Raw genomic sequence first — 288,358 nt, 5'->3', positions numbered from 1 at the left:
TGCTGAACTCATCAAGATAAGGGCTTTACCACTTTCTCATTTCCTTCAGATACACACATTGGCAGAACATCAGCCAAATGGCATTCACTACTCAAAGGAATTCACAGAAACTTTGGGACCTATTGTGGGTTTCTTCCAACTTCCTGAACTCATCGAGATAAGCACTTTACCACTTTCTCATTTCATTGAGATACACACATTGGCAGAATATCATCCAAATGGCATTCACTGCACGAAGGTATTCTCAGAAACTATGGAACCTGTTGTGGATTTCCTCCAACACGCTGAACTCATCGAGATAAACACTTTACCACATTCTCATTTCATTGTGAAACACACATTGGCAGAATATCAGCCAAATGGTATTCTCAGCTCGAAGGTATTCAAAGAAACTTTGCAACCTATTGTGGATTTCTTCCAACATGCTGAACTCATCGAGATAAGGACGTTACCCATTTCTCATTTCATTGAGATACACACGTTGGCAGAATATCAGGCAAATGGCATTCACTGCTCTATGATATTCAGAGGAAATTTGGAACCTATTGTGGATTTCCTCCATTTTGCTCAGCTCATCGAGATAAGCACTTTACCACTTCCTCATTTCATTGAGTTACAAACATTGGTAGAATATCAGAAAAACGGCATACACTGCTCGATGGTATTCAGAGAAACTTCGGAAACGATTTTGGATTTCTTCCAACTTGCTCAGCTCATCGAGGTAAGCACTTTACCACTTTCTCATTTCATTGACATACACACATTAGCATAATATCAGCCAAATGACATTCACTGCTCGATGGTATTCAGAGAAACTTTGGAACATACTGAGGATTTCTTCCAACTTCATGAACTCATCCAGATAAGCACTTTCCCACTTTCTCATTTCATTGAGATACGCACATTGGCAGAATATCAGCCAAATGGCATTCACTACTCGAAGGAGTTCAGAGAAACTTTGGGACCTATTGTGGTTTCCTTCCAACTTGCTGAACTAATCGAGATAAGCACTTTACCACTTTCTCATTTCATTGAGATACACACATTGGCAGAATATCATCCAAATGGCATTCACTGCTCGATAGTATTCAGAGAAACTTTGCAACATATTGTGGATTTCTTCCAACTTGCTGAACTCATCGAGATAAGCACGTTACCACTTTCTCATTTCATTGAGATACACATATTGGCAGAATATCATCCAAATGGCATTCACTGCTCGAAGGTATTCTGAGATACTTTGGAAACGATTGTGGATTTGTTCCAACTTGCTGAACTCATCGAGATAAGCACGTTACCACGTTCTCATTCCATGGAGTTACTCACGTTGGCAGAATATCAGGCAAATGGCATTCACTTCTCGAAGATATTGAGAGAAACTTTGGAAACTTTTGTGGATTTCTTCCATTTTGCTGATCTCATCGAGATACGCTCTTTGCCACTTCCACATTTCTTTGAGACACACACATTGGCATAATATCAGCCAAGTGGTATTCAGTGCCACAAGGTATTCAGCGAAACTTTGGAACCTATTGTGGATTTCCTCCAACTTGTTCAACTCATCGAGATGAGCACTTTTCCACTTTCTCATTTCATTGAGCTGCACACATTGGCAGTATATCAGCCAAATGGCATTCACTGCTCTAAGGTATTCAGGGAAAGTTTGGATCCGATTGTGGATTTCTTACAACTTGCACAACTCATCGAGATAAGCACGTTACCACTTTCTCATTTCGTTGAGATACACACATTGGCAGAATATCAGCCAAATGGCATTCACTACTCGAAGGAATTCCCAAAAGTTTGGGACCTATTGTGGATTTCTTCCAACTTGCTGAACTCATCGAGATAAGCACTTTACCACTTTCACATTTCCTTGAGATACACACATTGGCAGAATATCAGCCAAATGGCATTCACTACTCGAAGGAATTCAGAGTAACTTTGCAACATATTGTGGATTTCGTCCAACTTGCTGAACTCTTCGAGATAAGCACGTTACCACTTTCTCATTTCATTGTAATACACACATTGGCAGCATATCAGCGAAATTGCATTCATTGTTCGAGCGTATTCAGAGAATCATTGGAACCTTTTGTACATTTCCTACAACTTGCTGAACTCATCGAGATAAGCTCCTTACCACTTTCTGATTTCCTTGAGTTACACACATTGGCAGAAAATCAGCCAAATGGCATTCACTACTCGAAGGAACTAAGAGAAACGTTGCGACTTATTGTGGTTATCTTCCAACTTGCTGAACTGATCGAGATAAGCACTTTACACCTTTCTCATTTTATTGAGATACACACATTGGCAGAAAATCAGCCAAATGGCATTCACTGCTCGAAGGTATTCGGAGAAACTTCGGAACCGATTGTGGATTTCTACCAACTTGCACAACTCATTGAGATAAGCACTTTACTACGTTCTCATTTCATTGAGATACACACATTGGCAGAATATCAGCCAAATGGCATTCACTGCTCGATAGTATTCAGAGAAACTTTGCAACATGTTGTGGATTTCTTCCAACTTGCTGAACTCATCGAGATAAGCACGTTCGCCCTTCCTCATTTCTTTGAGATACACATATTGGCAGAATATCATCGAAATGGCATTCACTGCTCGAAGGTATTCGGAGAAACTTTGGAACCGATTGTGGATTTCTTCCAACTTGCTGAAATCATCGAGATAAGCACTTTACTACTTTCTCATTTCATTGAGATACACACATTGGCCGAATATCAGCCAAATGGCATTCACTGCTCGATAGTATTCAGAGAAACTTTGCAACATATTGTGGATTTCTTCCAACTTGCTGAATTCATCTTGATGAGCACGTTACCACTTTCTCATTGCATGGAGTTACTCACGTTGGCAAAATATCAGGAAAATGGCATTCACTTCTCGAAGATATTGAGAGAAACTTTGGAACCATTTGTGGAATTCCACCATTTTGCTGATCTCATCGAGATACGCTCTTTGCCACTTCCTCATTTCTTTGAGACACACACATTGGCAGAATATCAGCCAAGTGGCATTCAGTGCCACAAGATATTCAGCGAAACTTTGGAACCTTTGGTGGATTTCCTCCAACTTGTTCACCTCATCGAGATGAGCACTTTTCCACTTTCTCATTTCATTGAGCTGCACACATTGGCAGTATATCAGCCAAATGGCATTCACTGCTCTAAGGTATTCAGGGAAAGTTTGGAACCGATTGTGGATTTTATCCAACTTGCACAAATCATCGAGATAAGCACGTTACCACTTTCTCATTTCATTGAGATACACACATTGGCAGAGTATCAGCCAAAAGGCATTCACTGCTCGATGGTTTTCAGAGAAACTTTGCAACATATTGTGGATTTCGTCCAACTTGCTGAACTCTTCGAGATTAGCACGTTACCACTTTCTCATTTCATTGAGATACACACATTGGCAGAATATCAGCCAAATTGCATTCATTGTTCGAGCGTATTCAGAGAATCATTGGAACCTTTTCTACATTTCCTACAACTTGCTGAACTCATCGAGATAAGCACCTTACCACTTTCTGATTTCCTTGAGTTACACACATTGGCAGAATATCAGCCAAATGGTATTCACTACTCGAAGGAATTCACAGAAAGTTTGGGACCTATTGTGGATTTCTTCCAACTTGCTGAACTCAGCGAGATAAGCACTTGACCACTTTCTCATTTCATTGAGATACACACATTGGCAGAAAATCAGTCAAATGGCATTCACTGCTCGAAGGTATTTTCAGAAAATTGGGAACCGATTGTGGATTTCTACCAACTTGCACAACTCATCGAGATAAGCACTTTACCACTTCCTCATTTCATTGAGATACACACATTGGCAGAAATTCAGCCAAATGGCATTCACTGCTCGAAGGCATTCGGAGAAGCTTTGGAACCAACTGTGGATTTCTACCAACTTGCACAACTTATCGAGATGAGCACTTTACTACTTTCCATTTCATTGAGATACACACATTGGCAGAATATCAGCCAAATGGCATTCACTGCTTGACAGTATTCAGAGAAACTTTGCAACATATTGTGGATTTCTTCCAACTTGCTGAACTCATCGAGATGAGCACGTTACCACTTTCTCATTTCATTGAGATACACATATTGGCAGAATATCATCCAAATGGCATTCACTGCTCGAAGGTATTCAGAGATACTTTGGAAACTATTGTGGATTTCTTCCAACTTGCTGAATTCATCTTGATGAGCACGTTACCACTTTCTCATTGCATGGAGTTACTCACGTTGGCAGAATATCAGGCAAATGGCATTCACTGCTCGATTGTATTCAGGGAAACTTTGCAACATATTTTGGATTTCTTCCAACTTACTGAACTCATCGAGATAAGCACTTCACCACTTTCTCATTTCATTGAGATACACACATTGGCAGAATATCAGCCAAATTGCAATCACTGTTCGAGCGTACTCAGAGAAACATTGGAACCGTTTGTAGATTTCCTACAACTTGCTGAACTCATCAAGATAAGGGCTTTACCACTTTCTCATTTCCTTCAGATACACACATTGGCAGAACATCAGCCAAATGGCATTCACTACTCAAAGGAATTCACAGAAACTTTGGGACCTATTGTGGGTTTCTTCCAACTTCCTGAACTCATCGAGATAAGCACTTTACCACTTTCTCATTTCATTGAGATACACACATTGGCAGAATATCATCCAAATGGCATTCACTGCACGAAGGTATTCTCAGAAACTATGGAACCTGTTGTGGATTTCCTCCAACACGCTGAACTCATCGAGATAAACACTTTACCACATTCTCATTTCATTGTGAAACACACATTGGCAGAATATCAGCCAAATGGTATTCTCAGCTCGAAGGTATTCAAAGAAACTTTGCAACCTATTGTGGATTTCTTCCAACATGCTGAACTCATCGAGATAAGGACGTTACCCATTTCTCATTTCATTGAGATACACACGTTGGCAGAATATCAGGCAAATGGCATTCACTGCTCTATGATATTCAGAGGAAATTTGGAACCTATTGTGGATTTCCTCCATTTTGCTCAGCTCATCGAGATAAGCACTTTACCACTTCCTCATTTCATTGAGTTACAAACATTGGTAGAATATCAGAAAAACGGCATACACTGCTCGATGGTATTCAGAGAAACTTCGGAAACGATTTTGGATTTCTTCCAACTTGCTCAGCTCATCGAGGTAAGCACTTTACCACTTTCTCATTTCATTGACATACACACATTAGCATAATATCAGCCAAATGACATTCACTGCTCGATGGTATTCAGAGAAACTTTGGAACATACTGAGGATTTCTTCCAACTTCATGAACTCATCCAGATAAGCACTTTCCCACTTTCTCATTTCATTGAGATACGCACATTGGCAGAATATCAGCCAAATGGCATTCACTACTCGAAGGAGTTCAGAGAAACTTTGGGACCTATTGTGGTTTCCTTCCAACTTGCTGAACTAATCGAGATAAGCACTTTACCACTTTCTCATTTCATTGAGATACACACATTGGCAGAATATCATCCAAATGGCATTCACTGCTCGATAGTATTCAGAGAAACTTTGCAACATATTGTGGATTTCTTCCAACTTGCTGAACTCATCGAGATAAGCACGTTACCACTTTCTCATTTCATTGAGATACACATATTGGCAGAATATCATCCAAATGGCATTCACTGCTCGAAGGTATTCTGAGATACTTTGGAAACGATTGTGGATTTGTTCCAACTTGCTGAACTCATCGAGATAAGCACGTTACCACGTTCTCATTCCATGGAGTTACTCACGTTGGCAGAATATCAGGCAAATGGCATTCACTTCTCGAAGATATTGAGAGAAACTTTGGAAACTTTTGTGGATTTCTTCCATTTTGCTGATCTCATCGAGATATGCTCTTTGCCACTTCCACATTTCTTTGAGACACACACATTGGCATAATATCAGCCAAGTGGTATTCAGTGCCACAAGGTATTCAGCGAAACTTTGGAACCTATTGTGGATTTCCTCCAACTTGTTCAACTCATCGAGATGAGCACTTTTCCACTTTCTCATTTCATTGAGCTGCACACATTGGCAGTATATCAGCCAAATGGCATTCACTGCTCTAAGGTATTCAGGGAAAGTTTGGATCCGATTGTGGATTTCTTACAACTTGCACAACTCATCGAGATAAGCACGTTACCACTTTCTCATTTCGTTGAGATACACACATTGGCAGAATATCAGCCAAATGGCATTCACTACTCGAAGGAATTCCCAAAAGTTTGGGACCTATTGTGGATTTCTTCCAACTTGCTGAACTCATCGAGATAAGCACTTTACCACTTTCACATTTCCTTGAGATACACACATTGGCAGAATATCAGCCAAATGGCATTCACTACTCGAAGGAATTCAGAGTAACTTTGCAACATATTGTGGATTTCGTCCAACTTGCTGAACTCTTCGAGATAAGCACGTTACCACTTTCTCATTTCATTGTAATACACACATTGGCAGCATATCAGCGAAATTGCATTCATTGTTCGAGCGTATTCAGAGAATCATTGGAACCTTTTGTACATTTCCTACAACTTGCTGAACTCATCGAGATAAGCTCCTTACCACTTTCTGATTTCCTTGAGTTACACACATTGGCAGAAAATCAGCCAAATGGCATTCACTACTCGAAGGAACTAAGAGAAACGTTGCGACTTATTGTGGTTATCTTCCAACTTGCTGAACTGATCGAGATAAGCACTTTACACCTTTCTCATTTTATTGAGATACACACATTGGCAGAAAATCAGCCAAATGGCATTCACTGCTCGAAGGTATTCGGAGAAACTTCGGAACCGATTGTGGATTTCTACCAACTTGCACAACTCATTGAGATAAGCACTTTACTACGTTCTCATTTCATTGAGATACACACATTGGCAGAATATCAGCCAAATGGCATTCACTGCTCGATAGTATTCAGAGAAACTTTGCAACATGTTGTGGATTTCTTCCAACTTGCTGAACTCATCGAGATAAGCACGTTCGCCCTTCCTCATTTCTTTGAGATACACATATTGGCAGAATATCATCGAAATGGCATTCACTGCTCGAAGGTATTCGGAGAAACTTTGGAACCGATTGTGGATTTCTTCCAACTTGCTGAAATCATCGAGATAAGCACTTTACTACTTTCTCATTTCATTGAGATACACACATTGGCCGAATATCAGCCAAATGGCATTCACTGCTCGATAGTATTCAGAGAAACTTTGCAACATATTGTGGATTTCTTCCAACTTGCTGAATTCATCTTGATGAGCACGTTACCACTTTCTCATTGCATGGAGTTACTCACGTTGGCAAAATATCAGGAAAATGGCATTCACTTCTCGAAGATATTGAGAGAAACTTTGGAACCATTTGTGGAATTCCACCATTTTGCTGATCTCATCGAGATACGCTCTTTGCCACTTCCTCATTTCTTTGAGACACACACATTGGCAGAATATCAGCCAAGTGGCATTCAGTGCCACAAGATATTCAGCGAAACTTTGGAACCTTTGGTGGATTTCCTCCAACTTGTTCACCTCATCGAGATGAGCACTTTTCCACTTTCTCATTTCATTGAGCTGCACACATTGGCAGTATATCAGCCAAATGGCATTCACTGCTCTAAGGTATTCAGGGAAAGTTTGGAACCGATTGTGGATTTTATCCAACTTGCACAAATCATCGAGATAAGCACGTTACCACTTTCTCATTTCATTGAGATACACACATTGGCAGAGTATCAGCCAAAAGGCATTCACTGCTCGATGGTTTTCAGAGAAACTTTGCAACATATTGTGGATTTCGTCCAACTTGCTGAACTCTTCGAGATTAGCACGTTACCACTTTCTCATTTCATTGAGATACACACATTGGCAGAATATCAGCCAAATTGCATTCATTGTTCGAGCGTATTCAGAGAATCATTGGAACCTTTTCTACATTTCCTACAACTTGCTGAACTCATCGAGATAAGCACCTTACCACTTTCTGATTTCCTTGAGTTACACACATTGGCAGAATATCAGCCAAATGGTATTCACTACTCGAAGGAATTCACAGAAAGTTTGGGACCTATTGTGGATTTCTTCCAACTTGCTGAACTCAGCGAGATAAGCACTTGACCACTTTCTCATTTCATTGAGATACACACATTGGCAGAAAATCAGTCAAATGGCATTCACTGCTCGAAGGTATTTTCAGAAAATTGGGAACCGATTGTGGATTTCTACCAACTTGCACAACTCATCGAGATAAGCACTTTACCACTTCCTCATTTCATTGAGATACACACATTGGCAGAAATTCAGCCAAATGGCATTCACTGCTCGAAGGCATTCGGAGAAGCTTTGGAACCAACTGTGGATTTCTACCAACTTGCACAACTTATCGAGATGAGCACTTTACTACTTTCCATTTCATTGAGATACACACATTGGCAGAATATCAGCCAAATGGCATTCACTGCATGACAGTATTCAGAGAAACTTTGCAACATATTGTGGATTTCTTCCAACTTGCTGAACTCATCGAGATGAGCACGTTACCACTTTCTCATTTCATTGTAATACACACATTGGCAGCATATCAGCGAAATTGCATTCATTGTTCGAGCGTATTCAGAGAATCATTGGAACCTTTTGTACATTTCCTACAACTTGCTGAACTCATCGAGATAAGCTCCTTACCACTTCCTGATTTCCTTGAGTTACACACATTGGCAGAAAATCAGCCAAATGGCATTCACTACTCGAAGGAACTAAGAGAAACGTTGCGACTTATTGTGGTTATCTTCCAACTTGCTGAACTGATCGAGATAAGCACTTTACACCTTTCTCATTTTATTGAGATACACACATTGGCAGAAAATCAGCCAAATGGCATTCACTGCTCGAAGGTATTCGGAGAAACTTCGGAACCGATTGAACTTGCACAACTCATTGAGATAAGCACTTTACTACGTTCTCATTTCATTGAGATACACACATTGGCAGAATATCAGCCAAATGGCATTCACTGCTCGATAGTATTCAGAGAAACTTTGCAACATGTTGTGGATTTCTTCCAACTTGCTGAACTCATCGAGATAAGCACGTTCGCCCTTCCTCATTTCTTTGAGATACACATATTGGCAGAATATCATCGAAATGGCATTCACTGCTCGAAGGTATTCGGAGAAACTTTGGAACCGATTGTGGATTTCTTCCAACTTGCTGAAATCATCGAGATAAGCACTTTACTACTTTCTCATTTCATTGAGATACACACATTGGCCGAATATCAGCCAAATGGCATTCACTGCTCGATAGTATTCAGAGAAACTTTGCAACATATTGTGGATTTCTTCCAACTTGCTGAATTCATCTTGATGAGCACGTTACCACTTTCTCATTGCATGGAGTTACTCACGTTGGCAAAATATCAGGAAAATGGCATTCACTTCTCGAAGATATTGAGAGAAACTTTGGAACCATTTGTGGAATTCCACCATTTTGCTGATCTCATCGAGATACGCTCTTTGCCACTTCCTCATTTCTTTGAGACACACACATTGGCAGAATATCAGCCAAGTGGCATTCAGTGCCACAAGATATTCAGCGAAACTTTGGAACCTTTGGTGGATTTCCTCCAACTTGTTCACCTCATCGAGATGAGCACTTTTCCACTTTCTCATTTCATTGAGCTGCACACATTGGCAGTATATCAGCCAAATGGCATTCACTGCTCTAAGGTATTCAGGGAAAGTTTGGAACCGATTGTGGATTTTATCCAACTTGCACAAATCATCGAGATAAGCACGTTACCACTTTCTCATTTCATTGAGATACACACATTGGCAGAGTATCAGCCAAAAGGCATTCACTGCTCGATGGTTTTCAGAGAAACTTTGCAACATATTGTGGATTTCGTCCAACTTGCTGAACTCTTCGAGATTAGCACGTTACCACTTTCTCATTTCATTGAGATACACACATTGGCAGAATATCAGCCAAATTGCATTCATTGTTCGAGCGTATTCAGAGAATCATTGGAACCTTTTCTACATTTCCTACAACTTGCTGAACTCATCGAGATAAGCACTTTACCACTTTCTGATTTCCTTGAGTTACACACATTGGCAGAATATCAGCCAAATGGTATTCACTACTCGAAGGAATTCACAGAAAGTTTGGGACCTATTGTGGATTTCTTCCAACTTGCTGAACTCAGCGAGATAAGCACTTTACCACTTTCTCATTTCATTGAGATACACACATTGGCAGAAAATCAGTCAAATGGCATTCACTGCTCGAAGGTATTTTCAGAAAATTGGGAACCGATTGTGGATTTCTACCAACTTGCACAACTCATCGAGATAAGCACTTTACCACTTCCTCATTTCATTGAGATACACACATTGGCAGAAATTCAGCCAAATGGCATTCACTGCTCGAAGGCATTCGGAGAAGCTTTGGAACCAACTGTGGATTTCTACCAACTTGCACAACTTATCGAGATGAGCACTTTACTACTTTCCATTTCATTGAGATACACACATTGGCAGAATATCAGCCAAATGGCATTCACTGCTTGACAGTATTCAGAGAAACTTTGCAACATATTGTGGATTTCTTCCAACTTGCTGAACTCATCGAGATGAGCACGTTACCACTTTCTCATTTCATTGAGATACACATATTGGCAGAATATCATCCAAATGGCATTCACTGCTCGAAGGTATTCAGAGATACTTTGGAAACTATTGTGGATTTCTTCCAACTTGCTGAATTCATCTTGATGAGCACGTTACCACTTTCTCATTGCATGGAGTTACTCACGTTGGCAGAATATCAGGCAAATGGCATTCACTGCTCGATTGTATTCAGGGAAACTTTGCAACATATTTTGGATTTCTTCCAACTTACTGAACTCATCGAGATAAGCACTTCACCACTTTCTCATTTCATTGAGATACACACATTGGCAGAATATCAGCCAAATTGCAATCACTGTTCGAGCGTACTCAGAGAAACATTGGAACCGTTTGTAGATTTCCTACAACTTGCTGAACTCATCAAGATAAGGGCTTTACCACTTTCTCATTTCCTTCAGATACACACAATGGCAGAACATCAGCCAAATGGCATTCACTACTCAAAGGAATTCACAGAAACTTTGGGACCTATTGTGGGTTTCTTCCAACTTCCTGAACTCATCGAGATAAGCACTTTACCACTTTCTCATTTCATTGAGATACACACATTGGCAGAATATCATCCAAATGGCATTCACAGCACGAAGGTATTCTCAGAAACTATGGAACCTGTTGTGGATTTCCTCCAACACGCTGAACTCATCGAGATAAACACTTTACCACATTCTCATTTCATTGTGAAACACACATTGGCAGAATATCAGCCAAATGGTATTCTCAGCTCGAAGGTATTCAGAGAAACTTTGCAACCTATTGTGGATTTCTTCCAACATGCTGAACTCATCGAGATAAGGACGTTACCCATTTCTCATTTCATTGAGATACACACGTTGGCAGAATATCAGGCAAATGGCATTCACTGCTCTATGATATTCAGAGGAAATTTGGAACCTATTGTGGATTTCCTCCATTTTGCTCAGCTCATCGAGATAAGCACTTTACCACTTCCTCATTTCATTGAGATACAAACATTGGTAGAATATCAGACAAACGGCATACACTGCTCGATGGTATTCAGAGAAACTTCGGAAACGATTTTGGATTTCTTCCAACTTGCTCAGCTCATCGAGGTAAGCACTTTACCACTTTCTCATTTCATTGACATACACACATTAGCATAATATCAGCCAAATGACATTCACTGCTCGATGGTATTCAGAGAAACTTTGGAACATACTGAGGATTTCTTCCAACTTGATGAACTCATCCAGATAAGCACTTTCCCACTTTCTCATTTCATTGAGATACGCACATTGGCAGAATATCAGCCAAATGGCATTCACTACTCGAAGGAGTTCAGAGAAACTTTGGGACCTATTGTGGTTTCCTTCCAACTTGCTGAACTAATCGAGATAAGCACTTTACCACTTTCTCATTTCATTGAGATACACACATTGGCAGAATATCATCCAAATGGCATTCACTGCTCGATAGTATTCAGAGAAACTTTGCAACATATTGTGGATTTCTTCCAACTTGCTGAACTCATCGAGATAAGCACGTTACCACTTTCTCATTTCATTGAGATACACATATTGGCAGAATATCATCCAAATGGCATTCACTGCTCGAAGGTATTCTGAGATACTTTGGAAACGATTGTGGATTTGTTCCAACTTGCTGAACTCATCGAGATAAGCACGTTACCACGTTCTCATTCCATGGAGTTACTCACGTTGGCAGAATATCAGGCAAATGGCATTCACTTCTCGAAGATATTGAGAGAAACTTTGGAAACTTTTGTGGATTTCTTCCATTTTGCTGATCTCATCGAGATACGCTCTTTGCCACTTCCACATTTCTTTGAGACACACACATTGGCATAATATCAGCCAAGTGGTATTCAGTGCCACAAGGTATTCAGCGAAACTTTGGAACCTATTGTGGATTTCCTCCAACTTGTTCAACTCATCGAGATGAGCACTTTTCCACTTTCTCATTTCATTGAGCTGCACACATTGGCAGTATATCAGCCAAATGGCATTCACTGCTCTAAGGTATTCAGGGAAAGTTTGGATCCGATTGTGGATTTCTTACAACTTGCACAACTCATCGAGATAAGCACGTTACCACTTTCTCATTTCGTTGAGATACACACATTGGCAGAATATCAGCCAAATGGCATTCACTACTCGAAGGAATTCCCAAAAGTTTGGGACCTATTGTGGATTTCTTCCAACTTGCTGAACTCATCGAGATAAGCACTTTACCACTTTCACATTTCATTGAGATACACACATTGGCAGAATATCAGCCAAATGGCATTCACTACTCGAAGGAATTCAGAGTAACTTTGCAACATATTGTGGATTTCGTCCAACTTGCTGAACTCTTCGAGATAAGCACGTTACCACTTTCTCATTTCATTGTAATACACACATTGGCAGCATATCAGCGAAATTGCATTCATTGTTCGAGCGTATTCAGAGAATCATTGGAACCTTTTGTACATTTCCTACAACTTGCTGAACTCATCGAGATAAGCTCCTTACCACTTTCTGATTTCCTTGAGTTACACACATTGGCAGAAAATCAGCCAAATGGCATTCACTACTCGAAGGAACTAAGAGAAACGTTGCGACTTATTGTGGTTATCTTCCAACTTGCTGAACTGATCGAGATAAGCACTTTACACCTTTCTCATTTTATTGAGATACACACATTGGCAGAAAATCAGCCAAATGGCATTCACTGCTCGAAGGTATTCGGAGAAACTTCGTAACCGTATGAACTTGCACAACTCATTGAGATAAGCACTTTACTACGTTCTCATTTCATTGAGATACACACATTGGCAGAATATCAGCCAAATGGCATTCACTGCTCGATAGTATTCAGAGAAACTTTGCAACATGTTGTGGATTTCTTCCAACTTGCTGAACTCATCGAGATAAGCACGTTCGCCCTTCCTCATTTCTTTGAGATACACATATTGGCAGAATATCATCGAAATGGCATTCACTGCTCGAAGGTATTCGGAGAAACTTTGGAACCGATTGTGGATTTCTTCCAACTTGCTGAAATCATCGAGATAAGCACTTTACTACTTTCTCATTTCATTGAGATACACACATTGGCCGAATATCAGCCAAATGGCATTCACTGCTCGATAGTATTCAGAGAAACTTTGCAACATATTGTGGATTTCTTCCAACTTGCTGAATTCATCTTGATGAGCACGTTACCACTTTCTCATTGCATGGAGTTACTCACGTTGGCAAAATATCAGGAAAATGGCATTCACTTCTCGAAGATATTGAGAGAAACTTTGGAACCATTTGTGGAATTCCACCATTTTGCTGATCTCATCGAGATACGCTCTTTGCCACTTCCTCATTTCTTTGAGACACACACATTGGCAGAATATCAGCCAAGTGGCATTCAGTGCCACAAGATATTCAGCGAAACTTTGGAACCTTTGGTGGATTTCCTCCAACTTGTTCACCTCATCGAGATGAGCACTTTTCCACTTTCTCATTTCATTGAGCTGCACACATTGGCAGTATATCAGCCAAATGGCATTCACTGCTCTAAGGTATTCAGGGAAAGTTTGGAACCGATTGTGGATTTTATCCAACTTGCACAAATCATCGAGATAAGCACGTTACCACTTTCTCATTTCATTGAGATACACACATTGGCAGAGTATCAGCCAAAAGGCATTCACTGCTCGATGGTTTTCAGAGAAACTTTGCAACATATTGTGGATTTCGTCCAACTTGCTGAACTCTTCGAGATTAGCACGTTACCACTTTCTCATTTCATTGAGATACACACATTGGCAGAATATCAGCCAAATTGCATTCATTGTTCGAGCGTATTCAGAGAATCATTGGAACCTTTTCTACATTTCCTACAACTTGCTGAACTCATCGAGATAAGCACCTTACCACTTTCTGATTTCCTTGAGTTACACACATTGGCAGAATATCAGCCAAATGGTATTCACTACTCGAAGGAATTCACAGAAAGTTTGGGACCTATTGTGGATTTCTTCCAACTTGCTGAACTCAGCGAGATAAGCACTTTACCACTTTCTCATTTCATTGAGATACACACATTGGCAGAAAATCAGTCAAATGGCATTCACTGCTCGAAGGTATTTTCAGAAAATTGGGAACCGATTGTGGATTTCTACCAACTTGCACAACTCATCGAGATAAGCACTTTACTACTTCCTCATTTCATTGAGATACACACATTGGCAGAAATTCAGCCAAATGGCATTCACTGCTCGAAGGCATTCGGAGAAGCTTTGGAACCAACTGTGGATTTCTACCAACTTGCACAACTTATCGAGATGAGCACTTTACTACTTTCCATTTCATTGAGATACACACATTGGCAGAATATCAGCCAAATGGCATTCACTGCTTGACAGTATTCAGAGAAACTTTGCAACATATTGTGGATTTCTTCCAACTTGCTGAACTCATCGAGATGAGCACGTTACCACTTTCTCATTTCATTGAGATACACATATTGGCAGAATATCATCCAAATGGCATTCACTGCTCGAAGGTATTCAGAGATACTTTGGAAACTATTGTGGATTTCTTCCAACTTGCTGAATTCATCTTGATGAGCACGTTACCACTTTCTCATTGCATGGAGTTACTCACGTTGGCAGAATATCAGGCAAATGGCATTCACTGCTCGATTGTATTCAGGGAAACTTTGCAACATATTTTGGATTTCTTCCAACTTACTGAACTCATCGAGATAAGCACTTCACCACTTTCTCATTTCATTGAGATACACACATTGGCAAAATATCAGCCAAATTGCAATCACTGTTCGAGCGTACTCAGAGAAACATTGGAACAGTTTGTAGATTTCCTACAACTTGCTGAACTCATCAAGATAAGGGCTTTACCACTTTCTCATTTCCTTCAGATACACACAATGGCAGAACATCAGCCAAATGGCATTCACTACTCAAAGGAATTCACAGAAACTTTGGGACCTATTGTGGGTTTCTTCCAACTTCCTGAACTCATCGAGATAAGCACTTTACCACTTTCTCATTTCATTGAGATACACACATTGGCAGAATATCATCCAAATGGCATTCACTGCACGAAGGTATTCTCAGAAACTATGGAACCTGTTGTGGATTTCCTCCAACACGCTGAACTCATCGAGATAAACACTTTACCACATTCTCATTTCATTGTGAAACACACATTGGCAGAATATCAGCCAAATGGTATTCTCAGCTCGAAGGTATTCAGAGAAACTTTGCAACCTATTGTGGATTTCTTCCAACATGCTGAACTCATCGAGATAAGGACGTTACCCATTTCTCATTTCATTGAGATACACACGTTGGCAGAATATCAGGCAAATGGCATTCACTGCTCTATGATATTCAGAGGAAATTTGGAACCTATTGTGGATTTCCTCCATTTTGCTCAGCTCATCGAGATAAGCACTTTACCACTTCCTCATTTCATTGAGATACAAACATTGGTAGAATATCAGACAAACGGCATACACTGCTCGATGGTATTCAGAGAAACTTCGGAAACGATTTTGGATTTCTTCCAACTTGCTCAGCTCATCGAGGTAAGCACTTTACCACTTTCTCATTTCATTGACATACACACATTAGCATAATATCAGCCAAATGACATTCACTGCTCGATGGTATTCAGAGAAACTTTGGAACATACTGAGGATTTCTTCCAACTTGATGAACTCATCCAGATAAGCACTTTCCCACTTTCTCATTTCATTGAGATACGCACATTGGCAGAATATCAGCCAAATGGCATTCACTACTCGAAGGAGTTCAGAGAAACTTTGGGACCTATTGTGGTTTCCTTCCAACTTGCTGAACTAATCGAGATAAGCACTTTACCACTTTCTCATTTCATTGAGATACACACATTGGCAGAATATCATCCAAATGGCATTCACTGCTCGATAGTATTCAGAGAAACTTTGCAACATATTGTGGATTTCTTCCAACTTGCTGAACTCATCGAGATAAGCACGTTACCACTTTCTCATTTCATTGAGATACACATATTGGCAGAATATCATCCAAATGGCATTCACTGCTCGAAGGTATTCTGAGATACTTTGGAAACGATTGTGGATTTGTTCCAACTTGCTGAACTCATCGAGATAAGCACGTTACCACGTTCTCATTCCATGGAGTTACTCACGTTGGCAGAATATCAGGCAAATGGCATTCACTTCTCGAAGATATTGAGAGAAACTTTGGAAACTTTTGTGGATTTCTTCCATTTTGCTGATCTCATCGAGATACGCTCTTTGCCACTTCCACATTTCTTTGAGACACACACATTGGCATAATATCAGCCAAGTGGTATTCAGTGCCACAAGGTATTCAGCGAAACTTTGGAACCTATTGTGGATTTCCTCCAACTTGTTCAACTCATCGAGATGAGCACTTTTCCACTTTCTCATTTCATTGAGCTGCACACATTGGCAGTATATCAGCCAAATGGCATTCACTGCTCTAAGGTATTCAGGGAAAGTTTGGATCCGATTGTGGATTTCTTACAACTTGCACAACTCATCGAGATAAGCACGTTACCACTTTCTCATTTCGTTGAGATACACACATTGGCAGAATATCAGCCAAATGGCATTCACTACTCGAAGGAATTCCCAAAAGTTTGGGACCTATTGTCGATTTCTTCCAACTTGCTGAACTCATCGAGATAAGCACTTTACCACTTTCACATTTCATTGAGATACACACATTGGCAGAATATCAGCCAAATGGCATTCACTACTCGAAGGAATTCAGAGTAACTTTGCAACATATTGTGGATTTCGTCCAACTTGCTGAACTCTTCGAGATAAGCACGTTACCACTTTCTCATTTCATTGTAATACACACATTGGCAGCATATCAGCGAAATTGCATTCATTGTTCGAGCGTATTCAGAGAATCATTGGAACCTTTTGTACATTTCCTACAACTTGCTGAACTCATCGAGATAAGCTCCTTACCACTTTCTGATTTCCTTGAGTTACACACATTGGCAGAAAATCAGCCAAATGGCATTCACTACTCGAAGGAACTAAGAGAAACGTTGCGACTTATTGTGGTTATCTTCCAACTTGCTGAACTGATCGAGATAAGCACTTTACACCTTTCTCATTTTATTGAGATACACACATTGGCAGAAAATCAGCCAAATGGCATTCACTGCTCGAAGGTATTCGGAGAAACTTCGGAACCGATTGTGGATTTCTACCAACTTGCACAACTCATTGAGATAAGCACTTTACTACGTTCTCATTTCATTGAGATACACACATTGGCAGAATATCAGCCAAATGGCATTCACTGCTCGATAGTATTCAGAGAAACTTTGCAACATGTTGTGGATTTCTTCCAACTTGCTGAACTCATCGAGATAAGCACGTTCGCCCTTCCTCATTTCTTTGAGATACACATATTGGCAGAATATCATCGAAATGGCATTCACTGCTCGAAGGTATTCGGAGAAACTTTGGAACCGATTGTGGATTTCTTCCAACTTGCTGAAATCATCGAGATAAGCACTTTACTACTTTCTCATTTCATTGAGATACACACATTGGCCGAATATCAGCCAAATGGCATTCACTGCTCGATAGTATTCAGAGAAACTTTGCAACATATTGTGGATTTCTTCCAACTTGCTGAATTCATCTTGATGAGCACGTTACCACTTTCTCATTGCATGGAGTTACTCACGTTGGCAAAATATCAGGAAAATGGCATTCACTTCTCGAAGATATTGAGAGAAACTTTGGAACCATTTGTGGAATTCCACCATTTTGCTGATCTCATCGAGATACGCTCTTTGCCACTTCCTCATTTCTTTGAGACACACACATTGGCAGAATATCAGCCAAGTGGCATTCAGTGCCACAAGATATTCAGCGAAACTTTGGAACCTTTGGTGGATTTCCTCCAACTTGTTCACCTCATCGAGATGAGCACTTTTCCACTTTCTCATTTCATTGAGCTGCACACATTGGCAGTATATCAGCCAAATGGCATTCACTGCTCTAAGGTATTCAGGGAAAGTTTGGAACCGATTGTGGATTTTATCCAACTTGCACAAATCATCGAGATAAGCACGTTACCACTTTCTCATTTCATTGAGATACACACATTGGCAGAGTATCAGCCAAAAGGCATTCACTGCTCGATGGTTTTCAGAGAAACTTTGCAACATATTGTGGATTTCGTCCAACTTGCTGAACTCTTCGAGATTAGCACGTTACCACTTTCTCATTTCATTGAGATACACACATTGGCAGAATATCAGCCAAATTGCATTCATTGTTCGAGCGTATTCAGAGAATCATTGGAACCTTTTCTACATTTCCTACAACTTGCTGAACTCATCGAGATAAGCACCTTACCACTTTCTGATTTCCTTGAGTTACACACATTGGCAGAATATCAGCCAAATGGTATTCACTACTCGAAGGAATTCACAGAAAGTTTGGGACCTATTGTGGATTTCTTCCAACTTGCTGAACTCAGCGAGATAAGCACTTTACCACTTTCTCATTTCATTGAGATACACACATTGGCAGAAAATCAGTCAAATGGCATTCACTGCTCGAAGGTATTTTCAGAAAATTGGGAACCGATTGTGGATTTCTACCAACTTGCACAACTCATCGAGATAAGCACTTTACTACTTCCTCATTTCATTGAGATACACACATTGGCAGAAATTCAGCCAAATGGCATTCACTGCTCGAAGGCATTCGGAGAAGCTTTGGAACCAACTGTGGATTTCTACCAACTTGCACAACTTATCGAGATGAGCACTTTACTACTTTCCATTTCATTGAGATACACACATTGGCAGAATATCAGCCAAATGGCATTCACTGCTTGACAGTATTCAGAGAAACTTTGCAACATATTGTGGATTTCTTCCAACTTGCTGAACTCATCGAGATGAGCACGTTACCACTTTCTCATTTCATTGAGATACACATATTGGCAGAATATCATCCAAATGGCATTCACTGCTCGAAGGTATTCAGAGATACTTTGGAAACTATTGTGGATTTCTTCCAACTTGCTGAATTCATCTTGATGAGCACGTTACCACTTTCTCATTGCATGGAGTTACTCACGTTGGCAGAATATCAGGCAAATGGCATTCACTGCTCGATTGTATTCAGGGAAACTTTGCAACATATTTTGGATTTCTTCCAACTTACTGAACTCATCGAGATAAGCACTTCACCACTTTCTCATTTCATTGAGATACACACATTGGCAAAATATCAGCCAAATTGCAATCACTGTTCGAGCGTACTCAGAGAAACATTGGAACAGTTTGTAGATTTCCTACAACTTGCTGAACTCATCAAGATAAGGGCTTTACCACTTTCTCATTTCCTTCAGATACACACAATGGCAGAACATCAGCCAAATGGCATTCACTACTCAAAGGAATTCACAGAAACTTTGGGACCTATTGTGGGTTTCTTCCAACTTCCTGAACTCATCGAGATAAGCACTTTACCACTTTCTCATTTCATTGAGATACACACATTGGCAGAATATCATCCAAATGGCATTCACTGCACGAAGGTATTCTCAGAAACTATGGAACCTGTTGTGGATTTCCTCCAACACGCTGAACTCATCGAGATAAACACTTTACCACATTCTCATTTCATTGTGAAACACACATTGGCAGAATATCAGCCAAATGGTATTCTCAGCTCGAAGGTATTCAGAGAAACTTTGCAACCTATTGTGGATTTCTTCCAACATGCTGAACTCATCGAGATAAGGACGTTACCCATTTCTCATTTCATTGAGATACACACGTTGGCAGAATATCAGGCAAATGGCATTCACTGCTCTATGATATTCAGAGGAAATTTGGAACCTATTGTGGATTTCCTCCATTTTGCTCAGCTCATCGAGATAAGCACTTTACCACTTCCTCATTTCATTGAGATACAAACATTGGTAGAATATCAGACAAACGGCATACACTGCTCGATGGTATTCAGAGAAACTTCGGAAACGATTTTGGATTTCTTCCAACTTGCTCAGCTCATCGAGGTAAGCACTTTACCACTTTCTCATTTCATTGACATACACACATTAGCATAATATCAGCCAAATGACATTCACTGCTCGATGGTATTCAGAGAAACTTTGGAACATACTGAGGATTTCTTCCAACTTGATGAACTCATCCAGATAAGCACTTTCCCACTTTCTCATTTCATTGAGATACGCACATTGGCAGAATATCAGCCAAATGGCATTCACTACTCGAAGGAGTTCAGAGAAACTTTGGGACCTATTGTGGTTTCCTTCCAACTTGCTGAACTAATCGAGATAAGCACTTTACCACTTTCTCATTTCATTGAGATACACACATTGGCAGAATATCATCCAAATGGCATTCACTGCTCGATAGTATTCAGAGAAACTTTGCAACATATTGTGGATTTCTTCCAACTTGCTGAACTCATCGAGATAAGCACGTTACCACTTTCTCATTTCATTGAGATACACATATTGGCAGAATATCATCCAAATGGCATTCACTGCTCGAAGGTATTCTGAGATACTTTGGAAACGATTGTGGATTTGTTCCAACTTGCTGAACTCATCGAGATAAGCACGTTACCACGTTCTCATTCCATGGAGTTACTCACGTTGGCAGAATATCAGGCAAATGGCATTCACTTCTCGAAGATATTGAGAGAAACTTTGGAAACTTTTGTGGATTTCTTCCATTTTGCTGATCTCATCGAGATACGCTCTTTGCCACTTCCACATTTCTTTGAGACACACACATTGGCATAATATCAGCCAAGTGGTATTCAGTGCCACAAGGTATTCAGCGAAACTTTGGAACCTATTGTGGATTTCCTCCAACTTGTTCAACTCATCGAGATGAGCACTTTTCCACTTTCTCATTTCATTGAGCTGCACACATTGGCAGTATATCAGCCAAATGGCATTCACTGCTCTAAGGTATTCAGGGAAAGTTTGGATCCGATTGTGGATTTCTTACAACTTGCACAACTCATCGAGATAAGCACGTTACCACTTTCTCATTTCGTTGAGATACACACATTGGCAGAATATCAGCCAAATGGCATTCACTACTCGAAGGAATTCCCAAAAGTTTGGGACCTATTGTCGATTTCTTCCAACTTGCTGAACTCATCGAGATAAGCACTTTACCACTTTCACATTTCATTGAGATACACACATTGGCAGAATATCAGCCAAATGGCATTCACTACTCGAAGGAATTCAGAGTAACTTTGCAACATATTGTGGATTTCGTCCAACTTGCTGAACTCTTCGAGATAAGCACGTTACCACTTTCTCATTTCATTGTAATACACACATTGGCAGCATATCAGCGAAATTGCATTCATTGTTCGAGCGTATTCAGAGAATCATTGGAACCTTTTGTACATTTCCTACAACTTGCTGAACTCATCGAGATAAGCTCCTTACCACTTTCTGATTTCCTTGAGTTACACACATTGGCAGAAAATCAGCCAAATGGCATTCACTACTCGAAGGAACTAAGAGAAACGTTGCGACTTATTGTGGTTATCTTCCAACTTGCTGAACTGATCGAGATAAGCACTTTACACCTTTCTCATTTTATTGAGATACACACATTGGCAGAAAATCAGCCAAATGGCATTCACTGCTCGAAGGTATTCGGAGAAACTTCGGAACCGATTGTGGATTTCTACCAACTTGCACAACTCATTGAGATAAGCACTTTACTACGTTCTCATTTCATTGAGATACACACATTGGCAGAATATCAGCCAAATGGCATTCACTGCTCGATAGTATTCAGAGAAACTTTGCAACATGTTGTGGATTTCTTCCAACTTGCTGAACTCATCGAGATAAGCACGTTCGCCCTTCCTCATTTCTTTGAGATACACATATTGGCAGAATATCATCGAAATGGCATTCACTGCTCGAAGGTATTCGGAGAAACTTTGGAACCGATTGTGGATTTCTTCCAACTTGCTGAAATCATCGAGATAAGCACTTTACTACTTTCTCATTTCATTGAGATACACACATTGGCCGAATATCAGCCAAATGGCATTCACTGCTCGATAGTATTCAGAGAAACTTTGCAACATATTGTGGATTTCTTCCAACTTGCTGAATTCATCTTGATGAGCACGTTACCACTTTCTCATTGCATGGAGTTACTCACGTTGGCAAAATATCAGGAAAATGGCATTCACTTCTCGAAGATATTGAGAGAAACTTTGGAACCATTTGTGGAATTCCACCATTTTGCTGATCTCATCGAGATACGCTCTTTGCCACTTCCTCATTTCTTTGAGACACACACATTGGCAGAATATCAGCCAAGTGGCATTCAGTGCCACAAGATATTCAGCGAAACTTTGGAACCTTTGGTGGATTTCCTCCAACTTGTTCACCTCATCGAGATGAGCACTTTTCCACTTTCTCATTTCATTGAGCTGCACACATTGGCAGTATATCAGCCAAATGGCATTCACTGCTCTAAGGTATTCAGGGAAAGTTTGGAACCGATTGTGGATTTTATCCAACTTGCACAAATCATCGAGATAAGCACGTTACCACTTTCTCATTTCATTGAGATACACACATTGGCAGAGTATCAGCCAAAAGGCATTCACTGCTCGATGGTTTTCAGAGAAACTTTGCAACATATTGTGGATTTCGTCCAACTTGCTGAACTCTTCGAGATTAGCACGTTACCACTTTCTCATTTCATTGAGATACACACATTGGCAGAATATCAGCCAAATTGCATTCATTGTTCGAGCGTATTCAGAGAATCATTGGAACCTTTTCTACATTTCCTACAACTTGCTGAACTCATCGAGATAAGCACCTTACCACTTTCTGATTTCCTTGAGTTACACACATTGGCAGAATATCAGCCAAATGGTATTCACTACTCGAAGGAATTCACAGAAAGTTTGGGACCTATTGTGGATTTCTTCCAACTTGCTGAACTCAGCGAGATAAGCACTTTACCACTTTCTCATTTCATTGAGATACACACATTGGCAGAAAATCAGTCAAATGGCATTCACTGCTCGAAGGTATTTTCAGAAAATTGGGAACCGATTGTGGATTTCTACCAACTTGCACAACTCATCGAGATAAGCACTTTACCACTTCCTCATTTCATTGAGATACACACATTGGCAGAAATTCAGCCAAATGGCATTCACTGCTCGAAGGCATTCGGAGAAGCTTTGGAACCAACTGTGGATTTCTACCAACTTGCACAACTTATCGAGATGAGCACTTTACTACTTTCCATTTCATTGAGATACACACATTGGCAGAATATCAGCCAAATGGCATTCACTGCTTGACAGTATTCAGAGAAACTTTGCAACATATTGTGGATTTCTTCCAACTTGCTGAACTCATCGAGATGAGCACGTTACCACTTTCTCATTTCATTGAGATACACATATTGGCAGAATATCATCCAAATGGCATTCACTGCTCGAAGGTATTCAGAGATACTTTGGAAACTATTGTGGATTTCTTCCAACTTGCTGAACTCAGCGAGATCAGCACGTTACAACTCTCTCATTTCATTGAGAAACACACATTGGCAGAATATCAGCCAAATGGCATTCACTGTCCGGAGGTACTCAGACAAACTTTGGAACCTATTGTGGATTTCGTCCAACTTGCTGAATTCATCTTGATGAGCACGTTACCACTTTCTCATTGCATGGAGTTACTCACGTTGGCAGAATATCAGGCAAATGGCATTCACTGCTCGATTGTATTCAGGGAAACTTTGCAACATATTTTGGATTTCTTCCAACTTACTGAACTCATCGAGATAAGCACTTCACCACTTTCTCATTTCATTGAGATACACACATTGGCAGAATATCAGCCAAATTGCAATCACTGTTCGAGCGTACTCAGAGAAACATTGGAACCGTTTGTAGATTTCCTACAACTTGCTGAACTCATCAAGATAAGGGCTTTACCACTTTCTCATTTCCTTCAGATACACACATTGGCAGAACATCAGCCAAATGGCATTCACTACTCAAAGGAATTCACAGAAACTTTGGGACCTATTGTGGGTTTCTTCCAACTTCCTGAACTCATCGAGATAAGCACTTTACCACTTTCTCATTTCATTGAGATACACACATTGGCAGAATATCATCCAAATGGCATTCACTGCACGAAGGTATTCTCAGAAACTATGGAACCTGTTGTGGATTTCCTCCAACACGCTGAACTCATCGAGATAAACACTTTACCACATTCTCATTTCATTGTGAAACACACATTGGCAGAATATCAGCCAAATGGTATTCTCAGCTCGAAGGTATTCAAAGAAACTTTGCAACCTATTGTGGATTTCTTCCAACATGCTGAACTCATCGAGATAAGGACGTTACCCATTTCTCATTTCATTGAGATACACACGTTGGCAGAATATCAGGCAAATGGCATTCACTGCTCTATGATATTCAGAGGAAATTTGGAACCTATTGTGGATTTCCTCCATTTTGCTCAGCTCATCGAGATAAGCACTTTACCACTTCCTCATTTCATTGAGTTACAAACATTGGTAGAATATCAGAAAAACGGCATACACTGCTCGATGGTATTCAGAGAAACTTCGGAAACGATTTTGGATTTCTTCCAACTTGCTCAGCTCATCGAGGTAAGCACTTTACCACTTTCTCATTTCATTGACATACACACATTAGCATAATATCAGCCAAATGACATTCACTGCTCGATGGTATTCAGAGAAACTTTGGAACATACTGAGGATTTCTTCCAACTTCATGAACTCATCCAGATAAGCACTTTCCCACTTTCTCATTTCATTGAGATACGCACATTGGCAGAATATCAGCCAAATGGCATTCACTACTCGAAGGAGTTCAGAGAAACTTTGGGACCTATTGTGGTTTCCTTCCAACTTGCTGAACTAATCGAGATAAGCACTTTACCACTTTCTCATTTCATTGAGATACACACATTGGCAGAATATCATCCAAATGGCATTCACTGCTCGATAGTATTCAGAGAAACTTTGCAACATATTGTGGATTTCTTCCAACTTGCTGAACTCATCGAGATAAGCACGTTACCACTTTCTCATTTCATTGAGATACACATATTGGCAGAATATCATCCAAATGGCATTCACTGCTCGAAGGTATTCTGAGATACTTTGGAAACGATTGTGGATTTGTTCCAACTTGCTGAACTCATCGAGATAAGCACGTTACCACGTTCTCATTCCATGGAGTTACTCACGTTGGCAGAATATCAGGCAAATGGCATTCACTTCTCGAAGATATTGAGAGAAACTTTGGAAACTTTTGTGGATTTCTTCCATTTTGCTGATCTCATCGAGATACGCTCTTTGCCACTTCCACATTTCTTTGAGACACACACATTGGCATAATATCAGCCAAGTGGTATTCAGTGCCACAAGGTATTCAGCGAAACTTTGGAACCTATTGTGGATTTCCTCCAACTTGTTCAACTCATCGAGATGAGCACTTTTCCACTTTCTCATTTCATTGAGCTGCACACATTGGCAGTATATCAGCCAAATGGCATTCACTGCTCTAAGGTATTCAGGGAAAGTTTGGATCCGATTGTGGATTTCTTACAACTTGCACAACTCATCGAGATAAGCACGTTACCACTTTCTCATTTCGTTGAGATACACACATTGGCAGAATATCAGCCAAATGGCATTCACTACTCGAAGGAATTCCCAAAAGTTTGGGACCTATTGTGGATTTCTTCCAACTTGCTGAACTCATCGAGATAAGCACTTTAACACTTTCACATTTCCTTGAGATACACACATTGGCAGAATATCAGCCAAATGGCATTCACTACTCGAAGGAATTCAGAGTAACTTTGCAACATATTGTGGATTTCGTCCAACTTGCTGAACTCTTCGAGATAAGCACGTTACCACTTTCTCATTTCATTGTAATACACACATTGGCAGCATATCAGCGAAATTGCATTCATTGTTCGAGCGTATTCAGAGAATCATTGGAACCTTTTGTACATTTCCTACAACTTGCTGAACTCATCGAGATAAGCTCCTTACCACTTTCTGATTTCCTTGAGTTACACACATTGGCAGAAAATCAGCCAAATGGCATTCACTACTCGAAGGAACTAAGAGAAACGTTGCGACTTATTGTGGTTATCTTCCAACTTGCTGAACTGATCGAGATAAGCACTTTACACCTTTCTCATTTTATTGAGATACACACATTGGCAGAAAATCAGCCAAATGGCATTCACTGCTCGAAGGTATTCGGAGAAACTTCGGAACCGATTGTGGATTTCTACCAACTTGCACAACTCATTGAGATAAGCACTTTACTACGTTCTCATTTCATTGAGATACACACATTGGCAGAATATCAGCCAAATGGCATTCACTGCTCGATAGTATTCAGAGAAACTTTGCAACATGTTGTGGATTTCTTCCAACTTGCTGAACTCATCGAGATAAGCACGTTCGCCCTTCCTCATTTCTTTGAGATACACATATTGGCAGAATATCATCGAAATGGCATTCACTGCTCGAAGGTATTCGGAGAAACTTTGGAACCGATTGTGGATTTCTTCCAACTTGCTGAAATCATCGAGATAAGCACTTTACTACTTTCTCATTTCATTGAGATACACACATTGGCCGAATATCAGCCAAATGGCATTCACTGCTCGATAGTATTCAGAGAAACTTTGCAACATATTGTGGATTTCTTCCAACTTGCTGAATTCATCTTGATGAGCACGTTACCACTTTCTCATTGCATGGAGTTACTCACGTTGGCAAAATATCAGGAAAATGGCATTCATTTCTCGAAGATATTGAGAGAAACTTTGGAACCATTTGTGGAATTCCACCATTTTGCTGATCTCATCGAGATACGCTCTTTGCCACTTCCTCATTTCTTTGAGACACACACATTGGCAGAATATCAGCCAAGTGGCATTCAGTGCCACAAGATATTCAGCGAAACTTTGGAACCTTTGGTGGATTTCCTCCAACTTGTTCACCTCATCGAGATGAGCACTTTTCCACTTTCTCATTTCATTGAGCTGCACACATTGGCAGTATATCAGCCAAATGGCATTCACTGCTCTAAGGTATTCAGGGAAAGTTTGGAACCGATTGTGGATTTTATCCAACTTGCACAAATCATCGAGATAAGCACGTTACCACTTTCTCATTTCATTGAGATACACACATTGGCAGAGTATCAGCCAAAAGGCATTCACTGCTCGATGGTTTTCAGAGAAACTTTGCAACATATTGTGGATTTCGTCCAACTTGCTGAACTCTTCGAGATTAGCACGTTACCACTTTCTCATTTCATTGAGATACACACATTGGCAGAATATCAGCCAAATTGCATTCATTGTTCGAGCGTATTCAGAGAATCATTGGAACCTTTTCTACATTTCCTACAACTTGCTGAACTCATCGAGATAAGCACCTTACCACTTTCTGATTTCCTTGAGTTACACACATTGGCAGAATATCAGCCAAATGGTATTCACTACTCGAAGGAATTCACAGAAAGTTTGGGACCTATTGTGGATTTCTTCCAACTTGCTGAACTCAGCGAGATAAGCACTTTACCACTTTCTCATTTCATTGAGATACACACATTGGCAGAAAATCAGTCAAATGGCATTCACTGCTCGAAGGTATTTTCAGAAAATTGGGAACCGATTGTGGATTTCTACCAACTTGCACAACTCATCGAGATAAGCACTTTACCACTTCCTCATTTCATTGAGATACACACATTGGCAGAAATTCAGCCAAATGGCATTCACTGCTCGAAGGCATTCGGAGAAGCTTTGGAACCAACTGTGGATTTCTACCAACTTGCACAACTTATCGAGATGAGCACTTTACTACTTTCCATTTCATTGAGATACACACATTGGCAGAATATCAGCCAAATGGCATTCACTGCTTGACAGTATTCAGAGAAACTTTGCAACATATTGTGGATTTCTTCCAACTTGCTGAACTCATCGAGATGAGCACGTTACCACTTTCTCATTTCATTGAGATACACATATTGGCAGAATATCATCCAAATGGCATTCACTGCTCGAAGGTATTCAGAGATACTTTGGAAACTATTGTGGATTTCTTCCAACTTGCTGAACTCAGCGAGATCAGCACGTTACAACTCTCTCATTTCATTGAGAAACACACATTGGCAGAATATCAGCCAAATGGCATTCACTGTCCGGAGGTACTCAGACAAACTTTGGAACCTATTGTGGATTTCGTCCAACTTGCTGAATTCATCTTGATGAGCACGTTACCACTTTCTCATTGCATGGAGTTACTCACGTTGGCAGAATATCAGGCAAATGGCATTCACTGCTCGATTGTATTCAGGGAAACTTTGCAACATATTTTGGATTTCTTCCAACTTACTGAACTCATCGAGATAAGCACTTCACCACTTTCTCATTTCATTGAGATACACACATTGGCAGAATATCAGCCAAATTGCAATCACTGTTCGAGCGTACTCAGAGAAACATTGGAACCGTTTGTAGATTTCCTACAACTTGCTGAACTCATCAAGATAAGGGCTTTACCACTTTCTCATTTCCTTCAGATACACACATTGGCAGAACATCAGCCAAATGGCATTCACTACTCAAAGGAATTCACAGAAACTTTGGGACCTATTGTGGGTTTCTTCCAACTTCCTGAACTCATCGAGATAAGCACTTTACCACTTTCTCATTTCATTGAGATACACACATTGGCAGAATATCATCCAAATGGCATTCACTGCACGAAGGTATTCTCAGAAACTATGGAACCTGTTGTGGATTTCCTCCAACACGCTGAACTCATCGAGATAAACACTTTACCACATTCTCATTTCATTGTGAAACACACATTGGCAGAATATCAGCCAAATGGTATTCTCAGCTCGAAGGTATTCAAAGAAACTTTGCAACCTATTGTGGATTTCTTCCAACATGCTGAACTCATCGAGATAAGGACGTTACCCATTTCTCATTTCATTGAGATACACACGTTGGCAGAATATCAGGCAAATGGCATTCACTGCTCTATGATATTCAGAGGAAATTTGGAACCTATTGTGGATTTCCTCCATTTTGCTCAGCTCATCGAGATAAGCACTTTACCACTTCCTCATTTCATTGAGTTACAAACATTGGTAGAATATCAGAAAAACGGCATACACTGCTCGATGGTATTCAGAGAAACTTCGGAAACGATTTTGGATTTCTTCCAACTTGCTCAGCTCATCGAGGTAAGCACTTTACCACTTTCTCATTTCATTGACATACACACATTAGCATAATATCAGCCAAATGACATTCACTGCTCGATGGTATTCAGAGAAACTTTGGAACATACTGAGGATTTCTTCCAACTTGATGAACTCATCCAGATAAGCACTTTCCCACTTTCTCATTTCATTGAGATACGCACATTGGCAGAATATCAGCCAAATGGCATTCACTACTCGAAGGAGTTCAGAGAAACTTTGGGACCTATTGTGGTTTCCTTCCAACTTGCTGAACTAATCGAGATAAGCACTTTACCACTTTCTCATTTCATTGAGATACACACATTGGCAGAATATCATCCAAATGGCATTCACTGCTCGATAGTATTCAGAGAAACTTTGCAACATATTGTGGATTTCTTCCAACTTGCTGAACTCATCGAGATAAGCACGTTACCACTTTCTCATTTCATTGAGATACACATATTGGCAGAATATCATCCAAATGGCATTCACTGCTCGAAGGTATTCTGAGATACTTTGGAAACGATTGTGGATTTGTTCCAACTTGCTGAACTCATCGAGATAAGCACGTTACCACGTTCTCATTCCATGGAGTTACTCACGTTGGCAGAATATCAGGCAAATGGCATTCACTTCTCGAAGATATTGAGAGAAACTTTGGAAACTTTTGTGGATTTCTTCCATTTTGCTGATCTCATCGAGATACGCTCTTTGCCACTTCCACATTTCTTTGAGACACACACATTGGCATAATATCAGCCAAGTGGTATTCAGTGCCACAAGGTATTCAGCGAAACTTTGGAACCTATTGTGGATTTCCTCCAACTTGTTCAACTCATCGAGATGAGCACTTTTCCACTTTCTCATTTCATTGAGCTGCACACATTGGCAGTATATCAGCCAAATGGCATTCACTGCTCTAAGGTATTCAGGGAAAGTTTGGATCCGATTGTGGATTTCTTACAACTTGCACAACTCATCGAGATAAGCACGTTACCACTTTCTCATTTCGTTGAGATACACACATTGGCAGAATATCAGCCAAATGGCATTCACTACTCGAAGGAATTCCCAAAAGTTTGGGACCTATTGTGGATTTCTTCCAACTTGCTGAACTCATCGAGATAAGCACTTTACCACTTTCACATTTCCTTGAGATACACACATTGGCAGAATATCAGCCAAATGGCATTCACTACTCGAAGGAATTCAGAGTAACTTTGCAACATATTGTGGATTTCGTCCAACTTGCTGAACTCTTCGAGATAAGCACGTTACCACTTTCTCATTTCATTGTAATACACACATTGGCAGCATATCAGCGAAATTGCATTCATTGTTCGAGCGTATTCAGAGAATCATTGGAACCTTTTGTACATTTCCTACAACTTGCTGAACTCATCGAGATAAGCTCCTTACCACTTTCTGATTTCCTTGAGTTACACACATTGGCAGAAAATCAGCCAAATGGCATTCACTACTCGAAGGAACTAAGAGAAACGTTGCGACTTATTGTGGTTATCTTCCAACTTGCTGAACTGATCGAGATAAGCACTTTACACCTTTCTCATTTTATTGAGATACACACATTGGCAGAAAATCAGCCAAATGGCATTCACTGCTCGAAGGTATTCGGAGAAACTTCGGAACCGATTGTGGATTTCTACCAACTTGCACAACTCATTGAGATAAGCACTTTACTACGTTCTCATTTCATTGAGATACACACATTGGCAGAATATCAGCCAAATGGCATTCACTGCTCGATAGTATTCAGAGAAACTTTGCAACATGTTGTGGATTTCTTCCAACTTGCTGAACTCATCGAGATAAGCACGTTCGCCCTTCCTCATTTCTTTGAGATACACATATTGGCAGAATATCATCGAAATGGCATTCACTGCTCGAAGGTATTCGGAGAAACTTTGGAACCGATTGTGGATTTCTTCCAACTTGCTGAAATCATCGAGATAAGCACTTTACTACTTTCTCATTTCATTGAGATACACACATTGGCCGAATATCAGCCAAATGGCATTCACTGCTCGATAGTATTCAGAGAAACTTTGCAACATATTGTGGATTTCTTCCAACTTGCTGAATTCATCTTGATGAGCACGTTACCACTTTCTCATTGCATGGAGTTACTCACGTTGGCAAAATATCAGGAAAATGGCATTCACTTCTCGAAGATATTGAGAGAAACTTTGGAACCATTTGTGGAATTCCACCATTTTGCTGATCTCATCGAGATACGCTCTTTGCCACTTCCTCATTTCTTTGAGACACACACATTGGCAGAATATCAGCCAAGTGGCATTCAGTGCCACAAGATATTCAGCGAAACTTTGGAACCTTTGGTGGATTTCCTCCAACTTGTTCACCTCATCGAGATGAGCACTTTTCCACTTTCTCATTTCATTGAGCTGCACACATTGGCAGTATATCAGCCAAATGGCATTCACTGCTCTAAGGTATTCAGGGAAAGTTTGGAACCGATTGTGGATTTTATCCAACTTGCACAAATCATCGAGATAAGCACGTTACCACTTTCTCATTTCATTGAGATACACACATTGGCAGAGTATCAGCCAAAAGGCATTCACTGCTCGATGGTTTTCAGAGAAACTTTGCAACATATTGTGGATTTCGTCCAACTTGCTGAACTCTTCGAGATTAGCACGTTACCACTTTCTCATTTCATTGAGATACACACATTGGCAGAATATCAGCCAAATTGCATTCATTGTTCGAGCGTATTCAGAGAATCATTGGAACCTTTTCTACATTTCCTACAACTTGCTGAACTCATCGAGATAAGCACCTTACCACTTTCTGATTTCCTTGAGTTACACACATTGGCAGAATATCAGCCAAATGGTATTCACTACTCGAAGGAATTCACAGAAAGTTTGGGACCTATTGTGGATTTCTTCCAACTTGCTGAACTCAGCGAGATAAGCACTTTACCACTTTCTCATTTCATTGAGATACACACATTGGCAGAAAATCAGTCAAATGGCATTCACTGCTCGAAGGTATTTTCAGAAAATTGGGAACCGATTGTGGATTTCTACCAACTTGCACAACTCATCGAGATAAGCACTTTACCACTTCCTCATTTCATTGAGATACACACATTGGCAGAAATTCAGCCAAATGGCATTCACTGCTCGAAGGCATTCGGAGAAGCTTTGGAACCAACTGTGGATTTCTACCAACTTGCACAACTTATCGAGATGAGCACTTTACTACTTTCCATTTCATTGAGATACACACATTGGCAGAATATCAGCCAAATGGCATTCACTGCTTGACAGTATTCAGAGAAACTTTGCAACATATTGTGGATTTCTTCCAACTTGCTGAACTCATCGAGATGAGCACGTTACCACTTTCTCATTTCATTGAGATACACATATTGGCAGAATATCATCCAAATGGCATTCACTGCTCGAAGGTATTCAGAGATACTTTGGAAACTATTGTGGATTTCTTCCAACTTGCTGAACTCAGCGAGATCAGCACGTTACAACTCTCTCATTTCATTGAGAAACACACATTGGCAGAATATCAGCCAAATGGCATTCACTGTCCGGAGGTACTCAGACAAACTTTGGAACCTATTGTGGATTTCGTCCAACTTGCTGAATTCATCTTGATGAGCACGTTACCACTTTCTCATTGCATGGAGTTACTCACGTTGGCAGAATATCAGGCAAATGGCATTCACTGCTCGATTGTATTCAGGGAAACTTTGCAACATATTTTGGATTTCTTCCAACTTACTGAACTCATCGAGATAAGCACTTCACCACTTTCTCATTTCATTGAGATACACACATTGGCAGAATATCAGCCAAATTGCAATCACTGTTCGAGCGTACTCAGAGAAACATTGGAACCGTTTGTAGATTTCCTACAACTTGCTGAACTCATCAAGATAAGGGCTTTACCACTTTCTCATTTCCTTCAGATACACACATTGGCAGAACATCAGCCAAATGGCATTCACTACTCAAAGGAATTCACAGAAACTTTGGGACCTATTGTGGGTTTCTTCCAACTTCCTGAACTCATCGAGATAAGCACTTTACCACTTTCTCATTTCATTGAGATACACACATTGGCAGAATATCATCCAAATGGCATTCACTGCACGAAGGTATTCTCAGAAACTATGGAACCTGTTGTGGATTTCCTCCAACACGCTGAACTCATCGAGATAAACACTTTACCACATTCTCATTTCATTGTGAAACACACATTGGCAGAATATCAGCCAAATGGTATTCTCAGCTCGAAGGTATTCAAAGAAACTTTGCAACCTATTGTGGATTTCTTCCAACATGCTGAACTCATCGAGATAAGGACGTTACCCATTTCTCATTTCATTGAGATACACACGTTGGCAGAATATCAGGCAAATGGCATTCACTGCTCTATGATATTCAGAGGAAATTTGGAACCTATTGTGGATTTCCTCCATTTTGCTCAGCTCATCGAGATAAGCACTTTACCACTTCCTCATTTCATTGAGTTACAAACATTGGTAGAATATCAGAAAAACGGCATACACTGCTCGATGGTATTCAGAGAAACTTCGGAAACGATTTTGGATTTCTTCCAACTTGCTCAGCTCATCGAGGTAAGCACTTTACCACTTTCTCATTTCATTGACATACACACATTAGCATAATATCAGCCAAATGACATTCACTGCTCGATGGTATTCAGAGAAACTTTGGAACATACTGAGGATTTCTTCCAACTTCATGAACTCATCCAGATAAGCACTTTCCCACTTTCTCATTTCATTGAGATACGCACATTGGCAGAATATCAGCCAAATGGCATTCACTACTCGAAGGAGTTCAGAGAAACTTTGGGACCTATTGTGGTTTCCTTCCAACTTGCTGAACTAATCGAGATAAGCACTTTACCACTTTCTCATTTCATTGAGATACACACATTGGCAGAATATCATCCAAATGGCATTCACTGCTCGATAGTATTCAGAGAAACTTTGCAACATATTGTGGATTTCTTCCAACTTGCTGAACTCATCGAGATAAGCACGTTACCACTTTCTCATTTCATTGAGATACACATATTGGCAGAATATCATCCAAATGGCATTCACTGCTCGAAGGTATTCTGAGATACTTTGGAAACGATTGTGGATTTGTTCCAACTTGCTGAACTCATCGAGATAAGCACGTTACCACGTTCTCATTCCATGGAGTTACTCACGTTGGCAGAATATCAGGCAAATGGCATTCACTTCTCGAAGATATTGAGAGAAACTTTGGAAACTTTTGTGGATTTCTTCCATTTTGCTGATCTCATCGAGATACGCTCTTTGCCACTTCCACATTTCTTTGAGACACACACATTGGCATAATATCAGCCAAGTGGTATTCAGTGCCACAAGGTATTCAGCGAAACTTTGGAACCTATTGTGGATTTCCTCCAACTTGTTCAACTCATCGAGATGAGCACTTTTCCACTTTCTCATTTCATTGAGCTGCACACATTGGCAGTATATCAGCCAAATGGCATTCACTGCTCTAAGGTATTCAGGGAAAGTTTGGATCCGATTGTGGATTTCTTACAACTTGCACAACTCATCGAGATAAGCACGTTACCACTTTCTCATTTCGTTGAGATACACACATTGGCAGAATATCAGCCAAATGGCATTCACTACTCGAAGGAATTCCCAAAAGTTTGGGACCTATTGTGGATTTCTTCCAACTTGCTGAACTCATCGAGATAAGCACTTTACCACTTTCACATTTCCTTGAGATACACACATTGGCAGAATATCAGCCAAATGGCATTCACTACTCGAAGGAATTCAGAGTAACTTTGCAACATATTGTGGATTTCGTCCAACTTGCTGAACTCTTCGAGATAAGCACGTTACCACTTTCTCATTTCATTGTAATACACACATTGGCAGCATATCAGCGAAATTGCATTCATTGTTCGAGCGTATTCAGAGAATCATTGGAACCTTTTGTACATTTCCTACAACTTGCTGAACTCATCGAGATAAGCTCCTTACCACTTTCTGATTTCCTTGAGTTACACACATTGGCAGAAAATCAGCCAAATGGCATTCACTACTCGAAGGAACTAAGAGAAACGTTGCGACTTATTGTGGTTATCTTCCAACTTGCTGAACTGATCGAGATAAGCACTTTACACCTTTCTCATTTTATTGAGATACACACATTGGCAGAAAATCAGCCAAATGGCATTCACTGCTCGAAGGTATTCGGAGAAACTTCGGAACCGATTGTGGATTTCTACCAACTTGCACAACTCATTGAGATAAGCACTTTACTACGTTCTCATTTCATTGAGATACACACATTGGCAGAATATCAGCCAAATGGCATTCACTGCTCGATAGTATTCAGAGAAACTTTGCAACATGTTGTGGATTTCTTCCAACTTGCTGAACTCATCGAGATAAGCACGTTCGCCCTTCCTCATTTCTTTGAGATACACATATTGGCAGAATATCATCGAAATGGCATTCACTGCTCGAAGGTATTCGGAGAAACTTTGGAACCGATTGTGGATTTCTTCCAACTTGCTGAAATCATCGAGATAAGCACTTTACTACTTTCTCATTTCATTGAGATACACACATTGGCCGAATATCAGCCAAATGGCATTCACTGCTCGATAGTATTCAGAGAAACTTTGCAACATATTGTGGATTTCTTCCAACTTGCTGAATTCATCTTGATGAGCACGTTACCACTTTCTCATTGCATGGAGTTACTCACGTTGGCAAAATATCAGGAAAATGGCATTCACTTCTCGAAGATATTGAGAGAAACTTTGGAACCATTTGTGGAATTCCACCATTTTGCTGATCTCATCGAGATACGCTCTTTGCCACTTCCTCATTTCTTTGAGACACACACATTGGCAGAATATCAGCCAAGTGGCATTCAGTGCCACAAGATATTCAGCGAAACTTTGGAACCTTTGGTGGATTTCCTCCAACTTGTTCACCTCATCGAGATGAGCACTTTTCCACTTTCTCATTTCATTGAGCTGCACACATTGGCAGTATATCAGCCAAATGGCATTCACTGCTCTAAGGTATTCAGGGAAAGTTTGGAACCGATTGTGGATTTTATCCAACTTGCACAAATCATCGAGATAAGCACGTTACCACTTTCTCATTTCATTGAGATACACACATTGGCAGAGTATCAGCCAAAAGGCATTCACTGCTCGATGGTTTTCAGAGAAACTTTGCAACATATTGTGGATTTCGTCCAACTTGCTGAACTCTTCGAGATTAGCACGTTACCACTTTCTCATTTCATTGAGATACACACATTGGCAGAATATCAGCCAAATTGCATTCATTGTTCGAGCGTATTCAGAGAATCATTGGAACCTTTTCTACATTTCCTACAACTTGCTGAACTCATCGAGATAAGCACCTTACCACTTTCTGATTTCCTTGAGTTACACACATTGGCAGAATATCAGCCAAATGGTATTCACTACTCGAAGGAATTCACAGAAAGTTTGGGACCTATTGTGGATTTCTTCCAACTTGCTGAACTCAGCGAGATAAGCACTTTACCACTTTCTCATTTCATTGAGATACACACATTGGCAGAAAATCAGTCAAATGGCATTCACTGCTCGAAGGTATTTTCAGAAAATTGGGAACCGATTGTGGATTTCTACCAACTTGCACAACTCATCGAGATAAGCACTTTACCACTTCCTCATTTCATTGAGATACACACATTGGCAGAAATTCAGCCAAATGGCATTCACTGCTCGAAGGCATTCGGAGAAGCTTTGGAACCAACTGTGGATTTCTACCAACTTGCACAACTTATCGAGATGAGCACTTTACTACTTTCCATTTCATTGAGATACACACATTGGCAGAATATCAGCCAAATGGCATTCACTGCTTGACAGTATTCAGAGAAACTTTGCAACATATTGTGGATTTCTTCCAACTTGCTGAACTCATCGAGATGAGCACGTTACCACTTTCTCATTTCATTGAGATACACATATTGGCAGAATATCATCCAAATGGCATTCACTGCTCGAAGGTATTCAGAGATACTTTGGAAACTATTGTGGATTTCTTCCAACTTGCTGAACTCAGCGAGATCAGCACGTTACAACTCTCTCATTTCATTGAGAAACACACATTGGCAGAATATCAGCCAAATGGCATTCACTGTCCGGAGGTACTCAGACAAACTTTGGAACCTATTGTGGATTTCGTCCAACTTGCTGAATTCATCTTGATGAGCACGTTACCACTTTCTCATTGCATGGAGTTACTCACGTTGGCAGAATATCAGGCAAATGGCATTCACTGCTCGATTGTATTCAGGGAAACTTTGCAACATATTTTGGATTTCTTCCAACTTACTGAACTCATCGAGATAAGCACTTCACCACTTTCTCATTTCATTGAGATACACACATTGGCAGAATATCAGCCAAATTGCAATCACTGTTCGAGCGTACTCAGAGAAACATTGGAACCGTTTGTAGATTTCCTACAACTTGCTGAACTCATCAAGATAAGGGCTTTACCACTTTCTCATTTCCTTCAGATACACACATTGGCAGAACATCAGCCAAATGGCATTCACTACTCAAAGGAATTCACAGAAACTTTGGGACCTATTGTGGGTTTCTTCCAACTTCCTGAACTCATCGAGATAAGCACTTTACCACTTTCTCATTTCATTGAGATACACACATTGGCAGAATATCATCCAAATGGCATTCACTGCACGAAGGTATTCTCAGAAACTATGGAACCTGTTGTGGATTTCCTCCAACACGCTGAACTCATCGAGATAAACACTTTACCACATTCTCATTTCATTGTGAAACACACATTGGCAGAATATCAGCCAAATGGTATTCTCAGCTCGAAGGTATTCAAAGAAACTTTGCAACCTATTGTGGATTTCTTCCAACATGCTGAACTCATCGAGATAAGGACGTTACCCATTTCTCATTTCATTGAGATACACACGTTGGCAGAATATCAGGCAAATGGCATTCACTGCTCTATGATATTCAGAGGAAATTTGGAACCTATTGTGGATTTCCTCCATTTTGCTCAGCTCATCGAGATAAGCACTTTACCACTTCCTCATTTCATTGAGTTACAAACATTGGTAGAATATCAGAAAAACGGCATACACTGCTCGATGGTATTCAGAGAAACTTCGGAAACGATTTTGGATTTCTTCCAACTTGCTCAGCTCATCGAGGTAAGCACTTTACCACTTTCTCATTTCATTGACATACACACATTAGCATAATATCAGCCAAATGACATTCACTGCTCGATGGTATTCAGAGAAACTTTGGAACATACTGAGGATTTCTTCCAACTTGATGAACTCATCCAGATAAGCACTTTCCCACTTTCTCATTTCATTGAGATACGCACATTGGCAGAATATCAGCCAAATGGCATTCACTACTCGAAGGAGTTCAGAGAAACTTTGGGACCTATTGTGGTTTCCTTCCAACTTGCTGAACTAATCGAGATAAGCACTTTACCACTTTCTCATTTCATTGAGATACACACATTGGCAGAATATCATCCAAATGGCATTCACTGCTCGATAGTATTCAGAGAAACTTTGCAACATATTGTGGATTTCTTCCAACTTGCTGAACTCATCGAGATAAGCACGTTACCACTTTCTCATTTCATTGAGATACACATATTGGCAGAATATCATCCAAATGGCATTCACTGCTCGAAGGTATTCTGAGATACTTTGGAAACGATTGTGGATTTGTTCCAACTTGCTGAACTCATCGAGATAAGCACGTTACCACGTTCTCATTCCATGGAGTTACTCACGTTGGCAGAATATCAGGCAAATGGCATTCACTTCTCGAAGATATTGAGAGAAACTTTGGAAACTTTTGTGGATTTCTTCCATTTTGCTGATCTCATCGAGATACGCTCTTTGCCACTTCCACATTTCTTTGAGACACACACATTGGCATAATATCAGCCAAGTGGTATTCAGTGCCACAAGGTATTCAGCGAAACTTTGGAACCTATTGTGGATTTCCTCCAACTTGTTCAACTCATCGAGATGAGCACTTTTCCACTTTCTCATTTCATTGAGCTGCACACATTGGCAGTATATCAGCCAAATGGCATTCACTGCTCTAAGGTATTCAGGGAAAGTTTGGATCCGATTGTGGATTTCTTACAACTTGCACAACTCATCGAGATAAGCACGTTACCACTTTCTCATTTCGTTGAGATACACACATTGGCAGAATATCAGCCAAATGGCATTCACTACTCGAAGGAATTCCCAAAAGTTTGGGACCTATTGTGGATTTCTTCCAACTTGCTGAACTCATCGAGATAAGCACTTTACCACTTTCACATTTCCTTGAGATACACACATTGGCAGAATATCAGCCAAATGGCATTCACTACTCGAAGGAATTCAGAGTAACTTTGCAACATATTGTGGATTTCGTCCAACTTGCTGAACTCTTCGAGATAAGCACGTTACCACTTTCTCATTTCATTGTAATACACACATTGGCAGCATATCAGCGAAATTGCATTCATTGTTCGAGCGTATTCAGAGAATCATTGGAACCTTTTGTACATTTCCTACAACTTGCTGAACTCATCGAGATAAGCTCCTTACCACTTTCTGATTTCCTTGAGTTACACACATTGGCAGAAAATCAGCCAAATGGCATTCACTACTCGAAGGAACTAAGAGAAACGTTGCGACTTATTGTGGTTATCTTCCAACTTGCTGAACTGATCGAGATAAGCACTTTACACCTTTCTCATTTTATTGAGATACACACATTGGCAGAAAATCAGCCAAATGGCATTCACTGCTCGAAGGTATTCGGAGAAACTTCGGAACCGATTGTGGATTTCTACCAACTTGCACAACTCATTGAGATAAGCACTTTACTACGTTCTCATTTCATTGAGATACACACATTGGCAGAATATCAGCCAAATGGCATTCACTGCTCGATAGTATTCAGAGAAACTTTGCAACATGTTGTGGATTTCTTCCAACTTGCTGAACTCATCGAGATAAGCACGTTCGCCCTTCCTCATTTCTTTGAGATACACATATTGGCAGAATATCATCGAAATGGCATTCACTGCTCGAAGGTATTCGGAGAAACTTTGGAACCGATTGTGGATTTCTTCCAACTTGCTGAAATCATCGAGATAAGCACTTTACTACTTTCTCATTTCATTGAGATACACACATTGGCCGAATATCAGCCAAATGGCATTCACTGCTCGATAGTATTCAGAGAAACTTTGCAACATATTGTGGATTTCTTCCAACTTGCTGAATTCATCTTGATGAGCACGTTACCACTTTCTCATTGCATGGAGTTACTCACGTTGGCAAAATATCAGGAAAATGGCATTCACTTCTCGAAGATATTGAGAGAAACTTTGGAACCATTTGTGGAATTCCACCATTTTGCTGATCTCATCGAGATACGCTCTTTGCCACTTCCTCATTTCTTTGAGACACACACATTGGCAGAATATCAGCCAAGTGGCATTCAGTGCCACAAGATATTCAGCGAAACTTTGGAACCTTTGGTGGATTTCCTCCAACTTGTTCACCTCATCGAGATGAGCACTTTTCCACTTTCTCATTTCATTGAGCTGCACACATTGGCAGTATATCAGCCAAATGGCATTCACTGCTCTAAGGTATTCAGGGAAAGTTTGGAACCGATTGTGGATTTTATCCAACTTGCACAAATCATCGAGATAAGCACGTTACCACTTTCTCATTTCATTGAGATACACACATTGGCAGAGTATCAGCCAAAAGGCATTCACTGCTCGATGGTTTTCAGAGAAACTTTGCAACATATTGTGGATTTCGTCCAACTTGCTGAACTCTTCGAGATTAGCACGTTACCACTTTCTCATTTCATTGAGATACACACATTGGCAGAATATCAGCCAAATTGCATTCATTGTTCGAGCGTATTCAGAGAATCATTGGAACCTTTTCTACATTTCCTACAACTTGCTGAACTCATCGAGATAAGCACCTTACCACTTTCTGATTTCCTTGAGTTACACACATTGGCAGAATATCAGCCAAATGGTATTCACTACTCGAAGGAATTCACAGAAAGTTTGGGACCTATTGTGGATTTCTTCCAACTTGCTGAACTCAGCGAGATAAGCACTTTACCACTTTCTCATTTCATTGAGATACACACATTGGCAGAAAATCAGTCAAATGGCATTCACTGCTCGAAGGTATTTTCAGAAAATTGGGAACCGATTGTGGATTTCTACCAACTTGCACAACTCATCGAGATAAGCACTTTACCACTTCCTCATTTCATTGAGATACACACATTGGCAGAAATTCAGCCAAATGGCATTCACTGCTCGAAGGCATTCGGAGAAGCTTTGGAACCAACTGTGGATTTCTACCAACTTGCACAACTTATCGAGATGAGCACTTTACTACTTTCCATTTCATTGAGATACACACATTGGCAGAATATCAGCCAAATGGCATTCACTGCTTGACAGTATTCAGAGAAACTTTGCAACATATTGTGGATTTCTTCCAACTTGCTGAACTCATCGAGATGAGCACGTTACCACTTTCTCATTTCATTGAGATACACATATTGGCAGAATATCATCCAAATGGCATTCACTGCTCGAAGGTATTCAGAGATACTTTGGAAACTATTGTGGATTTCTTCCAACTTGCTGAATTCATCTTGATGAGCACGTTACCACTTTCTCATTGCATGGAGTTACTCACGTTGGCAGAATATCAGGCAAATGGCATTCACTGCTCGATTGTATTCAGGGAAACTTTGCAACATATTTTGGATTTCTTCCAACTTACTGAACTCATCGAGATAAGCACTTCACCACTTTCTCATTTCATTGAGATACACACATTGGCAGAATATCAGCCAAATTGCAATCACTGTTCGAGCGTACTCAGAGAAACATTGGAACCGTTTGTAGATTTCCTACAACTTGCTGAACTCATCAAGATAAGGGCTTTACCACTTTCTCATTTCCTTCAGATACACACATTGGCAGAACATCAGCCAAATGGCATTCACTACTCAAAGGAATTCACAGAAACTTTGGGACCTATTGTGGGTTTCTTCCAACTTCCTGAACTCATCGAGATAAGCACTTTACCACTTTCTCATTTCATTGAGATACACACATTGGCAGAATATCATCCAAATGGCATTCACTGCACGAAGGTATTCTCAGAAACTATGGAACCTGTTGTGGATTTCCTCCAACACGCTGAACTCATCGAGATAAACACTTTACCACATTCTCATTTCATTGTGAAACACACATTGGCAGAATATCAGCCAAATGGTATTCTCAGCTCGAAGGTATTCAGAGAAACTTTGCAACCTATTGTGGATTTCTTCCAACATGCTGAACTCATCGAGATAAGGACGTTACCCATTTCTCATTTCATTGAGATACACACGTTGGCAGAATATCAGGCAAATGGCATTCACTGCTCTATGATATTCAGAGGAAATTTGGAACCTATTGTGGATTTCCTCCATTTTGCTCAGCTCATCGAGATAAGCACTTTACCACTTCCTCATTTCATTGAGATACAAACATTGGTAGAATATCAGACAAACGGCATACACTGCTCGATGGTATTCAGAGAAACTTCGGAAACGATTTTGGATTTCTTCCAACTTGCTCAGCTCATCGAGGTAAGCACTTTACCACTTTCTCATTTCATTGACATACACACATTAGCATAATATCAGCCAAATGACATTCACTGCTCGATGGTATTCAGAGAAACTTTGGAACATACTGAGGATTTCTTCCAACTTGATGAACTCATCCAGATAAGCACTTTCCCACTTTCTCATTTCATTGAGATACGCACATTGGCAGAATATCAGCCAAATGGCATTCACTACTCGAAGGAGTTCAGAGAAACTTTGGGACCTATTGTGGTTTCCTTCCAACTTGCTGAACTAATCGAGATAAGCACTTTACCACTTTCTCATTTCATTGAGATACACACATTGGCAGAATATCATCCAAATGGCATTCACTGCTCGATAGTATTCAGAGAAACTTTGCAACATATTGTGGATTTCTTCCAACTTGCTGAACTCATCGAGATAAGCACGTTACCACTTTCTCATTTCATTGAGATACACATATTGGCAGAATATCATCCAAATGGCATTCACTGCTCGAAGGTATTCTGAGATACTTTGGAAACGATTGTGGATTTGTTCCAACTTGCTGAACTCATCGAGATAAGCACGTTACCACGTTCTCATTCCATGGAGTTACTCACGTTGGCAGAATATCAGGCAAATGGCATTCACTTCTCGAAGATATTGAGAGAAACTTTGGAAACTTTTGTGGATTTCTTCCATTTTGCTGATCTCATCGAGATACGCTCTTTGCCACTTCCACATTTCTTTGAGACACACACATTGGCATAATATCAGCCAAGTGGTATTCAGTGCCACAAGGTATTCAGCGAAACTTTGGAACCTATTGTGGATTTCCTCCAACTTGTTCAACTCATCGAGATGAGCACTTTTCCACTTTCTCATTTCATTGAGCTGCACACATTGGCAGTATATCAGCCAAATGGCATTCACTGCTCTAAGGTATTCAGGGAAAGTTTGGATCCGATTGTGGATTTCTTACAACTTGCACAACTCATCGAGATAAGCACGTTACCACTTTCTCATTTCGTTGAGATACACACATTGGCAGAATATCAGCCAAATGGCATTCACTACTCGAAGGAATTCCCAAAAGTTTGGGACCTATTGTGGATTTCTTCCAACTTGCTGAACTCATCGAGATAAGCACTTTACCACTTTCACATTTCATTGAGATACACACATTGGCAGAATATCAGCCAAATGGCATTCACTACTCGAAGGAATTCAGAGTAACTTTGCAACATATTGTGGATTTCGTCCAACTTGCTGAACTCTTCGAGATAAGCACGTTACCACTTTCTCATTTCATTGTAATACACACATTGGCAGCATATCAGCGAAATTGCATTCATTGTTCGAGCGTATTCAGAGAATCATTGGAACCTTTTGTACATTTCCTACAACTTGCTGAACTCATCGAGATAAGCTCCTTACCACTTTCTGATTTCCTTGAGTTACACACATTGGCAGAAAATCAGCCAAATGGCATTCACTACTCGAAGGAACTAAGAGAAACGTTGCGACTTATTGTGGTTATCTTCCAACTTGCTGAACTGATCGAGATAAGCACTTTACACCTTTCTCATTTTATTGAGATACACACATTGGCAGAAAATCAGCCAAATGGCATTCACTGCTCGAAGGTATTCGGAGAAACTTCGGAACCGATTGTGGATTTCTACCAACTTGCACAACTCATTGAGATAAGCACTTTACTACGTTCTCATTTCATTGAGATACACACATTGGCAGAATATCAGCCAAATGGCATTCACTGCTCGATAGTATTCAGAGAAACTTTGCAACATGTTGTGGATTTCTTCCAACTTGCTGAACTCATCGAGATAAGCACGTTCGCCCTTCCTCATTTCTTTGAGATACACATATTGGCAGAATATCATCGAAATGGCATTCACTGCTCGAAGGTATTCGGAGAAACTTTGGAACCGATTGTGGATTTCTTCCAACTTGCTGAAATCATCGAGATAAGCACTTTACTACTTTCTCATTTCATTGAGATACACACATTGGCCGAATATCAGCCAAATGGCATTCACTGCTCGATAGTATTCAGAGAAACTTTGCAACATATTGTGGATTTCTTCCAACTTGCTGAATTCATCTTGATGAGCACGTTACCACTTTCTCATTGCATGGAGTTACTCACGTTGGCAAAATATCAGGAAAATGGCATTCACTTCTCGAAGATATTGAGAGAAACTTTGGAACCATTTGTGGAATTCCACCATTTTGCTGATCTCATCGAGATACGCTCTTTGCCACTTCCTCATTTCTTTGAGACACACACATTGGCAGAATATCAGCCAAGTGGCATTCAGTGCCACAAGATATTCAGCGAAACTTTGGAACCTTTGGTGGATTTCCTCCAACTTGTTCACCTCATCGAGATGAGCACTTTTCCACTTTCTCATTTCATTGAGCTGCACACATTGGCAGTATATCAGCCAAATGGCATTCACTGCTCTAAGGTATTCAGGGAAAGTTTGGAACCGATTGTGGATTTTATCCAACTTGCACAAATCATCGAGATAAGCACGTTACCACTTTCTCATTTCATTGAGATACACACATTGGCAGAGTATCAGCCAAAAGGCATTCACTGCTCGATGGTTTTCAGAGAAACTTTGCAACATATTGTGGATTTCGTCCAACTTGCTGAACTCTTCGAGATTAGCACGTTACCACTTTCTCATTTCATTGAGATACACACATTGGCAGAATATCAGCCAAATTGCATTCATTGTTCGAGCGTATTCAGAGAATCATTGGAACCTTTTCTACATTTCCTACAACTTGCTGAACTCATCGAGATAAGCACCTTACCACTTTCTGATTTCCTTGAGTTACACACATTGGCAGAATATCAGCCAAATGGTATTCACTACTCGAAGGAATTCACAGAAAGTTTGGGACCTATTGTGGATTTCTTCCAACTTGCTGAACTCAGCGAGATAAGCACTTTACCACTTTCTCATTTCATTGAGATACACACATTGGCAGAAAATCAGTCAAATGGCATTCACTGCTCGAAGGTATTTTCAGAAAATTGGGAACCGATTGTGGATTTCTACCAACTTGCACAACTCATCGAGATAAGCACTTTACCACTTCCTCATTTCATTGAGATACACACATTGGCAGAAATTCAGCCAAATGGCATTCACTGCTCGAAGGCATTCGGAGAAGCTTTGGAACCAACTGTGGATTTCTACCAACTTGCACAACTTATCGAGATGAGCACTTTACTACTTTCCATTTCATTGAGATACACACATTGCCAGAATATCAGCCAAATGGCATTCACTGCTTGACAGTATTCAGAGAAACTTTGCAACATATTGTGGATTTCTTCCAACTTGCTGAACTCATCGAGATGAGCACGTTACCACTTTCTCATTTCATTGAGATACACATATTGGCAGAATATCATCCAAATGGCATTCACTGCTCGAAGGTATTCAGAGATACTTTGGAAACTATTGTGGATTTCTTCCAACTTGCTGAACTCAGCGAGATCAGCACGTTACAACTCTCTCATTTCATTGAGAAACACACATTGGCAGAATATCAGCCAAATGGCATTCACTGTCCGGAGGTACTCAGACAAACTTTGGAACCTATTGTGGATTTCGTCCAACTTGCTGAATTCATCTTGATGAGCACGTTACCACTTTCTCATTGCATGGAGTTACTCACGTTGGCAGAATATCAGGCAAATGGCATTCACTGCTCGATTGTATTCAGGGAAACTTTGCAACATATTTTGGATTTCTTCCAACTTACTGAACTCATCGAGATAAGCACTTCACCACTTTCTCATTTCATTGAGATACACACATTGGCAGAATATCAGCCAAATTGCAATCACTGTTCGAGCGTACTCAGAGAAACATTGGAACCGTTTGTAGATTTCCTACAACTTGCTGAACTCATCAAGATAAGGGCTTTACCACTTTCTCATTTCCTTCAGATACACACATTGGCAGAACATCAGCCAAATGGCATTCACTACTCAAAGGAATTCACAGAAACTTTGGGACCTATTGTGGGTTTCTTCCAACTTCCTGAACTCATCGAGATAAGCACTTTACCACTTTCTCATTTCATTGAGATACACACATTGGCAGAATATCATCCAAATGGCATTCACTGCACGAAGGTATTCTCAGAAACTATGGAACCTGTTGTGGATTTCCTCCAACACGCTGAACTCATCGAGATAAACACTTTACCACATTCTCATTTCATTGTGAAACACACATTGGCAGAATATCAGCCAAATGGTATTCTCAGCTCGAAGGTATTCAAAGAAACTTTGCAACCTATTGTGGATTTCTTCCAACATGCTGAACTCATCGAGATAAGGACGTTACCCATTTCTCATTTCATTGAGATACACACGTTGGCAGAATATCAGGCAAATGGCATTCACTGCTCTATGATATTCAGAGGAAATTTGGAACCTATTGTGGATTTCCTCCATTTTGCTCAGCTCATCGAGATAAGCACTTTACCACTTCCTCATTTCATTGAGTTACAAACATTGGTAGAATATCAGAAAAACGGCATACACTGCTCGATGGTATTCAGAGAAACTTCGGAAACGATTTTGGATTTCTTCCAACTTGCTCAGCTCATCGAGGTAAGCACTTTACCACTTTCTCATTTCATTGACATACACACATTAGCATAATATCAGCCAAATGACATTCACTGCTCGATGGTATTCAGAGAAACTTTGGAACATACTGAGGATTTCTTCCAACTTGATGAACTCATCCAGATAAGCACTTTCCCACTTTCTCATTTCATTGAGATACGCACATTGGCAGAATATCAGCCAAATGGCATTCACTACTCGAAGGAGTTCAGAGAAACTTTGGGACCTATTGTGGTTTCCTTCCAACTTGCTGAACTAATCGAGATAAGCACTTTACCACTTTCTCATTTCATTGAGATACACACATTGGCAGAATATCATCCAAATGGCATTCACTGCTCGATAGTATTCAGAGAAACTTTGCAACATATTGTGGATTTCTTCCAACTTGCTGAACTCATCGAGATAAGCACGTTACCACTTTCTCATTTCATTGAGATACACATATTGGCAGAATATCATCCAAATGGCATTCACTGCTCGAAGGTATTCTGAGATACTTTGGAAACGATTGTGGATTTGTTCCAACTTGCTGAACTCATCGAGATAAGCACGTTACCACGTTCTCATTCCATGGAGTTACTCACGTTGGCAGAATATCAGGCAAATGGCATTCACTTCTCGAAGATATTGAGAGAAACTTTGGAAACTTTTGTGGATTTCTTCCATTTTGCTGATCTCATCGAGATACGCTCTTTGCCACTTCCACATTTCTTTGAGACACACACATTGGCATAATATCAGCCAAGTGGTATTCAGTGCCACAAGGTATTCAGCGAAACTTTGGAACCTATTGTGGATTTCCTCCAACTTGTTCAACTCATCGAGATGAGCACTTTTCCACTTTCTCATTTCATTGAGCTGCACACATTGGCAGTATATCAGCCAAATGGCATTCACTGCTCTAAGGTATTCAGGGAAAGTTTGGATCCGATTGTGGATTTCTTACAACTTGCACAACTCATCGAGATAAGCACGTTACCACTTTCTCATTTCGTTGAGATACACACATTGGCAGAATATCAGCCAAATGGCATTCACTACTCGAAGGAATTCCCAAAAGTTTGGGACCTATTGTCGATTTCTTCCAACTTGCTGAACTCATCGAGATAAGCACTTTACCACTTTCACATTTCATTGAGATACACACATTGGCAGAATATCAGCCAAATGGCATTCACTACTCGAAGGAATTCAGAGTAACTTTGCAACATATTGTGGATTTCGTCCAACTTGCTGAACTCTTCGAGATAAGCACGTTACCACTTTCTCATTTCATTGTAATACACACATTGGCAGCATATCAGCGAAATTGCATTCATTGTTCGAGCGTATTCAGAGAATCATTGGAACCTTTTGTACATTTCCTACAACTTGCTGAACTCATCGAGATAAGCTCCTTACCACTTTCTGATTTCCTTGAGTTACACACATTGGCAGAAAATCAGCCAAATGGCATTCACTACTCGAAGGAACTAAGAGAAACGTTGCGACTTATTGTGGTTATCTTCCAACTTGCTGAACTGATCGAGATAAGCACTTTACACCTTTCTCATTTTATTGAGATACACACATTGGCAGAAAATCAGCCAAATGGCATTCACTGCTCGAAGGTATTCGGAGAAACTTCGGAACCGATTGTGGATTTCTACCAACTTGCACAACTCATTGAGATAAGCACTTTACTACGTTCTCATTTCATTGAGATACACACATTGGCAGAATATCAGCCAAATGGCATTCACTGCTCGATAGTATTCAGAGAAACTTTGCAACATGTTGTGGATTTCTTCCAACTTGCTGAACTCATCGAGATAAGCACGTTCGCCCTTCCTCATTTCTTTGAGATACACATATTGGCAGAATATCATCGAAATGGCATTCACTGCTCGAAGGTATTCGGAGAAACTTTGGAACCGATTGTGGATTTCTTCCAACTTGCTGAAATCATCGAGATAAGCACTTTACTACTTTCTCATTTCATTGAGATACACACATTGGCCGAATATCAGCCAAATGGCATTCACTGCTCGATAGTATTCAGAGAAACTTTGCAACATATTGTGGATTTCTTCCAACTTGCTGAATTCATCTTGATGAGCACGTTACCACTTTCTCATTGCATGGAGTTACTCACGTTGGCAAAATATCAGGAAAATGGCATTCACTTCTCGAAGATATTGAGAGAAACTTTGGAACCATTTGTGGAATTCCACCATTTTGCTGATCTCATCGAGATACGCTCTTTGCCACTTCCTCATTTCTTTGAGACACACACATTGGCAGAATATCAGCCAAGTGGCATTCAGTGCCACAAGATATTCAGCGAAACTTTGGAACCTTTGGTGGATTTCCTCCAACTTGTTCACCTCATCGAGATGAGCACTTTTCCACTTTCTCATTTCATTGAGCTGCACACATTGGCAGTATATCAGCCAAATGGCATTCACTGCTCTAAGGTATTCAGGGAAAGTTTGGAACCGATTGTGGATTTTATCCAACTTGCACAAATCATCGAGATAAGCACGTTACCACTTTCTCATTTCATTGAGATACACACATTGGCAGAGTATCAGCCAAAAGGCATTCACTGCTCGATGGTTTTCAGAGAAACTTTGCAACATATTGTGGATTTCGTCCAACTTGCTGAACTCTTCGAGATTAGCACGTTACCACTTTCTCATTTCATTGAGATACACACATTGGCAGAATATCAGCCAAATTGCATTCATTGTTCGAGCGTATTCAGAGAATCATTGGAACCTTTTCTACATTTCCTACAACTTGCTGAACTCATCGAGATAAGCACCTTACCACTTTCTGATTTCCTTGAGTTACACACATTGGCAGAATATCAGCCAAATGGTATTCACTACTCGAAGGAATTCACAGAAAGTTTGGGACCTATTGTGGATTTCTTCCAACTTGCTGAACTCAGCGAGATAAGCACTTTACCACTTTCTCATTTCATTGAGATACACACATTGGCAGAAAATCAGTCAAATGGCATTCACTGCTCGAAGGTATTTTCAGAAAATTGGGAACCGATTGTGGATTTCTACCAACTTGCACAACTCATCGAGATAAGCACTTTACCACTTCCTCATTTCATTGAGATACACACATTGGCAGAAATTCAGCCAAATGGCATTCACTGCTCGAAGGCATTCGGAGAAGCTTTGGAACCAACTGTGGATTTCTACCAACTTGCACAACTTATCGAGATGAGCACTTTACTACTTTCCATTTCATTGAGATACACACATTGGCAGAATATCAGCCAAATGGCATTCACTGCTTGACAGTATTCAGAGAAACTTTGCAACATATTGTGGATTTCTTCCAACTTGCTGAACTCATCGAGATGAGCACGTTACCACTTTCTCATTTCATTGAGATACACATATTGGCAGAATATCATCCAAATGGCATTCACTGCTCGAAGGTATTCAGAGATACTTTGGAAACTATTGTGGATTTCTTCCAACTTGCTGAACTCAGCGAGATCAGCACGTTACAACTCTCTCATTTCATTGAGAAACACACATTGGCAGAATATCAGCCAAATGGCATTCACTGTCCGGAGGTACTCAGACAAACTTTGGAACCTATTGTGGATTTCGTCCAACTTGCTGAATTCATCTTGATGAGCACGTTACCACTTTCTCATTGCATGGAGTTACTCACGTTGGCAGAATATCAGGCAAATGGCATTCACTGCTCGATTGTATTCAGGGAAACTTTGCAACATATTTTGGATTTCTTCCAACTTACTGAACTCATCGAGATAAGCACTTCACCACTTTCTCATTTCATTGAGATACACACATTGGCAGAATATCAGCCAAATTGCAATCACTGTTCGAGCGTACTCAGAGAAACATTGGAACCGTTTGTAGATTTCCTACAACTTGCTGAACTCATCAAGATAAGGGCTTTACCACTTTCTCATTTCCTTCAGATACACACATTGGCAGAACATCAGCCAAATGGCATTCACTACTCAAAGGAATTCACAGAAACTTTGGGACCTATTGTGGGTTTCTTCCAACTTCCTGAACTCATCGAGATAAGCACTTTACCACTTTCTCATTTCATTGAGATACACACATTGGCAGAATATCATCCAAATGGCATTCACTGCACGAAGGTATTCTCAGAAACTATGGAACCTGTTGTGGATTTCCTCCAACACGCTGAACTCATCGAGATAAACACTTTACCACATTCTCATTTCATTGTGAAACACACATTGGCAGAATATCAGCCAAATGGTATTCTCAGCTCGAAGGTATTCAAAGAAACTTTGCAACCTATTGTGGATTTCTTCCAACATGCTGAACTCATCGAGATAAGGACGTTACCCATTTCTCATTTCATTGAGATACACACGTTGGCAGAATATCAGGCAAATGGCATTCACTGCTCTATGATATTCAGAGGAAATTTGGAACCTATTGTGGATTTCCTCCATTTTGCTCAGCTCATCGAGATAAGCACTTTACCACTTCCTCATTTCATTGAGTTACAAACATTGGTAGAATATCAGAAAAACGGCATACACTGCTCGATGGTATTCAGAGAAACTTCGGAAACGATTTTGGATTTCTTCCAACTTGCTCAGCTCATCGAGGTAAGCACTTTACCACTTTCTCATTTCATTGACATACACACATTAGCATAATATCAGCCAAATGACATTCACTGCTCGATGGTATTCAGAGAAACTTTGGAACATACTGAGGATTTCTTCCAACTTCATGAACTCATCCAGATAAGCACTTTCCCACTTTCTCATTTCATTGAGATACGCACATTGGCAGAATATCAGCCAAATGGCATTCACTACTCGAAGGAGTTCAGAGAAACTTTGGGACCTATTGTGGTTTCCTTCCAACTTGCTGAACTAATCGAGATAAGCACTTTACCACTTTCTCATTTCATTGAGATACACACATTGGCAGAATATCATCCAAATGGCATTCACTGCTCGATAGTATTCAGAGAAACTTTGCAACATATTGTGGATTTCTTCCAACTTGCTGAACTCATCGAGATAAGCACGTTACCACTTTCTCATTTCATTGAGATACACATATTGGCAGAATATCATCCAAATGGCATTCACTGCTCGAAGGTATTCTGAGATACTTTGGAAACGATTGTGGATTTGTTCCAACTTGCTGAACTCATCGAGATAAGCACGTTACCACGTTCTCATTCCATGGAGTTACTCACGTTGGCAGAATATCAGGCAAATGGCATTCACTTCTCGAAGATATTGAGAGAAACTTTGGAAACTTTTGTGGATTTCTTCCATTTTGCTGATCTCATCGAGATACGCTCTTTGCCACTTCCACATTTCTTTGAGACACACACATTGGCATAATATCAGCCAAGTGGTATTCAGTGCCACAAGGTATTCAGCGAAACTTTGGAACCTATTGTGGATTTCCTCCAACTTGTTCAACTCATCGAGATGAGCACTTTTCCACTTTCTCATTTCATTGAGCTGCACACATTGGCAGTATATCAGCCAAATGGCATTCACTGCTCTAAGGTATTCAGGGAAAGTTTGGATCCGATTGTGGATTTCTTACAACTTGCACAACTCATCGAGATAAGCACGTTACCACTTTCTCATTTCGTTGAGATACACACATTGGCAGAATATCAGCCAAATGGCATTCACTACTCGAAGGAATTCCCAAAAGTTTGGGACCTATTGTGGATTTCTTCCAACTTGCTGAACTCATCGAGATAAGCACTTTACCACTTTCACATTTCATTGAGATACACACATTGGCAGAATATCAGCCAAATGGCATTCACTACTCGAAGGAATTCAGAGTAACTTTGCAACATATTGTGGATTTCGTCCAACTTGCTGAACTCTTCGAGATAAGCACGTTACCACTTTCTCATTTCATTGTAATACACACATTGGCAGCATATCAGCGAAATTGCATTCATTGTTCGAGCGTATTCAGAGAATCATTGGAACCTTTTGTACATTTCCTACAACTTGCTGAACTCATCGAGATAAGCTCCTTACCACTTTCTGATTTCCTTGAGTTACACACATTGGCAGAAAATCAGCCAAATGGCATTCACTACTCGAAGGAACTAAGAGAAACGTTGCGACTTATTGTGGTTATCTTCCAACTTGCTGAACTGATCGAGATAAGCACTTTACACCTTTCTCATTTTATTGAGATACACACATTGGCAGAAAATCAGCCAAATGGCATTCACTGCTCGAAGGTATTCGGAGAAACTTCGGAACCGATTGTGGATTTCTACCAACTTGCACAACTCATTGAGATAAGCACTTTACTACGTTCTCATTTCATTGAGATACACACATTGGCAGAATATCAGCCAAATGGCATTCACTGCTCGATAGTATTCAGAGAAACTTTGCAACATGTTGTGGATTTCTTCCAACTTGCTGAACTCATCGAGATAAGCACGTTCGCCCTTCCTCATTTCTTTGAGATACACATATTGGCAGAATATCATCGAAATGGCATTCACTGCTCGAAGGTATTCGGAGAAACTTTGGAACCGATTGTGGATTTCTTCCAACTTGCTGAAATCATCGAGATAAGCACTTTACTACTTTCTCATTTCATTGAGATACACACATTGGCCGAATATCAGCCAAATGGCATTCACTGCTCGATAGTATTCAGAGAAACTTTGCAACATATTGTGGATTTCTTCCAACTTGCTGAATTCATCTTGATGAGCACGTTACCACTTTCTCATTGCATGGAGTTACTCACGTTGGCAAAATATCAGGAAAATGGCATTCACTTCTCGAAGATATTGAGAGAAACTTTGGAACCATTTGTGGAATTCCACCATTTTGCTGATCTCATCGAGATACGCTCTTTGCCACTTCCTCATTTCTTTGAGACACACACATTGGCAGAATATCAGCCAAGTGGCATTCAGTGCCACAAGATATTCAGCGAAACTTTGGAACCTTTGGTGGATTTCCTCCAACTTGTTCACCTCATCGAGATGAGCACTTTTCCACTTTCTCATTTCATTGAGCTGCACACATTGGCAGTATATCAGCCAAATGGCATTCACTGCTCTAAGGTATTCAGGGAAAGTTTGGAACCGATTGTGGATTTTATCCAACTTGCACAAATCATCGAGATAAGCACGTTACCACTTTCTCATTTCATTGAGATACACACATTGGCAGAGTATCAGCCAAAAGGCATTCACTGCTCGATGGTTTTCAGAGAAACTTTGCAACATATTGTGGATTTCGTCCAACTTGCTGAACTCTTCGAGATTAGCACGTTACCACTTTCTCATTTCATTGAGATACACACATTGGCAGAATATCAGCCAAATTGCATTCATTGTTCGAGCGTATTCAGAGAATCATTGGAACCTTTTCTACATTTCCTACAACTTGCTGAACTCATCGAGATAAGCACCTTACCACTTTCTGATTTCCTTGAGTTACACACATTGGCAGAATATCAGCCAAATGGTATTCACTACTCGAAGGAATTCACAGAAAGTTTGGGACCTATTGTGGATTTCTTCCAACTTGCTGAACTCAGCGAGATAAGCACTTTACCACTTTCTCATTTCATTGAGATACACACATTGGCAGAAAATCAGTCAAATGGCATTCACTGCTCGAAGGTATTTTCAGAAAATTGGGAACCGATTGTGGATTTCTACCAACTTGCACAACTCATCGAGATAAGCACTTTACCACTTCCTCATTTCATTGAGATACACACATTGGCAGAAATTCAGCCAAATGGCATTCACTGCTCGAAGGCATTCGGAGAAGCTTTGGAACCAACTGTGGATTTCTACCAACTTGCACAACTTATCGAGATGAGCACTTTACTACTTTCCATTTCATTGAGATACACACATTGCCAGAATATCAGCCAAATGGCATTCACTGCTTGACAGTATTCAGAGAAACTTTGCAACATATTGTGGATTTCTTCCAACTTGCTGAACTCATCGAGATGAGCACGTTACCACTTTCTCATTTCATTGAGATACACATATTGGCAGAATATCATCCAAATGGCATTCACTGCTCGAAGGTATTCAGAGATACTTTGGAAACTATTGTGGATTTCTTCCAACTTGCTGAACTCAGCGAGATCAGCACGTTACAACTCTCTCATTTCATTGAGAAACACACATTGGCAGAATATCAGCCAAATGGCATTCACTGTCCGGAGGTACTCAGACAAACTTTGGAACCTATTGTGGATTTCGTCCAACTTGCTGAATTCATCTTGATGAGCACGTTACCACTTTCTCATTGCATGGAGTTACTCACGTTGGCAGAATATCAGGCAAATGGCATTCACTGCTCGATTGTATTCAGGGAAACTTTGCAACATATTTTGGATTTCTTCCAACTTACTGAACTCATCGAGATAAGCACTTCACCACTTTCTCATTTCATTGAGATACACACATTGGCAGAATATCAGCCAAATTGCAATCACTGTTCGAGCGTACTCAGAGAAACATTGGAACCGTTTGTAGATTTCCTACAACTTGCTGAACTCATCAAGATAAGGGCTTTACCACTTTCTCATTTCCTTCAGATACACACATTGGCAGAACATCAGCCAAATGGCATTCACTACTCAAAGGAATTCACAGAAACTTTGGGACCTATTGTGGGTTTCTTCCAACTTCCTGAACTCATCGAGATAAGCACTTTACCACTTTCTCATTTCATTGAGATACACACATTGGCAGAATATCATCCAAATGGCATTCACTGCACGAAGGTATTCTCAGAAACTATGGAACCTGTTGTGGATTTCCTCCAACACGCTGAACTCATCGAGATAAACACTTTACCACATTCTCATTTCATTGTGAAACACACATTGGCAGAATATCAGCCAAATGGTATTCTCAGCTCGAAGGTATTCAAAGAAACTTTGCAACCTATTGTGGATTTCTTCCAACATGCTGAACTCATCGAGATAAGGACGTTACCCATTTCTCATTTCATTGAGATACACACGTTGGCAGAATATCAGGCAAATGGCATTCACTGCTCTATGATATTCAGAGGAAATTTGGAACCTATTGTGGATTTCCTCCATTTTGCTCAGCTCATCGAGATAAGCACTTTACCACTTCCTCATTTCATTGAGTTACAAACATTGGTAGAATATCAGAAAAACGGCATACACTGCTCGATGGTATTCAGAGAAACTTCGGAAACGATTTTGGATTTCTTCCAACTTGCTCAGCTCATCGAGGTAAGCACTTTACCACTTTCTCATTTCATTGACATACACACATTAGCATAATATCAGCCAAATGACATTCACTGCTCGATGGTATTCAGAGAAACTTTGGAACATACTGAGGATTTCTTCCAACTTGATGAACTCATCCAGATAAGCACTTTCCCACTTTCTCATTTCATTGAGATACGCACATTGGCAGAATATCAGCCAAATGGCATTCACTACTCGAAGGAGTTCAGAGAAACTTTGGGACCTATTGTGGTTTCCTTCCAACTTGCTGAACTAATCGAGATAAGCACTTTACCACTTTCTCATTTCATTGAGATACACACATTGGCAGAATATCATCCAAATGGCATTCACTGCTCGATAGTATTCAGAGAAACTTTGCAACATATTGTGGATTTCTTCCAACTTGCTGAACTCATCGAGATAAGCACGTTACCACTTTCTCATTTCATTGAGATACACATATTGGCAGAATATCATCCAAATGGCATTCACTGCTCGAAGGTATTCTGAGATACTTTGGAAACGATTGTGGATTTGTTCCAACTTGCTGAACTCATCGAGATAAGCACGTTACCACGTTCTCATTCCATGGAGTTACTCACGTTGGCAGAATATCAGGCAAATGGCATTCACTTCTCGAAGATATTGAGAGAAACTTTGGAAACTTTTGTGGATTTCTTCCATTTTGCTGATCTCATCGAGATACGCTCTTTGCCACTTCCACATTTCTTTGAGACACACACATTGGCATAATATCAGCCAAGTGGTATTCAGTGCCACAAGGTATTCAGCGAAACTTTGGAACCTATTGTGGATTTCCTCCAACTTGTTCAACTCATCGAGATGAGCACTTTTCCACTTTCTCATTTCATTGAGCTGCACACATTGGCAGTATATCAGCCAAATGGCATTCACTGCTCTAAGGTATTCAGGGAAAGTTTGGATCCGATTGTGGATTTCTTACAACTTGCACAACTCATCGAGATAAGCACGTTACCACTTTCTCATTTCGTTGAGATACACACATTGGCAGAATATCAGCCAAATGGCATTCACTACTCGAAGGAATTCCCAAAAGTTTGGGACCTATTGTCGATTTCTTCCAACTTGCTGAACTCATCGAGATAAGCACTTTACCACTTTCACATTTCATTGAGATACACACATTGGCAGAATATCAGCCAAATGGCATTCACTACTCGAAGGAATTCAGAGTAACTTTGCAACATATTGTGGATTTCGTCCAACTTGCTGAACTCTTCGAGATAAGCACGTTACCACTTTCTCATTTCATTGTAATACACACATTGGCAGCATATCAGCGAAATTGCATTCATTGTTCGAGCGTATTCAGAGAATCATTGGAACCTTTTGTACATTTCCTACAACTTGCTGAACTCATCGAGATAAGCTCCTTACCACTTTCTGATTTCCTTGAGTTACACACATTGGCAGAAAATCAGCCAAATGGCATTCACTACTCGAAGGAACTAAGAGAAACGTTGCGACTTATTGTGGTTATCTTCCAACTTGCTGAACTGATCGAGATAAGCACTTTACACCTTTCTCATTTTATTGAGATACACACATTGGCAGAAAATCAGCCAAATGGCATTCACTGCTCGAAGGTATTCGGAGAAACTTCGGAACCGATTGTGGATTTCTACCAACTTGCACAACTCATTGAGATAAGCACTTTACTACGTTCTCATTTCATTGAGATACACACATTGGCAGAATATCAGCCAAATGGCATTCACTGCTCGATAGTATTCAGAGAAACTTTGCAACATGTTGTGGATTTCTTCCAACTTGCTGAACTCATCGAGATAAGCACGTTCGCCCTTCCTCATTTCTTTGAGATACACATATTGGCAGAATATCATCGAAATGGCATTCACTGCTCGAAGGTATTCGGAGAAACTTTGGAACCGATTGTGGATTTCTTCCAACTTGCTGAAATCATCGAGATAAGCACTTTACTACTTTCTCATTTCATTGAGATACACACATTGGCCGAATATCAGCCAAATGGCATTCACTGCTCGATAGTATTCAGAGAAACTTTGCAACATATTGTGGATTTCTTCCAACTTGCTGAATTCATCTTGATGAGCACGTTACCACTTTCTCATTGCATGGAGTTACTCACGTTGGCAAAATATCAGGAAAATGGCATTCACTTCTCGAAGATATTGAGAGAAACTTTGGAACCATTTGTGGAATTCCACCATTTTGCTGATCTCATCGAGATACGCTCTTTGCCACTTCCTCATTTCTTTGAGACACACACATTGGCAGAATATCAGCCAAGTGGCATTCAGTGCCACAAGATATTCAGCGAAACTTTGGAACCTTTGGTGGATTTCCTCCAACTTGTTCACCTCATCGAGATGAGCACTTTTCCACTTTCTCATTTCATTGAGCTGCACACATTGGCAGTATATCAGCCAAATGGCATTCACTGCTCTAAGGTATTCAGGGAAAGTTTGGAACCGATTGTGGATTTTATCCAACTTGCACAAATCATCGAGATAAGCACGTTACCACTTTCTCATTTCATTGAGATACACACATTGGCAGAGTATCAGCCAAAAGGCATTCACTGCTCGATGGTTTTCAGAGAAACTTTGCAACATATTGTGGATTTCGTCCAACTTGCTGAACTCTTCGAGATTAGCACGTTACCACTTTCTCATTTCATTGAGATACACACATTGGCAGAATATCAGCCAAATTGCATTCATTGTTCGAGCGTATTCAGAGAATCATTGGAACCTTTTCTACATTTCCTACAACTTGCTGAACTCATCGAGATAAGCACCTTACCACTTTCTGATTTCCTTGAGTTACACACATTGGCAGAATATCAGCCAAATGGTATTCACTACTCGAAGGAATTCACAGAAAGTTTGGGACCTATTGTGGATTTCTTCCAACTTGCTGAACTCAGCGAGATAAGCACTTTACCACTTTCTCATTTCATTGAGATACACACATTGGCAGAAAATCAGTCAAATGGCATTCACTGCTCGAAGGTATTTTCAGAAAATTGGGAACCGATTGTGGATTTCTACCAACTTGCACAACTCATCGAGATAAGCACTTTACCACTTCCTCATTTCATTGAGATACACACATTGGCAGAAATTCAGCCAAATGGCATTCACTGCTCGAAGGCATTCGGAGAAGCTTTGGAACCAACTGTGGATTTCTACCAACTTGCACAACTTATCGAGATGAGCACTTTACTACTTTCCATTTCATTGAGATACACACATTGGCAGAATATCAGCCAAATGGCATTCACTGCTTGACAGTATTCAGAGAAACTTTGCAACATATTGTGGATTTCTTCCAACTTGCTGAACTCATCGAGATGAGCACGTTACCACTTTCTCATTTCATTGAGATACACATATTGGCAGAATATCATCCAAATGGCATTCACTGCTCGAAGGTATTCAGAGATACTTTGGAAACTATTGTGGATTTCTTCCAACTTGCTGAACTCAGCGAGATCAGCACGTTACAACTCTCTCATTTCATTGAGAAACACACATTGGCAGAATATCAGCCAAATGGCATTCACTGTCCGGAGGTACTCAGACAAACTTTGGAACCTATTGTGGATTTCGTCCAACTTGCTGAATTCATCTTGATGAGCACGTTACCACTTTCTCATTGCATGGAGTTACTCACGTTGGCAGAATATCAGGCAAATGGCATTCACTGCTCGATTGTATTCAGGGAAACTTTGCAACATATTTTGGATTTCTTCCAACTTACTGAACTCATCGAGATAAGCACTTCACCACTTTCTCATTTCATTGAGATACACACATTGGCAGAATATCAGCCAAATTGCAATCACTGTTCGAGCGTACTCAGAGAAACATTGGAACCGTTTGTAGATTTCCTACAACTTGCTGAACTCATCAAGATAAGGGCTTTACCACTTTCTCATTTCCTTCAGATACACACATTGGCAGAACATCAGCCAAATGGCATTCACTACTCAAAGGAATTCACAGAAACTTTGGGACCTATTGTGGGTTTCTTCCAACTTCCTGAACTCATCGAGATAAGCACTTTACCACTTTCTCATTTCATTGAGATACACACATTGGCAGAATATCATCCAAATGGCATTCACTGCACGAAGGTATTCTCAGAAACTATGGAACCTGTTGTGGATTTCCTCCAACACGCTGAACTCATCGAGATAAACACTTTACCACATTCTCATTTCATTGTGAAACACACATTGGCAGAATATCAGCCAAATGGTATTCTCAGCTCGAAGGTATTCAAAGAAACTTTGCAACCTATTGTGGATTTCTTCCAACATGCTGAACTCATCGAGATAAGGACGTTACCCATTTCTCATTTCATTGAGATACACACGTTGGCAGAATATCAGGCAAATGGCATTCACTGCTCTATGATATTCAGAGGAAATTTGGAACCTATTGTGGATTTCCTCCATTTTGCTCAGCTCATCGAGATAAGCACTTTACCACTTCCTCATTTCATTGAGTTACAAACATTGGTAGAATATCAGAAAAACGGCATACACTGCTCGATGGTATTCAGAGAAACTTCGGAAACGATTTTGGATTTCTTCCAACTTGCTCAGCTCATCGAGGTAAGCACTTTACCACTTTCTCATTTCATTGACATACACACATTAGCATAATATCAGCCAAATGACATTCACTGCTCGATGGTATTCAGAGAAACTTTGGAACATACTGAGGATTTCTTCCAACTTCATGAACTCATCCAGATAAGCACTTTCCCACTTTCTCATTTCATTGAGATACGCACATTGGCAGAATATCAGCCAAATGGCATTCACTACTCGAAGGAGTTCAGAGAAACTTTGGGACCTATTGTGGTTTCCTTCCAACTTGCTGAACTAATCGAGATAAGCACTTTACCACTTTCTCATTTCATTGAGATACACACATTGGCAGAATATCATCCAAATGGCATTCACTGCTCGATAGTATTCAGAGAAACTTTGCAACATATTGTGGATTTCTTCCAACTTGCTGAACTCATCGAGATAAGCACGTTACCACTTTCTCATTTCATTGAGATACACATATTGGCAGAATATCATCCAAATGGCATTCACTGCTCGAAGGTATTCTGAGATACTTTGGAAACGATTGTGGATTTGTTCCAACTTGCTGAACTCATCGAGATAAGCACGTTACCACGTTCTCATTCCATGGAGTTACTCACGTTGGCAGAATATCAGGCAAATGGCATTCACTTCTCGAAGATATTGAGAGAAACTTTGGAAACTTTTGTGGATTTCTTCCATTTTGCTGATCTCATCGAGATACGCTCTTTGCCACTTCCACATTTCTTTGAGACACACACATTGGCATAATATCAGCCAAGTGGTATTCAGTGCCACAAGGTATTCAGCGAAACTTTGGAACCTATTGTGGATTTCCTCCAACTTGTTCAACTCATCGAGATGAGCACTTTTCCACTTTCTCATTTCATTGAGCTGCACACATTGGCAGTATATCAGCCAAATGGCATTCACTGCTCTAAGGTATTCAGGGAAAGTTTGGATCCGATTGTGGATTTCTTACAACTTGCACAACTCATCGAGATAAGCACGTTACCACTTTCTCATTTCGTTGAGATACACACATTGGCAGAATATCAGCCAAATGGCATTCACTACTCGAAGGAATTCCCAAAAGTTTGGGACCTATTGTGGATTTCTTCCAACTTGCTGAACTCATCGAGATAAGCACTTTACCACTTTCACATTTCCTTGAGATACACACATTGGCAGAATATCAGCCAAATGGCATTCACTACTCGAAGGAATTCAGAGTAACTTTGCAACATATTGTGGATTTCGTCCAACTTGCTGAACTCTTCGAGATAAGCACGTTACCACTTTCTCATTTCATTGTAATACACACATTGGCAGCATATCAGCGAAATTGCATTCATTGTTCGAGCGTATTCAGAGAATCATTGGAACCTTTTGTACATTTCCTACAACTTGCTGAACTCATCGAGATAAGCTCCTTACCACTTTCTGATTTCCTTGAGTTACACACATTGGCAGAAAATCAGCCAAATGGCATTCACTACTCGAAGGAACTAAGAGAAACGTTGCGACTTATTGTGGTTATCTTCCAACTTGCTGAACTGATCGAGATAAGCACTTTACACCTTTCTCATTTTATTGAGATACACACATTGGCAGAAAATCAGCCAAATGGCATTCACTGCTCGAAGGTATTCGGAGAAACTTCGGAACCGATTGTGGATTTCTACCAACTTGCACAACTCATTGAGATAAGCACTTTACTACGTTCTCATTTCATTGAGATACACACATTGGCAGAATATCAGCCAAATGGCATTCACTGCTCGATAGTATTCAGAGAAACTTTGCAACATGTTGTGGATTTCTTCCAACTTGCTGAACTCATCGAGATAAGCACGTTCGCCCTTCCTCATTTCTTTGAGATACACATATTGGCAGAATATCATCGAAATGGCATTCACTGCTCGAAGGTATTCGGAGAAACTTTGGAACCGATTGTGGATTTCTTCCAACTTGCTGAAATCATCGAGATAAGCACTTTACTACTTTCTCATTTCATTGAGATACACACATTGGCCGAATATCAGCCAAATGGCATTCACTGCTCGATAGTATTCAGAGAAACTTTGCAACATATTGTGGATTTCTTCCAACTTGCTGAATTCATCTTGATGAGCACGTTACCACTTTCTCATTGCATGGAGTTACTCACGTTGGCAAAATATCAGGAAAATGGCATTCACTTCTCGAAGATATTGAGAGAAACTTTGGAACCATTTGTGGAATTCCACCATTTTGCTGATCTCATCGAGATACGCTCTTTGCCACTTCCTCATTTCTTTGAGACACACACATTGGCAGAATATCAGCCAAGTGGCATTCAGTGCCACAAGATATTCAGCGAAACTTTGGAACCTTTGGTGGATTTCCTCCAACTTGTTCACCTCATCGAGATGAGCACTTTTCCACTTTCTCATTTCATTGAGCTGCACACATTGGCAGTATATCAGCCAAATGGCATTCACTGCTCTAAGGTATTCAGGGAAAGTTTGGAACCGATTGTGGATTTTATCCAACTTGCACAAATCATCGAGATAAGCACGTTACCACTTTCTCATTTCATTGAGATACACACATTGGCAGAGTATCAGCCAAAAGGCATTCACTGCTCGATGGTTTTCAGAGAAACTTTGCAACATATTGTGGATTTCGTCCAACTTGCTGAACTCTTCGAGATTAGCACGTTACCACTTTCTCATTTCATTGAGATACACACATTGGCAGAATATCAGCCAAATTGCATTCATTGTTCGAGCGTATTCAGAGAATCATTGGAACCTTTTCTACATTTCCTACAACTTGCTGAACTCATCGAGATAAGCACCTTACCACTTTCTGATTTCCTTGAGTTACACACATTGGCAGAATATCAGCCAAATGGTATTCACTACTCGAAGGAATTCACAGAAAGTTTGGGACCTATTGTGGATTTCTTCCAACTTGCTGAACTCAGCGAGATAAGCACTTTACCACTTTCTCATTTCATTGAGATACACACATTGGCAGAAAATCAGTCAAATGGCATTCACTGCTCGAAGGTATTTTCAGAAAATTGGGAACCGATTGTGGATTTCTACCAACTTGCACAACTCATCGAGATAAGCACTTTACCACTTCCTCATTTCATTGAGATACACACATTGGCAGAAATTCAGCCAAATGGCATTCACTGCTCGAAGGCATTCGGAGAAGCTTTGGAACCAACTGTGGATTTCTACCAACTTGCACAACTTATCGAGATGAGCACTTTACTACTTTCCATTTCATTGAGATACACACATTGGCAGAATATCAGCCAAATGGCATTCACTGCTTGACAGTATTCAGAGAAACTTTGCAACATATTGTGGATTTCTTCCAACTTGCTGAACTCATCGAGATGAGCACGTTACCACTTTCTCATTTCATTGAGATACACATATTGGCAGAATATCATCCAAATGGCATTCACTGCTCGAAGGTATTCAGAGATACTTTGGAAACTATTGTGGATTTCGTCCAACTTGCTGAATTCATCTTGATGAGCACGTTACCACTTTCTCATTGCATGGAGTTACTCACGTTGGCAGAATATCAGGCAAATGGCATTCACTGCTCGATTGTATTCAGGGAAACTTTGCAACATATTTTGGATTTCTTCCAACTTACTGAACTCATCGAGATAAGCACTTCACCACTTTCTCATTTCATTGAGATACACACATTGGCAGAATATCAGCCAAATTGCAATCACTGTTCGAGCGTACTCAGAGAAACATTGGAACCGTTTGTAGATTTCCTACAACTTGCTGAACTCATCAAGATAAGGGCTTTACCACTTTCTCATTTCCTTCAGATACACACATTGGCAGAACATCAGCCAAATGGCATTCACTACTCAAAGGAATTCACAGAAACTTTGGGACCTATTGTGGGTTTCTTCCAACTTCCTGAACTCATCGAGATAAGCACTTTACCACTTTCTCATTTCATTGAGATACACACATTGGCAGAATATCATCCAAATGGCATTCACTGCACGAAGGTATTCTCAGAAACTATGGAACCTGTTGTGGATTTCCTCCAACACGCTGAACTCATCGAGATAAACACTTTACCACATTCTCATTTCATTGTGAAACACACATTGGCAGAATATCAGCCAAATGGTATTCTCAGCTCGAAGGTATTCAGAGAAACTTTGCAACCTATTGTGGATTTCTTCCAACATGCTGAACTCATCGAGATAAGGACGTTACCCATTTCTCATTTCATTGAGATACACACGTTGGCAGAATATCAGGCAAATGGCATTCACTGCTCTATGATATTCAGAGGAAATTTGGAACCTATTGTGGATTTCCTCCATTTTGCTCAGCTCATCGAGATAAGCACTTTACCACTTCCTCATTTCATTGAGATACAAACATTGGTAGAATATCAGAAAAACGGCATACACTGCTCGATGGTATTCAGAGAAACTTCGGAAACGATTTTGGATTTCTTCCAACTTGCTCAGCTCATCGAGGTAAGCACTTTACCACTTTCTCATTTCATTGACATACACACATTAGCATAATATCAGCCAAATGACATTCACTGCTCGATGGTATTCAGAGAAACTTTGGAACATACTGAGGATTTCTTCCAACTTGATGAACTCATCCAGATAAGCACTTTCCCACTTTCTCATTTCATTGAGATACGCACATTGGCAGAATATCAGCCAAATGGCATTCACTACTCGAAGGAGTTCAGAGAAACTTTGGGACCTATTGTGGTTTCCTTCCAACTTGCTGAACTAATCGAGATAAGCACTTTACCACTTTCTCATTTCATTGAGATACACACATTGGCAGAATATCATCCAAATGGCATTCACTGCTCGATAGTATTCAGAGAAACTTTGCAACATATTGTGGATTTCTTCCAACTTGCTGAACTCATCGAGATAAGCACGTTACCACTTTCTCATTTCATTGAGATACACATATTGGCAGAATATCATCCAAATGGCATTCACTGCTCGAAGGTATTCTGAGATACTTTGGAAACGATTGTGGATTTGTTCCAACTTGCTGAACTCATCGAGATAAGCACGTTACCACGTTCTCATTCCATGGAGTTACTCACGTTGGCAGAATATCAGGCAAATGGCATTCACTTCTCGAAGATATTGAGAGAAACTTTGGAAACTTTTGTGGATTTCTTCCATTTTGCTGATCTCATCGAGATACGCTCTTTGCCACTTCCACATTTCTTTGAGACACACACATTGGCATAATATCAGCCAAGTGGTATTCAGTGCCACAAGGTATTCAGCGAAACTTTGGAACCTATTGTGGATTTCCTCCAACTTGTTCAACTCATCGAGATGAGCACTTTTCCACTTTCTCATTTCATTGAGCTGCACACATTGGCAGTATATCAGCCAAATGGCATTCACTGCTCTAAGGTATTCAGGGAAAGTTTGGATCCGATTGTGGATTTCTTACAACTTGCACAACTCATCGAGATAAGCACGTTACCACTTTCTCATTTCGTTGAGATACACACATTGGCAGAATATCAGCCAAATGGCATTCACTACTCGAAGGAATTCCCAAAAGTTTGGGACCTATTGTGGATTTCTTCCAACTTGCTGAACTCATCGAGATAAGCACTTTACCACTTTCACATTTCATTGAGATACACACATTGGCAGAATATCAGCCAAATGGCATTCACTACTCGAAGGAATTCAGAGTAACTTTGCAACATATTGTGGATTTCGTCCAACTTGCTGAACTCTTCGAGATAAGCACGTTACCACTTTCTCATTTCATTGTAATACACACATTGGCAGCATATCAGCGAAATTGCATTCATTGTTCGAGCGTATTCAGAGAATCATTGGAACCTTTTGTACATTTCCTACAACTTGCTGAACTCATCGAGATAAGCTCCTTACCACTTTCTGATTTCCTTGAGTTACACACATTGGCAGAAAATCAGCCAAATGGCATTCACTACTCGAAGGAACTAAGAGAAACGTTGCGACTTATTGTGGTTATCTTCCAACTTGCTGAACTGATCGAGATAAGCACTTTACACCTTTCTCATTTTATTGAGATACACACATTGGCAGAAAATCAGCCAAATGGCATTCACTGCTCGAAGGTATTCGGAGAAACTTCGGAACCGATTGTGGATTTCTACCAACTTGCACAACTCATTGAGATAAGCACTTTACTACGTTCTCATTTCATTGAGATACACACATTGGCAGAATATCAGCCAAATGGCATTCACTGCTCGATAGTATTCAGAGAAACTTTGCAACATGTTGTGGATTTCTTCCAACTTGCTGAACTCATCGAGATAAGCACGTTCGCCCTTCCTCATTTCTTTGAGATACACATATTGGCAGAATATCATCGAAATGGCATTCACTGCTCGAAGGTATTCGGAGAAACTTTGGAACCGATTGTGGATTTCTTCCAACTTGCTGAAATCATCGAGATAAGCACTTTACTACTTTCTCATTTCATTGAGATACACACATTGGCCGAATATCAGCCAAATGGCATTCACTGCTCGATAGTATTCAGAGAAACTTTGCAACATATTGTGGATTTCTTCCAACTTGCTGAATTCATCTTGATGAGCACGTTACCACTTTCTCATTGCATGGAGTTACTCACGTTGGCAAAATATCAGGAAAATGGCATTCACTTCTCGAAGATATTGAGAGAAACTTTGGAACCATTTGTGGAATTCCACCATTTTGCTGATCTCATCGAGATACGCTCTTTGCCACTTCCTCATTTCTTTGAGACACACACATTGGCAGAATATCAGCCAAGTGGCATTCAGTGCCACAAGATATTCAGCGAAACTTTGGAACCTTTGGTGGATTTCCTCCAACTTGTTCACCTCATCGAGATGAGCACTTTTCCACTTTCTCATTTCATTGAGCTGCACACATTGGCAGTATATCAGCCAAATGGCATTCACTGCTCTAAGGTATTCAGGGAAAGTTTGGAACCGATTGTGGATTTTATCCAACTTGCACAAATCATCGAGATAAGCACGTTACCACTTTCTCATTTCATTGAGATACACACATTGGCAGAGTATCAGCCAAAAGGCATTCACTGCTCGATGGTTTTCAGAGAAACTTTGCAACATATTGTGGATTTCGTCCAACTTGCTGAACTCTTCGAGATTAGCACGTTACCACTTTCTCATTTCATTGAGATACACACATTGGCAGAATATCAGCCAAATTGCATTCATTGTTCGAGCGTATTCAGAGAATCATTGGAACCTTTTCTACATTTCCTACAACTTGCTGAACTCATCGAGATAAGCACCTTACCACTTTCTGATTTCCTTGAGTTACACACATTGGCAGAATATCAGCCAAATGGTATTCACTACTCGAAGGAATTCACAGAAAGTTTGGGACCTATTGTGGATTTCTTCCAACTTGCTGAACTCAGCGAGATAAGCACTTTACCACTTTCTCATTTCATTGAGATACACACATTGGCAGAAAATCAGTCAAATGGCATTCACTGCTCGAAGGTATTTTCAGAAAATTGGGAACCGATTGTGGATTTCTACCAACTTGCACAACTCATCGAGATAAGCACTTTACCACTTCCTCATTTCATTGAGATACACACATTGGCAGAAATTCAGCCAAATGGCATTCACTGCTCGAAGGCATTCGGAGAAGCTTTGGAACCAACTGTGGATTTCTACCAACTTGCACAACTTATCGAGATGAGCACTTTACTACTTTCCATTTCATTGAGATACACACATTGGCAGAATATCAGCCAAATGGCATTCACTGCTTGACAGTATTCAGAGAAACTTTGCAACATATTGTGGATTTCTTCCAACTTGCTGAACTCATCGAGATGAGCACGTTACCACTTTCTCATTTCATTGAGATACACATATTGGCAGAATATCATCCAAATGGCATTCACTGCTCGAAGGTATTCAGAGATACTTTGGAAACTATTGTGGATTTCTTCCAACTTGCTGAACTCAGCGAGATCAGCACGTTACAACTCTCTCATTTCATTGAGAAACACACATTGGCAGAATATCAGCCAAATGGCATTCACTGTCCGGAGGTACTCAGACAAACTTTGGAACCTATTGTGGATTTCGTCCAACTTGCTGAATTCATCTTGATGAGCACGTTACCACTTTCTCATTGCATGGAGTTACTCACGTTGGCAGAATATCAGGCAAATGGCATTCACTGCTCGATTGTATTCAGGGAAACTTTGCAACATATTTTGGATTTCTTCCAACTTACTGAACTCATCGAGATAAGCACTTCACCACTTTCTCATTTCATTGAGATACACACATTGGCAGAATATCAGCCAAATTGCAATCACTGTTCGAGCGTACTCAGAGAAACATTGGAACCGTTTGTAGATTTCCTACAACTTGCTGAACTCATCAAGATAAGGGCTTTACCACTTTCTCATTTCCTTCAGATACACACATTGGCAGAACATCAGCCAAATGGCATTCACTACTCGAAGGAGTTCAGAGAAACTTTGGGACCTATTGTGGGTTTCTTCCAACTTCCTGAACTCATCGAGATAAGCACTTTACCACTTTCTCATTTCATTGAGATACACACATTGGCAGAATATCATCCAAATGGCATTCACTGCACGAAGGTATTCTCAGAAACTATGGAACCTGTTGTGGATTTCCTCCAACACGCTGAACTCATCGAGATAAACACTTTACCACATTCTCATTTCATTGTGAAACACACATTGGCAGAATATCAGCCAAATGGTATTCTCAGCTCGAAGGTATTCAAAGAAACTTTGCAACCTATTGTGGATTTCTTCCAACATGCTGAACTCATCGAGATAAGGACGTTACCCATTTCTCATTTCATTGAGATACACACGTTGGCAGAATATCAGGCAAATGGCATTCACTGCTCTATGATATTCAGAGGAAATTTGGAACCTATTGTGGATTTCCTCCATTTTGCTCAGCTCATCGAGATAAGCACTTTACCACTTCCTCATTTCATTGAGTTACAAACATTGGTAGAATATCAGAAAAACGGCATACACTGCTCGATGGTATTCAGAGAAACTTCGGAAACGATTTTGGACTTCTTCCAACTTGCTCAGCTCATCGAGGTAAGCACTTTACCACTTTCTCATTTCATTGACATACACACATTAGCATAATATCAGCCAAATGACATTCACTGCTCGATGGTATTCAGAGAAACTTTGGAACATACTGAGGATTTCTTCCAACTTCATGAACTCATCCAGATAAGCACTTTCCCACTTTCTCATTTCATTGAGATACGCACATTGGCAGAATATCAGCCAAATGGCATTCACTACTCGAAGGAGTTCAGAGAAACTTTGGGACTATTGTGGTTTCCTTCCAACTTGCTGAACTAATCGAGATAAGCACTTTACCACTTTCTCATTTCATTGAGATACACACATTGGCAGAATATCATCCAAATGGCATTCACTGCTCGATAGTATTCAGAGAAACTTTGCAACATATTGTGGATTTCTTCCAACTTGCTGAACTCATCGAGATAAGCACGTTACCACTTTCTCATTTCATTGAGATACACATATTGGCAGAATATCATCCAAATGGCATTCACTGCTCGAAGGTATTCTGAGATACTTTGGAAACGATTGTGGATTTGTTCCAACTTGCTGAACTCATCGAGATAAGCACGTTACCACGTTCTCATTCCATGGAGTTACTCACGTTGGCAGAATATCAGGCAAATGGCATTCACTTCTCGAAGATATTGAGAGAAACTTTGGAAACTTTTGTGGATTTCTTCCATTTTGCTGATCTCATCGAGATACGCTCTTTGCCACTTCCACATTTCTTTGAGACACACACATTGGCATAATATCAGCCAAGTGGTATTCAGTGCCACAAGGTATTCAGCGAAACTTTGGAACCTATTGTGGATTTCCTCCAACTTGTTCAACTCATCGAGATGAGCACTTTTCCACTTTCTCATTTCATTGAGCTGCACACATTGGCAGTATATCAGCCAAATGGCATTCACTGCTCTAAGGTATTCAGGGAAAGTTTGGATCCGATTGTGGATTTCTTACAACTTGCACAACTCATCGAGATAAGCACGTTACCACTTTCTCATTTCGTTGAGATACACACATTGGCAGAATATCAGCCAAATGGCATTCACTACTCGAAGGAATTCCCAAAAGTTTGGGACCTATTGTGGATTTCTTCCAACTTGCTGAACTCATCGAGATAAGCACTTTACCACTTTCACATTTCATTGAGATACACACATTGGCAGAATATCAGCCAAATGGCATTCACTACTCGAAGGAATTCAGAGTAACTTTGCAACATATTGTGGATTTCGTCCAACTTGCTGAACTCTTCGAGATAAGCACGTTACCACTTTCTCATTTCATTGTAATACACACATTGGCAGCATATCAGCGAAATTGCATTCATTGTTCGAGCGTATTCAGAGAATCATTGGAACCTTTTGTACATTTCCTACAACTTGCTGAACTCATCGAGATAAGCTCCTTACCACTTTCTGATTTCCTTGAGTTACACACATTGGCAGAAAATCAGCCAAATGGCATTCACTACTCGAAGGAACTAAGAGAAACGTTGCGACTTATTGTGGTTATCTTCCAACTTGCTGAACTGATCGAGATAAGCACTTTACACCTTTCTCATTTTATTGAGATACACACATTGGCAGAAAATCAGCCAAATGGCATTCACTGCTCGAAGGTATTCGGAGAAACTTCGGAACCGATTGTGGATTTCTACCAACTTGCACAACTCATTGAGATAAGCACTTTACTACGTTCTCATTTCATTGAGATACACACATTGGCAGAATATCAGCCAAATGGCATTCACTGCTCGATAGTATTCAGAGAAACTTTGCAACATGTTGTGGATTTCTTCCAACTTGCTGAACTCATCGAGATAAGCACGTTCGCCCTTCCTCATTTCTTTGAGATACACATATTGGCAGAATATCATCGAAATGGCATTCACTGCTCGAAGGTATTCGGAGAAACTTTGGAACCGATTGTGGATTTCTTCCAACTTGCTGAAATCATCGAGATAAGCACTTTACTACTTTCTCATTTCATTGAGATACACACATTGGCCGAATATCAGCCAAATGGCATTCACTGCTCGATAGTATTCAGAGAAACTTTGCAACATATTGTGGATTTCTTCCAACTTGCTGAATTCATCTTGATGAGCACGTTACCACTTTCTCATTGCATGGAGTTACTCACGTTGGCAAAATATCAGGAAAATGGCATTCACTTCTCGAAGATATTGAGAGAAACTTTGGAACCATTTGTGGAATTCCACCATTTTGCTGATCTCATCGAGATACGCTCTTTGCCACTTCCTCATTTCTTTGAGACACACACATTGGCAGAATATCAGCCAAGTGGCATTCAGTGCCACAAGATATTCAGCGAAACTTTGGAACCTTTGGTGGATTTCCTCCAACTTGTTCACCTCATCGAGATGAGCACTTTTCCACTTTCTCATTTCATTGAGCTGCACACATTGGCAGTATATCAGCCAAATGGCATTCACTGCTCTAAGGTATTCAGGGAAAGTTTGGAACCGATTGTGGATTTTATCCAACTTGCACAAATCATCGAGATAAGCACGTTACCACTTTCTCATTTCATTGAGATACACACATTGGCAGAGTATCAGCCAAAAGGCATTCACTGCTCGATGGTTTTCAGAGAAACTTTGCAACATATTGTGGATTTCGTCCAACTTGCTGAACTCTTCGAGATTAGCACGTTACCACTTTCTCATTTCATTGAGATACACACATTGGCAGAATATCAGCCAAATTGCATTCATTGTTCGAGCGTATTCAGAGAATCATTGGAACCTTTTCTACATTTCCTACAACTTGCTGAACTCATCGAGATAAGCACCTTACCACTTTCTGATTTCCTTGAGTTACACACATTGGCAGAATATCAGCCAAATGGTATTCACTACTCGAAGGAATTCACAGAAAGTTTGGGACCTATTGTGGATTTCTTCCAACTTGCTGAACTCAGCGAGATAAGCACTTGACCACTTTCTCATTTCATTGAGATACACACATTGGCAGAAAATCAGTCAAATGGCATTCACTGCTCGAAGGTATTTTCAGAAAATTGGGAACCGATTGTGGATTTCTACCAACTTGCACAACTCATCGAGATAAGCACTTTACCACTTCCTCATTTCATTGAGATACACACATTGGCAGAAATTCAGCCAAATGGCATTCACTGCTCGAAGGCATTCGGAGAAGCTTTGGAACCAACTGTGGATTTCTACCAACTTGCACAACTTATCGAGATGAGCACTTTACTACTTTCCATTTCATTGAGATACACACATTGGCAGAATATCAGCCAAATGGCATTCACTGCTTGACAGTATTCAGAGAAACTTTGCAACATATTGTGGATTTCTTCCAACTTGCTGAACTCATCGAGATGAGCACGTTACCACTTTCTCATTTCATTGAGATACACATATTGGCAGAATATCATCCAAATGGCATTCACTGCTCGAAGGTATTCAGAGATACTTTGGAAACTATTGTGGATTTCTTCCAACTTGCTGAACTCAGCGAGATCAGCACGTTACAACTCTCTCATTTCATTGAGAAACACACATTGGCAGAATATCAGCCAAATGGCATTCACTGTCCGGAGGTACTCAGACAAACTTTGGAACCTATTGTGGATTTCGTCCAACTTGCTGAATTCATCTTGATGAGCACGTTACCACTTTCTCATTGCATGGAGTTACTCACGTTGGCAGAATATCAGGCAAATGGCATTCACTGCTCGATTGTATTCAGGGAAACTTTGCAACATATTTTGGATTTCTTCCAACTTACTGAACTCATCGAGATAAGCACTTCACCACTTTCTCATTTCATTGAGATACACACATTGGCAGAATATCAGCCAAATTGCAATCACTGTTCGAGCGTACTCAGAGAAACATTGGAACCGTTTGTAGATTTCCTACAACTTGCTGAACTCATCAAGATAAGGGCTTTACCACTTTCTCATTTCCTTCAGATACACACATTGGCAGAACATCAGCCAAATGGCATTCACTACTCGAAGGAGTTCAGAGAAACTTTGGGACCTATTGTGGGTTTCTTCCAACTTCCTGAACTCATCGAGATAAGCACTTTACCACTTTCTCATTTCATTGAGATACACACATTGGCAGAATATCATCCAAATGGCATTCACTGCACGAAGGTATTCTCAGAAACTATGGAACCTGTTGTGGATTTCCTCCAACACGCTGAACTCATCGAGATAAACACTTTACCACATTCTCATTTCATTGTGAAACACACATTGGCAGAATATCAGCCAAATGGTATTCTCAGCTCGAAGGTATTCAAAGAAACTTTGCAACCTATTGTGGATTTCTTCCAACATGCTGAACTCATCGAGATAAGGACGTTACCCATTTCTCATTTCATTGAGATACACACGTTGGCAGAATATCAGGCAAATGGCATTCACTGCTCTATGATATTCAGAGGAAATTTGGAACCTATTGTGGATTTCCTCCATTTTGCTCAGCTCATCGAGATAAGCACTTTACCACTTCCTCATTTCATTGAGTTACAAACATTGGTAGAATATCAGAAAAACGGCATACACTGCTCGATGGTATTCAGAGAAACTTCGGAAACGATTTTGGACTTCTTCCAACTTGCTCAGCTCATCGAGGTAAGCACTTTACCACTTTCTCATTTCATTGACATACACACATTAGCATAATATCAGCCAAATGACATTCACTGCTCGATGGTATTCAGAGAAACTTTGGAACATACTGAGGATTTCTTCCAACTTCATGAACTCATCCAGATAAGCACTTTCCCACTTTCTCATTTCATTGAGATACGCACATTGGCAGAATATCAGCCAAATGGCATTCACTACTCGAAGGAGTTCAGAGAAACTTTGGGACCTATTGTGGTTTCCTTCCAACTTGCTGAACTAATCGAGATAAGCACTTTACCACTTTCTCATTTCATTGAGATACACACATTGGCAGAATATCATCCAAATGGCATTCACTGCTCGATAGTATTCAGAGAAACTTTGCAACATATTGTGGATTTCTTCCAACTTGCTGAACTCATCGAGATAAGCACGTTACCACTTTCTCATTTCATTGAGATACACATATTGGCAGAATATCATCCAAATGGCATTCACTGCTCGAAGGTATTCTGAGATACTTTGGAAACGATTGTGGATTTGTTCCAACTTGCTGAACTCATCGAGATAAGCACGTTACCACGTTCTCATTCCATGGAGTTACTCACGTTGGCAGAATATCAGGCAAATGGCATTCACTTCTCGAAGATATTGAGAGAAACTTTGGAAACTTTTGTGGATTTCTTCCATTTTGCTGATCTCATCGAGATACGCTCTTTGCCACTTCCACATTTCTTTGAGACACACACATTGGCATAATATCAGCCAAGTGGTATTCAGTGCCACAAGGTATTCAGCGAAACTTTGGAACCTATTGTGGATTTCCTCCAACTTGTTCAACTCATCGAGATGAGCACTTTTCCACTTTCTCATTTCATTGAGCTGCACACATTGGCAGTATATCAGCCAAATGGCATTCACTGCTCTAAGGTATTCAGGGAAAGTTTGGATCCGATTGTGGATTTCTTACAACTTGCACAACTCATCGAGATAAGCACGTTACCACTTTCTCATTTCGTTGAGATACACACATTGGCAGAATATCATCCAAATGGCATTCACTGCACGAAGGTATTCTCAGAAACTATGGAACCTGTTGTGGATTTCCTCCAACACGCTGAACTCATCGAGATAAACACTTTACCACATTCTCATTTCATTGTGAAACACACATTGGCAGAATATCAGCCAAATGGTATTCTCAGCTCGAAGGTATTCAAAGAAACTTTGCAACCTATTGTGGATTTCTTCCAACATGCTGAACTCATCGAGATAAGGACGTTACCCATTTCTCATTTCATTGAGATACACACGTTGGCAGAATATCAGGCAAATGGCATTCACTGCTCTATGATATTCAGAGGAAATTTGGAACCTATTGTGGATTTCCTCCATTTTGCTCAGCTCATCGAGATAAGCACTTTACCACTTCCTCATTTCATTGAGTTACAAACATTGGTAGAATATCAGAAAAACGGCATACACTGCTCGATGGTATTCAGAGAAACTTCGGAAACGATTTTGGACTTCTTCCAACTTGCTCAGCTCATCGAGGTAAGCACTTTACCACTTTCTCATTTCATTGACATACACACATTAGCATAATATCAGCCAAATGACATTCACTGCTCGATGGTATTCAGAGAAACTTTGGAACATACTGAGGATTTCTTCCAACTTCATGAACTCATCCAGATAAGCACTTTCCCACTTTCTCATTTCATTGAGATACGCACATTGGCAGAATATCAGCCAAATGGCATTCACTACTCGAAGGAGTTCAGAGAAACTTTGGGACCTATTGTGGTTTCCTTCCAACTTGCTGAACTAATCGAGATAAGCACTTTACCACTTTCTCATTTCATTGAGATACACACATTGGCAGAATATCATCCAAATGGCATTCACTGCTCGATAGTATTCAGAGAAACTTTGCAACATATTGTGGATTTCTTCCAACTTGCTGAACTCATCGAGATAAGCACGTTACCACTTTCTCATTTCATTGAGATACACATATTGGCAGAATATCATCCAAATGGCATTCACTGCTCGAAGGTATTCTGAGATACTTTGGAAACGATTGTGGATTTGTTCCAACTTGCTGAACTCATCGAGATAAGCACGTTACCACGTTCTCATTCCATGGAGTTACTCACGTTGGCAGAATATCAGGCAAATGGCATTCACTTCTCGAAGATATTGAGAGAAACTTTGGAAACTTTTGTGGATTTCTTCCATTTTGCTGATCTCATCGAGATACGCTCTTTGCCACTTCCACATTTCTTTGAGACACACACATTGGCATAATATCAGCCAAGTGGTATTCAGTGCCACAAGGTATTCAGCGAAACTTTGGAACCTATTGTGGATTTCCTCCAACTTGTTCAACTCATCGAGATGAGCACTTTTCCACTTTCTCATTTCATTGAGCTGCACACATTGGCAGTATATCAGCCAAATGGCATTCACTGCTCTAAGGTATTCAGGGAAAGTTTGGATCCGATTGTGGATTTCTTACAACTTGCACAACTCATCGAGATAAGCACGTTACCACTTTCTCATTTCGTTGAGATACACACATTGGCAGAATATCAGCCAAATGGCATTCACTACTCGAAGGAATTCCCAAAAGTTTGGGACCTATTGTGGATTTCTTCCAACTTGCTGAACTCATCGAGATAAGCACTTTACCACTTTCACATTTCCTTGAGATACACACATTGGCAGAATATCAGCCAAATGGCATTCACTACTCGAAGGAATTCAGAGTAACTTTGCAACATATTGTGGATTTCGTCCAACTTGCTGAACTCTTCGAGATAAGCACGTTACCACTTTCTCATTTCATTGTAATACACACATTGGCAGCATATCAGCGAAATTGCATTCATTGTTCGAGCGTATTCAGAGAATCATTGGAACCTTTTGTACATTTCCTACAACTTGCTGAACTCATCGAGATAAGCTCCTTACCACTTTCTGATTTCCTTGAGTTACACACATTGGCAGAAAATCAGCCAAATGGCATTCACTACTCGAAGGAACTAAGAGAAACGTTGCGACTTATTGTGGTTATCTTCCAACTTGCTGAACTGATCGAGATAAGCACTTTACACCTTTCTCATTTTATTGAGATACACACATTGGCAGAAAATCAGCCAAATGGCATTCACTGCTCGAAGGTATTCGGAGAAACTTCGGAACCGATTGTGGATTTCTACCAACTTGCACAACTCATTGAGATAAGCACTTTACTACGTTCTCATTTCATTGAGATACACACATTGGCAGAATATCAGCCAAATGGCATTCACTGCTCGATAGTATTCAGAGAAACTTTGCAACATGTTGTGGATTTCTTCCAACTTGCTGAACTCATCGAGATAAGCACGTTCGCCCTTCCTCATTTCTTTGAGATACACATATTGGCAGAATATCATCGAAATGGCATTCACTGCTCGAAGGTATTCGGAGAAACTTTGGAACCGATTGTGGATTTCTTCCAACTTGCTGAAATCATCGAGATAAGCACTTTACTACTTTCTCATTTCATTGAGATACACACATTGGCCGAATATCAGCCAAATGGCATTCACTGCTCGATAGTATTCAGAGAAACTTTGCAACATATTGTGGATTTCTTCCAACTTGCTGAATTCATCTTGATGAGCACGTTACCACTTTCTCATTGCATGGAGTTACTCACGTTGGCAAAATATCAGGAAAATGGCATTCACTTCTCGAAGATATTGAGAGAAACTTTGGAACCATTTGTGGAATTCCACCATTTTGCTGATCTCATCGAGATACGCTCTTTGCCACTTCCTCATTTCTTTGAGACACACACATTGGCAGAATATCAGCCAAGTGGCATTCAGTGCCACAAGATATTCAGCGAAACTTTGGAACCTTTGGTGGATTTCCTCCAACTTGTTCACCTCATCGAGATGAGCACTTTTCCACTTTCTCATTTCATTGAGCTGCACACATTGGCAGTATATCAGCCAAATGGCATTCACTGCTCTAAGGTATTCAGGGAAAGTTTGGAACCGATTGTGGATTTTATCCAACTTGCACAAATCATCGAGATAAGCACGTTACCACTTTCTCATTTCATTGAGATACACACATTGGCAGAGTATCAGCCAAAAGGCATTCACTGCTCGATGGTTTTCAGAGAAACTTTGCAACATATTGTGGATTTCGTCCAACTTGCTGAACTCTTCGAGATTAGCACGTTACCACTTTCTCATTTCATTGAGATACACACATTGGCAGAATATCAGCCAAATTGCATTCATTGTTCGAGCGTATTCAGAGAATCATTGGAACCTTTTCTACATTTCCTACAACTTGCTGAACTCATCGAGATAAGCACCTTACCAATTTCTGATTTCCTTGAGTTACACACATTGGCAGAATATCAGCCAAATGGTATTCACTACTCGAAGGAATTCACAGAAAGTTTGGGACCTATTGTGGATTTCTTCCAACTTGCTGAACTCAGCGAGATAAGCACTTTACCACTTTCTCATTTCATTGAGATACACACATTGGCAGAAAATCAGTCAAATGGCATTCACTGCTCGAAGGTATTTTCAGAAAATTGGGAACCGATTGTGGATTTCTACCAACTTGCACAACTCATCGAGATAAGCACTTTACCACTTCCTCATTTCATTGAGATACACACATTGGCAGAAATTCAGCCAAATGGCATTCACTGCTCGAAGGCATTCGGAGAAGCTTTGGAACCAACTGTGGATTTCTACCAACTTGCACAACTTATCGAGATGAGCACTTTACTACTTTCCATTTCATTGAGATACACACATTGGCAGAATATCAGCCAAATGGCATTCACTGCTTGACAGTATTCAGAGAAACTTTGCAACATATTGTGGATTTCTTCCAACTTGCTGAACTCATCGAGATGAGCACGTTACCACTTTCTCATTTCATTGAGATACACATATTGGCAGAATATCATCCAAATGGCATTCACTGCTCGAAGGTATTCAGAGATACTTTGTAAACTATTGTGGATTTCTTCCAACTTGCTGAATTCATCTTGATGAGCACGTTACCACTTTCTCATTGCATGGAGTTACTCACGTTGGCAGAATATCAGGCAAATGGCATTCACTGCTCGATTGTATTCAGGGAAACTTTGCAACATATTTTGGATTTCTTCCAACTTACTGAACTCATCGAGATAAGCACTTCACCACTTTCTCATTTCATTGAGATACACACATTGGCAGAATATCAGCCAAATTGCAATCACTGTTCGAGCGTACTCAGAGAAACATTGGAACCGTTTGTAGATTTCCTACAACTTGCTGAACTCATCAAGATAAGGGCTTTACCACTTTCTCATTTCCTTCAGATACACACATTGGCAGAACATCAGCCAAATGGCATTCACTACTCAAAGGAATTCACAGAAACTTTGGGACCTATTGTGGGTTTCTTCCAACTTCCTGAACTCATCGAGATAAGCACTTTACCACTTTCTCATTTCATTGAGATACACACATTGGCAGAATATCATCCAAATGGCATTCACTGCACGAAGGTATTCTCAGAAACTATGGAACCTGTTGTGGATTTCCTCCAACACGCTGAACTCATCGAGATAAACACTTTACCACATTCTCATTTCATTGTGAAACACACATTGGCAGAATATCAGCCAAATGGTATTCTCAGCTCGAAGGTATTCAGAGAAACTTTGCAACCTATTGTGGATTTCTTCCAACATGCTGAACTCATCGAGATAAGGACGTTACCCATTTCTCATTTCATTGAGATACACACGTTGGCAGAATATCAGGCAAATGGCATTCACTGCTCTATGATATTCAGAGGAAATTTGGAACCTATTGTGGATTTCCTCCATTTTGCTCAGCTCATCGAGATAAGCACTTTACCACTTCCTCATTTCATTGAGATACAAACATTGGTAGAATATCAGACAAACGGCATACACTGCTCGATGGTATTCAGAGAAACTTCGGAAACGATTTTGGATTTCTTCCAACTTGCTCAGCTCATCGAGGTAAGCACTTTACCACTTTCTCATTTCATTGACATACACACATTAGCATAATATCAGCCAAATGACATTCACTGCTCGATGGTATTCAGAGAAACTTTGGAACATACTGAGGATTTCTTCCAACTTCATGAACTCATCCAGATAAGCACTTTCCCACTTTCTCATTTCATTGAGATACGCACATTGGCAGAATATCAGCCAAATGGCATTCACTACTCGAAGGAGTTCAGAGAAACTTTGGGACCTATTGTGGTTTCCTTCCAACTTGCTGAACTAATCGAGATAAGCACTTTACCACTTTCTCATTTCATTGAGATACACACATTGGCAGAATATCATCCAAATGGCATTCACTGCTCGATAGTATTCAGAGAAACTTTGCAACATATTGTGGATTTCTTCCAACTTGCTGAACTCATCGAGATAAGCACGTTACCACTTTCTCATTTCATTGAGATACACATATTGGCAGAATATCATCCAAATGGCATTCACTGCTCGAAGGTATTCTGAGATACTTTGGAAACGATTGTGGATTTGTTCCAACTTGCTGAACTCATCGAGATAAGCACGTTACCACGTTCTCATTCCATGGAGTTACTCACGTTGGCAGAATATCAGGCAAATGGCATTCACTTCTCGAAGATATTGAGAGAAACTTTGGAAACTTTTGTGGATTTCTTCCATTTTGCTGATCTCATCGAGATACGCTCTTTGCCACTTCCACATTTCTTTGAGACACACACATTGGCATAATATCAGCCAAGTGGTATTCAGTGCCACAAGGTATTCAGCGAAACTTTGGAACCTATTGTGGATTTCCTCCAACTTGTTCAACTCATCGAGATGAGCACTTTTCCACTTTCTCATTTCATTGAGCTGCACACATTGGCAGTATATCAGCCAAATGGCATTCACTGCTCTAAGGTATTCAGGGAAAGTTTGGATCCGATTGTGGATTTCTTACAACTTGCACAACTCATCGAGATAAGCACGTTACCACTTTCTCATTTCGTTGAGATACACACATTGGCAGAATATCAGCCAAATGGCATTCACTACTCGAAGGAATTCACAGAAAGTTTGGGACCTATTGTGGATTTCTTCCAACTTGCTGAACTCATCGAGATAAGCACTTTACCACTTTCACATTTCATTGAGATACACACATTGGCAGAATATCAGCCAAATGGCATTCACTACTCGAAGGAATTCAGAGTAACTTTGCAACATATTGTGGATTTCGTCCAACTTGCTGAACTCTTCGAGATAAGCACGTTACCACTTTCTCATTTCATTGTAATACACACATTGGCAGCATATCAGCGAAATTGCATTCATTGTTCGAGCGTATTCAGAGAATCATTGGAACCTTTTGTACATTTCCTACAACTTGCTGAACTCATCGAGATAAGCTCCTTACCACTTTCTGATTTCCTTGAGTTACACACATTGGCAGAAAATCAGCCAAATGGCATTCACTACTCGAAGGAACTAAGAGAAACGTTGCGACTTATTGTGGTTATCTTCCAACTTGCTGAACTGATCGAGATAAGCACTTTACACCTTTCTCATTTTATTGAGATACACACATTGGCAGAAAATCAGCCAAATGGCATTCACTGCTCGAAGGTATTCGGAGAAACTTCGGAACCGATTGTGGATTTCTACCAACTTGCACAACTCATTGAGATAAGCACTTTACTACGTTCTCATTTCATTGAGATACACACATTGGCAGAATATCAGCCAAATGGCATTCACTGCTCGATAGTATTCAGAGAAACTTTGCAACATGTTGTGGATTTCTTCCAACTTGCTGAACTCATCGAGATAAGCACGTTCGCCCTTCCTCATTTCTTTGAGATACACATATTGGCAGAATATCATCGAAATGGCATTCACTGCTCGAAGGTATTCGGAGAAACTTTGGAACCGATTGTGGATTTCTTCCAACTTGCTGAAATCATCGAGATAAGCACTTTACTACTTTCTCATTTCATTGAGATACACACATTGGCCGAATATCAGCCAAATGGCATTCACTGCTCGATAGTATTCAGAGAAACTTTGCAACATATTGTGGATTTCTTCCAACTTGCTGAATTCATCTTGATGAGCACGTTACCACTTTCTCATTGCATGGAGTTACTCACGTTGGCAAAATATCAGGAAAATGGCATTCACTTCTCGAAGATATTGAGAGAAACTTTGGAACCATTTGTGGAATTCCACCATTTTGCTGATCTCATCGAGATACGCTCTTTGCCACTTCCTCATTTCTTTGAGACACACACATTGGCAGAATATCAGCCAAGTGGCATTCAGTGCCACAAGATATTCAGCGAAACTTTGGAACCTTTGGTGGATTTCCTCCAACTTGTTCACCTCATCGAGATGAGCACTTTTCCACTTTCTCATTTCATTGAGCTGCACACATTGGCAGTATATCAGCCAAATGGCATTCACTGCTCTAAGGTATTCAGGGAAAGTTTGGAACCGATTGTGGATTTTATCCAACTTGCACAAATCATCGAGATAAGCACGTTACCACTTTCTCATTTCATTGAGATACACACATTGGCAGAGTATCAGCCAAAAGGCATTCACTGCTCGATGGTTTTCAGAGAAACTTTGCAACATATTGTGGATTTCGTCCAACTTGCTGAACTCTTCGAGATTAGCACGTTACCACTTTCTCATTTCATTGAGATACACACATTGGCAGAATATCAGCCAAATTGCATTCATTGTTCGAGCGTATTCAGAGAATCATTGGAACCTTTTCTACATTTCCTACAACTTGCTGAACTCATCGAGATAAGCACCTTACCACTTTCTGATTTCCTTGAGTTACACACATTGGCAGAATATCAGCCAAATGGTATTCACTACTCGAAGGAATTCACAGAAAGTTTGGGACCTATTGTGGATTTCTTCCAACTTGCTGAACTCAGCGAGATAAGCACTTTACCACTTTCTCATTTCATTGAGATACACACATTGGCAGAAAATCAGTCAAATGGCATTCACTGCTCGAAGGTATTTTCAGAAAATTGGGAACCGATTGTGGATTTCTACCAACTTGCACAACTCATCGAGATAAGCACTTTACCACTTCCTCATTTCATTGAGATACACACATTGGCAGAAATTCAGCCAAATGGCATTCACTACTCGAAGGCATTCGGAGAAGCTTTGGAACCAACTGTGGATTTCTACCAACTTGCACAACTTATCGAGATGAGCACTTTACTACTTTCCATTTCATTGAGATACACACATTGGCAGAATATCAGCCAAATGGCATTCACTGCTTGACAGTATTCAGAGAAACTTTGCAACATATTGTGGATTTCTTCCAACTTGCTGAACTCATCGAGATGAGCACGTTACCACTTTCTCATTTCATTGAGATACACATATTGGCAGAATATCATCCAAATGGCATTCACTGCTCGAAGGTATTCAGAGATACTTTGGAAACTATTGTGGATTTCTTCCAACTTGCTGAACTCAGCGAGATCAGCACGTTACAACTCTCTCATTTCATTGAGAAACACACATTGGCAGAATATCAGCCAAATGGCATTCACTGTCCGGAGGTACTCAGACAAACTTTGGAACCTATTGTGGATTTCGTCCAACTTGCTGAATTCATCTTGATGAGCACGTTACCACTTTCTCATTGCATGGAGTTACTCACGTTGGCAGAATATCAGGCAAATGGCATTCACTGCTCGATTGTATTCAGGGAAACTTTGCAACATATTTTGGATTTCTTCCAACTTACTGAACTCATCGAGATAAGCACTTCACCACTTTCTCATTTCATTGAGATACACACATTGGCAGAATATCAGCCAAATTGCAATCACTGTTCGAGCGTACTCAGAGAAACATTGGAACCGTTTGTAGATTTCCTACAACTTGCTGAACTCATCAAGATAAGGGCTTTACCACTTTCTCATTTCCTTCAGATACACACATTGGCAGAACATCAGCCAAATGGCATTCACTACTCAAAGGAATTCACAGAAACTTTGGGACCTATTGTGGGTTTCTTCCAACTTCCTGAACTCATCGAGATAAGCACTTTACCACTTTCTCATTTCATTGAGATACACACATTGGCAGAATATCATCCAAATGGCATTCACTGCACGAAGGTATTCTCAGAAACTATGGAACCTGTTGTGGATTTCCTCCAACACGCTGAACTCATCGAGATAAACACTTTACCACATTCTCATTTCATTGTGAAACACACATTGGCAGAATATCAGCCAAATGGTATTCTCAGCTCGAAGGTATTCAAAGAAACTTTGCAACCTATTGTGGATTTCTTCCAACATGCTGAACTCATCGAGATAAGGACGTTACCCATTTCTCATTTCATTGAGATACACACGTTGGCAGAATATCAGGCAAATGGCATTCACTGCTCTATGATATTCAGAGGAAATTTGGAACCTATTGTGGATTTCCTCCATTTTGCTCAGCTCATCGAGATAAGCACTTTACCACTTCCTCATTTCATTGAGTTACAAACATTGGTAGAATATCAGAAAAACGGCATACACTGCTCGATGGTATTCAGAGAAACTTCGGAAACGATTTTGGATTTCTTCCAACTTGCTCAGCTCATCGAGGTAAGCACTTTACCACTTTCTCATTTCATTGACATACACACATTAGCATAATATCAGCCAAATGACATTCACTGCTCGATGGTATTCAGAGAAACTTTGGAACATACTGAGGATTTCTTCCAACTTCATGAACTCATCCAGATAAGCACTTTCCCACTTTCTCATTTCATTGAGATACGCACATTGGCAGAATATCAGCCAAATGGCATTCACTACTCGAAGGAGTTCAGAGAAACTTTGGGACCTATTGTGGTTTCCTTCCAACTTGCTGAACTAATCGAGATAAGCACTTTACCACTTTCTCATTTCATTGAGATACACACATTGGCAGAATATCATCCAAATGGCATTCACTGCTCGATAGTATTCAGAGAAACTTTGCAACATATTGTGGATTTCTTCCAACTTGCTGAACTCATCGAGATAAGCACGTTACCACTTTCTCATTTCATTGAGATACACATATTGGCAGAATATCATCCAAATGGCATTCACTGCTCGAAGGTATTCTGAGATACTTTGGAAACGATTGTGGATTTGTTCCAACTTGCTGAACTCATCGAGATAAGCACGTTACCACGTTCTCATTCCATGGAGTTACTCACGTTGGCAGAATATCAGGCAAATGGCATTCACTTCTCGAAGATATTGAGAGAAACTTTGGAAACTTTTGTGGATTTCTTCCATTTTGCTGATCTCATCGAGATACGCTCTTTGCCACTTCCACATTTCTTTGAGACACACACATTGGCATAATATCAGCCAAGTGGTATTCAGTGCCACAAGGTATTCAGCGAAACTTTGGAACCTATTGTGGATTTCCTCCAACTTGTTCAACTCATCGAGATGAGCACTTTTCCACTTTCTCATTTCATTGAGCTGCACACATTGGCAGTATATCAGCCAAATGGCATTCACTGCTCTAAGGTATTCAGGGAAAGTTTGGATCCGATTGTGGATTTCTTACAACTTGCACAACTCATCGAGATAAGCACGTTACCACTTTCTCATTTCGTTGAGATACACACATTGGCAGAATATCAGCCAAATGGCATTCACTACTCGAAGGAATTCCCAAAAGTTTGGGACCTATTGTGGATTTCTTCCAACTTGCTGAACTCATCGAGATAAGCACTTTACCACTTTCACATTTCCTTGAGATACACACATTGGCAGAATATCAGCCAAATGGCATTCACTACTCGAAGGAATTCAGAGTAACTTTGCAACATATTGTGGATTTCGTCCAACTTGCTGAACTCTTCGAGATAAGCACGTTACCACTTTCTCATTTCATTGTAATACACACATTGGCAGCATATCAGCGAAATTGCATTCATTGTTCGAGCGTATTCAGAGAATCATTGGAACCTTTTGTACATTTCCTACAACTTGCTGAACTCATCGAGATAAGCTCCTTACCACTTTCTGATTTCCTTGAGTTACACACATTGGCAGAAAATCAGCCAAATGGCATTCACTACTCGAAGGAACTAAGAGAAACGTTGCGACTTATTGTGGTTATCTTCCAACTTGCTGAACTGATCGAGATAAGCACTTTACACCTTTCTCATTTTATTGAGATACACACATTGGCAGAAAATCAGCCAAATGGCATTCACTGCTCGAAGGTATTCGGAGAAACTTCGGAACCGATTGTGGATTTCTACCAACTTGCACAACTCATTGAGATAAGCACTTTACTACGTTCTCATTTCATTGAGATACACACATTGGCAGAATATCAGCCAAATGGCATTCACTGCTCGATAGTATTCAGAGAAACTTTGCAACATGTTGTGGATTTCTTCCAACTTGCTGAACTCATCGAGATAAGCACGTTCGCCCTTCCTCATTTCTTTGAGATACACATATTGGCAGAATATCATCGAAATGGCATTCACTGCTCGAAGGTATTCGGAGAAACTTTGGAACCGATTGTGGATTTCTTCCAACTTGCTGAAATCATCGAGATAAGCACTTTACTACTTTCTCATTTCATTGAGATACACACATTGGCCGAATATCAGCCAAATGGCATTCACTGCTCGATAGTATTCAGAGAAACTTTGCAACATATTGTGGATTTCTTCCAACTTGCTGAATTCATCTTGATGAGCACGTTACCACTTTCTCATTGCATGGAGTTACTCACGTTGGCAAAATATCAGGAAAATGGCATTCACTTCTCGAAGATATTGAGAGAAACTTTGGAACCATTTGTGGAATTCCACCATTTTGCTGATCTCATCGAGATACGCTCTTTGCCACTTCCTCATTTCTTTGAGACACACACATTGGCAGAATATCAGCCAAGTGGCATTCAGTGCCACAAGATATTCAGCGAAACTTTGGAACCTTTGGTGGATTTCCTCCAACTTGTTCACCTCATCGAGATGAGCACTTTTCCACTTTCTCATTTCATTGAGCTGCACACATTGGCAGTATATCAGCCAAATGGCATTCACTGCTCTAAGGTATTCAGGGAAAGTTTGGAACCGATTGTGGATTTTATCCAACTTGCACAAATCATCGAGATAAGCACGTTACCACTTTCTCATTTCATTGAGATACACACATTGGCAGAGTATCAGCCAAAAGGCATTCACTGCTCGATGGTTTTCAGAGAAACTTTGCAACATATTGTGGATTTCGTCCAACTTGCTGAACTCTTCGAGATTAGCACGTTACCACTTTCTCATTTCATTGAGATACACACATTGGCAGAATATCAGCCAAATTGCATTCATTGTTCGAGCGTATTCAGAGAATCATTGGAACCTTTTCTACATTTCCTACAACTTGCTGAACTCATCGAGATAAGCACCTTACCACTTTCTGATTTCCTTGAGTTACACACATTGGCAGAATATCAGCCAAATGGTATTCACTACTCGAAGGAATTCACAGAAAGTTTGGGACCTATTGTGGATTTCTTCCAACTTGCTGAACTCAGCGAGATAAGCACTTTACCACTTTCTCATTTCATTGAGATACACACATTGGCAGAAAATCAGTCAAATGGCATTCACTGCTCGAAGGTATTTTCAGAAAATTGGGAACCGATTGTGGATTTCTACCAACTTGCACAACTCATCGAGATAAGCACTTTACCACTTCCTCATTTCATTGAGATACACACATTGGCAGAAATTCAGCCAAATGGCATTCACTACTCGAAGGCATTCGGAGAAGCTTTGGAACCAACTGTGGATTTCTACCAACTTGCACAACTTATCGAGATGAGCACTTTACTACTTTCCATTTCATTGAGATACACACATTGGCAGAATATCAGCCAAATGGCATTCACTGCTTGACAGTATTCAGAGAAACTTTGCAACATATTGTGGATTTCTTCCAACTTGCTGAACTCATCGAGATGAGCACGTTACCACTTTCTCATTTCATTGAGATACACATATTGGCAGAATATCATCCAAATGGCATTCACTGCTCGAAGGTATTCAGAGATACTTTGGAAACTATTGTGGATTTCTTCCAACTTGCTGAACTCAGCGAGATCAGCACGTTACAACTCTCTCATTTCATTGAGAAACACACATTGGCAGAATATCAGCCAAATGGCATTCACTGTCCGGAGGTACTCAGACAAACTTTGGAACCTATTGTGGATTTCGTCCAACTTGCTGAATTCATCTTGATGAGCACGTTACCACTTTCTCATTGCATGGAGTTACTCACGTTGGCAGAATATCAGGCAAATGGCATTCACTGCTCGATTGTATTCAGGGAAACTTTGCAACATATTTTGGATTTCTTCCAACTTACTGAACTCATCGAGATAAGCACTTCACCACTTTCTCATTTCATTGAGATACACACATTGGCAGAATATCAGCCAAATTGCAATCACTGTTCGAGCGTACTCAGAGAAACATTGGAACCGTTTGTAGATTTCCTACAACTTGCTGAACTCATCAAGATAAGGGCTTTACCACTTTCTCATTTCCTTCAGATACACACATTGGCAGAACATCAGCCAAATGGCATTCACTACTCAAAGGAATTCACAGAAACTTTGGGACCTATTGTGGGTTTCTTCCAACTTCCTGAACTCATCGAGATAAGCACTTTACCACTTTCTCATTTCATTGAGATACACACATTGGCAGAATATCATCCAAATGGCATTCACTGCACGAAGGTATTCTCAGAAACTATGGAACCTGTTGTGGATTTCCTCCAACACGCTGAACTCATCGAGATAAACACTTTACCACATTCTCATTTCATTGTGAAACACACATTGGCAGAATATCAGCCAAATGGTATTCTCAGCTCGAAGGTATTCAAAGAAACTTTGCAACCTATTGTGGATTTCTTCCAACATGCTGAACTCATCGAGATAAGGACGTTACCCATTTCTCATTTCATTGAGATACACACGTTGGCAGAATATCAGGCAAATGGCATTCACTGCTCTATGATATTCAGAGGAAATTTGGAACCTATTGTGGATTTCCTCCATTTTGCTCAGCTCATCGAGATAAGCACTTTACCACTTCCTCATTTCATTGAGTTACAAACATTGGTAGAATATCAGAAAAACGGCATACACTGCTCGATGGTATTCAGAGAAACTTCGGAAACGATTTTGGATTTCTTCCAACTTGCTCAGCTCATCGAGGTAAGCACTTTACCACTTTCTCATTTCATTGACATACACACATTAGCATAATATCAGCCAAATGACATTCACTGCTCGATGGTATTCAGAGAAACTTTGGAACATACTGAGGATTTCTTCCAACTTCATGAACTCATCCAGATAAGCACTTTCCCACTTTCTCATTTCATTGAGATACGCACATTGGCAGAATATCAGCCAAATGGCATTCACTACTCGAAGGAGTTCAGAGAAACTTTGGGACCTATTGTGGTTTCCTTCCAACTTGCTGAACTAATCGAGATAAGCACTTTACCACTTTCTCATTTCATTGAGATACACACATTGGCAGAATATCATCCAAATGGCATTCACTGCTCGATAGTATTCAGAGAAACTTTGCAACATATTGTGGATTTCTTCCAACTTGCTGAACTCATCGAGATAAGCACGTTACCACTTTCTCATTTCATTGAGATACACATATTGGCAGAATATCATCCAAATGGCATTCACTGCTCGAAGGTATTCTGAGATACTTTGGAAACGATTGTGGATTTGTTCCAACTTGCTGAACTCATCGAGATAAGCACGTTACCACGTTCTCATTCCATGGAGTTACTCACGTTGGCAGAATATCAGGCAAATGGCATTCACTTCTCGAAGATATTGAGAGAAACTTTGGAAACTTTTGTGGATTTCTTCCATTTTGCTGATCTCATCGAGATACGCTCTTTGCCACTTCCACATTTCTTTGAGACACACACATTGGCATAATATCAGCCAAGTGGTATTCAGTGCCACAAGGTATTCAGCGAAACTTTGGAACCTATTGTGGATTTCCTCCAACTTGTTCAACTCATCGAGATGAGCACTTTTCCACTTTCTCATTTCATTGAGCTGCACACATTGGCAGTATATCAGCCAAATGGCATTCACTGCTCTAAGGTATTCAGGGAAAGTTTGGATCCGATTGTGGATTTCTTACAACTTGCACAACTCATCGAGATAAGCACGTTACCACTTTCTCATTTCGTTGAGATACACACATTGGCAGAATATCAGCCAAATGGCATTCACTACTCGAAGGAATTCCCAAAAGTTTGGGACCTATTGTGGATTTCTTCCAACTTGCTGAACTCATCGAGATAAGCACTTTACCACTTTCACATTTCCTTGAGATACACACATTGGCAGAATATCAGCCAAATGGCATTCACTACTCGAAGGAATTCAGAGTAACTTTGCAACATATTGTGGATTTCGTCCAACTTGCTGAACTCTTCGAGATAAGCACGTTACCACTTTCTCATTTCATTGTAATACACACATTGGCAGCATATCAGCGAAATTGCATTCATTGTTCGAGCGTATTCAGAGAATCATTGGAACCTTTTGTACATTTCCTACAACTTGCTGAACTCATCGAGATAAGCTCCTTACCACTTTCTGATTTCCTTGAGTTACACACATTGGCAGAAAATCAGCCAAATGGCATTCACTACTCGAAGGAACTAAGAGAAACGTTGCGACTTATTGTGGTTATCTTCCAACTTGCTGAACTGATCGAGATAAGCACTTTACACCTTTCTCATTTTATTGAGATACACACATTGGCAGAAAATCAGCCAAATGGCATTCACTGCTCGAAGGTATTCGGAGAAACTTCGGAACCGATTGTGGATTTCTACCAACTTGCACAACTCATTGAGATAAGCACTTTACTACGTTCTCATTTCATTGAGATACACACATTGGCAGAATATCAGCCAAATGGCATTCACTGCTCGATAGTATTCAGAGAAACTTTGCAACATGTTGTGGATTTCTTCCAACTTGCTGAACTCATCGAGATAAGCACGTTCGCCCTTCCTCATTTCTTTGAGATACACATATTGGCAGAATATCATCGAAATGGCATTCACTGCTCGAAGGTATTCGGAGAAACTTTGGAACCGATTGTGGATTTCTTCCAACTTGCTGAAATCATCGAGATAAGCACTTTACTACTTTCTCATTTCATTGAGATACACACATTGGCCGAATATCAGCCAAATGGCATTCACTGCTCGATAGTATTCAGAGAAACTTTGCAACATATTGTGGATTTCTTCCAACTTGCTGAATTCATCTTGATGAGCACGTTACCACTTTCTCATTGCATGGAGTTACTCACGTTGGCAAAATATCAGGAAAATGGCATTCACTTCTCGAAGATATTGAGAGAAACTTTGGAACCATTTGTGGAATTCCACCATTTTGCTGATCTCATCGAGATACGCTCTTTGCCACTTCCTCATTTCTTTGAGACACACACATTGGCAGAATATCAGCCAAGTGGCATTCAGTGCCACAAGATATTCAGCGAAACTTTGGAACCTTTGGTGGATTTCCTCCAACTTGTTCACCTCATCGAGATGAGCACTTTTCCACTTTCTCATTTCATTGAGCTGCACACATTGGCAGTATATCAGCCAAATGGCATTCACTGCTCTAAGGTATTCAGGGAAAGTTTGGAACCGATTGTGGATTTTATCCAACTTGCACAAATCATCGAGATAAGCACGTTACCACTTTCTCATTTCATTGAGATACACACATTGGCAGAGTATCAGCCAAAAGGCATTCACTGCTCGATGGTTTTCAGAGAAACTTTGCAACATATTGTGGATTTCGTCCAACTTGCTGAACTCTTCGAGATTAGCACGTTACCACTTTCTCATTTCATTGAGATACACACATTGGCAGAATATCAGCCAAATTGCATTCATTGTTCGAGCGTATTCAGAGAATCATTGGAACCTTTTCTACATTTCCTACAACTTGCTGAACTCATCGAGATAAGCACCTTACCACTTTCTGATTTCCTTGAGTTACACACATTGGCAGAATATCAGCCAAATGGTATTCACTACTCGAAGGAATTCACAGAAAGTTTGGGACCTATTGTGGATTTCTTCCAACTTGCTGAACTCAGCGAGATAAGCACTTTACCACTTTCTCATTTCATTGAGATACACACATTGGCAGAAAATCAGTCAAATGGCATTCACTGCTCGAAGGTATTTTCAGAAAATTGGGAACCGATTGTGGATTTCTACCAACTTGCACAACTCATCGAGATAAGCACTTTACCACTTCCTCATTTCATTGAGATACACACATTGGCAGAAATTCAGCCAAATGGCATTCACTGCTCGAAGGCATTCGGAGAAGCTTTGGAACCAACTGTGGATTTCTACCAACTTGCACAACTTATCGAGATGAGCACTTTACTACTTTCCATTTCATTGAGATACACACATTGGCAGAATATCAGCCAAATGGCATTCACTGCTTGACAGTATTCAGAGAAACTTTGCAACATATTGTGGATTTCTTCCAACTTGCTGAACTCATCGAGATGAGCACGTTACCACTTTCTCATTTCATTGAGATACACATATTGGCAGAATATCATCCAAATGGCATTCACTGCTCGAAGGTATTCAGAGATACTTTGGAAACTATTGTGGATTTCTTCCAACTTGCTGAACTCAGCGAGATCAGCACGTTACAACTCTCTCATTTCATTGAGAAACACACATTGGCAGAATATCAGCCAAATGGCATTCACTGTCCGGAGGTACTCAGACAAACTTTGGAACCTATTGTGGATTTCGTCCAACTTGCTGAATTCATCTTGATGAGCACGTTACCACTTTCTCATTGCATGGAGTTACTCACGTTGGCAGAATATCAGGCAAATGGCATTCACTGCTCGATTGTATTCAGGGAAACTTAAACATAGAACATAGAACATAGAACATTACAGCGCAGAACAGGCCCTTCGGCCCACGATGTTGCGCCGACCAGTTACAAAAACAATGACCCACTAGCCTATACCAATCCCTTTTCGTCCATAAACCTATCCAGAGATCTCTTAAACGCCCCCAAACTAGACGCATCTACAACTGCAGCAGGCAGGGCATTCCAATCCCTCACCACCCGCTGGGTAAAGAACCTACCCCTGACATCCGTCCTGTAGCTACCCCCCCTTAATTTAAAGTCATGCCCCCTCGTGCTAGCTTTCTCCATCCGAGGAAAAAGGCTATCACTATCCACCCTATCTAAACCTCTAATCATCTTATATGTTTCAATAAGATCCCCTCTTAGCCGCCTTCTTCCCAACGAAAACAACCCTAGATCCCTCAGTCTCTCCTCATAGGACCTCCCCACCATACCAGGCAACATCCTAGTAAACCTCCTCTGCACCCTCTCCAACGCCTCCACATCCTTCTTGTAATGCGGGGACCAGAACTGCACACAGTACTCCAAGTGCGGCCGCACTAGAGTAGTGTACAGTTGCAACATTACACTGCGACTCCTAAATTCAATCCCCCTACCAATAAACGCCAAGACACCGTACGCCTTCTTGACAACCTTATCTACTTGATTCCCAACTTTCAGGGATCTATGTACACACACACCTAGATCCCTATATCACACTATTCAAAGTCCTCCCGTTAGCCCTATACTCGACACATCTGTTGCTCCTACCAAAGTGAATTACCTCACACTTCTCCGCATTAAATTCCATCCGCCACCTCTCGGCCCAGCTCTGCAACCTATCTAAGTCTCCCTGCAGACTATGACACCCTTCCTCACAATCTACCACACCTCCAACTTTGGTGTCATCAGCAAATTTACTAATCCACCCAACTATACCCTCATCCAGATCATTAATAAAAATTACAAACAACAGTGGCCCCAAAACAGATCCCTGAGGCACACCACTCGTAACTGCACTCCATGATGAATATTTACCATCCACCACCACCCTCTGTCTCCTATCTGATAGCCAATTCCTGATCCAACTTCCTAGATTACCCACAATCCCATACATCTGCATTTTCTGCAGAAGCCTACCATTTGCAACATATTTTGGATTTCTTCCAACTTACTGAACTCATCGAGATAAGCACTTCACCACTTTCTCATTTCATTGAGATACACACATTGGCAGAATATCAGCCAAATTGCAATCACTGTTCGAGCGTACTCAGAGAAACATTGGAACCGTTTGTAGATTTCCTACAACTTGCTGAACTCATCAAGATAAGGGCTTTACCACTTTCTCATTTCCTTCAGATACACACATTGGCAGAACATCAGCCAAATGGCATTCACTACTCAAAGGAATTCACAGAAACTTTGGGACCTATTGTGGGTTTCTTCCAACTTCCTGAACTCATCGAGATAAGCACTTTACCACTTTCTCATTTCATTGAGATACACAAATTGGCAGAATATCATCCAAATGGCATTCACTGCACGAAGGTATTCTCAGAAACTATGGAACCTGTTGTGGATTTCCTCCAACACGCTGAACTCATCGAGATAAACACTTTACCACATTCTCATTTCATTGTGAAACACACATTGGCAGAATATCAGCCAAATGGTATTCTCAGCTCGAAGGTATTCAAAGAAACTTTGCAACCTATTGTGGATTTCTTCCAACATGCTGAACTCATCGAGATAAGGACGTTACCCATTTCTCATTTCATTGAGATACACACGTTGGCAGAATATCAGGCAAATGGCATTCACTGCTCTATGATATTCAGAGGAAATTTGGAACCTATTGTGGATTTCCTCCATTTTGCTCAGCTCATCGAGATAAGCACTTTACCACTTCCTCATTTCATTGAGATACAAACATTGGTAGAATATCAGAAAAACGGCATACACTGCTCGATGGTATTCAGAGAAACTTCGGAAACGATTTTGGATTTCTTCCAACTTGCTCAGCTCATCGAGGTAAGCACTTTACCACTTTCTCATTTCATTGACATACACACATTAGCATAATATCAGCCAAATGACATTCACTGCTCGATGGTATTCAGAGAAACTTTGGAACATACTGAGGATTTCTTCCAACTTGATGAACTCATCCAGATAAGCACTTTCCCACTTTCTCATTTCATTGAGATACGCACATTGGCAGAATATCAGCCAAATGGCATTCACTACTCGAAGGAGTTCAGAGAAACTTTGGGACCTATTGTGGTTTCCTTCCAACTTGCTGAACTAATCGAGATAAGCACTTTACCACTTTCTCATTTCATTGAGATACACACATTGGCAGAATATCATCCAAATGGCATTCACTGCTCGATAGTATTCAGAGAAACTTTGCAACATATTGTGGATTTCTTCCAACTTGCTGAACTCATCGAGATAAGCACGTTACCACTTTCTCATTTCATTGAGATACACATATTGGCAGAATATCATCCAAATGGCATTCACTGCTCGAAGGTATTCTGAGATACTTTGGAAACGATTGTGGATTTGTTCCAACTTGCTGAACTCATCGAGATAAGCACGTTACCACGTTCTCATTCCATGGAGTTACTCACGTTGGCAGAATATCAGGCAAATGGCATTCACTTCTCGAAGATATTGAGAGAAACTTTGGAAACTTTTGTGGATTTCTTCCATTTTGCTGATCTCATCGAGATACGCTCTTTGCCACTTCCACATTTCTTTGAGACACACACATTGGCATAATATCAGCCAAGTGGTATTCAGTGCCACAAGGTATTCAGCGAAACTTTGGAACCTATTGTGGATTTCCTCCAACTTGTTCAACTCATCGAGATGAGCACTTTTCCACTTTCTCATTTCATTGAGCTGCACACATTGGCAGTATATCAGCCAAATGGCATTCACTGCTCTAAGGTATTCAGGGAAAGTTTGGATCCGATTGTGGATTTCTTACAACTTGCACAACTCATCGAGATAAGCACGTTACCACTTTCTCATTTCGTTGAGATACACACATTGGCAGAATATCAGCCAAATGGCATTCACTACTCGAAGGAATTCCCAAAAGTTTGGGACCTATTGTGGATTTCTTCCAACTTGCTGAACTCATCGAGATAAGCACTTTACCACTTTCACATTTCCTTGAGATACACACATTGGCAGAATATCAGCCAAATGGCATTCACTACTCGAAGGAATTCAGAGTAACTTTGCAACATATTGTGGATTTCGTCCAACTTGCTGAACTCTTCGAGATAAGCACGTTACCACTTTCTCATTTCATTGTAATACACACATTGGCAGCATATCAGCGAAATTGCATTCATTGTTCGAGCGTATTCAGAGAATCATTGGAACCTTTTGTACATTTCCTACAACTTGCTGAACTCATCGAGATAAGCTCCTTACCACTTTCTGATTTCCTTGAGTTACACACATTGGCAGAAAATCAGCCAAATGGCATTCACTACTCGAAGGAACTAAGAGAAACGTTGCGACTTATTGTGGTTATCTTCCAACTTGCTGAACTGATCGAGATAAGCACTTTACACCTTTCTCATTTTATTGAGATACACACATTGGCAGAAAATCAGCCAAATGGCATTCACTGCTCGAAGGTATTCGGAGAAACTTCGGAAGCGATTGTGGATTTCTATCAACTTGCACAACTCATTGAGATAAGCACTTTACTACGTTCTCATTTCATTGAGATACACACATTGGCAGAATATCAGCCAAATGGCATTCACTGCTCGATAGTATTCAGAGAAACTTTGCAACATGTTGTGGATTTCTTCCAACTTGCTGAACTCATCGAGATAAGCACGTTCGCCCTTCCTCATTTCTTTGAGATACACATATTGGCAGAATATCATCGAAATGGCATTCACTGCTCGAAGGTATTCGGAGAAACTTTGGAACCGATTGTGGATTTCTTCCAACTTGCTGAAATCATCGAGATAAGCACTTTACTACTTTCTCATTTCATTGAGATACACACATTGGCCGAATATCAGCCAAATGGCATTCACTGCTCGATAGTATTCAGAGAAACTTTGCAACATATTGTGGATTTCTTCCAACTTGCTGAATTCATCTTGATGAGCACGTTACCACTTTCTCATTGCATGGAGTTACTCACGTTGGCAAAATATCAGGAAAATGGCATTCACTTCTCGAAGATATTGAGAGAAACTTTGGAACCATTTGTGGAATTCCACCATTTTGCTGATCTCATCGAGATACGCTCTTTGCCACTTCCTCATTTCTTTGAGACACACACATTGGCAGAATATCAGCCAAGTGGCATTCAGTGCCACAAGATATTCAGCGAAACTTTGGAACCTTTGGTGGATTTCCTCCAACTTGTTCACCTCATCGAGATGAGCACTTTTCCACTTTCTCATTTCATTGAGCTGCACACATTGGCAGTATATCAGCCAAATGGCATTCACTGCTCTAAGGTATTCAGGGAAAGTTTGGAACCGATTGTGGATTTTATCCAACTTGCACAAATCATCGAGATAAGCACGTTACCACTTTCTCATTTCATTGAGATACACACATTGGCAGAGTATCAGCCAAAAGGCATTCACTGCTCGATGGTTTTCAGAGAAACTTTGCAACATATTGTGGATTTCGTCCAACTTGCTGAACTCTTCGAGATTAGCACGTTACCACTTTCTCATTTCATTGAGATACACACATTGGCAGAATATCAGCCAAATTGCATTCATTGTTCGAGCGTATTCAGAGAATCATTGGAACCTTTTCTACATTTCCTACAACTTGCTGAACTCATCGAGATAAGCACCTTACCACTTTCTGATTTCCTTGAGTTACACACATTGGCAGAATATCAGCCAAATGGTATTCACTACTCGAAGGAATTCACAGAAAGTTTGGGACCTATTGTGGATTTCTTCCAACTTGCTGAACTCAGCGAGATAAGCACTTTACCACTTTCTCATTTCATTGAGATACACACATTGGCAGAAAATCAGTCAAATGGCATTCACTGCTCGAAGGTATTTTCAGAAAATTGGGAACCGATTGTGGATTTCTACCAACTTGCACAACTCATCGAGATAAGCACTTTACCACTTCCTCATTTCATTGAGATACACACATTGGCAGAAATTCAGCCAAATGGCATTCACTGCTCGAAGGCATTCGGAGAAGCTTTGGAACCAACTGTGGATTTCTACCAACTTGCACAACTTATCGAGATGAGCACTTTACTACTTTCCATTTCATTGAGATACACACATTGGCAGAATATCAGCCAAATGGCATTCACTGCTTGACAGTATTCAGAGAAACTTTGCAACATATTGTGGATTTCTTCCAACTTGCTGAACTCATCGAGATGAGCACGTTACCACTTTCTCATTTCATTGAGATACACATATTGGCAGAATATCATCCAAATGGCATTCACTGCTCGAAGGTATTCAGAGATACTTTGGAAACTATTGTGGATTTGTTCCAACTTGCTGAACTCAGCGAGATCAGCACGTTACAACTCTCTCATTTCATTGAGAAACACACATTGGCAGAATATCAGCCAAATGGCATTCACTGTCCGGAGGTACTCAGACAAACTTTGGAACCTATTGTGGATTTCGTCCAACTTGCTGAATTCATCTTGATGAGCACGTTACCACTTTCTCATTGCATGGAGTTACTCACGTTGGCAGAATATCAGGCAAATGGCATTCACTGCTCGATTGTATTCAGGGAAACTTTGCAACATATTTTGGATTTCTTCCAACTTACTGAACTCATCGAGATAAGCACTTCACCACTTTCTCATTTCATTGAGATACACACATTGGCAGAATATCAGCCAAATTGCAATCACTGTTCGAGCGTACTCAGAGAAACATTGGAACCGTTTGTAGATTTCCTACAACTTGCTGAACTCATCAAGATAAGGGCTTTACCACTTTCTCATTTCCTTCAGATACACACATTGGCAGAACATCAGCCAAATGGCATTCACTACTCAAAGGAATTCACAGAAACTTTGGGACCTATTGTGGGTTTCTTCCAACTTCCTGAACTCATCGAGATAAGCACTTTACCACTTTCTCATTTCATTGAGATACACACATTGGCAGAATATCATCCAAATGGCATTCACTGCACGAAGGTATTCTCAGAAACTATGGAACCTGTTGTGGATTTCCTCCAACACGCTGAACTCATCGAGATAAACACTTTACCACATTCTCATTTCATTGTGAAACACACATTGGCAGAATATCAGCCAAATGGTATTCTCAGCTCGAAGGTATTCAGAGAAACTTTGCAACCTATTGTGGATTTCTTCCAACATGCTGAACTCATCGAGATAAGGACGTTACCCATTTCTCATTTCATTGAGATACACACGTTGGCAGAATATCAGGCAAATGGCATTCACTGCTCTATGATATTCAGAGGAAATTTGGAACCTATTGTGGATTTCCTCCATTTTGCTCAGCTCATCGAGATAAGCACTTTACCACTTCCTCATTTCATTGAGATACAAACATTGGTAGAATATCAGACAAACGGCATACACTGCTCGATGGTATTCAGAGAAACTTCGGAAACGATTTTGGATTTCTTCCAACTTGCTCAGCTCATCGAGGTAAGCACTTTACCACTTTCTCATTTCATTGACATACACACATTAGCATAATATCAGCCAAATGACATTCACTGCTCGATGGTATTCAGAGAAACTTTGGAACATACTGAGGATTTCTTCCAACTTCATGAACTCATCCAGATAAGCACTTTCCCACTTTCTCATTTCATTGAGATACGCACATTGGCAGAATATCAGCCAAATGGCATTCACTACTCGAAGGAGTTCAGAGAAACTTTGGGACCTATTGTGGTTTCCTTCCAACTTGCTGAACTAATCGAGATAAGCACTTTACCACTTTCTCATTTCCTTGAGATACACACATTGGCAGAATATCAGCCAAATGGCATTCACTACTCGAAGGAATTCAGAGTAACTTTGCAACATATTGTGGATTTCGTCCAACTTGCTGAACTCTTCGAGATAAGCACGTTACCACTTTCTCATTTCATTGTAATACACACATTGGCAGCATATCAGCGAAATTGCATTCATTGTTCAGAGAATCATTGGAACCTTTTGTACATTTCCTACAACTTGCTGAACTCATCGAGATAAGCTCCTTACCACTTTCTGATTTCCTTGAGTTACACACATTGGCAGAAAATCAGCCAAATGGCATTCACTACTCGAAGGAACTAAGAGAAACGTTGCGACTTATTGAGGTTATCTTCCAACTTGCTGAACTGATCGAGATAAGCACTTTACACCTTTCTCATTTTATTGAGATACACACATTGGCAGAAAATCAGCCAAATGGCATTCACTGCTCGAAGGTATTCGGAGAAACTTCGGAACCGATTGTGGATTTCTACCAACTTGCACAACTCATTGAGATAAGCACTTTACTACGTTCTCATTTCATTGAGATACACACATTGGCAGAATATCAGCCAAATGGCATTCACTGCTCGATAGTATTCAGAGAAACTTTGCAACATGTTGTGGATTTCTTCCAACTTGCTGAACTCATCGAGATAAGCACGTTCGCCCTTCCTCATTTCTTTGAGATACACATATTGGCAGAATATCATCGAAATGGCATTCACTGCTCGAAGGTATTCGGAGAAACTTTGGAACCGATTGTGGATTTCTTCCAACTTGCTGAAATCATCGAGATAAGCACTTTACTACTTTCTCATTTCATTGAGATACACACATTGGCCGAATATCAGCCAAATGGCATTCACTGCTCGATAGTATTCAGAGAAACTTTGCAACATATTGTGGATTTCTTCCAACTTGCTGAATTCATCTTGATGAGCACGTTACCACTTTCTCATTGCATGGAGTTACTCACGTTGGCAAAATATCAGGAAAATGGCATTCACTTCTCGAAGATATTGAGAGAAACTTTGGAACCATTTGTGGAATTCCACCATTTTGCTGATCTCATCGAGATACGCTCTTTGCCACTTCCTCATTTCTTTGAGACACACACATTGGCAGAATATCAGCCAAGTGGTATTCAGTGCCACAAGGTATTCAGCGAAACTTTGGAACCTTTTGTGGATTTCCTCCAACTTGTTCACCTCATCGATATGAGCACTTTTCCACTTTCTCATTTCATTGAGCTGCACACATTGGCAGTATATCAGCCAAATGGCACTCACTGCTCTAAGGTATTCAGGGAAAGTTTGGATCCGATTGTGGATTTCTTACAACTTGCACAACTCATCGAGATAAGCACGTTACCACTTTCTCATTTCGTTGAGATACACACATTGGCAGAGTATCAGCCAAAAGGCATTCACTGCTCGATGGTTTTCAGAGAAACTTTGCAACATATTGTTGATTTCCTCCAATTTGCTGAACTCTTCGAGAAATGCACGTTACCACTTTCTCATTTCATTGAGATACACACATTGGCAGCATATCAGCCAAATTGCATTCATTGTTCGAGCGTGTTCAGAGAATCATTTGAACCTTTTCTACATTTCCTACAACTTGCTGAACTCATCGGGATAAGCACCTTACCACTTTCTGATTTCCTTGAGTTCCACACATTGGCAGAATATCAGCCAAATGGCATTCACTACTCGAAAGAATTCACAGAAAGTTAGGGAACTATTGTGGATTTCTTCCAACTTGCTGAACTCATCGAGATAAGCACGTTACTACTTTCTCATTTCATTAAGATACACACATTGGCAGAATATCAGCCAAATGGCATTCACTGCTCGAAGGTATTCAGAGAAACTTTGCAACATATTGTGGATTCTTACAACTTGCTGAACTCATCGAGATAAGCACTTTACCACTTACTCATTTTATTGAGATACACACATTGGCAGAAAATCAGCCAAATGGCCTTCACTGCTCGAAGGTATTCGGAGAAACTTTGAAACCGATTGTGGATTTCTTCCAACTTGCACAACTCATAGAGATAAGAACTTTACCACTTTCTCATTTCATTGAGATACACACATGGGCAGAATATCAGCCAAATGGCATTCACTGCTCGATAGTATTCAGAGAAACTTTGCAACATATTGTGGATATCTTCCAACTTGTTGAACTCATCGAGATAAGCACGTTACCACATTCTCATTTCATTGAGATACACATATTGGCAGAATATCATCCAAATGGCATTCACTGTTCGAAGGTATTGAGAGATACTCTGGAAACGATTGTGGATTGCTTCCAACTTGCACAACTCATCGAGATAAGCACTTTACTACTCTCTCATTTCATTGAGCTGCACACATTGGCAGTATATCAGCCAAATGGCATTCACTGCTCTAAGGTATTCAGGGAAAGTTTGGAACCGATTGTGGATTTCTTCCAACTTGCACAACACATCGAAATATGCACGTTACCACTTTCTCATTTCCTTGAGTTACACACATTTGCAGAATATCAGCCAAATGGCATTCACTGCTCGATAGTATTCAGAGAAACTTTGCAACATATTGTGGATATCTTCCTTCTTGTTGAACTCATCGAGATAAGCACGTTACCACATTCTCATTTCATTGAGATACACATATTGGCAGAATATCATCCAAATGGCATTCACTGTTCGAAGGTATTGAGAGATACTCTGGAAACGATTGTGGATTGCTTCCAACTTGCACAACTCATCGAGATAAGCACTTTACTACTCTCTCATTTCATTGAGCTGCACACATTGGCAGTATATCAGCCAAATGGCATTCACTGCTCTAAGGTATTCAGGGAAAGTTTGGAACCGATTGTGGATTTCTTCCAACTTGCACAACACATCGAAATATGCACGTTACCACTTTCTCATTTCCTTGAGTTACACACATTTGCAGAATATCAGCCAAATGGCATTCACTGCTCGATAGTATTCAGAGAAACTTTGCAACATATTGTGGATATCTTCCAACTTGTTGAACTCATCGAGATAAGCACGTTACCACATTCTCATTTCATTGAGATACACATATTGGCAGAATATCATCCAAATGGCATTCACTGTTCGAAGGTATTGAGAGATACTCTGGAAACGATTGTGGATTGCTTCCAACTTGCACAACTCATCGAGATAAGCACTTTACTACTCTCTCATTTCATTGAGCTGCACACATTGGCAGTATATCAGCCAAATGGCATTCACTGCTCTAAGGTATTCAGGGAAAGTTTGGAACCGATTGTGGATTTCTTCCAACTTGCACAACACATCGAGATATGCACGTTACCACTTTCTCATTTCCTTGAGTTACACACTTTTGCAGAATATCAGCCAAATGGCATTCACTACTCGAAGGAATTCAAAGAACGTTTGGGACCTATTGTGGATTTCTTCCAACTTGCTGAACTGATCGAGATATGCACTTTTCCACTTTCTCAATTCATTGAGATACACACATTGGCAGAGTATCATCCATATGGAATTCACTGCTCGATAGTATTCAGAGAAACTTTGCAACATATTGTGGATATCTTCCAACGTGTTGAACTCATCGAGATAAGCACGTTACCACATTCTCATTTCATTGAGATACACATATTGGCAGAATATCATCCAAATGGCATTCACTGCTCGAAGGTATTCAGAGATACTCTGGAAAAGATTGTGGATTTCTTCCAACTTGCACAACTCATCGAGATAAGCACTTTACTACTCTCTCATTTCATTGAGGTACACACATTGGCAGAATATCATCCAAATGGCATTCACTGCTCGATAGTATTCAGAGAAATTTTGCAACATATTGTGGATTTCTTCCAACTTGCTGAACTCATCGAGATAAGCACGTTCGCCCTTCCTCATTTCTTTGAGATACACATATTGGCAGAATATCATCGAAATGGCATTCACAGCTCGAAGGTATTCTGAGATACTTTGGAAACGATTGTGGATTTCTTCCAACTTGCTGAACTCATCGAGATAAGCACGTTACAACTCTCTCATTTCATTGAGAAACACACATTGGCCGAATATCAGCCAAATGGCATTCACTGCTCGGAGGTACTCAGACAAACTTTGGAACCTATTGTGGATTTCGTCCAACTTGCTGAATTCATCTTGATGAGCACGTTACCACTTTCTCATTGCATGGAGTTACTCACGTTGGCAGAATATCAGGCAAATGGCATTCACTGCTCGATTGTATTCAGGGAAACTTTGCAACATATTTTGGATTTCTTCCAACTTGCTGAACTCATCGAGATAAGCACGTTACAACTCTCTCATTTCATTGAGACACACACATTGGCAGAACATCAGGCAAATGGCATTCACTGCTCGAAGATATTGAGAGAAACTTTGGAACCTTTTGTGGATTTCCTCCATTTTGCTGATCTCATCGAGATACGCTCCTTGCCACTTCCTCATTTCTTTGAGACACCCACATTGGCAGAATATCAGCCAAGTGGCATTCAGTGCCACAAGGTATTCAGCGAAACTTTGGAACCTTTTGTGGATTTCCTCCAACTTGTTCACCTCATCGATATGAGCACTTTTCCACTTTCTCATTTCATTGAGCTGCACACATTGGCAGTATATCAGCCAAATGGCACTCACTGCTCTAAGGTATTCAGGGAAAGTTTGGATCCGATTGTGGATTTCTTACAACTTGCACAACTCATCGAGATAAGCACGTTACCACTTTCTCATTTAGTTGAGATACACACATTGGCAGAGTATCAGCCAAAAGGCATTCACTGCTCGATGGTTTTCAGAGAAACTTTGCAACATATTGTTGATTTCGTCCAATTTGCTGAACTCTTCGAGATAAGCACGTTACCACTTTCTCATTTCATTGAGATACACACATTGGCAGCATATCAGCCAAATTGCATTCATTGTTCGAGCGTGTTCAGAGAATCATTTGAACCTTTTCTACATTTCCTACAACTTGCTGAACTCATCGGGATAAGCACCTTACCACTTTCTGATTTCCTTGAGTTCTACACATTGGCAGAATATCAGCCAAATGGCATTCACTACTCGAAAGAATTCACAGAAAGTTAGGGAACTATTGTGGATTTCTTCCAACTTGCTGAACTCATCGAGATAAGCACGTTACTACTTTCTCATTTCATTAAGATACACACATTGGCAGAATATCAGCCAAATGGCATTCACTGCTCGAAGGTATTCAGAGAAACTTTGCAACATATTGTGGATTCTTCCAACTTGCTGAACTCATCGAGATAAGCACTTTACCACTTTCTCATTTTATTGAGATACACACATTGGCAGAAAATCAGCCAAATGGCCTTCACTGCTCGAAGGTATTCGGAGAAACTTTGAAACCGATTGTGGATTTCTTCCAACTTGCACAACTCATAGAGATAAGAACTTTACCACTTTCTCATTTCATTGAGATACACACATGGGCAGAATATCAGCCAAATGGCATTCACTGCTCGATAGTATTCAGAGAAACTTTGCAACATATTGTGGATATCTTCCAACTTGTTGAACTCATCGAGATAAGCACGTTACCACATTCTCATTTCATTGAGATACACATATTGGCAGAATATCATCCAAATGGCATTCACTGTTCGAAGGTATTGAGAGATACTCTGGAAACGATTGTGGATTGCTTCCAACTTGCACAACTCATCGAGATAAGCACTTTACTACTCTCTCATTTCATTGAGCTGCACACATTGGCAGTATATCAGCCAAATGGCATTCACTGCTCTAAGGTATTCAGGGAAAGTTTGGAACCGATTGTGGATTTCTTCCAACTTGCACAACACATCGAGATATGCACGTTACCACTTTCTCATTTCCTTGAGTTACACACATTTGCAGAATATCATCCAAATGGCATTCACTGCTCGATAGTATTCAGAGAAATTTTGCAACATATTGTGGATTTCTTCCAACTTGCTGAACTCATCGAGATAAGCACGTTCGCCCTTCCTCATTTCTTTGAGATACACATATTGGCAGAATATCATCGAAATGGCATTCACTGCTCGAAGGTATTCTGAGATACTTTGGAAACGATTGTGGATTTCTTCCAACTTGCTGAACTCATCGAGATAAGCACGTTACAACTCTCTCATTTCATTGAGACAGACACATTGGCAGAATATCAGCCAAATGGCATTCACTGCTCGGAGGTACTCAGACAAACTTTGGAACCTATTGTGGATTTCGTCCAACTTGCTGAATTCATCTTGATGAGCGCGTTACCACTTTCTCATTGCATGGAGTTACTCACGTTGGCAGAATATCAGGCAAATGGCATTCACTGCTCGATTGTATTCAGGGAAACTTTGCAACATATTTTGGATTTCTTCCAACTTACTGAACTCATCGAGATAAGCACTTCACCACTTTCTAATTTCATTGAGATACACACATTGGCAGAATATCATCCAAATGGCATTCACTGCTCGATAGTATTCAGAGAAACTTTGCAACATATTGTGGATTTCTTCCAACTTGCTGAACTCATCGAGATAAGCACGTTACCACTTTCTCATTTCATTGAGATACACATATTGGCAGAATATCATCCAAATGGCATTCACTGCTCGAAGGTATTCTGAGATACTTTGGAAACGATTGTGGATTTCTTCCAACTTGCTGAACTCATCGAGATAAGCACGTTACCACTTTCTCATTGCATGGAGTTACTCACGTTGGCAGAATATCAGGCAAATGGCATTCACTTCTCGAAGATATTGAGAGAAACTTTGGAACCTTTTGTGGATTTCCTCCATTTTGCTGATCTCATCGAGATACGCTCTTTGCCACTTCCACATTTCTTTGAGAAACACACATTGGCATAATATCAGCGAAGTGGTATTCAGTGCCACAAGGTATTCAGCGAAACTTTGGAACCTTTTGTGGATTTCCTCCTACTTGTTCACCTCATCGAGATGAGCACTTTTCCACTTTCTCATTTCATTGAGCTGCACACATTGGCAGTATATCAGCCAAATGGCACTCACTGCTCTAAGGTATTCAGGGAAAGTTTGGATCCGATTGTGGATTTCTTACAACTTGCACAACTCATCGAGATAAGCACGTTACAACTCTCTCATTTCATTGAGAAACACACATTGGCAGAATATCAGCCAAATGGCATTCACTGCTCGGAGGTACTCAGACAAACTTTGGAACCTATTGTGGATTTCGTCCAACTTGCTGAATTCATCTTGATGAGCACGTTACCACTTTCTCATTGCATGGAGTTACTCACGTTGGCAGAATATCAGGCAAATGGCATTCACTGCTCGAAGATATTGAGAGAAACTTTGGAACCTTTTGTGGATTTCCTCCATTTTGCTGATCTCATCGAGATACGCTCCTTGCCACTTCCTCATTTCTTTGAGACTCCCACATTGGCAGAATATCAGCCAAGTGGCATTCAGTGCCACAAGGTATTCAGCGAAACTTTGGAACCTTTTGTGGATTTCCTCCAACTTGTTCACCTCATCGAGATGAGCACTTTTCCACTTTCTCATTTCATTGAGCTGCACACATTGGCAGTATATCAGCCAAATGGCATTCACTGCTCTAAGGTATTCAGAGAAACTTTGGAACCGATTGTGGATTTCTTCCAACTTGCACAACTCATCGAGATAAGCACGTTACCACTTTCTCATTTCGTTGAGATACACACATTGGCAGAGTATCAGCCAAAAGGCATTCACTGCTCGATGGTTTTCAGTGAAACTTTGCAACATATTGTTGATTTCGTCCAATTTGCTGAACTCTTCGAGATAAGCACGTTACCACTTTCTCATTTCATTGAGATACACACATTGGCAGCATATCAGCCAAATTGCATTCATTGTTCGAGCGTGTTCAGAGAATCATTTGAACCTTTTCTACATTTCCTACAACTTGCTGAACTCATCGGGATAAGCACCTTACCACTTTCTGATTTCCTTGAGTTCCACACATTGGCAGAATATCAGCCAAATGGCATTCACTACTCGAAAGAATTCACAGAAAGTTAGGGAACTATTGTGGATTTCTTCCAACTTGCTGAACTCATCGAGATAAGCACGTTACTACTTTCTCATTTCATTAAGATACACACATTGGCAGAATATCAGCCAAATGGCATTCACTGCTCGAAGGTATTCAGAGAAACTTTGCAACATATTGTGGATTCTTCCAACTTGCTGAACTCATCGAGATAAGGACGTTACCACTTTCTCATTTCATTGAGATACACATATTGGCAGAATATCATCCAAATGGCATTCACTGCTCGAAGTTATTCTGAGATACTTTGGAAACGATTGTGGATATCTTCCAACTTGCTGAACTCATCGAGATAAGCACGTTACCACTTTCTCATTTCATTGAGATACACATATTGGCAGAATATCATCCAAATGGCATTCACTGCTCGAAGGTATTCTGAGATACTTTGGAAACGATTGTGGATTTCTTCCAACTTGCTGAACTCATCGAGATAAGCACGTTACCACTTTCTCATTGCATGGAGATACTCGCGTTGGCAGAATATCAGGCAAATGGCATTCACTTCTCGAAGTTATTGAGAGAAACTTTGGAACCTTTTGTGGATTTCCTCCATTTTGCTGCTCTCATCGAGATACGCTCTTTGCCACTTCCACATTTCTTCGATACTCACACATTGGCATAATATCAGACAAGTGGTATTCAGTGCCACAAGGTATTCAGCGAAACTTTGGAACCTTTTGTGGATTTCCTCCAACTTGTTCAACTCATCGAGATGAGCACTTTTCCACTTTCTCATTTCATTGAGCTGCACACATTGGCAGTATATCAGCCAAATGGCACTCACTGCTCTAAGGTATTCAGGGAAAGTTTGGAATCGATTGTGGATTTCTTACAACTTGCACAACTCATCGAGATAAGCACGTTACAACTCTCTCATTTCATTGAGAAACACACATTGGCAGAATATCAGCCAAATGGCATTCACTGCTCGGAGGTACTCAGACAAACTTTGGAACCTATTGTGGATTTCGTCCAACTTGCTGAATTCATCTTGATGAGCGCGTTACCACTTTCTCATTGCATGGAGTTACTCACGTTGGCAGAATATCAGGCAAATGGCATTCACTGCTCGAAGATATTGAGAGAAACTTTGGAACCTTTTGTGGATTTCCTCCATTTTGCTGATCTCATCGAGATACGCTCCTTGCCACTTCCTCATTTCTTTGAGACACCCACATTGGCAGAATATCAGCCAAGTGGCATTCAGTGCCACAAGGTATTCAGCGAAACTTTGGAACCTTTTGTGGATTTCCTCCAACTTGTTCACCTCATCGAGATGAGCACTTTTCCACTTTCTCATTTCATTGAGCTGCACACATTGGCAGTATATCAGCCAAATGGCATTCACTGCTCTAAGGTATTCAGAGAAACTTTGGAACCGATTGTGGATTTCTTCCAACTTGCACAACTCATCGAGATAAGCACGTTACCACTTTCTCATTTCGTTGAGATACACACATTGGCAGAGTATCAGCCAAAAGGCATTCACTGCTCGATGGTTTTCAGAGAAACTTTGCAACATATTGTTGATTTCGTCCAATTTGCTGAACTCTTCGAGATAAGCACGTTACCACTTTCTCATTTCATTGAGATACACACATTGGCAGCATATCAGCCAAATTGCATTCATTGTTCGAGCGTGTTCAGAGAATCATTTGAACCTTTTCTACATTTCCTACAACTTGCTGAACTCATCGGGATAAGCACCTTACCACTTTCTGATTTCCTTGAGTTCCACACATTGGCAGAATATCAGCCAAATGGCATTCACTACTCGAAAGAATTCACAGAAAGTTAGGGAACTATTGTGGATTTCTTCCAACTTGCTGAACTCATCGAGATAAGCACGTTACTACTTTCTCATTTCATTAAGCTGCACACATTGGCAGAATATCAGCCAAATGGCATTCACTGCTCGAAGGTATTCAGAGAAACTTTGCAACATATTGTGGATTCTTCCAACTTGCTGAACTCTTCGAGATAAACACTTTACCACTTTCTCATTTTATTGAGATACACACATTGGCAGAAAATCAGCCAAATGGCCTTCACTGCTCGAAGGTATTCGGAGAAACTTTGAAACCGATTGTGGATTTCTTCCAACTTGCACAACTCATAGAGATAAGAACTTTACCACTTTCTCATTTCATTGAGATACACACGTGGGCAGAATATCAGCCAAATGGCATTCACAGCTCGATAGTATTCAGAGAAACTTTGCAACATATTGTGGATATCTTCCAACTTGTTGAACTCATCGAGATAAGCACGTTACCACATTCTCATTTCATTGAGATACACATATTGGCAGAATATCATCCAAATGGCATTCACTGTTCGAAGGTATTGAGAGATACTCTGGAAACGATTGAGGATTGCTTCCAACTTGCACAACTCATCGAGATAAGCACTTTACTACTCTCTCATTTCATTGAGCTGCACACATTGGCAGTATATCAGCCAAATGGCATTCACTGCTCTAAGGTATTCAGGGAAAGTTTGGAACCGATTGTGGATTTCTTCCAACTTGCACAACACATCGAGATATGCACGTTACCACTTTCTCATTTCCTTGAGTTACACACATTTGCAGAATATCAGCCAAATGGCATTCACTACTCGAAGGAATTCACAGAACGTTTGGGACCTATTGTGGATTTCTTCCAACTTGCTGAACTGATCGAGATATGCACTTTTCCACTTTCTCAATTCATTGAGATACACACATTGGCAGAGTATCATCCAAATGGCATTCACTGCTCGATAGTATTCGGAGAAACTTTGCAACATATTGTGGAGTTCTTCCAACTTGCTGAACTCATCGAGATAAGCACGTTACCACTTTCTCATTTCATTGAGATACACATATTGGCAGAATATCATCCAAATGGCATTCACTGTTCGAAGGTATTGAGAGATACTCTGGAAACGATTGAGGATTGCTTCCAACTTGCACAACTCATCGAGATAAGCACTTTACCACTCTCTCATTTCATTGAGCTGCACACATTGGCAGTATATCAGCCAAATGGCATTCACTGCTCTAAGGTATTCAGGGAAAGTTTGGAACCGATTGTGGATTTCTTCCAACTTGCACAACACATCGAGATATGCACGTTACCACTTTCTCATTTCGTTGAGATACACACATTGGCAGAATATCAGCCAAATGGCATTCACAGCTCGCTGGTATTCAGAGAAACATTGCAACATATTGAGGATTTCTTCCAACGTGATGAACTCATCCAGATGAGCACTTTACCACTTTCTCATTTCATTGAGATACACACATTGGCAGAATATCATCCAAATGGCATTCACTGCTCGATAGTATTCGGAGAAACTTTGCAACATATTGTGGAATTCTTCCAACTTGCTGAACTCATCGAGATAAGCACGTTACCACATTCTCATTTGATTGAGATACACATATTGGCAGAATATCATCCAAATGGCATTCACTGTTCGAAGGTATTGAGAGATACTCTGGAAACGATTGAGGATTGCTTCCAACTTGCACAACTCATCGAGATAAGCACTTTACTACTCTCTCATTTCATTGAGCTGCACACATTGGCAGTATATCAGCCAAATGGCATTCACTGCTCTAAGGTATTCAGGGAAAGTTTGGAACCGATTGTGGATTTCTTCCAACTTGCACAACACATCGAGATATGCACGTTACCACTTTCTCATTTCCTTGAGTTACACACATTTGCAGAATATCAGCCAAATGGCATTCACTACTCGAAGGAATTCACAGAACGTTTGGGACCTATTGTGGATTTCTTCCAACTTGCTGAACTGATCGAGATATGCACTTTTCCACTTTCTCAATTCATTGAGATACACACATTGGCAGAGTATCATCCAAATGGCATTCACTGCTCGATAGTATTCGGAGAAACTTTGCAACATATTGTGGATTTCTTCCAACTTGCTGAACTCATCGAGATAAGCACGTTACCACTTTCTCATTTCATTGAGATACACATATTGGCAGAATATCATCCAAATGGCAATCACTGTTCGAAGGTATTGAGAGATACTCTGGAAACGATTGAGGATTGCTTCCAACTTGCACAACTCATCGAGATAAGCACTTTACTACTCTCTCATTTCATTGAGCTGCACACATTGGCAGTATATCAGCCAAATGGCATTCACTGCTCTAAGGTATTCAGGGAAAGTTTGGAACCGATTGTGGATTTCTTCCAACTTGCACAACACATCGAGATATGCACGTTACCACTTTCTCATTTCGTTGAGATACACACATTGGCAGAATATCAGCCAAATGGCATTCACAGCTCGCTGGTATTCAGAGAAACATTGCAACATATTGAGGATTTCTTCCAACGTGATGAACTCATCCAGATGAGCACTTTACCACTTTCTCATTTCATTGAGATACACACATTGGCAGAATATCATCCAAATGGCATTCACTGCTCGATAGTATTCGGAGAAACTTTGCAACATATTGTGGAATTCTTCCAACTTGCTGAACTCATCGAGATAAGCACGTTACCACTTTCTCATTTCATTGAGATACACATATTGGCAGAATATCATCCAAATGGCATTCATTGCTCCAAGGTATTCTGAGATATTTTGGAAACGATTGTGGATTTGTTCCAACTTGCTGAACTCATCGAGATAAGCACGTTACAACTCTCTCATTTCATTGAGAAACACACATTGGCAGAATATCAGCCAAATGGCATTCACTGCTCGGAGGTACTCAGACAAACTTTGGAACCTATTGTGGATTTCGTCCAACTTGCTGAATTCATCTTGATGAGCACGTTACCACTTTCTCATTGCATGGAGTTACTCACGTTGGCAGAATATCAGGCAAATGGCATTCACTGCTCGAAGATATTGAGAGAAACTTTGGAACCTTTTGTGGATTTCCTCCATTTTGCTGATCTCATCGAGATACGCTCCTTGCCACTTCCTCATTTCTTTGAGACTCCCACATTGGCAGAATATCAGCCAAGTGGCATTCAGTGCCACAAGGTATTCAGTGAAACTTTGGAACCTTTTGTGGATTTCCTCCAACTTGTTCAACTCATCGAGATGAGCACTTTTCCACTTTCTCATTTCATTGAGCTGCACACATTGGCAGTATATCAGCCAAATGGCATTCACTGCTCTAAGGTATTCAGAGATACTTTGGAACCGATTGTGGATTTCTTCCAACTTGCACAACTCATCGACATAAGCACGTTACCACTTTCTCATTTCGTTGAGATACACACATTGGCAGAGTATCAGCCAAAAGGCATTCACTGCTCGATGGTTTTCAGAGAAACTTTGCAACATATTGTTGATTTCGTCCAATTTGCTGAACTCTTCGAGATAAGCACGTTACCACTTTCTCATTTCATTGAGATACACACATTGGCAGCATATCAGCCAAATTGCATTCATTGTTCGAGCGTGTTCAGAGAATCATTTGAACCTTTTCTACATTTCCTACAACTTGCTGAACTCATCGGGATAAGCACCTTACCACTTTCTGATTTCCTTGAGTTCCACACATTGGCAGAATATCAGCCAAATGGCATTCACTACTCGAAAGAATTCACAGAAAGTTAGGGAACTATTGTGGATTTCTTCCAACTTGCTGAACTCATCGAGATAAGCACGTTACTACTTTCTCATTTCATTAAGATACACACATTGGCAGAATATCAGCCAAATGGCATTCACTGCTCGAAGGTATTCAGAGAAACTTTGCAACATATTGTGGATTCTTCCAACTTGCTGAACTCATCGAGATAAGCACTTTACCACTTTCTCATTTTATTGAGATACACACATTGGCAGAAAATCAGCCAAATGGCCTTCACTGCTCGAAGGTATTCGGAGAAACTTTGAAACCGATTGTGGATTTCTTCCAACTTGCACAACTCATAGAGATAAGAACTTTACCACTTTCTCATTTCATTGAGATACACACGTGGGCAGAATATCAGCCAAATGGCATTCACTGCTCGATAGTATTCAGAGAAACTTTGCAACATATTGTGGATATCTTCCAACTTGTTGAACTCATCGAGATAAGCACGTTACCACATTCTCATTTCATTGAGATACACATATTGGCAGAATATCATCCAAATGGCATTCACTGTTCGAAGGTATTGAGAGATACTCTGGAAACGATTGTGGATTGCTTCCAACTTGCACAACTCATCGAGATAAGCACTTTACTACTCTCTCATTTCATTGAGCTGCACACATTGGCAGTATATCAGCCAAATGGCATTCACTGCTCTAAGGTATTCAGGGAAAGTTTGGAACCGATTGTGGATTTCTTCCAACTTGCACAACACATCGAGATATGCACGTTACCACTTTCTCATTTCCTTGAGTTACACACATTTGCAGAATATCAGCCAAATGGCATTCACTACTCGAAGGAATTCACAGAACGTTTGGGACCTATTGTGGATTTCTTCCAACTTGCTGAACTGATCGAGATATGCACTTTTCCACTTTCTCAATTCATTGAGATACACACATTGGCAGAGTATCATCCATATGGCATTCACTGCTCGATAGTATTCAGAGAAACTTTGAAACATATTGTGGATATCTTCCAACGTGTTGAACTCATCGAGATAAGCACGTTACCACATTCTCATTTCATTGAGATACACATATTGGCAGAATATCATCCAAATGGCATTCACTGCTCGAAGGTATTCAGAGATACTCTGGAAAAGATTGTGGATTTCTTCCAACTTGCACAACTCATCGAGATAAGCACTTTACTACTCTCTCATTTCATTGAGGTACACACATTGGCAGAATATCATCCAAATGGCATTCACTGCTCGATAGTATTCAGAGAAATTTTGCAACATATTGTGGATTTCTTCCAACTTGCTGAACTCATCGAGATAAGCACGTTCGCCCTTCCTCATTTCTTTGAGATACACATATTGGCAGAATATCATCGAAATGGCATTCACTGCTCGAAGGTATTCTGAGATACTTTGGAAACGATTGTGGATTTCTTCCAACTTGCTGAACTCATCGAGATAAGCACGTTACAACTCTCTCATTTCATTGAGACAGACACTATGGCAGAATATCAGCGAAATGGCATTCACTGCTCGGAGGTACTCAGACAAACTTTGGAACCTATTGTGGATTTCGTCCAACTTGCTGAATTCATCTTGATGAGCACGTTACCACTTTCTCATTGCATGGAGTTACTCACGTTGGCAGAATATCAGGCAAATGGCATTCACTGCTCGAAGATATTGAGAGAAACTTTGGAACCTTTTGTGGATTTCCTCCATTTTGCTGATCTCATCGAGATACGCTCTTTGCCACTTCCACATTTCTTTGAGACACACACATTGGCATAATATCAGACAAGTGGTATTCAGTGCCACAAGGTATTCAGCGAAACTTTGGAACCTTTTGTGGATTTCCTGCAACTTGTTCAACTCATCGAGATGAGCACTTTTCCACTTTCTCATTTCATTGAGCTGCACACATTGGCAGTATATCAGCCAAATGGCATTCACTGCTCTAAGGTATTCAGGGAAAGTTTGGATCCGATTGTGGATTTCTTACAACTTGCACAACTCATCGAGATAAGCACGTTACCACTTTCTAATTTCGTTGAGTTACACACATTGGCAGAGTATCAGCCAAAAGGCTTTCACTGCTCGATGGTTTTCAGAGAAACTTTGCAACATATTGTGGATTTCGTCCAACTTGCTGAACTCTTCGAGATTAGCACGTTACCACTTTCTCATTTCATTGAGATAAACACATTGGCAGCATATCAGCCAAATTGCATTCATTGTTCGAGCGTATTCAGAGAATCATTGGAACCATTTGTACATTTCCTACAACTTGCTGAACTCATCGAGATAAGCACCTTACCACTTTCTGATTTCCTTGAGTTACACACATTGGCAGAATATCAGCCAAATGGCATTCACTGCTCTAAGGTATTCAGGGAAAGTTTGGATCCGATTGTGGATTTCTTACAACTTGCACAACTCATCGAGATAAGCACGTTACCACTTTCTCATTTCGTTGAGATACACATATTGGCAGAATATCAGCCAAATGGCATTCACTACTCGAAGGAATTCACAGAAAGTTTGGGACCTATTGTGGATTTCTTCCAACTTGCGGAACTCATCGAGATAAGCACTTTACCACTTTCACATTTCATTGAGATACACACATTGGCAGAATATCAGCCAAATGGCATTCACTGCTCGATAGTATTCAGAGAAACTTTGCAACATATTGTGGATTTCTTCCAACTTGCTGAACTCATCGAGATAAGCACGTTACCACTTTCTCATTTCATTGAGATACACATATTGGCAGAATATCATCCAAATGGCTTTCACTGCTTGAAGATATTCTGACATACTTTGGAAACGATTGTGGATTTGTTCCAACTTGCTGAACTCATCGAGATAAGCACGTTAAAACTCTCTCAATTCATTGAGACACACACATTGGCAGAATATCAGCCAAATGGCATTCACTGCTCGAAGATATTGAGAGAAACTTTGGAACCTTTTGTGGATTTCCTCCATTTTGCTGATCTCATCGAGATACGCTCTTTGCCACTTCCACATTTCTTTGAGACACACACATTGGCATAATATCAGCCAAGTGGTATTCAGTGCCACAAGGTATTCAGCGAAGCTTTGGAACCTTTTGTGGATTTCCTCCAACTTGTTCAACTCATCGAGATGAGCACTTTTCCACTTTCTCATTTCATTGAGCTGCACACATTGGCAGTATATCAGCCAAATGGCATTCACTACTCTAAGGTATTCAGGGAAAGTTTGGAACCGATTGTGGATTTCTTCCAACTTGCACAACTCATCGAGATATGCACGTTACCACTTTCTCATTTCGTGGAGATACACACATTGGCATAATATCAGCCAAATGGCATTCACTGCTCGCTGGTATTCAGAGAAACATTGCAACATATTGAGGATTTCTTCCAACGTGATGAACTCATCCAGATGAGCACTTTACCACTTTCTCATTTCATTGAGATACACACATTGGCAGAATATCATCCAAATGGCATTCACTGCTCGATAGTATTCGGAGAAACTTTGCAACATATTGTGGATTTCTTCCAACTTGCTGAACTCATCGAGATAAGCACGTTACCACTTTCTCATTTCATTGAGATACACATATTGGCAGAATATCATCCAAATGGCATTCATTGCTCCTAGGTATTCTGAGATATTTTGGAAACGATTGTGGATTTGTTCCAACTTGCTGAACTCATCGAGATAAGCACGTTACAACTCTCTCATTTCATTGAGAAACACACATTGGCAGAATATCAGCCAAATGGCATTCACTGCTCGGAGGTACTCAGACAAACTTTGGAACCTATTGTGGATTTCGTCCAACTTGCTGAATTCATCTTGATGAGCACGTTACCACTTTCTCATTGAATGGAGTTACTCACGTTGGCAGAATATCAGGCAAATGGCATTCACTGCTCCAAGATATTGAGAGAAACTTTGGAACCTTTTGTGGATTTCCTCCATTTTGCTGATCTCATCGAGATACGCTCCTTGCCACTTCCTCATTTCTTTGAGACACCCACATTGGCAGAATATCAGCCAAGTGGCATCCAGTGCCACAAGGTATTCAGCGAAACTTTGGAACCTTTTGTGGATTTCCTCCAACTTGTTCACCTCATCGAGATGAGCACTTTTCCACTTTCTCATTTCATTGAGCTGCACACATTGGCAGTATATCAGCCAAATGGCATTCACTGCTCTAAGGTATTCAGAGAAACTTTGGAACCGATTGTGGATTTCTTCCAACTTGCACAACTCATCGAGATAAGCACGTTACCACTTTCTCATTTCGTTGAGATACACACATTGGCAGAATATCAGCCAAATGGCATTCACTGCTCGAAGATATTGAGAGAAACTTTGGAACCTTTTGTGGATTTCCTCCATTTTGCTGATCTCATCGAGATACGCTCTTTGCCACTTCCACATTTCTTTGAGAAACACACATTGGCATAATATCAGCCAAGTGGTATTCAGTGCCACAAGGTATTCAGCGAAGCTTTGGAACCTTTTGTGGATTTCCTCCAACTTGTTCAACACATCGAGATGAGCACTTTTCCACTTTCTCATTTCATTGCGCTGCACACATTGGCAGTATATCAGCCAAATGGCATTCACTGCTCTAAGGTATTCAGGGAAAGTTTGGAACCGATTGTGGATTTCTTACAACTTGCACAACTCACCGAGATATGCACGTTACCACTTTCTCATTTCGTGGAGATACACACATTGGCGTAATATCAGCCAAATGGCATTCACTACTCGATGGTATTCAGAGAAACATTGGAACATATTGAGGATTTCTTCCAACTTGATGAACTCATCCAGATGAGCACTTTACCACTTTCTCATTTCATTGAGATACACACATTGGCAGAATATCATCCAAATGGCATTCACTGCTCGATAGTATTCGGAGAAACTTTGCAACATATTGTGGATTGCTTCCAACTTGCTGAACTCATCGAGATAAGCACGTTACCACTTTCTCATTTCATTGAGATACACATATTGGCAGAATATCATCCAAATGGCATTCATTGCTCCAAGGTATTCTGAGATACTTTGGAAACGATTGTGGATTTGTTCCAACTTGCTGAACTCATCGAGATAAGCACGTTACAACTCTCTCATTTCATTGAGAAACACACATTGGCAGAATATCAGCCAAATGGCATTCACTGCTCGGAGGTACTCAGACAAACTTTGGAACCTATTGTGGATTTCGTCCAACGTGCTGAATTCATCTTGATGAGCACGTTACCACTTTCTCATTGCATGGAGTTACTCACGTTGGCAGAATATCAGGCAAATGGCATTCACTGCTCGAAGATATTGAGAGAAACTTTGGAACCTTTAGTGGATTTCCTCCATTTTGCTGATCTCATCGAGATACGCTCCTTGCCACTTCCTCATTTCTTTGAGACACCCACATTGGCAGAATATCAGCCAAGTGGCATTCAGTGCCACAAGGTATTCAGCGAAACTTTGGAACCTTTTGTGGATTTCCTGCAACTTGTTCAACTCATCGAGATGAGCACTTTTCCACTTTCTCATTTCATTGAGCTGCACACATTGGCAGTATATCAGCCAAATGGCATTCACTGCTCTAAGGTATTCAGGGAAAGTTTGGATCCGATTGTGGATTTCTTACAACTTGCACAACTCATCGAGATAAGCACGTTACCACTTTCTCATTTCGTTGAGATACACACATTGGCAGAGTATCAGCCAAAAGGCATTCACTGCTCGATGGTTTTCAGAGAAACTTTGCAACATATTGTGGATTTCGTCCAACTTGCTGAACTCTTCGAGATTAGCACGTTACCACTTTCTCATTTCATTGAGATAAACACATTGGCAGCATATCAGCCAAATTGCATTCATTGTTCGAGCGTATTCAGAGAATCATTGGAACCTTTTGTACATTTCCTACAACTTGCTGAACTCATCGAGATAAGCACCTTACCACTTTCTGATTTCCTTGAGTTACACACATTGGCAGAATATCAGCCAAATGGCATTCACTGCTCTAAGGTATTCAGGGAAAGTTTGGATCCGATTGTGGATTTCTTACAACTTGCACAACTCATCGAGATAAGCACGTTACCACTTTCTCATTTCGTTGAGATACACACATTGGCAGAATATCAGCCAAATGGCATTCACTACTCGAAGGAATTCACAGAAAGTTTGGGACCTATTGTGGATTTCTCCCAACTTGCGGAACTCATCGAGATAAGCACTTTACCACTTTCACATTTCATTGAGATACACACATTGGCAGAATATCAGCCAAATGGCATTCACTGCTCGATAGTATTCAGAGAAACTTTGCAACATATTGTGGATTTCTTCCAACTTGCTGAACTCATCGAGATAAGCACGTTACCACTCTCTCATTTCATTGAGATACACATATTGGCAGAATATCATCCAAATGGCTTTCACTGCTTGAAGATACTCTGACATACTTTGGAAACGATTGTGGATTTGTTCCAACTTGCTGAACTCATCGAGATAAGCACGTTAAAACTCTCTCAATTCATTGAGACACACACATTGGCAGAATATCAGCCAAATGGCATTCACTGCTCGAAGATATTGAGAGAAACTTTGGAACCTTTTGTGGATTTCCTCCATTTTGCTGATCTCATCGAGATACGCTCTTTGCCACTTCCACATTTCTTTGAGACACACACATTGGCATAATATCAGCCAAGTGGTATTCAGTGCCACAAGGTATTCAGCGAAGCTTTGGAACCTTTTGTGGATTTCCTCCAACTTGTTCAACTCATCGAGATGAGCACTTTTCCACTTTCTCATTTCATTGAGCTGCACACATTGGCAGTATATCAGCCAAATGGCATTCACTACTCTAAGGTATTCAGGGAAAGTTTGGAACCGATTGTGGATTTCTTCCAACTTGCACAACTCATCGAGATATGCACGTTACCACTTTCTCATTTCGTGGAGATACACACATTGGCATAATATCAGCCAAATGGCATTCACTGCTCGCTGGTATTCAGAGAAACATTGCAACATATTGAGGATTTCTTCCAACGTGATGAACTCATCCAGATGAGCACTTTACCACTTTCTCATTTCATTGAGATACACACATTGGCAGAATATCATCCAAATGGCATTCACTGCTCGATAGTATTCGGAGAAACTTTGCAACATATTGTGGATTTCTTCCAACTTGCTGAACTCATCGAGATAAGCACGTTACCACTTTCTCATTTCATTGAGATACACATATTGGCAGAATATCATCCAAATGGCATTCATTGCTCCAAGGTATTCTGAGATATTTTGGAAACGATTGTGGATTTGTTCCAACTTGCTGAACTCATTGAGATAAGCACGTTACAACTCTCTCATTTCATTGAGAAACACACATTGGCAGAATATCAGCCAAATGGCATTCACTGCTCGGAGGTACTCAGACAAACTTTGGAACCTATTGTGGATTTCGTCCAACTTGCTGAATTCATCTTGATGAGCACGTTACCACTTTCTCATTGCATGGAGTTACTCACGTTGGCAGAATATCAGGCAAATGGCATTCACTGCTCCAAGATATTGAGAGAAACTTTGGAACCTTTTGTGGATTTCCTCCATTTTGCTGATCTCATCGAGATACGCTCCTTGCCACTTCCTCATTTCTTTGAGACACCCACATTGGCAGAATATCAGCCAAGTGGCATCCAGTGCCACAAGGTATTCAGCGAAACTTTGGAACCTTTTGTGGATTTCCTCCAACTTGTTCACCTCATCGAGATGAGCACTTTTCCACTTTCTCATTTCATTGAGCTGCACACATTGGCAGTATATCAGCCAAATGGCATTCACTGCTCTAAGGTATTCAGAGAAACTTTGGAACCGATTGTGGATTTCTTCCAACTTGCACAACTCATCGAGATAAGCACGTTACCACTTTCTCATTTCGTTGAGATACACACATTGGCAGAATATCAGCCAAATGGCATTCACTGCTCGAAGATATTGAGAGAAACTTTGGAACCTTTTGTGGATTTCCTCCATTTTGCTGATCTCATCGAGATACGCTCTTTGCCACTTCCACATTTCTTTGAGAAACACACATTGGCATAATATCAGCCAAGTGGTATTCAGTGCCACAAGGTATTCAGCGAAGCTTTGGAACCTTTTGTGGATTTCCTCCAACTTGTTCAACACATCGAGATGAGCACTTTTCCACTTTCTCATTTCATTGCGCTGCACACATTGGCAGTATATCAGCCAAATGGCATTCACTGCTCTAAGGTATTCAGGGAAAGTTTGGAACCGATTGTGGATTTCTTACAACTTGCACAACTCACCGAGATATGCACGTTACCACTTTCTCATTTCGTGGAGATACACACATTGGCATAATATCAGCCAAATGGCATTCACTGCTCGATGATATTCAGAGAAACATTGGAACATATTGAGGATTTCTTCCAACTTGATGAACTCATCCAGATGAGCACTTTACCACTTTCTCATTTCATTGAGATACACACATTGGCAGAATATCATCCAAATGGCATTCACTGCTCGATAGTATTCGGAGAAACTTTGCAACATATTGTGGATTGCTTCCAACTTGCTGAACTCATCGAGATAAGCACGTTACCACTTTCTCATTTAATTGAGATACACATATTGGCAGAATATCATCCAAATGGCATTCATTGCTCCAAGGTATTCTGAGATACTTTGGAAACGATTGTGGATTTGTTCCAACTTGCTGAACTCATCGAGATAAGCACGTTACAACTCTCTCATTTCATTGAGAAACACACATTGGCAGAATATCAGCCAAATGGCATTCACTGCTCGGAGGTACTCAGACAAACTTTGGAACCTATTGTGGATTTCGTCCAACTTGCTGAATTCATCTTGATGAGCACGTTACCACTTTCTCATTGCATGGAGTTACTCACGTTGGCAGAATATCAGGCAAATGGCATTCACTGCTCGAAGATATTGAGAGAAACTTTGGACCCGGTAGTGGATTTCCTCCATTTTGCTGATCTCATCGAGATACGCTCCTTGCCACTTCCTCATTTCTTTGAGACACCCACATTGGCAGAATATCAGCCAAGTGGCATTCAGTGCCACAAGGTATTCAGCGAAACTTTGGAACCTTTTGTGGATTTCCTCCAACTTGTTCACCTCATCGAGATGAGCACTTTTCCACTTTCTCATTTCATTGAGCTGCACACATTGGCAGTATATCAGCCAAATGGCATTCACTGCTCTAAGGTATTCAGGGAAAGTTTGGAACCGATTGTGGATTTCTTCCAACTTGCACAACACATCGAGATATGCACGTTACCACTTTCTCATTTCCTTGAGTTACACACATTTGCAGAATATCAGCCAAATGGCATTCACTACTCGAAGGAATTCACAGAACGTTTGGGACCTATTGTGGATTTCTTCCAACTTGCTGAACTGATCGAGATATGCACTTTTCCACTTTCTCAATTCATTGAGATACACACATTGGCAGAGTATCATCCATATGGAATTCACTGCTCGATAGTATTCAGAGAAACTTTGCAACATATTGTCGATATCTTCCAACGTGTTGAACTCATCGAGATAAGCACGTTACCACATTCTCATTTCATTGAGATACACATATTGGCAGAATATCATCCAAATGGCATTCACTGCTCGAAGGTATTCAGAGATACTCTGGAAAAGATTGTGGATTTCTTCCAACTTGCACAACTCATCGAGATAAGCACTTTACTACTCTCTCATTTCATTGAGGTACACACATTGGCAGAATATCATCCAAATGGCATTCACTGCTCGATAGTATTCAGAGAAATTTTGCAACATATTGTGGATTTCTTCCAACTTGCTGAACTCATCGAGATAAGCACGTTCGCCCTTCCTCATTTCTTTGAGATACACATATTGGCAGAATATCATCGAAATGGCATTCACTGCTCGAAGGTATTCTGAGATACTTTGGAAACGATTGTGGATTTCTTCCAACTTGCTGAACTCATCGAGATAAGCACGTTACAACTCTCTCATTTCATTGAGAAACACACATTGGCAGAATATCAGCCAAATGGCATTCACTGCTCGGAGGTACTCAGACAAACTTTGGAACCTATTGTGGATTTCGTCCAACTTGCTGAATTCATCTTGATGAGCACGTTACCACTTTCTCATTGCATGGAGTTACTCACGTTGGCAGAATATCAGGCAAATGGCATTCACTGCTCGATTGTATTCAGGGAAACTTTGCAACATATTTTGGATTTCTTCCAACTTACTGAACTCATCGAGATAAGCACTTCACCACTTTCTCATTTCATTGAGATACACACATTGGCAGAATATCAGCCAAATGGCATTCTCTGCTCCAAGTATCCAGAGAAACTTTGCAACCTGTTGTGGATTTCTTCCAACTTGCTGAAGTCTTCGAGATAAGCACGTTACCACTTTCTCATTTCATTGAGATACACACATTGCCAGAATATCAGCCAAATTGCAATCACTGTTCGAGCGTACTCAGAGAAACATTGGAACCGTTTGTAGATTTCCTACAACTTGCTGAACTCATCGAGATAAGGGCTTTACCACTTTCTCATTTCCTTCAGATACACACATTGGCAGAACATCAGCCAAATGGCATTCACTACTCAAAGGAATTCACAGAAACTTTGGGACCTATTGTGGGTTTCTTCCAACTTCCTGAACTCATCGAGATAAGCACTTTACCACTTTCTCATTTCATTGACATACACACATTGGCAGAATATCATCCAAATGGCATTCACTGCTCGATAGTATTCAGAGAAACTTTGCAACATATTGTGGATTTCTTCCAACTTGCTGAACTCATCGAGATAAGCACGTTACCACTTTCTCATTTCATTGAGATACACATATTGGCAGAATATCATCCAAATGGCAATCACTTCTCGAAGGTATTCTGAGATACTTTGGAAACGATTGTGGATTTCTTCCAACTTGCTGAACTCATCGAGATAAGCACGTTACCACTTTCTCATTGCATGGAGTTACTCACGTTGGCAGAATATCAGGCAAATGGCATTCACTTCTCGAAGATATTGAGAGAAACTTTGGAACCTTTTGTGGATTTCCTCCATTTTGCTGATCTCATCGAGATACGCTCTTTGCCACTTCCACATTTCTTTGAGAAACACACATTGGCATAATATCAGCCAAGTGGTATTCAGTGCCACAAGGTATTCAGCGAAACTTTGGAACCTTTTGTGGATTTCCTCCAACTTGTTCAACTCATCGAGATGAGCACTGTTCCACTTTCTCATTTCATTGAGCTGCACACATTGGCAGTATATCAGCCAAATGGCACTCACTGCTCTAAGGTATTCAGGGAAAGTTTGGATCCGATTGTGGATTTCTTACAACTTGCACAACTCATCGAGATAAGCACGTTACAACTCTCTCATTTCATTGAGAAACACACATTGGCAGAATATCAGCCAAATGGCATTCACTGCTCGGAGGTACTCAGACAAACTTTGGAACCTATTGTGGATTTCGTCCAACTTGCTGAATTCATCTTGATGAGCACGTTACCACTTTCTCATTGCATGGAGTTACTCACGTTGGCAGAATATCAGGCAAATGGCATTCACTGCTCGAAGATATTGAGAGAAACTTTGGAACCTTTTGTGGATTTCCTCCATTTTGCTGATCTCATCGAGATACGCTCCTTGCCACTTCCTCATTTCTTTGAGACACCCACATTGGCAGAATATCAGCCAAGGGGCATTCAGTGCCACAAGGTATTCAGCGAAACTTTGGAACCTTTTGTGGATTTCCTCCAACTTGTTCACCTCATCGAGATGAGCACTTTTCCACTTTCTCATTTCATTGAGCTGCACACATTGGCAGTATATCAGCCAAATGGCATTCACTGCTCTAAGGTATTCAGAGAAACTTTGGAACCGATTGTGGATTTCTTCCAACTTGCACAACTCATCGAGATAAGCACGTTACCACTTTCTCATTTCGTTGAGATACACACATTGGCAGAAAATCAGCCAAATGGTCTTCACTGCTCGAATGTATTCGGAGAAACTTTGAAACCGATTGTGGATTTCTTCCAACCTGCACAACTCATCGAGATAAGAACTTTACCACTTTCTCATTTCATTGAGATACACACATGGGCAGAATATCAGCCAAATTGCATTCACTGCTCGATAGTATTCAGAGAAACTTTGCAACATATTGTGGATTTCTTCGAACTTGCTGAATTCGTCTTGATGAGCACGTTACCACTTTCTCATTGCACGGAGTTACTCACGTTGGCAGAATATCAGGCAAATGGCATTCACTGCTCGAAGATATTGAGAGAAACTTTGGAACCTTTTGTGGATTTCCTCCATTTTGCTGATCTCATCGAGATACGCTCTTTGCCACTTCCACATTGCTTTGAGACACACACATTGGCATAATATCAGCCAAGTGGTATTCAGTGCCACAAGGTATTCAGCGAAACTTTGGAACCTTTTGTGGATTTCCTCCAACTTGTTCAACTCATCGAGATGAGCACTTTTCCACTTTCTCATTTCGTTGAGATGCACACATTGGCAGAATATCAGCCAAATGGCATTCACTACTCGAAGGAATTCACAGAAAGTTTGGGACCTATTGTGGATTTCTTCCAACTTGCTGAACTCATCGAGATAAGCACTTTTCCACTTTCACATTTCATTGAGATACACACATTGGCAGAATATCAGCCAAATGGCATTCACTACTCGAAGGAATTCAGAGTAACTTTGCAACATATTGTGGATTTCGTCCAACTTGCTGAACTCTTCGAGATAAGCACGTTACCACTTTCTCATTTCATTGTAATACACACATTGGCAGCATATCAGCGAAATTGCGATCATTGTTCGAGCGTATTCAGAGAATCATTGGAACCTTTTGTACATGTCCTACAACTTGCTGAACTCATCGAGATAAGCACCTTACCACTTTCTGATTTCCTTGAGTTACACACATTGGCAGAATATCAGCCAAATGCCATTCACTACTCGAAGGAATTCACAGAAAGTTTGGGACCTATTGTGGATTTCTTCCAACTTGCTGAACTGATCGAGATAAGCACTTTACCACTTTCTCATTTCGTTGAGATACACACATTGGCAGAATATCAGCCAAACGGCATTCACTGCTCGATGGTATTCAGAGAAACTTTGCAACATATTGTGGATTTCGTCCAACTTGCTGAACTCTTCGAGATAAGCACGTTACCACTTTCTCATTTCATTGTAATACACACATTGGCAGCATATCAGCGAAATTGCATTCATTGTTCGAGCGTATTCAGAGAATCATTGGAACCTTTTGTACATTTCCTACAACTTGCTGAACTCATCGAGATAAGCACCTTACCACTTTCTGATTTCCTTGAGTTACACACATTGGCAGAAAATCAGCCAAATGGCATTCACTACTCGAAGGAAGTAAGATAAACGTTGCGACATATTGTGGTTATCTTCCAACTTGCTGAACTGATCGAGATAAGCACTTTACACCTTTCTCATTTTATTGAGATACACACATTGGCAGAAAATCAGCCAAATGGCATTCACTGCTCGAAGGTATTCGGAGAAACTTCGGAACCGATTGTGGATTTCTACCAACTTGCACAACTCATTGAGATAAGCACTTTACTACGTTCTCATTTCATTGAGATACACACATTGGCAGAATAATAGCCAAATGGCGTTCACTGCTCGATAGTATTCAGAGAAACTTTGCAACATGTTGTGGATTTCTTCCAACTTGCTGAACTCATCGAGATAAGCACGTTCGCCCTTCCTCATTTCTTTGAGATACACATATTGGCAGAATATCATCGAAATGGCATTCACTGCTCGAAGGTATTCGGAGAAACTTTGGAACCGTTTGTGGATTTCTTCCAACTTGCTGAAATCATCGAGATAAGCACTTTACTACTTTCTCATTTCATTGAGATACACACATTGGCCGAATATCAGCCAAATGGCATTCACTGCTCGATAGTATTCAGAGAAACTTTGCAACATATTGTGGATTTCTTCCAACTTGCTGAATTCATCTTAATGAGCACGTTACCACTTTCTCATTGCATGGAGTTACTCACGTTGGCAGAATATCAGGCAAATGGCATTCACTTCTCGAAGATATTGAGAGAAACTTTGGAACCATTTGTGGAATTCCACCATTTTGCTCATCTCATCGAGATACGCTCTTTGCCACTTCCTCATTTCTTTGAGACACACACATTGGCGGAATATCAGCCAAGTGGCATTCAGTGCCACAAGATATTCAGCGAAACTTTGGAACCTTTTGTGGATTTCCTCCAACTTGTTCACCTCATCGAGATGAGCACTTTTCCACTTTCTCATTTCATTGAGCTGCACACATTGGCAGTATATCAGCCAAATGCCATTCACTGCTCTAAGGCATGCAGGGAAAGTTTGGAACCGATTGTGGATTTCTTCCAACTTGCACAAATCATCAAGATAAGCACGTTACCACTTTCTCATTTCGTTGAAATACACTCATTGGCAGAGTATCAGCCAAAAGGCATTCACTGCTCGATGGTTTTCAGAGAAACTTTGCAACATATTGTGGATTTCGTCCAACTTGCTGAACTCTTCGAGATTAGCACGTTACCACTTTCTCATTTCATTGAGATACACACATTGGCAGAATATCAGCCAAATGGCATTCACTGCTTGATAGTATTCAGAGAAACTTTGCAACATATTGTGGATTTCTTCCAACTTGCTGAACTCATCGAGATGAGCACGTTACCACTTTCTGATTTCCTTGAGTTACACACATTGGCAGAATATCAGCCAAATGGCATTCACTGCTCTAAGGTATTCAGGGAAAGTTTGGATCCGATTGTGGATTTCTTACAACTTGCACAACTCATCGAGATAAGCACGTTACCACTTTCTCATTTCGTTGAGATACACACATTGGCAGAATATCAGCCAAATGGCATTCACTACTCGAAGGAATTCACAGAAAGTTTGGGACCTATTGTGGATTTCTTCCAACTTGCTGAACTCATCGAGATAAGCACTTTACCACTTTCACATTTCATTGAGATACACACATTGGCAGAATATCAGCCAAATGGCATTCACTGCTCGATAGTATTCAGAGAAACTTTGCAACATATTGTGGATTTCTTCCAACTTGCTGAACTCATCGAGATAAGCACGTTACCACTTTCTCATTTCATTGAGGTACACATATTGGCAGAATATCATCCAAATGGCTTTCACTGCTTGAAGATATTCTGACATACTTTGGAAACGATTGTGGATTTGTTCCAACTTGCTGAACTCATCGAGATAAGCACGTTAAAACTCTCTCAATTCATTGAGACACACACATTGGCAGAATATCAGCCAAATGGCATTCACTGCTCGAAGATATTGAGAGAAACTTTGGAACCTTTTGTGGATTTCCTCCATTTTGCTGATCTCATCGAGATACGCTCTTTGCCACTTCCACATTTCTTTGAGACACACACATTGGCATAATATCAGCCAAGTGGTATTCAGTGCCACAAGGTATTCAGCGAAGCTTTGGAACCTTTTGTGGATTTCCTGCAACTTGTTCAACTCATCGAGATGAGCACTTTTCCACTTTCTCATATCATTGCGCTGCACACATTGGCAGTATGTCAGCCAAATGGCATTCACTGCTCTAAGGTATTCAGGGAATGTTTGGAACCGATTGTGGATTTCTTCCAACTTGCACAACTCATCGAGATATGCACGTTACCACTTTCTCATTTCGTGGAGATACACACATTGGCATAATATCAGCCAAATGGCATTCACTGCTCGATGGTATTCAGAGAAACATTGCAACATATTGAGGATTTCTTCCAACTTGATGAACTCATCCAGATGAGCACTTTACCACTTTCTCATTTCATTGACATACACACATTGGCAGAATATCATCCAAATGGCATTCACTGCTCGATAGTATTCAGAGAAACTTTGCAACATATTGTGGATTTCTTCCAACTTGCTGAACTCATCGAGATAAGCACGTTACCACTTTCTCATTTCATTGAGATACACATATTGGCAGAATATCATCCAAATGGCATTCACTGCTCGAAGGTATTCTGAGATACTTTGGAAACGATTGTGGATTTCTTCCAACTTGCTGAACTCATCGAGATAAGCACGTTACCACTTTCTCATTGCATGGAGTTACTCACGTTGGCAGAATATCAGGCAAATGGCATTCACTTCTCGAAGATATTGAGAGAAACTTTGGAACCTTTTGTGGATTTCCTCCATTTTGCTGATCTCATCGAGATACGCTCCTTGCCACTTCCTCATTTCTTTGAGACACCCACATTGGCAGAATATCAGCCAAGTGGCATTCAGTGCCACAAGGTATTCAGCGAAACTTTGGAACCTTTTGTGGATTTCCTCCAACTTGTTCACCTCATCGAGATGAGCACTTTTCCACTTTTTCATTTCATGGAGCTGCACACATTGGCAGTATATCAGCCAAATGGCATTCACTGCTCTAAGGTATTCAGAGAAACTTTGGAACCGATTGTGGATTTCTTCCAACTTGCACAACTCATCGAGATAAGCACGTTACCACTTTCTCATTTCGTTGAGATACACACATTGGCAGAGTATCAGCCAAAAGGCATTCACTGCTCGATGGTTTTCAGAGAAACTTTGCAACATATTGTTGATTTCGTCCAATTTGCTGAACTCTTCGAGATAAGCACGTTACCACTTTCTCATTTCATTGAGATACACACATTGGCAGAATATCAGACAAATTGCATTCATTGTTCGAGCGTGTTCAGAGAATCATTTGAACCTTTTCTACATTTCCTACAACTTGCTGAACTCATCGGGATAAGCACCTTACCACTTTCTGATTTCCTTGAGTTCCACACATTGGCAGAATATCAGCCAAATGGCATTCACTACTCGAAAGAATTCACAGAAAGTTAGGGAACTATTGTGGATTTCTTCCAACTTGCTGAACTCATCGAGATAAGCGCGTTACTACTTTCTCATTTCATTAAGATACACACATTGGCAGAATATCAGCCAAATGGCATTCACTGCTCGAAGGTATTCAGAGAAACTTTGCAACATATTGTGGATTCTTCCAACTTGCTGAACTCATCGAGATAAGCACTTTACCACTTTCTCATTTTATTGAGATACACACATTGGCAGAAAATCAGCCAAATGGCCTTCACTGCTCGAAGGTATTCGGAGAAACTTTGAAACCGATTGTGGATTTCTTCCAACTTGCACAACTCATAGAGATAAGAACTTTACCACTTTCTCATTTCATTGAGATACACACATGGGCAGAATATCAGCCAAATGGCATTCACTGCTCGATAGTATTCAGAGAAACTTTGCAACATATTGTGGATATCTTCCAACTTGTTGAACTCATCGAGATAAGCACGTTACCACATTCTCATTTCATTGAGATACACATATTGGCAGAATATCATCCAAATGGCATTCACTGTTCGAAGGTATTGAGAGATACTCTGGAAACGATTGTGGATTGCTTCCAACTTGCACAACTCATCGAGATAAGCACTTTACTACTCTCTCATTTCATTGAGCTGCACACATTGGCAGTATATCAGCCAAATGGCATTCACTGCTCTAAGGTATTCAGGGAAAGTTTGGAACCGATTGTGGATTTCTTCCAACTTGCACAACACATCGAGATATGCACGTTACCACTTTCTCATTTCCTTGAGTTACACACATTTGCAGAATATCAGCCAAATGGCATTCACTACTCGAAGGAATTCACAGAACGTTTGGGACCTATTGTGGATTTCTTCCAACTTGCTGAACTGATCGAGATATGCACTTTTCCACTTTCTCAATTCATTGAGATACACACATTGGCAGAGTATCATCCATATGGAATTCACTGCTCGATAGTATTCAGAGAAACTTTGCAACATATTGTGGATATCTTCCAACGTGTTGAACTCATCGAGATAAGCACGTTACCACATTCTCATTTCATTGAGATACACATATTGGCAGAATATCATCCAAATGGCATTCACTGCTCGAAGGTATTCAGAGATACTCTGGAAAAGATTGTGGATTTCTTCCAACTTGCACAACTCATCGAGATAAGCACTTTACTACTCTCTCATTTCATTGAGGTACACACATTGGCAGAATATCATCCAAATGGCATTCACTGCTCGATAGTATTCAGAGAAATTTTGCAACATATTGTGGATTTCTTCCAACTTGCTGAACTCATCGAGATAAGCACGTTCGCCCTTCCTCATTTCTTTGAGATACACATATTGGCAGAATATCATCGAAATGGCATTCACTGCTCGAAGGTATTCTGAGATACTTTGGAAACGATTGTGGATTTCTTCCAACTTGCTGAACTCATCGAGATAAGCACGTTACAACTCTCTCATTTCATTGAGACACACACATTGGCAGAATATCAGCCAAATGGCATTCACTGCTCGGAGGTACTCAGACAAACTTTGGAACCTATTGTGGATTTCGTCCAACTTGCTGAATTCATCTTGATGAGCACGTTACCACTTTCTCATTGCATGGAGTTACTCACGTTGGCAGAATATCAGGCAAATGGCATTCACTGCTCGATTGTATTCAGGGAAACTTTGCAACATATTTTGGATTTCTTCCAACTTACTGAACTCATCGAGATAAGCACTTCACCACTTTCTCATTTCATTGAGATACACACATTGGCAGAATATCAGCCAAATGGCATTCTCTGCTCCAAGTATCCAGAGAAACTTTGCAACCTGTTGTGGATTTCTTCCAACTTGCTGAAGTCTTCGAGATAAGCACGTTACCACTTTCTCATTTCATTGAGATACACACATTGCCAGAATATCAGCCAAATTGCAATCACTGTTCGAGCGTACTCAGAGAAACATTGGAACCGTTTGTAGATTTCCTACAACTTGCTGAACTCATCGAGATAAGGGCTTTACCACTTTCTCATTTCCTTCAGATACACACATTGGCAGAACATCAGCCAAATGGCATTCACTACTCAAAGGAATTCACAGAAACTTTGGGACCTATTGTGGGTTTCTTCCAACTTCCTGAACTCATCGAGATAAGCACTTTACCACTTTCTCATTTCATTGACATACGCACATTGGCAGAATATCATCCAAATGGCATTCACTGCTCGATAGTATTCAGAGAAACTTTGCAACATATTGTGGATTTCTTCCAACTTGCTGAACTCATCGAGATAAGCACGTTACCACTTTCTCATTTCATTGAGATACACATATTGGCAGAATATCATCCAAATGGCATTCACTGCTCGAAGGTATTCTGAGATACTTTGGAAACGATTGTGGATTTCTTCCAACTTGCTGAACTCATCGAGATAAGGACGTTACCACTTTCTCATTGCATGGAGTTACTCACGTTGGCAGAATATCAGGCAAATGGCATTCACTGCTCGAAGGTATTCAGAGAAACTTTGCAACATATTGTGGATTCTTCCAACTTGCTGAACTCATCGAGATAAGCACTTTACCACTTTCTCATTTTATTGAGATACACACATTGGCAGAAAATCAGCCAAATGGCCTTCACTGCTCGAAGGTATTCGGAGAAACTTTGAAACTGATTGTGGATTTCTTCCATCTTGCACAACTCATCGAGATAAGAATTTTACCACTTTCTCATTTCATTGAGATACACACATGGGCAGAGTATCAGCCAAATTGCATTCACTGCTCGATAGTATTCAGAGAAACTTTGCAACATATTGTGGATTTCTTCGAACTTGCTGAATTCATCTTGATGAGCACGTTACCACTTTCTAATTGCACGGAGTTACTCACGTTGGCAGAATATCAGGCAAATGGCATTCACTGCTCGAAGATATTGAGAGAAACTTTGGAACCTTTTGTGGATTTCCTCCATTTTGCTGATCTCATCGAGATATGCTCTTTGCCACTTCCACATTTCTTTGAGACACACACATTGGCATAATATCAGCCAAGTGGTATTCAGTGCCACAAGGTATTCAGCGAAACTTTGGAACCTTTTGTGGATTTCCTCCATTTTGCTGATCTCATCGAGATACGCTCCTTGCCACTTCCTCATTTCTTTGAGACTCCCACATTGGCAGAATATCAGCCAAGTGGCATTCAGTGCCACAAGGTATTCAGCGAAACTTTGGAACCTTTTGTGGATTTCCTCCAACTTGTTCAACTCATCGAGATGAGCACTTTTCCACTTTCTCATTTCATTGAGCTGCACACATTGGCAGTATATCAGCCAAATGGCATTCACTGCTCTAAGGTATTCAGAGATACTTTGGAACCGATTGTGGATTTCTTCCAACTTGCACAACTCATCGAGATAAGCACGTTACCACTTTCTCATTTCGTTGAGATACACACATTGGCAGAGTATCAGCCAAAAGGCATTCACTGCTCGATGGTTTTCAGAGAAACTTTGCAACATATTGTTGATTTCGTCCAATTTGCTGAACTCTTCGAGATAAGCACGTTACCACTTTCTCATTTCACTGAGATACACACATTGGCAGCATATCAGCCAAATTGCATTCATTGTTCGAGCGTGTTCAGAGAATCATTTGAACCTTTTCTACATTTCCTACAACTTGCTGAACTCATCGGGATAAGCACCTTACCACTTTCTGATTTCCTTGAGTTCCACACATTGGCAGAATATCAGCCAAATGGCATTCACTACTCGAAAGAATTCACAGAAAGTTAGGGAACTATTGTGGATTTCTTCCAACTTGCTGAACTCATCGAGATAAGCACGTTACTACTTTCTCATTTCATTAAGATACACACATTGGCAGAATATCAGCCAAATGGCATTCACTGCTCGAAGGTATTCAGCGAAACTTTGCAACATATTGTGGATTCTTCCAACTTGCTGAACTCATCGAGATAAGCACTTTACCACTTTCTCATTTTATTGAGATACACACATTGGCAGAAAATCAGCCAAATGGCCTTCACTGCTCGAAGGTATTCGGAGAAACTTTGAAACCGATTGTGGATTTCTTCCAACTTGCACAACTCATAGAGATAAGAACTTTACCACTTTCTCATTTCATTGAGATACACACGTGGGCAGAATATCAGCCAAATGGCATTCACTGCTCGATAGTATTCAGAGAAACTTTGCAACATATTGTGGATATCTTCCAACTTGTTGAACTCATCGAGATAAGCACGTTACCACATTCTCATTTCATTGAGATACACATATTGGCAGAATATCATCCAAATGGCATTCACTGTTCGAAGGTATTGAGAGATACTCTGGAAACGATTGTGGATTGCTTCCAACTTGCACAACTCATCGAGATAAGCACTTTACTACTCTCTCATTTCATTGAGCTGCACACATTGGCAGTATATCAGCCAAATGGCATTCACTGCTCTAAGGTATTCAGGGAAAGTTTGGAACCGATTGTGGATTTCTTCCAACTTGCACAACACATCGAGATATGCACGTTACCACTTTCTCATTTCCTTGAGTTACACACATTTGCAGAATATCAGCCAAATGGCATTCACTACTCGAAGGAATTCACAGAACGTTTGGGACCTATTGTGGATTTCTTCCAACTTGCTGAACTGATCGAGATATGCACTTTTCCACTTTCTCAATTCATTGAGATACACACATTGGCAGAGTATCATCCATATGGAATTCACTGCTCGATAGTATTCAGAGAAACTTTGAAACATATTGTGGATATCTTCCAACGTGTTGAACTCATCGAGATAAGCACGTTACCACATTCTCATTTCATTGAGATACACATATTGGCAGAATATCATCCAAATGGCATTCACTGCTCGAAGGTATTCAGAGATACTCTGGAAAAGATTGTGGATTTCTTCCAACTTGCACAACTCATCGAGATAAGCACTTTACTACTCTCTCATTTCATTGAGGTACACACATTGGCAGAATATCATCCAAATGGCATTCACTGCTCGATAGTATTCAGAGAAATTTTGCAACATATTGTGGATTTCTTCCAACTTGCTGAACTCATCGAGATAAGCACGTTCGCCCTTCCTCATTTCTTTGAGATACACATATTGGCAGAATATCATCGAAATGGCATTCACTGCTCGAAGGTATTCTGAGATACTTTGGAAACGATTGTGGATTTCTTCCAACTTGCTGAACTCATCGAGATAAGCACGTTACAACTCTCTCATTTCATTGAGACAGACACATTGGCAGAATATCAGCCAAATGGCATTCACTGCTCGGAGGTACTCAGACAAACTTTGGAACCTATTGTGGATTTCGTCCAACTTGCTGAATTCATCTTGATGAGCACGTTACCACTTTCTCATTGCATGGAGTTACTCACGTTGGCAGAATATCAGGCAAATGGCATTCACTGCTCGATTGTATTCAGGGAAACTTTGCAACATATTTTGGATTTCTTCCAACTTGCTGAACTCATCGAGATAAGCACGTTACAACTCTCTCATTTCATTGAGACACACACATTGGCAGAACATCAGCCAAATGGCATTCACTGCTCGAAGATATTGAGAGAAACTTTGGAACCTTTTGTGGATTTCCTCCATTTTGCTGATCTCATCGAGATACGCTCTTTGCCACTTCCACATTTCTTTGAGACACACACATTGGCATAATATCAGACAAGTGGTATTCAGTGCCACAAGGTATTCAGCGAAACTTTGGAACCTTTTGTGGATTTCCTCCAACTTGTTCAACTCATCGAGATGAGCACTTTTCCACTTTCTCATTTCATTGAGCTGCACACATTGGCAGTATATCAGCCAAATGGCATTCACTGCTCTAAGGTATTCAGGGAAAGTTTGGATCCGATTGTGGATTTCTTACAACTTGCACAACTCATCGAGATAAGCACGTTACCACTTTCTAATTTCGTTGAGATACACACATTGGCAGAGTATCAGCCAAAAGGCATTCACTGCTCGATGGTTTTCAGAGAAACTTTGCAACATATTGTGGATTTCGTCCAACTTGCTGAACTCTTCGAGATTAGCACGTTACCACTTTCTCATTTCATTGAGATAAACACATTGGCAGCATATCAGCCAAATTGCATTCATTGTTCGAGCGTATTCAGAGAATCATTGGAACCATTTGTACATTTCCTACAACTTGCTGAACTCATCGAGATAAGCACCTTACCACTTTCTGATTTCCTTGAGTTACACACATTGGCAGAATATCAGCCAAATGGCATTCACTGCTCTAAGGTATTCAGGGAAAGTTTGGATCCGATTGTGGATTTCTTACAACTTGCACAACTCATCGAGATAAGCACGTTACCACTTTCTCATTTCGTTGAGATACACACATTGGCAGAATATCAGCCAAATGGCATTCACTACTCGAAGGAATTCACAGAAAGTTTGGGACCTATTGTGGATTTCTTCCAACTTGCGGAACTCATCGAGATAAGCACTTTACCACTTTCACATTTCATTGAGATACACACATTGGCAGAATATCAGCCAAATGGCATTCACTGCTCGATAGTATTCAGAGAAACTTTGCAACATATTGTGGATTTCTTCCAACTTGCTGAACTCATCGAGATAAGCACGTTACCACTTTCTCATTTCATTGAGATACACATATTGGCAGAATATCATCCAAATGGCTTTCACTGCTTGAAGATATTCTGACATACTTTGGAAACGATTGTGGATTTGTTCCAACTTGCTGAACTCATCGAGATAAGCACGTTAAAACTCTCTCAATTCATTGAGACACACACATTGGCAGAATATCAGCCAAATGGCATTCACTGCTCGACGATATTGAGAGAAACTTTGGAACCTTTTGTGGATTTCCTCCATTTTGCTGATCTCATCGAGATACGCTCTTTGCCACTTCCACATTTCTTTGAGACACACACATTGGCATAATATCAGCCAAGTGGTATTCAGTGCCACAAGGTATTCAGCGAAGCTTTGGAACCTTTTGTGGATTTCCTCCAACTTGTTCAACTCATCGAGATGAGCACTTTTCCACTTTCTCATTTCATTGAGCTGCACACATTGGCAGTATATCAGCCAAATGGCATTCACTACTCTAAGGTATTCAGGGAAAGTTTGGAACCGATTGTGGATTTCTTCCAACTTGCACAACTCATCGAGATATGCACGTTACCACTTTCTCATTTCGTGGAGATACACACATTGGCATAATATCAGCCAAATGGCATTCACTGCTCGCTGGTATTCAGAGAAACATTGCAACATATTGAGGATTTCTTCCAACGTGATGAACTCATCCAGATGAGCACTTTACCACTTTCTCATTTCATTGAGATACACACATTGGCAGAATATCATCCAAATGGCATTCACTGCTCGATAGTATTCGGAGAAACTTTGCAACATATTGTGGATTTCTTCCAACTTGCTGAACTCATCGAGATAAGCACGTTACCACTTTCTCATTTCATTGAGATACACATATTGGCAGAATATCATCCAAATGGCATTCATTGCTCCTAGGTATTCTGAGATATTTTGGAAACGATTGTGGATTTGTTCCAACTTGCTGAACTCATCGAGATAAGCACGTTACAACTCTCTCATTTCATTGAGAAACACACATTGGCAGAATATCAGCCAAATGGCATTCACTGCTCGGAGGTACTCAGACAAACTTTGGAACCTATTGTGGATTTCGTCCAACTTGCTGAATTCATCTTGATGAGCACGTTACCACTTTCTCATTGCATGGAGTTACTCACGTTGGCAGAATATCAGGCAAATGGCATTCACTGCTCCAAGATATTGAGAGAAACTTTGGAACCTTTTGTGGATTTCCTCCATTTTGCTGATCTCATCGAGATACGCTCCTTGCCACTTCCTCATTTCTTTGAGACACCCACATTGGCAGAATATCAGCCAAGTGGCATCCAGTGCCACAAGGTATTCAGCGAAACTTTGGAACCTTTTGTGGATTTCCTCCAACTTGTTCACCTCATCGAGATGAGCACTTTTCCACTTTCTCATTTCATTGAGCTGCACACATTGGCAGTATATCAGCCAAATGGCATTCACTGCTCTAAGGTATTCAGAGAAACTTTGGAACCGATTGTGGATTTCTTCCAACTTGCACAACTCATCGAGATAAGCACGTTACCACTTTCTCATTTCGTTGAGATACACACATTGGCAGAATATCAGCCAAATGGCATTCACTGCTCGAAGATATTGAGAGAAACTTTGGAACCTTTTGTGGATTTCCTCCATTTTGCTGATCTCATCGAGATACGCTCTTTGCCACTTCCACATTTCTTTGAGAAACACACATTGGCATAATATCAGCCAAGTGGTATTCAGTGCCACAAGGTATTCAGCGAAGCTTTGGAACCTTTTGTGGATTTCCTCCAACTTGTTCAACACATCGAGATGAGCACTTTTCCACTTTCTCATTTCATTGCGCTGCACACATTGGCAGTATATCAGCCAAATGGCATTCACTGCTCTAAGGTATTCAGGGAAAGTTTGGAACCGATTGTGGATTTCTTACAACTTGCACAACTCACCGAGATATGCACGTTACCACTTTCTCATTTCGTGGAGATACACACATTGGCGTAATATCAGCCAAATGGCATTCACTACTCGATGGTATTCAGAGAAACATTGGAACATATTGAGGATTTCTTCCAACTTGATGAACTCATCCAGATGAGCACTTTACCACTTTCTCATTTCATTGAGATACACACATTGGCAGAATATCATCCAAATGGCATTCACTGCTCGATAGTATTCGGAGAAACTTTGCAACATATTGTGGATTGCTTCCAACTTGCTGAACTCATCGAGATAAGCACGTTACCACTTTCTCATTTCATTGAGATACACATATTGGCAGAATATCATCCAAATGGCATTCATTGCTCCAAGGTATTCTGAGATACTTTGGAAACGATTGTGGATTTGTTCCAACTTGCTGAACTCATCGAGATAAGCACGTTACAACTCTCTCATTTCATTGAGAAACACACATTGGCAGAATATCAGCCAAATGGCATTCACTGCTCGGAGGTACTCAGACAAACTTTGGAACCTATTGTGGATTTCGTCCAACTTGCTGAATTCATCTTGATGAGCACGTTACCACTTTCTCATTGCATGGAGTTACTCACGTTGGCAGAATATCAGGCAAATGGCATTCACTGCTCGAAGATATTGAGAGAAACTTTGGAACCTTTAGTGGATTTCCTCCATTTTGCTGATCTCATCGAGATACGCTCCTTGCCACTTCCTCATTTCTTTGAGACACCCACATTGGCAGAATATCAGCCAAGTGGCATTCAGTGCCACAAGGTATTCAGCGAAACTTTGGAACCTTTTGTGGATTTCCTCCAACTTGTTCACCTCATCGAGATGAGCACTTTTCCACTTTCTCATTTCATTGAGCTGCACACATTGGCAGTATATCAGCCAAATGGCATTCACTGCTCTAAGGTATTCAGGGAAAGTTTGGAACCGATTGTGGATTTCTTCCAACTTGCACAACACATCGAGATATGCACGTTACCACTTTCTCATTTCCTTGAGTTACACACATTTGCAGAATATCAGCTAAATGGCATTCACTACTCGAAGGAATTCACAGAACGTTTGGGACCTATTGTGGATTTCTTCCAACTTGCTGAACTGATCGAGATATGCACTTTTCCACTTTCTCAATTCATTGAGATACACACATTGGCAGAGTATCATCCATATGGAATTCACTGCTCGATAGTATTCAGAGAAACTTTGCAACATATTGTGGATATCTTCCAACGTGTTGAACTCATCGAGATAAGCACGTTACCACATTCTCATTTCATTGAGATACACATATTGGCAGAATATCATCCAAATGGCATTCACTGCTCGAAGGTATTCAGAGATACTCTGGAAAAGATTGTGGATTTCTTCCAACTTGCACAACTCATCGAGATAAGCACTTTACTACTCTCTCATTTCATTGAGGTACACACATTGGCAGAATATCATCCAAATGGCATTCACTGCTCGATAGTATTCAGAGAAATTTTGCAACATATTGTGGATTTCTTCCAACTTGCTGAACTCATCGAGATAAGCACGTTCGCCCTTCCTCATTTCTTTGAGATACACATATTGGCAGAATATCATCCAAATGGCATTCATTGCTCCAAGGTATTCTGAGATATTTTGGAAACGATTGTGGATTTGTTCCAACTTGCTGAACTCATCGAGATAAGCACGTTACAACTCTCTCATTTCATTGAGACAGACACATTGGCAGAATATCAGCCAAATGGCATTCACTGCTCGGAGGTACTCAGACAAACTTTGGAACCTATTGTGGATTTCGTCCAACTTGCTGAATTCATCTTGATGAGCACGTTACCACTTTCTCATTGCATGGAGTTACTCACGTTGGCAGAATATCAGGCAAATGGCATTCACTGCTCGAAGATATTGAGAGAAACTTTGGAACCTTTAGTGGATTTCCTCCATTTTGCTGATCTCATCGAGATACGCTCCTTGCCACTTCCTCATTTCTTTGAGACACCCACATTGGCAGAATATCAGCCAAGGGGCATTCAGTGCCACAAGGTATTCAGCGAAACTTTGGAACCTTTTGTGGATTTCCTGCAACTTGTTCAACTCATCGAGATGAGCACTTTTCCACTTTCTCATTTCATTGAGCTGCACACATTGGCAGTATATCAGCCAAATGGCATTCACTGCTCTAAGGTATTCAGGGAAAGTTTGGATCCGATTGTGGATTTCTTACAACTTGCACAACTCATCGAGATAAGCACGTTACCACTTTCTCATTTCGTTGAGATACACACATTGGCAGAGTATCAGCCAAAAGGCATTCACTGCTCGATGGTTTTCAGAGAAACTTTGCAACATATTGTGGATTTCGTCCAACTTGCTGAACTCTTCGAGATTAGCACGTTACCACTTTCTCATTTCATTGAGATAAACACATTGGCAGCATATCAGCCAAATTGCATTCATTGTTCGAGCGTATTCAGAGAATCATTGGAACCTTTTGTACATTTCCTACAACTTGCTGAACTCATCGAGATAAGCACCTTACCACTTTCTGATTTCCTTGAGTTACACACATTGGCAGAATATCAGCCAAATGGCATTCACTGCTCTAAGGTATTCAGGGAAAGTTTGGATCCGATTGTGGATTTCTTACAACTTGCACAACTCATCGAGATAAGCACGTTACCACTTTCTCATTTCGTTGAGATACACACATTGGCAGAATATCAGCCAAATGGCATTCACTACTCGAAGGAATTCACAGAAAGTTTGGGACCTATTGTGGATTTCTCCCAACTTGCGGAACTCATCGAGATAAGCACTTTACCACTTTCACATTTCATTGAGATACACACATTGGCAGAATATCAGCCAAATGGCATTCACTGCTCGATAGTATTCAGAGAAACTTTGCAACATATTGTGGATTTCTTCCAACTTGCTGAACTCATCGAGATAAGCACGTTACCACTTTCTCATTTTATTGAGATACACATATTGGCAGAATATCATCCAAATGGCTTTCACTGCTTGAAGATACTCTGACATACTTTGGAAACGATTGTGGATTTGTTCCAACTTGCTGAACTCATCGAGATAAGCACGTTAAAACTCTCTCAATTCATTGAGACACACACATTGGCAGAATATCAGCCAAATGGCATTCACTGCTCGAAGATATTGAGAGAAACTTTGGAACCTTTTGTGGATTTCCTCCATTTTGCTGATCTCATCGAGATACGCTCTTTGCCACTTCCACATTTCTTTGAGACACACACATTGGCATAATATCAGCCAAGTGGTATTCAGTGCCACAAGGTATTCAGCGAAGCTTTGGAACCTTTTGTGGATTTCCTCCAACTTGTTCAACTCATCGAGATGAGCACTTTTCCACTTTCTCATTTCATTGAGCTGCACACATTGGCAGTATATCAGCCAAATGGCATTCACTACTCTAAGGTATTCAGGGAAAGTTTGGAACCGATTGTGGATTTCTTCCAACTTGCACAACTCATCGAGATATGCACGTTACCACTTTCTCATTTCGTGGAGATACACACATTGGCATAATATCAGCCAAATGGCATTCACTGCTCGCTGGTATTCAGAGAAACATTGCAACATATTGAGGATTTCTTCCAACGTGATGAACTCATCCAGATGAGCACTTTACCACTTTCTCATTTCATTGAGATACACACATTGGCAGAATATCATCCAAATGGCATTCACTGCTCGATAGTATTCGGAGAAACTTTGCAACATATTGTGGATTTCTTCCAACTTGCTGAACTCATCGAGATAAGCACGTTACCACTTTCTCATTTCATTGAGATACACATATTGGCAGAATATCATCCAAATGGCATTCATTGCTCCAAGGTATTCTGAGATATTTTGGAAACGATTGTGGATTTGTTCCAACTTGCTGAACTCATCGAGATAAGCACGTTACAACTCTCTCATTTCATTGAGAAACACACATTGGCAGACTATCAGCCAAATGGCATTCACTGCTCGGAGGTACTCAGACAAACTTTGGAACCTATTGTGGATTTCGTCCAACTTGCTGAATTCATCTTGATGAGCACGTTACCACTTTCTCATTGCATGGAGTTACTCACGTTGGCAGAATATCAGGCAAATGGCATTCACTGCTCGAAGATATTGAGAGAAACTTTGGAACCTTTAGTGGATTTCCTCCATTTTGCTGATCTCATCGAGATACGCTCCTTGCCACTTCCTCATTTCTTTGAGACACCCACATTGGCAGAATATCAGCCAAGGGGCATTCAGTGCCACAAGGTATTCAGCGAAACTTTGGAACCTTTTGTGGATTTCCTGCAACTTGTTCAACTCATCGAGATGAGCACTTTTCCACTTTCTCATTTCATTGAGCTGCACACATTGGCAGTATATCAGCCAAATGGCATTCACTGCTCTAAGGTATTCAGGGAAAGTTTGGATCCGATTGTGGATTTCTTACAACTTGCACAACTCATCGAGATAAGCACGTTACCACTTTCTCATTTCGTTGAGATACACACATTGGCAGAGTATCAGCCAAAAGGCATTCACTGCTCGATGGTTTTCAGAGAAACTTTGCAACATATTGTGGATTTCGTCCAACTTGCTGAACTCTTCGAGATTAGCACGTTACCACTTTCTCATTTCATTGAGATAAACACATTGGCAGCATATCAGCCAAATTGCATTCATTGTTCGAGCGTATTCAGAGAATCATTGGAACCTTTTGTACATTTCCTACAACTTGCTGAACTCATCGAGATAAGCACCTTACCACTTTCTGATTTCCTTGAGTTACACACATTGGCAGAATATCAGCCAAATGGCATTCACTGCTCTAAGGTATTCAGGGAAAGTTTGGATCCGATTGTGGATTTCTTACAACTTGCACAACTCATCGAGATAAGCATGTTACCACTTTCTCATTTCATTGAGATACACACATTGGCAGAATATCAGCCAAATGGCATTCACTGCTCGATAGTATTCAGAGAAACTTTGCAACATATTGTGGATTTCTTCCAACTTGCTGAACTCATCGAGATAAGCACGTTACCACTTTCTCATTTCATTGAGATACACATATTGGCAGAATATCATCCAAATGGCTTTCACTGCTTGAAGATACTCTGACATACTTTGGAAACGATTGTGGATTTGTTCCAACTTGCTGAACTCATCGAGATAAGCACGTTAAAACTCTCTCAATTCATTGAGACACACACATTGGCAGAATATCAGCCAAATGGCATTCACTGCTCGAAGATATTGAGAGAAACTTTGGAACCTTTTGTGGATTTCCTCCATTTTGCTGATCTCATCGAGATACGCTCTTTGCCACTTCCACATTTCTTTGAGACACACACATTGGCATAATATCAGCCAAGTGGTATTCAGTGCCACAAGGTATTCAGCGAAGCTTTGGAACCTTTTGTGGATTTCCTCCAACTTGTTCAACTCATCGAGATGAGCACTTTTCCACTTTCTCATTTCATTGAGCTGCACACATTGGCAGTATATCAGCCAAATGGCATTCACTACTCTAAGGTATTCAGGGAAAGTTTGGAACCGATTGTGGATTTCTTCCAACTTGCACAACTCATCGAGATATGCACGTTACCACTTTCTCATTTCGTGGAGATACACACATTGGCATAATATCAGCCAAATGGCATTCACTGCTCGCTGGTATTCAGAGAAACATTGCAACATATTGAGGATTTCTTCCAACGTGATGAACTCATCCAGATGAGCACTTTACCACTTTCTCATTTCATTGAGATACACACATTGGCAGAATATCATCCAAATGGCATTCACTGCTCGATAGTATTCGGAGAAACTTTGCAACATATTGTGGATTTCTTCCAACTTGCTGAACTCATCGAGATAAGCACGTTACCACTTTCTCATTTCATTGAGATACACATATTGGCAGAATATCATCCAAATGGCATTCATTGCTCCAAGGTATTCTGAGATATTTTGGAAACGATTGTGGATTTGTTCCAACTTGCTGAACTCATCGAGATAAGCACGTTACAACTCTCTCATTTCATTGAGAAACACACATTGGCAGAATATCAGCCAAATGGCATTCACTGCTCGGAGGTACTCAGACAAACTTTGGAACCTATTGTGGATTTCGTCCAACTTGCTGAATTCATCTTGATGAGCACGTTACCACTTTCTCATTGCATGGAGTTACTCACGTTGGCAGAATATCAGGCAAATGGCATTCACTGCTCCAAGATATTGAGAGAAACTTTGGAACCTTTTGTGGATTTCCTCCATTTTGCTGATCTCATCGAGATACGCTCCTTGCCACTTCCTCATTTCTTTGAGACACCCACATTGGCAGAATATCAGCCAAGGGGCATTCAGTGCCACAAGGTATTCAGCGAAACTTTGGAACCTTTTGTGGATTTCCTGCAACTTGTTCAACTCATCGAGATGAGCACTTTTCCACTTTCTCATTTCATTGAGCTGCACACATTGGCAGTATATCAGCCAAATGGCATTCACTGCTCTAAGGTATTCAGGGAAAGTTTGGATCCGATTGTGGATTTCTTACAACTTGCACAACTCATCGAGATAAGCACGTTACCACTTTCTCATTTCGTTGAGATACACACATTGGCAGAGTATCAGCCAAAAGGCATTCACTGCTCGATGGTTTTCAGAGAAACTTTGCAACATATTGTGGATTTCGTCCAACTTGCTGAACTCTTCGAGATTAGCACGTTACCACTTTCTCATTTCATTGAGATAAACACATTGGCAGCATATCAGCCAAATTGCATTCATTGTTCGAGCGTATTCAGAGAATCATTGGAACCTTTTGTACATTTCCTACAACTTGCTGAACTCATCGAGATAAGCACCTTACCACTTTCTGATTTCCTTGAGTTACACACATTGGCAGAATATCAGCCAAATGGCATTCACTGCTCTAAGGTATTCAGGGAAAGTTTGGATCCGATTGTGGATTTCTTACAACTTGCACAACTCATCGAGATAAGCACGTTACCACTTTCTCATTTCGTTGAGATACACACATTGGCAGAATATCAGCCAAATGGCATTCACTACTCGAAGGAATTCACAGAAAGTTTGGGACCTATTGTGGATTTCTCCCAACTTGCGGAACTCATCGAGATAAGCACTTTACCACTTTCACATTTCATTGAGATACACACATTGGCAGAATATCAGCCAAATGGCATTCACTGCTCGATAGTATTCAGAGAAACTTTGCAACATATTGTGGATTTCTTCCAACTTGCTGAACTCATCGAGATAAGCACGTTACCACTTTCTCATTTCATTGAGATACACATATTGGCAGAATATCATCCAAATGGCTTTCACTGCTTGAAGATACTCTGACATACTTTGGAAACGATTGTGGATTTGTTCCAACTTGCTGAACTCATCGAGATAAGCACGTTAAAACTCTCTCAATTCATTGAGACACACACATTGGCAGAATATCAGCCAAATGGCATTCACTGCTCGAAGATATTGAGAGAAACTTTGGAACCTTTTGTGGATTTCCTCCATTTTGCTGATCTCATCGAGATACGCTCTTTGCCACTTCCACATTTCTTTGAGACACACACATTGGCATAATATCAGCCAAGTGGTGTTCAGTGCCACAAGGTATTCAGCGAAGCTTTGGAACCTTTTGTGGATTTCCTCCAACTTGTTCAACTCATCGAGATGAGCACTTTTCCACTTTCTCATTTCATTGAGCTGCACACATTGGCAGTATATCAGCCAAATGGCATTCACTACTCTAAGGTATTCAGGGAAAGTTTGGAACCGATTGTGGATTTCTTCCAACTTGCACAACTCATCGAGATATGCACGTTACCACTTTCTCATTTCGTGGAGATACACACATTGGCATAATATCAGCCAAATGGCATTCACTGCTCGCTGGTATTCAGAGAAACATTGCAACATATTGAGGATTTCTTCCAACGTGATGAACTCATCCAGATGAGCACTTTACCACTTTCTCATTTCATTGAGATACACACATTGGCAGAATATCACCCAAATGGCATTCACTGCTCGATAGTATTTGGAGAAACTTTGCAACATATTGTGGATTGCTTCCAACTTGCTGAACTCATCGAGATAAGCACGTTACCACTTTCTCATTTCATTGAGATACACATATTGGCAGAATATCATCCAAATGGCATTCATTGATCCAAGGTATTCTGAGATACTTTGGAAACGATTGTGGATTTGTTCCAACTTGCTGAACTCATCGAGATAAGCACGTTACAACTCTCTCATTTCATTGAGAAACACACATTGGCAAAATATCAGCCAAATGGCATTCACTGCTCGGAGGTACTCAGACAAACTTTGGAACCTATTGTGGATTTCGTCCAACTTGCTGAATTCATCTTGATGAGCACGTTACCACTTTCTCATTGCATGGAGTTACTCACGTTGGCAGAATATCAGGCAAATGGCATTCACTGCTCGAAGATATTGAGAGAAACTTTGGACCCGGTAGTGGATTTCCTCCATTTTGCTGATCTCATCGAGATACGCTCCTTGCCACTTCCTCATTTCTTTGAGACACCCACATTGGCAGAATATCAGCCAAGTGGCATTCAGTGCCACAAGGTATTCAGCGAAACTTTGGAACCTTTTGTGGATTTCCTCCAACTTGTTCACCTCATCGAGATGAGCACTTTTCCACTTTCTCATTTCATTGAGCTGCACACATTGGCAGTATATCAGCCAAATGGCATTCACTGCTCTAAGGTATTCAGGGAAAGTTTGGAACCGATTGTGGATTTCTTCCAACTTGCACAACACATCGAGATATGCACGTTACCACTTTCTCATTTCCTTGAGTTACACACATTTGCAGAATATCAGCCAAATGGCATTCACTACTCGAAGGAATTCACAGAACGTTTGGGACCTATTGTGGATTTCTTCCAACTTGCTGAACTGATCGAGATATGCACTTTTCCACTTTCTCAATTCATTGAGATACACACATTGGCAGAGTATCATCCATATGGAATTCACTGCTCGATAGTATTCAGAGAAACTTTGCAACATATTGTGGATATCTTCCAACGTGTTGAACTCATCGAGATAAGCACGTTACCACATTCTCATTTCATTGAGATACACATATTGGCAGAATATCATCCAAATGGCATTCACTGCTCGAAGGTATTCAGAGATACTCTGGAAAAGATTGTGGATTTCTTCCAACTTGCACAACTCATCGAGATAAGCACTTTACTACTCTCTCATTTCATTGAGGTACACACATTGGCAGAATATCATCCAAATGGCATTCACTGCTCGATAGTATTCAGAGAAATTTTGCAACATATTGTGGATTTCTTCCAACTTGCTGAACTCATCGAGATAAGCACGTTCGCCCTTCCTCATTTCTTTGAGATACACATATTGGCAGAATATCATCGAAATGGCATTCACTGCTCGAAGGTATTCTGAGATACTTTGGAAACGATTGTGGATTTCTTCCAACTTGCTGAACTCATCGAGATAAGCACGTTACAACTCTCTCATTTCATTGAGAAACACACATTGGCAGAATATCAGCCAAATGGCATTCACTGCTCGGAGGTACTCAGACAAACTTTGGAACCTATTGTGGATTTCGTCCAACTTGCTGAATTCATCTTGATGAGCACGTTACCACTTTCTCATTGCATGGAGTTACTCACGTTGGCAGAATATCAGGCAAATGGCATTCACTGCTCGATTGTATTCAGGGAAACTTTGCAACATATTTTGGATTTCTTCCAACTTACTGAACTCATCGAGATAAGCACTTCACCACTTTCTCATTTCATTGAGATACACACATTGGCAGAATATCAGCCAAATGGCATTCTCTGCTCCAAGTATCCAGAGAAACTTTGCAACCTGTTGTGGATTTCTTCCAACTTGCTGAAGTCTTCGAGATAAGCACGTTACCACTTTCTCATTTCATTGAGATACACACATTGCCAGAATATCAGCCAAATTGCAATCACTGTTCGAGCGTACTCAGAGAAACATTGGAACCGTTTGTAGATTTCCTACAACTTGCTGAACTCATCGAGATAAGGGCTTTACCACTTTCTCATTTCCTTCAGATACACACATTGGCAGAACATCAGCCAAATGGCATTCACTACTCAAAGGAATTCACAGAAACTTTGGGACCTATTGTGGGTTTCTTCCAACTTCCTGAACTCATCGAGATAAGCACTTTACCACTTTCTCATTTCATTGACATACACACATTGGCAGAATATCATCCAAATGGCATTCACTGCTCGATAGTATTCAGAGAAACTTTGCAACATATTGTGGATTTCTTCCAACTTGCTGAACTCATCGAGATAAGCACGTTACCACTTTCTCATTTCATTCAGATACACATATTGGCAGAATATCATCCAAATGGCAATCACTTCTCGAAGGTATTCTGAGATACTTTGGAAACGATTGTGGATTTCTTCCAACTTGCTGAACTCATCGAGATAAGCACGTTACCACTTTCTCATTGCATGGAGTTACTCACGTTGGCAGAATATCAGGCAAATGGCATTCACTTCTCGAAGATATTGAGAGAAACTTTGGAACCTTTTGTGGATTTCCTCCATTTTGCTGATCTCATCGAGATACGCTCTTTGCCACTTCCACATTTCTTTGAGAAACACACATTGGCATAATATCAGCCAAGTGGTATTCAGTGCCACAAGGTATTCAGCGAAACTTTGGAACCTTTTGTGGATTTCCTCCAACTTGTTCAACTCATCGAGATGAGCACTGTTCCACTTTCTCATTTCATTGAGCTGCACACATTGGCAGTATATCAGCCAAATGGCACTCACTGCTCTAAGGTATTCAGGGAAAGTTTGGATCCGATTGTGGATTTCTTACAACTTGCACAACTCATCGAGATAAGCACGTTACAACTCTCTCATTTCATTGAGAAACACACATTGGCAGAATATCAGCCAAATGGCATTCACTGCTCGGAGGTACTCAGACAAACTTTGGAACCTATTGTGGATTTCGTCCAACTTGCTGAATTCATCTTGATGAGCACGTTACCACTTTCTCATTGCATGGAGTTACTCACGTTGGCAGAATATCAGGCAAATGGCATTCACTGCTCGAAGATATTGAGAGAAACTTTGGAACCTTTTGTGGATTTCCTCCATTTTGCTGATCTCATCGAGATACGCTCCTTGCCACTTCCTCATTTCTTTGAGACACCCACATTGGCAGAATATCAGCCAAGGGGCATTCAGTGCCACAAGGTATTCAGCGAAACTTTGGAACCTTTTGTGGATTTCCTCCAACTTGTTCACCTCATCGAGATGAGCACTTTTCCACTTTCTCATTTCATTGAGCTGCACACATTGGCAGTATATCAGCCAAATGGCATTCACTGCTCTAAGGTATTCAGAGAAACTTTGGAACCGATTGTGGATTTCTTCCAACTTGCACAACTCATCGAGATAAGCACGTTACCACTTTCTCATTTCGTTGAGATACACACATTGGCAGAAAATCAGCCAAATGGTCTTCACTGCTCGAATGTATTCGGAGAAACTTTGAAACCGATTGTGGATTTCTTCCAACCTGCACAACTCATCGAGATAAGAACTTTACCACTTTCTCATTTCATTGAGATACACACATGGGCAGAATATCAGCCAAATTGCATTCACTGCTCGATAGTATTCAGAGAAACTTTGCAACATATTGTGGATTTCTTCGAACTTGCTGAATTCGTCTTGATGAGCACGTTACCACTTTCTCATTGCACGGAGTTACTCACGTTGGCAGAATATCAGGCAAATGGCATTCACTGCTCGAAGATATTGAGAGAAACTTTGGAACCTTTTGTGGATTTCCTCCATTTTGCTGATCTCATCGAGATACGCTCTTTGCCACTTCCACATTGCTTTGAGACACACACATTGGCATAATATCAGCCAAGTGGTATTCAGTGCCACAAGGTATTCAGCGAAACTTTGGAACCTTTTGTGGATTTCCTCCAACTTGTTCAACTCATCGAGATGAGCACTTTTCCACTTTCTCATTTCGTTGAGATGCACACATTGGCAGAATATCAGCCAAATGGCATTCACTACTCGAAGGAATTCACAGAAAGTTTGGGACCTATTGTGGATTTCTTCCAACTTGCTGAACTCATCGAGATAAGCACTTTTCCACTTTCACATTTCATTGAGATACACACATTGGCAGAATATCAGCCAAATGGCATTCACTACTCGAAGGAATTCAGAGTAACTTTGCAACATATTGTGGATTTCGTCCAACTTGCTGAACTCTTCGAGATAAGCACGTTACCACTTTCTCATTTCATTGTAATACACACATTGGCAGCATATCAGCGAAATTGCGATCATTGTTCGAGCGTATTCAGAGAATCATTGGAACCTTTTGTACATGTCCTACAACTTGCTGAACTCATCGAGATAAGCACCTTACCACTTTCTGATTTCCTTGAGTTACACACATTGGCAGAATATCAGCCAAATGCCATTCACTACTCGAAGGAATTCACAGAAAGTTTGGGACCTATTGTGGATTTCTTCCAACTTGCTGAACTGATCGAGATAAGCACTTTACCACTTTCTCATTTCGTTGAGATACACACATTGGCAGAATATCAGCCAAACGGCATTCACTGCTCGATGGTATTCAGAGAAACTTTGCAACATATTGTGGATTTCGTCCAACTTGCTGAACTCTTCGAGATAAGCACGTTACCACTTTCTCATTTCATTGTAATACACACATTGGCAGCATATCAGCGAAATTGCATTCATTGTTCGAGCGTATTCAGAGAATCATTGGAACCTTTTGTACATTTCCTACAACTTGCTGAACTCATCGAGATAAGCACCTTACCACTTTCTGATTTCCTTGAGTTACACACATTGGCAGAAAATCAGCCAAATGGCATTCACTACTCGAAGGAACTAAGATAAACGTTGCGACATATTGTGGTTATCTTCCAACTTGCTGAACTGATCGAGATAAGCACTTTACACCTTTCTCATTTTATTGAGATACACACATTGGCAGAAAATCAGCCAAATGGCATTCACTGCTCGAAGGTATTCGGAGAAACTTCGGAACCGATTGTGGATTTCTACCAACTTGCACAACTCATTGAGATAAGCACTTTACTACGTTCTCATTTCATTGAGATACACACATTGGCAGAATAATAGCCAAATGGCATTCACTGCTCGATAGTATTCAGAGAAACTTTGCAACATGTTGTGGATTTCTTCCAACTTGCTGAACTCATCGAGATAAGCACGTTCGCCCTTCCTCATTTCTTTGAGATACACATATTGGCAGAATATCATCGAAATGGCATTCACTGCTCGAAGGTATTCGGAGAAACTTTGGAACCGTTTGTGGATTTCTTCCAACTTGCTGAAATCATCGAGATAAGCACTTTACTACTTTCTCATTTCATTGAGATACACACATTGGCCGAATATCAGCCAAATGGCATTCACTGCTCGATAGTATTCAGAGTAACTTTGCAACATATTGTGGATTTCTTCCAACTTGCTGAATTCATCTTAATGAGCACGTTACCACTTTCTCATTGCATGGAGTTACTCACGTTGGCAGAATATCAGGCAAATGGCATTCACTTCTCGAAGATATTGAGAGAAACTTTGGAACCATTTGTGGAATTCCACCATTTTGCTCATCTCATCGAGATACGCTCTTTGCCACTTCCTCATTTCTTTGAGACACACACATTGGCGGAATATCAGCCAAGTGGCATTCAGTGCCACAAGATATTCAGCGAAACTTTGGAACCTTTTGTGGATTTCCTCCAACTTGTTCACCTCATCGAGATGAGCACTTTTCCACTTTCTCATTTCATTGAGCTGCACACATTGGCAGTATATCAGCCAAATGCCATTCACTGCTCTAAGGCATGCAGGGAAAGTTTGGAACCGATTGTGGATTTCTTCCAACTTGCACAAATCATCAAGATAAGCACGTTACCACTTTCTCATTTCGTTGAAATACACTCATTGGCAGAGTATCAGCCAAAAGGCATTCACTGCTCGATGGTTTTCAGAGAAACTTTGCAACATATTGTGGATTTCGTCCAACTTGCTGAACTCTTCGAGATTAGCACGTTACCACTTTCTCATTTCATTGAGATACACACATTGGCAGAATATCAGCCAAATGGCATTCACTGCTTGATAGTATTCAGAGAAACTTTGCAACATATTGTGGATTTCTTCCAACTTGCTGAACTCATCGAGATGAGCACGTTACCACTTTCTGATTTCCTTGAGTTACACACATTGGCAGAATATCAGCCAAATGGCATTCACTGCTCTAAGGTATTCAGGGAAAGTTTGGATCCGATTGTGGATTTCTTACAACTTGCACAACTCATCGAGATAAGCACGTTACCACTTTCTCATTTCGTTGAGATACACACATTGGCAGAATATCAGCCAAATGGCATTCACTACTCGAAGGAATTCACAGAAAGTTTGGGACCTATTGTGGATTTCTTCCAACTTGCTGAACTCATCGAGATAAGCACTTTACCACTTTCACATTTCATTGAGATACACACATTGGCAGAATATCAGCCAAATGGCATTCACTGCTCGATAGTATTCAGAGAAACTTTGCAACATATTGTGGATTTCTTCCAACTTGCTGAACTCATCGAGATAAGCACGTTACCACTTTCTCATTTCATTGAGGTACACATATTGGCAGAATATCATCCAAATGGCTTTCACTGCTTGAAGATATTCTGACATACTTTGGAAACGATTGTGGATTTGTTCCAACTTGCTGAACTCATCGAGATAAGCACGTTAAAACTCTCTCAATTCATTGAGACACACACATTGGCAGAATATCAGCCAAATGGCATTCACTGCTCGAAGATATTGAGAGAAACTTTGGAACCTTTTGTGGATTTCCTCCATTTTGCTGATCTCATCGAGATACGCTCTTTGCCACTTCCACATTTCTTTGAGACACACACATTGGCATAATATCAGCCAAGTGGTATTCAGTGCCACAAGGTATTCAGCGAAGCTTTGGAACCTTTTGTGGATTTCCTGCAACTTGTTCAACTCATCGAGATGAGCACTTTTCCACTTTCTCATATCATTGCGCTGCACACATTGGCAGTATGTCAGCCAAATGGCATTCACTGCTCTAAGGTATTCAGGGAATGTTTGGAACCGATTGTGGATTTCTTCCAACTTGCACAACTCATCGAGATATGCACGTTACCACTTTCTCATTTCGTGGAGATACACACATTGGCATAATATCAGCCAAATGGCATTCACTGCTCGATGGTATTCAGAGAAACATTGCAACATATTGAGGATTTCTTCCAACTTGATGAACTCATCCAGATGAGCACTTTACCACTTTCTCATTTCATTGACATACACACATTGGCAGAATATCATCCAAATGGCATTCACTGCTCGATAGTATTCAGAGAAACTTTGCAACATATTGTGGATTTCTTCCAACTTGCTGAACTCATCGAGATAAGCACGTTACCACTTTCTCATTTCATTGAGATACACATATTGGCAGAATATCATCCAAATGGCATTCACTGCTCGAAGGTATTCTGAGATACTTTGGAAACGATTGTGGATTTCTTCCAACTTGCTGAACTCATCGAGATAAGGACGTTACCACTTTCTCATTGCATGGAGTTACTCACGTTGGCAGAATATCAGGCAAATGGCATTCACTGCTCGAAGGTATTCAGAGAAACTTTGCAACATATTGTGGATTCTTCCAACTTGCTGAACTCATCGAGATAAGCACTTTACCACTTTCTCATTTTATTGAGATACACACATTGGCAGAAAATCAGCCAAATGGCCTTCACTGCTCGAAGGTATTCGGAGAAACTTTGAAACTGATTGTGGATTTCTTCCAACTTGCACAACTCATCGAGATAAGAATTTTACCACTTTCTCATTTCATTGAGATACACACATGGGCAGAGTATCAGCCAAATTGCATTCACTGCTCGATAGTATTCAGAGAAACTTTGCAACATATTGTGGATTTCTTCGAACTTGCTGAATTCATCTTGATGAGCACGTTACCACTTTCTAATTGCACGGAGTTACTCACGTTGGCAGAATATCAGGCAAATGGCATTCACTGCTCGAAGATATTGAGAGAAACTTTGGAACCTTTTGTGGATTTCCTCCATTTTGCTGATCTCATCGAGATATGCTCTTTGCCACTTCCACATTTCTTTGAGACACACACATTGGCATAATATCAGCCAAGTGGTATTCAGTGCCACAAGGTATTCAGCGAAACTTTGGAACCTTTTGTGGATTTCCTCCATTTTGCTGATCTCATCGAGATACGCTCCTTGCCACTTCCTCATTTCTTTGAGACTCCCACATTGGCAGAATATCAGCCAAGTGGCATTCAGTGCCACAAGGTATTCAGCGAAACTTTGGAACCTTTTGTGGATTTCCTCCAACTTGTTCAACTCATCGAGATGAGCACTTTTCCACTTTCTCATTTCATTGAGCTGCACACATTGGCAGTATATCAGCCAAATGGCATTCACTGCTCTAAGGTATTCAGAGATACTTTGGAACCGATTGTGGATTTCTTCCAACTTGCACAACTCATCGAGATAAGCACGTTACCACTTTCTCATTTCGTTGAGATACACACATTGGCAGAGTATCAGCCAAAAGGCATTCACTGCTCGATGGTTTTCAGAGAAACTTTGCAACATATTGTTGATTTCGTCCAATTTGCTGAACTCTTCGAGATAAGCACGTTACCACTTTCTCATTTCATTGAGATACACACATTGGCAGCATATCAGCCAAATTGCATTCATTGTTCGAGCGTGTTCAGAGAATCATTTGAACCTTTTCTACATTTCCTACAACTTGCTGAACTCATCGGGATAAGCACCTTACCACTTTCTGATTTCCTTGAGTTCCACACATTGGCAGAATATCAGCCAAATGGCATTCACTACTCGAAAGAATTCACAGAAAGTTAGGGAACTATTGTGGATTTCTTCCAACTTGCTGAACTCATCGAGATAAGCACGTTACTACTTTCTCATTTCATTAAGATACACACATTGGCAGAATATCAGCCAAATGGCATTCACTGCTCGAAGGTATTCAGAGAAACTTTGCAACATATTGTGGATTCTTCCAACTTGCTGAACTCATCGAGATAAGCACTTTACCACTTTCTCATTTTATTGAGATACACACATTGGCAGAAAATCAGCCAAATGGCCTTCACTGCTCGAAGGTATTCGGAGAAACTTTGAAACCGATTGTGGATTTCTTCCAACTTGCACAACTCATAGAGATAAGAACTTTACCACTTTCTCATTTCATTGAGATACACACGTGGGCAGAATATCAGCCAAATGGCATTCACTGCTCGATAGTATTCAGAGAAACTTTGCAACATATTGTGGATATCTTCCAACTTGTTGAACTCATCGAGATAAGCACGTTACCACATTCTCATTTCATTGAGATACACATATTGGCAGAATATCATCCAAATGGCATTCACTGTTCGAAGGTATTGAGAGATACTCTGGAAACGATTGTGGATTGCTTCCAACTTGCACAACTCATCGAGATAAGCACTTTACTACTCTCTCATTTCATTGAGCTGCACACATTGGCAGTATATCAGCCAAATGGCATTCACTGCTCTAAGGTATTCAGGGAAAGTTTGGAACCGATTGTGGATTTCTTCCAACTTGCACAACACATCGAGATATGCACGTTACCACTTTCTCATTTCCTTGAGTTACACACATTTGCAGAATATCAGCCAAATGGCATTCACTACTCGAAGGAATTCACAGAACGTTTGGGACCTATTGTGGATTTCTTCCAACTTGCTGAACTGATCGAGATATGCACTTTTCCACTTTCTCAATTCATTGAGATACACACATTGGCAGAGTATCATCCATATGGAATTCACTGCTCGATAGTATTCAGAGAAACTTTGAAACATATTGTGGATATCTTCCAACGTGTTGAACTCATCGAGATAAGCACGTTACCACATTCTCATTTCATTGAGATACACATATTGGCAGAATATCATCCAAATGGCATTCACTGCTCGAAGGTATTCAGAGATACTCTGGAAAAGATTGTGGATTTCTTCCAACTTGCACAACTCATCGAGATAAGCACTTTACTACTCTCTCATTTCATTGAGGTACACACATTGGCAGAATATCATCCAAATGGCATTCACTGCTCGATAGTATTCAGAGAAATTTTGCAACATATTGTGGATTTCTTCCAACTTGCTGAACTCATCGAGATAAGCACGTTCGCCCTTCCTCATTTCTTTGAGATACACATATTGGCAGAATATCATCGAAATGGCATTCACTGCTCGAAGGTATTCTGAGATACTTTGGAAACGATTGTGGATTTCTTCCAACTTGCTGAACTCATCGAGATAAGCACGTTACAACTCTCTCATTTCATTGAGACAGACACATTGGCAGAATATCAGCCAAATGGCATTCACTGCTCGGAGGTACTCAGACAAACTTTGGAACCTATTGTGGATTTCGTCCAACTTGCTGAATTCATCTTGATGAGCACGTTACCACTTTCTCATTGCATGGAGTTACTCACGTTGGCAGAATATCAGGCAAATGGCATTCACTGCTCGATTGTATTCAGGGAAACTTTGCAACATATTTTGGATTTCTTCCAACTTGCTGAACTCATCGAGATAAGCACGTTACAACTCTCTCATTTCATTGAGACACACACATTGGCAGAACATCAGCCAAATGGCATTCACTGCTCGAAGATATTGAGAGAAACTTTGGAACCTTTTGTGGATTTCCTCCATTTTGCTGATCTCATCGAGATACGCTCTTTGCCACTTCCACATTTCTTTGAGACACACACATTGGCATAATATCAGACAAGTGGTATTCAGTGCCACAAGGTATTCAGCGAAACTTTGGAACCTTTTGTGGATTTCCTCCAACTTGTTCAACTCATCGAGATGAGCACTTTTCCACTTTCTCATTTCATTGAGCTGCACACATTGGCAGTATATCAGCCAAATGGCATTCACTGCTCTAAGGTATTCAGGGAAAGTTTGGATCCGATTGTGGATTTCTTACAACTTGCACAACTCATCGAGATAAGCACGTTACCACTTTCTAATTTCGTTGAGATACACACATTGGCAGAGTATCAGCCAAAAGGCATTCACTGCTCGATGGTTTTCAGAGAAACTTTGCAACATATTGTGGATTTCGTCCAACTTGCTGAACTCTTCGAGATTAGCACGTTACCACTTTCTCATTTCATTGAGATAAACACATTGGCAGCATATCAGCCAAATTGCATTCATTGTTCGAGCGTATTCAGAGAATCATTGGAACCATTTGTACATTTCCTACAACTTGCTGAACTCATCGAGATAAGCACCTTACCACTTTCTGATTTCCTCGAGTTACACACATTGGCAGAATATCAGCCAAATGGCATTCACTGCTCTAAGGTATTCAGGGAAAGTTTGGATCCGATTGTGGATTTCTTACAACTTGCACAACTCATCGAGATAAGCACGTTACCACTTTCTCATTTCGTTGAGATACACACATTGGCAGAATATCAGCCAAATGGCATTCACTACTCGAAGGAATTCACAGAAAGTTTGGGACCTATTGTGGATTTCTTCCAACTTGCGGAACTCATCGAGATAAGCACTTTACCACTTTCACATTTCATTGAGATACACACATTGGCAGAATATCAGCCAAATGGCATTCACTGCTCGATAGTATTCAGAGAAACTTTGCAACATATTGTGGATTTCTTCCAACTTGCTGAACTCATCGAGATAAGCACGTTACCACTTTCTCATTTCATTGAGATACACATATTGGCAGAATATCATCCAAATGGCTTTCACTGCTTGAAGATATTCTGACATACTTTGGAAACGATTGTGGATTTGTTCCAACTTGCTGAACTCATCGAGATAAGCACGTTAAAACTCTCTCAATTCATTGAGACACACACATTGGCAGAATATCAGCCAAATGGCATTCACTGCTCGACGATATTGAGAGAAACTTTGGAACCTTTTGTGGATTTCCTCCATTTTGCTGATCTCATCGAGATACGCTCTTTGCCACTTCCACATTTCTTTGAGACACACACATTGGCATAATATCAGCCAAGTGGTATTCAGTGCCACAAGGTATTCAGCGAAGCTTTGGAACCTTTTGTGGATTTCCTCCAACTTGTTCAACTCATCGAGATGAGCACTTTTCCACTTTCTCATTTCATTGAGCTGCACACATTGGCAGTATATCAGCCAAATGGCATTCACTACTCTAAGGTATTCAGGGAAAGTTTGGAACCGATTGTGGATTTCTTCCAACTTGCACAACTCATCGAGATATGCACGTTACCACTTTCTCATTTCGTGGAGATACACACATTGGCATAATATCAGCCAAATGGCATTCACTGCTCGCTGGTATTCAGAGAAACATTGCAACATATTGAGGATTTCTTCCAACGTGATGAACTCATCCAGATGAGCACTTTACCACTTTCTCATTTCATTGAGATACACACATTGGCAGAATATCATCCAAATGGCATTCACTGCTCGATAGTATTCGGAGAAACATTGCAACATATTGTGGATTTCTTCCAACTTGCTGAACTCATCGAGATAAGCACGTTACCACTTTCTCATTTCATTGAGATACACATATTGGCAGAATATCATCCAAATGGCATTCATTGCTCCTAGGTATTCTGAGATATTTTGGAAACGATTGTGGATTTGTTCCAACTTGCTGAACTCATCGAGATAAGCACGTTACAACTCTCTCATTTCATTGAGAAACACACATTGGCAGAATATCAGCCAAATGGCATTCACTGCTCGGAGGTACTCAGACAAACTTTGGAACCTATTGTGGATTTCGTCCAACTTGCTGAATTCATCTTGATGAGCACGTTACCACTTTCTCATTGCATGGAGTTACTCACGTTGGCAGAATATCAGGCAAATGGCATTCACTGCTCGAAGATATTGAGAGAAACTTTGGAACCTTTTGTGGATTTCCTCCATTTTGCTGATCTCATCGAGATACGCTCCTTGCCACTTCCTCATTTCTTTGAGACACCCACATTGGCAGAATATCAGCCAAGTGGCATCCAGTGCCACAAGGTATTCAGCGAAACTTTGGAACCTTTTGTGGATTTCCTCCAACTTGTTCACCTCATCGAGATGAGCACTTTTCCACTTTCTCATTTCATTGAGCTGCACACATTGGCAGTATATCAGCCAAATGGCATTCACTGCTCTAAGGTATTCAGAGAAACTTTGGAACCGATTGTGGATTTCTTCCAACTTGCACAACTCATCGAGATAAGCACGTTACCACTTTCTCATTTCCTTGAGTTACACACATTGGCAGAATATCAGCCAAATGGCATTCACTGCTCGAAGATATTGAGAGAAACTTTGGAACCTTTTGTGGATTTCCACCATTTTGCTGATCTCATCGAGATACGCTCTTTGCCACTTCCTCATTTCTTTGAGACTCCCACATTGGCATAATATCAGCCAAGTGGTATTCAGTGCCACAAGGTATTCAGCGAAGCTTTGGAACCTTTTGTGGATTTCCTCCAACTTGTTCAACACATCGAGATGAGCACTTTTCCACTTTCTCATTTCATTGCGCTGCACACATTGGCAGTATATCAGCCAAATGGCATTCACTGCTCTAAGGTATTCAGGGAAAGTTTGGAACCGATTGTGGATTTCTTACAACTTGCACAACTCACCGAGATATGCACGTTACCACTTTCTCATTTCGTGGAGATACACACATTGGCGTAATATCAGCCAAATGGCATTCACTACTCGATGGTATTCAGAGAAACATTGGAACATATTGAGGATTTCTTCCAACTTGATGAACTCATCCAGATGAGCACTTTACCACTTTCTCATTTCATTGAGATACACACATTGGCAGAATATCATCCAAATGGCATTCACTGCTCGATAGTATTCGGAGAAACTTTGCAACATATTGTGGATTGCTTCCAACTTGCTGAACTCATCGAGATAAGCACGTTACCACTTTCTCATTTCATTGAGATACACATATTGGCAGAATATCATCCAAATGGCATTCATTGCTCCAAGGTATTCTGAGATACTTTGGAAACGATTGTGGATTTGTTCCAACTTGCTGAACTCATCGAGATAAGCACGTTACAACTCTCTCATTTCATTGAGAAACACACATTGGCAGAATATCAGCCAAATGGCATTCACTGCTCGGAGGTACTCAGACAAACTTTGGAACCTATTGTGGATTTCGTCCAACTTGCTGAATTCATCTTGATGAGCACGTTACCACTTTCTCATTGCATGGAGTTACTCACGTTGGCAGAATATCAGGCAAATGGCATTCACTGCTCGAAGATATTGAGAGAAACTTTGGAACCTTTAGTGGATTTCCTCCATTTTGCTGATCTCATCGAGATACGCTCCTTGCCACTTCCTCATTTCTTTGAGACACCCACATTGGCAGAATATCAGCCAAGTGGCATTCAGTGCCACAAGGTATTCAGCGAAACTTTGGAACCTTTTGTGGATTTCCTCCAACTTGTTCACCTCATCGAGATGAGCACTTTTCCACTTTCTCATTTCATTGAGCTGCACACATTGGCAGTATATCAGCCAAATGGCATTCACTGCTCTAAGGTATTCAGGGAAAGTTTGGAACCGATTGTGGATTTCTTCCAACTTGCACAACACATCGAGATATGCACGTTACCACTTTCTCATTTCCTTGAGTTACACACATTTGCAGAATATCAGCTAAATGGCATTCACTACTCGAAGGAATTCACAGAACGTTTGGGACCTATTGTGGATTTCTTCCAACTTGCTGAACTGATCGAGATATGCACTTTTCCACTTTCTCAATTCATTGAGATACACACATTGGCAGAGTATCATCCATATGGAATTCACTGCTCGATAGTATTCAGAGAAACTTTGCAACATATTGTGGATATCTTCCAACGTGTTGAACTCATCGAGATAAGCACGTTACCACATTCTCATTTCATTGAGATACACATATTGGCAGAATATCATCCAAATGGCATTCACTGCTCGAAGGTATTCAGAGATACTCTGGAAAAGATTGTGGATTTCTTCCAACTTGCACAACTCATCGAGATAAGCACTTTACTACTCTCTCATTTCATTGAGGTACACACATTGGCAGAATATCATCCAAATGGCATTCACTGCTCGATAGTATTCAGAGAAATTTTGCAACATATTGTGGATTTCTTCCAACTTGCTGAACTCATCGAGATAAGCACGTTCGCCCTTCCTCATTTCTTTGAGATACACATATTGGCAGAATATCATCCAAATGGCATTCATTGCTCCAAGGTATTCTGAGATATTTTGGAAACGATTGTGGATTTGTTCCAACTTGCTGAACTCATCGAGATAAGCACGTTACAACTCTCTCATTTCATTGAGAAACACACATTGGCAGAATATCAGCCAAATGGCATTCACTGCTCGGAGGTACTCAGACAAACTTTGGAACCTATTGTGGATTTCGTCCAACTTGCTGAATTCATCTTGATGAGCACGTTACCACTTTCTCATTGCATGGAGTTACTCACGTTGGCAGAATATCAGGCAAATGGCATTCACTGCTCGAAGATATTGAGAGAAACTTTGGAACCTTTAGTGGATTTCCTCCATTTTGCTGATCTCATCGAGATACGCTCCTTGCCACTTCCTCATTTCTTTGAGACACCCACATTGGCAGAATATCAGCCAAGGGGCATTCAGTGCCACAAGGTATTCAGCGAAACTTTGGAACCTTTTGTGGATTTCCTGCAACTTGTTCAACTCATCGAGATGAGCACTTTTCCACTTTCTCATTTCATTGAGCTGCACACATTGGCAGTATATCAGCCAAATGGCATTCACTGCTCTAAGGTATTCAGGGAAAGTTTGGATCCGATTGTGGATTTCTTACAACTTGCACAACTCATCGAGATAAGCACGTTACCACTTTCTCATTTCGTTGAGATACACACATTGGCAGAGTATCAGCCAAAAGGCATTCACTGCTCGATGGTTTTCAGAGAAACTTTGCAACATATTGTGGATTTCGTCCAACTTGCTGAACTCTTCGAGATTAGCACGTTACCACTTTCTCATTTCATTGAGATAAACACATTGGCAGCATATCAGCCAAATTGCATTCATTGTTCGAGCGTATTCAGAGAATCATTGGAACCTTTTGTACATTTCCTACAACTTGCTGAACTCATCGAGATAAGCACCTTACCACTTTCTGATTTCCTTGAGTTACACACATTGGCAGAATATCAGCCAAATGGCATTCACTGCTCTAAGGTATTCAGGGAAAGTTTGGATCCGATTGTGGATTTCTTACAACTTGCACAACTCATCGAGATAAGCACGTTACCACTTTCTCATTTCGTTGAGATACACACATTGGCAGAATATCAGCCAAATGGCATTCACTACTCGAAGGAATTCACAGAAAGTTTGGGACCTATTGTGGATTTCTCCCAACTTGCGGAACTCATCGAGACAAGCACTTTACCACTTTCACATTTCATTGAGATACACACATTGGCAGAATATCAGCCAAATGGCATTCACTGCTCGATAGTATTCAGAGAAACTTTGCAACATATTGTGGATTTCTTCCAACTTGCTGAACTCATCGAGATAAGCACGTTACCACTTTCTCATTTTATTGAGATACACATATTGGCAGAATATCATCCAAATGGCTTTCACTGCTTGAAGATACTCTGACATACTTTGGAAACGATTGTGGATTTGTTCCAACTTGCTGAACTCATCGAGATAAGCACGTTAAAACTCTCTCAATTCATTGAGACACACACATTGGCAGAATATCAGCCAAATGGCATTCACTGCTCGAAGATATTGAGAGAAACTTTGGAACCTTTTGTGGATTTCCTCCATTTTGCTGATCTCATCGAGATACGCTCTTTGCCACTTCCACATTTCTTTGAGACACACACATTGGCATAATATCAGACAAGTGGTATTCAGTGCCACAAGGTATTCAGCGAAGCTTTGGAACCTTTTGTGGATTTCCTCCAACTTGTTCAACTCATCGAGATGAGCACTTTTCCACTTTCTCATTTCATTGAGCTGCACACATTGGCAGTATATCAGCCAAATGGCATTCACTACTCTAAGGTATTCAGGGAAAGTTTGGAACCGATTGTGGATTTCTTCCAACTTGCACAACTCATCGAGATATGCACGTTACCACTTTCTCATTTCGTGGAGATACACACATTGGCATAATATCAGCCAAATGGCATTCACTGCTCGCTGGTATTCAGAGAAACATTGCAACATATTGAGGATTTCTTCCAACGTGATGAACTCATCCAGATGAGCACTTTACCACTTTCTCATTTCATTGAGATACACACATTGGCAGAATATCATCCAAATGGCATTCACTGCTCGATAGTATTCGGAGAAACTTTGCAACATATTGTGGATTTCTTCCAACTTGCTGAACTCATCGAGATAAGCACGTTACCACTTTCTCATTTCATTGAGATACACATATTGGCAGAATATCATCCAAATGGCATTCATTGCTCCAAGGTATTCTGAGATATTTTGGAAACGATTGTGGATTTGTTCTAACTTGCTGAACTCATCGAGATAAGCACGTTACAACTCTCTCATTTCATTGAGAAACACACATTGGCAGAATATCAGCCAAATGGCATTCACTGCTCGGAGGTACTCAGACAAACTTTGGAACCTATTGTGGATTTCGTCCAACTTGCTGAATTCATCTTGATGAGCACGTTACCACTTTCTCATTGCATGGAGTTACTCACGTTGGCAGAATATCAGGCAAATGGCATTCACTGCTCGAAGATATTGAGAGAAACTTTGGAACCTTTTGTGGATTTCCTCCATTTTGCTGATCTCATCGAGATACGCTCCTTGCCACTTCCTCATTTCTTTGAGACACCCACATTGGCAGAATATCAGCCAAGGGGCATTCAGTGCCACAAGGTATTCAGCGAAACTTTGGAACCTTTTGTGGATTTCCTGCAACTTGTTCAACTCATCGAGATGAGCACTTTTCCACTTTCTCATTTCATTGAGCTGCACACATTGGCAGTATATCAGCCAAATGGCATTCACTGCTCTAAGGTATTCAGGGAAAGTTTGGATCCGATTGTGGATTTCTTACAACTTGCACAACTCATCGAGATAAGCACGTTACCACTTTCTCATTTCGTTGAGATACACACATTGGCAGAGTATCAGCCAAAAGGCATTCACTGCTCGATGGTTTTCAGAGAAACTTTGCAACATATTGTGGATTTCGTCCAACTTGCTGAACTCTTCGAGATTAGCACGTTACCACTTTCTCATTTCATTGAGATAAACACATTGGCAGCATATCAGCCAAATTGCATTCATTGTTCGAGCGTATTCAGAGAATCATTGGAACCTTTTGTACATTTCCTACAACTTGCTGAACTCATCGAGATAAGCACCTTACCACTTTCTGATTTCCTTGAGTTACACACATTGGCAGAATATCAGCCAAATGGCATTCACTGCTCTAAGGTATTCAGGGAAAGTTTGGATCCGATTGTGGATTTCTTACAACTTGCACAACTCATCGAGATAAGCACGTTACCACTTTCTCATTTCGTTGAGATACACACATTGGCAGAATATCAGCCAAATGGCATTCACTACTCGAAGGAATTCACAGAAAGTTTGGGACCTATTGTGGATTTCTCCCAACTTGCGGAACTCATCGAGATAAGCACTTTACCACTTTCACATTTCATTGAGATACACACATTGGCAGAATATCAGCCAAATGGCATTCACTGCTCGATAGTATTCAGAGAAACTTTGCAACATATTGTGGATTTCTTCCAACTTGCTGAACTCATCGAGATAAGCACGTTACCACTTTCTCATTTCATTGAGATACACATATTGGCAGAATATCATCCAAATGGCTTTCACTGCTTGAAGATACTCTGACATACTTTGGAAACGATTGTGGATTTGTTCCAACTTGCTGAACTCATCGAGATAAGCACGTTAAAACTCTCTCAATTCATTGAGACACACACATTGGCAGAATATCAGCCAAATGGCATTCACTGCTCGAAGATATTGAGAGAAACTTTGGAACCTTTTGTGGATTTCCTCCATTTTGCTGATCTCATCGAGATACGCTCTTTGCCACTTCCACATTTCTTTGAGACACACACATTGGCATAATATCAGCCAAGTGGTATTCAGTGCCACAAGGTATTCAGCGAAGCTTTGGAACCTTTTGTGGATTTCCTCCAACTTGTTCAACTCATCGAGATGAGCACTTTTCCACTTTCTCATTTCATTGAGCTGCACACATTGGCAGTATATCAGCCAAATGGCATTCACTACTCGAAGAAATTCAGAGAAACTTTGGGACCTATTGTGGATTTCTTCCAACTTGCTGAACTCATCGAGATAAGCACGTTACCACTTTCTCATTTCATTGAGATACACATATTGGCAGAATATCATCCAAATGGCATTCATTGCTCCTAGGTATTCTGAGATATTTTGGAAACGATTGTGGATTTGTTCCAACTTGCTGAACTCATCGAGATAAGCACGTTACAACTCTCTCATTTCATTGAGAAACACACATTGGCAGAATATCAGCCAAATGGCATTCACTGCTCGGAGGTACTCAGACAAACTTTGGAACCTATTGTGGATTTCGTCCAACTTGCTGAATTCATCTTGATGAGCACGTTACCACTTTCTCATTGCATGGAGTTACTCACGTTGGCAGAATATCAGGCAAATGGCATTCACTGCTCCAAGATATTGAGAGAAACTTTGGAACCTTTTGTGGATTTCCTCCATTTTGCTGATCTCATCGAGATACGCTCCTTGCCACTTCCTCATTTCTTTGAGACACCCACATTGGCAGAATATCAGCCAAGTGGCATCCAGTGCCACAAGGTATTCAGCGAAACTTTGGAACCTTTTGTGGATTTCCTCCAACTTGTTCACCTCATCGAGATGAGCACTTTTCCACTTTCTCATTTCATTGAGCTGCACACATTGGCAGTATATCAGCCAAATGGCATTCACTGCTCTAAGGTATTCAGAGAAACTTTGGAACCGATTGTGGATTTCTTCCAACTTGCACAACTCATCGAGATAAGCACGTTACCACTTTCTCATTTCGTTGAGATACACACATTGGCAGAATATCAGCCAAATGGCATTCACTGCTCGAAGATATTGAGAGAAACTTTGGAACCTTTTGTGGATTTCCTCCATTTTGCTGATCTCATCGAGATACGCTCTTTGCCACTTCCACATTTCTTTGAGAAACACACATTGGCATAATATCAGCCAAGTGGTATTCAGTGCCACAAGGTATTCAGCGAAGCTTTGGAACCTTTTGTGGATTTCCTCCAACTTGTTCAACACATCGAGATGAGCACTTTTCCACTTTCTCATTTCATTGCGCTGCACACATTGGCAGTATATCAGCCAAATGGCATTCACTGCTCTAAGGTATTCAGGGAAAGTTTGGAACCGATTGTGGATTTCTTACAACTTGCACAACTCACCGAGATATGCACGTTACCACTTTCTCATTTCGTGGAGATACACACATTGGCGTAATATCAGCCAAATGGCATTCACTACTCGATGGTATTCAGAGAAACATTGGAACATATTGAGGATTTCTTCCAACTTGATGAACTCATCCAGATGAGCACTTTACCACTTTCTCATTTCATTGAGATACACACATTGGCAGAATATCATCCAAATGGCATTCACTGCTCGATAGTATTCGGAGAAACTTTGCAACATATTGTGGATTGCTTCCAACTTGCTGAACTCATCGAGATAAGCACGTTACAACTCTCTCATTTCATTGAGAAACACACATTGGCAGAATATCAGCCAAATGGCATTCACTGCTCGGAGGTACTCAGACAAACTTTGGAACCTATTGTGGATTTCGTCCAACTTGCTGAATTCATCTTGATGAGCACGTTACCACTTTCTCATTGCATGGAGTTACTCACGTTGGCAGAATATCAGGCAAATGGCATTCACTGCTCGAAGATATTGAGAGAAACTTTGGAACCTTTAGTGGATTTCCTCCATTTTGCTGATCTCATCGAGATACGCTCCTTGCCACTTCCTCATTTCTTTGAGACACCCACATTGGCAGAATATCAGCCAAGTGGCATTCAGTGCCACAAGGTATTCAGCGAAACTTTGGAACCTTTTGTGGATTTCCTCCAACTTGTTCACCTCATCGAGATGAGCACTTTTCCACTTTCTCATTTCATTGAGCTGCACACATTGGCAGTATATCAGCCAAATGGCATTCACTGCTCTAAGGTATTCAGGGAAAGTTTGGAACCGATTGTGGATTTCTTCCAACTTGCACAACACATCGAGATATGCACGTTACCACTTTCTCATTTCCTTGAGTTACACACATTTGCAGAATATCAGCTAAATGGCATTCACTACTCGAAGGAATTCACAGAACGTTTGGGACCTATTGTGGATTTCTTCCAACTTGCTGAACTGATCGAGATATGCACTTTTCCACTTTCTCAATTCATTGAGATACACACATTGGCAGAGTATCATCCATATGGAATTCACTGCTCGATAGTATTCAGAGAAACTTTGCAACATATTGTGGATATCTTCCAACGTGTTGAACTCATCGAGATAAGCACGTTACCACATTCTCATTTCATTGAGATACACATATTGGCAGAATATCATCCAAATGGCATTCACTGCTCGAAGGTATTCAGAGATACTCTGGAAAAGATTGTGGATTTCTTCCAACTTGCACAACTCATCGAGATAAGCACTTTACTACTCTCTCATTTCATTGAGGTACACACATTGGCAGAATATCATCCAAATGGCATTCACTGCTCGATAGTATTCAGAGAAATTTTGCAACATATTGTGGATTTCTTCCAACTTGCTGAACTCATCGAGATAAGCACGTTCGCCCTTCCTCATTTCTTTGAGATACACATATTGGCAGAATATCATCCAAATGGCATTCATTGCTCCAAGGTATTCTGAGATATTTTGGAAACGATTGTGGATTTGTTCCAACTTGCTGAACTCAGCGAGATAAGCACGTTACAACTCTCTCATTTCATTGAGAAACACACATTGGCAGAATATCAGCCAAATGGCATTCACTGCTCGGAGGTACTCAGACAAACTTTGGAACCTATTGTGGATTTCGTCCAACTTGCTGAATTCATCTTGATGAGCACGTTACCACTTTCTCATTGCATGGAGTTACTCACGTTGGCAGAATATCAGGCAAATGGCATTCACTGCTCGAAGATATTGAGAGAAACTTTGGAACCTTTAGTGGATTTCCTCCATTTTGCTGATCTCATCGAGATACGCTCCTTGCCACTTCCTCATTTCTTTGAGACACCCACATTGGCAGAATATCAGCCAAGGGGCATTCAGTGCCACAAGGTATTCAGCGAAACTTTGGAACCTTTTGTGGATTTCCTGCAACTTGTTCAACTCATCGAGATGAGCACTTTTCCACTTTCTCATTTCATTGAGCTGCACACATTGGCAGTATATCAGCCAAATGGCATTCACTGCTCTAAGGTATTCAGGGAAAGTTTGGGTCCGATTGTGGATTTCTTACAACTTGCACAACTCATCGAGATAAGCACGTTACCACTTTCTCATTTCGTTGAGATACACACATTGGCAGAGTATCAGCCAAAAGGCATTCACTGCTCGATGGTTTTCAGAGAAACTTTGCAACATATTGTGGATTTCGTCCAACTTGCTGAACTCTTCGAGATTAGCACGTTACCACTTTCTCATTTCATTGAGATAAACACATTGGCAGCATATCAGCCAAATTGCATTCATTGTTCGAGCGTATTCAGAGAATCATTGGAACCTTTTGTACATTTCCTACAACTTGCTGAACTCATCGAGATAAGCACCTTACCACTTTCTGATTTCCTTGAGTTACACACATTGGCAGAATATCAGCCAAATGGCATTCACTGCTCTAAGGTATTCAGGGAAAGTTTGGATCCGATTGTGGATTTCTTACAACTTGCACAACTCATCGAGATAAGCACGTTACCACTTTCTCATTTCGTTGAGATACACACATTGGCAGAATATCAGCCAAATGGCATTCACTACTCGAAGGAATTCACAGAAAGTTTGGGACCTATTGTGGATTTCTCCCAACTTGCGGAACTCATCGAGACAAGCACTTTACCACTTTCACATTTCATTGAGATACACACATTGGCAGAATATCAGCCAAATGGCATTCACTGCTCGATAGTATTCAGAGAAACTTTGCAACATATTGTGGATTTCTTCCAACTTGCTGAACTCATCGAGATAAGCACGTTACCACTTTCTCATTTTATTGAGATACACATATTGGCAGAATATCATCCAAATGGCTTTCACTGCTTGAAGATACTCTGACATACTTTGGAAACGATTGTGGATTTGTTCCAACTTGCTGAACTCATCGAGATAAGCACGTTAAAACTCTCTCAATTCATTGAGACACACACATTGGCAGAATATCAGCCAAATGGCATTCACTGCTCGAAGATATTGAGAGAAACTTTGGAACCTTTTGTGGATTTCCTCCATTTTGCTGATCTCATCGAGATACGCTCTTTGCCACTTCCACATTTCTTTGAGACACACACATTGGCATAATATCAGCCAAGTGGTATTCAGTGCCACAAGGTATTCAGCGAAGCTTTGGAACCTTTTGTGGATTTCCTCCAACTTGTTCAACTCATCGAGATGAGCACTTTTCCACTTTCTCATTTCATTGAGCTGCACACATTGGCAGTATATCAGCCAAATGGCATTCACTACTCTAAGGTATTCAGGGAAAGTTTGGAACCGATTGTGGATTTCTTCCAACTTGCACAACTCATCGAGATATGCACGTTACCACTTTCTCATTTCGTGGAGATACACACATTGGCATAATATCAGCCAAATGGCATTCACTGCTCGCTGGTATTCAGAGAAACATTGCAACATATTGAGGATTTCTTCCAACGTGATGAACTCATCCAGATGAGCACTTTACCACTTTCTCATTTCATTGAGATACACACATTGGCAGAATATCATCCAAATGGCATTCACTGCTCGATAGTATTCGGAGAAACTTTGCAACATATTGTGGATTTCTTCCAACTTGCTGAACTCATCGAGATAAGCACGTTACCACTTTCTCATTTCATTGAGATACACATATTGGCAGAATATCATCCAAATGGCATTCATTGCTCCAAGGTATTCTGAGATATTTTGGAAACGATTGTGGATTTGTTCCAACTTGCTGAACTCATCGAGATAAGCACGTTACAACTCTCTCATTTCATTGAGAAACACACATTGGCAGAATATCAGCCAAATGGCATTCACTGCTCGGAGGTACTCAGACAAACTTTGGAACCTATTGTGGATTTCGTCCAACTTGCTGAATTCATCTTGATGAGCACGTTACCACTTTCTCATTGCATGGAGTTACTCACGTTGGCAGAATATCAGGCAAATGGCATTCACTGCTCGAAGATATTGAGAGAAACTTTGGAACCTTTTGTGGATTTCCTCCATTTTGCTGATCTCATCGAGATACGCTCCTTGCCACTTCCTCATTTCTTTGAGACACCCACATTGGCAGAATATCAGCCAAGGGGCATTCAGTGCCACAAGGTATTCAGCGAAACTTTGGAACCTTTTGTGGATTTCCTGCAACTTGTTCAACTCATCGAGATGAGCACTTTTCCACTTTCTCATTTCATTGAGCTGCACACATTGGCAGTATATCAGCCAAATGGCATTCACTGCTCTAAGGTATTCAGGGAAAGTTTGGATCCGATTGTGGATTTCTTACAACTTGCACAACTCATCGAGATAAGCACGTTACCACTTTCTCATTTCGTTGAGATACACACATTGGCAGAGTATCAGCCAAAAGGCATTCACTGCTCGATGGTTTTCAGAGAAACTTTGCAACATATTGTGGATTTCGTCCAACTTGCTGAACTCTTCGAGATTAGCACGTTACCACTTTCTCATTTCATTGAGATAAACACATTGGCAGCATATCAGCCAAATTGCATTCATTGTTCGAGCGTATTCAGAGAATCATTGGAACCTTTTGTACATTTCCTACAACTTGCTGAACTCATCGAGATAAGCACCTTACCACTTTCTGATTTCCTTGAGTTACACACATTGGCAGAATATCAGCCAAATGGCATTCACTGCTCTAAGGTATTCAGGGAAAGTTTGGATCCGATTGTGGATTTCTTACAACTTGCACAACTCATCGAGATAAGCACGTTACCACTTTCTCATTTCGTTGAGATACACACATTGGCAGAATATCAGCCAAATGGCATTCACTACTCGAAGGAATTCACAGAAAGTTTGGGACCTATTGTGGATTTCTCCCAACTTGCGGAACTCATCGAGATAAGCACTTTACCACTTTCACATTTCATTGAGATACACACATTGGCAGAATATCAGCCAAATGGCATTCACTGCTCGATAGTATTCAGAGAAACTTTGCAACATATTGTGGATTTCTTCCAACTTGCTGAACTCATCGAGATAAGCACGTTACCACTTTCTCATTTCATTGAGATACACATATTGGCAGAATATCATCCAAATGGCTTTCACTGCTTGAAGATACTCTGACATACTTTGGAAACGATTGTGGATTTGTTCCAACTTGCTGAACTCATCGAGATAAGCACGTTAAAACTCTCTCAATTCATTGAGACACACACATTGGCAGAATATCAGCCAAATGGCATTCACTGCTCGAAGATATTGAGAGAAACTTTGGAACCTTTTGTGGATTTCCTCCATTTTGCTGATCTCATCGAGATACGCTCTTTGCCACTTCCACATTTCTTTGAGACACACACATTGGCATAATATCAGCCAAGTGGTATTCAGTGCCACAAGGTATTCAGCGAAGCTTTGGAACCTTTTGTGGATTTCCTCCAACTTGTTCAACTCATCGAGATGAGCACTTTTCCACTTTCTCATTTCATTGAGCTGCACACATTGGCAGTATATCAGCCAAATGGCATTCACTACTCTAAGGTATTCAGGGAAAGTTTGGAACCGATTGTGGATTTCTTCCAACTTGCACAACTCATCGAGATATGCACGTTACCACTTTCTCATTTCCTTGAGTTACACACATTTGCAGAATATCAGCCAAATGGCATTCACTACTCGAAGGAATTCACAGAACGTTTGGGACCTATTGTGGATTTCTTCCAACTTGCTGAACTGATCGAGATATGCACTTTTCCACTTTCTCAATTCATTGAGATACACACATTGGCAGAGTATCATCCATATGGAATTCACTGCTCGATAGTATTCAGAGAAACTTTGCAACATATTGTGGATATCTTCCAACGTGTTGAACTCATCGAACGTTACCACATTCTCATTTCATTGAGATACACATATTGGCAGAATATCATCCAAATGGCATTCACTGCTCGAAGGTATTCAGAGATACTCTGGAAAAGATTGTGGATTTCTTCCAACTTGCACAACTCATCGAGATAAGCACTTTACTACTCTCTCATTTCATTGAGGTACACACATTGGCAGAATATCATCCAAATGGCATTCACTGCTCGATAGTATTCAGAGAAATTTTGCAACATATTGTGGATTTCTTCCAACTTGCTGAACTCATCGAGATAAGCACGTTCGCCCTTCCTCATTTCTTTGAGATACACATATTGGCAGAATATCATCGAAATGGCATTCACTGCTCGAAGGTATTCTGAGATACTTTGGAAACGATTGTGGATTTCTTCCAACTTGCTGAACTCATCGAGATAAGCACGTTACAACTCTCTCATTTCATTGAGAAACACACATTGGCAGAATATCAGCCAAATGGCATTCACTGCTCGGAGGTACTCAGACAAACTTTGGAACCTATTGTGGATTTCGTCCAACTTGCTGAATTCATCTTGATGAGCACGTTACCACTTTCTCATTGCATGGAGTTACTCACGTTGGCAGAATATCAGGCAAATGGCATTCACTGCTCGATTGTATTCAGGGAAACTTTGCAACATATTTTGGATTTCTTCCAACTTACTGAACTCATCGAGATAAGCACTTCACCACTTTCTCATTTCATTGAGATACACACATTGGCAGAATATCAGCCAAATGGCATTCTCTGCTCCAAGTATCCAGAGAAACTTTGCAACCTGTTGTGGATTTCTTCCAACTTGCTGAAGTCTTCGAGATAAGCACGTTACCACTTTCTCATTTCATTGAGATACACACATTGCCAGAATATCAGCCAAATTGCAATCACTGTTCGAGCGTACTCAGAGAAACATTGGAACCGTTTGTAGATTTCCTACAACTTGCTGAACTCATCGAGATAAGGGCTTTACCACTTTCTCATTTCCTTCAGATACACACATTGGCAGAACATCAGCCAAATGGCATTCACTACTCAAAGGAATTCACAGAAACTTTGGGACCTATTGTGGGTTTCTTCCAACTTCCTGAACTCATCGAGATAAGCACTTTACCACTTTCTCATTTCATTGACATACACACATTGGCAGAATATCATCCAAATGGCATTCACTGCTCGATAGTATTCAGAGAAACTTTGCAACATATTGTGGATTTCTTCCAACTTGCTGAACTCATCGAGATAAGCACGTTACCACTTTCTCATTTCATTCAGATACACATATTGGCAGAATATCATCCAAATGGCATTCACTTCTCGAAGGTATTCTGAGATACTTTGGAAACGATTGTGGATTTCTTCCAACTTGCTGAACTCATCGAGATAAGCACGTTACCACTTTCTCATTGCATGGAGTTACTCACGTTGGCAGAATATCAGGCAAATGGCATTCACTTCTCGAAGATATTGAGAGAAACTTTGGAACCTTTTGTGGATTTCCTCCATTTTGCTGATCTCATCGAGATACGCTCTTTGCCACTTCCACATTTCTTTGAGAAACACACATTGGCATAATATCAGCCAAGTGGTATTCAGTGCCACAAGGTATTCAGCGAAACTTTGGAACCATTTGTGGATTTCCTCCAACTTGTTCAACTCATCGAGATGAGCACTGTTCCACTTTCTCATTTCATTGAGCTGCACACATTGGCAGTATATCAGCCAAATGGCACTCACTGCTCTAAGGTATTCAGGGAAAGTTTGGATCCGATTGTGGATTTCTTACAACTTGCACAACTCATCGAGATAAGCACGTTACAACTCTCTCATTTCATTGAGAAACACACATTGGCAGAATATCAGCCAAATGGCATTCACTGCTCGGAGGTACTCAGACAAACTTTGGAACCTATTGTGGATTTCGTCCAACTTGCTGAATTCATCTTGATGAGCACGTTACCACTTTCTCATTGCATGGAGTTACTCACGTTGGCAGAATATCAGGCAAATGGCATTCACTGCTCGAAGATATTGAGAGAAACTTTGGAACCTTTTGTGGATTTCCTCCATTTTGCTGATCTCATCGAGATACGCTCCTTGCCACTTCCTCATTTCTTTGAGACACCCACATTGGCAGAATATCAGCCAAGGGGCATTCAGTGCCACAAGGTATTCAGCGAAACTTTGGAACCTTTTGTGGATTTCCTCCAACTTGTTCACCTCATCGAGATGAGCACTTTTCCACTTTCTCATTTCATTGAGCTGCACACATTGGCAGTATATCAGCCAAATGGCATTCACTGCTCTAAGGTATTCAGAGAAACTTTGGAACCGATTGTGGATTTCTTCCAACTTGCACAACTCATCGAGATAAGCACGTTACCACTTTCTCATTTCGTTGAGATACACACATTGGCAGAAAATCAGCCAAATGGTCTTCACTGCTCGAATGTATTCGGAGAAACTTTGAAACCGATTGTGGATTTCTTCCAACCTGCACAACTCATCGAGATAAGAACTTTACCACTTTCTCATTTCATTGAGATACACACATGGGCAGAATATCAGCCAAATTGCATTCACTGCTCGATAGTATTCAGAGAAACTTTGCAACATATTGTGGATTTCTTCGAACTTGCTGAATTCGTCTTGATGAGCACGTTACCACTTTCTCATTGCACGGAGTTACTCACGTTGGCAGAATATCAGGCAAATGGCATTCACTGCTCGAAGATATTGAGAGAAACTTTGGAACCTTTTGTGGATTTCCTCCATTTTGCTGATCTCATCGAGATACGCTCTTTGCCACTTCCACATTGCTTTGAGACACACACATTGGCATAATATCAGCCAAGTGGTATTCAGTGCCACAAGGTATTCAGCGAAACTTTGGAACCTTTTGTGGATTTCCTCCAACTTGTTCAACTCATCGAGATGAGCACTTTTCCACTTTCTCATTTCGTTGAGATGCACACATTGGCAGAATATCAGCCAAATGGCATTCACTACTCGAAGGAATTCACAGAAAGTTTGGGACCTATTGTGGATTTCTTCCAACTTGCTGAACTCATCGAGATAAGCACTTTTCCACTTTCACATTTCATTGAGATACACACATTGGCAGAATATCAGCCAAATGGCATTCACTACTCGAAGGAATTCAGAGTAACTTTGCAACATATTGTGGATTTCGTCCAACTTGCTGAACTCTTCGAGATAAGCACGTTACCACTTTCTCATTTCATTGTAATACACACATTGGCAGCATATCAGCGAAATTGCGATCATTGTTCGAGCGTATTCAGAGAATCATTGGAACCTTTTGTACATGTCCTACAACTTGCTGAACTCATCGAGATAAGCACCTTACCACTTTCTGATTTCCTTGAGTTACACACATTGGCAGAATATCAGCCAAATGCCATTCACTACTCGAAGGAATTCACAGAAAGTTTGGGACCTATTGTGGATTTCTTCCAACTTGCTGAACTGATCGAGATAAGCACTTTACCACTTTCTCATTTCGTTGAGATACACACATTGGCAGAATATCAGCCAAACGGCATTCACTGCTCGATGGTATTCAGAGAAACTTTGCAACATATTGTGGATTTCGTCCAACTTGCTGAACTCTTCGAGATAAGCACGTTACCACTTTCTCATTTCATTGTAATACACACATTGGCAGCATATCAGCGAAATTGCATTCATTGTTCGAGCGTATTCAGAGAATCATTGGAACCTTTTGTACATTTCCTACAACTTGCTGAACTCATCGAGATAAGCTCCTTACCACTTTCTGATTTCCTTGAGTTACACACATTGGCAGAAAATCAGCCAAATGGCATTCACTACTCGAAGGAACTAAGATAAACGTTGCGACATATTGTGGTTATCTTCCAACTTGCTGAACTGATCGAGATAAGCACTTTACACCTTTCTCATTTTATTGAGATACACACATTGGCAGAAAATCAGCCAAATGGCATTCACTGCTCGAAGGTATTCGGAGAAACTTCGGAACCGATTGTGGATTTCTACCAACTTGCACAACTCATTGAGATAAGCACTTTACTACGTTCTCATTTCATTGAGATACACACATTGGCAGAATAATAGCCAAATGGCATTCACTGCTCGATAGTATTCAGAGAAACTTTGCAACATGTTGTGGATTTCTTCCAACTTGCTGAACTCATCGAGATAAGCACGTTCGCCCTTCCTCATTTCTTTGAGATACACATATTGGCAGAATATCATCGAAATGGCATTCACTGCTCGAAGGTATTCGGAGAAACTTTGGAACCGTTTGTGGATTTCTTCCAACTTGCTGAAATCATCGAGATAAGCACTTTACTACTTTCTCATTTCATTGAGATACACACATTGGCCGAATATCAGCCAAATGGCATTCACTGCTCGATAGTATTCAGAGAAACTTTGCAACATATTGTGGATTTCTTCCAACTTGCTGAATTCATCTTAATGAGCACGTTACCACTTTCTCATTGCATGGAGTTACTCACGTTGGCAGAATATCAGGCAAATGGCATTCACTTCTCGAAGATATTGAGAGAAACTTTGGAACCATTTGTGGAATTTCACCCTTTTTCTCATCTCATCGAGATACGCTCTTTGCCACTTCCTCATTTCTTTGAGACACACACATTGGCGGAATATCAGCCAAGTGGCATTCAGTGCCACAAGATATTCAGCGAAACTTTGGAACCTTTTGTGGATTTCCTCCAACTTGTTCACCTCATCGAGATGAGCACTTTTCCACTTTCTCATTTCATTGAGCTGCACACATTGGCAGTATATCAGCCAAATGCCATTCACTGCTCTAAGGCATGCAGGGAAAGTTTGGAACCGATTGTGGATTTCTTCCAACTTGCACAAATCATCAAGATAAGCACGTTACCACTTTCTCATTTCGTTGAAATACACTCATTGGCAGAGTATCAGCCAAAAGGCATTCACTGCTCGATGGTTTTCAGAGAAACTTTGCAACATATTGTGGATTTCGTCCAACTTGCTGAACTCTTCGAGATTAGCACGTTACCACTTTCTCATTTCATTGAGATACACACATTGGCAGAATATCAGCCAAATGGCATTCACTGCTTGATAGTATTCAGAGAAACTTTGCAACATATTGTGGATTTCTTCCAACTTGCTGAACTCATCGAGATGAGCACGTTACCACTTTCTGATTTCCTTGAGTTACACACATTGGCAGAATATCAGCCAAATGGCATTCACTGCTCTAAGGTATTCAGGGAAAGTTTGGATCCGATTGTGGATTTCTTACAACTTGCACAACTCATCGAGATAAGCACGTTACCACTTTCTCATTTCGTTGAGATACACACATTGGCAGAATATCAGCCAAATGGCATTCACTACTCGAAGGAATTCACAGAAAGTTTGGGACCTATTGTGGATTTCTTCCAACTTGCTGAACTCATCGAGATAAGCACTTTACCACTTTCACATTTCATTGAGATACACACATTGGCAGAATATCAGCCAAATGGCATTCACTGCGCGATAGTATTCAGAGAAACTTTGCAACATATTGTGGATTTCTTCCAACTTGCTGAACTCATCGAGATAAGCACGTTACCACTTTCTCATTTCATTGAGATACACATATTGGCAGAATATCATCCAAATGGCTTTCACTGCTTGAAGATATTCTGACATACTTTGGAAACGATTGTGGATTTGTTCCAACTTGCTGAACTCATCGAGATAAGCACGTTAAAACTCTCTCAATTCATTGAGACACACACATTGGCAGAATATCAGCCAAATGACATTCACTGCTCGAAGATATTGAGAGAAACTTTGGAACCTTTTGTGGATTTCCTCCATTTTGCTGATCTCATCGAGATACGCTCTTTGCCACTTCCACATTTCTTTGAGACACACACATTGGCATAATATCAGCCAAGTGGTATTCAGTGCCACAAGGTATTCAGCGAAGCTTTGGAACCTTTTGTGGATTTCCTGCAACTTGTTCAACTCATCGAGATGAGCACTTTTCCACTTTCTCATATCATTGCGCTGCACACATTGGCAGTATGTCAGCCAAATGGCATTCACTGCTCTAAGGTATTCAGGGAATGTTTGGAACCGATTGTGGATTTCTTCCAACTTGCACAACTCATCGAGATATGCACGTTACCACTTTCTCATTTCGTGGAGATACACACATTGGCATAATATCAGCCAAATGGCATTCACTGCTCGATGGTATTCAGAGAAACATTGCAACATATTGAGGATTTCTTCCAACTTGATGAACTCATCCAGATGAGCACTTTACCACTTTCTCATTTCATTGACATACACACATTGGCAGAATATCATCCAAATGGCATTCACTGCTCGATAGTATTCAGAGAAACTTTGCAACATATTGTGGATTTCTTCCAACTTGCTGAACTCATCGAGATAAGCACGTTACCACTTTCTCATTTCATTGAGATACACATATTGGCAGAATATCATCCAAATGGCATTCACTGCTCGAAGGTATTCTGAGATACTTTGGAAACGATTGTGGATTTCTTCCAACTTGCTGAACTCATCGAGATAAGCACGTTACCACTTTCTCATTGCATGGAGTTACTCACGTTGGCAGAATATCAGGCAAATGGCATTCACTTCTCGAAGATATTGAGAGAAACTTTGGAACCTTTTGTGGATTTCCTCCATTTTGCTGATCTCATCGAGATACGCTCCTTGCCACTTCCTCATTTCTTTGAGACACCCACATTGGCAGAATATCAGCCAAGTGGCATTCAGTGCCACAAGGTATTCAGCGAAACTTTGGAACCTTTTGTGGATTTCCTCCAACTTGTTCACCTCATCGAGATGAGCACTTTTCCACTTTTTCATTTCATGGAGCTGCACACATTGGCAGTATATCAGCCAAATGGCATTCACTGCTCTAAGGTATTCAGAGAAACTTTGGAACCGATTGTGGATTTCTTCCAACTTGCACAACTCATCGAGATAAGCACGTTACCACTTTCTCATTTCGTTGAGATACACACATTGGCAGAGTATCAGCCAAAAGGCATTCACTGCTCGATGGTTTTCAGAGAAACTTTGCAACATATTGTTGATTTCGTCCAATTTGCTGAACTCTTCGAGATAAGCACGTTACCACTTTCTCATTTCATTGAGATACACACATTGGCAGAATATCAGACAAATTGCATTCATTGTTCGAGCGTGTTCAGAGAATCATTTGAACCTTTTCTACATTTCCTACAACTTGCTGAACTCATCGAGATAAGCACCTTACCACTTTCTGATTTCCTTGAGTTCCACACATTGGCAGAATATCAGCCAAATGGCATTCACTACTCGAAAGAATTCACAGAAAGTTAGGGAACTATTGTGGATTTCTTCCAACTTGCTGAACTCATCGAGATAAGCGCGTTACTACTTTCTCATTTCATTAAGATACACACATTGGCAGAATATCAGCCAAATGGCATTCACTGCTCGAAGGTATTCAGAGAAACTTTGCAACATATTGTGGATTCTTCCAACTTGCTGAACTCATCGAGATAAGCACTTTACCACTTTCTCATTTTATTGAGATACACACATTGGCAGAAAATCAGCCAAATGGCCTTCACTGCTCGAAGGTATTCGGAGAAACTTTGAAACCGATTGTGGATTTCTTCCAACTTGCACAACTCATAGAGATAAGAACTTTACCACTTTCTCATTTCATTGAGATACACACATGGGCAGAATATCAGCCAAATGGCATTCACTGCTCGATAGTATTCAGAGAAACTTTGCAACATATTGTGGATATCTTCCAACTTGTTGAACTCATCGAGATAAGCACGTTACCACATTCTCATTTCATTGAGATACACATATTGGCAGAATATCATCCAAATGGCATTCACTGTTCGAAGGTATTGAGAGATACTCTGGAAACGATGGTGGATTGCTTCCAACTTGCACAACTCATCGAGATAAGCACTTTACTACTCTCTCATTTCATTGAGCTGCACACATTGGCAGTATATCAGCCAAATGGCATTCACTGCTCTAAGGTATTCAGGGAAAGTTTGGAACCGATTGTGGATTTCTTCCAACTTGCACAACACATCGAGATATGCACGTTACCACTTTCTCATTTCCTTGAGTTACACACATTTGCAGAATATCAGCCAAATGGCATTCACTACTCGAAGGAATTCACAGAACGTTTGGGACCTATTGTGGATTTCTTCCAACTTGCTGAACTGATCGAGATATGCACTTTTCCACTTTCTCAATTCATTGAGATACACACATTGGCAGAGTATCATCCATATGGAATTCACTGCTCGATAGTATTCAGAGAAACTTTGCAACATATTGTGGATATCTTCCAACGTGTTGAACTCATCGAGATAAGCACGTTACCACATTCTCATTTAATTGAGATACACATATTGGCAGAATATCATCCAAATGGCATTCACTGCTCGAAGGTATTCAGAGATACTCTGGAAAAGATTGTGGATTTCTTCCAACTTGCACAACTCATCGAGATAAGCACTTTACTACTCTCTCATTTCATTGAGGTACACACATTGGCAGAATATCATCCAAATGGCATTCACTGCTCGATAGTATTCAGAGAAATTTTGCAACATATTGTGGATTTCTTCCAACTTGCTGAACTCATCGAGATAAGCACGTTCGCCCTTCCTCATTTCTTTGAGATACACATATTGGCAGAATATCATCGAAATGGCATTCACTGCTCGAAGGTATTCTGAGATACTTTGGAAACGATTGTGGATTTCTTCCAACTTGCTGAACTCATCGAGATAAGCACGTTACAACTCTCTCATTTCATTGAGACAGACACATTGGCAGAATATCAGCCAAATGGCATTCACTGCTCGGAGGTACTCAGACAAACTTTGGAACCTATTGTGGATTTCGTCCAACTTGCTGAATTCATCTTGATGAGCACGTTACCACTTTCTCATTGCATGGAGTTACTCACGTTGGCAGAATATCAGGCAAATGGCATTCACTGCTCGATTGTATTCAGGGAAACTTTGCAACATATTTTGGATTTCTTCCAACTTACTGAACTCATCGAGATAAGCACTTCACCACTTTCTCATTTCATTGAGATACACACATTGGCAGAATATCAGCCAAATGGCATTCTCTGCTCCAAGTATCCAGAGAAACTTTGCAACCTGTTGTGGATTTCTTCCAACTTGCTGAAGTCTTCGAGATAAGCACGTTACCACTTTCTCATTTCATTGAGATACACACATTGCCAGAATATCAGCCAAATTGCAATCACTGTTCGAGCGTACTCAGAGAAACATTGGAACCGTTTGTAGATTTCCTACAACTTGCTGAACTCATCGAGATAAGGGCTTTACCACTTTCTCATTTCCTTCAGATACACACATTGGCAGAACATCAGCCAAATGGCATTCACTACTCAAAGGAATTCACAGAAACTTTGGGACCTATTGTGGGTTTCTTCCAACTTCCTGAACTCATCGAGATAAGCACTTTACCACTTTCTCATTTCATTGACATACACACATTGGCAGAATATCATCCAAATGGCATTCACTGCTCGATAGTATTCAGAGAAACTTTGCAACATATTGTGGATTTCTTCCAACTTGCTGAACTCATCGAGATAAGCACGTTACCACTTTCTCATTTCATTCAGATACACATATTGGCAGAATATCATCCAAATGGCATTCACTTCTCGAAGGTATTCTGAGATACTTTGGAAACGATTGTGGATTTCTTCCAACTTGCTGAACTCATCGAGATAAGCACGTTACCACTTTCTCATTGCATGGAGTTACTCACGTTGGCAGAATATCAGGCAAATGGCATTCACTTCTCGAAGATATTGAGAGAAACTTTGGAACCTTTTGTGGATTTCCTCCATTTTGCTGATCTCATCGAGATACGCTCTTTGCCACTTCCACATTTCTTTGAGAAACACACATTGGCATAATATCAGCCAAGTGGTATTCAGTGCCACAAGGTATTCAGCGAAACTTTGGAACCATTTGTGGATTTCCTCCAACTTGTTCAACTCATCGAGATGAGCACTGTTCCACTTTCTCATTTCATTGAGCTGCACACATTGGCAGTATATCAGCCAAATGGCACTCACTGCTCTAAGGTATTCAGGGAAAGTTTGGATCCGATTGTGGATTTCTTACAACTTGCACAACTCATCGAGATAAGCACGTTACAACTCTCTCATTTCATTGAGAAACACACATTGGCAGAATATCAGCCAAATGGCATTCACTGCTCGGAGGTACTCAGACAAACTTTGGAACCTATTGTGGATTTCGTCCAACTTGCTGAATTCATCTTGATGAGCACGTTACCACTTTCTCATTGCATGGAGTTACTCACGTTGGCAGAATATCAGGCAAATGGCATTCACTGCTCGAAGATATTGAGAGAAACTTTGGAACCTTTTGTGGATTTCCTCCATTTTGCTGATCTCATCGAGATACGCTCCTTGCCACTTCCTCATTTCTTTGAGACACCCACATTGGCAGAATATCAGCCAAGGGGCATTCAGTGCCACAAGGTATTCAGCGAAACTTTGGAACCTTTTGTGGATTTCCTCCAACTTGTTCACCTCATCGAGATGAGCACTTTTCCACTTTCTCATTTCATTGAGCTGCACACATTGGCAGTATATCAGCCAAATGGCATTCACTGCTCTAAGGTATTCAGAGAAACTTTGGAACCGATTGTGGATTTCTTCCAACTTGCACAACTCATCGAGATAAGCACGTTACCACTTTCTCATTTCGTTGAGATACACACATTGGCAGAAAATCAGCCAAATGGTCTTCACTGCTCGAATGTATTCGGAGAAACTTTGAAACCGATTGTGGATTTCTTCCAACCTGCACAACTCATCGAGATAAGAACTTTACCACTTTCTCATTTCATTGAGATACACACATGGGCAGAATATCAGCCAAATTGCATTCACTGCTCGATAGTATTCAGAGAAACTTTGCAACATATTGTGGATTTCTTCGAACTTGCTGAATTCGTCTTGATGAGCACGTTACCACTTTCTCATTGCACGGAGTTACTCACGTTGGCAGAATATCAGGCAAATGGCATTCACTGCTCGAAGATATTGAGAGAAACTTTGGAACCTTTTGTGGATTTCCTCCATTTTGCTGATCTCATCGAGATACGCTCTTTGCCACTTCCACATTGCTTTGAGACACACACATTGGCATAATATCAGCCAAGTGGTATTCAGTGCCACAAGGTATTCAGCGAAACTTTGGAACCTTTTGTGGATTTCCTCCAACTTGTTCAACTCATCGAGATGAGCACTTTTCCACTTTCTCATTTCGTTGAGATGCACACATTGGCAGAATATCAGCCAAATGGCATTCACTACTCGAAGGAATTCACAGAAAGTTTGGGACCTATTGTGGATTTCTTCCAACTTGCTGAACTCATCGAGATAAGCACTTTTCCACTTTCACATTTCATTGAGATACACACATTGGCAGAATATCAGCCAAATGGCATTCACTACTCGAAGGAATTCAGAGTAACTTTGCAACATATTGTGGATTTCGTCCAACTTGCTGAACTCTTCGAGATAAGCACGTTACCACTTTCTCATTTCATTGTAATACACACATTGGCAGCATATCAGCGAAATTGCGATCATTGTTCGAGCGTATTCAGAGAATCATTGGAACCTTTTGTACATGTCCTACAACTTGCTGAACTCATCGAGATAAGCACCTTACCACTTTCTGATTTCCTTGAGTTACACACATTGGCAGAATATCAGCCAAATGCCATTCACTACTCGAAGGAATTCACAGAAAGTTTGGGACCTATTGTGGATTTCTTCCAACTTGCTGAACTGATCGAGATAAGCACTTTACCACTTTCTCATTTCGTTGAGATACACACATTGGCAGAATATCAGCCAAACGGCATTCACTGCTCGATGGTATTCAGAGAAACTTTGCAACATATTGTGGATTTCGTCCAACTTGCTGAACTCTTCGAGATAAGCACGTTACCACTTTCTCATTTCATTGTAATACACACATTGGCAGCATATCAGCGAAATTGCATTCATTGTTCGAGCGTATTCAGAGAATCATTGGAACCTTTTGTACATTTCCTACAACTTGCTGAACTCATCGAGATAAGCTCCTTACCACTTTCTGATTTCCTTGAGTTACACACATTGGCAGAAAATCAGCCAAATGGCATTCACTACTCGAAGGAACTAAGATAAACGTTGCGACATATTGTGGTTATCTTCCAACTTGCTGAACTGATCGAGATAAGCACTTTACACCTTTCTCATTTTATTGAGATACACACATTGGCAGAAAATCAGCCAAATGGCATTCACTGCTCGAAGGTATTCGGAGAAACTTCGGAACCGATTGTGGATTTCTACCAACTTGCACAACTCATTGAGATAAGCACTTTACTACGTTCTCATTTCATTGAGATACACACATTGGCAGAATAATAGCCAAATGGCATTCACTGCTCGATAGTATTCAGAGAAACTTTGCAACATGTTGTGGATTTCTTCCAACTTGCTGAACTCATCGAGATAAGCACGTTCGCCCTTCCTCATTTCTTTGAGATACACATATTGGCAGAATATCATCGAAATGGCATTCACTGCTCGAAGGTATTCGGAGAAACTTTGGAACCGTTTGTGGATTTCTTCCAACTTGCTGAAATCATCGAGATAAGCACTTTACTACTTTCTCATTTCATTGAGATACACACATTGGCCGAATATCAGCCAAATGGCATTCACTGCTCGATAGTATTCAGAGAAACTTTGCAACATATTGTGGATTTCTTCCAACTTGCTGAATTCATCTTAATGAGCACGTTACCACTTTCTCATTGCATGGAGTTACTCACGTTGGCAGAATATCAGGCAAATGGCATTCACTTCTCGAAGATATTGAGAGAAACTTTGGAACCATTTGTGGAATTTCACCCTTTTTCTCATCTCATCGAGATACGCTCTTTGCCACTTCCTCATTTCTTTGAGACACACACATTGGCGGAATATCAGCCAAGTGGCATTCAGTGCCACAAGATATTCAGCGAAACTTTGGAACCTTTTGTGGATTTCCTCCAACTTGTTCACCTCATCGAGATGAGCACTTTTCCACTTTCTCATTTCATTGAGCTGCACACATTGGCAGTATATCAGCCAAATGCCATTCACTGCTCTAAGGCATGCAGGGAAAGTTTGGAACCGATTGTGGATTTCTTCCAACTTGCACAAATCATCAAGATAAGCACGTTACCACTTTCTCATTTCGTTGAAATACACTCATTGGCAGAGTATCAGCCAAAAGGCATTCACTGCTCGATGGTTTTCAGAGAAACTTTGCAACATATTGTGGATTTCGTCCAACTTGCTGAACTCTTCGAGATTAGCACGTTACCACTTTCTCATTTCATTGAGATACACACATTGGCAGAATATCAGCCAAATGGCATTCACTGCTTGATAGTATTCAGAGAAACTTTGCAACATATTGTGGATTTCTTCCAACTTGCTGAACTCATCGAGATGAGCACGTTACCACTTTCTGATTTCCTTGAGTTACACACATTGGCAGAATATCAGCCAAATGGCATTCACTGCTCTAAGGTATTCAGGGAAAGTTTGGATCCGATTGTGGATTTCTTACAACTTGCACAACTCATCGAGATAAGCACGTTACCACTTTCTCATTTCGTTGAGATACACACATTGGCAGAATATCAGCCAAATGGCATTCACTACTCGAAGGAATTCACAGAAAGTTTGGGACCTATTGTGGATTTCTTCCAACTTGCTGAACTCATCGAGATAAGCACTTTACCACTTTCACATTTCATTGAGATACACACATTGGCAGAATATCAGCCAAATGGCATTCACTGCTCGATAGTATTCAGAGAAACTTTGCAACATATTGTGGATTTCTTCCAACTTGCTGAACTCATCGAGATAAGCACGTTACCACTTTCTCATTTCATTGAGATACACATATTGGCAGAATATCATCCAAATGGCTTTCACTGCTTGAAGATATTCTGACATACTTTGGAAACGATTGTGGATTTGTTCCAACTTGCTGAACTCATCGAGATAAGCACGTTAAAACTCTCTCAATTCATTGAGACACACACATTGGCAGAATATCAGCCAAATGGCATTCACTGCTCGAAGATATTGAGAGAAACTTTGGAACCTTTTGTGGATTTCCTCCATTTTGCTGATCTCATCGAGATACGCTCTTTGCCACTTCCACATTTCTTTGAGACACACACATTGGCATAATATCAGCCAAGTGGTATTCAGTGCCACAAGGTATTCAGCGAAGCTTTGGAACCTTTTGTGGATTTCCTGCAACTTGTTCAACTCATCGAGATGAGCACTTTTCCACTTTCTCATATCATTGCGCTGCACACATTGGCAGTATGTCAGCCAAATGGCATTCACTGCTCTAAGGTATTCAGGGAATGTTTGGAACCGATTGTGGATTTCTTCCAACTTGCACAACTCATCGAGATATGCACGTTACCACTTTCTCATTTCGTGGAGATACACACATTGGCATAATATCAGCCAAATGGCATTCACTGCTCGATGGTATTCAGAGAAACATTGCAACATATTGAGGATTTCTTCCAACTTGATGAACTCATCCAGATGAGCACTTTACCACTTTCTCATTTCATTGACATACACACATTGGCAGAATATCATCCAAATGGCATTCACTGCTCGATAGTATTCAGAGAAACTTTGCAACATATTGTGGATTTCTTCCAACTTGCTGAACTCATCGAGATAAGCACGTTACCACTTTCTCATTTCATTGAGATACACATATTGGCAGAATATCATCCAAATGGCATTCACTGCTCGAAGGTATTCTGAGATACTTTGGAAACGATTGTGGATTTCTTCCAACTTGCTGAACTCATCGAGATAAGCACGTTACCACTTTCTCATTGCATGGAGTTACTCACGTTGGCAGAATATCAGGCAAATGGCATTCACTTCTCGAAGATATTGAGAGAAACTTTGGAACCTTTTGTGGATTTCCTCCATTTTGCTGATCTCATCGAGATACGCTCCTTGCCACTTCCTCATTTCTTTGAGACACCCACATTGGCAGAATATCAGCCAAGTGGCATTCAGTGCCACAAGGTATTCAGCGAAACTTTGGAACCTTTTGTGGATTTCCTCCAACTTGTTCACCTCATCGAGATGAGCACTTTTCCACTTTTTCATTTCATGGAGCTGCACACATTGGCAGTATATCAGCCAAATGGCATTCACTGCTCTAAGGTATTCAGAGAAACTTTGGAACCGATTGTGGATTTCTTCCAACTTGCACAACTCATCGAGATAAGCACGTTACCACTTTCTCATTTCGTTGAGATACACACATTGGCAGAGTATCAGCCAAAAGGCATTCACTGCTCGATGGTTTTCAGAGAAACTTTGCAACATATTGTTGATTTCGTCCAATTTGCTGAACTCTTCGAGATAAGCACGTTACCACTTTCTCATTTCATTGAGATACACACATTGGCAGAATATCAGACAAATTGCATTCATTGTTCGAGCGTGTTCAGAGAATCATTTGAACCTTTTCTACATTTCCTACAACTTGCTGAACTCATCGAGATAAGCACCTTACCACTTTCTGATTTCCTTGAGTTCCACACATTGGCAGAATATCAGCCAAATGGCATTCACTACTCGAAAGAATTCACAGAAAGTTAGGGAACTATTGTGGATTTCTTCCAACTTGCTGAACTCATCGAGATAAGCGCGTTACTACTTTCTCATTTCATTAAGATACACACATTGGCAGAATATCAGCCAAATGGCATTCACTGCTCGAAGGTATTCAGAGAAACTTTGCAACATATTGTGGATTCTTCCAACTTGCTGAACTCATCGAGATAAGCACTTTACCACTTTCTCATTTTATTGAGATACACACATTGGCAGAAAATCAGCCAAATGGCCTTCACTGCTCGAAGGTATTCGGAGAAACTTTGAAACCGATTGTGGATTTCTTCCAACTTGCACAACTCATAGAGATAAGAACTTTACCACTTTCTCATTTCATTGAGATACACACATGGGCAGAATATCAGCCAAATGGCATTCACTGCTCGATAGTATTCAGAGAAACTTTGCAACATATTGTGGATATCTTCCAACTTGTTGAACTCATCGAGATAAGCACGTTACCACATTCTCATTTCATTGAGATACACATATTGGCAGAATATCATCCAAATGGCATTCACTGTTCGAAGGTATTGAGAGATACTCTGGAAACGATGGTGGATTGCTTCCAACTTGCACAACTCATCGAGATAAGCACTTTACTACTCTCTCATTTCATTGAGCTGCACACATTGGCAGTATATCAGCCAAATGGCATTCACTGCTCTAAGGTATTCAGGGAAAGTTTGGAACCGATTGTGGATTTCTTCCAACTTGCACAACACATCGAGATATGCACGTTACCACTTTCTCATTTCCTTGAGTTACACACATTTGCAGAATATCAGCCAAATGGCATTCACTACTCGAAGGAATTCACAGAACGTTTGGGACCTATTGTGGATTTCTTCCAACTTGCTGAACTGATCGAGATATGCACTTTTCCACTTTCTCAATTCATTGAGATACACACATTGGCAGAGTATCATCCATATGGAATTCACTGCTCGATAGTATTCAGAGAAACTTTGCAACATATTGTGGATATCTTCCAACGTGTTGAACTCATCGAGATAAGCACGTTACCACATTCTCATTTAATTGAGATACACATATTGGCAGAATATCATCCAAATGGCATTCACTGCTCGAAGGTATTCAGAGATACTCTGGAAAAGATTGTGGATTTCTTCCAACTTGCACAACTCATCGAGATAAGCACTTTACTACTCTCTCATTTCATTGAGGTACACACATTGGCAGAATATCATCCAAATGGCATTCACTGCTCGATAGTATTCAGAGAAATTTTGCAACATATTGTGGATTTCTTCCAACTTGCTGAACTCATCGAGATAAGCACGTTCGCCCTTCCTCATTTCTTTGAGATACACATATTGGCAGAATATCATCGAAATGGCATTCACTGCTCGAAGGTATTCTGAGATACTTTGGAAACGATTGTGGATTTCTTCCAACTTGCTGAACTCATCGAGATAAGCACGTTACAACTCTCTCATTTCATTGAGACAGACACATTGGCAGAATATCAGCCAAATGGCATTCACTGCTCGGAGGTACTCAGACAAACTTTGGAACCTATTGTGGATTTCGTCCAACTTGCTGAATTCATCTTGATGAGCACGTTACCACTTTCTCATTGCATGGAGTTACTCACGTTGGCAGAATATCAGGCAAATGGCATTCACTGCTCGATTGTATTCAGGGAAACTTTGCAACATATTTTGGATTTCTTCCAACTTACTGAACTCATCGAGATAAGCACTTCACCACTTTCTCATTTCATTGAGATACACACATTGGCAGAATATCAGCCAAATGGCATTCTCTGCTCCAAGTATCCAGAGAAACTTTGCAACCTGTTGTGGATTTCTTCCAACTTGCTGAAGTCTTCGAGATAAGCACGTTACCACTTTCTCATTTCATTGAGATACACACATTGCCAGAATATCAGCCAAATTGCAATCACTGTTCGAGCGTACTCAGAGAAACATTGGAACCGTTTGTAGATTTCCTACAACTTGCTGAACTCATCGAGATAAGGGCTTTACCACTTTCTCATTTCCTTCAGATACACACATTGGCAGAACATCAGCCAAATGGCATTCACTACTCAAAGGAATTCACAGAAACTTTGGGACCTATTGTGGGTTTCTTCCAACTTCCTGAACTCATCGAGATAAGCACTTTACCACTTTCTCATTTCATTGACATACGCACATTGGCAGAATATCATCCAAATGGCATTCACTGCTCGATAGTATTCAGAGAAACTTTGCAACATATTGTGGATTTCTTCCAACTTGCTGAACTCATCGAGATAAGCACGTTACCACTTTCTCATTTCATTGAGATACACATATTGGCAGAATATCATCCAAATGGCATTCACTGCTCGAAGGTATTCTGAGATACTTTGGAAACGATTGTGGATTTCTTCCAACTTGCTGAACTCATCGAGATAAGCACTTTACCACTTTCTCATTTTATTGAGATACACACATTGGCAGAAAATCAGCCAAATGGCCTTCACTGCTCGAAGGTATTCGGAGAAACTTTGAAACTGATTGTGGATTTCTTCCAACTTGCACAACTCATCGAGATAAGAATTTTACCACTTTCTCATTTCATTGAGATACACACATGGGCAGAGTATCAGCCAAATTGCATTCACTGCTCGATAGTATTCAGAGAAACTTTGCAACATATTGTGGATTTCTTCGAACTTGCTGAATTCATCTTGATGAGCACGTTACCACTTTCTCATTGCACGGAGTTACTCACGTTGGCAGAATATCAGGCAAATGGCATTCACTGCTCGAAGATATTGAGAGAAACTTTGGAACCTTTTGTGGATTTCCTCCATTTTGCTGATCTCATCGAGATATGCTCTTTGCCACTTCCACATTTCTTTGAGACACACACATTGGCATAATATCAGCCAAGTGGTATTCAGTGCCACAAGGTATTCAGCGAAACTTTGGAACCTTTTGTGGATTTCCTCCAACTTGTTCAACTCATCGAGATGAGCATTTTTCCACTTTCTCATTTCATTGAGCTGCACACATTGGCAGTATATCAGCCAAATGGCATTCACTGCTCTAAGGTATTCAGGGAAAGTTTGGATCCGATTGTGGATTTCTTACAACTTGCACAACTCATCGAGATAAGCACGTTACCACTTTCTCATTTCGTTGAGATACACACATTGGCAGAATATCAGCCAAATGGCATTCACTACTCGAAGGAATTCACAGAAAGTTTGGGACCTATTGTGGATTTCTTCCAACTTGCTGAACTCATCGAGATAAGCACTTTACCACTTTCACATTTCATTGAGATACACACATTGGCAGAATATCAGCCAAATGGCATTCACTACTCGAAGGAATTCAGAGTAACTTTGCAACATATTGTGGATTTCGTCCAACTTGCTGAACCCTTCGAGATAAGCACGTTACCACTTTCTCATTTCATTGTAATACACACATTGGCAGCATATCAGCGAAATTGCATTCATTGTTCGAGCGTATTCAGAGAATCATTGGAACCTTTTCTACATTTCCTACAACTTGCTGAACTCATCGAGATAAGCACCTTACCACTTTCTGATTTCCTTGAGTTACACACATTGGCAGAATATCAGCCAAATGGCATTCAGTACTCGAAGGAACTAAGAGAAACGTTGCGACTTATTGTGGTTATCTTCCAACTTGCTGAACTGATCGAGATAAGCACTTTACACCTTTCTCATTTTATTGAGATACACATTTTGGCAGAAAATCAGCCAAATGGCATTCACTGCTCGAAGGTATTCGGAGAAACTTCGGAACCGATTGTGGATTTCTACCAACTTGCACAACTCATTGAGATAAGCACTTTACTACGTTCTCATTTCATTGAGATACACACATTGGCAGAATATCAGCCAAATGGCATTCACTGCTCGATAGTATTCAGAGAAACTTTGCAACATGTTGTGGATTTCTTCCAACTTGCTGAACTCATCGAGATAAGCACGTTCGCCCTTCCTCATTTCTTTGAGATACACATATTGGCAGAATATCATCGAAATGGCATTCACTGCTCGAAGGTATTCGGAGAAACTTTGGAACCGTTTGTGGATTTCTTCCAACTTGCTGAAATCATCGAGATAAGCACTTTACTACTTTCTCATTTCATTGAGATACACACATTGGCCGAATATCAGCCAAATGGCATTCACTGCTCGATAGTATTCAGAGAAACTTTGCAACATATTGTGGATTTCTTCCAACTTGCTGAATTCATCTTGATGAGCACGTTACCACTTTCTCATTGATGGAGTTACTCACGTTGGCAGAATATCAGGCAAATGGCATTCACTTCTCGAAGATATTGAGAGAAACTTTGGAACCATTTGTGGATTTCCTCCATTTTGCTGATCTCATCGAGATACGCTCTTTGCCACTTCCACATTTCTTTGAGACACACACATTGGCATAATATCAGACAAGTGGTATTCAGTGCCACAAGGTATTCAGCGAAACTTTGGAACCTTTTGTGGATTTCCTCCAACTTGTTCAACTCATCGAGATGAGCACTTTTCCACTTTCTCATTTCATTGAGCTGCACACATTGGCAGTATGTCAGCCAAATGGCATTCACTGCTCGAAGGTATTCAGGGAAAGTTTGGATCCGATTGTGGATTTCTTCCAACTTGCACAACTCATCGAGATAAGCACGTTACCACTTTCTCATTTCGTTGAGATACACACATTGGCAGAATATCAGCCAAATGGCATTCACTACTCGAAGGAATTCACAGAAAGTTTGGGACCTATTGTGGATTTCTTCCAACTTGCTGAACTCATCGAGATAAGCACTTTACCACTTTCTCATTTCATTGAGATACACACATTGGCAGAATATCAGCCAAATTGCATTCATTGTTCGAGCGTATTCAGAGAATCATTGGAACCTTTTGTACATTTCCTACAACTTGCTGATCTCATCGAGATAAGCACCTTACTACTATCTGATTTCCTTGAGTTACACACATTGGCAGAATATCAGCCAAATGGCATTCACTACTCGAAGGAATTCACAGAAAGTTTGGGACCTATTGTGGATTTCTTCCAACTTGCTGAACTGATCGAGATAAGCACTTTACCACTTTCTCATTTCGTTGAGATACACACATTGGCGGAATATCAGCCAAACGGCATTCACTGCTCGATAGTATTCAGAGAAACTTTGCAACATATTGTGGATTTCTTCCAACTTGCTGAATTCATCTTGATGAGCACGTTACCACTTTCTCATTGCATGGAGTTACTCACGTTGGCAGAATATCAGGCAAATGGCATTCACTGCTCGAAGATATTGAGAGAAACTTTGGAACCTTTTGTGGATTTCCTCCATTTTGCTGATCTCATCGAGATACGCTCCTTGCCACTTCCTCATTTCTTTGAGACACCCACATTGGCAGAATATCAGCCAAGTGGCATTCAGTGCCACAAGGTATTCAGCGAAACTTTGGAACCTTTTGTGGATTTCCTCCAACTTGTTCACCTCATCGAGATGAGCACTTTTCCACTTTCTCATTTCATTGAGCTGCACACATTGGCAGTATATCAGCCAAATGGCATTCACTGCTCTAAGGTATTCAGAGAAACTTTGGAACCGATTGTGGATTTCTTCCAACTTGCACAACTCATCGAGATAAGCACGTTACCACTTTCTCATTTCGTTGAGATACACACATTGGCAGAGTATCAGCCAAAAGGCATTCACTGCTCGATGGTTTTCAGAGAAACTTTGCAACATATTGTTGATTTCGTCCAATTTGCTGAACTCTTCGAGATAAGCACGTTACCACTTTCTCATTTCATTGAGATACACACATAGACAGCATATCAGCCAAATTGCATTGATTGATCGAGCGTGTTCAGAGAATCATTTGAACCTTTTCTACATTTCCTACAACTTGCTGAACTCATCGGGATAAGCACCTTACCACTTTCTGATTTCCTTGAGTTACACACATTGGCAGAATATCAGCCAAATTGCATTCACTACTCGAAAGAATTCACAGAAAGTTAGGGAACTATTGTGGATTTCTTCCAACTTGCTGAACTCATCGAGATAAGCACGTTACTACTTTCTCATTTCATTAAGATACACACATTGGCAGAATATCAGCCAAATGGCATTCACTGCTCGAAGGTATTCAGAGAAACTTTGCAACATATTGTGGATTCTTCCAACTTGCTGAACTCATCGAGATAAGCACTTTACCACTTTCTCATTTTATTGAGATACACACATTGGCAGAAAATCAGCCAAATGGCCTTCACTGCTCGAAGGTATTCGAAGAAACTTTGAAACCGATGTGGATTTCTTCCAACTTGCACAACTCATCGAGATAAGAATTTTACCACTTTCTCATTTCATTGAGATACACACATGGGCAGAATATCAGCCAAATGGCATTCACTGCTCGATAGTATTCAGAGAAACTTTGCAACATATTGTGGATTTCTTCGAACTTGCTGAATTCATCTTGATGAGCACGTTACCACTTTCTCATTGCACGGAGTTAGTCACGTTGGCAGAATATCAGGCAAATGGCATTCACTGCTCGAAGATATTGAGAGAAACTTTGGAACCTTTTGTGGATTTCCTCCATTTTGCTGATCTCATCGAGATACGCTCTTTGCCACTTCCTCATTTCTTTGAGACACACACATTGGCATAATATCAGACAAGTGGTATTCAGTGCCACAAGGTATTCAGCGAAACTTTGGAACCTTTTGTGGATTTCCTCCAACTTGTTCAACTCATCGAGATGAGCACTTTTCCACTTTCTCATTTCATGGAGCTGCACACATTGGCAGTATATCAGCCAAATGGCATTCACTGCTCTAAGGTATTCAGGGAAAGGTTGGATCCGATTGTGGAATTCTTACAACTTGCACAACTCATCGAGATAAGCACCTTACCACTTTCTCATTTCGTTGAGTTACGCACATTGGCAGAATATCAGCCAAATGGCATTCACTACTCGAAGGAATTCACAGAAAGTTTGGGACCTATTGTGGATTTCTTCCAACTTGCTGAACTGATCGAGATAAGCACTTTACCACTTTCTCATTTCGTTGAGATGCACACATTGGCAGAATATCAGCCAAACGGCATTCACTGCTCGATGGTATTCAGAGAAACTTTGCAACATATTGTGGATTTCGTCCAACTTGCTGAACTCTTCGAGATAAGCACGTTACCACTTTCTCATTTCATTGTAATACACACATTGGCAGCATATCAGCGAAATTGCATTCATTGTTCGAGCGTATTCAGAGAATCATTGGAACCTTTTGTACATTTCCTACAACTTGCTGAACTCATCGAGATAAGCACCTTACCACTTTCTGATTTCCTTGAATTACACACCTTGGCAGAAAATCAGCCAAATGGCATTCACTACTCGAAGGAAGTAAGAGAAACGTTGCGACTTATTGTGGTTATCATCCAACTTGCTGAACTGATCGAGATAAGCACTTTACACCTTTCTCATTCTATTGAGATACACACTTTGGCAGAAAATCAGCCAAATGGCATTCACTGCTCGAAGGTATTCGGAGAAACTTCGGAACCGATTGTGGATTTCTACCAACTTGCACAACTCATTGAGATAAGCACTTTACTACGTTCTCATTTCATTGAGATACACACATTGGCAGAATATCAGCCAAATGGCATTCACTGCTCGATAGTATTCAGAGAAACTTTGCAACATGTTGTGGATTTCTTCCAACTTGCTGAACTCATCGAGATAAGCACGTTCGCCCTTCCTCATTTCTTTGAGATACACATATTGGCAGAATATCATCGAAATGGCATTCACTGCTCGAAGGTATTCGGAGAAACTTTGGAACCGTTTGTGGATTTCTTCCAACTTGCTGAAATCATCGAGATAAGCACTTTACTACTTTCTCATTTCATTGAGATACACACATTGGCCGAATATCAGCCAAATGGCATTCACTGCTCGATAGTATTCAGAGAAACTTTGCAACATATTGTGGATTTCTTCCAACTTGCTGAATTCATCTTGATGAGCACGTTACCACTTTCTCATTGCATGGAGTTACTCACGTTGGCAGAATATCAGGCAAATGGCATTCACTTCTCGAAGATATTGAGAGAAACTTTGGAACCATTTGTGGAATTCCACCATTTTGCTGATCTCATCGAGATACGCTCTTTGCCACTTCCTCATTTCTTTGAGACACACACATTGGCAGAATATCAGCCAAGTGGCATTCAGTGCCACAAGATATTCAGCGAAACTTTGGAACCTTTTGTGGATTTCCTCCAACTTGTTCACCTCATCGAGAAGAGCACTTTTCCACTTTCTCATTTCATTGAGCTGCACACATTGGCAGTATATCAGCCAAATGCCATTCACTGCTCTAAGGTATTCAGGGAAAGTTTGGAACCGATTGTGGATTTCTTCCAACTTGCACAAATCATCGAGATAAGCACGTTACCACTTTCTCATTTCATTGAGATAGACTCATTGGCAGAGTATCAGCCAAAAGGCATTCACTGCTCGATGGTTTTCAGAGAAACTTTGCAACATATCGTGGATTTCGTCCAACTTGCTGAACTCTTCGAGATTAGCACGTTACCACTTTCTCATTTCATTGAGATACACACATTGGCAGAATATCAGCCAAATTGCATTCATTGTTCGAGCGTATTCAGAGAATCATTGGAACCTTTTGTACATTTCCTACAACTTGCTGAACTCATCGAGATAAGCACGTTACCACTTTCTGATTTCCTTGAGTTACACACATTGGCAGAATATCAGCCAAATGGTATTCACTACTCGAAGGAATTCACAGAAAGTTTGGGACCTATTGTGGATTTCTTCCAACTTGCTGAACTCAGCGAGATAAGCACTTTACCACTTTCTCATTTCATTGAGATACACACATTGGCAGAAAATCAGTGAAATGGCATTCACTGCTCGAAGGTATTTTCAGAAAATTTGGAACCGATTGTGGATTTCTACCAACTTGCACAACTCATCGAGATACGCACTTTACCACTTCCTCATTTCTTTGAGATACACACATTGGCAGAAATTCAGCCAAATGGCATTCACTGCTCGTCGGCATTCGGAGAAGCTTTGGAACCAACTGTGGATTTCTACCAACTTGCACAACTTATCGAGATGAGCACTTTACTACTTTCCATTTCATTGAGATACACACATTGGCAGAATATCAGCCAAATGGCATTCACTGCTTGATAGTATTCAGAGAAACTTTGCAACATATTGTGGATTTCTTCCAACTTGCTGAACTCATCGAGATGAGCACGTTACCACTTTCTCATTTCATTGAGATACACATATTGGCAGAATATCATCCAAATGGCATTCACTGCTCGAAGGTATTCAGAGATACTTTGGAAACTATTGTGGATTTGTTCCAACTTGCTGAACTCAGCGAGATCAGCACGTTACAACTCTCTCATTTCATTGAGAAACACACATTGGCAGAATATCAGCCAAATGGCATTCACTGCTCGGAGGTACTCAGACAAACTTTGGAACCTATTGTGGATTTCGTCCAACTTGCTGAATTCATCTTGATGAGCACGTTACCACTTTCTCATTGCATGGAGTTACTCACGTTGGCAGAATATCAGGCAAATGGCATTCACTGCTCGAAGATATTGAGAGAAACTTTGGAACCTTTTGTGGATTTCCTCCATTTTGCTGATCTCATCGAGATACGCTCCTTGCCACTTCCTCATTTCTTTGAGACACCCACATTGGCAGAATATCAGCCAAGTGGCATTCAGTGCCACAAGGTATTCAGCGAAACTTTGGAACCTTTTGTGGATTTCCTCCAACTTGTTCACCTCATCGAGATGAGCACTTTTCCACTTTCTCATTTCATTGAGCTGCACACATTGGCAGTATATCAGCCAAATGGCATTCACTGCTCTAAGGTATTCAGAGAAACTTTGGAACCGATTGTGGATTTCTTCCAACTTGCACAACTCATCGAGATAAGCACGTTACCACTTTCTCATTTCGTTGAGATACACACATTGGCAGAGTATCAGCCAAAAGGCATTCACTGCTCGATGGTTTTCAGAGAAACTTTGCAACATATTGTTGATTTCGTCCAATTTGCTGAACTCTTCGAGATAAGCACGTTATCACTTTCACATTTCATTGAGATACATTCATTGACAGCATATCAGCCAAATTGCATTGATTGTTCGAGCGTGTTCAGAGAATCATTTGAACCTTTTCTACATTTCCTACAACTTGCTGAACTCATCGGGATAAGCACCTTACCACTTTCTGATTTCCTTGAGTTCCACACATTGGCAGAATATCAGCCAAATGGCATTCACTACTCGAAAGAATTCACAGAAAGTTAGGGAACTATTGTGGATTTCTTCCAACTTGCTGAACCCATCGAGATAAGCACGTTACTACTTTCTCATTTCATTAAGATACACACATTGGCAGAATATCAGCCAAATGGCATTCACTGCTCGAAGGTATTCAGAGAAACTTTGCAACATATTGTGGATTCTTCCAACTTGCTGAACTCATCGAGATAAGCACTTTACCACTTTCTCATTTTATTGAGATACACACATTGGCAGAAAATCAGCCAAATGGCCTTCACTGCTCGAAGGTATTCGGAGAAACTTTGAAACTGATTGTGGATTTCTTCCAACTTGCACAACTCATCGAGATAAGAATTTTACCACTTTCTCATTTCATTGAGATACACACATGGGCAGAGTATCAGCCAAATAACATTCACTGCTCGATAGTATTCAGAGAAACTTTGCAACATATTGTGGATTTCTTCGAACTTGCTGAATTCATCTTGATGAGCACGTTACCACTTTCTCATTGCACGGAGTTACTCACGTTGGCAGAATATCAGGCAAATGGCATTCACTGCTCGAAGATATTGAGAGAAACTTTGGAACCTTTTGTGGATTTCCTCCATTTTGCTGATCTCATCGAGATATGCTCTTTGCCACTTCCACATTTCTTTGAGACACACACATTGGCATAATATCAGCCAAGTGGTATTCAGTGCCACAAGGTATTCAGCGAAACTTTGGAACCTTTTGTGGATTTCCTCCAACTTGTTCAACTCATCGAGATGAGCACTTTTCCACTTTCTCATTTCATTGAGCTGCACACATTGGCAGTATATCAGCCAAATGGCATTCACTGCTCTAAGGTATTCAGGGAAAGTTTGGATCCGATTGTGGATTTCTTACAACTTGCACAACTCATCGAGATAAGCACGTTACCACTTTCTCATTTCGTTGAGATACACACATTGGCAGAATATCAGCCAAATGGCATTCACTACTCGAAGGAATTCACAGAAAGTTTGGGACCTATTGTGGATTTCTTCCAACTTGCTGAACTCATCGAGATAAGCACTTTACCACTTTCACATTTCATTGAGATACACACATTGGCAGAATATCAGCCAAATGGCATTCACTACTCGAAGGAATTCAGAGTAACTTTGCAACATATTGTGGATTTCGTCCAACTTGCTGAACTCTTCGAGATAAGCACGTTACCACTTTCTCATTTCATTGTAATATACACATTGGCAGCATATCAGCGAAATTGCATTCATTGTTCGAGCGTATTCAGAGAATCATTGGAACCTTTTGTACATTTCCTACAACTTGCTGAACTCATCGAGATAAGCACCTTACCACTTTCTGATTTCCTTGAGTTACACACATTGGCAGAATATCAGCCAAATGGCATTCACTACTCGAAGGAATTCACAGAAAGTTTGGGACCTATTGTGGGTTTCTTCCAACTTGCTGAACTGATCGAGATAAGCACTTTACCACTTTCTCATTTCGTTGAGATACACACATTGGCAGAATATCAGCCAAACGGCATTCACTGCTCGATGGTATTCAGAGAAACTTTGCAACATATTGTGGATTTCGTCCAACTTGCTGAACTCTTCGAGATAAGCACGTTACCACTTTCTCATTTCATTGTAATACACACATTGGCAGCATATCAGCGAAATTGCATTCATTGTTCGAGCGTATTCAGAGAATCATTGGAACCTTTTGTACATTTCCTACAACTTGCTGAACTCATCGAGATAAGCACCTTACCACTTTCTGATTTCCTTGAGTTACACACATTGGCAGAATATCAGCCAAATGGCATTCAGTACTCGAAGGAACTAAGAGAAACGTTGCGACTTATTGTGGTTATCTTCCAACTTGCTGAACTGATCGAGATAAGCACTTTACACCTTTCTCATTTTATTGAGATACACATTTTGGCAGAAAATCAGCCAAATGGCATTCACTGCTCGAAGGTATTCGGAGAAACTTCGGAACCGATTGTGGATTTCTACCAACTTGCACAACTCATTGAGATAAGCACTTTACTACGTTCTCATTTCATTGAGATACACACATTGGCAGAATATCAGCCAAATGGCATTTATTGCTCGATAGTATTCAGAGAAACTTTGCAACATGTTGTGGATTTCTTCCAACTTGCTGAACTCATCGAGATAAGCACGTTCGCCCTTCCTCATTTCTTTGAGATACACATATTGGCAGAATATCATCGAAATGGCATTCACTGCTCGAAGGTATTCGGAGAAACTTTGGAACCGTTTGTGGATTTCTTCCAACTTGCTGAAATCATCGAGATAAGCACTTTACTACTTTCTCATTTCATTGAGATACACACATTGGCAGAATATCAGCCAAATGGCATTCACTGCTCGATAGTATTCAGAGAAACTTTGCAACATATTGTGGATTTCTTCCAACTTGCTGAATTCATCTTGATGAGCACGTTACCACTTTCTCATTGCATGGAGTTACTCACGTTGGCAGAATATCAGGCAAATGGCATTCACTTCTCGAAGATATTGAGAGAAACTTTGGAACCATTTGTGGAATTCCACCATTTTGCTGATCTCATCGAGATACGCTCTTTGCCACTTCCTCATTTCTTTGAGACACACACATTGGCAGAATATCAGCCAAGTGGCATTCAGTGCCACAAGATATTCAGCGAAACTTTGGAACCTTTTGTGGATTTCCTCCAACTTGTTCACCTCATCGAGATGAGCACTTTTCCACTTTCTCATTTCATTGAGCTGCACACATTGGCAGTATATCAGCCAAATGCCATTCACTGCTCTAAGGTATTCAGGGAAAGTTTGGAACCGATTGTGGATTTCTTCCAACTTGCACAAATCATCGAGATAAGCACGTTACCACTTTCTCATTTCGTTGAGATACACTCATTGGCAGAATGCCAAAAGGCATTCACTGCTCGATGGTTTTCAGAGAAACTTTGCAACATATTGTGGATTTCTTCCAACTTGCTGAACTCATCGAGATGAGCACGTTACCACTTTCTCATTTCATTGAGATACACATATTGGCAGAATATCATCCAAATGGCATTCACTGCTCGAAGGTATTCAGAGATACTTTGGAAACTATTGTGGATTTGTTCCAACTTGCTGAACTCAGCGAGATCAGCACGTTACAACTCTCTCATTTCATTGAGAAACACACATTGGCAGAATATCAGCCAAATGGCATTCACTGCTCGGAGGTACTCAGACAAACTTTGGAACCTATTGTGGATTTCGTCCAACTTGCTGAATTCATCTTGATGAGCACGTTACCACTTTCTCATTGCATGGAGTTACTCACGTTGGCAGAATATCAGGCAAATGGCATTCACTGCTCGAAGATATTGAGAGAAACTTTGGAACCTTTTGTGGATTTCCTCCATTTTGCTGATCTCATCGAGATACGCTCCTTGCCACTTCCTCATTTCTTTGAGACACCCACATTGGCAGAATATCAGCCAAGTGGCATTCAGTGCCACAAGGTATTCAGCGAAACTTTGGAACCTTTTGTGGATTTCCTCCAACTTGTTCACCTCATCGAGATGAGCACTTTTCCACTTTTTCATTTCATGGAGCTGCACACATTGGCAGTATATCAGCCAAATGGCATTCACTGCTCTAAGGTATTCAGAGAAACTTTGGAACCGATTGTGGATTTCCTCCAACTTGTTCAACTCATCGAGATGAGCACTTTTCCACTTTCTCATTTCATTGAGCAGCACACATTGGCAGTATATCAGCCAAATGGCATTCACTGCTCTAAGGTATTCAGGGAAAGGTTGGATCCGATTGTGGATTTCTTACAACTTGCACAACTAATCGAGATAAGCACGTTACCACTTTCTCATTTCGTTGAGATACACACATTGGCAGAATATCAGCCAAATGGCATTCACTACTCGAAGGAATTCACAGAAAGTTTGGGACCTATTGTGGATTTCTTCCAACTTGCTGAACTCATCGAGATAAGCACTTTACCACTTTCTCATTTCATTGAGATACACACATTGGCAGAATATCAGCCAAATTGCATTCATTGTTCGAGCGTATTCAGAGAATCATTGGAACCTTTTGTACATTTCCTACAACTTGCTGAACTCATCGAGATAAGCACCTTACCACTTTCTGATTTCCTTGAGTTACACACATTGGCAGAAAATCAGCCAAATGGTATTCACTACTCGAAGGAATTCACAGAAAGTTTGGGACCTATTGTGGATTTCTTCCAACTTGCTGAACTCAGCGAGATAAGCACTTTACCACTTTCTCATTTCATTGAGATACACACATTGGCAGAAAATCAGTCAAATGGCATTCACTGCTCGAAGGTATTTTCAGAAAATTTGGAACCGATTGTGGATTTCTACCAACTTGCACAACTCATCGAGATACGCACTTTACCACTTCCTCATTTCTTTGAGATACACACATTGGCAGAAATTCAGCCAAATGGCATTCACTGCTCGAAGGCATTCGGAGAAGCTTTGGAACCAACTGTGGATTTCTACCAACTTGCACAACTCATCGAGATGAGCACGTTACCACTTTCTCATTTCATTGAGATACACATATTGGCAGAATATCATCCAAATGGCATTCACTGCTCGAAGGTATTCAGAGATACTTTGGAAACTATTGTGGATTTGTTCCAACTTGCTGAACTCAGCGAGATCAGCACGTTACAACTCTCTCATTTCATTGAGAAACACACATTGGCAGAATATCAGCCAAATGGCATTCACTGCTCGGAGGTACTCAGACAAACTTTGGAACCTATTGTGGATTTCGTCCAACTTGCTGAATTCATCTTGATGAGCACGTTACCACTATCTCATTGCATGGAGTTACTCACGTTGGCAGAATATCAGGCAAATGGCATTCACTGCTCGAAGATATTGAGAGAAACTTTGGAACCTTTTGTGGATTTCCTCCATTTTGCTGATCTCATCGAGATACGCTCCTTGCCACTTCCTCATTTCTTTGAGACACCCACATTGGCAGAATATCAGCCAAGTGGCATTCAGTGCCACAAGATATTCAGCGAAACTTTGGAACCTTTTGTGGATTTCCTCCAACTTGTTCACCTCATCGAGATGAGCACTTTTCCACTTTTTCATTTCATGGAGCTGCACACATTGGCAGTATATCAGCCAAATGGCATTCACTGCTCTAAGGTATTCAGAGAAACTTTGGAACCGATTGTGGATTTCTTCCAACTTGCACAACTCATCGAGATAAGCACGTTACCACTTTCTCATTTCGTTGAGATACACACATTGGCAGAGTATCAGCCAAAAGGCATTCACTGCTCGATGGTTTTCAGAGAAACTTTGCAACATATTGTTGATTTCGTCCAATTTGCTGAACTCTTCGAGATAAGCACGTTACCACTTTCTCATTTCATTGAGATACACACATTGACAGCATATCAGCCAAATTGCATTCATTGTTCGAGCGTGTTCAGAGAATCATTTGAACCTTTTCTACATTTCCTACAACTTGCTGAACTCATCGGGATAAGCACCTTACCACTTTCTGATTTCCTTGAGTTACACACATTGGCAGAATATCAGCCAAATGGCATTCACTACTCGAAAGAATTCACAGAAAGTTAGGGAACTATTGTGGATTTCTTCCAACTTGCTGAACTGATCGAGATAAGCACTTTACCACTTTCTCAATTCGTTGAGATACACACATTGGCAGAATATCAGCCAAACGGCATTCACTGCTCGATGGTATTCAGAGAAACTTTGCAACATATTGTGGATTTCGTCCAACTTGCTGAACTCTTCGAGATAAGCACGTTACCACTTTCTCATTTCATTGTAATACACACATTGGCAGCATATCAGCGAAATTGCATTCATTGTTCGAGCGTATTCAGAGAATCATTGGAACCTTTTGTACATTTCCTCCAACTTGCACAACTCATCGAGATAAGCACCTTACCACTTTCTGATTTCCTTGAGTTACACACATTGGCAGAATATCAGCCAAATGGCATTCACTACTCGAAGGAATTCACAGAAAGTTTGGGACCTATTGTAGATTTCTTCCAACTTGCTGAACTGATCGAGATAAGCACTTTACCACTTTCTCATTTCGTTGAGATACACACATTGGCAGAATATCAGCCAAACGGCATTCACTGCTCGATGGTATTCAGAGAAACTTTGCAACATATTGTGGATTTCGTCCAACTTGCTGAACTCTTCGAGATAAGCACGTTACCACTTTCTCATTTCATTGTAATACACACATTGGCAGCATATCAGCGAAATTGCATTCATTGTTCGAGCGTATTCAGAGAATCATTGGAACCTTTTGTACATTTCCTACAACTTGCTGAACTCATCGAGATAAGCACCTTACCACTTTCTGATTTCCTTGAGTTACACACATTGGCAGAATATCAGCCAAATGGCATTCGCTACTCGAAGGAACTAAGAGAAACGTTGCGACTTATTGTGGTTATCTTCCAACTTGCTGAACTGATCGAGATAAGCACTTTACACCTTTCTCATTTTATTGAGATACACATTTTGGCAGAAAATCAGCCAAATGGCATTCACTGCTCGAAGGTATTCGGAGAAACTTCGGAACCGATTGTGGATTTCTACCAACTTGCACAACTCATTGAGATAAGCACTTTACTACGTTCTCATTTCATTGAGATACACACATTGGCAGAATATCAGCCAAATGGCATTTATTGCTCGATAGTATTCAGAGAAACTTTGCAACATGTTGTGGATTTCTTCCAACTTGCTGAACTCATCGAGATAAGCACGTTCGCCCTTCCTCATTTCTTTGAGATACACATATTGGCAGAATATCATCGAAATGGCATTCACTGCTCGAAGGTATTCGGAGAAACTTTGGAACCGTTTGTGGATTTCTTCCAACTTGCTGAAATCATCGAGATAAGCACTTTACTACTTTCTCATTTCATTGAGATACACACATTGGCAGAATATCAGCCAAATGGCATTCACTGCTCGATAGTATTCAGAGAAACTTTGCAACATATTGTGGATTTCTTCCAACTTGCTGAATTCATCTTGATGAGCACGTTACCACTTTCTCATTGCATGGAGTTACTCACGTTGGCAGAATATCAGGCAAATGGCATTCACTTCTCGAAGATATTGAGGGAAACTTTGGAACCATTTGTGGAATTCCACCATTTTGCTGATCTCATCGAGATACGCTCTTTGCCACTTCCTCATTTCTTTGAGACACACACATTGGCAGAATATCAGCCAAGTGGCATTCAGTGCCACAAGATATTCAGCGAAACTTTGGAACCTTTTGTGGATTTCCTCCAACTTGTTCACCTCATCGAGATGAGCACTTTTCCACTTTCTCATTTCATTGAGCTGCACACATTGGCAGTATATCAGCCAAATGCCATTCACTGCTCTAAGGTATTCAGGGAAAGTTTGGAACCGATTGTGGATTTCTTCCAACTTGCACAAATCATCGAGATAAGCACGTTACCACTTTCTCATTTCGTTGAGATACACTCATTGGCAGAGTATCAGCCAAAAGGCATTCACTGCTCGATGGTTTTCAGAGAAACTTTGCAACATATTGTGGATTTCTTCCAACTTGCTGAACTCATCGAGATGAGCACGTTACCACTTTCTCATTTCATTGAGATACACATATTGGCAGAATATCATCCAAATGGCATTCACTGCTCGAAGGTATTCAGAGATACTTTGGAAACTATTGTGGATTTGTTCCAACTTGCTGAACTCAGCGAGATCAGCACGTTACAACTCTCTCATTTCATTGAGAAACACACATTGGCAGAATATCAGCCAAATGGCATTCACTGCTCGGAGGTACTCAGACAAACTTTGGAACCTATTGTGGATTTCGTCCAACTTGCTGAATTCATCTTGATGAGCACGTTACCACTTTCTCATTGCATGGAGTTACTCACGTTGGCAGAATATCAGGCAAATGGCATTCACTGCTCGAAGATATTGAGAGAAACTTTGGAACCTTTTGTGGATTTCCTCCATTTTGCTGATCTCATCGAGATACGCTCCTTGCCACTTCCTCATTTCTTTGAGACACCCACATTGGCAGAATATCAGCCAAGTGGCATTCAGTGCCACAAGGTATTCAGCGAAACTTTGGAACCTTTTGTGGATTTCCTCCAACTTGTTCACCTCATCGAGATGAGCACTTTTCCACTTTTTCATTTCATGGAGCTGCACACATTGGCAGTATATCAGCCAAATGGCATTCACTGCTCTAAGGTATTCAGAGAAACTTTGGAACCGATTGTGGATTTCCTCCAACTTGCTCAACTCATCGAGATGAGCACTTTTCCACTTTCTCATTTCATTGAGCTGCACACATTGGCAGTATATCAGCCAAATGGCATTCACTGCTCTAAGGTATTCAGGGAAAGGTTGGATCCGATTGTGGATTTCTTACAACTTGCACAACTAATCGAGATAAGCACGTTACCACTTTCTCATTTCGTTGAGATACACACATTGGCAGAATATCAGCCAAATGGCATTCACTACTCGAAGGAATTCACAGAAAGTTTGGGACCTATTGTGGATTTCTTCCAACTTGCTGAACTCATCGAGATAAGCACTTTACCACTTTCTCATTTCATTGAGATACACACATTGGCAGAATATCAGCCAAATTGCATTCATTGTTCGAGCGTTTTCAGAGAATCATTGGAACCTTTTGTACATTTCCTACAACTTGCTGAACTCATCGAGATAAGCACCTTACCACTTTCTGATTTCCTTGAGTTACACACATTGGCAGAAAATCAGCCAAATGGTATTCACTACTCGAAGGAATTCACAGAAAGTTTGGGACCTATTGTGGATTTCTTCCAACTTGCTGAACTCAGCGAGATAAGCACTTTACCACTTTCTCATTTCATTGAGATACACACATTGGCAGAAAACCAGTCAAATGGCATTCACTGCTCGAAGGTATTTTCAGAAAATTTGGAACCGATTGTGGATTTCTACCAACTTGCACAACTCATCGAGATACGCACTTTACCACTTCCTCATTTCTTTGAGATACACACATTGGCAGAAATTCAGCCAAATGGCATTCACTGCTCGAAGGCATTCGGAGAAGCTTTGGAACCAACTGTGGATTTCTACCAACTTGCACAACTTATCGAGATGAGCACTTTACTACTTTCCATTTCATTCAGATACACACATTGGCAGAATATCAGCCAAATGGCATTCACTGCTTGATAGTATTCAGAGAAACTTTGCAACATATTGTGGATTTCTTCCAACTTGCTGAACTCATCGAGATGAGCACGTTACCACTTTCTCATTTCATTGAGATACACATATTGGCAGAATATCATCCAAATGGCATTCACTGCTCGAAGGTATTCAGAGATACTTTGGAAACTATTGTGGATTTGTTCCAACTTGCTGAACTCAGCGAGATCAGCACGTTACAACTCTCTCATTTCATTGAGAAACACACATTGGCAGAATATCAGCCAAATGGCATTCACTGCTCGGAGGTACTCAGACAAACTTTGGAACCTATTGTGGATTTCGTCCAACTTGCTGAATTCATCTTGATGAGCACGTTACCACTTTCTCATTGCATGGAGTTACTCACGTTGGCAGAATATCAGGCAAATGGCATTCACTGCTCGAAGATATTGAGAGAAACTTTGGAACCTTTTGTGGATTTCCTCCATTTTGCTGATCTCATCGAGATACGCTCCTTGCCACTTCCTCATTTCTTTGAGACACCCACATTGGCAGAATATCAGCCAAGTGGCATTCAGTGCCACAAGGTATTCAGCGAAACTTTGGAACCTTTTGTGGATTTCCTGCAACTTGTTCACCTCATCGAGATGAGCACTTTTCCACTTTTTCATTTCATGGAGCTGCACACATTGGCAGTATATCAGCCAAATGGCATTCACTGCTCTAAGGTATTCAGAGAAACTTTGGAACCGATTGTGGATTTCTTCCAACTTGCACAACTCATCGAGATAAGCACGTTACCACTTTCTCATTTCGTTGAGATACACACATTGGCAGAGTATCAGCCAAAAGGCATTCACTGCTCGATGGTTTTCAGAGAAACTTTGCAACATATTGTTGATTTCGTCCAATTTGCTGAACTCTTCGAGATAAGCACGTTACCACTTTCTCATTTCATTGAGATACACACATTGACAGCATATCAGCCAAATTGCATTCATTGTTCGAGCGTGTTCAGAGAATCATTTGAACCTTTTCTACATTTCCTACAACTTGCTGAACTCATCGGGATAAGCACCTTACCACTTTCTGATTTCCTTGAGTTACACACATTGGCAGAATATCAGCCAAATGGCATTCACTACTCGAAAGAATTCACAGAAAGTTAGGGAACTATTGTGGATTTCTTCCAACTTGCTGAACTGATCGAGATAAGCACTTTACCACTTTCTCAATTCGTTGAGATACACACATTGGCAGAATATCAGCCAAACGGCATTCACTGCTCGATGGTATTCAGAGAAACTTTGCAACATATTGTGGATTTCGTCCAACTTGCTGAACTCTTCGAGATAAGCACGTTACCACTTTCTCATTTCATTGTAATACACACATTGGCAGCATATCAGCGAAATTGCATTCATTGTTCGAGCGTATTCAGAGAATCATTGGAACCTTTTGTACATTTCCTCCAACTTGCACAACTCATCGAGATAAGCACCTTACCACTTTCTGATTTCCTTGAGTTACACACATTGGCAGAATATCAGCCAAATGGCATTCACTACTCGAAGGAATTCACAGAAAGTTTGGGACCTATTGTGGATTTCTTCCAACTTGCTGAACTGATCGAGATAAGCACTTTACCACTTTCTCAATTCGTTGAGATACACACATTGGCAGAATATCAGCCAAACGGCATTCACTGCTCGATGGCATTCAGAGAAACTTTGCAACATATTGTGGATTTCGTCCAACTTGCTGAACTCTTCGAGATAAGCACGTTACCACTTTCTCATTTCATTGTAATACACACATTGGCAGCATATCAGCGAAATTGCATTCATTGTTCGAGCGTATTCAGAGAATCATTGGAACCTTTTGTACATTTCCTCCAACTTGCACAACTCATCGAGATAAGCACCTTACCACTTTCTGATTTCCTTGAGTTACACACATTGGCAGAATATCAGCCAAATGGCATTCACTACTCGAAGGAATTCACAGAAAGTTTGGGACCTATTGTGGATTTCTTCCAACTTGCTGAACTGATCGAGATAAGCACTTTACCACTTTCTCAATTCGTTGAGATACACACATTGGCAGAATATCAGCCAAACGGCATTCACTGCTCGATGGCATTCAGAGAAACTTTGCAACATATTGTGGATTTCGTCCAACTTGCTGAACTCTTCGAGATAAGCACGTTACCACTTTCTCATTTCATTGTAATACACACATTGGCAGCATATCAGCGAAATTGCATTCATTGTTCGAGCGTATTCAGAGAATCATTGGAACCTTTTGTACATTTCCTACAACTTGCTGAACTCATCGAGATAAGCACCTTACCACTTTCTGATTTCCTTGAGTTACACACATTGGCAGAATATCAGCCAAATGGAATTCGCTACTCGAAGGAACTAAGAGAAACGTTGCGACTTATTGTGGTTATCTTCCAACTTGCTGAACTGATCGAGATAAGCACTTTACACCTTTCTCATTTTATTGAGATACACATTTTGGCAGAAAATCAGCCAAATGGCATTCACTGCTCGAAGGTATTCGGAGAAACTTCAGAACTGATTGTGGATTTCTACCAACTTGCACAACTCATTGAGATAAGCACTTTACTACGTTCTCATTTCATTGAGATACACACATTGGCAGAATATCAGCCAAATGGCATTTATTGCTCGATAGTATTCAGAGAAACTTTGCAACATGTTGTGGATTTCTTCCAACTTGCTGAACTCATCGAGATAAGCACGTTCGCCCTTCCTCATTTCTTTGAGATACACATATTGGCAGAATATCATCGAAATGGCATTCACTGCTCGAAGGTATTCGGAGAAACTTTGGAACCGTTTGTGGATTTCTTCCAACTTGCTGAAGTCATCGAGATAAGCACTTTACTACTTTCTCATTTCATTGAGATACACACATTGGCAGAATATCAGCCAAATGGCATTCACTGCTCGATAGTATTCAGAGAAACTTTGCAACATATTGTGGATTTCTTCCAACTTGCTGAATTCATCTTGATGAGCACGTTACCACTTTCTCATTGCATGGAGTTACTCACGTTGGCAGAATATCAGGCAAATGGCATTCACTTCTCGAAGATATTGAGAGAAACTTTGGAACCATTTGTGGAATTCCACCATTTTGCTGATCTCATCGAGATACGCTCTTTGCCACTTCCTCATTTCTTTGAGACACACACATTGGCAGAATATCAGCCAAGTGGCATTCAGTGCCACAAGATATTCAGCGAAACTTTGGAACCTTTTGTGGATTTCCTCCAACTTGTTCACCTCATCGAGAAGAGCACTTTTCCACTTTCTCATTTCATTGAGCTGCACACATTGGCAGTATATCAGCCAAATGCCATTCACTGCTCTAAGGTATTCAGGGAAAGTTTGGAACCGATTGTGGATTTCTTCCAACTTGCACAAATCATCGAGATAAGCACGTTACCACTTTCTCATTTCGTTGAGATACACTCATTGGCAGAGTATCAGCCAAAAGGCATTCACTGCTCGATGGTTTTCAGAGAAACTTTGCAACATATTGTGGATTTCGTCCAACTTGCTGAACTCTTCGAGATTAGCACGTTACCACTTTCTCATTTCATTGTGATACACACACTGGCAGAATATCAGCCAAATTGCATTCATTGTTCGAGCGTATTCAGAGAATCATTGGAACCTTTTGTACATTTCCTACAACTTGCTGAACTCATCGAGATAAGCACCTTACCACTTTCTGATTTCCTTGAGTTACACACATTGGCAGAATATCAGCCAAATTGCATTCACTACTCGAAAGAATTCACAGGAAGTTAGGGAACTATTGTGGATTTCTTCCAACTTGCTGAACTCATCGAGATAAGCACGTTACTACTTTCTCATTTCATTAAGATACACACATTGGCAGAATATCAGCCAAATGGCATTCACTGCTCGAAGGTATTCAGAGAAACTTTGCAACATACTGTGGATTCTTCCAACTTGCTGAACTCATCGAGATAAGCACTTTACCACTTTCTCATTTTATTGAGATACACACATTGGCAGAAAATCAGCCAAATGGCCTTCACTGCTCGAAGGTATTCGGAGAATCTTTGAAACCGATTGTGGATTTCTTCCAACTTGCACAACTCATCGAGATAAGAATTTTACCACTTTCTCATTTCATTGAGATACACACATGGGCAGAATATCAGCCAAATGGCATTCACTGCTCGATAGTGTTCAGAGAAACTTTGCAACATATTGTGGATTTCTTCGAACTTGCTGAATTCATCTTGATGAGCACGTTACCACTTTCTCATTGCACGGAGGTACTCACGTTGGCAGAATATCAGGCAAATGGCATTCACTTCTCGAAGATATTGAGAGAAACTTTGGAACCATTTGTGGAATTCCACCATTTTGCTGATCTCATCGAGATACGCTCTTTGCCACTTCCTCATTTCTTTGAGACACACACATTGGCATAATATCAGACAAGTGGTATTCAGTGCCACAAGGTATTCAGCGAAACTTTGGAACCTTTTGTGGATTTCCTCCAACTTGTTCAACTCATCGAGATGAGCACTTTTCCACTTTCTCATTTCATTGAGCTGCACACATTGGCAGTATATCAGCCAAATGGCATTCACTGCTCTAAGGTATTCAGGGAAAGGTTGGATCCGATTGTGGATTTCTTACAACTTGCACAACTCATCGAGATAAGCACCTTACCACTTTCTCATTTCGTTGAGTTACACACATTGGCAGAATATCAGCCAAATGGCATTCAGTACTCGAAGGAATTCACAGAAAGTTTGGGACCTATTGTGGATTTCTTCCAACTTGCTGAACTGATCGAGATAAGCACTTTACCACTTTCTCATTTCGTTGAGATGCACACATTGGCAGAATATCAGCCAAACGGCATTCACTGCTCGATGGTATTCAGAGAAACTTTGCAACATATTGTGGATTTCGTCCAACTTGCTGAACTCTTCGAGATAAGCACGTTACCACTTTCTCATTTCATTGTAATACACACATTGGCAGCATATCAGCGAAATTGCATTCATTGTTCGAGCGTATTCAGAGAATCATTGGAACCTTTTGTACATTTCCTACAACTTGCTGAACTCATCGAGATAAGCACCTTACCACTTTCTGATTTCCTTGAATTACACACCTTGGCAGAAAATCAGCCAAATGGCATTCACTACTCGAAGGAACTAAGAGAAACGTTGCGACTTATTGTGGTTATCATCCAACTTGCTGAACTGATCGAGATAAGCACTTTACACCTTTCTCATTCTATTGAGATACACACTTTGGCAGAAAATCAGCCAAATGGCATTCACTGCTCGAAGGTATTCGGAGAAACTTCGGAACCGATTGTGGATTTCTACCAACTTGCACAACTCATTGAGATAAGCACTTTACTACGTTCTCATTTCATTGAGATACACACATTGGCAGAATATCAGCCAAATGGCATTCACTGCTCGATAGTATTCAGAGAAACTTTGCAACATGTTGTGGATTTCTTCCAACTTGCTGAACTCATCGAGATAAGCACGTTCGCCCTTCCTCATTTCTTTGAGATACACATATTGGCAGAATATCATCGAAATGGCATTCACTGCTCGAAGGTATTCGGAGAAACTTTGGAACCGTTTGTGGATTTCTTCCAACTTGCTGAAATCATCGAGATAAGCACTTTACTACTTTCTCATTTCATTGAGATACACACATTGGCCGAATATCAGCCAAATGGCATTCACTGCTCGATAGTATTCAGAGAAACTTTGCAACATATTGTGGATTTCTTCCAACTTGCTGAATTCATCTTGATGAGCACGTTACCACTTTCTCATTGCATGGAGTTACTCACGTTGGCAGAATATCAGGCAAATGGCATTCACTTCTCGAAGATATTGAGAGAAACTTTGGAACCATTTGTGGAATTCCACCATTTTGCTGATCTCATCGAGATACGCTCTTTGCCACTTCCTCATTTCTTTGAGACACACACATTGGCAGAATATCAGCCAAGTGGCATTCAGTGCCACAAGATATTCAGCGAAACTTTGGAACCTTTTGTGGATTTCCTCCAACTTGTTCACCTCATCGAGAAGAGCACTTTTCCACTTTCTCATTTCATTGAGCTGCACACATTGGCAGTATATCAGCCAAATGCCATTCACTGCTCTAAGGTATTCAGGGAAAGTTTGGAACCGATTGTGGATTTCTTCCAACTTGCACAAATCATCGAGATAAGCACGTTACCACTTTCTCATTTCATTGAGATACACTCATTGGCAGAGTATCAGCCAAAAGGCATTCACTGCTCGATGGTTTTCAGAGAAACTTTGCAACATATCGTGGATTTCGTCCAACTTGCTGAACTCTTCGAGATTAGCACGTTACCACTTTCTCATTTCATTGAGATACACACATTGGCAGAATATCAGCCAAATTGCATTCATTGTTCGAGCGTATTCAGAGAATCATTGGAACCTTTTGTACATTTCCTACAACTTGCTGAACTCATCGAGATAAGCACCTTACCACTTTCTGATTTCCTTGAGTTACACACATTGGCAGAATATCAGCCAAATGGTATTCACTACTCGAAGGAATTCACAGAAAGTTTGGGACCTATTGTGGATTTCTTCCAACTTGCTGAACTCAGCGAGATAAGCACTTTACCACTTTCTCATTTCATTGAGATACACACATTGGCAGAAAATCAGTGAAATGGCATTCACTGCTCGAAGGTATTTTCAGAAAATTTGGAACCGATTGTGGATTTCTACCAACTTGCACAACTCATCGAGATACGCACTTTACCACTTCCTCATTTCTTTGAGATACACACATTGGCAGAAATTCAGCCAAATGGCATTCACTGCTCGACGGCATTCGGAGAAGCTTTGGAACCAACTGTGGATTTCTACCAACTTGCACAACTTATCGAGATGAGCACTTTACTACTTTCCATTTCATTGAGATACACACATTGGCAGAATATCAGCCAAATGGCATTCACTGCTTGATAGTATTCAGAGAAACTTTGCAACATATTGTGGATTTCTTCCAACTTGCTGAACTCATCGAGATGAGCACGTTACCACTTTCTCATTTCATTGAGATACACATATTGGCAGAATATCATCCAAATGGCATTCACTGCTCGAAGGTATTCAGAGATACTTTGGAAACTATTGTGGATTTCTTCCAACTTGCTGAACTCAGCGAGATCAGCACGTTACAACTCTCTCATTTCATTGAGAAACACACATTGGCAGAATATCAGCCAAATGGCATTCACTGCTCGGAGGTACTCAGACAAACTTTGGAACCTATTGTGGATTTCGTCCAACTTGCTGAATTCATCTTGATGAGCACGTTACCACTTTCTCATTGCATGGAGTTACTCACGTTGGCAGAATATCAGGCAAATGGCATTCACTGCTCGAAGATATTGAGAGAAACTTTGGAACCTTTTGTGGATTTCCTCCATTTTGCTGATCTCATCGAGATACGCTCCTTGCCACTTCCTCATTTCTTTGAGACACCCACATTGGCAGAATATCAGCCAAGTGGCATTCAGTGCCACAAGGTATTCAGCGAAACTTTGGAACCTTTTGTGGATTTCCTCCAACTTGTTCACCTCATCGAGATGAGCACTTTTCCACTTTTTCATTTCATGGAGCTGCACACATTGGCAGTATATCAGCCAAATGGCATTCACTGCTCTAAGGTATTCAGAGAAACTTTGGAACCGATTGTGGATTTCTTCCAACTTGCACAACTCATCGAGATAAGCACGTTACCACTTTCTCATTTCGTTGAGATACACACATTGGCAGAGTATCACCCAAAAGGCATTCACTGCTCGATGGTTTTCAGAGAAACTTTGCAACATATTGTTGATTTCGTCCAATTTGCTGAACTCTTCGAGATAAGCACGATACCACTTTCTCATTTCATTGAGATACACACATTGACAGCATATCAGCCAAATTGCATTCATTGTTCGAGCGTGTTCAGAGAATCATTTGAACCTTTTCTACATTTCCTACAACTTGCTGAACTCATCGGGATAAGCACCTTACCACTTTCTGATTTCCTTGAGTTACACACATTGGCAGAATATCAGCCAAATGGCATTCACTACTCGAACGAATTCACAGAAAGTTAGGGAACTATTGTGGATTTCTTCCAACTTGCTGAACTGATCGAGATAAGCACTTTACCACTTTCTCAATTCGTTGAGATACACACATTGGCAGAATATCAGCCAAACGGCATTCACTGCTCGATGGTATTCAGAGAAACTTTGCAACATATTGTGGATTTCGTCCAACTTGCTGAACTCTTCGAGATAAGCACGTTACCACTTTCTCATTTCATTGTAATACACACATTGGCAGCATATCAGCGAAATTGCATTCATTGTTCGAGCGTATTCAGAGAATCATTGGAACCTTTTGTACATTTCCTCCAACTTGCACAACTCATCGAGATAAGCACCTTACCACTTTCTGATTTCCTTGAGTTACACACATTGGCAGAATATCAGCCAAATGGCATTCACTACTCGAAGGAATTCACAGAAAGTTTGGGACCTATTGTGGATTTCTTCCAACTTGCTGAACTGATCGAGATAAGCACTTTACCACTTTCTCATTTCGTTGAGATACACACATTGGCAGAATATCAGCCAAACGGCATTCACTGCTCGATGGCATTCAGAGAAACTTTGCAACATATTGTGGATTTCGTCCAACTTGCTGAACTCTTCGAGATAAGCACGTTACCACTTTCTCATTTCATTGTAATACACACATTGGCAGCATATCAGCGAAATTGCATTCATTGTTCGAGCGTATTCAGAGAATCATTGGAACCTTTTGTACATTTCCTACAACTTGCTGAACTCATCGAGATAAGCACCTTACCACTTTCTGATTTCCTTGAGTTACACACATTGGCAGAATATCAGCCAAATGGCATTCGCTACTCGAAGGAACTAAGAGAAACGTTGCGACTTATTGTGGTTATCTTCCAACTTGCTGAACTGATCGAGATAAGCACTTTACACCTTTCTCATTTTATTGAGATACACATTTTGGCAGAAAATCAGCCAAATGGCATTCACTGCTCGAAGGTATTCGGAGAAACTTCAGAACCGATTGTGGATTTCTACCAACTTGCACAACTCATTGAGATAAGCACTTTACTACGTTCTCATTTCATTGAGATACACACATTGGCAGAATATCAGCCAAATGGCATTTATTGCTCGATAGTATTCAGAGAAACTTTGCAACATGTTGTGGATTTCTTCCAACTTGCTGAACTCATCGAGATAAGCACGTTCGCCCTTCCTCATTTCTTTGAGATACACATATTGGCAGAATATCATCGAAATGGCATTCACTGCTCGAAGGTATTCGGAGAAACTTTGGAACCGTTTGTGGATTTCTTCCAACTTGCTGAAATCATCGAGATAAGCACTTTACTACTTTCTCATTTCATTGAGATACACACATTGGCAGAATATCAGCCAAATGGCATTCACTGCTCGATAGTATTCAGAGAAACTTTGCAACATATTGTGGATTTCTTCCAACTTGCTGAATTCATCTTGATGAGCACGTTACCACTTTCTCATTGCATGGAGTTACTCACGTTGGCAGAATATCAGGCAAATGGCATTCACTTCTCGAAGATATTGAGAGAAACTTTGGAACCATTTGTGGAATTCCACCATTTTGCTGATCTCATCGAGATACGCTCTTTGCCACTTCCTCATTTCTTTGAGACACACACATTGGCAGAATATCAGCCAAGTGGCATTCAGTGCCACAAGATATTCAGCGAAACTTTGGAACCTTTTGTGGATTTCCTCCAACTTGTTCACCTCATCGAGAAGAGCACTTTTCCACTTTCTCATTTCATTGAGCTGCACACATTGGCAGTATATCAGCCAAATGCCATTCACTGCTCTAAGGTATTCAGGGAAAGTTTGGAACCGATTGTGGATTTCTTCCAACTTGCACAAATCATCGAGATAAGCACGTTACCACTTTCTCATTTCATTGAGATACACTCATTGGCAGAGTATCAGCCAAAAGGCATTCACTGCTCGATGGTTTTCAGAGAAACTTTGCAACATATCGTGGATTTCGTCCAACTTGCTGAACTCTTCGAGATTAGCACGTTACCACTTTCTCATTTCATTGAGATACACACATTGGCAGAATATCAGCCAAATTGCATTCATTGTTCGAGCGTATTCAGAGAATCATTGGAACCTTTTGTACATTTCCTACAACTTGCTGAACTCATCGAGATAAGCACCTTACCACTTTCTGATTTCCTTGAGTTACACACATTGGCAGAATATCAGCCAAATGGTATTCACTACTCGAAGGAATTCACAGAAAGTTTGGGACCTATTGTGGATTTCTTCCAACTTGCTGAACTCAGCGAGATAAGCACTTTACCACTTTCTCATTTCATTGAGATACACACATTGGCAGAAAATCAGTGAAATGGCATTCACTGCTCGAAGGTATTTTCAGAAAATTTGGAACCGATTGTGGATTTCTACCAACTTGCACAACTCATCGAGATACGCACTTTACCACTTCCTCATTTCTTTGAGATACACACATTGGCAGAAATTCAGCCAAATGGCATTCACTGCTCGACGGCATTCGGAGAAGCTTTGGAACCAACTGTGGATTTCTACCAACTTGCACAACTTATCGAGATGAGCACTTTACTACTTTCCATTTCATTGAGATACACACATTGGCAGAATATCAGCCAAATGGCATTCACTGCTTGATAGTATTCAGAGAAACTTTGCAACATATTGTGGATTTCTTCCAACTTGCTGAACTCATCGAGATGAGCACGTTACCACTTTCTCATTTCATTGAGATACACATATTGGCAGAATATCATCCAAATGGCATTCACTGCTCGAAGGTATTCAGAGATACTTTGGAAACTATTGTGGATTTCTTCCAACTTGCTGAACTCAGCGAGATCAGCACGTTACAACTCTCTCATTTCATTGAGAAACACACATTGGCAGAATATCAGCCAAATGGCATTCACTGCTCGGAGGTACTCAGACAAACTTTGGAACCTATTGTGGATTTCGTCCAACTTGCTGAATTCATCTTGATGAGCACGTTACCACTTTCTCATTGCATGGAGTTACTCACGTTGGCAGAATATCAGGCAAATGGCATTCACTGCTCGAAGATATTGAGAGAAACTTTGGAACCTTTTGTGGATTTCCTCCATTTTGCTGATCTCATCGAGATACGCTCCTTGCCACTTCCTCATTTCTTTGAGACACCCACATTGGCAGAATATCAGCCAAGTGGCATTCAGTGCCACAAGGTATTCAGCGAAACTTTGGAACCTTTTGTGGATTTCCTCCAACTTGTTCACCTCATCGAGATGAGCACTTTTCCACTTTTTCATTTCATGGAGCTGCACACATTGGCAGTATATCAGCCAAATGGCATTCACTGCTCTAAGGTATTCAGAGAAACTTTGGAACCGATTGTGGATTTCTTCCAACTTGCACAACTCATCGAGATAAGCACGTTACCACTTTCTCATTTCGTTGAGATACACACATTGGCAGAGTATCACCCAAAAGGCATTCACTGCTCGATGGTTTTCAGAGAAACTTTGCAACATATTGTTGATTTCGTCCAATTTGCTGAACTCTTCGAGATAAGCACGATACCACTTTCTCATTTCATTGAGATACACACATTGACAGCATATCAGCCAAATTGCATTCATTGTTCGAGCGTGTTCAGAGAATCATTTGAACCTTTTCTACATTTCCTACAACTTGCTGAACTCATCGGGATAAGCACCTTACCACTTTCTGATTTCCTTGAGTTACACACATTGGCAGAATATCAGCCAAATGGCATTCACTACTCGAACGAATTCACAGAAAGTTAGGGAACTATTGTGGATTTCTTCCAACTTGCTGAACTGATCGAGATAAGCACTTTACCACTTTCTCAATTCGTTGAGATACACACATTGGCAGAATATCAGCCAAACGGCATTCACTGCTCGATGGTATTCAGAGAAACTTTGCAACATATTGTGGATTTCGTCCAACTTGCTGAACTCTTCGAGATAAGCACGTTACCACTTTCTCATTTCATTGTAATACACACATTGGCAGCATATCAGCGAAATTGCATTCATTGTTCGAGCGTATTCAGAGAATCATTGGAACCTTTTGTACATTTCCTCCAACTTGCACAACTCATCGAGATAAGCACCTTACCACTTTCTGATTTCCTTGAGTTACACACATTGGCAGAATATCAGCCAAATGGCATTCACTACTCGAAGGAATTCACAGAAAGTTTGGGACCTATTGTGGATTTCTTCCAACTTGCTGAACTGATCGAGATAAGCACTTTACCACTTTCTCATTTCGTTGAGATACACACATTGGCAGAATATCAGCCAAACGGCATTCACTGCTCGATGGCATTCAGAGAAACTTTGCAACATATTGTGGATTTCGTCCAACTTGCTGAACTCTTCGAGATAAGCACGTTACCACTTTCTCATTTCATTGTAATACACACATTGGCAGCATATCAGCGAAATTGCATTCATTGTTCGAGCGTATTCAGAGAATCATTGGAACCTTTTGTACATTTCCTACAACTTGCTGAACTCATCGAGATAAGCACCTTACCACTTTCTGATTTCCTTGAGTTACACACATTGGCAGAATATCAGCCAAATGGCATTCGCTACTCGAAGGAACTAAGAGAAACGTTGCGACTTATTGTGGTTATCTTCCAACTTGCTGAACTGATCGAGATAAGCACTTTACACCTTTCTCATTTTATTGAGATACACATTTTGGCAGAAAATCAGCCAAATGGCATTCACTGCTCGAAGGTATTCGGAGAAACTTCAGAACCGATTGTGGATTTCTACCAACTTGCACAACTCATTGAGATAAGCACTTTACTACGTTCTCATTTCATTGAGATACACACATTGGCAGAATATCAGCCAAATGGCATTTATTGCTCGATAGTATTCAGAGAAACTTTGCAACATGTTGTGGATTTCTTCCAACTTGCTGAACTCATCGAGATAAGCACGTTCGCCCTTCCTCATTTCTTTGAGATACACATATTGGCAGAATATCATCGAAATGGCATTCACTGCTCGAAGGTATTCGGAGAAACTTTGGAACCGTTTGTGGATTTCTTCCAACTTGCTGAAATCATCGAGATAAGCACTTTACTACTTTCTCATTTCATTGAGATACACACATTGGCAGAATATCAGCCAAATGGCATTCACTGCTCGATAGTATTCAGAGAAACTTTGCAACATATTGTGGATTTCTTCCAACTTGCTGAATTCATCTTGATGAGCACGTTACCACTTTCTCATTGCATGGAGTTACTCACGTTGGCAGAATATCAGGCAAATGGCATTCACTTCTCGAAGATATTGAGAGAAACTTTGGAACCATTTGTGGAATTCCACCATTTTGCTGATCTCATCGAGATACGCTCTTTGCCACTTCCTCATTTCTTTGAGACACACACATTGGCAGAATATCAGCCAAGTGGCATTCAGTGCCACAAGATATTCAGCGAAACTTTGGAACCTTTTGTGGATTTCCTCCAACTTGTTCACCTCATCGAGATGAGCACTTTTCCACTTTCTCATTTCATTGAGCTGCACACATTGGCAGTATATCAGCCAAATGCCATTCACTGCTCTAAGGTATTCAGGGAAAGTTTGGAACCGATTGTGGATTTCTTCCAACTTGCACAAATCATCGAGATAAGCACGTTACCACTTTCTCATTTCGTTGAGATACACTCATTGGCAGAGTATCAGCCAAAAGGCATTCACTGCTCGATGGTTTTCAGAGAAACTTTGCAACATATTGTGGATTTCGTCCAACTTGCTGAACTCTTCGAGATTAGCACGTTACCACTTTCTCATTTCATTGAGATACACACACTGGCAGAATATCAGCCAAATTGCATTCATTGTTCGAGCGTATTCAGAGAATCATTGGAACCTTTTGTACATTTCCTACAACTTGCTGAACTCATCGAGATAAGCACCTTACCACTTTCTGATTTCCTTGAGTACCACACATTGGCAGAATATCAGCCAAATTGCATTCACTACTCGAAAGAATTCACAGGAAGTTAGGGAACTATTGTGGATTTCTTCCAACTTGCTGAACTCATCGAGATAAGCACGTTACTACTTTCTCATTTCATTAAGATACACACATTGGCAGAATATCAGCCAAATGGCATTCACTGCTCGAAGGTATTCAGAGAAACTTTGCAACATACTGTGGATTCTTCCAACTTGCTGAACTCATCGAGATAAGCACTTTACCACTTTCTCATTTTATTGAGATACACACATTGGCAGAAAATCAGCCAAATGGCCTTCACTGCTCGAAGGTATTCGGAGAAACTTTGAAACCGATTGTGGATTTCTTCCAACTTGCACAACTCATCGAGATAAGAATTTTACCACTTTCTCATTTCATTGAGATACACACATGGGCAGAATATCAGCCAAATGGCATTCACTGCTCGACAGTGTTCAGAGAAACTTTGCAACATATTGTGGATTTCTTCGAACTTGCTGAATTCATCTTGATGAGCACGTTACCACTTTCTCATTGCACGGAGTTACTCACGTTGGCAGAATATCAGGCAAATGGCATTCACTTCTCGAAGATATTGAGAGAAACTTTGGAACCATTTGTGGAATTCCACCATTTTGCTGATCTCATCGAGATACGCTCTTTGCCACTTCCTCATTTCTTTGAGACACACACATTGGCATAATATCAGACAAGTGGTATTCAGTGCCACAAGGTATTCAGCGAAACTTTGGAACCTTTTGTGGATTTCCTCCAACTTGTTCAACTCATCGAGATGAGCACTTTTCCACTTTCTCATTTCATTGAGCTGCACACATTGGCAGTATATCAGCCAAATGGCATTCACTGCTCTAAGGTATTCAGGGAAAGGTTGGATCCGATTGTGGATTTCTTACAACTTGCACAACTCATCGAGATAAGCACCTTACCACTTTCTCATTTCGTTGAGTTACACACATTGGCAGAATATCAGCCAAATGGCATTCAGTACTCGAAGGAATTCACAGAAAGTTTGGGATCTATTGTGGATTTCTTCCAACTTGCTGAACTGATCGAGATAAGCACTTTACCACTTTCTCATTTCGTTGAGATGCACACATTGGCAGAATATCAGCCAAACGGCATTCACTGCTCGATGGTATTCAGAGAAACTTTGCAACATATTGTGGATTTCGTCCAACTTGCTGAACTCTTCGAGATAAGCACGTTACCACTTTCTCATTTCATTGTAATACACACATTGGCAGCATATCAGCGAAATTGCATTCATTGTTCGAGCGTATTCAGAGAATCATTGGAACCTTTTGTACATTTCCTACAACTTGCTGAACTCATCGAGATAAGCACCTTACCACTTTCTGATTTCCTTGAATTACACACCTTGGCAGAAAATCAGCCAAATGGCATTCACTACTCGAAGGAAGTAAGAGAAACGTTGCGACTTATTGTGGTTATCATCCAACTTGCTGAACTGATCGAGATAAGCACTTTACACCTTTCTCATTCTATTGAGATACACACTTTGGCAGAAAATCAGCCAAATGGCATTCACTGCTCGAAGGTATTCGGAGAAACTTCGGAACCGATTGTGGATTTCTACCAACTTGCACAACTCATTGAGATAAGCACTTTACTACGTTCTCATTTCATTGAGATACACACATTGGCAGAATATCAGCCAAATGGCATTCACTGCTCGATAGTATTCAGAGAAACTTTGCAACATGTTGTGAATTTCTTCCAACTTGCTGAACTCATCGAGATAAGCACGTTCGCCCTTCCTCATTTCTTTGAGATACACATATTGGCAGAATATCATCGAAATGGCATTCACTGCTCGAAGGTATTCGGAGAAACTTTGGAACCGTTTGTGGATTTCTTCCAACTTGCTGAAATCATCGAGATAAGCACTTTACTACTTTCTCATTTCATTGAGATACACACATTGGCAGAATATCAGCCAAATGGCATTCACTGCTCGATAGTATTCAGAGAAACTTTGCAACATATTGTGGATTTCTTCCAACTTGCTGAATTCATCTTGATGAGCACGTTACCACTTTCTCATTGCATGGAGTTACTCACGTTGGCAGAATATCAGGCAAATGGCATTCACTTCTCGAAGATATTGAGAGAAACTTTGGAACCATTTGTGGAATTCCACCATTTTGCTGATCTCATCGAGATACGCTCTTTGCCACTTCCTCATTTCTTTGAGACACACACATTGGCAGAATATCAGCCAAGTGGCATTCAGTGCCACAAGATATTCAGCGAAACTTTGGAACCTTTTGTGGATTTCCTCCAACTTGTTCACCTCATCGAGAAGAGCACTTTTCCACTTTCTCATTTCATTGAGCTGCACACATTGGCAGTATATCAGCCAAATGCCATTCACTGCTCTAAGGTATTCAGGGAAAGTTTGGAACCGATTGTGGATTTCTTCCAACTTGCACAAATCATCGAGATAAGCACGTTACCACTTTCTCATTTCATTGAGATACACTCATTGGCAGAGTATCAGCCAAAAGGCATTCACTGCTCGATGGTTTTCAGAGAAACTTTGCAACATATCGTGGATTTCGTCCAACTTGCTGAACTCTTCGAGATTAGCACGTTACCACTTTCTCATTTCATTGAGATACACACATTGGCAGAATATCAGCCAAATTGCATTCATTGTTCGAGCGTATTCAGAGAATCATTGGAACCTTTTGTACATTTCCTACAACTTGCTGAACTCATCGAGATAAGCACCTTACCACTTTCTGATTTCCTTGAGTTACACACATTGGCAGAATATCAGCCAAATGGTATTCACTACTCGAAGGAATTCACAGAAAGTTTGGGACCTATTGTGGATTTCTTCCAACTTGCTGAACTCAGCGAGATAAGCACTTTACCACTTTCTCATTTCATTGAGATACACACATTGGCAGAAAATCAGTGAAATGGCATTCACTGCTCGAAGGTATTTTCAGAAAATTTGGAACCGATTGTGGATTTCTACCAACTTGCACAACTCATCGAGATACGCACTTTACCACTTCCTCATTTCTTTGAGATACACACATTGGCAGAAATTCAGCCAAATGGCATTCACTGCTCGACGGCATTCGGAGAAGCTTTGGAACCAACTGTGGATTTCTACCAACTTGCACAACTTATCGAGATGAGCACTTTACTACTTTCCATTTCATTGAGATACACACATTGGCAGAATATCAGCCAAATGGCATTCACTGCTTGATAGTATTCAGAGAAACTTTGCAACATATTGTGGATTTCTTCCAACTTGCTGAACTCATCGAGATGAGCACGTTACCACTTTCTCATTTCATTGAGATACACATATTGGCAGAATATCATCCAAATGGCATTCACTGCTCGAAGGTATTCAGAGATACTTTGGAAACTATTGTGGATTTCTTCCAACTTGCTGAACTCAGCGAGATCAGCACGTTACAACTCTCTCATTTCATTGAGAAACACACATTGGCAGAATATCAGCCAAATGGCATTCACTGCTCGGAGGTACTCAGACAAACTTTGGAACCTATTGTGGATTTCGTCCAACTTGCTGAATTCATCTTGATGAGCACGTTACCACTTTCTCATTGCATGGAGTTACTCACGTTGGCAGAATATCAGGCAAATGGCATTCACTGCTCGAAGATATTGAGAGAAACTTTGGAACCTTTTGTGGATTTCCTCCATTTTGCTGATCTCATCGAGATACGCTCCTTGCCACTTCCTCATTTCTTTGAGACACACACATTGGCAGAATATCAGCCAAGTGGCATTCAGTGCCACAAGGTATTCAGCGAAACTTTGGAACCTTTTGTGGATTTCCTCCAACTTGTTCACCTCATCGAGATGAGCACTTTTCCACTTTCTCATTTCATTGAGCTGCACACATTGGCAGTATATCAGCCAAATGGCATTCACTGCTCTAAGGTATTCAGAGAAACTTTGGAACCGATTGTGGATTTCTTCCAACTTGCACAACTCATCGAGATAAGCACGTTACCACTTTCTCATTTCGTTGAGATACACACATTGGCAGAGTATCAGCCAAAAGGCATTCACTGCTCGATGGTTTTCAGAGAAACTTTGCAACATATTGTTGATTTCGTCCAATTTGCTGAACTCTTCGAGATAAGCACGTTATCACTTTCACATTTCATTGAGATACATTCATTGACAGCATATCAGCCAAATTGCATTGATTGTTCGAGCGTGTTCAGAGAATCATTTGAACCTTTTCTACATTTCCTACAACTTGCTGAACTCATCGGGATAAGCACCTTACCACTTTCTGATTTCCTTGAGTTCCACACATTGGCAGAATATCAGCCAAATGGCATTCACTACTCGAAAGAATTCACAGAAAGTTAGGGAACTATTGTGGATTTCTTCCAACTTGCTGAACCCATCGAGATAAGCACGTTACTACTTTCTCATTTCATTAAGATACACACATTGGCAGAATATCAGCCAAATGGCATTCACTGCTCGAAGGTATTCAGAGAAACTTTGCAACATATTGTGGATTCTTCCAACTTGCTGAACTCATCGAGATAAGCACTTTACCACTTTCTCATTTTATTGAGATACACACATTGGCAGAAAATCAGCCAAATGGCCTTCACTGCTCGAAGGTATTCGGAGAAACTTTGAAACTGATTGTGGATTTCTTCCAACTTGCACAACTCATCGAGATAAGAATTTTACCACTTTCTCATTTCATTGAGATACACACATGGGCAGAGTATCAGCCAAATTGCATTCACTGCTCGATAGTATTCAGAGAAACTTTGCAACATATTGTGGATTTCTTCGAACTTGCTGAATTCATCTTGATGAGCACGTTACCACTTTCTCATTGCACGGACTTACTCACGTTGGCAGAATATCAGGCAAATGGCATTCACTGCTCGAAGATATTGAGAGAAACTTTGGAACCTTTTGTGGATTTCCTCCATTTTGCTGATCTCATCGAGATATGCTCTTTGCCACTTCCACATTTCTTTGAGACACACACATTGGCATAATATCAGCCAAGTGGTATTCAGTGCCACAAGGTATTCAGCGAAACTTTGGAACCTTTTGTGGATTTCCTCCAACTTGTTCAACTCATCGAGATGAGCACTTTTCCACTTTCTCATTTCATTGAGCTGCACACATTGGCAGTATATCAGCCAAATGGCATTCACTGCTCTAAGGTATTCAGGGAAAGTTTGGATCCGATTGTGGATTTCTTACAACTTGCACAACTCATCGAGATAAGCACGTTACCATTCTCATTTCGTTGAGATACACACATTGGCAGAATATCAGCCAAATGGCATTCACTACTCGAAGGAATTCACAGAAAGTTTGGGACCTATTGTGGATTTCTTCCAACTTGCTGAACTCATCGAGATAAGCACTTTACCACTTTCACATTTCATTGAGATACACACATTGGCAGAATATCAGCCAAATGGCATTCACTACTCGAAGGAATTCAGAGTAACTTTGCAACATATTGTGGATTTCGTCCAACTTGCTGAACTCTTCGAGATAAGCACGTTACCACTTTCTCATTTCATTGTAATATACACATTGGCAGCATATCAGCGAAATTGCATTCATTGTTCGAGCGTATTCAGAGAATCATTGGAACCTTTTGTACATTTCCTACAACTTGCTGAACTCATCGAGATAAGCACCTTACCACTTTCTGATTTCCTTGAGTTACACACATTGGCAGAATATCAGCCAAATGGCATTCACTACTCGAAGGAATTCACAGAAAGTTTGGGACCTATTGTGGGTTTCTTCCAACTTGCTGAACTGATCGAGATAAGCACTTTACCACTTTCTCATTTCGTTGAGATACACACATTGGCAGAATATCAGCCAAACGGCATTCACTGCTCGATGGTATTCAGAGAAACTTTGCAACATATTGTGGATTTCGTCCAACTTGCTGAACTCTTCGAGATAAGCACGTTACCACTTTCTCATTTCATTGTAATACACACATTGGCAGCATATCAGCGAAATTGCATTCATTGTTCGAGCGTATTCAGAGAATCATTGGAACCTTTTGTACATTTCCTACAACTTGCTGAACTCATCGAGATAAGCACCTTACCACTTTCTGATTTCCTTGAGTTACACACATTGGCAGAATATCAGCCAAATGGCATTCACTACTCGAAGGAACTAAGAGAAACGTTGCGACTTATTGTGGTTATCTTCCAACTTGCTGAACTGATCGAGATAAGCACTTTACACCTTTCTCATTTTATTGAGATACACATTTTGGCAGAAAATCAGCCAAATGGCATTCACTGCTCGAAGGTATTCGGAGAAACTTCGGAACCGATTGTGGATTTCTACCAACTTGCACAACTCATTGAGATAAGCACTTTACTACGTTCTCATTTCATTGAGATACACACATTGGCAGAATATCAGCCAAATGGCATTTATTGCTCGATAGTATTCAGAGAAACTTTGCAACATGTTGTGGATTTCTTCCAACTTGCTGAACTCATCGAGATAAGCACGTTCGCCCTTCCTCATTTCTTTGAGATACACATATTGGCAGAATATCATCGAAATGGCATTCACTGCTCGAAGGTATTCGGAGAAACTTTGGAACCGTTTGTGGATTTCTTCCAACTTGCTGAAATCATCGAGATAAGCACTTTACTACTTTCTCATTTCATTGAGATACACACATTGGCAGAATATCAGCCAAATGGCATTCACTGCTCGATAGTATTCAGAGAAACTTTGCAACATATTGTGGATTTCTTCCAACTTGCTGAATTCATCTTGATGAGCACGTTACCACTTTCTCATTGCATGGAGTTACTCACGTTGGCAGAATATCAGGCAAATGGCATTCACTTCTCGAAGATATTGAGAGAAACTTTGGAACCATTTGTGGAATTCCACCATTTTGCTGATCTCATCGAGATACGCTCCTTGCCACTTCCTCATTTCTTTGAGACACACACATTGGCAGAATATCAGCCAAGTGGCATTCAGTGCCACAAGATATTCAGCGAAACTTTGGAACCTTTTGTGGATTTCCTCCAACTTGTTCACCTCATCGAGATGAGCACTTTTCCACTTTCTCATTTCATTGAGCTGCACACATTGGCAGTATATCAGCCAAATGCCATTCACTGCTCTAAGGTATTCAGGGAAAGTTTGGAACCGATTGTGGATTTCTTCCAACTTGCACAAATCATCGAGATAAGCACGTTACCACTTTCTCATTTCGTTGAGATACACTCATTGGCAGAGTATCAGCCAAAAGGCATTCACTGCTCGATGGTTTTCAGAGAAACTTTGCAACATATTGTGGATTTCTTCCAACTTGCTGAACTCATCGAGATGAGCACGTTACCACTTTCTCATTTCATTGAGATACACATATTGGCAGAATATCATCCAAATGGCATTCACTGCTCGAAGGTATTCAGAGATACTTTGGAAACTATTGTGGATTTGTTCCAACTTGCTGAACTCAGCGAGATCAGCACGTTACAACTCTCTCATTTCATTGAGAAACACACATTGGCAGAATATCAGCCAAATGGCATTCACTGCTCGGAGGTACTCAGACAAACTTTGGAACCTATTGTGGATTTCGTCCAACTTGCTGAATTCATCTTGATGAGCACGTTACCACTTTCTCATTGCATGGAGTTACTCACGTTGGCAGAATATCAGGCAAATGGCATTCACTGCTCGAAGATATTGAGAGAAACTTTGGAACCTTTTGTGGATTTCCTCCATTTTGCTGATCTCATCGAGATACGCTCCTTGCCACTTCCTCATTTCTTTGAGACACCCACATTGGCAGAATATCAGCCAAGTGGCATTCAGTGCCACAAGGTATTCAGCGAAACTTTGGAACCTTTTGTGGATTTCCTCCAACTTGTTCACCTCATCGAGATGAGCACTTTTCCACTTTTTCATTTCATGGAGCTGCACACATTGGCAGTATATCAGCCAAATGGCATTCACTGCTCTAAGGTATTCAGAGAAACTTTGGAACCGATTGTGGATTTCCTCCAACTTGTTCAACTCATCGAGATGAGCACTTTTCCACTTTCTCATTTCATTGAGCTGCACACATTGGCAGTATATCAGCCAAATGGCATTCACTGCTCTAAGGTATTCAGGGAAAGGTTGGATCCGATTGTGGATTTCTTACAACTTGCACAACTAATCGAGATAAGCACGTTACCACTTTCTCATTTCGTTGAGATACACACATTGGCAGAATATCAGCCAAATGGCATTCACTACTCGAAGGAATTCACAGAAAGTTTGGGACCTATTGTGGATTTCTTCCAACTTGCTGAACTCATCGAGATAAGCACTTTACCACTTTCTCATTTCATTGAGATACACACATTGGCAGAATATCAGCCAAATTGCATTCATTGTTCGAGCGTATTCAGAGAATCATTGGAACCTTTTGTACATTTCCTACAACTTGCTGAACTCATCGAGATAAGCACCTTACCACTTTCTGATTTCCTTGAGTTACACACATTGGCAGAAAATCAGCCAAATGGTATTCACTACTCGAAGGAATTCACAGAAAGTTTGGGACCTATTGTGGATTTCTTCCAACTTGCTGAACTCAGCGAGATAAGCACTTTACCACTTTCTCATTTCATTGAGATACACACATTGGCAGAAAATCAGTCAAATGGCATTCACTGCTCGAAGGTATTTTCAGAAAATTTGGAACCGATTGTGGATTTCTACCAACTTGCACAACTCATCGAGATACGCACTTTACCACTTCCTCATTTCTTTGAGATACACACATTGGCAGAAATTCAGCCAAATGGCATTCACTGCTCGAAGGCATTCGGAGAAGCTTTGGAACCAACTGTGGATTTCTACCAACTTGCACAACTTATCGAGATGAGCACTTTACTACTTTCCATTTCATTCAGATACACACATTGGCAGAATATCAGCCAAATGGCATTCACTGCTTGATAGTATTCAGAGAAACTTTGCAACATATTGTGGATTTCTTCCAACTTGCTGAACTCATCGAGATGAGCACGTTACCACTTTCTCATTTCATTGAGATACACATATTGGCAGAATATCATCCAAATGGCATTCACTGCTCGAAGGTATTCAGAGATACTTTGGAAACTATTGTGGATTTGTTCCAACTTGCTGAACTCAGCGAGATCAGCACGTTACAACTCTCTCATTTCATTGAGAAACACACATTGGCAGAATATCAGCCAAATGGCATTCACTGCTCGGAGGTACTCAGACAAACTTTGGAACCTATTGTGGATTTCGTCCAACTTGCTGAATTCATCTTGATGAGCACGTTACCACTTTCTCATTGCATGGAGTTACTCACGTTGGCAGAATATCAGGCAAATGGCATTCACTGCTCGAAGATATTGAGAGAAACTTTGGAACCTTTTGTGGATTTCCTCCATTTTGCTGATCTCATCGAGATACGCTCCTTGCCACTTCCTCATTTCTTTGAGACACCCACATTGGCAGAATATCAGCCAAGTGGCATTCAGTGCCACAAGGTATTCAGCGAAACTTTGGAACCTTTTGTGGATTTCCTCCAACTTGTTCACCTCATCGAGATGAGCACTTTTCCACTTTTTCATTTCATGGAGCTGCACACATTGGCAGTATATCAGCCAAATGGCATTCACTGCTCTAAGGTATTCAGAGAAACTTTGGAACCGATTGTGGATTTCTTCCAACTTGCACAACTCATCGAGATAAGCACGTTACCACTTTCTCATTTCGTTGAGATACACACATTGGCAGAGTATCAGCCAAAAGGCATTCACTGCTCGATGGTTTTCAGAGAAACTTTGCAACATATTGTTGATTTCGTCCAATTTGCTGAACTCTTCGAGATAAGCACGTTACCACTTTCTCATTTCATTGAGATACACACATTGACAGCATATCAGCCAAATTGCATTCATTGTTCGAGCGTGTTCAGAGAATCATTTGAACCTTTTCTACATTTCCTACAACTTGCTGAACTCATCGGGATAAGCACCTTACCACTTTCTGATTTCCTTGAGTTACACACATTGGCAGAATATCAGCCAAATGGCATTCACTACTCGAAAGAATTCACAGAAAGTTAGGGAACTATTGTGGATTTCTTCCAACTTGCTGAACTGATCGAGATAAGCACTTTACCTCTTTCTCATTTCGTTGAGATACACACATTGGCAGAATATCAGCCAAACGGCATTCACTGCTCGATGGTATTCAGAGAAACTTTGCAACATATTGTGGATTTCGTCCAACTTGCTGAACTCTTCGAGATAAGCACGTTACCACTTTCTCATTTCATTGTAATACACACATTGGCAGCATATCAGCGAAATTGCATTCATTGTTCGAGCGTATTCAGAGAATCATTGGAACCTTTTGTACATTTCCTACAACTTGCTGAACTCATCGAGATAAGCACCTTACCACTTTCTGATTTCCTTGAGTTACACACATTGGCAGAATATCAGCCAAATGGCATTCACTACTCGAAGGAATTCACAGAAAGTTTGGGACCTATTGTGGATTTCTTCCAACTTGCTGAACTCATCGAGATAAGCACTTTACCACTTTCTCATTTCGTTGAGATACACACATTGGCAGAATATCAGCCAAACGGCATTCACTGCTCGATGGTATTCAGAGAAACTTTGCAACATATTGTGGATTTCGTCCAACTTGCTGAACTCTTCGAGATAAGCACGTTACCACTTTCTCATTTCATTGTAATACACACATTGGCAGCATATCAGCGAAATTGCATTCATTGTTCGAGCGTATTCAGAGAATCATTGGAACCTTTTGTACATTTCCTACAACTTGCTGAACTCATCGAGATAAGCACCTTACCACTTTCTGATTTCCTTGAGTTACACACATTGGCAGAATATCAGCCAAATGGCATTCACTACTCGAAGGAACTAAGAGAAACGTTGCGACTTATTGTGGTTATCTTCCAACTTGCTGAACTGATCGAGATAAGCACTTTACACCTTTCTCATTTTATTGAGATACACATTTTGGCAGAAAATCAGCCAAATGGCATTCACTGCTCGAAGGTATTCGGAGAAACTTCGGAACCGATTGTGGATTTCTACCAACTTGCACAACTCATTGAGATAAGCACTTTACTACGTTCTCATTTCATTGAGATACACACATTGGCAGAATATCAGCCAAATGGCATTTATTGCTCGATAGTATTCAGAGAAACTTTGCAACATGTTGTGGATTTCTTCCAACTTGCTGAACTCATCGAGATAAGCACGTTCGCCCTTCCTCATTTCTTTGAGATACACATATTGGCAGAATATCATCGAAATGGCATTCACTGCTCGAAGGTATTCGGAGAAACTTTGGAACCGTTTGTGGATTTCTTCCAACTTGCTGAAATCATCGAGATAAGCACTTTACTACTTTCTCATTTCATTGAGATACACACATTGGCCGAATATCAGCCAAATGGCATTCACTGCTCGATAGTATTCAGAGAAACTTTGCAACATATTGTGGATTTCTTCCAACTTGCTGAATTCATCTTGATGAGCACGTTACCACTTTCTCATTGCATGGAGTTACTCACGTTGGCAGAATATCAGGCAAATGGCATTCACTTCTCGAAGATATTGAGAGAAACTTTGGAACCATTTGTGGAATTCCACCATTTTGCTGATCTCATCGAGATACGCTCTTTGCCACTTCCTCATTTCTTTGAGACACACACATTGGCAGAATATCAGCCAAGTGGCATTCAGTGCCACAAGATATTCAGCGAAACTTTGGAACCTTTTGTGGATTTCCTCCAACTTGTTCACCTCATCGAGATGAGCACTTTTCCACTTTCTCATTTCATTGAGCTGCACACATTGGCAGTATATCAGCCAAATGCCATTCACTGCTCTAAGGTATTCAGGGAAAGTTTGGAACCGATTGTGGATTTCTTCCAACTTGCACAAATCATCGAGATAAGCACGTTACCACTTTCTCATTTCGTTGAGATACACTCACTGGCAGAGTATCAGCCAAAAGGCATTCACTGCTCGATGGTTTTCAGAGAAACTTTGCAACATATTGTGGATTTCGTCCAACTTGCTGAACTCTTCGAGATTAGCACGTTACCACTTTCTCATTTCATTGAGATACACACATTGGCAGAATATCAGCCAAATTGCATTCATTGTTCGAGCGTATTCAGAGAATCATTGGAACCTTTTGTACATTTCCTACAACTTGCTGAACTCATCGAGATAAGCACCTTACCACTTTCGGATTTCCTTGAGTTCCACACATTGGCAGAATATCAGCCAAATTGCATTCACTACTCGAAAGAATTCACAGGAAGTTAGGGAACTATTGTGGATTTCTTCCAACTTGCTGAACTCATCGAGATAAGCACGTTACTACTTTCTCATTTCATTAAGATACACACATTGGCAGAATATCAGCCAAATGGCATTCACTGCTCGAAGGTATTCAGAGAAACTTTGCAACATATTGTGGATTCTTCCAACTTGCTGAACTCATCGAGATAAGCACTTTACCACTTTCTCATTTTATTGAGATACACACATTGGCAGAAAATCAGCCAAATGGCCTTCACTGCTCGAAGGTATTCGGAGAAACTTTGAAACCGATTGTGGATTTCTTCCGAATTGCACAACTCATCGAGATAAGAATTTTACCACTTTCTCATTTCATTGAGATACACACATGGGCAGAATATCAGCCAAATTGCATTCACTGCTCGATAGGATTCAGAGAAACTTTGCAACATATTGTGGATTTCTTCGAACTTGCTGAATTCATCTTGATGAGCACGTTACCAATTTCTCATTGCACGGAGTTACTCACGTTGGCAGAATATCAGGCAAATGGCATTCACTGCTCGAAGATATTGAGAGAAACTTTGGAACCTTTTGTGGATTTCCTCCATTTTGCTGATCTCATCGAGATATGCTCTTTGCCACTTCCACATTTCTTTCTGACACACACATTGGCATAATATCAGACAAGTGGTATTCAGTGCCACAAGGTATTCAGCGAAACTTTGGAACCTTTTGTGGATTTCCTCCAACTTGTTCAACTCATCGAGATGAGCACTTTTCCACTTTCTCATTTCATTGAGCTGCACACATTGGCAGTATATCAGCCAAATGGCATTCACTGCTCTAAGGTATTCAGGGAAAGGTTGGATCCGATTGTGGATTTCTTACAACTTGCACAACTCATCGAGATAAGCACGTTACCACTTTCTCATTTCGTTGAGATACACACATTGGCAGAATATCAGCCAAATGGCATTCACTACTCGAAGGAATTCACAGAAAGTTTGGGACCTATTGTGGATTTCTTCCAACTTGCTGAACTCATCGAGATAAGCACTTTACCACTTTCTCATTTCATTGAGATACACACATTGGCAGAAAATCAGTCAAATGGCATTCACTGCTCGAAGGTATTTTCAGAAAATTTGGAACCGATTGTGGATTTCTACCAACTTGCACAACTCATCGAGATACGCACTTTACCACTTCCTCATTTCTTTGAGATACACACATTGGCAGAAATTCAGCCAAATGGCATTCACTGCTCGAAGGCATTCGGAGAAGCTTTGGAACCAACTGTGGATTTCTACCAACTTGCACAACTTATCGAGATGAGCACTTTACTACTTTCCATTTCATTGAGATACACACATTGCCAGAATATCAGCCAAATGGCATTCACTGCTTGATAGTATTCAGAGAAACTTTGCAACATATTGTGGATTTCTTCCAACTTGCTGAACTCATCGAGATGAGCACGTTACCACTTTCTCATTTCATTGAGATACACATATTGGCAGAATATCATCCAAATGGCATTCACTGCTCGAAGGTATTCAGAGATACTTTGGAAACTATTGTGGATTTGTTCCAACTTGCTGAACTCAGCGAGATCAGCACGTTACAACTCTCTCATTTCATTGAGAAACACACATTGGCAGAATATCAGCCAAATGGCATTCACTGCTCGGAGGTACTCAGACAAACTTTGGAACCTATTGTGGATTTCGTCCAACTTGCTGAATTCATCTTGATGAGCACGTTACCACTTTCTCATTGCATGGAGTTACTCACGTTGGCAGAATATCAGGCAAATGGCATTCACTGCTCGAAGATATTGAGAGAAACTTTGGAACCTTTTGTGGATTTCCTCCATTTTGCTGATCTCATCGAGATACGCTCCTTGCCACTTCCTCATTTCTTTGAGACACCCACATTGGCAGAATATCAGCCAAGTGGCATTCAGTGCCACAAGGTATTCAGCGAAACTTTGGAACCTTTTGTGGATTTCCTCCAACTTGTTCACCTCATCGAGATGAGCACTTTTCCACTTTTTCATTTCATGGAGCTGCACACATTGGCAGTATATCAGCCAAATGGCATTCACTACTCTAAGGTATTCAGAGAAACTTTGGAACCGATTGTGGATTTCCTCCAACTTGTTCAACTCATCGAGATGAGCACTTTTCCACTTTCTCATTTCATTGAGCTGCACACATTGGCAGTATATCAGCCAAATGGCATTCACTGCTCTAAGGTATTCAGGGAAAGGTTGGATCCGATTGTGGATTTCTTACAACTTGCACAACTCATCGAGATAAGCACGTTACCACTTTCTCATTTCGTTGAGATACACACATTGGCAGAATATCAGCCAAATGGCATTCACTACTCGAAGGAATTCACAGAAAGTTTGGGACCTATTGTGGATTTCTTCCAACTTGCTGAACTCATCGAGATAAGCACTTTACCACTTTCTCATTTCATTGAGATACACACATTGGCAGAATATCAGCCAAATTGCATTCATTGTTCGAGCGTATTCAGAGAATCATTGGAACCTTTTGTACATTTCCTACAACTTGCTGAACTCATCGAGATAAGCACCTTACCACTTTCTGATTTCCTTGAGTTACACACATTGGCAGAAAATCAGCCAAATGGTATTCACTACTCGAAGGAATTCACAGAAAGTTTGGGACCTATTGTGGATTTCTTCCAACTTGCTGAACTCAGCGAGATAAGCACTTTACCACTTTCTCATTTCATTGAGATACACACATTGGCAGAAAATCAGTCAAATGGCATTCACTGCTCGAAGGTATTTTCAGAAAATTTGGAACCGATTGTGGATTTCTACCAACTTGCACAACTCATCGAGATACGCACTTTACCACTTCCTCATTTCTTTGAGATACACACATTGGCAGAAATTCAGCCAAATGGCATTCACTGCTCGAAGGCATTCGGAGAAGCTTTGGAACCAACTGTGGATTTCTACCAACTTGCACAACTTATCGAGATGAGCACTTTACTACTTTCCATTTCATTCAGATACACACATTGGCAGAATATCAGCCAAATGGCATTCACTGCTTGATAGTATTCAGAGAAACTTTGCAACATATTGTGGATTTCTTCCAACTTGCTGAACTCATCGAGATGAGCACGTTACCACTTTCTCATTTCATTGAGATACACATATTGGCAGAATATCATCCAAATGGCATTCACTGCTCGAAGGTATTCAGAGATACTTTGGAAACTATTGTGGATTTGTTCCAACTTGCTGAACTCAGCGAGATCAGCACGTTACAACTCTCTCATTTCATTGAGAAACACACATTGGCAGAATATCAGCCAAATGGCATTCACTGCTCGGAGGTACTCAGACAAACTTTGGAACCTATTGTGGATTTCGTCCAACTTGCTGAATTCATCTTGATGAGCACGTTACCACTTTCTCATTGCATGGAGTTACTCACGTTGGCAGAATATCAGGCAAATGGCATTCACTGCTCGAAGATATTGAGAGAAACTTTGGAACCTTTTGTGGATTTCCTCCATTTTGCTGATCTCATCGAGATACGCTCCTTGCCACTTCCTCATTTCTTTGAGACACCCACATTGGCAGAATATCAGCCAAGTGGCATTCAGTGCCACAAGGTATTCAGCGAAACTTTGGAACCTTTTGTGGATTTCCTCCAACTTGTTCACCTCATCGAGATGAGCACTTTTCCACTTTTTCATTTCATGGAGCTGCACACATTGGCAGTATATCAGCCAAATGGCATTCACTGCTCTAAGGTATTCAGAGAAACTTTGGAACCGATTGTGGATTTCCTCCAACTTGTTCAACTCATCGAGATGAGCACTTTTCCACTTTCTCATTTCATTGAGCTGCACACATTGGCAGTATATCAGCCAAATGGCATTCACTGCTCTAAGGTATTCAGGGAAAGGTTGGATCCGATTGTGGATTTCTTACAACTTGCACAACTCATCGAGATAAGCACGTTACCACTTTCTCATTTCGTTGAGATACACACATTGGCAGAATATCAGCCAAATGGCATTCACTACTCGAAGGAATTCACAGAAAGTTTGGGACCTATTGTGGATTTCTTCCAACTTGCTGAACTCATCGAGATAAGCACTTTACCACTTTCTCATTTCATTGAGATACACACATTGGCAGAATATCAGCCAAATTGCATTCATTGTTCGAGCGTATTCAGAGAATCATTGGAACCTTTTGTACATTTCCTACAACTTGCTGAACTCATCGAGATAAGCACCTTACCACTTTCTGATTTCCTTGAGTTCCACACATTGGCAGAATATCAGCCAAATTGCATTCACTACTCGAAAGAATTCACAGGAAGTTAGGGAACTATTGTGGATTTCTTCCAACTTGCTGAACTCATCGAGATAAGCACGTTACTACTTTCTCATTTCATTAAGATACACACATTGGCAGAATATCAGCCAAATGGCATTCACTGCTCTAAGGTATTCAGGGAAAGGTTGGATCCGATTGTGGATTTCTTACAACTTGCACAACTCATCGAGATAAGCACCTTACCACTTTCTGATTTCCTTGAGTTACACACATTGGCAGAAAATCAGCCAAATGGTATTCACTACTCGAAGGAATTCACAGAAAGTTTGGGACCTATTGTGGATTTCTTCCAACTTGCTGAACTCAGCGAGATAAGCACTTTACCACTTTCTCATTTCATTGAGATACACACATTGGCAGAAAATCAGTCAAATGGCATTCACTGCTCGAAGGTATTTTCAGAAAATTTGGAACCGATTGTGGATTTCTACCAACTTGCACAACTCATCGAGATACGCACTTTACCACTTCCTCATTTCTTTGAGATACACACATTGGCAGAAATTCAGCCAAATGGCATTCACTGCTCGAAGGCATTCGGAGAAGCTTTGGAACCAACTGTGGATTTCTACCAACTTGCACAACTTATCGAGATGAGCACTTTACTACTTTCCATTTCATTCAGATACACACATTGGCAGAATATCAGCCAAATGGCATTCACTGCTTGATAGTATTCAGAGAAACTTTGCAACATATTGTGGATTTCTTCCAACTTGCTGAACTCATCGAGATGAGCACGTTACCACTTTCTCATTTCATTGAGATACACATATTGGCAGAATATCATCCAAATGGCATTCACTGCTCGAAGGTATTCAGAGATACTTTGGAAACTATTGTGGATTTGTTCCAACTTGCTGAACTCAGCGAGATCAGCACGTTACAACTCTCTCATTTCATTGAGAAACACACATTGGCAGAATATCAGCCAAATGGCATTCACTGCTCGGAGGTACTCAGACAAACTTTGGAACCTATTGTGGATTTCGTCCAACTTGCTGAATTCATCTTGATGAGCACGTTACCACTTTCTCATTGCATGGAGTTACTCACGTTGGCAGAATATCAGGCAAATGGCATTCACTGCTCGAAGATATTGAGAGAAACTTTGGAACCTTTTGTGGATTTCCTCCATTTTGCTGATCTCATCGAGATACGCTCCTTGCCACTTCCTCATTTCTTTGAGACACCCACATTGGCAGAATATCAGCCAAGTGGCATTCAGTGCCACAAGGTATTCAGCGAAACTTTGGAACCTTTTGTGGATTTCCTCCAACTTGTTCACCTCATCGAGATGAGCACTTTTCCACTTTTTCATTTCATGGAGCTGCACACATTGGCAGTATATCAGCCAAATGGCATTCACTGCTCTAAGGTATTCAGAGAAACTTTGGAACCGATTGTGGATTTCCTCCAACTTGTTCAACTCATCGAGATGAGCACTTTTCCACTTTCTCATTTCATTGAGCTGCACACATTGGCAGTATATCAGCCAAATGGCATTCACTGCTCTAAGGTATTCAGGGAAAGGTTGGATCCGATTGTGGATTTCTTACAACTTGCACAACTCATCGAGATAAGCACGTTACCACTTTCTCATTTCGTTGAGATACACACATTGGCAGAATATCAGCCAAATGGCATTCACTACTCGAAGGAATTCACAGAAAGTTTGGGACCTATTGTGGATTTCTTCCAACTTGCTGAACTCATCGAGATAAGCACTTTACCACTTTCTCATTTCATTGAGATACACACATTGGCAGAATATCAGCCAAATTGCATTCATTGTTCGAGCGTATTCAGAGAATCATTGGAACCTTTTGTACATTTCCTACAACTTGCTGAACTCATCGAGATAAGCACCTTACCACTTTCTGATTTCCTTGAGTTACACACATTGGCAGAAAATCAGCCAAATGGTATTCACTACTCGAAGGAATTCACAGAAAGTTTGGGACCTATTGTGGATTTCTTCCAACTTGCTGAACTCAGCGAGATAAGCACTTTACCACTTTCTCATTTCATTGAGATACACACATTGGCAGAAAATCAGTCAAATGGCATTCACTGCTCGAAGGTATTTTCAGAAAATTTGGAACCGATTGTGGATTTCTACCAACTTGCACAACTCATCGAGATACGCACTTTACCACTTCCTCATTTCTTTGAGATACACACATTGGCAGAAATTCAGCCAAATGGCATTCACTGCTCGAAGGCATTCGGAGAAGCTTTGGAACCAACTGTGGATTTCTACCAACTTGCACAACTTATCGAGATGAGCACTTTACTACTTTCCATTTCATTCAGATACACACATTGGCAGAATATCAGCCAAATGGCATTCACTGCTTGATAGTATTCAGAGAAACTTTGCAACATATTGTGGATTTCTTCCAACTTGCTGAACTCATCGAGATGAGCACGTTACCACTTTCTCATTTCATTGAGATACACATATTGGCAGAATATCATCCAAATGGCATTCACTGCTCGAAGGTATTCAGAGATACTTTGAAAACTATTGTGGATTTGTTCCAACTTGCTGAACTCAGCGAGATCAGCACGTTACAACTCTCTCATTTCATTGAGAAACACACATTGGCAGAATATCAGCCAAATGGCATTCACTGCTCGGAGGTACTCAGACAAACTTTGGAACCTATTGTGGATTTCGTCCAACTTGCTGAATTCATCTTGATGAGCACGTTACCACTTTCTCATTGCATGGAGTTACTCACGTTGGCAGAATATCAGGCAAATGGCATTCACTGCTCGAAGATATTGAGAGAAACTTTGGAACCTTTTGTGGATTTCCTCCATTTTGCTGATCTCATCGAGATACGCTCCTTGCCACTTCCTCATTTCTTTGAGACACCCACATTGGCAGAATATCAGCCAAGTGGCATTCAGTGCCACAAGGTATTCAGCGAAACTTTGGAACCTTTTGTGGATTTCCTCCAACTTGTTCACCTCATCGAGATGAGCACTTTTCCACTTTTTCATTTCATGGAGCTGCACACATTGGCAGTATATCAGCCAAATGGCATTCACTGCTCTAAGGTATTCAGAGAAACTTTGGAACCGATTGTGGATTTCTTCCAACTTGCACAACTCATCGAGATAAGCACGTTACCACTTTCTCATTTCGTTGAGATACACACATTGGCAGAGTATCAGCCAAAAGGCATTCACTGCTCGATGGTTTTCAGAGAAACTTTGCAACATATTGTTGATTTCGTCCAATTTGCTGAACTCTTCGAGATAAGCACGTTACCACTTTCTCATTTCATTGAGATACACACATTGACAGCATATCAGCCAAATTGCATTCATTGTTCGAGCGTGTTCAGAGAATCATTTGAACCTTTTCTACATTTCCTACAACTTGCTGAACTCATCGGGATAAGCACCTTACCACTTTCTGATTTCCTTGAGTTACACACATTGGCAGAATATCAGCCAAATGGCATTCACTACTCGAAAGAATTCACAGAAAGTTAGGGAACTATTGTGGATTTCTTCCAACTTGCTGAACTGATCGAGATAAGCACTTTACCTCTTTCTCATTTCGTTGAGATACACACATTGGCAGAATATCAGCCAAACGGCATTCACTGCTCGATGGTATTCAGAGAAACTTTGCAACATATTGTGGATTTCGTCCAACTTGCTGAACTCTTCGAGATAAGCACGTTACCACTTTCTCATTTCATTGTAATACACACATTGGCAGCATATCAGCGAAATTGCATTCATTGTTCGAGCGTATTCAGAGAATCATTGGAACCTTTTGTACATTTCCTACAACTTGCTGAACTCATCGAGATAAGCACCTTACCACTTTCTGATTTCCTTGAGTTACACACATTGGCAGAATATCAGCCAAATGGCATTCACTACTCGAAGGAATTCACAGAAAGTTTGGGACCTATTGTGGATTTCTTCCAACTTGCTGAACTCATCGAGATAAGCACTTTACCACTTTCTCATTTCGTTGAGATACACACATTGGCAGAATATCAGCCAAACGGCATTCACTGCTCGATGGTATTCAGAGAAACTTTGCAACATATTGTGGATTTCGTCCAACTTGCTGAACTCTTCGAGATAAGCACGTTACCACTTTCTCATTTCATTGTAATACACACATTGGCAGCATATCAGCGAAATTGCATTCATTGTTCGAGCGTATTCAGAGAATCATTGGAACCTTTTGTACATTTCCTACAACTTGCTGAACTCATCGAGATAAGCACCTTACCACTTTCTGATTTCCTTGAGTTACACACATTGGCAGAATATCAGCCAAATGGCATTCACTACTCGAAGGAACTAAGAGAAACGTTGCGACTTATTGTGGTTATCTTCCAACTTGCTGAACTGATCGAGATAAGCACTTTACACCTTTCTCATTTTATTGAGATACACATTTTGGCAGAAAATCAGCCAAATGGCATTCACTGCTCGAAGGTATTCGGAGAAACTTCGGAACCGATTGTGGATTTCTACCAACTTGCACAACTCATTGAGATAAGCACTTTACTACGTTCTCATTTCATTGAGATACACACATTGGCAGAATATCAGCCAAATGGCATTTATTGCTCGATAGTATTCAGAGAAACTTTGCAACATGTTGTGGATTTCTTCCAACTTGCTGAACTCATCGAGATAAGCACGTTCGCCCTTCCTCATTTCTTTGAGATACACATATTGGCAGAATATCATCGAAATGGCATTCACTGCTCGAAGGTATTCGGAGAAACTTTGGAACCGTTTGTGGATTTCTTCCAACTTGCTGAAATCATCGAGATAAGCACTTTACTACTTTCTCATTTCATTGAGATACACACATTGGCCGAATATCAGCCAAATGGCATTCACTGCTCGATAGTATTCAGAGAAACTTTGCAACATATTGTGGATTTCTTCCAACTTGCTGAATTCATCTTGATGAGCACGTTACCACTTTCTCATTGCATGGAGTTACTCACGTTGGCAGAATATCAGGCAAATGGCATTCACTTCTCGAAGATATTGAGAGAAACTTTGGAACCATTTGTGGAATTCCACCATTTTGCTGATCTCATCGAGATACGCTCTTTGCCACTTCCTCATTTCTTTGAGACACACACATTGGCAGAATATCAGCCAAGTGGCATTCAGTGCCACAAGATATTCAGCGAAACTTTGGAACCTTTTGTGGATTTCCTCCAACTTGTTCACCTCATCGAGAAGAGCACTTTTCCACTTTCTCATTTCATTGAGCTGCACACATTGGCAGTATATCAGCCAAATGCCATTCACTGCTCTAAGGTATTCAGGGAAAGTTTGGAACCGATTGTGGATTTCTTCCAACTTGCACAAATCATCGAGATAAGCACGTTACCACTTTCTCATTTCGTTGAGATACACTCACTGGCAGAGTATCAGCCAAAAGGCATTCACTGCTCGATGGTTTTCAGAGAAACTTTGCAACATATTGTGGATTTCGTCCAACTTGCTGAACTCTTCGAGATTAGCACGTTACCACTTTCTCATTTCATTGAGATACACACATTGGCAGAATATCAGCCAAATTGCATTCATTGTTCGAGCGTATTCAGAGAATCATTGGAACCTTTTGTACATTTCCTACAACTTGCTGAACTCATCGAGATAAGCACCTTACCACTTTCGGATTTCCTTGAGTTCCACACATTGGCAGAATATCAGCCAAATTGCATTCACTACTCGAAAGAATTCACAGGAAGTTAGGGAACTATTGTGGATTTCTTCCAACTTGCTGAACTCATCGAGATAAGCACGTTACTACTTTCTCATTTCATTAAGATACACACATTGGCAGAATATCAGCCAAATGGCATTCACTGCTCGAAGGTATTCAGAGAAACTTTGCAACATATTGTGGATTCTTCCAACTTGCTGAACTCATCGAGATAAGCACTTTACCACTTTCTCATTTTATTGAGATACACACATTGGCAGAAAATCAGCCAAATGGCCTTCACTGCTCGAAGGTATTCGGAGAAACTTTGAAACCGATTGTGGATTTCTTCCGAATTGCACAACTCATCGAGATAAGAATTTTACCACTTTCTCATTTCATTGAGATACACACATGGGCAGAATATCAGCCAAATTGCATTCACTGCTCGATAGGATTCAGAGAAACTTTGCAACATATTGTGGATTTCTTCGAACTTGCTGAATTCATCTTGATGAGCACGTTACCAATTTCTCATTGCACGGAGTTACTCACGTTGGCAGAATATCAGGCAAATGGCATTCACTGCTCGAAGATATTGAGAGAAACTTTGGAACCTTTTGTGGATTTCCTCCATTTTGCTGATCTCATCGAGATATGCTCTTTGCCACTTCCACATTTCTTTCTGACACACACATTGGCATAATATCAGACAAGTGGTATTCAGTGCCACAAGGTATTCAGCGAAACTTTGGAACCTTTTGTGGATTTCCTCCAACTTGTTCAACTCATCGAGATGAGCACTTTTCCACTTTCTCATTTCATTGAGCTGCACACATTGGCAGTATATCAGCCAAATGGCATTCACTGCTCTAAGGTATTCAGGGAAAGGTTGGATCCGATTGTGGATTTCTTACAACTTGCACAACTCATCGAGATAAGCACGTTACCACTTTCTCATTTCGTTGAGATACACACATTGGCAGAATATCAGCCAAATGGCATTCACTACTCGAAGGAATTCACAGAAAGTTTGGGACCTATTGTGGATTTCTTCCAACTTGCTGAACTCATCGAGATAAGCACTTTACCACTTTCTCATTTCATTGAGATACACACATTGGCAGAAAATCAGTCAAATGGCATTCACTGCTCGAAGGTATTTTCAGAAAATTTGGAACCGATTGTGGATTTCTACCAACTTGCACAACTCATCGAGATACGCACTTTACCACTTCCTCATTTCTTTGAGATACACACATTGGCAGAAATTCAGCCAAATGGCATTCACTGCTCGAAGGCATTCGGAGAAGCTTTGGAACCAACTGTGGATTTCTACCAACTTGCACAACTTATCGAGATGAGCACTTTACTACTTTCCATTTCATTGAGATACACACATTGCCAGAATATCAGCCAAATGGCATTCACTGCTTGATAGTATTCAGAGAAACTTTGCAACATATTGTGGATTTCTTCCAACTTGCTGAACTCATCGAGATGAGCACGTTACCACTTTCTCATTTCATTGAGATACACATATTGGCAGAATATCATCCAAATGGCATTCACTGCTCGAAGGTATTCAGAGATACTTTGGAAACTATTGTGGATTTGTTCCAACTTGCTGAACTCAGCGAGATCAGCACGTTACAACTCTCTCATTTCATTGAGAAACACACATTGGCAGAATATCAGCCAAATGGCATTCACTGCTCGGAGGTACTCAGACAAACTTTGGAACCTATTGTGGATTTCGTCCAACTTGCTGAATTCATCTTGATGAGCACGTTACCACTTTCTCATTGCATGGAGTTACTCACGTTGGCAGAATATCAGGCAAATGGCATTCACTGCTCGAAGATATTGAGAGAAACTTTGGAACCTTTTGTGGATTTCCTCCATTTTGCTGATCTCATCGAGATACGCTCCTTGCCACTTCCTCATTTCTTTGAGACACCCACATTGGCAGAATATCAGCCAAGTGGCATTCAGTGCCACAAGGTATTCAGCGAAACTTTGGAACCTTTTGTGGATTTCCTCCAACTTGTTCACCTCATCGAGATGAGCACTTTTCCACTTTTTCATTTCATGGAGCTGCACACATTGGCAGTATATCAGCCAAATGGCATTCACTACTCTAAGGTATTCAGAGAAACTTTGGAACCGATTGTGGATTTCCTCCAACTTGTTCAACTCATCGAGATGAGCACTTTTCCACTTTCTCATTTCATTGAGCTGCACACATTGGCAGTATATCAGCCAAATGGCATTCACTGCTCTAAGGTATTCAGGGAAAGGTTGGATCCGATTGTGGATTTCTTACAACTTGCACAACTCATCGAGATAAGCACGTTACCACTTTCTCATTTCGTTGAGATACACACATTGGCAGAATATCAGCCAAATGGCATTCACTACTCGAAGGAATTCACAGAAAGTTTGGGACCTATTGTGGATTTCTTCCAACTTGCTGAACTCATCGAGATAAGCACTTTACCACTTTCTCATTTCATTGAGATACACACATTGGCAGAATATCAGCCAAATTGCATTCATTGTTCGAGCGTATTCAGAGAATCATTGGAACCTTTTGTACATTTCCTACAACTTGCTGAACTCATCGAGATAAGCACCTTACCACTTTCTGATTTCCTTGAGTTACACACATTGGCAGAAAATCAGCCAAATGGTATTCACTACTCGAAGGAATTCACAGAAAGTTTGGGACCTATTGTGGATTTCTTCCAACTTGCTGAACTCAGCGAGATAAGCACTTTACCACTTTCTCATTTCATTGAGATACACACATTGGCAGAAAATCAGTCAAATGGCATTCACTGCTCGAAGGTATTTTCAGAAAATTTGGAACCGATTGTGGATTTCTACCAACTTGCACAACTCATCGAGATACGCACTTTACCACTTCCTCATTTCTTTGAGATACACACATTGGCAGAAATTCAGCCAAATGGCATTCACTGCTCGAAGGCATTCGGAGAAGCTTTGGAACCAACTGTGGATTTCTACCAACTTGCACAACTTATCGAGATGAGCACTTTACTACTTTCCATTTCATTCAGATACACACATTGGCAGAATATCAGCCAAATGGCATTCACTGCTTGATAGTATTCAGAGAAACTTTGCAACATATTGTGGATTTCTTCCAACTTGCTGAACTCATCGAGATGAGCACGTTACCACTTTCTCATTTCATTGAGATACACATATTGGCAGAATATCATCCAAATGGCATTCACTGCTCGAAGGTATTCAGAGATACTTTGGAAACTATTGTGGATTTGTTCCAACTTGCTGAACTCAGCGAGATCAGCACGTTACAACTCTCTCATTTCATTGAGAAACACACATTGGCAGAATATCAGCCAAATGGCATTCACTGCTCGGAGGTACTCAGACAAACTTTGGAACCTATTGTGGATTTCGTCCAACTTGCTGAATTCATCTTGATGAGCACGTTACCACTTTCTCATTGCATGGAGTTACTCACGTTGGCAGAATATCAGGCAAATGGCATTCACTGCTCGAAGATATTGAGAGAAACTTTGGAACCTTTTGTGGATTTCCTCCATTTTGCTGATCTCATCGAGATACGCTCCTTGCCACTTCCTCATTTCTTTGAGACACCCACATTGGCAGAATATCAGCCAAGTGGCATTCAGTGCCACAAGGTATTCAGCGAAACTTTGGAACCTTTTGTGGATTTCCTCCAACTTGTTCACCTCATCGAGATGAGCACTTTTCCACTTTTTCATTTCATGGAGCTGCACACATTGGCAGTATATCAGCCAAATGGCATTCACTGCTCTAAGGTATTCAGAGAAACTTTGGAACCGATTGTGGATTTCCTCCAACTTGTTCAACTCATCGAGATGAGCACTTTTCCACTTTCTCATTTCATTGAGCTGCACACATTGGCAGTATATCAGCCAAATGGCATTCACTGCTCTAAGGTATTCAGGGAAAGGTTGGATCCGATTGTGGATTTCTTACAACTTGCACAACTCATCGAGATAAGCACGTTACCACTTTCTCATTTCGTTGAGATACACACATTGGCAGAATATCAGCCAAATGGCATTCACTACTCGAAGGAATTCACAGAAAGTTTGGGACCTATTGTGGATTTCTTCCAACTTGCTGAACTCATCGAGATAAGCACTTTACCACTTTCTCATTTCATTGAGATACACACATTGGCAGAATATCAGCCAAATTGCATTCATTGTTCGAGCGTATTCAGAGAATCATTGGAACCTTTTGTACATTTCCTACAACTTGCTGAACTCATCGAGATAAGCACCTTACCACTTTCTGATTTCCTTGAGTTCCACACATTGGCAGAATATCAGCCAAATTGCATTCACTACTCGAAAGAATTCACAGGAAGTTAGGGAACTATTGTGGATTTCTTCCAACTTGCTGAACTCATCGAGATAAGCACGTTACTACTTTCTCATTTCATTAAGATACACACATTGGCAGAATATCAGCCAAATGGCATTCACTGCTCTAAGGTATTCAGGGAAAGGTTGGATCCGATTGTGGATTTCTTACAACTTGCACAACTCATCGAGATAAGCACCTTACCACTTTCTGATTTCCTTGAGTTACACACATTGGCAGAAAATCAGCCAAATGGTATTCACTACTCGAAGGAATTCACAGAAAGTTTGGGACCTATTGTGGATTTCTTCCAACTTGCTGAACTCAGCGAGATAAGCACTTTACCACTTTCTCATTTCATTGAGATACACACATTGGCAGAAAATCAGTCAAATGGCATTCACTGCTCGAAGGTATTTTCAGAAAATTTGGAACCGATTGTGGATTTCTACCAACTTGCACAACTCATCGAGATACGCACTTTACCACTTCCTCATTTCTTTGAGATACACACATTGGCAGAAATTCAGCCAAATGGCATTCACTGCTCGAAGGCATTCGGAGAAGCTTTGGAACCAACTGTGGATTTCTACCAACTTGCACAACTTATCGAGATGAGCACTTTACTACTTTCCATTTCATTCAGATACACACATTGGCAGAATATCAGCCAAATGGCATTCACTGCTTGATAGTATTCAGAGAAACTTTGCAACATATTGTGGATTTCTTCCAACTTGCTGAACTCATCGAGATGAGCACGTTACCACTTTCTCATTTCATTGAGATACACATATTGGCAGAATATCATCCAAATGGCATTCACTGCTCGAAGGTATTCAGAGATACTTTGGAAACTATTGTGGATTTGTTCCAACTTGCTGAACTCAGCGAGATCAGCACGTTACAACTCTCTCATTTCATTGAGAAACACACATTGGCAGAATATCAGCCAAATGGCATTCACTGCTCGGAGGTACTCAGACAAACTTTGGAACCTATTGTGGATTTCGTCCAACTTGCTGAATTCATCTTGATGAGCACGTTACCACTTTCTCATTGCATGGAGTTACTCACGTTGGCAGAATATCAGGCAAATGGCATTCACTGCTCGAAGATATTGAGAGAAACTTTGGAACCTTTTGTGGATTTCCTCCATTTTGCTGATCTCATCGAGATACGCTCCTTGCCACTTCCTCATTTCTTTGAGACACCCACATTGGCAGAATATCAGCCAAGTGGCATTCAGTGCCACAAGGTATTCAGCGAAACTTTGGAACCTTTTGTGGATTTCCTCCAACTTGTTCACCTCATCGAGATGAGCACTTTTCCACTTTTTCATTTCATGGAGCTGCACACATTGGCAGTATATCAGCCAAATGGCATTCACTGCTCTAAGGTATTCAGAGAAACTTTGGAACCGATTGTGGATTTCCTACAACTTGTTCAACTCATCGAGATAAGCACTTTTCCACTTTCTCATTTCATTGAGCTGCACACATTGGCAGTATATCAGCCAAATGGCATTCACTGCTCTAAGGTATTCAGGGAAAGGTTGGATCCGATTGTGGATTTCTTACAACTTGCACAACTCATCGAGATAAGCACGTTACCACTTTCTCATTTCGTTGAGATACACACATTGGCAGAATATCAGCCAAATGGCATTCACTACTCGAAGGAATTCACAGAAAGTTTGGGACCTATTGTGGATTTCTTCCAACTTGCTGAACTCATCGAGATAAGCACTTTACCACTTTCTCATTTCATTGAGATACACACATTGGCAGAATATCAGCCAAATTGCATTCATTGTTCGAGCGTATTCAGAGAATCATTGGAACCTTTTGTACATTTCCTACAACTTGCTGAACTCATCGAGATAAGCACCTTACCACTTTCTGATTTCCTTGAGTTACACACATTGGCAGAATATCAGCCAAATGGTATTCACTACTCGAAGGAATTCACAGAAAGTTTGGGACCTATTGTGGATTTCTTCCAACTTGCTGAACTCAGCGAGATAAGCACTTTACCACTTTCTCATTTCATTGAGATACACACATTGGCAGAAAATCAGTCAAATGGCATTCACTGCTCGAAGGTATTTTCAGAAAATTTGGAACCGATTGTGGATTTCTACCAACTTGCACAACTCATCGAGATACGCACTTTACCACTTCCTCATTTCTTTGAGATACACACATTGGCAGAAATTCAGCCAAATGGCATTCACTGCTCGAAGGCATTCGGAGAAGCTTTGGAACCAACTGTGGATTTCTACCAACTTGCACAACTTATCGAGATGAGCACTTTACTACTTTCCATTTCATTCAGATACACACATTGGCAGAATATCAGCCAAATGGCATTCACTGCTTGATAGTATTCGGAGAAACTTTGCAACATATTGTGGATTTCTTCCAACTTGCTGAACTCATCGAGATGAGCACGTTACCACTTTCTCATTTCATTGAGATACACATATTGGCAGAATATCATCCAAATGGCATTCACTACTCGAAGGTATTCAGAGATCCTTTGGAAACTATTGTGGATTTGTTCCAACTTGCTGAACTCAGCGAGATCAGCACGTTACAACTCTCTCACTTCATTGAGAAACACACATTGGCAGAATATCAGCCAAACGGCATTCACTGCTCGATGGTATTCAGAGAAACTTTGCAACATATTGTGGATTTCGTCCAACTTGCTGAACTCTTCGAGATAAGCACGTTACCACTTTCTCATTTCATTGTAATACACACATTGGCAGCATATCAGCGAAATTGCATTCATTGTTCGAGCGTATTCAGAGAATCATTGGAACCTTTTGTACATTTCCTACAACTTGCTGAACTCATCGAGATAAGCACCTTACCACTTTCTGATTTCCTTGAGTTACACACATTGGCAGAATATCAGCCAAATGGCATTCACTACTCGAAGGAATTCACAGAAAGTTTGGGACCTATTGTGGATTTCTTCCAACTTGCTGAACTGATCGAGATAAGCACTTTACCACTTTCTCATTTCGTTGAGATACACACATTGGCAGAATATCAGCCAAACGGCATTCACTGCTCGATGGTATTCAGAGAAACTTTGCAACATATTGTGGATTTCGTCCAACTTGCTGAACTCTTCGAGATAAGCACGTTACCACTTTCTCATTTCATTGTAATACATACATTGGCAGCATATCAGCGAAATTGCATTCATTGTTCGAGCGTATTCAGAGAATCATTGGAACCTTTTGTACATTTCCTACAACTTGCTGAACTCATCGAGATAAGCACCTTACCACTTTCTGATTTCCTTGAGTTACACACATTGGCAGAATATCAGCCAAATGGCATTCACTACTCGAAGGAACTAAGAGAAACGTTGCGACTCATTGTGGTTATCTTCCAACTTGCTGAACTGATCGAGATAAGCACTTTACACCTTTCTCATTTTATTGAGATAAACATTTTGGCAGAAAATCAGCCAAATGGCATTCACTGCTCGAAGGTATTCGGAGAAACTTCGGAACCGATTGTGGATTTCTACCAACTTGCACAACTCATTGAGATAAGCACTTTACTACGTTCTCATTTCATTGAGATACACACATTGGCAGAATATCAGCCAAATGGCATTTATTGCTCGATAGTATTCAGAGAAACTTTGCAACATGTTGTGGATTTCTTCCAACTTGCTGAACTCATCGAGATAAGCACGTTCGCCCTTCCTCATTTCTTTGAGATACACATATTGGCAGAATATCATCGAAATGGCATTCACTGCTCGAAGGTATTCGGAGAAACTTTGGAACCGTTTGTGGATTTCTTCCAACTTGCTGAACTCATCGAGATAAGCACTTTACTACTTTCTCATTTCATTGAGATACACACATTGGCCGAATATCAGCCAAATGGCATTCACTGCTCGATAGTATTCAGAGAAACTTTGCAACATATTGTGGATTTCTTCCAACTTGCTGAATTCATCTTGATGAGCACGTTACCACTTTCTCATTGCATGGAGTTACTCACGTTGGCAGAATATCAGGCAAATGGCATTCACTTCTCGAAGATATTGAGAGAAACTTTGGAACCATTTGTGGAATTCCACCATTTTGCTGATCTCATCGAGATACGCTCTTTGCCACTTCCTCATTTCTTTGAGACACACACATTGGCAGAACATCAGCCAAGTGGCATTCAGTGCCACAAGATATTCAGCGAAACTTTGGAACCTTTTGTGGATTTCCTCCAACTTGTTCACCTCATCGAGATGAGCACTTTTCCACTTTCTCATTTCATTGAGCTGCACACATTGGCAGTATATCAGCCAAATGCCATTCACTGCTCTAAGGTATTCAGGGAAAGTTTGGAACCGATTGTGGATTTCTTCCAACTTGCACAAATCATCGAGATAAGCACGTTACCACTTTCTCATTTCGTTGAGATACACTCACTGGCAGAGTATCAGCCAAAAGGCATTCACTGCTCGATGGTTTTCAGAGAAACTTTGCAACATATTGTGGATTTCGTCCAACTTGCTGAACTCTTCGAGATTAGCACGTTACCACTTTCTCATTTCATTGAGATACACACATTGGCAGAATATCAGCCAAATTGCATTCATTGTTCGAGCGTATTCAGAGAATCATTGGAACCTTTTGTACATTTCCTACAACTTGCTGAACTCATCGAGATAAGCACCTTACCACTTTCTGATTTCCTTGAGTTCCACACATTGGCAGAATATCAGCCAAATTGCATTCACTACTCGAAAGAATTCACAGGAAGTTAGGGAACTATTGTGGATTTCTTCCAACTTGCTGAACTCATCGAGATAAGCACGTTACTACTTTCTCATTTCATTAAGATACACACATTGGCAGAATATCAGCCAAATGGCATTCACTGCTCGAAGGTATTCGGAGAAACTTTGAAACCGATTGTGGATTTCTTCCAACTTGCACAACTCATCGAGATAAGAATTTTACCACTTTCTCATTTCATTGAGATACACACATGGGCAGAATATCAGCCAAATGGCATTCACTGCTCGATAGTATTCAGAGAAACTTTGCAACATATTGTGGATTTCTTCGAACTTGCTGAATTCATCTTGATGAGCACGTTACCACTTTCTCATTGCGCGGAGTTACTCACGTTGGCAGAATATCAGGCAAATGGCATTCACTGCTCGAAGATATTGAGAGAAACTTTGGAACCTTTTGTGGATTTCCTCCATTTTGCTGATCTCATCGAGATATGCTCTTTGCCACTTCCACATTTCTTTGAGACACACACATTGGCATAATATCAGACAAGTGGTATTCAGTGCCACAAGGTATTCAGCGAAACTTTGGAACCTTTTGTGGATTTCCTCCAACTTGTTCAACTCATCGAGATGAGCACTTTTCCACTTTCTCATTTCATTGAGCTGCACACATTGGCAGTATATCAGCCAAATGGCATTCACTGCTCTAAGGTATTCAGGGAAAGGTTGGATCCGATTGTGGATTTCTTACAACTTGCACAACTCATCGAGATAAGCACGTTACCACTTTCTCATTTCGTTGAGATACACACATTGGCAGAATATCAGCCAAATGGCATTCACTACTCGAAGGAATTCACAGAAAGTTTGGGACCTATTGTGGATTTCTTCCAACTTGCTGAACTCATCGAGATAAGCACTTTACCACTTTCTCATTTCATTGAGATACACACATTGGCAGAAAATCAGTCAAATGGCATTCACTGCTCGAAGGTATTTTCAGAAAATTTGGAACCGATTGTGGATTTCTACCAACTTGCACAACTCATCGAGATACGCACTTTACCACTTCCTCATTTCTTTGAGATACACACATTGGCAGAAATTCAGCCAAATGGCATTCACTGCTCGAAGGCATTCGGAGAAGCTTTGGAACCAACTGTGGATTTCTACCAACTTGCACAACTTATCGAGATGAGCACTTTACTACTTTCCATTTCATTGAGATACACACATTGCCAGAATATCAGCCAAATGGCATTCACTGCTTGATAGTATTCAGAGAAACTTTGCAACATATTGTGGATTTCTTCCAACTTGCTGAACTCATCGAGATGAGCACGTTACCACTTTCTCATTTCATTGAGATACACATATTGGCAGAATATCATCCAAATGGCATTCACTGCTCGAAGGTATTCAGAGATACTTTGGAAACTATTGTGGATTTGTTCCAACTTGCTGAACTCAGCGAGATCAGCACGTTACAACTCTCTCATTTCATTGAGAAACACACATTGGCAGAATATCAGCCAAATGGCATTCACTGCTCGGAGGTACTCAGACAAACTTTGGAACCTATTGTGGATTTCGTCCAACTTGCTGAATTCATCTTGATGAGCACGTTACCACTTTCTCATTGCATGGAGTTACTCACGTTGGCAGAATATCAGGCAAATGGCATTCACTGCTCGAAGATATTGAGAGAAACTTTGGAACCTTTTGTGGATTTCCTCCATTTTGCTGATCTCATCGAGATACGCTCCTTGCCACTTCCTCATTTCTTTGAGACACCCACATTGGCAGAATATCAGCCAAGTGGCATTCAGTGCCACAAGGTATTCAGCGAAACTTTGGAACCTTTTGTGGATTTCCTCCAACTTGTTCACCTCATCGAGATGAGCACTTTTCCACTTTTTCATTTCATGGAGCTGCACACATTGGCAGTATATCAGCCAAATGGCATTCACTGCTCTAAGGTATTCAGAGAAACTTTGGAACCGATTGTGGATTTCTTCCAACTTGCACAACTCATCGAGATAAGCACGTTACCACTTTCTCATTTCGTTGAGATACACACATTGGCAGAGTATCAGCCAAAAGGCATTCACTGCTCGATGGTTTTCAGAGAAACTTTGCAACATATTGTTGATTTCGTCCAATTTGCTGAACTCTTCGAGATAAGCACGTTACCACTTTCTCATTTCATTGAGATACACACATTGACAGCATATCAGCCAAATTGCATTCATTGTTCGAGCGTGTTCAGAGAATCATTTGAACCTTTTCTACATTTCCTACAACTTGCTGAACTCATCGGGATAAGCACCTTACCACTTTCTGATTTCCTTGAGTTACACACATTGGCAGAATATCAGCCAAATGGCATTCACTACTCGAAAGAATTCACAGAAAGTTAGGGAACTATTGTGGATTTCTTCCAACTTGCTGAACTGATCGAGATAAGCACTTTACCACTTTCTCATTTCGTTGAGATACACACATTGGCAGAATATCAGCCAAACGGCATTCACTGCTCGATGGTATTCAGAGAAACTTTGCAACATATTGTGGATTTCGTCCAACTTGCTGAACTCTTCGAGATAAGCACGTTACCACTTTCTCATTTCATTGTAATACACACATTGGCAGCATATCAGCGAAATTGCATTCATTGTTCGAGCGTATTCAGAGAATCATTGGAACCTTTTGTACATTTCCTACAACTTGCTGAACTCATCGAGATAAGCACCTTACCACTTTCTGATTTCCTTGAGTTACACACATTGGCAGAATATCAGCCAAATGGCATTCACTACTCGAAGGAATTCACAGAAAGTTTGGGACCTATTGTGGATTTCTTCCAACTTGCTGAACTGATCGAGATAAGCACTTTACCACTTTCTCATTTCGTTGAGATACACACATTGGCAGAATATCAGCCAAACGGCATTCACTGCTCGATGGTATTCAGAGAAACTTTGCAACATATTGTGGATTTCGTCCAAATTGCTGAACTCTTCGAGATAAGCACGTTACCACTTTCTCATTTCATTGTAATACACACATTGGCAGCATATCAGCGAAATTGCATTCATTGTTCGAGCGTATTCAGAGAATCATTGGAACCTTTTGTACATTTCCTACAACTTGCTGAACTCATCGAGATAAGCACCTTACTACTTTCTGATTTCCTTGAGTTACACACATTGGCAGAATATCAGCCAAATGGCATTCACTACTCGAAGGAACTAAGAGAAACGTTGCGACTTATTGTGGTTATCTTCCAACTTGCTGAACTGATCGAGATAAGCACTTTACACCTTTCTCATTTTATTGCGATACACATTTTGGCAGAAAATCAGCCAAATGGCATTCACTGCTCGAAGGTATTCGGAGAAACTTCGGAACCGATTGTGGATTTCTACCAACTTGCACAACTCATTGAGATAAGCACTTTACTACGTTCTCATTTCATTGAGATACACACATTGGCAGAATATCAGCCAAATGGCATTTATTGCTCGATAGTATTCAGAGAAACTTTGCAACATGTTGTGGATTTCTTCCAACTTGCTGAACTCATCGAGATAAGCACGTTCGCCCTTCCTCATTTCTTTGAGATACACATATTGGCAGAATATCATCGAAATGGCATTCACTGCTCGAAGGTATTCGGAGAAACTTTGGAACCGTTTGTGGATTTCTTCCAACTTGCTGAAATCATCGAGATAAGCACTTTACTACTTTCTCATTTCATTGAGATACACACATTGGCCGAATATCAGCCAAATGGCATTCACTGCTCGATAGTATTCAGAGAAACTTTGCAACATATTGTGGATTTCTTCCAACTTGCTGAATTCATCTTGATGAGCACGTTACCACTTTCTCATTGCACGGAGTTACTCACGTTGGCAGAATATCAGGCAAATGGCATTCACTTCTCGAAGATATTGAGAGAAACTTTGGAACCATTTGTGGAATTCCACCATTTTGCTGATCTCATCGAGATACGCTCTTTGCCACTTCCTCATTTCTTTGAGACACACACATTGGCAGAATATCAGCCAAGTGGCATTCAGTGCCACAAGATATTCAGCGAAACTTTGGAACCTTTTGTGGATTTCCTCCAACTTGTTCACCTCATCGAGATGAGCACTTTTCCACTTTCTCATTTCATTGAGCTGCACACATTGGCAGTATATCAGCCAAATGCCATTCACTGCTCTAAGGTATTCAGGGAAAGTTTGGAACCGATTGTGGATTTCTTCCAACTTGCACAAATCATCGAGATAAGCACGTTACCACTTTCTCATTTCGTTGAGATACACTCATTGGCAGAGTATCAGCCAAAAGGCATTCACTGCTCGATGGTTTTCAGAGAAACTTTGCAACATATTGTGGATTTCGTCCAACTTGCTGAACTCTTCGAGATTAGCACGTTACCACTTTCTCATTTCATTGAGATACACACATTGGCAGAATATCAGCCAAATTGCATTCATTGTTCGAGCGTATTCAGAGAATCATTGGAACCTTTTGTACATTTCCTACAACTTGCTGAACTCATCGAGATAAGCACCTTACCACTTTCTGATTTCCTTGAGTTCCACACATTGGCAGAATATCAGCCAAATTGCATTCACTACTCGAAAGAATTCACAGGAAGTTAGGGAACTATTGTGGATTTCTTCCAACTTGCTGAACTCATCGAGATAAGCACGTTACTACTTTCTCATTTCATTAAGATACACACATTGGCAGAATATCAGCCAAATGGCATTCACTGCTCGAAGGTATTCAGAGAAACTTTGCAACATATTGTGGATTCATCCAACTTGCTGAACTCATCGAGATAAGCACTTTACCACTTTCTCATTTTATTGAGATACACACATTGGCAGAAAATCAGCCAAATGGCCTTCACTGCTCGAAGGTATTCGGAGAAATTTTGAAACCGATTGTGGATTTCTTCCAACTTGCACAACTCATCGAGATAAGAATTTTACCACTTTCTCATTTCATTGAGATACACACATGGGCAGAATATCAGCCAAATTGCATTCACTGCTCGATAGTATTCAGAGAAACTTTGCAACATATTGTGGATTTCTTCGAACATGCTGAATTCATCTTGATGAGCACGTTACCACTTTCTCATTGCACGGAGTTACTCACGTTGGCAGAATATCAGGCAAATGGCATTCACTGCTCGAAGATATTGAGAGAAACTTTGGAACCTTTTGTGGATTTCCTCCGTTTTGCTGAACTCATCGAGATACGCTCTTTGCCACTTCCACATTTCTTTGAGACACACACATTGGCATAATATCAGACAAGTGGTATTCAGTGCCACAAGGTATTCAGCGAAACTTTGGAACCTTTTGTGGATTTCCTCCAACTTGTTCAACTCATCGAGATGAGCACTTTTCCACTTTCTCATTTCATTGAGCTGCACACATTGGCAGTATATCAGCCAAATGGCATTCACTGCTCTAAGGTATTCAGGGAAAGGTTGGATCCGATTGTGGATTTCTTACAACTTGCACAACTCATCGAGATAAGCACGTTACCACTTTCTCATTTCGTTGAGATACACACATTGGCAGAATATCAGCCAAATGGCATTCACTACTCGTAGGAATTCACAGAAAGTTTGGGACCTATTGTGGATTTCTTCCAACTTGCTGAACTCATCGAGATAAGCACTTTACCACTTTCTCATTTCATTGAGATACACACATTGGCAGAATATCAGCCAAATTGCATTCATTGTTCGAGCGTATTCAGAGAATCATTGGAACCTTTTGTACATTTCCTACAACTTGCTGAACTCATCGAGATAAGCACCTTACCACTTTCTGATTTCCTTGAGTTACACACATTGGCAGAATATCAGCCAAATGGTATTCACTACTCGAAGGAATTCACAGAAAGTTTGGGACCTATTGTGGATTTCTTCCAACTTGCTGAACTCAGCGAGATAAGCACTTTACCACTTTCTCATTTCATTGAGATACACACATTGGCAGAAAATCAGTCAAATGGCATTCACTGCTCGAAGGTATTTTCAGAAAATTTGGAACCGATTGTGGATTTCTACCAACTTGCACAACTCATCGAGATACGCACTTTACCACTTCCTCATTTCTTTGAGATACACACATTGGCAGAAATTCAGCCAAATGGCATTCACTGCTCGAAGGCATTCGGAGAAGCTTTGGAACCAACTGTGGATTTCTACCAACTTGCACAACTTATCGAGATGAGCACTTTACTACTTTCCATTTCATTCAGATACACACATTGGCAGAATATCAGCCAAATGGCATTCACTGCTTGATAGTATTCGGAGAAACTTTGCAACATATTGTGGATTTCTTCCAACTTGCTGAACTCATCGAGATGAGCACGTTACCACTTTCTCATTTCATTGAGATACACATATTGGCAGAATATCATCCAAATGGCATTCACTACTCGAAGGTATTCAGAGATCCTTTGGAAACTATTGTGGATTTGTTCCAACTTGCTGAACTCAGCGAGATCAGCACGTTACAACTCTCTCACTTCATTGAGAAACACACATTGGCAGAATATCAGCCAAACGGCATTCACTGCTCGATGGTATTCAGAGAAACTTTGCAACATATTGTGGATTTCGTCCAACTTGCTGAACTCTTCGAGATAAGCACGTTACCACTTTCTCATTTCATTGTAATACACACATTGGCAGCATATCAGCGAAATTGCATTCATTGTTCGAGCGTATTCAGAGAATCATTGGAACCTTTTGTACATTTCCTACAACTTGCTGAACTCATCGAGATAAGCACCTTACCACTTTCTGATTTCCTTGAGTTACACACATTGGCAGAATATCAGCCAAATGGCATTCACTACTCGAAGGAATTCACAGAAAGTTTGGGACCTATTGTGGATTTCTTCCAACTTGCTGAACTGATCGAGATAAGCACTTTACCACTTTCTCATTTCGTTGAGATACACACATTGGCAGAATATCAGCCAAACGGCATTCACTGCTCGATGGTATTCAGAGAAACTTTGCAACATATTGTGGATTTCGTCCAACTTGCTGAACTCTTCGAGATAAGCACGTTACCACTTTCTCATTTCATTGTAATACATACATTGGCAGCATATCAGCGAAATTGCATTCATTGTTCGAGCGTATTCAGAGAATCATTGGAACCTTTTGTACATTTCCTACAACTTGCTGAACTCATCGAGATAAGCACCTTACCACTTTCTGATTTCCTTGAGTTACACACATTGGCAGAATATCAGCCAAATGGCATTCACTACTCGAAGGAACTAAGAGAAACGTTGCGACTTATTGTGGTTATCTTCCAACTTGCTGAACTGATCGAGATAAGCACTTTACACCTTTCTCATTTTATTGAGATAAACATTTTGGCAGAAAATCAGCCAAATGGCATTCACTGCTCGAAGGTATTCGGAGAAACTTCGGAACCGATTGTGGATTTCTACCAACTTGCACAACTCATTGAGATAAGCACTTTACTACGTTCTCATTTCATTGAGATACACACATTGGCAGAATATCAGCCAAATGGCATTTATTGCTCGATAGTATTCAGAGAAACTTTGCAACATGTTGTGGATTTCTTCCAACTTGCTGAACTCATCGAGATAAGCACGTTCGCCCTTCCTCATTTCTTTGAGATACACATATTGGCAGAATATCATCGAAATGGCATTCACTGCTCGAAGGTATTCGGAGAAACTTTGGAACCGTTTGTGGATTTCTTCCAACTTGCTGAACTCATCGAGATAAGCACTTTACTACTTTCTCATTTCATTGAGATACACACATTGGCCGAATATCAGCCAAATGGCATTCACTGCTCGATAGTATTCAGAGAAACTTTGCAACATATTGTGGATTTCTTCCAACTTGCTGAATTCATCTTGATGAGCACGTTACCACTTTCTCATTGCATGGAGTTACTCACGTTGGCAGAATATCAGGCAAATGGCATTCACTTCTCGAAGATATTGAGAGAAACTTTGGAACCATTTGTGGAATTCCACCATTTTGCTGATCTCATCGAGATACGCTCTTTGCCACTTCCTCATTTCTTTGAGACACACACATTGGCAGAACATCAGCCAAGTGGCATTCAGTGCCACAAGATATTCAGCGAAACTTTGGAACCTTTTGTGGATTTCCTCCAACTTGTTCACCTCATCGAGATGAGCACTTTTCCACTTTCTCATTTCATTGAGCTGCACACATTGGCAGTATATCAGCCAAATGCCATTCACTGCTCTAAGGTATTCAGGGAAAGTTTGGAACCGATTGTGGATTTCTTCCAACTTGCACAAATCATCGAGATAAGCACGTTACCACTTTCTCATTTCGTTGAGATACACTCACTGGCAGAGTATCAGCCAAAAGGCATTCACTGCTCGATGGTTTTCAGAGAAACTTTGCAACATATTGTGGATTTCGTCCAACTTGCTGAACTCTTCGAGATTAGCACGTTACCACTTTCTCATTTCATTGAGATACACACATTGGCAGAATATCAGCCAAATTGCATTCATTGTTCGAGCGTATTCAGAGAATCATTGGAACCTTTTGTACATTTCCTACAACTTGCTGAACTCATCGAGATAAGCACCTTACCACTTTCTGATTTCCTTGAGTTCCACACATTGGCAGAATATCAGCCAAATTGCATTCACTACTCGAAAGAATTCACAGGAAGTTAGGGAACTATTGTGGATTTCTTCCAACTTGCTGAACTCATCGAGATAAGCACGTTACTACTTTCTCATTTCATTAAGATACACACATTGGCAGAATATCAGCCAAATGGCATTCACTGCTCGAAGGTATTCGGAGAAACTTTGAAACCGATTGTGGATTTCTTCCAACTTGCACAACTCATCGAGATAAGAATTTTACCACTTTCTCATTTCATTGAGATACACACATGGGCAGAATATCAGCCAAATGGCATTCACTGCTCGATAGTATTCAGAGAAACTTTGCAACATATTGTGGATTTCTTCGAACTTGCTGAATTCATCTTGATGAGCACGTTACCACTTTCTCATTGCGCGGAGTTACTCACGTTGGCAGAATATCAGGCAAATGGCATTCACTGCTCGAAGATATTGAGAGAAACTTTGGAACCTTTTGTGGATTTCCTCCATTTTGCTGATCTCATCGAGATATGCTCTTTGCCACTTCCACATTTCTTTGAGACACACACATTGGCATAATATCAGACAAGTGGTATTCAGTGCCACAAGGTATTCAGCGAAACTTTGGAACCTTTTGTGGATTTCCTCCAACTTGTTCAACTCATCGAGATGAGCACTTTTCCACTTTCTCATTTCGTTGAGATACACACATTGGCAGAATATCAGCCAAATGGCATTCACTACTCGAAGGAATTCACAGAAAGTTTGGGACCTATTGTGGATTTCTTCCAACTTGCTGAACTCATCGAGATAAGCACTTTACCACTTTCTCATTTCATTGAGATACACACATTGGCAGAAAATCAGTCAAATGGCATTCACTGCTCGAAGGTATTTTCAGAAAATTTGGAACCGATTGTGGATTTCTACCAACTTGCACAACTCATCGAGATACGCACTTTACCACTTCCTCATTTCTTTGAGATACACACATTGGCAGAAATTCAGCCAAATGGCATTCACTGCTCGAAGGCATTCGGAGAAGCTTTGGAACCAACTGTGGATTTCTACCAACTTGCACAACTTATCGAGATGAGCACTTTACTACTTTCCATTTCATTGAGATACACACATTGCCAGAATATCAGCCAAATGGCATTCACTGCTTGATAGTATTCAGAGAAACTTTGCAACATATTGTGGATTTCTTCCAACTTGCTGAACTCATCGAGATGAGCACGTTACCACTTTCTCATTTCATTGAGATACACATATTGGCAGAATATCATCCAAATGGCATTCACTGCTCGAAGGTATTCAGAGATACTTTGGAAACTATTGTGGATTTGTTCCAACTTGCTGAACTCAGCGAGATCAGCACGTTACAACTCTCTCATTTCATTGAGAAACACACATTGGCAGAATATCAGCCAAATGGCATTCACTGCTCGGAGGTACTCAGACAAACTTTGGAACCTATTGTGGATTTCGTCCAACTTGCTGAATTCATCTTGATGAGCACGTTACCACTTTCTCATTGCATGGAGTTACTCACGTTGGCAGAATATCAGGCAAATGGCATTCACTGCTCGAAGATATTGAGAGAAACTTTGGAACCTTTTGTGGATTTCCTCCATTTTGCTGATCTCATCGAGATACGCTCCTTGCCACTTCCTCATTTCTTTGAGACACCCACATTGGCAGAATATCAGCCAAGTGGCATTCAGTGCCACAAGGTATTCAGCGAAACTTTGGAACCTTTTGTGGATTTCCTCCAACTTGTTCACCTCATCGAGATGAGCACTTTTCCACTTTTTCATTTCATGGAGCTGCACACATTGGCAGTATATCAGCCAAATGGCATTCACTGCTCTAAGGTATTCAGAGAAACTTTGGAACCGATTGTGGATTTCTTCCAACTTGCACAACTCATCGAGATAAGCACGTTACCACTTTCTCATTTCGTTGAGATACACACATTGGCAGAGTATCAGCCAAAAGGCATTCACTGCTCGATGGTTTTCAGAGAAACTTTGCAACATATTGTTGATTTCGTCCAATTTGCTGAACTCTTCGAGATAAGCACGTTACCACTTTCTCATTTCATTGAGATACACACATTGACAGCATATCAGCCAAATTGCATTCATTGTTCGAGCGTGTTCAGAGAATCATTTGAACCTTTTCTACATTTCCTACAACTTGCTGAACTCATCGGGATAAGCACCTTACCACTTTCTGATTTCCTTGAGTTACACACATTGGCAGAATATCAGCCAAATGGCATTCACTACTCGAAAGAATTCACAGAAAGTTAGGGAACTATTGTGGATTTCTTCCAACTTGCTGAACTGATCGAGATAAGCACTTTACCACTTTCTCATTTCGTTGAGATACACACATTGGCAGAATATCAGCCAAACGGCATTCACTGCTCGATGGTATTCAGAGAAACTTTGCAACATATTGTGGATTTCGTCCAACTTGCTGAACTCTTCGAGATAAGCACGTTACCACTTTCTCATTTCATTGTAATACACACATTGGCAGCATATCAGCGAAATTGCATTCATTGTTCGAGCGTATTCAGAGAATCATTGGAACCTTTTGTACATTTCCTACAACTTGCTGAACTCATCGAGATAAGCACCTTACCACTTTCTGATTTCCTTGAGTTACACACATTGGCAGAATATCAGCCAAATGGCATTCACTACTCGAAGGAATTCACAGAAAGTTTGGGACCTATTGTGGATTTCTTCCAACTTGCTGAACTGATCGAGATAAGCACTTTACCACTTTCTCATTTCGTTGAGATACACACATTGGCAGAATATCAGCCAAACGGCATTCACTGCTCGATGGTATTCAGAGAAACTTTGCAACATATTGTGGATTTCGTCCAAATTGCTGAACTCTTCGAGATAAGCACGTTACCACTTTCTCATTTCATTGTAATACACACATTGGCAGCATATCAGCGAAATTGCATTCATTGTTCGAGCGTATTCAGAGAATCATTGGAACCTTTTGTACATTTCCTACAACTTGCTGAACTCATCGAGATAAGCACCTTACTACTTTCTGATTTCCTTGAGTTACACACATTGGCAGAATATCAGCCAAATGGCATTCACTACTCGAAGGAACTAAGAGAAACGTTGCGACTTATTGTGGTTATCTTCCAACTTGCTGAACTGATCGAGATAAGCACTTTACACCTTTCTCATTTTATTGCGATACACATTTTGGCAGAAAATCAGCCAAATGGCATTCACTGCTCGAAGGTATTCGGAGAAACTTCGGAACCGATTGTGGATTTCTACCAACTTGCACAACTCATTGAGATAAGCACTTTACTACGTTCTCATTTCATTGAGATACACACATTGGCAGAATATCAGCCAAATGGCATTTATTGCTCGATAGTATTCAGAGAAACTTTGCAACATGTTGTGGATTTCTTCCAACTTGCTGAACTCATCGAGATAAGCACGTTCGCCCTTCCTCATTTCTTTGAGATACACATATTGGCAGAATATCATCGAAATGGCATTCACTGCTCGAAGGTATTCGGAGAAACTTTGGAACCGTTTGTGGATTTCTTCCAACTTGCTGAAATCATCGAGATAAGCACTTTACTACTTTCTCATTTCATTGAGATACACACATTGGCCGAATATCAGCCAAATGGCATTCACTGCTCGATAGTATTCAGAGAAACTTTGCAACATATTGTGGATTTCTTCCAACTTGCTGAATTCATCTTGATGAGCACGTTACCACTTTCTCATTGCACGGAGTTACTCACGTTGGCAGAATATCAGGCAAATGGCATTCACTTCTCGAAGATATTGAGAGAAACTTTGGAACCATTTGTGGAATTCCACCATTTTGCTGATCTCATCGAGATACGCTCTTTGCCACTTCCTCATTTCTTTGAGACACACACATTGGCAGAATATCAGCCAAGTGGCATTCAGTGCCACAAGATATTCAGCGAAACTTTGGAACCTTTTGTGGATTTCCTCCAACTTGTTCACCTCATCGAGATGAGCACTTTTCCACTTTCTCATTTCATTGAGCTGCACACATTGGCAGTATATCAGCCAAATGCCATTCACTGCTCTAAGGTATTCAGGGAAAGTTTGGAACCGATTGTGGATTTCTTCCAACTTGCACAAATCATCGAGATAAGCACGTTACCACTTTCTCATTTCGTTGAGATACACTCATTGGCAGAGTATCAGCCAAAAGGCATTCACTGCTCGATGGTTTTCAGAGAAACTTTGCAACATATTGTGGATTTCGTCCAACTTGCTGAACTCTTCGAGATTAGCACGTTACCACTTTCTCATTTCATTGAGATACACACATTGGCAGAATATCAGCCAAATTGCATTCATTGTTCGAGCGTATTCAGAGAATCATTGGAACCTTTTGTACATTTCCTACAACTTGCTGAACTCATCGAGATAAGCACCTTACCACTTTCTGATTTCCTTGAGTTCCACACATTGGCAGAATATCAGCCAAATTGCATTCACTACTCGAAAGAATTCACAGGAAGTTAGGGAACTATTGTGGATTTCTTCCAACTTGCTGAACTCATCGAGATAAGCACGTTACTACTTTCTCATTTCATTAAGATACACACATTGGCAGAATATCAGCCAAATGGCATTCACTGCTCGAAGGTATTCAGAGAAACTTTGCAACATATTGTGGATTCATCCAACTTGCTGAACTCATCGAGATAAGCACTTTACCACTTTCTCATTTTATTGAGATACACACATTGGCAGAAAATCAGCCAAATGGCCTTCACTGCTCGAAGGTATTCGGAGAAATTTTGAAACCGATTGTGGATTTCTTCCAACTTGCACAACTCATCGAGATAAGAATTTTACCACTTTCTCATTTCATTGAGATACACACATGGGCAGAATATCAGCCAAATTGCATTCACTGCTCGATAGTATTCAGAGAAACTTTGCAACATATTGTGGATTTCTTCGAACATGCTGAATTCATCTTGATGAGCACGTTACCACTTTCTCATTGCACGGAGTTACTCACGTTGGCAGAATATCAGGCAAATGGCATTCACTGCTCGAAGATATTGAGAGAAACTTTGGAACCTTTTGTGGATTTCCTCCGTTTTGCTGAACTCATCGAGATACGCTCTTTGCCACTTCCACATTTCTTTGAGACACACACATTGGCATAATATCAGACAAGTGGTATTCAGTGCCACAAGGTATTCAGCGAAACTTTGGAACCTTTTGTGGATTTCCTCCAACTTGTTCAACTCATCGAGATGAGCACTTTTCCACTTTCTCATTTCATTGAGCTGCACACATTGGCAGTATATCAGCCAAATGGCATTCACTGCTCTAAGGTATTCAGGGAAAGGTTGGATCCGATTGTGGATTTCTTACAACTTGCACAACTCATCGAGATAAGCACGTTACCACTTTCTCATTTCGTTGAGATACACACATTGGCAGAATATCAGCCAAATGGCATTCACTACTCGTAGGAATTCACAGAAAGTTTGGGACCTATTGTGGATTTCTTCCAACTTGCTGAACTCATCGAGATAAGCACTTTACCACTTTCTCATTTCATTGAGATACACACATTGGCAGAATATCAGCCAAATTGCATTCATTGTTCGAGCGTATTCAGAGAATCATTGGAACCTTTTGTACATTTCCTACAACTTGCTGAACTCATCGAGATAAGCACCTTACCACTTTCTGATTTCCTTGAGTTACACACATTGGCAGAATATCAGCCAAATGGTATTCACTACTCGAAGGAATTCACAGAAAGTTTGGGACCTATTGTGGATTTCTTCCAACTTGCTGAACTCAGCGAGATAAGCACTTTACCACTTTCTCATTTCATTGAGATACACACATTGGCAGAAAATCAGTCAAATGGCATTCACTGCTCGAAGGTATTTTCAGAAAATTTGGAACCGATTGTGGATTTCTACCAACTTGCACAACTCATCGAGATACGCACTTTACCACTTCCTCATTTCTTTGAGATACACACATTGGCAGAAATTCAGCCAAATGGCATTCACTGCTCGAAGGCAATCGGAGAAGCTTTGGAACCAACTGTGGATTTCTACCAACTTGCACAACTTATCGAGATGAGCACTTTACTACTTTCCATTTCATTGAGATACACACATTGGCAGAATATCAGCCAAATGGCATTCACTGCTTGATAGTATTCGGAGAAACTTTGCAACATATTGTGGATTTCTTCCAACTTGCTGAACTCATCGAGATGAGCACGTTACCACTTTCTCATTTCATTGAGATACACATATTGGCAGAATATCATCCAAATGGCATTCACTGCTCGAAGGTATTCAGAGATACTTTGGAAACTATTGTGGATTTGTTCCAACTTGCTGAACTCAGCGAGATCAGCACGTTACAACTCTCTCATTTCATTGAGAAACACACATTGGCAGAATATCAGCCAAATGGCATTCACTGCTCGGAGGTACTCAGACAAACTTTGGAACCTATTGTGGATTTCGTCCAACTTGCTGAATTCATCTTGATGAGCACGTTACCACTTTCTCATTGCATGGAGTTACTCACGTTGGCAGAATATCAGGCAAATGGCATTCACTGCTCGAAGATATTGAGAGAAACTTTGGAACCTTTTGTGGATTTCCTCCATTTTGCTGATCTCATCGAGATACGCTCCTTGCCACTTCCTCATTTCTTTGAGACACCCACATTGGCAGAATATCAGCCAAGTGGCATTCAGTGCCACAAGGTATTCAGCGAAACTTTGGAACCTTTTGTGGATTTCCTCCAACTTGTTCACCTCATCGAGATGAGCACTTTTCCACTTTTTCATTTCATGGAGCTGCACACATTGGCAGTATATCAGCCAAATGGCATTCACTGCTCTAAGGTATTCAGAGAAACTTTGGAACCGATTGTGGATTTCTTCCAACTTGCACAACTCATCGAGATAAGCACGTTACCACTTTCTCATTTCGTTGAGATACACACATTGGCAGAGTATCAGCCAAAAGGCATTCACTGCTCGATGGTTTTCAGAGAAACTTTGCAACATATTGTTGATTTCGTCCAATTTGCTGAACTCTTCGAGATAAGCACGTTACCACTTTCTCATTTCATTGAGATACACACATTGGCAGCATATCAGCCAAATTGCATTCATTGTTCGAGCGTGTTCAGAGAATCATTTGAACCTTTTCTACATTTCCTACAACTTGCTGAACTCATCGGGATAAGCACCTTACCACTTTCTGATTTCCTTGAGTTCCACACATTGGCAGAATATCAGCCAAATGGCATTCACTACTCGAAAGAATTCACAGAAAGTTAGGGAACTATTGTGGATTTCTTCCAACTTGCTGAACTCATCGAGATAAGCACGTTACTACTTTCTCATTTCATTAAGATACACACATTGGCAGAATATCAGCCAAATGGCATTCACTGCTGAAGGTATTCAGAGAAACTTTGCAACATATTGTGGATTCTTCCAACTTGCTGAACTCATCGAGATAAGCACTTTACCACTTTCTCATTTTATTGAGATACACACATTGGCAGAAAATCAGCCAAATGGCCTTCACTACTCGAAGGTATTCGGAGAAACTTTGAAACCGATTGTGGATTTCTTCCAACTTGCACAACTCATCGAGATAAGAACGTTACCACTTTCTCATTTCATTGAGATACACACATGGGCAGAATATCAGCCAAATGGCATTCACTGCTCGATAGTATTCAGAGAAACTTTGCAACATATTGTGGATTTCTTCGAACTTGCTGAATTCATCTTGATGAGCACGTTACCACTTTCTCATTGCACGGAGTTACTCACGTTGGCAGAATATCAGGCAAATGGCATTCACTGCTCGAAGATATTGAGAGAAACTTTGGAACCTTTTGTGGATTTCCTCCATTTTGCTGATCTCATCGAGATTCGCTCTTTGCCACTTCCTCATTTCTTTGAGACACCCACATTGGCAGAATATCAGCCAAATGGCATTCACTGCTCAAAGTTATTCAGAGATACTTTGGAAACGATTGTGGATTTGTTCCAACTTGCTGAAATCATCGAGATGAGCACGTTACAACTCCCATTTCTTTGAGACACACACATTGGCAGAATATCAGCCAAGTGGCATTCAGTGCCACAAGGTATTCAGCGAAACTTTGGAACATTTTGTGGATTTCCTCCAACTTGTTCAACTCATCGAGTTGAGCACTTTTCCACTTTCTCTTTTCATTGAGCTGCACACATTGGCAGTATATCAGCCAAATGGCATTCACTGCTCTAAGGTATTCAGAGAAACTTTGCAACATAGTGTGGATTTCGTCCAACTTGCTGAACTCTTCGAGATAAGCACGTTACCACTTTCTCATTTCATTGTAATACGCACATTGGCAGCATATCAGCGAAATTGCATTCATTGTTCGAGCGTATTCAGAGAATCATTGGAACCTTTTGTACATTTCCTACAACGTGCTGAACTCATCGAGACAAGCACTTTACCACTTCCTTATTTCATTGAGATACACACATTGGCAGAATATCAGCCAAATGGTATTCACTACTCGAAGGAATTAAAGAAACGTTGCGACTTATTGTGGTTGTCTTCCAACTTGCTGAACTGATCGAGATAAGCACTTTACACCTTTCTCATTTTATTGAGATACACACATTGGCAGAAAATCAGCCAAATGGCATTCACTGCTCGAAGGTATTCGGAGAAACTTCGGAACCGATTGTGGATTTCTACCAACTTGCACAACTCATTGAGATAAGCACTTTACCACTTTCTCATTTCATTGAGATACACACATTGGCAGAATATGAGCCAAAAGGCATTCAGTGCTCGGAGGTACTCAGACAAACTTTGGAACCTATTGTGGATTTCGTCCAACTTGCTGAATTCATCTTGATGAGCACGTTACCACTTTCTCATTGCATGGAGTTACTCACGTTGGCAGAATATCAGCCAAATGGCATTCACTACTCGACGGAATTCACAGAAACTTTGGGACCTATTGTGGTTTTCTTCCAACTTGCTGAACTCATCGAGATAAGCACTTTACCACTTTCTCATTTCATTGAGATACACACAGTGGCAGAATATCAGCCAAATGGCATTCACTGCTCGAAGGTATTCTCAGAAACTTTGGAACCTGTTGTGGATTTCCTCCAACACGCTGATCTCATCGAGATAAACACTTTACCACATTCTCATTTCATTGTGAAACACACATTGGCAGAATATCAGCCAAATGGCATTCTCAGCTCGAAGGTATCCAGAGAAACTTTGCAACATGTTGTGGATGTCTTCCAACATGCTGAACTCATTGTGATGAGGACGTTACCCATTTCTCATTTCATTGAGACACACACGTTGGCAGAATATCAGGCAAATGGCATTCACTGCTCTATGATATTCAGAGAAAATTTGGAACCTATTGTGGATTTCCTCCATTTTGCTCAAACTTTGAGATAAGCACTTTACCACTTTCTCATTTCGTTCAGACACACACATTGGCAGAATATCAGCCAAATGGCATTCACTGCTCGATGGTATTCAGAGAAACTTTGCAACATTTTGTGGATTTCGTCCAACTTGCTGAACTCTTCCAGATAAGCACGTTAACACTTTCTCATTTTATTGAGATACACACATTGGCAGAATATCAGCCAAATTGCATTCACTGTTTGAGCGTATTCAGAGTAACATTGGAACCTTTTGTAGATTTCCTACAACTTGCTGAACTCATCGAGATAAGCACGTTTCCACTTTCTCATTTCTTTGACATACACACATTGGCAGAATATCAGCCAAATGGCATTCACTACTCGAAGGTATTCTGAGAAACTTTGGAACCTTTTGTGGATTTCCTCCGTTTTGCTGAACTCATCGTGATAAGTACTTTGCCACCTTCTCATTTTTTGAGTTACACACATTGGCAGAATATCAGCCAAATGGCATTCACTGCTCGAAGGTATTCAGAGAAACTTTGGAACCGATTGCTGATTTCTTCCAACTTGCTGAACTCATCGAGATAAGCACTTTACCACTTCCTCATTTCATTGAGATACACACATTGGCAGAATATCAGCCAAAAGGCATTCACTGCTCGATGGTATTCAGAGAAACTTTGCGACATATTGTGGATTTCGTCCAACTTGCTGAACTCTTCGAGATAAGCACGTTACCACTTTCTCATTTCATTGAGATACACACATTGGCAGCATATCAGCGAAATTGCATTCATTGTTCGAGCGTATTCAGAGAATCATTGGAACCTTTTGTACATTTCCTACAACTTGCTGAACTCATCGAGATAAGCACCTTACCACTTTCTGATTTCCTTGAGATACACACATTGGCAGAATATCAGCCAAATGGCATTCACTACTCGAAGGAATTCACAGAAAGTTTGGGACTTATTGTGGATTTCTTCCAACTTGCTGAACTCAGCGAGATAAGCACTTTACCACTTTCTCATTTCATTGAGATACACACATTGGCAGACTATCAGCCAAATGGCATTCACTATTCGAAGGAATTCAGAGAAACTTTGGGACCTATTGTGGTTCTCTTCCGACTTGCTAAACTCATAGACATAAGCAGTTTACCACTTCCTCATTTCATTGAGATACAAACATTGGCAGAATATCAGCCAAATGGCATTCACTACTCGAAGGAATTAAGAGAAACGTTGCGACCTATTGTGGTTTTCTTCCAACTTGCTGAACTGATCGAGATAAGCACTTTACAACTTTCTCATTTCATTGAGAGACACACATTGGCAGAATATCAGCCAAATGGCATTCACTGCTCGAAGGTATTCAGAGAAACTTTGCAACATATGCGCAAAATGCTTAACTCAACAGGATAGCCACTTGGCCGCAATATCACCTTGAGTGGCGAATAGAATTTTGAAAAGCAAGGAGAGACACTTTAGAATCGATTGTGGATTCACTGCAAATGCTTAACTCACTGGGATAAACACTTTGCCGCAATATTGACTTCTTGGAGAAAAAGACTCAATTTCTTTGAGCGAAACTTCAAAATCCAATGTGGATTTACTCAAAATGCCTAACTCAACAGGATACGCACTTTGCCGCATTATCGGCTTGCTTAGCAAAATATCTCACATGGCATGGAGAGAACTTTGGAAACGACTGGGGACATAGTGGAAATGCTGAACAAAGCGAGATGAGGACTTCGCCACAAAACATCAATAACCCAGCAGGAAACGCTGGATGGTATTGAGGGAATCCTTGGAAAGTGATGGAGTTTTACGTAAGTTGCTGAACTCATTGGGATACGCACTTTGCCAGCAGTTCAGGGGCTGCAACTGTTCACTTACTGTCAGAGAAATATTGAAAGCTAATGTGGATTTACTGAAAATGCTTAACTCAACGGGATAGGCACTGGGTCGCAATATCAGCTTTTTGAAGAAAGTGACTCAATATCTTCCAGTGGAAGGTCGGGATCCAAAGTGAATTTTCTCAAAATGCCTAAGTCAACAGGATGCGCACTTGGCCGCATTACCAGCTTGCTTAGCAAAATAATCTGAAATGGCGTGGAGAGAAACTTTGGAAATGACTGGGGACAAAGTGGAAATACTGAACAAAGCGAGATGAGGACTTCTCCACAAAATATGAATAACTCGGCAGAAAAAGCTTGAGGGCATTGAAAGACTGATTGGAAATTGAAGCAGATTTTCGGAAGCTGCTGAACTCATCGAGATAAGCACTTTGCCGCAGTATCAGCTTTTAGACGAAAAAGACTCAATTTGTTTGAGCGGTACTTCAGAATCCAATGTGGATTTACGCAAAATGCTGAAGTCAGCGGGATAGACATTTGGACGCAATATGCTTGGCGCAATAATCTTGCATGGCATGGAGAGAAACTTTGGAAAGGATTGGGGATATAGTGGAAATGCTGAACAAAGCGAGATGAGAACTTCGCCACAAAATATCAATAACTTGGCAGAGAACTCTTGATAACATGGAGAAAATCACTGAAAACTCAGGGAGATTTACGCAAGTCGCTGAACTCATGGAGATTGGGAAAGGTTTAAAAAACAACAAAGAATATTAAGAAAGCGATAAGAAAGGAAAAATAGAGTCTGAAGCTGAACTATCTCTAAATATTAAAATAAGTATAAGGTTTTTCAAATATATGAAGAAGAATAGACAGGCTGGAGTGACCCTAGGAGGATGAGAGGGGAGATTTAACGGTGGGGAACGAGGAATTGGCTGAGACTTTAAATAATTTTTTGGGCCAGTCTTCACGGAGGAGGACACAATGAGCTTAATGAATATTAAAGATTGAGGGTTGGTGGGGGATGAGGTCCTTAATACAATTACTGTCATTCGAGAGGTAGCGCTTGGTAGACTAACGGTAGACTTGGTAGACTAAAAGTAGACAAGTCCCCGGGACCGGATGGAATGCATCCCAGGGTTCTGAAAGAAACAGCAGAAGTAATAGCAGATGCCAATTTCTTTGAGAGGAACTTGGGAATCAAATGTGGCTTACTCAAAATGCTGAAGTCAACAGGCTCGGCACTTGGATGGAATATCACCTTTTTAGGTGAAGAAACCTCGAATGACAGGGTGTGAAATTTTGGAAATGATCGGGGATTTCGTGGAATTGCTTAACAAAACGAGATGAGGGCTTTGCGACGAGATATCAATAACTCGGCAGGAAATGCTCAATTGTATTGAGAGAATGATTGGAAATTGATGGAGATCTCCGCTAGTTGTTGAACTCATCGAGAGTTCAGCACTTTGCCGCCATATCAATTCAGCGGCCATAAATGTTCCCTTACCAACAGAGAAACATAGGCAGCTAAAATCGATTTACTGAAAATGCTTATCTCACAGGATAGGCACTTTGCTGCAATATCACCTTGAGCCGTGAAGAGAATCTTGAATGGCTTGGAGAGAAACTTTGGAATTGATTGTGGATTCACTCAAAATGCTTAACTCACGGGGATAAGCACGTTGCCGCTTTTTGGTGAAAAAGGCTCAATCTCTTTGAGCGGAACTTCGGAATCCAATGTGGATTTACTCAAAATGCTTGAGCAAACAGGATAGACACTTGGACGCAATATCACCATCCTTGGCGTAGAGAATCTTGAATGACATGGACAGAAACATGGGCAGTGATTGGGCATTTACTCAATATGCTTAAGTCAACAGGATAGGCACTTGGACTCAATATCAGCTTATTGGCGAAAAAGACTCAATTTCTTTGAGCGGAACTTCAGAATCTAATGTGGATTTACTCAAAATGCTTAAGTCAACAGGACAAGTATGTCGGAAAGAATCTTGGATGGCATGGAGAGAAACTTTGGATACAATTGTGGATTTACTCAAAATGCTTAACTCACCGGGATAACAACTTTGCCGCAATATCAGCCTTCTGGGCGGAACTTCAGAATCCAGTATGTGTTTACTCAAAATGTTTAAGTCAACAGGATGGGCACTTGGATTCAATATCACCTTTGTTGGCAAAAACACCTCGAACGGCACAAGAGTGAAACGTTGGAAATAATTGGGATATAATGGAAATGCTTAATAAAGCGAGATGAGGACATCACCACAAAATATCAATAACTTGGCAGAATGACATGAAGACATTCATTGCAGACTGATGGAGATGTACGCAATTTGCTGAACTCATCGAGATACGCACTTTGCCACCGTATCAGTTCAGCGGCCTCAAACATTCAATGACTATCAGAGAAACATTGGCAGCTAATGTGGCTTGACTCAAAATGCTTAACTCAACGGGATAGGCACTTGGCCGCAATATCACCTTGAGTGGCGAATAGAATTTCGAAAAGCAAGGAGAGACACTTTAGAATCGATTGTGGATTCACTCAAAATGCTTAACTCACTGGGATAAGCAGTTTGCCGCAATATTGACCTTTTGGAGAAAGAGACTCAATTTCTTTGAGCGGAACTTCGAAATCCAATGTGGATTTACTCAAAATGCCTAAGTCAACAGGATACGCACTTTGCCGCATTATCGGCTTGCTTAGCAAAATATCTCACATGGCATGGAGAGTACTTTGGAAACGACTGGGGACATAGTGGAAATGCTGAACAAAGCGAGATGAGGACTTCTCCACAAAATATCAATAACTCAGAAGGGAACGCTCGATGGCACTGAGCAAATCATTGGAAAGTGATGGAGATTTACGCAAGTTGCTGAACTCATCGGGATACGCACTTTGCCAGCAGTTCAGGGGCTGCAAATGTTCACTTACTGTCAGAGAAATATTGCAAGCTAATGTGGATTTATTGAAAATGCTTAACTCAACAGAATAGGCACTGGGCCGCACAATCAGCTTTTTGGAGAAAATGACTCAATATCTTCCAGCGGAAGGTCGGGATCCAAAGTGAATTTTCTTAAAATGCCTAAAGTCAACAGGATACGCACTTGTCTGCATTACCAGCTTGCTCAGCAAAATAATCTTAAATGGCATGGAGAGAAACTTTGGAAACGACTGGGGACATAGTGGAAATGCTGAACAAAGCGAGATGAGGACTTTTTCACAAAATATGAATAACTCGGCAAAAAAAGCTCGAGGACATTGAAAGACTCATTGGAAATTGATGCAGATTTTCGGAAGCTGCTGAACTCATCGAGAAAAGCACTTTGCCGCAATATCAGCTTTTAGATGAAAAAGACTCAATTTGTTTGAGCGGTACTTCGAAATCCAATGTGGATTTACTCAAAATGCCTAAGTCAACAGGATACGCACTTTGCCGCATTATCGGCTTGCTTAGCAAAATATCTCACATGGCATGGAGAGAACTTTGGAAACGACTGTGGACAGAGTGGAAATGTTGAACAAAGCAAGATGAGGACTTCGCCACAAAACATCAATAACCCAGCAGGAAACGCTGGATGGCATTGAGCGATTCTTTGGAGAGTGATGGAGATTTACGCAAGTTGCTGAACTCATCGGGATACGCACTTTGCCAGCAGTTCAGGGGCTGCAAATGTTCACTTACTGTCAGAGAAATACTGAAAGCTATTGTGGATTTACTGAAAATGCTTAGCTCAACGGGATAGGCACTGAGCCACAATATCAGCTTTTTGGAGAAAATGACGCAATATCTTCCAGTGGAAGGTTGGGATCCAAAGTGAATTTTCTCTAAATGCCTAAAGTCAACAGGCTACGCACTTGGCCGCATGATCACCTTGCTTAGCAAAATAATCTCAAATGGCATGGAGAGAAACTTTGGAAACAACTGGGGACTTAGTGGAAATGCTGAACAAAGCGAGATGAGGACTATTTCACAAAATATGAATAACTGGGCAGGGAAAGCTCAAGGACATTGAAAGACTGATTGGAAATTGAAGCAGATTTTCACAAGGTGCTGAACTCATCGAGAAAAGCACTTTGCCGCAATATCAGCTTTTATCGGAAAAGACTCAATTTCTTTGAGCGGAACTTCAGAATCCAATGTGGATTTACTCAAAATGCTTAAGTCAACAGGACAAGTATGTCGGAAAGAATCTTGGATGGCATGGAGAGAAACTTTGGATACAATTGTGGATTTACTCAAAATGCTTAACTCACCGGGATAACAACTTTGCCGCAATATCAGCCTTCTGGGCGGAACTTCAGAATCCAGTATGTGTTTACTCAAAATGTTTAAGTCAACAGGATGGGCACTTGGATTCAATATCACCTTTGTTGGCAAAAACACCTCGAACGGCACAAGAGTGAAACGTTGGAAATAATTGGGATATAATGGAAATGCTTAATAAAGCGAGATGAGGACATCACCACAAAATAACAATAACTTGGCAGAATGACATGAAGACATTCATTGGAAACTGATGGAGATGTACGCAATTTGCTGAACTCATCGAGATACGCACTTTGCCACCGTATCAGTTCAGCGGCCTCAAACGTTCAATGACTATCAGAGAAACATTGGCAGCTAGTGTGGCTTTACTCAAAATGCTTAACTCAACGGGATAGGCACTTGGCCGCAATATCACCTTGAGTGGCGAATAGAATTTTGAAAAGCATGGAGAGACACTTTAGAATCGATTGTGGATTCACTGCAAATGCTTAACTCACTGGGATAAGCACTTTGCCGCAATATTGACTTTTTGGAGAAAAAGACTCAGTTTCTTTGAGCGGAACTTCGAAATCCAATGTGGATTTACTCAAAATGCCTAACTCAACAGGATACACACTTTGCCGCATTATCGGCTTGCTTAGCAAAATATCTCACATGGCATGGAGAGTACTTTGGAAACGACTGTGGACATAATAGAAAAGCTGAACAAAGCGAGATGAGGACTTCGCCACAAAACATCAATAACTCAGCAGGAAACGCTGGATGGCATTGAGCGAATCCTTGGAAAGTGATGGAGATTTACGCAAGTTGCTGAACTCATCGGGATACGCACTTTGCCAGCAGTTCAGGGGCTGCAAATTTTCACTTACTGTCAGAGAAATATTGAAAGCTAATGTGGATTTACTGAAAACGCTTAACTCAATGGAATAGGCACTGGGCCGCAATATCAGCTTTTTGGAGAAAATGACTCAATATCTTCCAGTGGAAGGTCGGGATCCAAAGTGAATTTTCTCAAAATGCCTAAAGTCAACAGGATACGCACTTGGCCGCATTATCAGCTTGCTTAGCAAAATAATCTCAAATGGCATGGAGAGAAACTTTGGAAACGACTGGGGACATAGTGGAAATGCTGAACAAAGCGAGATGAGGACTATTTCACAAAATATGAATAACTGGGCAGAGAAAGCTCAAGGACATTGAAAGACTGATTGGAAATTGATGCAGATTTTCGCAAGTTGCTGAACTCATCGAGATATGCACTTTGCCGCAATATGAGCTTTTTGACAGAAAAGACTCTATTTCTTTGAGCGGTACTTCAGAATCCAATGTGGATTTACTCAAAATGCTGAAGTCAGCGGGATACACATTTGGGCACAATATGCTTGGCGAAATAATCTTGCATGGCATGGAGAGAAACTTTGGAAAGGATTGGGGATTTTGTGGAAATGCTGAACAAAGCGAGATGAGAACTTCACCACAAAATATCAATAACTTGGCAGAGAACTCTTGATAACATGGAGAAAATCATTGAAAACTCAGGGAGATTTACGCCAGTCACTGAACTCATGGAGATTGGGAAAGGTTTAAAAAGCAACAAAGAATACTAAGAAAGCGATAAGAAAGGAAAAATAGAGTCTGAAGCTGAACTATCTCTAAATATTAAAAAAAGTATCAGTTTTTACAAATATATGAAGAAGAATAGACAGGCTGGAGTGACCCTAGGAGGATGAGAGGGGAGATTTAACGGTGGGGAACGAGGAATTGGCTGAGACTTTAAATAATTTTTTGGGCCAGTCTTCACGGAGGAGGACACAATGAGCTTACTGAATATTAAAGATTGAGGGTTGGTGGGGGATGAGGTCCTTAATACAATTACTGTCATTCGAGAGGTAGTGCTTGGTAGACTAACAGTAGACTTGGTAGACTAAAAGTAGACAAGTCCCCGGGACCGGATGGAATACATCCCAGGGTTCTGAAAGAAACGGCAGAAGTAATAGCAGATGCCAATTTCTTTGAGAGGAACTTGGGAATCAAATGTGGATTTACTCAAAAATGATGAAGTCAACAGGCTCGGCACTTGGATGGAATATCACCTTTGTTGGCAAAAAAACCTCGAATGACAGGGTGTTAAATTTTGGAAACGATCGGGGATTTCGTGGAATTGCTTAACAAAACGAGATGAGGGCTTTGCGACGAGATATCAATAACTCGGCAGGAAATGCTCAATTGTATTGAGAGAATGATTGGAAATTGATGGAGATCTCCGCTAGTTGCTGAACTCATCGAGAGTTCAGCACTTTGCCGCCATATCAATTCAGCGGCCATAAATGTTCCCTTACCAACAGAGGCAGCTAAAATCGATTTACTGAAAATGCTTATCTCACAGGATAGGCACTTTGCTGCAATATCACCTTGAGCCGTGAAGAGAATCTTGAATGGCTTGGAGAGAAACTTTGGAATTGATTGTGGATTCACTCAAAATGCTTAACTCACGGGGATAAGCACATTGCCGCTTTTTGGTGAAAAAGACTCAATCTCTTTGAGCGGAACTTCAGAATCCAATGTGGATTTACTCAAAATGCTTGAGCAAACGGGATAGACACTTGGACGCAATATCACCATCCTTGGCGTAGAGAATCTTGAATGACATGGACAGAAACATGGGCAGTGATTGTGCATTTAATCAATATGCTGAAGTCAACAGGATAGGCACTTGGACTCAATATCAGCTTATTGGCGAAAAAGACTCAATTTCTTTGAGTGGAACTTCAGAATCTAATGTGGATTTACTCAAAATGCTTAAGTCAACAGGACAAGTATGTCGGAAAGAATCTTGGATGGCATGGAGAGAAACTTTGGATACAATTGTGGATTTACTCAAAATGCTTAACTCACCGGGATAACAACTTTGCCACAATATCAGCCTTCTGGGCGGAACTTCAGAATCCAGTATGTGTTTACTCAAAATGTTTACGTCAACAGGATGGGCACTTGGATTCAATATCACCTTTGTTGGCAAAAACACCTCGAACGGCACAAGAGTGAAACGTTGGAAATAATTGGGATATAATGGAAATGCTTAATAAAGCGAGATGAGGACATCACCACAAAATATCAATAACTTGGCAGAATGACATGAAGACATTCATTACAGACTGATGGAGATGTACGCAATTTGCTGAACTCATCGAGATACGCACTTTGCCACCGTATCAGTTCAGCGGCCTCAAATGTTCAAAGGCGTTGGAGAGGGTGCAGAGGAGGTTTACTAGGATGTTGCCTGGTATGGTGGGGAGGTCCTATGAGGAGAGACTGAGGGATCTAGGGTTGTTTTCGTTGGAAAGAAGGCGGCTAAGAGGGGATCTTATTGAAACATATAAGATGATTAGAGGTTTAGATAGGGTGGATAGTGATAGCCTTTTTCCTCGGATGGAGAAAGCTAGCACGAGGGGGCATGGCTTTAAATTAAGGGGGGGTAGCTACAGGACGGATGTCAGGGGTAGGTTCTTTACCCAGCGGGTGGTGAGGGATTGGAATGCCCTGCCTGCTGCAGTTGTAAATGCGTCTAGTTTGGGGGCGTTTAAGAGATCTCTGGATAGGTTTATGGACGAAAAGGGATTGGTATAGGCTAGTGGGTCATTGTTTTTGTAACTGGTCGGCGCAACATCGTGGGCCGAAGGGCCTGTTCTGCGCTGTAATGTTCTATGTTCTATGTTCTATGTTCTATATGACTATCAGAGAAACATTGGCAGCTAGTGTGGCTTTACTCAAAATGCTTAACTCAACAGGATAGGCACTTGGCCGCAATATCACCTTGAGTGGCGAATAGAATTTTGAAAAGCAAGGAGAGACACTTTAGAATCGATTGTGGATTCACTCCAAATGCTTAACTCACTGGGATAAGCACTTTGCCGCAATATAGACTTTTTGGAGAAAAAGACTCAATTTCTTTGAGCGGAACTTCGGAATCCAATGTGGATTTACTCAAAATGCCTCAGTCAACAGGATACGCACTTTGCCGCATTATCGGCTTGCTTAGCAAAATATCTCACATGGCATGGAGAGTACTTTGGAAACGACTGGGGACATAATAGAAAAGCTGAACAAAGCGAGATGAGGACTTCTCCACAAAATATCAATAACTCAGCAGGAAACGCTCGATGGCATTGAGCGAATCATTGGAAAGTGATGGAGTTTTACGCAAGTTGCTGAACTCATCGGGATACGCACTTTGCCAGCAGTTCAGGGGCTGCAAATGTTCACTTACTGTCAGAGAAATATTGAAAGCTAATGTGGATTTACTGAAAACGCTTAACTCAATGGAATAGGCACTGGGCCGCAATATCAGCTTTTTGGAGAAAATGACTCAATATCTTCCAGTGGAAGTTCGGGATCCAAAGTGAATTTTCTCAAAATGCCTAAAGTCAACAGGATACGCACTTGGCCGCATGATCAGCTTGCTTAGCAAAATAATCTCAAATGGCATGGAGAGAAACTTTGGAAACGACTGGGGACATAGTGGAAATGCTGAACAAAGCGAGATGAGGACTATTTCACAAAATACGAATAACTGGGCAGAGAAAGCTCAAGGACATTGAAAGACTCATTGGAAATTGAAGCAGATTTTCGCAAGTTGCTGAACTCATCGAGATAAGCACTTTGCCGCAATATGAGCTTTTAGACAGAAAAGACTCTATTTCTTTGAGCGGTACTTCAGAATCCAATGTGGATTTACGCAAAATGCTGAAGTCAGCGGGATAGACATTTGGACGCAATATGCTTGGCGAAATAATCTTGCATGGCATGGAGAGAAACTTTGGAAAGGATTGGGGATATAGTGGAAATGCTGAACAAAGCGAGATGAGAACTTCACCACAAAATATCAATAACTTGGCAGAGAACTCTTGATAACATGGAGAAAATCATTGAAAACTCAGGGAGATTTACGCATGTTGCTGAACTCATGGAGATTGGGAAAGGTTTAAAAAACAACAAAGAATACTAAGAAAGCGATAAGAAAGGAAAAATAGAGTCTGAAGGTGAACTATCTCTAAATATTAAAATAAGTATATGGTTTTACAAATATATGAAGAAGAATAGACAGGCTGGAGTGACCCTAGGAGGATGAGAGGGGAGATTTAACGGTGGGGAACGAGGAATTGGCTGAGACTTTAAATAATTTTTTGGGCCAGTCTTCACGGAGGAGGACACAATGAGCTTACTGAATATTAAAGATTGAGGGTTGGTGGGGGATGAGGTCCTTAATACAATTACTGTCATTCGAGAGGTAGTGCTTGGTAGACTGACGGTAGACTTGGTAGACTAAAAGTAGACAAGTCCCCGGGACCGGACGGAATGCATCCCAGGGTTCTGAAAGAAACGGCAGAAGTAATAGCAGATGCCAATTTCTTTGAGAGGAACTTGGGAATCAAATGTGGCTTACTCAAAATGCTGAAGTCAACAGGCTCGGCACTTGGATGGAATATCACCTTTTTAGGTGAAGAAACCTCGAATGACAGGGTGTGAAATTTTGGAAACGATCGGGGATTTCGTGGAATTGCTTAACAAAACGAGATGAGGGCTTTGCGACGAGATATCAATAACTCGGCAGGAAATGCTCAATTGTATTGAGAGAATGATTGGAAATTGATGGAGATCTCCACTAGTTGTTGAACTCATCGAGAGTTCAGCACTTTGCCGCCATATCAATTCAGC

The sequence above is a fragment of the Carcharhinus amblyrhynchos genome, chromosome 25 (genome assembly GCF_965287045.1).
Source record: "Carcharhinus amblyrhynchos chromosome 25, sCarAmb.v2.hapA, whole genome shotgun sequence".
In the NCBI taxonomy this organism is placed as follows: domain Eukaryota; kingdom Metazoa; phylum Chordata; class Chondrichthyes; order Carcharhiniformes; family Carcharhinidae; genus Carcharhinus; species Carcharhinus amblyrhynchos.
The sequence above is the reverse complement of the archived record's forward strand: the minus strand, read 5'-3'. Positions refer to the sequence as shown.